The sequence below is a fragment of the Hibiscus syriacus genome, unplaced genomic scaffold, assembly GCF_006381635.1.
Source record: "Hibiscus syriacus cultivar Baekdansim isolate YM2019G1 unplaced genomic scaffold, ASM638163v2 tig00110794_pilon, whole genome shotgun sequence".
In the NCBI taxonomy this organism is placed as follows: domain Eukaryota; kingdom Viridiplantae; phylum Streptophyta; class Magnoliopsida; order Malvales; family Malvaceae; genus Hibiscus; species Hibiscus syriacus.
The window spans coordinates 280,828-545,335 of record NW_024062865.1 but is presented as its reverse complement, the minus strand read 5'-3'; the positions used below and the strand labels follow the sequence as shown (position 1 = coordinate 545,335).

Here is a 264,508-nt window from a genome sequence, read left to right as displayed (position 1 = left end):
TCAAGTTCAACCTCCACCTACTTAAAACCCCGTTTACTATGTCAATGCTTATTTTAATACAAAAGCATTTGTTGTCTGGAAATAGAGGAAAGGGTTGTAATTATCGGATATTACACATTTTAATAATTAACAAATCAAATCGATTTTGGCACGGTATTTAACAAAAATCGAGATAGCTTAATAAAACGGTGAATAAAATTTGATTTGACTCAATTAAGTTTTTTTATTACTTAATTCGATTTGGAAAAAAACTTAAATCTATTCGTAATTTTATAAATTCGACTCGAAAAAAATCAAATTTCAGTTGAGTTATAAAATAAAACTCAAATAACTTAAATTTTTTAGTAATTAGTGGAATCATTTTTAAGTTTGAATCAAGTCTATCAATTTTGCATGATATATGTAAACCACGTATAAAAAAATATAAAGAAATATATATGTATATTGTATATGATTAAGAAAATCATTTAAATCGACATCAAATAATATTATAACATTATAAATATTTACAATTAAATTTGAATAATTCAACTTGACTAAAAAAATACTATAAATAGTTTTGTCTGATATATTAGTCGATGCAAATGAAAAACAAAAGTTCGACATTAAACCATGCCTTTTTAACTTTACCCAATTCCAATGGTAAAATTTAAGTTGATGGATGCAGTAACTCTACTTTTACACTAACCAAAAGCAAATAATCTTGCATGTTTTAATTTGAAATTTAATTCTTCTAAGTTTATGATCCTTTTGAATAATTTCTATCATTGCATATTTTTTTCAAAGAGTTTCCACTTTGAGGATGAATACCAAATTTTACCATTTCCTTTCTCTTTGGTTGAAATTTGGAATTCATTCTTCACACGGAAAATGATCAAAATTGAGAAACAGATTAATATTGTTTTTATTTTTATAAAATCAACTATCGTATTCTGTTATTTTATGTTCTTAACAATAAAAATTACGTTAATACCATCTTTAGATTCTAATCTCTGTCTTCATTTCCGAAACTACAATTTAAAATACTAGGGATTCGTCGAAACCAAAAGTTGATATTATGGATAAGCTCCAAAGACGAAGAAAGGGGAAGGCGATGAATTCGGGGTTTGAGGCGACTGATGACGACGGAGGGTACACAACTTTTGGGGACCAAATAAAGGAAGTGTCGGTATCAAATTTCTCATGAATCTAAACCCAGCACTAGGATTGGACTTTTCAACCTTTAAAAAATATCACAAAATTGCTTTTGATTCTTGCTGCATCTAAATGTCACAAGTTTACTGCTTTCTAAAAACCTGCCCGACAGATGAAGAATTTGATTTTGGAAGTCGCAATTTTCTGGGAAAACTTTTAAATTCCGGGAGAAAATTAAAATGATGTTCCAAATCATTAGAGACGGCACGGGCATTGAAATTGTGAAAATCAATGGCCATGAGGAGGGAATCTTGATAAGCATCGATCATGGAGGCTGAAACACACTACTTTAACATCACGTAGGACCCTTTACTTCTATTATATATATTCAATCGAATTGACAAATTTCAAATATTTCTTTATTTGAGTTGTACTTGGTTTGACGTGTAACATAATCAGTTCACACGTTCCTAAACACTAATAATTGCCCATTACAATAATAATTTCAATTTCCATATTTTGTTGTGGGAGTAATTTGATTCATTTCAGAGATTTGAAGATCAGCGGCTGCTGTGCACTTGAGGAGGTTCATCAGACGGTTGAGAATGAGGGGATAAAAGATCCTGAGCTGCACAGCGTACTGTAGAGATAACATATCTCTACGCCATCTTCATTGGTTCCAAATGTCTCTAAATCATGCACGTCATCGGGAAGGGACTATATATGATTGATTAAATGCATATTTTTGTCCATTTTCAATTCAATTATGTAATGTTTTTAAATTAACAATAAAATAATTTCAATTGGTGCCCGTCAGCACACAAATGTAATAGGACGTATGTATGAACATACCTACATATAATATATACGTAGGATGGGTTGAGGAGCAGCAAACGAAGGCAGCCGTTTTTCTATAAATTTTAAATTTTTATATATTTTAAATTTTTAAATATTTTTAATTAAAATTTTATTTTCATTTTCTAAAATTTTATAAGTTTTTTTTTAAAATTATAAGTTCATTTCTTAAAATTTTATAAACCCATTTTCGTAACATGAAATTTTATATCTGTCCATGTATAATATACGCATTCATCCACCGACAGACTTCCTCGACCTGCATTATTTTCTTATTTACAATCCCAAATACATCATTGAAACAATTATTGTTTTGCAAAAAAGTGCAATTTCGATATTTGTCTCTCTTGTACTTATTTTTCTATTAAATTTGATTTATGAGCATGGTTCTGCATACGTAGAGTCAAGTTCATCCCAACTGCCTTGATAAATATATCGTCCCATTTTTAAAATTTCATTTAGCATACCCGTGGACACTTGTTATCTGTTCATTGGATTTTTTTTTACCATTTTTATGTGTATTAGACGAACTATACTGTCTTGTACCATTTTTATTTCAACATTCATTTTGCTTCGAGAAGTTCGGGTGCAGAACAAATGACAATTCTTTAAGTTTGTCTGATAATAAATGCATCTAAATGGAAGAAGTATACTTCCATTCTGATCGAATCAGATAGCTTGCTTGCAGTAAAGTGGTTTACTGAAGAAAGTTTGGCCCCCAATATCTTCAAAGAGGTCGTGTCAAAATGTAAATATCTCATCCAAACTTCATTGTAAAATGAACTTTGCGTTCATGAAAAATGATGATGTTGTGCACATGTTAGCGAGAAGGGGTGTTAGTCGAGTATCAGAATTATTGTGGGTTGCTGATTAATTTGTAAGGGATGGGCTGTTAGTTTTAGGGTTTGTGTGATGATCAAAGCATCTTGCTGGTAGTTTGAGACTGTATTGATTTGTCGAGTATGGTTATTTGAATAAAGATAATTTTAAGTTATCATTGATTAATAAATTTGAGTACATTTTTTTCTATTAAAATTAGAGGGAGTTTTTAACGGGATACACTTTTTTTTTAAATAATTCCATTATGCCGTTTAATTCTATATATACCACCAACAAAATAATGTCCTTTGTACAATGGCTATGAACATCTTTCAATTTTCTTTATTTTTTATATTACAATTAATTTGTCTACATATTATAAAGGTTTCATTGACTTTAGTAATGTCTCCATTCATCGAATTACTAAAAAAAAGTTAAACAAATACTACCTTATAATCAGTTTATACTATTAAAAAATAACATGATAATGTAAATTTTTATTTTAAAAATGTATAAATTTTATTAAAAAAGACATTTATAATTATATCTCAATCATGTCTAATCAATCACTCGCAAGCTCATTATATGCAAGCACATGAGCTGTTTGCTATAGTCAACTAATGTATAAACATTAATGTTAATGATATTGATATTTGACACCACTAACACTAAGAACTTCCGTGGCTAGTCCTCGTCGACCTTTTTATCTTCTTTTGTTGTTGTTTGGGTTCAATTAACTAATTCGATTTTCTTTATTTTAGAAAATTGGTTAGGGTTCCCGAGTTCCTTCATTTTCCAAATAAGGAATTCATTTTGCCTTGTGTTTATAAAACTATCATTTTAGTTACTTGTGTAGGCTTTAATTTGATAGCATCATTTAATATCATAAGTGGTTTCTAAATTTAGGTTAGATTTAGGTGCTTGAATTATATTTTAAGTCTATTGATTATTGGTATGTGGTTAGTAAACCTCATTTTAGTTGGATTCTCAGCAAGTTGATTAAGCTGAGAGAGGAGGTTGGGCGTTTATTTAGGCCTTTGGCTAGCTTATCTCAGGTCAATGGCAGGTGGATATGGGATAGTGTCCGCGACAGAAGTGACAAGGTTGCATGGCATAGACTCATTTGGTTTCCTGCTCATATCCCCAAGTTTTCCTTGTGGCTTGGATGGTTTGCTCGACAGGCTTCCTACTAAGGACATATTAGGCAGGTTTGGAATTGTGGTTAACAACAGCTTATGTGTGCTGTGTGGGGTAGGTCAAGAATCTCGCAACCATCTATTCCTTGAATGCCTCTTTGCGTATGAGATATGGTGTGTTGTTTTGCTTGATTGTGAATTAAAGCATCAGGTGTTGGGATGCTGGGATGATGAGATTCGTTGGATGATGAGATTTGTTGGATGGCTCTGCACTTTAAGGGAAAATCCCTCTTAGTTCATATACTCAAGCTTGCTTGGACCGGGTTTGTTTACTCTATTTGGGAGGAACGAAATCACAGGAGTTTTAGAGGAGTGTTTCGTTCAGCTGATTCTATTGTAAATAGTATTAGAGAGGCGGTTCGTATTAAATTGTATGGGGGTTACATTAATAGAGTCGATGATGTAAATAGGCGTCTGTGCCAAAATTGGGGGTTGATATAGTGTTTGTCGATGTTTCTTGTAGCAGATGTGCTGCTTTCTTTCGATGAATAAACTTCACTTATCCAAAAAAAAAAAGACCAAATATCAATCCAAGAAGTCGACTAATTTTAAAACAACCGGGAAATAATCAAAGGTTCAACAACCCAGTGATTTGCTATGTATGTGGCAAGTCAATTCATAAAGCATATTAATCCTTTCAACACAATGACCATCCCGGAGTCATAACCAGTCTAGATGGGTAATTCCAACAGCTTAGAAGTACTCGTTAAAGAGATTCTATTGAAACTTACTTCTTGTAAAACACTAACATTGAATAATATTTTGTATGTACCTGTTTTATGTAGAAACTTATTTAGTGTAGTACTCTTGAGTAAGGTATGGATTTTGTTTCTCAACTTGGTTGCTCCTATAATCATTCAATGGCACCCATGAAAAGTGCAAAGCAATGCAAAGCCTGATAAAGAAAGCAAGATAGATAATAATAATTTAGAGGGTAAGGCTGCAATTAAGGTTTGGCCGTGGCCTACAAGGATTGGAGTCAAGAATGGCATTGATGGATCGAGATCAAACAAAGGGTGTGTGGGCACATCCCTTTGAGTTGTCTATGTCTACGTACATTGCTCGCATGAGTGTACCAATCACATGATAAATACACTCTAAGGCCCAGACTAAATTATCAAAATTTTAGTACTTTGCTTTTATATTTTGTCTCTTCCCTCAACCTCTCAACGCTGTGTCCTCTGGGGATTGATGTTCATCTTAATCATTGATTTCTCTCTCTCTATATAGACTTGACATAATAATTCATTTGAACATACGATGTTTGTTTGTTATGGATATGGATGAATTTAAAATTATTGATGAAATGGGGATATTAATGATGGAGGGATCTCGTACAAAAATTAAACGATGGACCAAATTGGAGCCACGGAGACTCAATTATGGTCAGGTGGAAGCAAGAGTTTGCGGCCTCTTCCGGATACGATTTGGATTGGTGACCCTCATTTACCATTTGTATTCATTAATAGCTTGCCGTACAAGCTGAAACCCATAAATCAGAAAGCTTAACGGCGCCATTGTTGTCAAGTAGTGTGTTACCAGCTTTTACGGATGTAAATGAATAGAGCATTTGATGAACTGCTCGTGAACCATTCGTATAATGTTATTTATGTTCGTTTTTAAGTTAAATAGATGAGTTTGAACAAAAAATTATGTCATCTAAGAAACAAACAAATACAAACATATGTATGTTCAGCTCATTTATGTTCACGAATAAGCTCGTTTGAAATTTCATTTATTGACTTGCTTATAAGTTCGTTTATCATGTTCTCATTTTCTTATTTTTTTTTTTACATTTTAAATATCAGTGTAGGTAAAGACTAAATTGAACACATGGTGAACTTTGAAGTTAAAACTATGAAACCTAAAAAGCTTAAAGACTATTGGTGTAATTTGATCATTTTTTATAAACGTGTTTGCATATGCTGAACAAATATGTTCATGAACGTTGAATAACATGTTAGCTAATGCTAAACAAACGAACACGAACATCTTCAAAGATAAATAAATGAACACAAAGACAAAATTAAAATTTTAATCGAACATGAACTAAACATGAATACTTAAAAATAAATAAACGAACATGAATATAATCTTATTCGTTTAAGATCGGTTCATATACATCCAACCACTTTTACATCCTGATGGATATGCCCTTGTCGTTGAAGATAACTTGATACCTTGAGGGTTTCTTTTAATATAAAACAAACCCTAATCTCTCATAATTCATTAAAGAATTATTATGTTATCACGCAATTACTAATGTAACATTTCAATAAGTAAAGAATGAATTCTAAAAATATATATTTTCCTTTCCATACTAATTTTATCTATCCAAATAAAAAAATGCATGTATCATTCACTTTTTTTAGTAATTATTTATCCAAATACAGTGTAAGTAATTAACATGCTATTTGTAATTATATATTATAAAATATATTATCTGTGATTATTTAGGGTAAATAACGACGTTTGAAGCTATACTCAAAAGTGTGACAAGTAGAAAAAGGCCTTTTAAGCCTTTGCAATGCCCACGAAAGGACATGTCACAATATAAATCTGGGATGAATAATATAAGGTAGTATTTATTTGAAAATTCAACTATTTGACAATAAATATTTAAATATTTTTGAAGACATCGTATTCAATATTTGACAATAAATATTTAAATACTTCAACCGACACAAAGTATATATTCAATCAGTTTCATCAATGGAAAAAGCTTGTAGGCTATTCCCAGAAATGTTTTGTAATATTTAACTTTTCCTAACTATTTTATAATAATTATATGTTGTCAAATATGATTAGTTGTTTTCAGTAATGGTGATGATTTGGACAGACAAATGAAAAACTGAAACATGGAATATGCTGCTTCCCCTTGCTTTTGAAGAAACAACTTTCCACAATTCATTCAAAGAAAACATTAATAAAACAGACATCAAACATGGGATGGAATATAAGTGGAACCACACAAGGATTACCAATCGGCAAGCTGTTTGAAAATATCAAAATGGACATAATCTCTGTGTCTTTGAAACCAGATGTTACATTAATTCTCATTATCTTTTCCTTTTTAGCCCATCTTTGTCCAAAAGGGTGACAATAAAGATCAACTATTATCCCTTTGTGATAATGGGATTAGAACCCTCGTTAAAATTTTCCTTAATAATTTGTCAGCGTGAACTGGATGTTAACGGTTCAACGGCTTGCACGCAATGTACACAAATAATGTCCCACATTAAACGAGTGAACTCATCGGTAAAAGAGAATTTTGTTTTTCGTAAAGATTCTATGTTCGAGCAGTTATACTGTAGAGTATGTGTCCAATGTCAATAAATTTAAAAAAAAATGGAACAAATACACTATTTTATAATCACCCGAGCCTATTAAAAAATATTACGCGTCTTAAATCATATTCAAGGTTAGAATTTTGATGTTGCCAATAAACAAGTGAAATTGAAAGGATTATTCTTACAATAAATATATATTATATTCGATTTGAATTAATAGATTAATAAATTAAATATCGATAATCGTAAAAAATATAGAGGTCTTGGCCTCGACTGAGGGAGGGGTATATTCAGGGATGACCTTTAATGGGTGTAGTGTTTCCCACTAAACCAGGCCCCCCTTCGCATTAGAGGCGACATAAGCACATGCTTTTGAAATGTATTAACACTCAATTTAAGATTGTTTTTGGGCTTAACATGTAGCATGTGACCTTATCTTTGTCGTTTTCAAATTGAAATGATAATATGCTTTAAGGTCTTAAGATTGCTTTTTAACCACACGAAGCCTTTTTATAAGATGTAATTGAATGAACGAAAAAAAAAAGAGAAAAATTTGGTTGTCTTCATCAGATTTTTAACTTTAAATATTATTTTGATCATTTTTTTCTTTGAAATATTATTTTCATCAGATGAAATGTTTAACAGTATAAGGGCTTTGGGGAATAGAAGGAATAAATTAAACTACGATTTAATATTTAGATTTTACAGTTTAGGATTTTAAAATTTAAAATCTAAGATTAAAGTAAGAGTGTAGAATCTAAATTTTATACTGTCTGTGTATGAAATAATTTTTCTTAATATATATAAAAAAAATCTACATAAACAAGTTGCGGTATTATTTATTTGAATATCTATATTTTTATGCAAATAGAATAGTCAATTTTATCTAAAATTATAATGAATGTTTACGATATAAACATAAACTAAATATATAATTAGGACCTTTTCTATAAATATTGACACAAGAAAAAAAAGCCATTCAAAAATTTCAAAAAATTATAAATACGAACAAATATGATTATATCGGCAAATGACCACAACATGGGATTAAGCTATTAAAGACCATCACCATCGCAAATTAGACTCGAATGTCGTGATGAAATTAAATCTGAACACAACCTTGTATTTAAATCAAATCCAAGAGTCCAAACCAGGAAGATCAACATGAATACAAATAAGTACTTTATTGATCAATCGATACGATATCAAATTCAATCATGAAAATAAAATGATCAAATGATCGATAAAAAATGAAAACCTACTTAAAGACAAAGAAAAGCATATCATAAAGATATAGTTATTAAAACCTAAAAAAAACAAGATAAATGCAAAGATATAATGAAGGAATAATAAAGAGTATTGACAGCTTATTGATGAGAAAAAGCAAGCAGCGCAAAATCATTAGAGAAAACTAGGACAGCCTTATTGATTCATTTGTCTTAATTAAGATTTAATATTTTAAAATTTATAAGATTTAGAGTTTAAAATTTATATGTTAGAGTTTTAGGTTTAAATATTTAAATTTTAGTGTTTAAGAGTAGGGATGGTTAAAATATCGAGCTCGATGGGTCCTGATTGGACCCAACCTTATAGTATGAGTTTTTTTTTGAAATTTTTGGGGTTTGGGATGGAGCGGGGCTGGATTTAAGATGAAAAATATCGACCCGACCGATCCGGTATAAAATACATAATATTTAAGATTTTAAATATTTTTATTTTTATAATATTAAATATATTATTTAATTATTAAAATATAGTAAAATATTATAAAATATATTATTTTAAAAATTTAAAATATAATAAATGATTATAAAATATTATTTTAATTATTTAAAATATTTATATATTCGGGTCTACGTCGGGGTTATAGTCTAAAAATCGGGACGGGTTGGGACATGAGAAAATCTAAAAATTATCAGGGCGGGGCGAGGTCAGATATTAGTAAAATATTTTCAGGTCGGGGTCAGGACGACCAAAAACCCGCCCTGCCCCTGTTAGGGGTGGAATAGGCCAACCCATGCCAGGCTTTAAAAGGTCTGAGTCTGACCTATGATGAATTTTTTAGGCCTGAGCCTGACCTATAGCCTATCAAAAGCTTTTATTTTAGTTCGGCCTGACCTTTTTAAAAACCTGACTTTACATGATAACCTTTTTAAAAGCCTGATGAATTCCTTCTTGTATACTGCCATTAACAAGTTGATTGCACTCGGTAAATTAACAAGTTGAAAAAGGGAAGGCCTCCAATTAAAACATCTGCTTCTTATAAGAATCCTAAAGTGTACATTAAAAATTGCAATATAAAAGTACAACCAACAGTAGAATAATTACTTTAATCATATACAAACCTCACGAATCTCTAATGGATGACTAAAGTGGATGATCGATAGGCATGGATGAGCTTGGTGGATTCACGTGCCAGTGGCGCCAGCCAGAGTGCTGGCAGGGTGCGGTGCTTCACGTGGGAGCTCAGGCATAGGCTTATAAGGCTTATAAGTATATATATATATATAGGCCGACCTATCAGACTTATAAGGTTTTTTAATAAGCTAAGCTGGCCTGTTTAATTTAATAGGTTTTTAAAAAAATCCGAGCCTAACATTTTTATTAAATAGACACTCCATGCCAGATTTTATGTAGTTCAGGTCGTAGGCCTCCTTAGAATTAAATAAATAAAATTGATTATAGAAGCCCAAACAATTATCCTCCGGCCCAACTCTCCACGGAAAAAAGTCGCAAAGTTAAAAGGAAAGTGGGAGTGACAAAGTGAAGGACAATGTTTGATGGATAAGTTGTACCTTCCAGTTCGATGGAGAGGGTTTCCAAAGGAGCATTGGCTCAACGTAAACTCTTTAATAACAATGGTGGCCACTGGTTAGAGCAAAGCATCAAATCATTTGAATTTGCTTTTCAATGGTGACCAAGGTTCAACTACTAGGATGAAACATATAGCCATAAACAACAAAATTATTGGATGTTATTTTCGTTATCTAATTATGTCAAGAAAGTAAAGATTGCATATGGACTATGAATGATAAGTGGAAGAGTCGGAATATACCTGCGAATGTAGGATACTTGCGTGGTAAGAAAACAATCCTAACTATAAAAATGGAAGTTTGTATGTTTTCCTTTGTTAATGTATGTAATCACATGACAATAAAAAGAAGGGGGAAACCCCAGCAACCTGCTGCAAATTAGCCTCTAGTGGAGCGAATTTTCTATGTTGTATTTGGAAATTGAAACAATTATACTGAAATCTTCACCTGTCTTTTGCTTAAACTGATATTGCTGAAATAGGGGTCTTCTTAGTCCAATGGATACACCTCATTCCATGACTGTAAATACTCCATTTTCAAACCCATAAATGACGTAGTCCGGGATTCTCAGTTTTCTAAGCTCTCCCATCTCGTCCGCAAGCTCAAAATTGATTTAATTATAGGCTCCTGCAGATGCAGTAATAGTTCGCAATAATTATACGCACCCCGCGAACATAACAAAGTAGCAGATGGACTGGCACAAATGGCATGGAAACTTCCATTCGGCACTCATTCGTTCCCAGAACCGCCAGTAGAGATACTTCCAAATTCCAATGTTGCATGAAGATCACTATAATGTGCCAATGGCCGAGCAGTAGCTTTAAGTATTAGGATAGTTAGGTTTCGTATAGCATTATTTCTCGTTTTCATTAAAAAAAAATGTCAAATAAGATTCTTTTCTCCTTGATGGCCTACAAAACTGCGGCCAATCCTCTGGAGGAAAACCACACAGACAACGACAGTGCTAAGAAGTGAGTCATGACTATAATGAAAGCTGTAAACTCAACAAACATTAATTAAATACTTGCCAATTGGAGAGCCTAATCCCATATTTAAATACGCCCCCAGTCTTTCCTTTTCAAAACTGGCGTGTCTGACTCACAAACCCCACAAATTTCCTCACCAACACATCATATTGCCTTTTTAAAAAAAAATCGGAATCTCCAAAATGCTTTCTGCATCCAAGATCATATCATTGCGGGCAATAAATCTAATTATCTGCGGTCATAGTGATTCTTTACATTTTGATCTCTATAACACTGCTCGAGAACCATGAACATCTACAACGAAGAGTACGGGCTACTCCAACATAAAGTAGATGTTCACTATTATAGATAAGATTCTATTGGACGTAAGTCAATAATCTGGACGTGCAAAATTTTCAGAGTCACTCATCTTACTTCTTAGGATGTCAAGCCCATCTTCAGGCCTCTATCAGTTTAGTATATTACATGTTTCAGCTACACCATCTTTTCCCTTGCTGACTGCATTAAACCAGGATGATAAACATTCATGTCATTCAGGATATAAAACATTGAGTTCTAGATTATAATGAAGATTTCACTGCTAAAATGAATGGATCTATGAAGAATATCGCAAGTGTGACGACTTAAAAACCTAGACCGGGTAGCAAGCATAAATGTTCATCATCATAGTCTTCTTCACAGAGCAGTACTTGGTGATAGGATCCCATAAAAGCATCTTGTACACCCAAAAGCATGGATTTCCATGCCCACACAAATCTTACGATCTGCTGCCGCCGAATTCATATATCTAAACCTAGGGATGGAAGTGTTGGGATGCGGTCCTACATTTCAAATTCTCATATAGTTTAGTTATTTTTTTTATATTTTCTATTGATAATTTAATTTCACACCCCCTCAAATTTTATAATTTCACACCCTTAAAATTTTAATATAGCTTCTTAAGTTCTCACCATGACATTAACAGAAACATCGAACTTGCCTCATGGACAGCTGTGATTCTTCTTTCGGGCATTATTAAGTTGGATTTTACCTGTTTCTTCCACATGCATGAGAAGCTTCTTGCGTGACACTTCTGCAATATGAGACACAGCAGGCATTCAAAATACACAATAATCATAATACAGCAGGAACATAATTCCGTATCTATACATCGAACCCTAATTTCGAAAGAATTGTCAGAGAAAAGGTGAATTTGTGTTGCATGGATACACTAGCATCGCTTGCTTTTCGCCATATATCAACAATCATGTTTCTCAGAGAAAATAGGATCTCACACATGCCTTTTAGTAAAACCATGTGCGTTCTTGATCAAGAGAACGAGGAAGATGGGTGAATATCACAACTAACTTCATGTTAATAGCATGCCTCTGAGACAAGTTTGCATGTGATGTTCAGTCAATACAAACACCAAGGCTAAATGTAGCTCATTGTGCCAGATTAGTGAACTAAAGTAGAAGGCACTTGAGACTTAATCTGTAACATCGTAATTGAAAAAATAATACGTATATCAACTTCTTTCTAGTAGCTGAGTCCATTTTGCGTTTAAATGTTTCTAAAGCCAAAGCAAGCAATGTAATTGTCCTGAAACATAACCAAAAAAAACTAAACTCAATCAAGATGTTCCACATAAGTAACAGCAGGTATTCCTTATCTTTGCTTAGATATTAATAAGGACCTTGTCAATTCATCTTCTTGGTCCTCTTCCAAGGATTCCTGGAACCAATAACTTTCTCCAGTTCCTGCCCCTTCGGTAGAAAAACAGAGAAGAAACATCTTTAGAAAAAAATTGATAGGAGGATAAGAAGAAAACTAGATGTTGAATTGTTAAGAGAAGTTATGCCTTTTAGGGAGGGTGATGTGTGATTGAATTCACTAAGTTTGACATCTTCATTTCGAAACCGTTTGATTGGAAATGCTCAATATTTGGTTTCTCAGAAATAACAGTCTCCGGTGAGATCAGATTTTCTCTGTGACCTTTAAAAAGTCATCAGATAAAGAACCAAAGGAACATCCATTAAGAAGTAAAATTTAAAGATCAGGAAAGATGAAATTAAGAAGAACCCAATACACACTAGGTTGGCATGCAAATCGAGGAACACAGCCAAGTAGACTAATAAAACTTGGAACAACAGGCTCACGTGACAAATTACCAAGCATTCTTCCCCAAAGGAAAAAGTTACCATGAATTTCATAGTTACATCATTCATGGCACAAAATTAGAATAGCTAACAGCAATCCCAAGGGTGTGGTGGTTTTAAGATAAGATTTTTGCTCAGAACAATTTCCCTAAAGAGAATACAAACTGTTCGATCATAAAGCAATAAGCAGAGGGTGCGAGAGACCAAAATTAAACTGCAACTTTCCAATCTTTCTACTTCTGGAAAATAATTGATAATAAATCAGTCAGCAGTAATAAAATTCAGCAGTAATAAATCATTTTATGAATGTTGTTAATATCTAGCATATAAGGTCCACTCCTTTATGTTGCTCCGTCTAAGATGCTAAATTATCAAAAAGGAAGTTAGTATGACTGTGTCGTTATGCTCGCATTTATATGTGTGTGTGTTTTAATTTTTGCATTCTGAATGGCGTATATACTTCTACCAAATTTGATAGAGAGCACAATTGTCCTCATTTGGACTGCTGAATTGTCCATCTTTTATGTGGTGTTCCAGCACTCTGAATCATTGAAGATATTCAGCCTTGTGCAAGTCCAGTTTCTTTAGAAATGTTCCATGTATGATCTTTGATTTTGTCTGTGGATCTCTAAGACTTTCCCGGTATATCAGTAATGTGCATTCATACCTTTTTTCTTTTAAAAAAAACTTTTACCAACAATGAATTCGAAAGGATCCTTTTGCTTTGGGTGTATGGCCACAAGCCATTTCACAGTTCTTGGTTTGTCATCCTTGATACTGCAAAAACTGCTCTCAGGGATTCTGGGTTCCATGGCTGTTTCTTGGGGGGAAACTATGTATCTGGTGTGGCATTAGGACGATGCGTGGAAGGCGCTTATGAGGTTGCAGCTGAAGGGAAGGAATTCCTGTCACAGTATGCATACAATTAATATCAGAATTTAACCCGTCAGGCTGCAAATGTAGAAATCTAACGTAACTGACTTATCACTGCAGAATCTCGCAGTAAATAGAAAAATGGTTGGGGTATTTGGCCAAATCTCAGTGGGTTTATAGATCCAAATTTGAAGGAGTTTAGGTGCAAACTACAAATATAACGTTGCAAAAACTTTAGTGCGTGCTATGTCGCACACAAAAGATCGGCTGCGGCTGGACCAAATAAATTGGCTGATTCCAAAGTCATTGTCAGCTTATGCTTTGACCTTTTACTCTTATAATAATGTAACATTAATGCGGTCCGTATTTGGCTGCATGTTTGAGCAACGGGAATTAAGATAAGATCTTAGACTATTCTAATCACCCAGAATCAAGCCTTTTGCAAAACAAAACAGAAAATTCCCCTTCCGGAAAACATCCTTATTATTATAGAAATTACAATTGCATCACAAGATTCACTACAGACAAGCAATTCCTTGTTTTATTCAAATAACAAGAAAACGAAGTTAAGAAAACGGCCTTTGATTCGAGCAGTCTAGGTTAGGTCCTGTATCAACGTTAAACAGCTGAGCATATCTCTGAAAGTATCCAATTCTATCGTTTACACGTCCATCGTTGGGTATTCCACACTCCAGTCCACCGTTGATTATGTTGGTTACCAATCCATATCCCGCCGTCCGATTAGCCGCCAGGTCGGCTGCTGTCGGGACGTATTTACCCACCATGACATCGTGGCAAGACGGCTTCGGCGCCTGCACCGTCATCCAGAACCAAAGCGCGGTTTTGTATGCGATCAACGAGTTGTTGGCTACTATTTCCGGATTCCTTAACCCATCAAAACCTAGTGCCCTCCCAGCTGGTCCATAATTGTAATTCCTGTTAACAAAAAAAAACATGAACCTATTCAGTTAAAGCAATACAAAAAAAGAATGTAATAATGATATTACTGCTATTACCATGATAGTTGAATGGGACCTCTTCCATGGTAGGATTTTCCAGGGAAGCAAGGCCACCGTGTGTTGGTAGAATCACAGTAGTTGCTTTGAGGATTGATTTCCTCTTTGAAGCACAAACCCCAAGCGAATGGGCCGTCGGGTGCGGTGGCCCATCCGCCGGTGGTCTCGTGAGATATTTGAGCTAGAAAAGCCGCGATTTCGCGCTTCCTGCTAGCCAAATTCCCCGTGTTACCGAACTCCGGGAAGCAGCTCGCGGCTTGAATGAAAGAGCTGTAATTGTAGAAGTTTCTTGCAGGGCATGCATTATCATCCTTGTGTAGAAATATGGAATTATAGAGATTTTCGGTGATCAAAGACGAGATGGACGAGCGCCTTCGAGCCTCGACTCCAGTGGATCCGAAGAATAGAATAGTAAAGCACAAGATTAATGACAAGGGAAGAAGAGAAGAGGAATCCATAATGGTTGTGTGTTTAAAAAACATGATGGCTGCTGTTATTTATAATGCCACTACACGTCCATGTGAACTTGCGGACAATGTGGCGGGAGTTATTATACCACATTAACAACCTATAAACCTAGCCACCCATACCGAGTCTTTTGACTTCTATAAACATTTTTTCTAAAGGTATAATATCAACTTTAGCCTCAATATTTATATCTTCTATCAATTTGATTTTTATTTTCTTTAAGTTAAATTTAACCCTCAATAGGTCAATTTATTTATTTTAAGAGAAATATTGATTCAATATTAAGTTATTCATAGTTTTGACCTACAGTAGTTATAACAAATTAACAATCCATGGATAATTCATATTAATATAACAAGATTTATTTTATATATCACGTCTATAAATAATTATAATTTTTTTATAAAATAATATAAAATATATGTAAACTACATATGTAATATTAACGAAACTTACCTTGAATTAATCCGGTAAAAATAATATAAATATTGAAGATAAAATATACCATTATACCTGACCAATGGAGATTGAGAGAATTTCATTATTTGACTAGTCAATGTCAATCCATTTGAGGCAGTCAGTGTAATCTGCAAAGAGTTGACCACGGCACTTTGAGAAATCGATTTGGTGCAACCAATTGTTCCTCAAATCTCATAAATGGTGGAAATGTAGAGACAGCGCATACGCTGACTTTCAGGTTGAGCGTGCAGTGCAAAGGACTGCCACTGCCATTGCCAGCATTTAAATTGAATTTATTCTTTTCTTTAATTTTTATGTAAATCTTTCTTACTATAAACTTGCCAGTCTTTAAATGAACTACCGGCGTTTCTAGCCATGAGTTTGTTCAAAATGTTAGATATTGATCTAAAGCTGGAAACGTTGATAATTTAGTTTATAATGGAATTAAAAGATACATGTACTTGTGCTTAATTGTAGTTAATGGGATGGGTGGACTTTGTCAATTGTATTAAGAGTTGCAAAGGTCATTTGTTTTGACTTGGTGATCGAATCAAAATGATTTTAAAAATAATCTGGTGAAAGTTGACCTGCTAAATGGCCAAAAATGGTGGAATTACTCGGTCGTTAATGATATGAGAGTATAATTTAAATATTATAAAGTGGCCAATCAACGGCGGCCGGCTTGGGAGTAAGTATAGGCAAAACATAAAAACAACAAATAAACAGTCTTGAATAAAAAAACATAAATATTATAAAGCAGTGAAAAAGAGTTTTATTCTTTTAAAATATTTGGGTTTGAGTAGTTAGAGGATATGTGTGTATTATTAATTATTATTATTTTTAAATATATATTATCTTATATTCATTTCATACTATTAAAAAAACTTTTTCTTTATTTTCATGAGAATAAGTACATGTTTTCATAATTAAATTTGAGTTGTCAAAATATGATATTGATGAGACGCACGTTATTATTAATCCAACACGTTGTGAATTAAAACTTAAGCCGTCCATCGTGTCTTATAGTAAATTTTACTCGTATCAAATTTCAAAGCAAGTGTATCATTTCGTCTTCAAAGAATGCAGAAGCTTATAAGCAATTAAAGCATTGTAAAATCTTAAGCCTACATACCATAACTTTAGCAATGATTTTATAAAGAACGGTACATAAACTTACGACAAGAAATTGATACATATGCATGGTCGTTCTGATATTAGGAATTAGTACAATGTTTGTCTTGTTAATGCCCTTCAAATCCAACTCTGTATTCAACACAGAGAGACAAAAAGTAGTAATTTCTCTCCTTATAATGTGCCAATATTTTTGGTGAAATAGAGTTTGAAAACCATCAAACCTTGAAGTCTAACGTTCATAAAATTTGATGCTCGATATGATAGATTTTTTGTCCAAAGACGATCGATGATCAATCATTCTAATAACAATAATCAAATTTAAATATCTTGATTTAGTCCTATGATGTTCGATTATTTAAATTTAATATTATAAATAGATGTAGTGCTTGCTCTTTCAGGATCACCACAGCTCCCACAGTCTTGCACCACTTTCTCCACTAACTAGCTATGCACATATATTCATGGGTACATCTCTTTTACGATCATATGACCTTGACCTACAGTTTTCAGAGGTTGCATGATACATAAACAAAGACATAGGTCTAGCATGTCGTTTTCATAGTATTCTCACTTCCGAACCTTCTCCACATATCATTCCAAAGCATGGAAAGTGACTTTCCCATTCATAAAAAGGAAACAAGTTTCCATGAAACAGGCTTGGATAAACCACAATCACGATAAGGCAACTTGAGCAATAACGCATTATATGTAAATATTTCTGTGATTCTCTTTGCATTGAGCTTTTTGAATAACTTGCTTTTAGGTAATATACCAAAATTTATAACGAGACAAAGAAAGAGGAGGAGAGGGGGGGGGGAACTGCCTTTGAAAGACATGCTTCATTTTTCTATAAAATCACTCACTTATTTGTTACTGCAAACAAACTTGCAAGAAACAATCTCTCTAACAAATCGATAACCACATAGGCTACTCCAGTAGAAATGGCAAGAATCAAATTTCGAAATAAAAAAAAAATGTCACGGTAAAGAACATATGCTTTGATTACTTGAACCATGCAAATGAGTTGATAGATGGTAACAATCTGAATAATGCTTGGGGTAGATGCTTTCATTTAGAGGTTCACAAGTTTCTGGGGAAACCGAGGCAGAGAACCCTTGAATGTACGAGCAGTTCCACGGAGACTTCAAGGTTACATCGAGAGTAATATTCAATAAGCAAAGATTGCGAAAATTGTTCCCTTCTATGCCGTGGAGGAGACCTGCAACTTTTATGTTATCTCATTTGACATCTTTAACAGTGATCCTTTCAATTACAGGGAGAGCATTTGGATCATAAAACTCATCTGGATGCTCCGAAAAGTCGCTATTGAACCTTATAGCCGTGTCTACACAGGCCAAGGTAACATCTGATATATAGATATTTCTCACATAACCACCCATTCCAGGAGCAGTCTTTATTATGATAGCTGTGCTTGAATCGAAAAAAATAGAGGTTTCCTGCATGAACTTCAGAAACACCTCCGGACATCTCACTTCCAATTGCAATCCCAGAGCCGTTTCGATTATGACCAGTGAGCCGGCGGATGAAAATATTTGTGCTGGGGCGAGCAAATGAAATTCCGTACAGATCCCACCCACTTTTGATGGCAATTAGATCATCCCCGGTGCTATATAACACTCTTCAATGCACACATCATCAGAAGAATCTGTGTATTCAACCATATCAGTAGAACAAAGTGAGACGGTTCAAACAGAATTTCCAGTTTAGCATAAAGAATTCACCAGGATCGATCCCATCCGTGTTAGTTGAATTCAGAGGAGCCAGAATTGTGACATTCTGGACTGTGACACGGCTGTGCATTGAGAAAATAAAAGTCAGAACCTCATTGCAAGATTTGAAGAGCATGCTAATATTATAATGAGGGACCACTAACCTGCAGTATACTGGATGGATGGTCCAAAATGGAGAATTCAAGAAATTCAAGTTTGAGATTACAACCCCAGACGAGTTCATCAAATCAACCAGATGGGGCCTGGTAGAGTTCAGAGTTTTACTTCTAAACCAGTTCCACCAAACAATGCCTTGGCCATCGATAGTTCCGTTGTCACCTGCATGGAGAAGCTCTGTGTTGAATACTGAAAATGGAGATATTATTGATTACTCATCACTCATATACAACATGCTTATATATAGCATAAGTGTTCAAGTAATTAGCTCTAACAGAAGCTGTTAAGCCTAACAAATTCATAACAGTTTCATAACAGCATAACAGATCAGCATAACAGATTATTAACCAGCTCAGCACTAGCTAACTTCTACACAACGCAAGCTTCTCATGCAATACGCCACACCCTCTAATATTCTCCCTACTTCTTCTCTTCTGTTGAATAACATTGCTGCACACACATTTTGGTTTTGAATTCTTCGAACATAGCCTTAGACAAAGGTTTTGTGAGCCCATCAGCTGCCTGATGCATGGCAGGAACATAGTTAACACAGAGTTGGCCAGCTGTCACCTTCTCTCGAACAAAATGTATATCAAGCTCAACATGCTTCGATTGAGCATGGTACACCAGATTAGCACTCATGGCTACTGTGCTTGTGTTATCACACCAGACAATGGGCATACAGCTTTGCTTAACACCAAGATCATCCAACAGAGCAGTGAGTCATGTGACATCTGCAGTGGCATTTGCAACACTCTTGTAATCAGCTTTCATAGTGGATCGAGAGACTGTTTTTTGTTTCTTAGATGACCATGTAATCAAGCACGGCTCTAAGAATACTCTAAACCCTGAAATAGACCGGCGATCATCAACATTGGAGCCCCAATTTGCATCAGCAAATGCAACAACGTCTAAACTTTCAGCAGAAGGAGAAAATACCAAACCAAAATTTAAGGTAGCAGCCAAGTATCTAAGTATACACTTAAATGCTATAAAATGCACATCTCTAGGAGAGTTCATAAATTGAGCAACTTGCCCAACGCTGAAAGCGATGTCAGGTCTCGTGTGACAAACATATAGAAGCGAGCCAACAATACTGCGATATTCAGTTGCATTGTTGATCAACTCCCCCTCATCACGTGAGAGTTTGGTGGACATAATCATAGGTGTGCTGCAGCCAGCAGCATTTTTCATACCAGTTTTCTCTAAAAGCTCCTTAACAAATTTCCTCTGACTCAAGACAACATCCTGACCAGACTTTTTTACTTCAATTCCCAAGAAGTATCGTAACTCCCCTAGATCTTTCAGTGAAAACCTGTCCTTGAGCATGGCCACAACCTCTTCCACATCAGTTAACGTGCTTCCTGTAATAACAATATCATCCACGTACACAAGTACATATATGATACCTTGAGATGAACGTTTGAGGAACAAAGAGGGATCAACACGAGAGACCATAAACTCCATTTGTACCAGGTTTTGTTTTAATTTCACGTGCCAATTTCTGGGTGCCTGTCGAAGCCCATATAACGCCTTTTGCAGCTTGCACACGAATGGCTTACCATGTTCATTAACTTCCTCAAACCCTGAGGGTTGCTGCATGTATACATCTTCGAGCAAATCCCCATTGAGAAAGGCATTATTGATGTCTATATGCCTTAGTGTCCAGCCATTGTTGACTGCAATGGCAAGAATCGTATTGAAGGTCGAGAATCGAATAACAGGACTAAATGTTTCTTTGAAGTCGTAACCAGGTATTTGCGAGAATCCTTTGGCTACTAAACGAGCCTTATAACGTTGTACTGAACCGTCTGAATTGCTCTTAACCTTGAACAGCCATTTGCACCCAACAACAGTTTGATCCTCTGGCAAGGTAGTTAGAGTCCAAGTATTGTTTCTTAGTAGGGCATCATACTCGTCACAAGCTGCTTGTTTCCAATGTTCAATTCGAAAAGCTTCATGTATCGAGGTGGGAACATGATCATCAAGCGTAGCAACATGTTTTCGGTTTGAACACACCACACCGACTGCGAGTCAACATGTGATGAGTTCGCTGAGGTGCACATGGAACATCATCAGATGAAGGCATAGTTATGTCAGGTACCGAGTGTAGTTCAGTATGATTCATGTTGTCCTGGCTAGAGACTGGATCAAGATCATCATTGGCAGACTGAGTTGATGAATTCTCATTCTGATGCACGACAGGAGAGGCTGCACTGTTGGTTGTTTCCAAGGACACCGATCCTTCAACACCGTTCTGTGCACTTTTTGATACTGATCGAGAACCTTATTCTTGCGTGGACTGAAACAAGGACTGTCTAGGATCAGCCACTATAGTTAGAGATGGTGATAAGATGGAGGATTCATTCGAAGTACACATGTTATCATTGGCAGCACCTGAAAAAGGAAACATAAACTCATTAAAGACCACATGACGTGAAGTATATACTCGACCATCTGGGGCTAGACATTGGTAGCCTTTGTGTTGTGGGCTGAGACCAAGATACACATGCTCGTGATCGAAACTCAAGCTTATAATTATGAAAAGGTCTCAAATAAGGGAAGCATTGACAACCAAATACTTTCATCATTTTGTAATCTGGTTTCTTATGCATAAGCTTCTCAAAAGGTGACAGCCCTTGAAGTACTTTAGTAGGTAATCTGTTGATCAAGGAAACTGCAGATACAACTGCATAAGACCAATACTTGATTGGCATGGCAGCTTGAGCAAGTAATACGAGTGCAAGCTCCACAATGTGGCGATGCTTGCATTCGACTATTCCATTTTGTTCAGAGGTGTGAGGACAGCTCAATCGATGAACAATGCCTTGCTTTGCCAAGAGAGAGGACATGCTGCGAAACTCACCTCCCCAGTCGCTTTGAACTGTCATGATCGAATAACCAAACTGCCTATGAACAAGTTTTTGAAATAATTCAAAGGCTATAATAGCCTTATCTTTACTTTTCAAGAGATAGAGCCAGGTATGTCTAGTGAACGCATCAACAAACGAAACATAATATCGAAAAGCATTAGAAGATATATGCGAAGGTCCCCACAGATCAGTGAAGACAAGTTCAAATGGAGAGGAATAGACAGTATTTGATTCACCAAATGGCAATTTGTGGCTCTTGCCTATATAACAGGCAGTACATGCTTTGTTTACATCAATTTTTAATTTGAAACCAAGTTCACTAGACAAATTAGCTAAAACAGGAGCTGCTGGATGTCCAAGTCTCCTGTGCCACAACTCATCAATAGAACCATTCACTGATGCAGTATGTACCTCAGCCACATGAACAACAGGAGCATCGTTATTAATTGCAAAAGAGTAAAGACCACTACTCTCTTCACCTTGAAGCAACACACAGCCAGTCATCTCATCACGAACACAACACCGATTTGCATGAAACTCAAGAAACACATCATTGTCTTTAGTAAGCTTTGAAACCGAAAGAAGATTCTTAGTGATTTGAGGTACATGCAATAAATCATTGAGCAAAAGAATTCTAGATGAGGAATAAACTGAAGATCTACCAACCAAGTTAACATTAAGGGGCATACCGTTGCCAACAAGCAATTTACCTGGGCTATTAAAATCAGACGGTTCCATGACATTCGAAGCTTCTGTGGTAACATGATGTGTTGCCCCAGAATCGATCACCCACCTGTCCGAGCTATGAGCAGTATTAACCGTGTTAGCTTGAGCCATCCCTGAAGAACGAGGACGTTCTTTACCACAACAGGTACACGTATCAGTGGACAACGGATACGAGTCACCTCTGAAATTCGTCCTATTCTCGGTCGTAACACAAGAGAAGTCTTTGTTAAATCTGTGCCAGCAGCGATCTACAAGATGTCCGACCTTACCACATAACTGACACTGGACACGTGACCTTCCTCGGCCTCTACCAGCACCACGAGAATTGGAGTAGTTATATCGTGAATCCGCACGACTGTTAGAGAATGAAGCACCACGTCCTTCACCTTGAGCAATGTGAGCACTCATAGGAAGGGCTTCAATTTGCTCATCAAACCCAGTAAGTTGCATTTCAGCATCAAGAAGCATAGTATAAATGCTATCAAGATTTAAGGTGTCTTTCATGGTAGTTATAACAGCTACAAAGGACTGATACTCGCGTGGAAGTCCTTTTAAAATGCTAGCGATGCGTTCAACAGAAGGAACCGGGCTGCCACACGACACCAAGGCATCGCAGACTTCTTTCACGAGTGTAAGGTAGGTTCTCATAGAGTCACCACCTTTCTTCAAGGACTGCAACTTGTAATGAAGACTCATTACAGCAGTCGTCGAACGAGCAGAGAAAAATTGTAATACTGTGTTCCAGACAGCCGAGGCAGATTCGGCACCTACAAATTGAGGGAGAAGAGGGGCACTGATGGTGGAAAGAAGCTATGAGGCAAGTGCACTGACTTGTGCAACGAATTCCTCATATTCTTCATTGATCTGAGCAATGTCGTTATCATCAACAATGGTTTCTGGTGGTGTGGAAACCGCACCAGTGAGCAATCGTTCTAGCCTATGACTGCGCACAGTCAATAGTACTTGTTGCTTCCAAAGAAGGAAGTTCATTTCATCGAGCATGACATTGACCTTCTTATGAGAGAAGGTCTTTGAGCTTTGAGCAGGAAATTCCATCTCTGCAATCTATCACGCAGATGAAGCTAGACAATGAGGGCCAGGACCACCAGCGATTGATACCATGTTGAATACTGAAAATGAAGATATTATTGATTACTCATCACTCATATACAACATGCTTATATATATCATAAGTGTTCAAGTAATTAGCTCTAACAGAAGCTGTTAAGCCTAACAAATTCATAACAGTTTCATAACAGCATAACAGATCAGCATAACATATTATTAACCAGCTCAGCACTAGCTAACTTCTACACAACGCAAGCTTCTCATGCAATACGCCACATCCTCTAATACTCTGGCATCAAGAAAAGAAATTATATACTAACAGAGATGATTTTCCATCGTTGTTGTTTGCCTGTTATGATTACATCGGCCAAATTGCAACCATATATGAGGCTTCGATGCCTTCCCCCAGGTAATTCCCTTCCTTGGCCATAGGAAGTCAGAGGATCAACAACTGGCCAATCATCAGGAATCAGAAACAACAAAAGATGATTTTATATCATTGTAACAATAGGCTAAATCCGGACTATCACCACATTTCTAGCCAGAATGGGGATCACAAGAAGACCATGTGACTAGGTTGTAATGTTCTTTCGACGTGTACGGGTTAATGTTGTTTTGAAGTAAGCTAAAAACTTACCTTCATCCAAGAATTATTGCATCCTTATCTAACCACAAAATCAGGTGACTGATGAGATCGAAGCTTCCTGTCAACCACCGGCCAGCTGGGACAAAAAGCTTGGCCCCACCTTTGTCAGCAAATGAATTGAGGTAGAAGATGGCATTCTGAAAGGCTTTCGTATTGAGAGTGACACCATCTCCAACCGCCCCAAATTCGGTAATAGTGACACTGTGAGGTCGAATCTCCCCGGGGTCTGTCTGTTTGCAATGTGAGCTGCCCTTGACAGCCCATGTAATATGACTCAAAAATGTAACTACTAAAAGTACATTCATCATCTGAAAAGAAATGGTTTTAGAGGTTAACATGAATGGTTGAAATCATAGTTTAAACAACTTGCCTTCCCCATTTTTCTTTGGTTACTCTGATTCCCGATTGTCCATGAGATGACAATCTATTAATTAAGTAATTTAGATAAGAATGACTATTGAACAAACTCAAGAGTTCAAAATGCAGATATGCACAATCTACTAATTTAGATAAGTATGACCATTAAGCAGACTCAGAGTTCAAATAACAGAAAACGAAAGCCAGATTAACAACAATGTGAATCAAACTAAGCCCGAAAATAGGGGAAAAAGTTACTCACAGATTGATGGAAACAAGAAGGTATGCACAGAGACCTAAAGCTAATCTAAAATGGAAGAAGGAAATGCATTAGCTCACAATCATTACCAGTCTCCCACCCTAAAAAAAGAAGCTAAAATGAAGAACTATTTGCTCATTGAGATCCTAACAGTGATCTTGTTCGGAGTCCAGAAAGCACAAATTTAGACCATTCCAGGAGAAAGAAGTAAAAACTTAAAACAAGAAAACAGAAAGTCAAAAAGGAAAAAACAATGATCGAACAACTCACATTGAAAGATCTCTTCATATGAAATAATGAATGGGATCTGCAACTTTCCCTTTCAATCCAAGCAGCTAGGCAGAAAACTTGGGATGCTCCAACTCAAGTTCTTTTTTTTTATTTGTTAAAAACAGAACACTTTGAAGAATAGAGGAAGAGTTGTCTTCTCCTTTTCTTCTGATCAAGAATAAGATCCTTTCTCTAGCTAGCTAGTAATCAAGTTGCTGTGGCGGAGACAGTCTATGGGTTATTAGATGGGTCACTGAAAGAACTACCACCACCACCCAAATAAAGATAATTGAAAGTGACCGTCGCTGCCCACCAAAAACTAAGCAGTAGGTCCCCCTTATGTCTTCACTCGCTCACTCTCTTCCCACAACTGATGAGAAGAAATGAAGAATTACCCAGAAAAAGTTAAAGCTTTAAGGAAGCTGAACACAGGTAAGGTAGAAAATGGATGATAACGATGAGATAAGATGGAGTGGTATACATATACATATTTATATTCAGATGAATAAACAGGGTGCTTTTTGGTTTGGTATTGTATATGTGACTGCCGCTGGCTTGAGTTTGGTGGGAGAATTTCATGGAGATTAAAAGTCTTGCACGAGCCAAGGCATTTTCCTATCTCATTTCATGTGATCCCACGCTTTCGGTTAAGATTTTAAAATCCTTAAAAAAAAACAGCTCTCTCCATGATCATCACGAATCAAAGAGCCATTTGCTTTTTCTTCCAACTAGTAGTTTGTTACACAATATGCATAAAAAAAACAAGCAAAAATTTTGATTTTGGGAAGGGGAATTACTTCCTGCCAATGCCTATAGAGAGAAAGAAAGACATACAATTTACAAGATCAATAGTGACGTTTGCTTTGTCCAAATTAGCCTTTTATGTAACTGGTAGAACATGGCACTTGGAATCATTAATCCCGAGTTCATCGTTAAATAAATAAATGAAGAAGAAAAAGAGGTAAAAACTCAGAATTTTCCCCGGTAATATCTCTTAGCTTAGATTGACTGAAATGGGCTTGACCAGTCCAAGAGGAACCAACCAGTACCAGTGCTCTGCCAGCTGAGCGGATTAAACCAGTGAACTCGGGTTGTGGTGAACTCACTGCCACTGCCCTTTGGAACTTGAAACTCAGGGTTTAAGCGTTTGACCCTTAGATAAACCTTAAAGAAGGGAATGAATTCCCAGTAGAGAACACGAGAGACTAAATTACAGTAATAAATAAACAGTCCAGTGACTTTTTTCTCTCTCTAAGAAAGACAAGGTATCCAATGACCAGACAGTCCTATACACAGAGAGCTTTCCTTTGTTTTGGTCACTGTCAACGTCAACATTCACGCTCCCGCGTGCATGGCTCGGCCCTTTAACTTTTCTAAAGAGATTATTAGCTTTGTGTGATGTTTATGTAACCTTAACTTCACCAAAATCTATTTTAGATTTGCATTCTTTATGCTTGTCTCACGAACAAACAGGAGCCACAACCTTATAGAACATCTCTATTAAGCTCTGTTATGTTTTTTTTTACCTTTCTTTAAATAATCATGATATTTTGGTATATAGCCAAAATAAACCTTGGATTTGGACTAAGATCAGTAAGCTACTTTGACCCCCAAAATCAGACGTTCATTACTGTATAAAGATTCCACAAATTTAATGATGGAGATTAAGACAGAAGGGTTTTACAAGAACAACTCCATTGACATTTATGAAAGTGACAATTAAAGGAACATGCATAAGGGAGGTTTTTGCCTTTGACGTTGGGCAATGACTTTCATTTTGCATCATGACCAATGTGGAGGGCTGAGTTCTTCAAAATTAGTCTTCTACTCATGTGAACAGAGCTAAAATCAAATATTAAATAGAGTAATGATCAAGTATTTAAAATTGCATATAAAGAGAGACAAACGTTAGCCAAATAGAATACTTTTGCATTCTACTACTCTAAGAAAGATCCAAAAAAATTACGAGATAAATCATAAATGAGTACCATACATTCACATTGATTAATGGGATAAGGGAGGGTTTATCCTCGATATTAATTATTAATCTTGTCACACTAGACTTAACTCTCTCCGTATTCTTAACCTCTAAAAGATAATAGAATCCATATAGGAAAAAATAGAATAATTCTTGCCAAAAGAATATATGAAATTAAGAATACACGTCGTCAGGGTCGAAAAAACTATTTTATTGGTCGAAAAACATTGTGGAGATTTAATCACGATAATTTAAATGCATCAATACTGGATTTTATATATTGAAAATAATTCGAGTTTGGGCAACACGAACATGGCAAGGATAAGGGACAATTACTGCAATGTGTCCCCTCCATCCCAACAACAATGACCCCTCCAATTAGCAAAGAATATGTCCGTACATTCAAATTGACCGTTTCTTACTTTTTATCACTCTCATTGGATCATAAGATTCTACTTTCCCTTCCTATTGGAACGCTTTGTTTAATATTTTTAATTTAGTTTTATTAATGTGTGGCTCTCCTGAGAGTTAGGTGATGTTTGTTTTTGTAGAGGTAAAAGGTCAGCAGTCTGAGGATCATATCTATAGCAGAAGAGGTGAATCAAAAATCTACAGTAAGCAATAAGAAGACTGTTTTTTTTAACGTTTGCAGACTGTTAAAATAAACTGTAATATAAATAAACTGATTTTTTAAACTTAAAATAGTTTTGCAATACTGAAATTTAAATAATTTTAGTTTTATAGCAATCAGGGTTTTTTTAGGCGAGGGTTTTTGTTTTTAATGTTCTTTGAAGAGGTTTGAAGAGAGAATGTCACGTCTGCGTCAAGAAGAGGACGCACAGACGTTTTGAGAGCTACTGTCTTCTAAAAAAACAAACGGTCTGCGAAGTCCAATGTCTGCGCGTCGTCTACACGGAGCAGCTTTGAAGACATTTTTTTAGAAAAACAAACACCACCTTACAGTAAGTTATTATACGGACGAAATACCAACATTACATATTTTTAAAACATTTATTTATTTTAAAATTATATTTAAAACTATTCTCATCACATTAGTTATGATCCAATATATCTAGAATTATTCTCATAGTGTCTCATCAGTTGGGAGCAAACTTTGTGACGTTGGTCTGACTAGTAGGATATATTTTGTGTCAAATTGAAGAAGAAACGGTGCGGAACTTAGGTTTGTTAAATTTTCTGTTGCATTTATTTCGATATCTTAACTCTTTTGTAGGTTTCATGGTGCCACTGTGGAATCTCTAGAATAGGCGAAATAGGCTGGTGTATGATGATCTCTTTCAAACATAATTTTTAAAAGGTTAATGAGATGTCAGATGGGAGAGAAATCCAGAATTGTGACTGCTGAACTCCTTGGTGAGGTAATTCACTGGACGCATCTCGCGATGTGGGTAATGAAGATTAATATAGATGGCAACTTCGACCCAACTAATGCGACAACCACCATTGGTGTAATTGCATGTGATGCTGGTGGAAGAGTGCTTGGTGGGCTCGTAAAGACTTTTCCTAGATACATAAACCGAGGCTAGCTGAAATTCATGTCGTGAAAAATACTTATAGGAGGATAATATCTTGTCATTTGGGCTAGCCAGCCCAAAACAATGAAATAAGAAAATCAGAGCTTAAAGGTGCCTTGTAGGGTTGAGCCTATTAACTTGATAGCTATATAAATAAGCCAACATATATTTCCATACACCGAAAACATAAAGTTCTATGGCCCAATGTTCAAACCTCTTTTACACTATTCTTTAAAAGTATCGTTCATTCGAACTTTTCATCGAACAAGTAGCGAGCGAAATTTGCAATAAAGAACCATGTCGCCTAGAAACAAGGCCTCCAAAAATAAGATTCAAGATGCCTCCGTTTCTCAACAGCAACTGTTGTCTTCTTCTTCTTCTTCTTTTCTCATTATATATGTTGTTTAAAATTTCAGTCATTTGATTTACCACTTTTTTTTTGGGGGGGGGGGGGTGTCTGACAGTTGCTATGAAGGGGAACAGCTTGTTAATGTGCTTAAATCAATCCAAAGGTAAGTGACTCAAAACAAATTATCGATAATTAAGAAAACAACCCTTTTTTCGCATTTCAACTACTTCATAAATTTAAGTACTTCAATGAACAGAGGGATAGAGTCGGCGAGAGTATTGGCTGGAAACTCCTTGCCTGAGAAAGTGTGGCTTAAGGTTTGATGTCTTGCCCAATGATTTATTGAATTTGATTTGATTAACCTCGTGGGTTTATTATTGATCTGATTATAGTATTTATGGCATTAGCAACAATTTGCAATTGGTGTTAATGATGTAACCCGTGTACTTGAACGGATGCCACTCATCACCGACGAGGGATGCACCACCCAGTCTCCTTGTGTTAGGCTTCAGGTTGGCCACCCTGTTTTTACCTTTGGTGTTTGAAGTAATATCTCGTGTTTTAATAACAAGCTTAGTTAGTTTGTTTATTGCTCAAGATTTGGTACATGTTTGTTGCGTGTATAGGCTATTTTGTTAGCTGCTGATTGCAATTCAAAGTGGCTGACGAAGCACCTACCCATGTTGGTTAAATCCAGAAAGGTGCCATTGATCATTGTTAGAGATGATAAAAAGGGGTCCTTGAGACTGGGCGAGCTTGTAAAGCTAAAAACAGCAATTGCAATTGGAGTAAAGGTTAGGGGTCTGGGATTTGCAGATTGTTTTTATATCACTTGTGTGGGTATTGACAATGTGCTGAATTATTTGTCTCTCAAAATTTAGGCTCGAGGAAGTGCTATCAATCAAATAATGGAGGGAATTCTTGATGGTGATGAACTGAATCAAGAAGCAGCGCTTCAAGTTCAGTGACTTGCCTGTTATTTTGTTAGCTCATTGATTATAGCAAATACAAAATAGTTTCTGTTATCTGAGAGTTCAGTTGTTTCCTAACACATTTCCAAATATGAATATAAAAAGATGTGATCTTTTGTTTTTTCTTCTTCCTCTTGGAGCAGCAGCTCTCCCTCCTCCTTTCCTTAGGTTTGTTTCTAGCTTTGGACCGACAGTTTTGGTTGTTGCACCGTTGTGGTTTATCATGCAAGAAAAATATTTAATAAAAAGAAAAAAGATGAATTACATTTACATCCACTTCTCGAGGAGAAGAACAAAAAACAAGTAGAAATATCCAATAAATGATGGTTGGAGGAATTTTAACCATTGGAAAGCGTAAAACATCTTTTAGAATGGTTCTGGTGGCACTACGTTCAAACTCCGAATCCATTCACAGAAGCTGGGATCATCAAAATGAATGAAACCGTTTTTCAGTTTCATCCGTTGTTCTGTTGTAAGGGTTCGAAGCTGTGGAAATCTTGCCTCCTGCACAAACATCACGCCATAGTTGCTCAATACTTTTCTGAATACATCATTTTTCAGTAAAATACAAAGATAAAAACCTATTATGACTAAAACCGAAAAGGCTTTCCCTTTATTCTTTTTCTTACCTGCTCGTAAGGAGGATCCTTGTGTGCTGGTATCAACCGAGAAACAAAATATCGAGCCTGAGAGCTCCCCTCCTGCAACCAAACCTGATCATTAGGTTCTTTTTCCTCTCATGGTTAAGAAGAATACGAAGAAGAGGGGGAGGGGGAGTCCACAACAATGCACAGCTAATAAAAGGTGGAGCAAATCAAGAGGGGAAAATAAACCTTAAATGCAAGGATCCGAGAAGCTGGAAATCGTATCTCTACAAGCTGTCAAAGCAGCAGCACTTCTTGCTTCATCAGCTGCAAGTTCAGCACCCTGGGCCAGCAGTTGAGAGGAAGATGCTTACAATTGTCCCAGAAATAAATAAATAAATAAACAAACAAACAAACAAATGTAGAAGAGTGAAAAAGTAAATGCAGACATCCAGTGTCAGATTGTCACAGGGTATACGCATCTATATAATTTACAAAGTGATTATAATATAGACATCAGACATGTTAGACGGATGAAATTGTTACTTTCTGCATTTAGGAAGAAATGCCTTTTAGCTTGGCACTAGCTTTCAGACTCTACATAAAATATTCGATCTTGTTTTCAGTCACAGTATGAAATAGGACAACATACAGCACAAACATACATGCCAGGATCCAGGGTCAAAGATGAATTAAATAGAAGCAACTATAGTAGATATACAAGCTAAAGCTAAAAGATGGTTTAATTTACATACCAACCAAACGAAGACATCTGTACCATGGTCTAGAACAAGCGCTGTATCAGATTGCATAACAAGATCATAAGCTGGCAATTCTTCAAATGTGCCTCCTTCCCGATGCCTCAGACAGCGAGGGGCAACCATGAGAAGAGAAAGATCAAAGGACGCATTCAAAAACAAATTTCGTAGTACAGATCTCTCATCCTCATGTCCAACTATATTTCCCAACAATGGGCCCCGCCTAAGATGGAACAGAAGCTCTGGTAGTAGAGAGATTTCCTTTGGGAACCGATGAAGCTCTGACTTTGGCACTTGACAGCTAAATTTTAGAGCAATGTTTTTAACTCTTTCATCTATTGTTGTACGCATATCAATTGCATCGGAATAACTTTTTGCTCCCAAGAGAGTCCTCTTGGCAATTAGGACAGCAGCCACCTTATCTTCAATACTTTGAAGATATTCTGGAACACTATCAACAGTTGGCAATCTGATAGTAACCACTCTAGTTATATCTGCTTGATAAACATTTGTGTATTGAATAGAAAACTGGAAAAAAAACCAAAATAACTCTTGATGTCATGCTTATTCTCCATCGATATCGAGAAGCATTGTGTTTCTTCAACACTCGGCATCTGAATACGAACAGAAATATCATTATTAAAGGTTTCATGAGCCTCTTAACCAGGACCCACAACCTGAGTAATAAGAATATCATCAGAACAGCGTATCTCCAACAAACCATGGGAACCAGCAGCCCTGGCAGATGCCCTTTGTAAGTTCATACCAAAGACTTTACTGAAATCATCATGAAGAACAAAAGCACCCCCTGAAGCTTTTGCAAGAGGCAGCAGCACAGGAACCCTTACAGGGCAAGTTCCAGCACAGAGAATGTCAACCACTGTGTTTTGTTGATGAGCCTCACGACCAAGATGCTCCATCCATTTTAATGCACTCTTTTCCTTATGAGGATAATTAGGGTGAGTATAAGAATAAGGAACAGATTCAGGGCCATAAGTATTTGGTCCACCAGCGCATACAATGATTCTGCTGTTAACACCTGGCCTTTTAACTACACCTCGAGAAAAATCTGCAGATGGCCCTTGAATAATAGCCAGAGCAACCTCAACCGCAGCACCCAAACACCTATCTCTTGATGCTTCTGGAACATTCAACTTGTATGGCCTCAATGACGAGAATATCAGGTGTGCCACCTCTTTTGAAGCATGCATTGGAGACAAGTATATACCTGTTCAGTAAATCAATGCTTTCAAGGTCTCCTGACTCGGTGAAGAACCACCTGGAATCACTTCAGCCGACGCAACAGATTCCTCTGAAAATTCATAGACTGATACTGTGTGACCATACAAAATGATTTCAATTCTTGTTGTTGATGGAAATGAATCAACAAGTGCATGCAGGGAGCTCTGAAAATGCTGAAGGTGTGGCTCATCTAAACATTCATCAATGACAAGAACAACCATTGCAGAAGTTCTCGAATCAGTAACTGGTACAAAACATGGTCTCTTATTTCCTGGTTGAATGTAATCAACAAAAGCTGATGACAAGTCAGGAAAATGACGAAGCTCTTCCTTGCTCAATGCTATATATTCGCCTTCACTTCCATTTAGATTCCCACAGATTACACACTGCCATTGGCCTGAGCCAATTAGTATATTGGAATATAGATTCGAATATGCTCCACAATCATGGCATCGATGAGGATCCCGTTGTACCACTTGGGGACCTGGTGAATTCTCCCTCCCAGAAGACACCAATACTCCAAAACCTAAACTAGGTACATTGGCTTGTTTCTTGTGTTTCAGCACCTGACACAAAATAAATGGAAGAGTACAAATCAATTATAGATAGAAATAGTGCATATAACTGCAGAGGTAAATAGGCTGTAAACTTTAATAACATGTACATAATCATAAGGACTTCGATAGAAGAATCATATAAAATAGACATTAAAACAATAAAAGTATTTCAGCTTCTCATTTCATCCCTCAAAGAATAAGAGATACCTTATGAGCAGAGAATAAAACACAAGGTGACTTTCCATCGGGCACAGGTTCCTCTATAGCACTAGGAAGTTGTTGTTGTGCCCCCACTGACCCATTCGAAAAATATCGTGGTGAAGATGTGGGCAAAGATGAGCCTGATGAGAGAGCAGTTGGCTGGGGAGTTGCAGGAGAGGTTCGGAAAGGCACAGCAGCAGGCCGAACGGGTGATGTAAATACAGGGGGTGCAGGGGGAGTACTCAGATGGTGAACAGAGCTTCCTGTTTTGACCCCATTTGCTGGTGAAAGCATAGTGGGATATTTTGTTGAAGAGGAAGGGGCCTGATCTTGTTGTAAATCAGGCAGAGGAAATCTAGGTGATCCAGGGGAGATTGTGGGAGGAGCAGGAACAATTGGACTTTTATCAAGTCTAGACGAACGATAATCCATCATTGCAATTAAAAAATGCACTTAATTGAATACGATGCCAATCGAATTCCACCTCTTGGAAAGAATCAAACGTGCATGATTAAAGCGTTTGCGAATAACTTTAACGCAATGTTCGCCAGAAAAAGCCGAAAGAAAACCTTAAAACCCCATAAACTAACGAAGAACAAGGTTGCATTTTGAAGGAAACACGATTCAAGATATCCACAGTAAATGCAAGGATTGGATCACGATTCAAGAATGCCCCAAAAACTCACCACAATTCACCTCACGAGATAAAAGAAAAAAAAAAGAATTTGATCACTTGGATCTCTATCTTCACCTCAATTCAAGTTTCGATACAATCCCTTCTTTCAAATTCCAAACTAAATTCAAAATTTAAAAATAAAAAGATTAAATCTAGCCTTTTTTTAATATAATAAAAAACAAGGAAATCTCTACTTGATATGAGACGGGAAAAGAAAGAAAGGAGGGTCTGTTAAAAGTTTTAAAGATTTTGGAAAATATTTTTTTCAAAGTTTGGTAAATGTTTCTTTGAAAAATGTTTTTAAAATTTGGTAAAATTTTGGTAGATGTATGTTGAAAATAGGAATGGGTAAATTCACTTTAGTCATTGCACTTTAGGGTATTTTCAAAGATTAGTCCCTAAGTTTCTACTATAAATACCCTTACCCATTTAGCTTCAAAATCATCCCAAAACATTTCTTTCTTCCTATACTAGAGAGCTTTCTTGTGAGTAGTGAGTGTTTTGTAAACACCTGTAAATTTTTTCTCTTAGTAAAAGATCTGCAGCAGCCCGGAGACGTAAGCACAATTGGCTGAACTCCGTTATCAATTTTCGGGTATTATTTTTCCGCTTTTATTTCGCATTCTCACTAATCTGGTTATAGGGAAATTACTTGTACTCGGTTTATTTTCCTAACAACTGGTATCAGAGCTTTTGGTTGTGAATTTTGTCAATTTTTCTGTGAGGTTACTATTCATTACTATTCACGTAAATAGTGAATTTCGTGAATAGTGAAATTTCGGTCGGCGATACGAGTTTGTCGACGGTGGTGTTCTAATACACGGTGGTTCGCAAGAATTGTCATAAACGATCCAAAAGAAGCCAGATTCGAGTGGAAGCGATGGCTGCAGACGAAGGGAATGTGAAAATTGAAAAGTTCGATGGTGCGGACTTTGGCTTTTGGAAGATGCAGATTGAAGATTTTCTGTACCAGAAAAATCTTTATCAACCTCTCTCAGGAAAGCAACCAGAGGGCATGAAGAATGAAGACTGGGCTCTTCTCGACCGACAAGCCCTCGGAGTCATCCGACTGACGTTGTCCCGAAATGTTGCTTTCAACATAGCAAAGGAAAAGACCACAGCGGGTCTTATGGCGGCTCTCTCCAGTATGTATGAGAAGCCATCGGCCTCAAACAAAGTTCATTTGATGAGGCGATTATTCAATTTGCGGATGACGGAAGGGGCATCGGTGGCACAACACCTAAATGAACTCAACACAATCACAACCCAGTTGAGTTCAGTGGAAATTGAGTTCGATGATGAAGTTCGAGCTTTAATTCTCTTATCATCTCTACCAGACAGTTGGAATGCTACTGTTACAGCAGTCAGCAGTTCGTCGGGAAACAGCAAATTAAAATTCGACGATGTTCGGGATCTGGTACTGAGTGAAGAAATTCGACGGAGAGAATCGGGTGAAGCATCAACCTCCTCAGCCTTGCACACGGAGTCTAGAGGAAGAACTTCAGAAAGATATTCAAATCGTGGCAGATCAAAATCCAGACGGGAAAAATCTAGAACGGGAAAGAAAGATTTTACCTGTTATAATTGTGGCAAGAAAGGTCACTTTAAAAGAGATTGTCGAGCACTGAAGAAAGATACCGGTGCACAGGAATCTGCCAACGTGACAGAGGAGACAGGTGATGCCATGATTCTAAGCGTCAACAGTCCGATTGAATCATGGATCTTGGATTCAGGGGCATCTTTCCACTCCACCCCATGCCAAGAAATCATGGAGAACTATGTCAGTGGTGATTTTGGGAAGGTTCATCTTGCTGATGATGAAACCTTAAAGATCGTCGGAAAAGGAGACATCCGACTAAAGTTGCCAAACCAGACCACCTGGAAGCTGACAGGAGTGAGACATATTCCTGGCCTCAAAAGAAATCTGATTTCTGTTGGACAGCTTGATGGAGAAGGATATAGCACAACCTTTTCAGGCTGTGAATGGAAGATTACCAAAGGAGCACTCGTCATTGCTCGTGGTAAGAAGACTGGTACTCTCTATGTAACCTCAAATTTAGAGAATATCATTGCAGTAGCAGTTGCTGATGGAAAATCAAACCTATGGCACCAAAGGCTTGGCCATATGAGCGAGAAAGGGATGAAGACACTTTTGTCAAAAGGGAAGCTGTCGGATCTAAAAAATGTAGATGTCGGACTATGCGAGGATTGCATCTTTGGCAAACAAAAGAAAGTCAGTTTTGCAAAGATTGACAAGACACCCAAGGCAGAAAGGTTAGAATTGGTTCATACTGATGTATGGGGACCATCCCCAGTTCCATCTCTTGCAGGCTCACTATATTATGTCACCTTCATCGATGATTCAACAAGGAAGGTGTGGGTTTATTTTCTGAAGAAGAAATCAGAAGTCTTCGATATCTTCAGAAAATGGAAGGCCATGGTGGAAAATGAGACTGGTTTGAAAGTCAAGCGGTTGAGGTCTGATAATGGAGGAGAGTACAGAGACAGTAGATTCAGAGATTTCTGCGCAAACAATGGGATCAAGATGGAGACAACAGTTCCCAAGACACCGCAACATAATGGTGTAGCAGAGCGCATGAACAGAACTCTGAATGAACGTGCCAGAAGTATGAGGATACATGCCGGCTTGCCCAAATTTCTATGGGCTGAAGCAATCAACACTGCAGCTTACTTGATCAACCGTGGGCCCTCAGTTCCTTTGGATGGCAGAATACCAGAGGAAGTTTGGAGCAAGAAAGAAATAAACCTTTCACACTTAAGAGTGTTTGGTTGTATTTCTTATGTACACATAGACTCTGCTGAAAGAAGTAAGCTTGATGCTAAGTCCAACAAATGTGCCTTTGTTGGTTATGGCGGTGATGAGTTCGGTTACCGGTTTTGGGACTATGAAAATCGGAAGATCATCAGAAGCAGAGACGTCATTTTCAATGAAAATGTGATGTACAAAGATAGATCAACCGCAGAATCAAGTAATACCGAAGCTGAAACAAAGGAATTTGCTGAGTTCGAGGAGATTTCTGGAAATGATGTTCAGATCAATCCTGAAGCAGTTCAAGAAGAACCAGGCACACCAGAACTGAGACACTCCTCCAGAATTCCTAAACCAACCCAACGGTATTCTCCTTCTTTACACTACTTGTTGCTGACTGACAATGGTGAACCAGAGTGCTATGATGAAGCAATGCAAGTGGAGGATTCAGTCAAGTGGGAGTCTTCCATGAAAGATGAGATGGACTCGCTTATGTCAAATCAGACATGGGAAATAGCTGAATTACCACCAGGCAAGAAAGCGCTCCACAACAAGTGGATTTACAGGATCAAAGAAGAGCACGATGGGAGCAAACGCTACAAAGCAAGATTGGTTGTCAAAGGCTTTCAGCAAAAAGAAGGTATTGACTACAATGAAATTTTCTCTCCAGTCGTAAAATTGTCTACAATCAGACTGGTGTTGAAAATTGTAGCTGCAGAGAATTTACATCTTGAGCAGTTAGATGTAAAGACAGCTTTCCTTCATGGTGATTTGGAGGAAGAAATCTATATGAGGCAGCCAGAAGGCTTCATAGAGGCAGACAAGAAAAACCTGGTATGCAGGTTGAAGAAGAGCTTGTATGGTTTAAAACAAGCTCCTAGACAGTGGTACAAGAAGTTCGATAGCTTCATGAGTAGCAGTGGTTTTATTAGATGCCAAGCAGATCATTGTTGCTACATCAAGAGGTTCGACAACAGCTTCATTATTTTATTATTGTACGTTGATGACATGCTCGTTGCAGGCTCAGACATGCAAGAGATTATACACTTGAAGCAAAAATTGTCGAAGCAGTTTGCTATGAAGGATCTGGGCGCTGCAAAGCAGATTCTTGGGATGAGGATCAAGAGAGACACAAAGTCGGGGACTTTGATGTTATCACAGGCTGAGTACATCAACAAAGTACTCTCCAGGTTCAACATGCAAGATGCTAAACCAGTAAGTACACCTTTAGGTGTTCATTTTAGACTCTCCAAAGACCAATCACCAAAGACGGAGGAAGAACGTGCACACATGGTGAAGGTGCCGTATGCCTCAGCAATTGGAAGTCTGATGTATGCCATGGTTTGTACCAGACCAGATATTGCTCATGCAGTGGGAGCTGTTAGCAGGTACATGAATAATCCGGGCAAGGTACACTGGGAAGCAGTCAAATGGATCCTCAGATATCTTCGGGGTACCACAAACAAAGCACTTTGTTTTAAAGGTGGAGATATGATACTGACAGGCTATGTAGATGCTGACTTAGCCGGAAATGTCGACATCAGAAGGAGCACTACATGGTATGTCTATACTCTAGGAGGAACTGCAGTGAGTTGGGTTTCTCAACTACAGAAGATAGTTGCTCTCTCCACAACTGAAGCAGAATATGTCGCTGTTACGGAAGCCAGCAAGGAGATGGTTTGGCTCCAAAGTTTCTTGGAAGAGTTAGGCAAGAAACAAGAAAACAATATCTTGTATTGCGACAGTCAAAGTGCTATCCATCTAGCAAAGAATCCGTCTTTTCATTCCAGGACAAAGCACATACAATTGAGATATCATTTTATCCGGTCTCTTCTGGAAGATGGGATTTTGAAACTTGAAAAGATTAGTGGAGCTCAAAATCCGGCAGACATGTTGACAAAGACGGTGACTACGGACAAACTGAAGTTGTGTTCAACTTCAGTTGGCATGCTAGAATAACAAGACCAGACATGCTGCTGCATTGATCGAGGTGTGAAGACATATTAAAATCAGTCTTCAAGTGGGAGATTGTTAAAAGTTTCAAAGTTTGGCAACCAACTTTGGAAAATGTTTTTTTCAAAGTTTGGTAAATGTTTCTTTGAAAAATGTTTTCAAAGTTTGGTAAAATTTTGGTAGATGTTTGTTGAAAATAGGAATGGGTAAATTCACTTTAGTCATTGCACTTTAGGGTATTTTCAAAGATTAGTCCCTAAGTTTCTACTATAAATACCCTTACCCATTTAGCTTCAAAATCATCCCAAAACATTTCTTTCTTCCTATACTAGAGAGCTTTCTTGTGAGTAGTGAGTGTTTTGTAAACACCTGTAAATTTTCTCTCTTAGTAAAAGATCTGCAGCAGCCCGGAGACGTAAGCACAATTGGCTGAACTCCGTTATCAATTTTCGGGTATTATTTTTCCGCTTTTATTTCGCATTCTCACTAATCTGGTTATAGGGAAATTACTTGTACTCGGTTTATTTTTCTAACAGGGTCCTTTTTTATTTGAATTATAAAGGACTTGGAACCCTAACAATCTATCGACTCTTCTTAATCTCTCTCTTTCCTCTCCGTCTCTGTGTTGGGTTTTCGGTGCTTAAGCGAAGGGAGCACCAGAAATAGAGCAAATTGCCATTTTCATTGATCTTCTATGCTAGAATTTCTCATCAGATTTATAATACATTGGACGATTATGAGAAATTAAGGAATGCTATTAATCAGTTAGTTGAGGATGGGAAAACTTGCAAAATGCTTTATAGGGAATGAAAAGGTAATTTCTTTGACATTGTTGCATGTTGGATTTTGTTTTGTGCAGGGATTTCTGCTAATAAATATTTACATGTCTGCTTAAAAATAATTATCGTCACTCTTTACCTTTAATGAAAACTTATATAAGTTTGAAACTTTAGACCGAGTTAATAATTTAGGGATTATTTATTTACCTCTTAATAGAATTATTCATCGTTAAATGCTAAATCGTTCAACATTCAGCGCGTTTGTTTCGTAACTCTGAATGATTCAATGCTGACTGATTTAACAAAACAGAAGTACATTCTGAATGATTCAACATACAGTAGAAACTCTTTAAATTAATATTCGGTAAATTAATAAATTCTCTAAAATAATAAATTTATCCGGTCCCGACTTTGGCCAATGTAAAAAATTGAAAAACTCTATAAAATAATAAGATAATAATTTTTCGTGAGATCCCTTTATAATTTTCGGTCTCAAAAAAATCATAAATTAATAATTCATAGAAACTGAAAAAAATATATTACACTCTATGAAAGTATGATTCAATAGTTGTTTGTTATCCTTTAAAATTCAAGTCTATTTGGAGCTCATTATTAATTTAACTCATCTCTTACAACGTAATTCTAAAAGGCATAGACTAATTTGCCTAATTTGCCTTTTTGTTTAGTATGTACAATATAATTACTTAAAAACTCTTTAAATTAATAATTATTAATTTATCGATAAATTAATAACTCTCTAAATTAATAAATTTCTCCGGTCCTGACATTATTAATTTATAGAGTTTTAACTGTTGAAGTACATTCTGAATGATTCAGAACCAGTAAACAAACAGCATGTCACAACTAATTCATAGAGTCCTGAATCATTCAACATTTGAATTATTCAACACTCAATTATTCTGAAGTAAACAAACAGTATTCATGTTATTATTTGTCTTCCTGCAGAAAGAGAGTCCTATGCTCCAAGTCCATTACCTGGGGTAAAAAAAACAATTATCATTGAAACTGATTGCAAGAAACTAATCGAACAACTAAAGAACATGTTTGTGTGATGTTTTGAATGTCCCAACTAAAGAGAAGTCTCGTGTAATGTTTTGTTTAATGTTTTAAACGTGCAGTTAAATATAGTTTTCGGGTCATAGTTGTTGGCTCAATATTCACAGAACTAAAAATCTCAATCTGCATTTGACATTACTACTTGAAAGCAAAAGATTAAAGCATTTTTACATTTTCAGCTATAGATCCTATATCACATCAACTATAGTTCCTATTTCACACTAATTCATAACTATAATAATCAAAGAATGAAACAAAATGAAGACTCAAGATGAGAGCATCAAGCATTCATCATCTATGACCTTGCCCAGAAGATTTGCCACTATCAGATCAACATCTTGCAACCCAACGCCAGTGCATGTAGGATTAATCCCGAGCCTAACAGAGTCTTCATTGATTCTTGAAGCAGTTTCGCTTTGGGTGTTTGAGACCCTCACATTTGGAGCGGTCCTGCACTTCCCCATGCATTTGCAGGCAACAACGGTGCCTTCTGCTCCGACTTTCTTTTCGAACTCTTCCAACAATGCAGGAGCTCCCAGCTTCTTGCACTTGCCACCCATGCAAACTTCAATCTTCTTGGTTGATGTCCCTTCCAAGCAATTTGAGCTGCTGCAACATTCACCATCGAAACCGATACGAGGAACTCGAACTCGAATCTGGGGGCTCGAATCCGAGTTTTCTAGCTCCAAAAGAGAGCCAGCTAATGCTGATTCCTCTGCCACCGTTGATGCTCCTGTTTCTATTTCCTCTGGTCGTTTCAAGGTATTGTTGGTCGGTGGCTCTATCTCCTCTGGTCGTTTGAAGGTATTGTTGTTCGGTGGCCCTATCACTTGGGATGGTTTCAAAGCATTGCTTCTCAGGGCTTTCATATCAACTACCTCCCCACATTCGCTTTCACCTGACTCGGAGGAAGAAGATGATGATGATTCTGATTTCCCCAAAGTTGCTTTGAGCTGGGCTCGTTCCTCTTTCAATTTCCTCTTTAACTCCTTTTGTTCTGATTTCAACTTTTGCAGTTGTTCCGACAAAACATCACTTGCTTCCTGAAAAAAAAAGACAATATATAAGGTTTCGAATTCATTTCAATATCGTCACAAAAGCCCTAATTCGATTTTATAAACAATTTTCATAGAAAGGATCAGAGTTCAGTTAAAGTCAATTAGAGAGGAAGTAAATTATTTTACAGGTCACGAACCAGATCAAACCGATAACAAAAACAGAAACGGAAAATCAATCTCTTTACCTGAATCATCGTCACGTTAACTTCAGCGGCCAATCCGATCCTAATATCCTCACCTGAAGCAATCTCAGGAAGCATGGACAAGTCCTTAGACAATCTCTTCATAAGCTTCAACTTCTTCTTGACTCTACTAATCTCGGAGCTTTTTCCCTTGTCTTTCTTCGTGGCGACGCCTCCACCACAACCATCACTCCTCGGCGATACATAATACTGTATATGCCCTGAATCAGAAAACTGGAAACTCAGTCTCCTGCAAGAATTAACCCTCGGCCTAACTGAAACCCTGGAACCTCCAACACCAAGATTCAAGTCCCCGGTATACCGTCGGCAGGAATCAAACCTTGCCGCCGGCAACCTTGAAACCGTCCTGCAAACAATGCGAGAGGTCTCCATGGCGTGAATCCGATGGTACTGATACTCGTTTAAATTTGAAAAAAGATGGAATTGAATTGAAGGAAAAGCAATTTCATATATTGAAATATACGTTCCTTCAACGGTTTCTGTTTCCTGGAAGGGAAGTAATAGTATACGTGTCAAGCTATTAACGGTTGGATTAAATCTAAAGATGACGTGGAAGGGTTATTGCGCTTGGCGGTGGCGCGCTCGTGAGGAATTCGGTTTGCCACGCTCCTACCTACACTTTGACATGCGTTTCTTTTGAATATAAGCTGTTCGATAACTTCATCCAATTAAAGACGGTTTGGATTTTGCCACCTCATCGATACTTTCTGCTGAGTGGCAGTACATTGTCTCTTTTTTTATACGTAAGCGTAACCGAGCACCTCGTGTCCTTATTGGGAGATAACTGAGAAATAGTAAAAAGAGACGGCCAAGGAAAACTGGCAACGAATTTTTGGAGAATAATTTTAGATAAATACTACTAATCAATTTCTATTTGGGTCTTAAATAATTTCGTACTACTCCATTTTCTAAAAAACATTCCTTCTAATATAAAATAATTTAATTGCAACTAAATTATAATAATTATTCGACTATCCACGAACCAATAACGAGTATCTTTTTTTATTATTATTAATATGTGGTAAGTACAAATAATATATGTTCAAAGATAATTCTTAATCTCTCGATATTGAGCTCTCACGACTCTGACATCTATGGTGCTCGAATTTGAGACATTAAAATAGGTGTCCAACTTTTTCTCAATTACCATTTTAAGTGTTCGGACGTTAATCTCTATTAAGTGACATGTGTCATATTCTGGTAATTTTGAAAAAAAAATTTGAAGTAAAAAATAAAAAATAAAAACTTAAAAGTTTTCAAATCTTAAAAAAAACCCAGTCCGACAGTCTAATCTTTTATTAGATGTATTCATTAATTTTCAGTCTATTAATTAATTAATCTCATTTAATGATGTAGAGATGAAAATTCCCAAATATTAAGATTTAAACCCTTCATTTAAAATGTTAAGTTTTAAACCCTTAACTACAATTTACCTCTCCGTCCACTTGAAAAAAACACCCGAATGAGATATGAAAATTTCTGTGGGGAAGAGTGAGAAATAGGGTTGTGCCGGAAGTTGGTTCCGAATTCAATCTATTATATATATATTAAACAATACAATTTGTCACTGTACACATAGCATCCGACCTTAGCTCAGTTGGTAGAGCGGAGGACTGTAGTAGGAGATCATTCTATCTGAAATCCTTAGGTCGCTGGTTTGAATTTTTTTTTTTTACAAAATGTCTAGCCGTTGCTGATTTTGCCCGCTTCCACTTTGTCCTCCCACCAAACCATACAGCCAATGCGTAACTGCAGAAGGACATCAAGTAAGAATTTCCCAACCTGCAAAAATAAAGCAAGGCATCTCCATTATTACACAGACAAGATGAATGAAACTTAGTACAAGGCATACTGTACGAGAACAGCGTCACCAGACATTCTCCCGATAACCTCTCCCGTGTTTGTTTCCCATAAATGAAAGCAGAAACCTGAATTTCAAGGGAGTGCTCATATGTCATGATCACTGACTGATCGTAGCAATTTCTTTTTCTGGATGCCGTGAAGGAAAAAAATGGTGTCCATCTAGAATAATGATATTTGAAAGCCTACAGCTTTGTTTTTGTTCAAACTGCTCGAATTTATCCTAACATATGTTTAGGTAAATTGCTCTGGCCAATGGCCATCGTCCTGCATCATCATTAAAAAAATTCAGTAGATGCACTAACTTCACTTTGTTTAATATTTCCAATACTATAACATCAATTTCAACTCTTTCTTGCCTAAGAAGTATCGTATTAATAAACAAAAAAAAAAGCTACGCCATCATTTTCATAGTTTCAGAGTAGGATTCAAAGGAACAAACAAACAATGAGTCACTGGTGATGTTTGATGAAAACAGCATTCTGCCTCTGGGTATTAATATATTATTATCTGCGTGGAATATTCTATGAAAAAATCATCTGGGAAATCCTAAGAACAGTCCAAAGAGTAAGCTTCACAAGGCTGAGCTGAACTCTTTTGCATCATCTTTCAAGGGTGATATTGTGTAAGTATAGAATTTCGACTCTCAACATTTGTAACTAATCCTATTCTTATATTACGGAATTTGTGAAGTGGAAGCAGTCGTGTGAAGTGCAACTAAGGAAGCATAGAAACCGTCTTTGATGTTTATCAAAGTGTCATGCTTTCCTTTCTCTACGATAACTCCGTTCTTAACGACGGCGATAACATCCGCGTTCTTGATTGTGGATAGCCTATGAGCAACTACAACCGTTGTGCGGTCCACCATGACTTTATCTAGTGCATCCTGTACCACTTTCTCTGATTCAGCATCTAGTGCACTTGTGGCCTCGTCTAATAGCAGTATCTTCGGACTTTTAATGATGGCTCGTGCAATGGCTACACGTTGCTTCTGTCCTCCCGACAATTGAAGTCCTCGCTCTCCCACAATAGTATCATAACCCTGGATTATAGGTGGAAAGATCAGTAACCAATCATTAGTCAATCATATCTGCCAACATGTATCTAACCTGTTGTAATGCACTGATGAAGTTGTTAGCATTGGACAACTCTGATGCAGCTACAATTTCTGCCTCAGTCGCATTTCCTCCTTTTCCATATGCAATGTTGGCACGGATTGTATCATTAAATAAAACAGGTTCCTGGCTCACAAGTCCCATCTGTTGCCTCAGCCATTTCAATTGGAGCGTTTGGATTTCGACTCCATCAAGAGTGATAACTCCAGAATCGGGATCGTAAAACCTCTGCAATAATGAGATTACTGTAGACTTCCCACTCCCACTTTCTCCAACCAGTGCAACCGTCTGAAAGAAACAAAAAGATTGATATTCGTATGACATTAGTCTGTACAATTATGTTGATAAGTGAAGTATTTGTGAGTTCGATATAGAAAAGGATGAATACCTTGCCAGAATGAATAGACAAACTTAAGTCCTGGAAGATTTGAATATCTGGCCTTGACGGATACTTAAAACTCACATGACGAAGCTCAATATCTCCCTTTACATTTTCTAGTGTCCTCCCAGACTCGTCACTTGGGTCTATCTTAGACTTACGGTCAACAATCGCAAATATGGAAGCAGCGGCGATCTTGGCTTTGTTAGAGTCAGGAGCGAAAGAGCTTGTTTGAGAAATTCCAACAGCTGCCATCGTTAAAGCTAAGAAAACCTGTGAAATAGATAGCAGTCTCAGTATGGTAGGGACAAACAAAGGAAATATTATGCCTTGAGAAAAAGGTCCAAGGATGTCGAACTCACTCGAAAAACATCTGTAAAAGTCGTATAGCCATGCTCAACAAGTTGAGCTCCTGCATAGAAACTTGTCGCATAAACGGAAAACAAAAAGAAGAAAGAAAGTCCGTATCCCGTTCCACTGATCAAACCCTGCCTTAACCCTGTTTTTATAGGAGCCTCACATTTCTTTTTATAGAGTTGCATTACCTTTTCCTCTGCACAAAAGGACGCAACCGTTCTTATACTCCCAACTGCATCATTAGCAACTTGGCTAGCTTCCTCGTACATCATCTGCAATCAATTTATATTTAAATACTTAAAACAATATTATTCTTAAAAACATTACTTTTTTATTTTTTACAATTATTGAAGTAATATTCGAGCTTACTTTTGCATCTGCACTAAATCCCTTCATGAATTTCGCTTGAATATATCCATTTACCCCTACTAGAGGGATTAGTGCTAAGATAATAAATGCCATCTGCCAACTTGCAATGAAAGCAATGACCACACCAGCCACGGCTGATGCTAAGCTTGAGACCAGCTGAGCTAGTGCATCTCCAACCAGGGCACGTATTGAGGCTGCATCTGCTGAGAGCCTTGCGCCGATTGAACCACTTGAATTCTGGGGTTCATCAAACCAACCAACTTCCATGCGGACCACTTTCTCAAAACATGTTGATCTGATTCGTTGGATTAATTTACATCCAGCAACAGAAAAGAAGTATGATCGAATTGGATATATAAAGAATGATGCCATGCCAAGGGCCAAAAATATCAGTGCCCAGAATCTTGAATCTTTCTTCAATTCATCATGTGGTTCATAAAATGTTTTGATCATACTGGAAATAAGGATTCCAAAAACCGGAAGTATCACACCATTGGCAGCCGCAAACATTGTTCCAATTAAGATCACGAAAATCTCCGGCTTGTTGAGGTAAGCAAGCCGGAGGAGGGAAACCTCTGGAGCCTGTTTCGATGGTGGTCCATCATGGCCTTCCGTATCTAACATTGCAGGATCAGTGACATTCATTTCAGTAGGTAAACCAAAAGGAGTGGAGAAAGAATTGCGGCTGCTGCTATTTCTAGATGATCCCTTGCTGATTGATCGCTTCAATGATCTTCTTAGGCTTGACTGTCTAAACGATTCTGGAGTAACGTCTGATACATCTGCAACCTGTTCCGGACGTTTATTTACTTCTTGTAAACGAATAAGCTGAGAGTAAGCTCCCTCAGGATCCTTGAGTAGTTCTGAATGTGACCCTGCACAATTCGAAGAGATGTTATCATCTATGAGAACGATGAAAATCTGCATATATTTGGAATATCGAAATACAAACATCTGGAAAATACAACAATATGCGGGGAAAAACATGGTTTAGTTAGTCGAATAAAAGTACATCCCATTGATAACATGCATGTGTTAGATAAAGCCATTTACGATCAAGTTACAAACTTTCAAAAAAGATATAAGTTATAACGTACCTTTTTCAACCATCTTTCCTTGATGAATTACAGCAATGGTATCTGCATTTCTAATGGTACTCAAACGATGAGCGACGATGACAGTAGTCCTATTGCCCATTATCCTGTCCAACGCCTCTTGCACAACTCTTTCAGATTCTGCATCGAGTGCACTTGTAGCTTCGTCTAAAAGTAAAATCCGAGGATTCTTCAAAATTGCTCTTGCAATTGCCACTCGTTGCTTCTGTCCGCCAGAAAGCTGAGTTCCATGCTCTCCAACCATGGTATCTAGTCCCTATGAATAGTGCCCAAAATTTCAAAAGTAAATCAAAGTGTACACTCTAAAAATAAAAGTACCCGAGATATAAAGTACAACTAATTGGACGATAAATAAAAACCTGAGGTAGTTTATCAATGAACTTAGCAGCATTTGCAAGATCAGCTGCAGCTCTAATCTCTTCTGTGGTTGCACCTTCTTTTCCATATGCAATATTATCCCTTATGCTTGACGTAAACAACACTGGTTCCTGGCTAACAAGACCAATCTTTCCTCGTATCCATCTAAGCTGGAACTCCTTGAGATTAATGCCATCAATAAGAACCTCACCGGCTTGTGGATCATAAAATCTCTCTATCAGACTGATCGCAGTTGATTTCCCACTTCCACTTTGTCCAACCAAAGCAACTGTTGTGCCACTCAGAATAGAAAGAGTGAATCCACTGAAAATTTGCTCCTCTGGTCTGGCAGGGTAGCTGAAATAAATATCCCTCAGTTCTAAATCACCGCGAATGTCCTCCAAAACTTTACCACTTGTGTCGTAGGCATCAATCTCAGGTTTCCTTTTGATGGTCTCAAACATCTTAAACGCTGCAGCTTGACCAGCAGCGAATGCAGACATGCAAGGAGATGCCTGACCCAGGGACCTAAAACATACGTAATACCAATGAATTTAACCTCTTAAGCAAATATAACACAGTAGAAGATGGAGAAAATTCAAATTTTAAACTCACATGGAACCGGTTAATATGGCCATAATCACATTAAGTACTTGACCGCCAGTGTACCCTTTCTCCAAAATCATCTTCCCACCAAACCAGACAGCCAAAGCATAACTGCAGAATATAATTAGCATAACTAAGCCAACACCTAATCCAGCAGCAGTACCTTCCTGGATGCCTGATTTATAAGCTGTAATAAGTGACTTGTTGTAATTGTTTATGGCTTGCTTCTCTCCAGTAAATGACGCAACCTGGAATCAGATCAAATGATTGGTCATATATATATATACATTCACCAAATAAGAAAAAGTAAAAATTGATGACGGCAAATAATTTTGAGAGGGAACTTACAGTTCGAATTGAACCAATTGTTTGTTCAACTACAGTAGCGGCTTTAGCATAAGCATTTTGTCCACGAGTTGCCATCTTGGATATTGTAATGGCTATAGTTCCACCAGATAATACAAGTAGAGGGATAGCAGATAACATGACTAGGGTAAGAAGCCATCCTTTGACAAAGGCTATAACAAAGCCTCCAAGGAAAGTGGATATCAATTGTGAAAACTTCCCAACCTGGGTAAAAGTAGGTGAATGAACCATGATTTCCATGAAAATATTTTACTTAACAAGGATTTTAAACGTCCGAGTCACAACTCAGGACTTGAGACGACGATAATATAGTTGTATACCTTTTCACCCATAGCATCCTGTATGAGAACAGTGTCCCCAGACATTCTCCCAATAACTTCCCCTGTGTTTGTTTCCACATCAAAGAATCCAACATCTTGCCTCAATATCGTTTTCAAGTACATGCCCCGTATTCGTGCAGCCTGTCTCTCGCCTGTGATCATCCAGCAAGTCACCTCTGAGAAAATAACAAAATCCAAGCTTTTCAGTACGAGTGCAATACCACATGAAGTAACAAAACGTCAAGCAATGTGATTTAAATGAGATGTTTTCTTACGAAGAAACGCCGCTACGGCAGCCCCCATCGCCAGGTAAACAAATCTCAAAGAAACCTAAGATTTTTCAAGAATTCAGTTAATAATCCCTATGTGAGACAATCATGAAAATCTTAAAAGCTAAGTTCATACCTTGGACACTTCTTCAATCACGTTGCCATTGCTCTGGTTTTTCCCAAAAGAATCAATGAGATTCCCAAACAAGATTGTCATGAGGGGCATAGATAGACCATTCCCAGCCGCAGCAATTGTGCCGGTGATCATTAACAAGATATCCTTAGAGTCTGCAAATGAAAACAGCTTGTAAAATGGAACCGTGTTAGCTTTCCCATCTCCTTTGCTCCTTTCAGGATCTTGATTTTCTCCATTCACTCCAGAGCCTTTCTCTGTCTCTTCCTGCCCATTTGATGCGCTGGCTTCATGCAAGTCGGTATCTTTATCACCATTGAAACCATTCTCGGAGGCCATTGATCGGCTCCCAAGCTATATTACTTTGATACTCAACAACTTCAGAAATCTATAGGATTTACTATATTGTAGCTGCAGCAAACAAATAAAAATTAATTGGTCAAACTCAGAAACCTTAGATGTGAAGTAAGATTGTTCTATCATGAAAATGAATGAAGAAAATAAGTTTAAAAGAGAACCATTTGATCATAAACCAAACCCAGATACCCTCCCAACTCACCGTAAAAGAAGAACACGGAATAATGAAAATAAGAGAGTTTAAATGAAACACTCCCAAGGATTTGGAGTTTAAAAGCATACACACACACACATATATATATATATATATATATATATATATATATATATATATATATATATATATCTGCTGATTGGGGAGTTTTTTTTGCCTTACGCAGCAAGCGTTTTCGCATGTAAAAAACTATTATTCAATCAAAACCTTGGTTGCAATGATGCATTCATATCCCATTTGTTTTTTTCCTTTGCTCCAAACAATACTGTAATGCCATAAAATCTAAGATTGCTGGCCTGGAGTTTGAGACTTACCGCTGAAAAAGACGATCATAATAAAATTGCCGAAGGGATAAAAATACAAAGAAAAAGGCAAAGACTAAAACCAAGACTTTGCAGGCAAAAGCATCTCTTTTGAAGTGACCGTATCGACTGAGATTTCGCTTCATTTTATATAGAATCCTGTATTATTCGCCACCCCTCTCTTTAATACCTTGTTATCTCAAATAAGAAAAAAAAATTATGAACTTGATATTCAAAAAAATAAAATAAACTCGGGAAATAGAGATTTTCATTCATTAATAAATCAAGCATTTATTAATTTAAAAAAAATAAAATTTACGATTCATTATTTGAAATTTATGATTTTTTTTCTCGATAAAACGATATCTTGACTTATCTTCTAATTTAATTGAATAGAGTTGCGACATGCAAATATATTTAAATATATTAAATACTCTTTATATGAATTTTATTTAATTATAAACGTCTAAATTACTATTGTTAAACAGAAAGAATAAACCAAAAGGTTTAACCCTAATATATATATATCTATTACTTGTATTTTTTCTATATAAGTAAAGGGTTAGAATAACTTTTGAACCTGCTAGTATCTTTATATACCATAGAATATGTGAACGATGTTTTTTTAAATTGCTTGATATATAATTTATTGATTAATTAATATAAATTTAAATATTATTAAGTGATTTAGATGTCTTTTTTAATGCAAGATTTTGATGTCTTTTATATGAATGATGTTTTCGTAAGTAATAAATGAGTGAATTTAGATATGTTTTTAGGAATATCCTTTTTTTTTTTTATAAAACGATGGATTGTCAATTATTTTTCTAAAGCATCTTAAAATAATTCAATTAAACGTTGAGAACTCAAATATATCCATTTTAGTAAAGACAACGTAGTAAAAAATTCTATACGAGTCAAATACGAATTCTTTTAATAATTATAAATTTTAATTTATTATTTGTAATTAAGTTCATATTAGAACTCCTTAAATGTATTTTAGATAAGTTAGAGTTAGATTTAATATTTATTTGTATTTTATTAAGTGATATTATATAAGTTGGAATTTGTTTTTTAAAGTTTTGTAATTTAATTCAAATATGTTTCTAGGAATTTTACTCAATTTTTAAGTTTTTTGTAGTGTATAAATAAACTCCTCTCGTATATAAAACAATCAAATTCAGGAATAAGTCATTATTATTGTTTTCAAAGTTGTTCCGCATAGTTGTTTTATTTGTTAAAGATTTATATCTTAGACTACGGGTGTCCAATTGTGTTACCATTAGTATTTAGCCTACTTTCCCGCTGTGAAGATTTGTTAAATATTTTCCACCCAGTTGATTGAAAACTTAAAAAAGAAAAGAAAACCCAGAAACAGATGATGCAATGCAATCCACAAGGGAAAGCTTGTTGAAAAACTCCACCACCATCGATGTCACCCATGATGCATGCCTACAAACATCATTATTTTTTTTACAAACTTACCACCCGGATTGTAGCCCCTCCTATTCTTGCTTCAGACTTCGTTGCATTAGAATAATCATTCAGCTAATTATTAAAAATAATTGGTATAATATCAAAACTAGCCCCTAACGCTTACCAAAATGATCATTTTGCCCCTTATTCCTTTTTTGGAGCATTTTGATCACAATGTTTCATTTTGGGGAGGAAACCCCCTATACATAGAAACCGTTAGTTAACACACGATTACCGTTTTAAAGTATGAGCTTTTTTATCTTAAAACAAACGTTGGGGGTCAAAATACTCTATAAAAAAAAAGGTCAAAGTAATTGTTCTATCAAATATGAATGATTTTTTTTTGTCTTAAAATGAAATATTAGGAACTAAAATGATTATCTTAGTAAATGCTGGGAAGCTAATTTTAATATTATGCGAATATATATATATATATATATATTCAACACTTTGACGTAAGATGTGTAAGGTTGTTTACGTTTTATGAAAATGAAAATATAATATATATTGGAAGTGCAAGACAAAAACAAAATCCAAAAAAATACATTATGTATAATATCTCTTTATAAACAGTAGGTTAAAGGTTTGTCTAAGTAATCTGGGATATATATATCTTTTAAATACCTCTTTGTTTTTCCGATTCTTAATATTTTAAACATGCTTTCTATAATACATAAAATGAGAAATTTAATGTGATGAACCGATACAATACTAAAAAGAATTATGGAAAAATTAGTTAGTTTGTGGACAATGACATTGGAAGAATTCAATATTATATTTATGCAAGTTGTTGAAGCGAACAAATTTAACTCGTCCATCATTAACGATTTATTATTTTTAAATTGGATAGAGAGCTATGATTGGTGAGAAAGAAATCGTTGGCTAATGATCCTCTTATAGAGAGAACGTTGAGGAAGAAAAAGAAGTTTCCTTTCGCATTTTGTTGAGAGAGATTTATGGTAGTTATGTCTAATGGTGTCAGGTATAAGGTTATGATAACTAATAGCTATTCGTAGATTAGTAGACTAAATAGATTTGACAGTGAGATATTTGGATTACGCTCTATTAGGCTATTAGCAAACTTTAATAAATCTGTCAATAGTCCGTTTAAATGTCTTGATAATACATTTCAACTGATTTAAAAGTTTGTTGGAGACTCTTGTAAAAGGAAATATTGATATAAAGGTGATAGGGGAAGGGGATCCGAATGTATAACATTTGCAAATAAATAAAAGATAATGAGACACTTTCCTGTTCGATCTTTCAATGGAGAAATCTGTCTGGAGGGAGACCAGTTGCATGGATTTCAACTGCTTAATCCCTTGATTCTTTTCACTTTATTTTTATCTGTAAGCTCCTCTCTCTTGGTGTACTTTGTTTGTTATCGGCTTCCATTCTCATTGATTCAGATATGCTTCTCACTTCTCTAACCATTGCTATGACATCGTTAAGCTTGCTGACGGCTTAACCCACACCCACACCGGCTGCCCCTGCTGTAATCGCCATTGAAATTGTCACTGCATGCACTAAGTCTAGATGCACACATTACTGGAATCTTGACTGCCCTTGAAATTGAGTACGCTGCTGCTAATGTTGATGTTGCCTTTTCAATCAAACCAAGGACACAAATACACTTCTAAACTTTCCTCCACTAGTAGCTTTCCGGTCCATCCATATTACTCTAATCTTTTTAGTATCTTTGTATATGGAAACATATTTCCTGTTTGAAGTTGAAAAGTGGCGGTAAAGGCCGTTCATTTGGCAGGCGAGCATTAGGTTCTCGAAGCTCATAAAAAAGGGATGTGCACATACTTCCAGCTGTCATAGCACATGAGATTAGGGTTGATTATCACTAAAAACATAGATATTTTGGGGAGCTAAATTGGTAATAAAAGACTTTTGCATATTTGAAGATCACCAAACAAAAGATGGAGACATTAGTAACTCGCAGCTGTACAACGAAGACTTGGTGAGTATTGCAGCGAAGATCAATGGCTTCAGGAGGCATCCTTTTATGGAAAATCTAAAAACATATGTGTATCAATCAACCATTACATTTATGTTGCAAAGATGCAGTGTTACTAAAATCAAATATTTAGTTGAAAAGTTAAACTAATGGCAAGTTTCACTAAATTTGGGTCACAAGCTATATCAACACGAGTTTTCCACCCTTATCTGCGACAGTAACAACAGAAGCCACGTCATCTCTATCAAAATTTGTAACCCTGAAATAATCTTGAGAGCTCTTTGTTCATGGAAGTCTTTCAACATAGTTTCTTTTGATCTTGATAAAAGAGCTTTTATTGTAGTTACAGAAACTGTTTTTCTCAGAGGTTTACATGGTTTTGAGTGAGGAACCGTGTTGGAGATGTGTAACTGGTAGTGCCGTAGTGGCATGCTTGGTGCTGGAAATCCCGGGAGAATAGCTCCTCCTCCGAGACTTGATCACGTTGCCGTGAGCCTTCCCGGTGGAAGAATTCACTTCTTCGGCGGGCCTGTCACCGGTCTTCACTCTGCTTCCCAACCGACGGAAAACCAACATGGGATGCTGAATGTGCCTGGATTGCCACCTAGGTTTGCTTGGGGGCATAGTACTTGTGTTGTCGGTGGAACAAGGGCTATCTTACTCGGTGATCAAATAGACTAGGAGTGGATGCTAATCGAGCTCCAGTTGATAACACTACCGTAGGTTAACGGGAGTTAACGGTTAAAGGACTAAAACTGAATGAACTAATAACGTAAGAGATCAAAACAGTTCTTTTCTTAAACCGATGACCAAAATCAATCAGACCGAAAACATAAGGGACCATCTGTATGGTTATCCTTATATTTAATACAAGTTGATTTGCAAATACACAGCAAATGCTGCTGTTCCTTAATTGAAATACTCCGAAAGTTTCCCTTTTGTTTTCCTCGTAAATTTATAGACTCGACTGTAGTAAATTTAGCAAGATGATGTGCTGGTTTGATTTCCGTCAAGTTTATTATTGTTTCGATTCTAAGGCTATATCCGTTAAATTTATCTCTAATAAATTATATAGGACCATCAGAAATTCAATCATGAAGTTGTCATCATCTAAGGAATACGAGACACTAAATGAATAGTGGACATAGATGTTGTTTTTGAATGACGTCTCCGGAGATACACCATTTGGCATTTTATTTTGCACCTCGAAATTTCTTGTTACAGTAAATCGGAGTATGTCATCTACAAGCTCAAAGAAATGGGATGGAATATGATACGGCAATAGGATATTGTTGAAATTCAAAGCAGCAGCCGGCTGCTTGAATTGGGGGCTGCTTATTTTTTTATTATTTTGTAATAGAGTTAATTACAAAATTGAATTATTGAACTTTAGGGTATTTACAAAGATTAGTCCCTAAGTTTCAACTATAAATACTCTAGCTCATTTAGTTTCAAAATCATCCCAAAAATCATTTTTTTTCTCTCAATACTAGAGAGCTTTCTTGTGAGTAGTGAGTGTTTTGTAAACACCTGTAAAATTTCTCTCTTAGTAAAAGATCTGTAGCAGTCCGGAGACGTAAGCAAAATTAGCTGAACTCCGTTATCAATTTCGGGTATTATTTTTCCGCTTTTATTTCGCATTCTCACTAATCTGGTTATAGGAAAATTACTTGTACTCGGTTTATTTCCTAACAACTGGTAATCAGAGCTTTTGGTTGTGAATTTTGTCAATTTTTCTGCGAGGTTACTATTCATTACTATTCACGTGAATAGTAAATTTCGTGAATAGTGAAATTTCGGTCGGCGATACGAGTTTGTCGACGGTGGTGTTCTAATACACGGTGGTTCGCAAGAATTGTCAGAAACGATCCAAACGAAGCCAGATTCGAGTGGGAGCGATGGCTGCAGACGAAGGGAAGGTGAAAATTGAAAAGTTCGATGGTGCGGACTTTGGCTTTTGGAAGATGCAAATTGAAGATTTTCTGTACCAGAAAAATCTATATCAACCTCTTTCAGGAAAGCAACCAGAGGGCATGAAGAATGAAGACTGGGCTCTTCTCGACAGACAAGCCCTCAGAGTTATCCGACTGACGTTATCCCGCAATGTTGCTTTCAACATAGCAAAGGAAAAGACCACGGCGGGTCTTATGGCGGCTCTCTCCAGTATGTATGAGAAGCCATCGGCCTCAAACAAAGTTCATTTGATGAGGCGATTATTCAATTTGCGGATGACGGAAGGGGCATCGGTGGCACAACACCTAAATGAACTCAACACAATCACAACCCAGTTGAGTTCAGTGGAAATTGAATTCGATGATGAAGTTTGAGCTTTAATTCTCTTATCATCTCTACCAGACAGTTGGAATGCTACTGTTACAGCAGTCAGCAGTTCGTCGGGAAACAGCAAATTAAAATTCGATGATGTTCGGGACCTGGTATTGAGTGAAGAAATTCGACGGAGAGAATCGGGTGAAGCATCAACCTCCTCAGCCTTGCACACGGAGTCTAGAGGGAGAACTTCAGAAAGAAATTCAAATCATGGCAGATCAAAATCCAGAAGGGGCAAATCAAGAACATGAAATAAAGATTTTACCTGTTATAATTGTGGCAAGAAAGGTCACTTTAAAAGAGATTGTCGAGCACTGAAGAAAGATACCGGTGCACAGGAATCTGCCAACGTGACAGAGGAGACAGGTGATGCTATGATTCTAAGCATCAACAGTCCGATTGAATCATGGATCTTGGATTCAGAGACATCTTTCCACTCCACCCCATGCCAAGAAATCATGGAGAACTATGTCAGTGGTGATTTTGGGAATGTTCATCTTGCTGATGATGAAACCTTGAAAATCGTCGGAAAAGGAGATATCCGACTAAAGCTGCCAAACCAAACCACCTGGAAGCTGACAGGAGTGAGACATATTCCTGGCCTCAAAATAAATCTGATTTCTGTTGGACAGCTTGATGGAGAAGGATATAGTACAACCTTTTCAGGCTGTGAATGGAAGATTACCAAAGGAGCACTTGTCATTGCTCGTGGTAAAAAGACTGATACTTTCTATGTAACCTCAAACTTAGAGAATATCATTGCAGTAGCAGATGCTGATGGAAAATCAAACCTATGGCACCAAAGGCTTGGCCATATGAGCGAGAAATGAATGAAGATACTTCTGTCAAAAGGGAAGCTGCCGGATCTAAAGAATGTAGATGTCGGACTATGCGAGGATTGCATATTTGGCAAACAAAAGAAAGTCAGCTTTACAAAAATTGGCAAGACTCCCAAGGCAGAAAGGTTAGAATTGGTTCATACTGATGTATGGGGACCATCCCCAGTTCCATCTCTTGCAGGCTCACTATATTATGTCACCTTCATCGATGATTCAACAAGGAAGGTGTGGGTTTATTTTCTGAAGAAGAAATCAGAAGTCTTTGATACCTTCAGAAAATGGAAGGCCATGGTGGAAAATGAGACTGGTTTGAAAGTCAAACGGTTGAGGTCTGATAATGGAGGAGAATACAGAGACAGTAGATTCAGAGATTTCTACGCAAACAATGGGATAAAGATGGAGACAACAGTTCCCATAACACCGCAGCAGAATGGCGTAGCAGAGCGCATGAACAGAACTTTGAATGAACGTGCCAAAAGCATGAGGATACATGCCGGATTGCCCAAATTTCTATGGGCTGAAGCTATCAACACTGCAGCTTACCTGATCAACCGTGGACCCTCAGTTCCTTTGGATGGCGGAATACCAGAGGAAGCTTGGAGCAAGAAAGAAATAAACCTTTCATACTTAAGAGTGTTTGGTTATATTTCTTATGTACACATAAACTCTGCTGAAAGAAGTAAACTTGATGCCAAGTCCAACAAATGCGTCTTTGTTGGTTACGGTGGTGATGAGTTCGGTTACCGGTTTTGGGACTACGAAAATCGAAAGATCATCAGAAGCAGAGACGTTATTTTCAATGAAAATGTGATGTAAAAAGACAGGTCAACCGCAAAATCAAGTAATACCGAAGCTGAAATAAAGGAATTTGTTGAGTTCGAGGAGATTTCTGGAAATGATGTTCAGATCAGTCCTGAAGCAGTTCAAGAGGAAGAACCAGGCACACCAGAACTGAGACGCTCCTCCAGAATTCCTAAACCAACCCAACGGTATTCGCCTTCTTTGCACTACTTGTTGCTGACTGACAATGGTGAACCAGAGTGCTATGATGAAGCGATGCAGGTGGATGATTCAATCAAGTGGGTGTCTTCCATGAAAGATGAGATGGACTCGCTTATGTCAAATCAGACGTGGGAATTAGCTGAATTACCACCAGGCAAGAGAGCGCTCCATAACAAGTGGATTTACAGGATCAAAGAAGAGCACGATGGGAGCAAACACTACAAAGCAAGATTGGTTGTCAAAGGCTTTCAGCAAAAAGAAGGTATTGACTACAATGAAATTTTCTCTCCAGTCGTGAAGCTGTCTACAATCAGACTGGTATTGAAAATTGTAGCTGCAGAGAATTTACATCTTGAGCAGTTAGATGTAAAGACAGCTTTCCTTCATGGTGATTTGGAGGAAGAAATCTATATGAGACAGCCAGAAGGCTTCATAGAGGCAGGCAAGAAAAACCTAGTATACAGGTTGAAGAAGAGCTTGTATGGTTTAAAACAAGCTCCTAGACAGTGGTACAAGAAGTTCGATAACTTCATGGGTAGCAGTGGTTTTACCAGATGTCAAGCAGATCATTGTTGCTACATCAAGAGGTTCGACAACAACTTCATTATTTTATTATTGTACGTTGATGACATGCTCGTTGCAGGCTCAAATATGAAAGAGATTATCAACTTGAAGAAAAAATTGTCGAAGCAGTTTGCTATGAAGGATCTGGGCGCTGCAAAGCAGATTCTTGGGATGAGGATCAAGAGGGACACAAAGTCGGGGACTTTGATGTTATCACAGGCTGAGTACATCAACAAAGTACTCTCCAGGTTCAACATGCAAGATGCTAAACCAGTAAGTACACTTTTAGGTGTTCATTTCAGACTCTCCAAAGAACACTCACCAAAGACGAAGGAAGAACGTGCACACATGATGAATGTGCCGTATGCCTCAGCAATTGGAAGTCTGATGTATGTCATGGTTTGTACTAGACCAGATATTGTTCAAGCAGTGGGAGTTGTTAGCAGGTACATGAATAATCCAGGCAAGGTACACTGGGAAGTTGTCAAATGGATCCTCAGATATCTGCGGGGTACTACAAACAAAGCACTTTGTTTCAAAGGTGGAGATACGATACTGACAAGCTATGTAGATGCTGACTTAGCCGGAAATATTGACATCAGAAGAAGCACTACAAGGTATGTCTATACTCTAGGAGGAACTGCAGTGAGTTGGGTTTCTCAACTACAGAAGATAGTTGCTCTCTCCACAACTGAAGCAGAATATGTCGCTGTTACGGAAGCCAGCAAGGAGATGGTTTGGCTCCAAAGTTTCTTGGAAGAGTTAGGCAAGAAACAAGAAAACAATGTCTTGTATTGCGACAGTCAAAGTGCTATCCATCTAGCGAAGAATCCGTCTTTTCATTCCAGGACAAAGCACATACAATTGCGATATCATTTTATCCGGTCTCTTCTGGAAGATGGGATTTTGAAACTTGAAAAGATTAGTGGAGCTCAAAATCCGGCAGACATGTTGACAAAGATGGTGACCACAGACAAACTGAAGTTATGTTCAACTTCAGTTGGCATGCTAGAGTAACAAGACTAGAAAAGCTGCTGCATTGATCGAGGTGTGAAGACAGATTAAAATCAATCTTCAAGTGGGAGATTGTTGAAATTCAAAGCAGCAGCCGGCTGCTTGAATTGGGGGGGTGCTTATTTTTTTATTATTTTGTAATAGGGTTAATTACAAAATTGAATCATTGAACTTTAGGGTATTTACAAAGATTAGTCTCTAAGTTTCAACTATAAATACCCTAGCTCATTTAGCTTCAAAATCATCCCAAAAATCATTTTTTTCTCCCAATACTAGAGAGCTTTCTTGTGAGTAGTGAGTGTTTTGTAAACACCTGTAAAATTTCTCTCTTAGTAAAAGATCTGTAGCAGTCCGGAGACGTAAGCAAAATTGGCTGAACTCCGTTATCAATTTCGGGTATTATTTTTCCGCTTTTATTTCGCATTCTCACTAATTTGATTATAGGAAAATTACTTGTACTCGGTTTATTTCCTAACAGATATGAATTTCTCTTATCAGAAGCAGCCATACCTGTTGGCATCATTAAATTCCGTTTGTTCAAAGATTCCAGTGGAAGTGTCATGCTAATGGAATTATTAAATTCTTAGAAAGTAATTTATGTGGCAATGTAGTACATGTTGATCCCACCAGAAAGAATTATTGTATGGTGAACTGGCACTTGAAGTTGCTAGTGCAATCAGTTTAGTATCTGTACTGTAATTGCCTCTGGGATTTTAGCATAATTATAGCTCAGATGGCAGCATGCAGCCCAATGGTGCCAGGTTTTCACGGGGGATTTCGACAGAAACACCGAGTCAAGATGAGATAACAGTCGATATAAAGTGATCGAGAAAGTGAGTGACACTTCTTCAATTAGTAGAATCACATTCATATTAAGCAATATGATTCGGACTTTTGAGTGTCCTTTAAAGATTCAAACTCATAATCATTAGAGACAAGCACAACAAGTCTTAACAAATCTTCTGCAACCTTCTCGGTATTTCAATAAGTTTGAGATCCGAATTCAAATTTAAAACCCGCGACTTCCTGGAAAAGAAAGACAAGGAAAACAGGGTCCAAGAACCATTTCCACTATCTACAGATTGAAAAGTTGAAGTCTTTACCAGAATTTCTGTTTTTACAATGAAGAGAGTGAATTACATCAAGGAACAACGGATATAGCCTTAGAAGCGAAACAATAATAAACCCTGAATTCTTGTGGGACGTGAGTTTTGGCACAGCCACTACCAACCAAATCTGCTTTTCATAAACCAGAAGAACAATAGCTCTGAGGATCAATTTATGTCCAATCGAACCAGCAAGCTGAGAGCGGAAAAAACTACAAAACATCAGAAAAAATTGCATTGTTCAAGTTAAAACATAATGCTAACTATGCATTTATACGCATACTAACGGATTCCCGAACCACATAAACATAGCAGAAATCATTGATCCAAATCACATACTCTGATATAAAGTGCAAACTTGAATTACTCAAACCAAAGTCCATGAAGAAAATAAAAAGCAAGAAAACCAAGGGGAAAACTGGGTTATTCAATTTGTCCCCTTATGCACGGCAAGTCAAGTTTGAGCCGGAAATTGGCTCAGTTTGACGACTTGAAAATGAAAATAAAGAATTGTTGCAGAAGAGGCTTGACAAGAAAGAAAGATTTTGTGTACTTATTATCATCATCAGTCCAGCAAACAGATTTAGTGCAGTCGACTTGAATCCAGGGCTGCATTTCTCCGAGTTCATGATCGAGTTTACCCGATTCGATAAACTGCAAATCCTCCAAGAGTATCACATAATGTTTATGCACGTCTTCCGCAGTTTTTCCCCCTCCAACCATGGCAGCAACCACTTCCCAACGATCCGGATGTCGTTCATCTACCACAGCTAGAGACAGCTCGAACAACTTGTTCTCCTCCCAGCTCCAACCACACAAAACATCCGGGAACTTATTCATGTGACAGACACCCTTTTCCTATGATCGATCGATAACGGTTCTTTTGTGGCAATTAAGTAAACTTAATAATTGCTTTGCATTCTAGGATTCCTCGAAGAAGAAGACGAAGAAGAAGAGCTGACGGGACAAGTTGTTTGATTCTCCAGACCAGATTCCAACGCCCCTATGTCATTGGGGAGGTGTCAGATATCTGTTTTTGAGCAGCAAATCTTCCCTTTTTGTTTTGTTTTTCTTTTTGTCAGATACAACAGGGTGAAATTTTGCTTAGTTTAGATCTAAACATGGGCACATAGTAGATTATACTATTTAATCAATCTGGGTCTAAAACAGGAAAATCAAAGCAGGGAAACAGGCAAAACTTCTGGACTTAACTAACCATTTCTTGCCATACCTACAGCCTCGGATTCTAAATATCGTTAGATCCGGCAAAATTCTCTACCATGAAGCAAAAGAAAGAGACTTTTGTGGGTAGGATCACATCTTGCTTGATTTCCCCCCCTCAAGTTTCCATGCAATTACAGTTGAGAACATGGAAGTCATTTTCAAGGACTTTTTAATGGGTAGAAAAGACTTGGCTGTAGAAAGAAAACATTTTCTATCTATCCTGTTCCTTTTTCCACTTATTGGACGCCATCGTTGGCCACTGAAAACTAATCCCAAACCAACTATTCCATCATTTTTCATTTATGAAGTTTCTTAGGGTGAGGTTTGCTTTTTAATTGATGTGTTAACCTGTCCCCTTCAGTTCGCAGGGATGGACTTAGAGAACCGTCAAGATAATCGTGTTTCCTGTAAATTTTAAATTATGATATATTTTTAATATTTTTAATATATTAAAATTTTAAAAATTCATACCCGTAGCATAAAATAATACATCCATTCCTAAACTCGAACACTTTTGATTTCGTCTTTTTATCATTCATTTTTGTTTTATAATAATATTTACTATAATATTTTCATTTTCAGATCGGTGTCTAGGTGAACAAGTCCACCAAATAGCTCGCATGCCGACAAAGGCGACTGTGTGACTGACAATATTCCTTGGGGGCGAACAAGGTGGTTTGTAAAGATATTCCATAACAGGGCAGAGTAAAATTGAGTGAATCTAGCATGTAGAGTAAGAGAATTGAATTAAAAGGCAAGCATGCATCATAAACTTTTACAAATTGCTTCAATGTAAAACATTATAAAGTATTTATTTAAATGGAATCAAGGGACAACCACTTCCAAGGCTCAAACTAATACAATTCACTCAAGTTATACACGTTTGGTCCAAAAACGCTTAAATTTACTTGCAATGCCAGGAATAAGGCTCCCTTATCATACTCCCATTCCATGTTCTTTGTTGATTGCCAAAGCGCTTAGCAGTCTCCACATAAATAAAGTTCCGGTTTGATGAGGTTTATTGTTGCATCAATCTCTGCCAGCAGCAACTGAACAACCCAGCTGGTATATATACAATCGGAGATACTGCCAGGCTGATACTAAACCCAAACTGTATAAAGCAATATCTGCCGAAAAAAAGGATTACCACAAACTGTGGAGAGAAGAAAGCCTTTACCATTTAACTGCTTAAGCAATACCAGCAACCACCAATCATATTTGGGATAGCTTGTAAACATACCAAATCAGCGTGGAAGCAGAGGATTGATTCGCTACTTTACTGACCTCTCTGATCCTGATAATTTCCAGGCTAATTCCATCTAAAACTTCTTTCGCCTTCTGCAGCTCCCCGATATGGAATTGCAGCAGATGAAAATAAAAAGGAAAAGGCTAAACGGAAACATAAAAGTATGAAAAACCTATTCCTACTTGCTTTGCCATGGTCCAAATATCACAAGCCCATCACTAGTTTCCTTGATGGTCGATTATTTGTGTTCTTTTTTGTGAAAGTGACCCTTGTCTCTTTACCATCCCAACCCCAATTCTCTAAACACAACGTGCTTACCATCTTTCACCACCTTAGGATCACTTTCAGTACCAAAACCACCGTTGATCAGATCAAGCAGCAGTTTCAGCATTTGTTTCTGTAATAGTCTCCGGAAGGGTGACTGTAATTGGTTGCCATCCTGATTGATGATTTATAATCCATTTCTTCACGGCAACAATCATATTCAAGATCTGGATAGCATCACCTAAAGCAAATTCTTCCAAGCATGCCTTTTTTAAAGCGAGAGCTGCTTCATATCTGCAGATTTGGTAACAAAGTTAGGCAGAGGGAATCCCCTATAAAACCTAGGACCAACTAAAGAAGGGAAAACAATAGAAACAGAGAGGAGATCACCAAAGCATATAATTACCTGCATTGATAAGCCATCATTGCAGATCGTCCAGCAGGGGATGATAAAAACTTTTGTATTCCATCCCAAGTTTTCTTTGAGTATTGATTAGGATTCCCACCGATGGGATTGATACACTTCCATAGTTTCTCATTTCTACCAACATACAACTGCATTGCACCTAAACTTTGCTTCAATACCATATGTTGCTCAACTGCACTATCCAAAGCCTTCTTTACATCAGTATTGCGGTGTTTTGGATCTCCATATCGAATGCAATCATTAATGTTCGCTTCAGTAGGCATAATTTTTTCGGTTTTCAGTGTGTTTAATGCAAGTAAGATAACACCTATAAGACCTTGCACATATTCAGATGGTGATGAGCATCCTTGAGCTCCCCAGCTGCCATTGCTAGATGAACTAGAAATTGGTGAGGACGAGGGAGGTGGAAATTCAGGACCGCAATGATGCCCATTACTAACTTGCTGCTGACTTGCTTGGCCATTGTGCAACACATGGCTCTTTTGTGGCACATTTAGGACACCTTGATTAGGCAATGGCTCGATAGAGCTTGTTTTGAACTCTCCACAGATTTGATGGGGAAAATTAGAAGGATTTTTAGCATGGGTGCAGGGTTTTAACTTACCAATATCAGGCATATTTTGTGGGGCCAAATATCTAGGCCCCTCCGATCTAGGAGGCATTGGGCGGAAACCATGACTTTGTGTATTAGGGGGCAGCAATTTATCTTGTGCAGAAGCTGGTTGTAGAGGAAGGCTATTCGGCCGAAATGAATTAGGAGGATTTTGAAGGATTCCCGTGAAATTACCATTGTTACTTCCTGAAAGGTCATGGCTGCTAGGAAAGAAGTTTGGAGTAGACTTGCTAGAAGGGACAGCAGGCTCACTGCCACCAAAACTCTCATGTGGTAATCTTTTTAACGACATTGCCTGTGAATATTCTGACTTGTATGGGTATCCATTGTTCATATTTTCTTTAATGGTAGTGGTTGGCACACTAGAGGCTCTAGATATGCTTGGCTGATTGGGAGTTTTCCTGATACATCTCCCTCTATATTTGCTATCCCCATTCCTTCCAGAATTAGGAAAATTTGGATTCCCCAATGTACCACTTTCTGAACTAAAGGCCATTGGTTGACTGTACTGAACCATTTCAGGAATTGGGTTATACAACATTTCAGGGTTAAAACTATTGTGGCCAAGTTTAGTTGATTCATCACTCGAAAGGGGAGGACCACCGGCTGAAAGACTCATCCAAAGCCATACGCTCTTGGCCGCAGCAACGAGGGGTGCGGATGCCTTCATAGGCTGCGCCAAGAGAATATTATATCTCCTCATGCGTAACTGATGGAGAGCATTAGAAAAATCCCTATCGCCAGAGATCAACAGATAATTCGCGGGAGCAGGATTATCAACTGCCCAGAACAGCATATCAACTAGAATCTTTTTATCGCTCGCATCTTTCACACCTGCTCATATATAAACCTTAATTCATCAACAACCTTCTTTTTCTCTAACATCTTAATGTTAATTTTAACTTCATGACAAAAATAAATAAAACTCTTGATCTCAGCACAGTAAGCAATTTTCAAAGATCAGTACGAACACTAAGTTTTTTTTAGTAATAAAAAAACTAAGTTCTAAAATACTACCGTAATGCGTCCAGATCATTGCAACATTAACGCAAAAAAAGGGTAACGATTCAAGCTTGAGATATAAGAGAAATTAAGGGTGTCGATTAGGTTACCAGCGGGTACATGATTGAGTGCGATGCCGGGGCTGGAAAGCGCCTGCTGTACAGAAGAAGGAATCCGATTGGTGTCGCCGTAGGCGGAGATGGAAACGGGCCCGCAGTAGTTAATCTTAACCAGCGCCGAACTAATGTTCTGCGCGATGGCATGCGGGTCGCAGTGCTTAGGGACCTGACAGTTCTCTATGTCCCACCAAACCGACGTCTTCGCCGAAACGTACTGAGATTCAGCCGCGCCACCACTGTAGCGAGGCGCTGCCCCGGCTGTCGTAGTGGCGACGACGGAGGCGGCCGTGATAGCACCGGTTACATATCCCCCCATGAGTAGCTCACGGTAGAATGGTTGAAAGTAGCTAGGCGCAAGATAGCATGTAAGAAAATTTTGGGTTTGATTGTTTGCTTTTCACTTCGCTTTGAATTGGTTCGGTCTTAATAAATTTTCTCTAATTATTCTTTGGGTCGAGTCTTGAAGACATAAGACGATGAATCTCTACTTTGCTTAAGCTCTGGTTAATAGAAGGATCTAACACTCTAATATAGAGAAAGAGAGGGGGTTTCGTTTATGTACTTTTTCTAACCCTTCCATTACGCTTACTGGGGGAGAGACTTGGAATATATGCAGTAGTCAACTCACTCGACGCGGCATTTATTAATTTTTTTTTCTGATTTAACACGGCACTGGGTTAACTGCAATAATTGTTTTAGTTGAGACTGAAAGCACCAAATTCCGTGGTGCGAGGGACAAGAGCTACTGGTCAAATGGACTAACAACCTCTTCTGTCTATTTTCCCATTGTCTTTTGACTTTCATTATATATTTTCTTTATTCATTAATTGCTTGGATCTTGCCAAGAAAGTTCGACAGACGTGATGTTTTGCATCTCTTCTTGCGCACCATTTCCCCCCTGCTTTCGCCCTTGACCTAATGCGACATAGTAGTATTCTTTGTTTTCATCTTAAACTTGTTTAAAGCCATCTACATGATATGATAATATCTTGTTATACTTTAAAAAAATGATTCTAAAAGTTATTACCTCTTCGTCGAAAGAAATCTTTAAATAAGTATCCCTATTTTTCAAAAGTTTTACACTCCAGAATAAAATTCAATATTAGACTATCAAATATATTTAGACAGTTAATTTATAAGTAATCATCACTATCTTATTTCTGACACCACTAAAACGAGATAACAATAAATACGCTCAACTCGTACTAATAAAAGGATTGAAATTCTCAAAAACTAATTTTTTTTATCTTTTACCTTATGATCGACATTCTTTTACAAAAAAAATATCGACCAAAGATCGATAAAACAAATTTATTCTCATCAATATATTTTTTACATTCTTTAAATTTATTTGTGCTCAACTTTTAATGATTATTAATGGTAATAAACTAACACTAAATGCAATATTCAATAATTAACGTGCTCTCCTTTTAATGCATTAAAAATTATAAATTATTTATGTATTAATTTAGTGTAAAAGAATTATTATTTTGAGGTCATGAGTTGAACGTCATAAATGTTAGGAATGTAAATATTTAATTTTAAAGGGTTGGAAGTTTTTTTTGAATATATATTATATTATATTATATTTACCTTAAATTAATAAAAAGAAAGTTATAAATTATTTATTGATTAGTGTCTTGAATTTTTCAATTTAAGATTAATTATAATTATAGCCGGACCCAAACAAGAAACTTTTTTCATTATTCATTAAAACCTCTGGACCGGTTCTCGCAGCTCCAAGTGTGGAAATGTTAGTAAAGATGTGTTGATTGGCGATGAGACGACAAACGTATAAAAGATGCAAAAGTAACGAATCCCCACCCACTACACTATTCTTTTCTCTAATATTCAATCAAGCACATCTTTCCGTGTGTAAAGTTATCTTTCTACCTCATCAATCATGAATCCATTCCCCAACAATGCTGCACTGCAACCGGGAAATATATGTTTCTAGATAGTTCTCATTCGTTTCTTCTCATGCCTACCCAACCTGATCCAAAGAATGAAGTTTCTATATGCCTTCCGCATATTTTTTTTTTGGCGATTTATTGTAATCCAAGCAATCGAAGGTACATAATCATTCATGTAAGCAAAGGACAAGATGAGCATTTTGTTAAAGGAAGAAAGGTTATGATTAATTTTGAAAATTTTAATTTCAACTCCTAAAATTTTTAAAATTTTAAGTTGCCCCAAATTCTATCGCTAAGTTCTGCCAATGCGTAAAAGATGTATATATAATAATGTGAGTGGTGTGTTCACTTGCAGGTTCAGACCGGACATTTAACAGAAGTTGAAAGACTTTGATCTCGATGCTAATATTTAGATTGCACACACAAACACAATACAACAATCGTTATCTGCAATCAAAATAACCAAATGCTTTTATTATAAGATAATGACATGTATAATGATCATCCAATAAAATAGACACTAAAATTTTATGTGAAAAATCTTTTCGGGAAAAATCAAGAATAGAAAAGAAGAAACTTCACCAATGTCAAGAGAATAAGAATACAAGAGGAGTCTTCACTAGGGATGGGCATGGGTCGGGTTTCGGTCAACCCAACCTGAAAATTTTACATCGTTCACCCGACCCGACTTTTTGAGATAAAATCTGAACCAGGTCCGACCCGACCTAAAATAATAATAAAAATATTATTTTTATTTAATAAAAACAATAATTTAATTGAAAAAAATAATATATAGAGGGTATTATTGTAAGTATTCATAAATATATAAGGTAAAGTTATATTTTTTCCTGATCGTGTCGGGTTGGGTATTTTTCACCCTAAACCCGACCCGAACTCATTTTCTTTAGAAAACCCCGACCCAATCGGGTCAGGTTTGAATCCCATGCCCATCCCTAGTCTTCACGGACAACTTGATCTCTAAGCCTAATTCTTAATATCTATTTATAGGGGATATATATTTGATTATAAATATATATATATATATATATATATATATATATACTCAAAGTAACTTTTCTACATAAAAGAAAATAAAATTTTCTACTTTTAATCAAATTAAGTTTATTATTTTCTCAATTAATTTGTGTCATTATGTATTTGCTCACAACTTGTTCACTACAAGTAATATTATGCATAACATCATTTCGATCATTAATGACAATTATATCTTTTTTGTTATACTCACAAAACTTAATTTTCTTATTCTCGAATCTATTATGCCCATAAAACTGAACTCTCTTTTCTTTCTTAAACCCCTTATGCCTATGGAATACAACAATTTTCTATTCCCAAAACCATATTTTCTTTGCTTTGAAGTTTCCTCTAAAATTAGGACTAAAAGTGTTTTAACGTTAAATCCAAACATAGTTCACTTTCTCCTTTTTGGTTTACCATATGAAAAACAATTGTCTATTTTCCTTTCAGGTCGGAATTGACGCATGGAAGAACGCTCGAGACAGCACTGGCTCTACGCCAGAAGATCATGCTCGTTTACGTGGTCACTACTCATACATCCACCTGGTACAGAAGAAGACTAGTAAGAGACCTCCTTCTGGGCATGTGGTGGATGACATTCCTGGTACCCTCTCTGATTGCAGCAAAAGGCAAAAGCAAAATAACGAGTCAACCCCCAGCTTTGAGATTGGCCGGCTAGAATCAAGGCCCTTGAAGCGACACTGCAAGCATTGTGATCAGAAGCTGGCTTATGGATATGGAGCAGCCAGCAGGTCATTTGCTTACAGGCCTGCAATGCTATCAATGGTAGCAATTGCCGCGGAATGCGTCTGTGTTGCTCTACTATTTAAGAGCTGTCCTGAAGTTCTTTACGTGTTCCGTCCCTTCAGGTGGGAAATGTTGGGCTATGGAACTATCTGAAGTCCAGTAACTCTTCCTCCTCCAGTCATTAACAATTTAATAGGTGGTTTGCATTTGTAAACCGTTTACAATAAAAGTGAAATTGAGGTCTGGATTACAACACCACTGTTTAAACCGAGTTTCGGATGCAGTCATGTTATTTACACACATAACCTATGTTTATTTGTAGGTCAGTCGTCAATGTAATGCTATCAAGATGTTAACATAATAAAACATGCATAGTTCCTCTCTCTCTCTGGGCTTGAAGTTGAATTGGACATTGGTTTTGATACTCCCATGTTTGGAAGTGAATTCTGTATGTTAAAGCTTAATGTTTGTTTTAAATGCAATATAGTTTGTATTTTTTTATGTGTATAATTTAGTCCCTCTTTGATTAATCAAATGCTTAATTGAGTAGGGAAGTTAATGATTTAACTCAAAAAAAAAATATTAAAGCTCATATAATGTCATTTTGATTCTTAAAATTTTAAAAGATTTATAATTTGGTCCTTAAGTGCTTGTTTGAATTAAATTTTGTTTGTTTCTACAGCCACCTCTGAAAGTAGCACCTCTGAGAATAATTTGACATACCCGTTTTCTAGGATTATGATGACCAAGAGATTTGAAAAACATACTAAGGGCATGAGTTGCGTAATATGACTAATTTACTGAAACTATGGTAAAAGATTTTGTTGTTAATGAAGTAATTTATATAATTATTATATCATTTGAGCAGAAATGAAATAAATTAAATTTTCTACATGTTTATTTTATTCTAATTTGCTGTGTACACTGTCCTCAAACTCACTATTGTGCGTAAAAGTGACGAAGTGATGACTAATGTTGACTGTTGATTACTGATACTTTAACTGAATATAAGTTGTATTATAAAACAAATTAGGAATTACTTGGAAAAGCTTATACAGTTTAAACCTCTCTTAGACCATTCAAGATAGCTTCACACTATCTTTTGGAGAATAACTTCTCTTGAAGCTCGTGGAATGATTGAAAATCACTAAAAAGATTACTCTTGAGTATTTCTAGAAATTTTCAGAGAAAAAAATGAGGATGATAAAGATTAAAAGGGAGGGGATGAGCTTTTGCCCCTCACACCCAGTTAATACAAATTCAAATTAGCAAGAGACCAGTCTTCTTTCAAAATTTTAGTCATTTCTCTTTTATTCTCAACTCTGAACGTTTTCTGTATTCTTGGTGCGATCTCTCTTTTATGACTTTTAAGTGATAATGTGTAAGATATTTAAAGCAGAATACTATGACACCAACATTTACAAGTTCTCAATCGCAAAAACTTCGTATGTTAGACCAACAATAATTATACTTCATTAGCAGTTTGCCTGAGCGGTTACACACTCAAGTAGAAGCATGTTATCTCCTTTGGTAGTTTAGTTTAGCTATACCAAATGTAAAAACAGATGCAAAGACAAGTGGAAAAGCAAGTAGTACAATGGCTATTATGGGCAAATCTTTATGTTTATACCCATACTGACTGTTCAAGAAAGCATCGAGTGCTTTTCGCTCTCCAAATGCTATGATCTCTTCCTTTATATCCCCGTATTGTGAAATGAGGATACCTTTCAGTGACCACGAATTTGGGCAAATCCAGTATCCCCAAACCCACCATTTAGGAATTTTCTGCGAGCAATAAATATAAAGTATGTATTACTTTAGAATCTAGAAAATAGAGTGTAGAATTGATGGTTGATATAATGCAAATAAAGCATCAATTTTGGTCAGTAAAGTATTAAAGCTGAAGCATGCTATCCTTGTCATTAATCTAACCATTCTGCTAATTAAAATTTTCAGGTGCCTAAATGATTCGTTTTATTAGGAATTGTAAAAGTTGTGAATTAAGATTGGGTTTCAGTCAGTAAGACGAGACAAAATTGACTTACCGGTCCCGGTATGAGGAATCCTGCGAACAAGCTCATGATCGTGTAACAGAGGCTTGCAAATATTGTAGCTACTTGGTAAGTTGGAGTCAAAGAAACAATCATCATGCCTAAATATTTGTAATAAAGCAGCGTACAAATTGTGGTGTAGAAGTACCAAAATACTTTGTAAGCTGATCCGTAGAAGTTTACAGTTGGATAACTGATTGTCAGGAATAGTATTGCTTCTAGAAAGATATAAGGGATCTCAATAATCACCTGCAATTATGAAGGAGCAAATTTATACTATGAAGTCCTGGTACTAGTTAATGATTAGAAGGCATTCTATAAATTTTTTTGACCTGTGCCAATGAATATGCCCATGAGGAGTACATTCCGGCAAATCTTTCACGGTAGACAACAGTCTGCTGAGTAGCTACAAATGGAATAACGGATGAACAACCGCTTGTCCCAGCGAATATCATGAAAATGAACGTTGATCCAATTACGTTGAAAAATTCCTGCTCATCACGTCTTCAGAAAGGGGAGTAGAATGTAAGCATGTCACACAGTAAGTATTTAATCTAATATACTTCGAGCAGTTAATTTTTTGAAGTCTTTAATTCAGCTTTTCAATAGATACAAGTCTATTTGAATTGAAATTCATATAAAATCTGATCCTTTTCTCTTTCCACGAAGTAACTTTTATTACTATGTGCTAAGGTTTTAATGCGTTCTTTTGGAACATGAATTATCAGAGTATGCTAATTGCACCTGCTCATTAACTTGATATAATGAGTAATGACTTATTTCCATTGCTTAAATTTTTGTTGATCTGCTAAATTAATTTATATGTCCTTACTTCTCATATTGTTGCCTGCTCTATCTTCTATAGATTTTAGCATAAGGAGACAAGTTATCAGTACTAATATCTTTCCCTTGTCTGTTTAGCATTCTATTTATCCTTACAAATAAAACCAGCAATTTGAACAGGAAAGTTGATTTGTGCAAATGGTTATCAAGATGTTGTTGCTTATCATTTTGAAATGATAAGTATATTGCACTCGTTATCAGATGACAGTACATACATGGGCATTTGTATGAAGATGTACTTATACTGATTAGTTAGATTAGTAAAGAAAGGCAAACAACTTGCATAGTCCTATCAGAATGTCCAATGCTCATATTAGAGCTTGTGCCAATGATCAACTTACTTTATGGAGATACATTTTATATTAACTTTATTGCATAAATCATCGTGATGCTTCATAGAGGAACATTTCTTAGTATAGCTATGTGACCATGGTGTTTAAGTGATTGCCAGCAATAGTAAAAGGAGAAAAAAGAGCTAGGAAGCAACTTACATGTTCTGTCCTTTCTGCCAAAGTAAGGCTCCATATAATGAAGAAGATAAAATAATAAATGCCAAGCGTACTAAATTGTATTTTGGAGTTCTCCAATAGGACAAGTGCTGTTTCCAAAGGCATGCTTTAAGTTGCTCCCATCCATTTTGTGGAAAGGGTGTCGAAAATTGTAGTTTCTCCGAACCCTGTGCTGGAAGGCTTTGGGTTTTAACTATTTCTTTGGTTCTCCTACAGAGAAGGAACATTATATCACTTGGCATGATAATTTATAGTTAGGAACAAGAAACCTTATTTAATACACGGGTTTTCAATTACCTTGTGGTGTAAGAAAACCGAGTGCTTAAAAGCGAAATAGAATGGTTTCAGTGTTCGAGTGAAAAATATAAAATTCTTTGGTTCAAATGTTGTTAAGAGTGGTTATGGCTCCTTTAACTAAATACCCAAATCTGACGTCTTACACTCGTTAGTGGTGAAACTTGACAAACTTAATAGTTTTTAAACACATTTAAGATAATGCACTTACTTGTAGATGTAAGATTCTTTGTAGATACTGGTAAAGTCTATTCCAAGATTAGCCTCCGCAGAAGGACTGGTGACTTCTAACATCCATGTTGCTGGGTTATGGTTTTCTTTAATTTTTGGTACTCCAGGTATACCCTGCCATAAGGGTGTAAAATTGTTATAATGAGCGTTGAATGAGTTATAAAATGAGAGTCGCCATAGAAAGGCCATTTCGTATACTTAGGATGCTATTCCTTCATTATAATGTCATTTTTCATGTCAGATATATGGAGTAAGGTCCTAGGCTAACTAGCTAGAGACATTTACATATGTAACGCAAATGAAACTTTACGTAGTGATTTTGATTTGTAGGATTACCTCAAAGTATTCTATAAGCCTACTTGAGTGCTGACCCAGTTCTCCAGAATATATAACTTGTCCCCCTTTTTTCATCAAAATAAGCTGCAAGGATACGAGTATGTTATGAAAAAAATGTGGCTCCTGATAATACTTATTTAGGCCTGAATGGTTCCATCCTATTAACTCCTGGTGAAAAATTTTCTATTTTCATAATGATTGTCCCAACCAAATAATTTTTTATATTTTAGCTTATGACAAGGAGCTAAAGCTTTAAGGGGTAAGCTATAACAGCCTCTGTTCACACCTCGGTGTTTAACGCCTGCTGCCTGATTAAGTCACATCTAATAACATAGGATAGTACATTTAATTCATAATAAGATAAACAAGAATAATTCAAAACAATTCTCATGAAATTCTAATTTGAGAATTTTATGAATCTGCCAGTTAATTACCTCATCAAATGCTTCAAAGATGTCGATACTTGGCTGGTGGATGGTGCATACGATCGTCCGCTTTGTGTCAACAATATTCTTCACAACTCGCATGACAATTGCAGCTGCTCTGGCATCTAAACCCGACGTAGGTTCATCCATAAATATTATGGATGGATTAGAAACAAGTTCTACTGCAATGGTTAGCCGTTTACGCTGTTCTGGTGATATTCCACTTATACGAGGGATGCCAACAAAAGCATCTTTGATTTCATCCAACTCAATCATTTGAAGAACCTCTGCTACAAATTCCTGTTAGAGAGGTAAGCGAGTTAAACAATTTGGGGAAATTTATTCATAATCATGATAAAATTCTAGCATGTATTCAAGTCCTAGGGACAATTTAAGCCAAAGTCGCAAGTATGTAGGTGATGATTTGCTACTTATTTATTTTAAATTTTTTTTTTACACTTTCCTGTTTCTACATAAGATTTAGACAGATTTTCCAGTTCCATGCAAAAGTATCAGAGCATTGCTGCAACAGATCCTTTCAAGATATACAGGTATGAGTTTTGAATCTTTGCCTAGCAAGTGCAATCTGTTTAATTATAAACTATGTAAACATGTGTTACCAATCTTTTGTTCTTATCAATCTCGGTTGGTAGACGTAACCAAGCTGAGTATGTCACTGATTCCTCTACTGTTATCATTGGAGAATGGATGTCAGTTTGCTCACAGTAAGCTGATATTCTAGCATATGTTTCTTGGACTTTGGGGTACCCTCCAATTCTTATATCTCCTTCAATATATCCACTGGTTTTTCTTCCTGAAAGTACATCCATTAGTGTTGTTTTCCCTGCTCCACTAACACCCATCAAAGCTGTGAGAACTCCAGGCCTAAATGCACCAGTAATATCTTGAAGCAGCTGTAGTCTTTTTTGTGAACACCCTTGCTCTCTCAGTTGCTGGGAATACATACAAAACATTAGAATATATTGTATTTGTATTTGAAAACGTGGGCTTGAGGTCTAACATAGTTACCTTAGGAGTATCAACAAAGTATTGCACATCCTCGAATGATATCGTTATTGGCTTAAAAGGTAAAACCATCCCTGTAGTCGAAAATACGTGATTATAGTATTTTGGCATGCTAGCCTATATTATTTGTTTTCTTCATATGACATCTAGTAATTTCTCTATAACGTAAGGTAATTCTACATGAACAAAAAGAGCTTCTCACCCTTAGCTTTTGTTTGTGCTAAAGCTTTTAGAGAGTCCACACTCGGCAATTCTTTTTCCTCAGCTGTGTCACTCGAATTCTCGTTTGCTTTTAGATAAGAAAATCTTTCATGAGAAATAATAGCCCGAGAACTCCCTGGAGCTGCAACAGCATGTACGTGTTATTACTTTAAAGATTTCATTCACCTCTAATTTCTTTTTCTATCATATTTTCTTGTATAGTGCATTCTAAGGTACAACTTACGCTTTAAAAGGCTCAAAGCCAAGGTGAATCCAACGTTAAAAATCACCCAGAACCCTATCAATGCTCCTACTGATATCCAATAGTAGTAGTCATTGAAGTTTAACCCACGTTTTACTAGAACTTGCTGTCCCAAAGTTGCATTTGAAGATGAAACCTGCTACCGAACAATTGCCAGAAAACATGGGTGTGAGTAGATATGCTAATCTGCATGGCAGTATGGCAGCAAAAATATCAATTGTTTTCCTTTCACCTGTTGCCACCTTGGAGCTAGAAATTCATTTATTGCAACACCTATTTCAGCATATGCAAGTGGTGAAAGCCAAAAGCCCCATTTGACCCAAGGAGGCAGTAAAGCTGCAAAAAGGTTTGGAACATTAAGATCTTTACATCTTTTTCATCTCCTCTGATAAGTAATGAATGGCCTTACGTCGTGGAATTATGAAGCCGCTGAATAAAAATATCACCATTATCGTAAGAAGACCAAAATTTGCTGCAAAAGGTGGATCTCTAACAACTGAAGCAATTAATCGGAATAGTGATACTGCCATTTGATGAACAAGGAAAAGGAGGAAGAATTGGCGGAAGAACCTGAAAGTAAAACTCAGTTAGAAGATGATAACATTTGTTAGATATTTACTTGAAGATATTTTTTGTTAACATGATAAACCTTTCGGGTTCAGGACTGTAACCAATCACGTAGTATGTAAGAGCTGTCCATAGAAAAGCATCCATCAAAGAAAATGGAATCTTTAGAATAGCGGCTGGAATAGAATATGCCCATGCTGGGTAGAAGTAGAAATCTCTTTGCTTATAGAACACTGACAGTCTGGAAACAGTTAATGCCAACTCAGAAATTCCGGTTGTCATAAGTCTCATGAGAGCATAAAACAGGGAACCCAGGTAATAGCTTGCATGGACTAGGTCAAGCTTCATGCGAGTGCGAATAAAGATGGTCATCGTCATCAGTGCAATAACCATAAGCTGCATGTAGGAAGCATCTAAGGCTGGTAAGTGGGTTATGTTTGGTTGCCAATATTTGATACTATACAGTTATTCCTATAATGATTATTATTACCTGTGATGATTTAGCAACATGAACAAATGAGTTTCTCTTCATGAGAAGCCATTCTCTTGCCATGCATGCTTTGAACAATTCCAATTTTCCCAATGAATAGATTTTGAATGACAATGCACTTTTATGGCTCTCACGTTTATTGAAAGGTGTGCAGAGTTCTTCATTTTGTTTCTGCCCTGCGTGAAACTTCTTGAATGCAACCATGAAGTTGTCCACAGAAACAAAGCTATAAGGCTCATCTATACGATACCAGTACTGTGCTTGGTCCTTTTTGGAAAGCACCTAAAATTGGTTTATTTTACAACATCAGTTAAAGGAAAATGTCATAGATGTACCAGGTAGATTAAAAGACTCATACTTCTTGGAGGAAGTCAGCAATGGCTTTGCGTTCGGGGCATCTAAAACCACAATGTTCAAAGAACTCTTGAACGTAACTGCGTGGTCCATGGTATACAATCTTTCCTTCTGCCATTAGAATAATGTCATCAAAGAGATCAAAAGTCTCTGGTGCTGGTTGAAGAAGTGAAACTAGAAGTGTTGCCTCTGTTATGTGGGTTAGTTGTTGTAGACAGGTAACGATTTGGAAGGTAGTGGAACTGTCTAAGCCAGTTGATATTTCATCCATAAAGAGAGCTTTATTTGGACCAACTATCGTTTCCCCTGTCAAAAGTCCATATGTAAAATCTATTAGAATGACATGGTTTTGTCAGGCTAAGGTAGTCATACTTATCTAGCTTTCATCAAGGTACCTTGTTATTTGCAAGTGCTTTATGGAACATTAATCTCAGTTCTCTTTAACATTATAACTATTAACTTTAATAGGAGCGTTACAGAACTAAAAACCTGTTGTCAGTCTTCTGTTTTGACCACCTGAGATTCCTCTGTTCATTGCATCTCCCACTATAGTATCGGAACAGATGTCCAGTCCAAGAATCTGAAGGGAAATGAACGGTTGTGGAACTGTTAGAGAAGAATTTGGATTTCCTTTTATACATTTATTTTCTTTTTGAGAGAATCACCTTCAATATATAGTCTGTCTGGAGAGTTCCTTTTAATCCTTCAATAGAAATTGCCTGTTAATACAGATTATAAAGTTAGAGGTCGCTCCAAAGGCAATGATATCCAACCCCTGCTAGTTGCTGACATGATCACTATTTCTAAAAAATTACCTTCATGTATGTGTCTATATCTGGTTCTGGGACAACGCCAGATTGTTTCTCCCTTCTACTGATTTCTTTTAACATATCTTTATTCATAGAGAACAATAAGATCAGTTTACTGTTATGAAGGTATGATCGTTGTTACAAGATGCAAAGTAATATATACCCGCTCTGCGTCCAATGCCCTGGCAACGAGCTGAGAAGTCAAGTGTTTCTCTTACAGTCATTTCAGAAATGTGCTGGTCATATTGACTTATGTAAGCTGATGTATTCTGAGGCACAAACTCAGTGAACTTGTAACCGTTGTAGGATATTTCCCCTGTGACCTAACATAAAAGTATACCTCAAGATTGATTATTGTTTAATGCACAAAATTTTCATTATTTTAGAAATTATTATGTACTACGTATTATTTGGTTATAGATTTTGAATTAATTGTTAAATTATGTATTGTACTTCCAGATCAACGTATGCAGATTATTTACATTGTTACTTCAAGAGGGATTTGATGGACAAAAAGAAAACCTTGAGAGATGGGTTAAGCTTCCCTGAAAGTGCTTGTAACAAAGTGGTCTTTCCACAGCCTGGAGGGCCAAGCAATAGAGTCATCCTGCATACAATGTAAGTTTATGACGGCTTATCAGTTACTTGTTTGGTATAACTATTTTTCTTCAAAAAAATAGCCTAAACTCAGAGATCGTGCACAAATGAAATGAACGTGAGAATTCAATATCCAAAACCTTGATGGCTTGATGATGCCACTGATATCTTTGAGAATTTTTATCTTGTATGATTGAGACTTGCATCGTCCAACTTTTGTCAAAGCCTGTTCAACATCTTAAATCTCTCCCATTAGTGTGTTAATACACACACACGCATGTATACATCCAAATCGTAGTGAACAAGAGGGCTCTTTAGGAAGGTCAAACCAATATACATATACATACATGTATGCTTTTTCGGGACTAAAACTTACAGAGAATGCACTGCTGATGGTGTTCCCAAGTGTAGTAATGGGTTTTCCCCGAACTACTTCACAATCTGCTTCCACTGACAGGTTCTGGAATCTTACTTCAATAGTTGGCAAATCCAACCCCACTCTAAGCACAAATGTCACTGTCAGTTGCTAGTCATGACTCTACAAAGTAAATTCTCTTTTGGTTGACTTTACTATTATTTTTCATAAGTCATTTTCATGTTGATGTTGGTACACAAGCCACTAGATAAAAAAAAATTAACGTGCATAAGCATTGCATTGACCCATCATGCTTATGGTTTTGCTTCTGTCAGCATTGATTAAATATACGTTTTACCTTTTTAAGTTTTTGTTTTAAAATGTAAGATTATCATTTTCAACTGATGCAAAACTCCTTTTGTCTTTTTGCAGTTGTCGATATAAAGGATCGAAAACTTTTCGTTGAAGGCAAGTTTTCATTCGTGAACCTAATATTTACTAGTGTGAACATCACAAAATACATTAAATTTTAAGCGTTGTATTGTTTATATCAATAGGCCATTAACTTAATAATATGAATGTCACACCAAAATACCGTCGTTTTGATGAATTTTTTTAAAAAAAAAAATCTATAAACCAACGGACCATTAACTTGATAATATAAATCACAACGAAACAAAGTCGTTTTGATGAAGAAAAATCATTAAATACTAAAGGAATCTCTAGGAGGAAAAACTTATCCACTGAACCGATTTAATCAAAATATGATACATGTTAAAATATTTTTATACATTAATTATATAAATATATTATTTAAAATAATATTCTATTTTTGTAAAATAAATTATAATAATATTTATAAGATTATATTATAGATATTATAAAAATATACCATCATATAAACCAAATTTATCTTAATTATATTTTTCATATATAATATCATCCATGTCATCACATCGTTATTGAACTAATCGTTACGAACCACACAAGAATTAAAGGTAAGTAATATCGGGTGTCGATAAGTTATGGATATAAACTTTTATATTAAGTAGGTTCATAAGTTCATGTGATAGTTCAAATGGATTCAAGTACATCTTTTTTTTTTTCTCTCACAAACTTTCCTACTTAAAAATTTTTCTAGACCCATTTGGCATCAATAGGCTCTAATAAATTACACTCAATCCGCCTATGTCAAAACGAACCGAAGGAATAATAATAATATTATTTTCTTAAAAATTTAAATTTTTTATATAATTTAAATATTTTCTTTATAAATATGTCTCCTAAAATTTTACTCAATAGATATATTTTACTAATGTTGTATCTCGCGTCTGTCCGTTTGCTGGTGTAGTTTACCCTAATAACTATTTCAGAATGAAAGAGAGACGGGAAGTTTCTTGCCTGTCGATTCTTTCTTTCAGTTTCTCCAAGAGACGGAGATTATCCTCCTCGATTTTGGTAATGAGTTTCTCCATAAAAACGCGGCGTTCCAATACTCCCAGCTCTGTAACATCGATCAATTTCCTCTTCCTGTCGGCTTTTATACCATCTTCTTCTTCTTTGCTGGTATCATCTAAAAGGCTGTGATCAAACAACGAGGTCCTTAGACGCTCAAAAGTGGGCAATCTCTGAATTGCAGCCCACTGCAACTCCATCTCATCGTCATTATTTTCTCTGAACGACGATAGGGCCGGGTCCGACGTAACACTCCGGAAGCTTAATGATAACTGTCGAAAAGACGACCTGAGGCTTCTCCCTGTCTCAGCCATATCTATTTCATGCACCATGTTTCGTTTTGCATAAAAGAAAGGTTTTTTAAGGAGTTTGATGAGAAATAAGAAGCTCGCTTCTTCTTGCTGTCTATCTATACATATATAAAGCAAATTGTGTACGTTATTACGTTGAATACAACACACATGGTTTATTTCTGGGCCTGCTATGCATAATGTTTTGCTCCTAATTGTTTGGTCAAAATAATAGGGGACCAAAACAAAGCTTGACTTCAGACTTTCTTATGCAATTTGTCTGCTCGGCGGCCATTGGTCAACCAGGAAGATTTGTCTTTATCGTATAGTATACATTTGCCGTTTTTTTACTTTTTGCTTTCATTTTTATTCTTAATTTTCTGTCTGGGTATGAAAGTGAAACGCATTCGTCATTCCTGTCTGGGATTTTGTGGGGTTCAGAAGATAATGAAATAACAAAAGGATAAACTACAATTTTCATCACTCAACTTTACTCTCACTCCACATAAAGTTTAAAAAGTTTCAATTTAATCTCTAAACTTTCAAATTATTCCTGTTTTGGTCACTCTATCATTAAATAGTTAATGAAGTTATGATATAGCACATGACAACAAATTGATGTCGTTATGAACTTATAGGGTAACAATGTTGAATGTTGCATTCTAGTTATGCATATAAATGGATATGCTATCAATTGATATGTTTCATGCATAGGAGTATGATAGAGAGTAACTCCTAAATGGACCTTATGATAAAGGATACATGTGAATGTTATTCATTAATGCATAATTTGAATTATTATCATGCACTATAAGTCTTGAACATGAACATAGATTCATAATATAGTCAATGTATAAGCTCATGGCTATGCTAGTCCAAAATGATATGAGATTTGTTGGATAAGTCATATTTTGCATGAAAGGTTCTAAGGTGCTAAGTATGGTCACTTAGACCTTAATTTATGTTTGAAACTTACTTACCATGCTTGAATAATATTCCATGAGTGTTTGAAGCACTTGGGAAGAAGTTTGCTCTAAACTAGTCAAACTAGCTCATTAGATATATGAAAAGTGCCTAGGGGCGTGGATTTTGACTCTTGATGAATTGTATGGTAGGTCTGATGGTTCCATATATTTTTTTCATGTTTATGATATGTTTTAATTGCTGGATATTGGTTTAGGGGTCATTTAGACATGATTAGAAGTCTTAAAAGTTCATAAAATTATCTGGTCATACAGTCTACTAGGTATCGATATCCAACCGGAAGTATAATTACTTTTTTAGAATGAATTCACTTGTTTCAATTGTATAATATTCTGTATTGCTGAAGTTGGGGTCCTATTCCCATACTTGGATGATGGAAAAAGCGGTCTTCCTCACTTGCTCCAATGCTTGGCTTGGTGAATCAGTCAATGGCAACTTTCTAGCGATCTCAGAAGCACAAGGAAGCAGAGGAATCGAACAATTTCCTGCAATTCTTCCCAGTATGGAATGACTAAAGAATCAAGCTACAAGTCTCGATCTATACAAAACGCACGCACTGAATTTTTGCTTTCGGTTCTCTATTATGACTTTTAAGTGAAAAATTATATAAAATACAATTAAAGCAAAATTGGATGACACTAACATTTACAATTAATTGGCTAACATGTTTATGCTTTACAGAAGTTTTCCTCAGAGGCTAGAAACTCAAAGTAGAAGCATGCTATCTCCTTTGATAGTTTAGTTTAGCAATACCATATGTAAAAACTGATGCAAAGACAAGTGGAAAAGCAAGTAGAACAATGGCTATTATGGGCAAATCTTGATGTTTATACCCATACTGACTATCCAAGAAGGCATTGAGTGATTTTCGCTCTCCGAATGCTATGATCTCTTCCTTTATATCTCCATATTGAGAAGTGAGGAAACCTTTCAGGGACCACGAAGTTGGGCAAATCCAATAGCCCCAAACCCACCATTTAGGAAATTTCTGAAAACAAGAAAGTAGCAGATGCGTACTACTTCAGATATCGATGAAAATGAGAGTATGTATTGATGGTTGCTATAATGCAAATAAAGCATCGATTTTAGTCGGTAAAGTATCTAAGCTAAAGCATGCTCTCCTTATCATTAATCAACCGTTCCGCTGTTTATATTTTACAGATGCCTAACTGATTAATTGCAAGACAAGAAAGAATTGGCTTACCGGTCCTGGTATGAGGTACCCTGAGAACAAGCTCAACAATGTGTAACAGAGGCTTGCAAATATTGTAGCTACTTGGTAAGTTGGAGTCAAAGAAACCAACATCATGCCTAAGAATTTGTAATAGAGCAGTGTACAAAACATGGTGTAGAAGTACCAAAATACTTTGTACGCCGATCCGTAGAAATTTACAGCTGGATAAGTGGTTGTCAAGAATAATACTGCTTCTAGAAAGATACAGGGAATCTCAATAATCACCTGCAAATATGGAGGAGCAAATTTATTCTAAGATATGTGACCTTCAAAGATGTCATAGTACTTGTAAATGCTTAGAAGACATTCTATAATTTTTTTTTACCTGTGCCAATGAATATGCCCATGAGGAGTACATTCTGGAAAATCGTTCACGGTAGAAAACTGTCCGCTGATTAGCTACGAATGGAAGAACAGATGAACAACCGCTTGTTCCAGTGAATATCATGAAAACATACATTGATCCCATTATGTTGAAAAAATCCTGCTCGTCATGTCTTCGGAAATGAGAACAGAATGTCAGCATGTCATATAGTAAGTATATAATACAACATGGAGTTTAAATGATTGGCAACAATAGTAAAGGGAGAAAAAGCTAGGAAGCAGCTTACTGGTTCTGGCCTTTCTGCCAAAGTAATGCTCCATATAACAAAGAAGATAAAATAACAAATGCCAAGCGTACTAAGTTGTATTTTGGACTTCTCCAATATGACAAGTGTTGTTTCCAAAGGCATGCTTTAGGTTGCTCCCATACATTTTGCGGAAAGGGTGTCGAAAATTGTAGTTTCTCTGAACCCTGTGCTGGAAGGCTTTGGCTTTTGACTATCTCTTTTTTTCTCCTACAAAGAAGGAACATTATATCACTTGGTATGATAATTAAAAGTTAGGCACATGAAACCTTCGTCAATACAAGGTTTTTCAATTACCTTGTGGTATAAGAAAACAAAGTTTTTAATCCATGACAACATGATAGTTTTTAAACACATTTGAGGTAATGCACTTACTTGTAGAGATAAGATTCTTTGTATATATGGGCAAAGTCTATTCCGAGATGAGCCTCCGCAGAAGGACTGGTGACTTCTAACATCCATGTTGCTGGGTTATGGTTTTCTTTAATTTTTGGTACTCCAGGTATACCCTGCCATAAGGGTGTAAAAATTTTATTATGAGCATTGTATGAGTTATAAAAAGGGAGTCGCCATAGAAAGGCCATTTGGTTTACTTAGGGTGCTATTCCTTTGTTATAATGTCATTTCCATGTCAGATTCAGGGAGTAAGGTTCTAGGCTACCCGCTAGAGACATTTACATAAGTAACACAAAATAAACTTTACATAGCGATATTGATTTTTCAGATTACCTCGAAGTACTCGATAAGCCTACTTGAGTGCTGACCCAGTTCTCCAGAATATATAACTTTTCCTCCTCTTTTCATCAAAATAAGCTGAAGGATACGAGCATGTTATGCAAAAATTCTCTTGAAATTCTAATTTGTAAATTTTATGAATATGCTAGTTAATTACCTCGTCAAATGCTTCAAAGATGTCAATACTTGGCTGGTGGATTTTGCATACGATTGTCCGCTTTGTGTCAACAATATTCTTCACAACTCGCATGACAATTGTAGCTGCTCTGGCATCTAAACCCGACGTAGGTTCATCCATAAATATTATGGATGGATTAGAAACAAGTTCTACTGCAATGGTTAGATGTTTACGCTGTTCTGGTGATATTCCACTTACACGAGGGATGCCGACTAAAGCATCTTTGATTTCATCCAACTCAATCATTTGAAGAACCTCTGCTACAAATTCCTGTTAGTTAGGTAAGGGAGTTGAACATTTTGAGTGATTTATTCATAATCTTGATATAATCCCGGCATGTATACTAGTGCTAGGGACAAAGTATGCAAATGTCACACTTATGTAGGTGAGGGCGTGCTACTTATTTAATTTTCAATTTTTTGTACTTTCATTTTTCAACTCAAGAAACAAACAGTTTTTTCAGTTCCGCACAAAAGTATAAGAGTACTGCTGCATCTGATCCTTTCTAGATTAAAAGTCATGCGACAAAGAGGTATGAGTTTTGAATCTTTGCCTAGCAAGACAAAGATGTTTAATTAAATTATGTAGGCATGTCTTACCAGTCTTTTGTGCTTATCAATCTCGGTTGGTAGACGTAACCAAGCTGAATACATCACTGATTCCTCCACTGTAATCATTCGAGAATGGATGTCAGTTTGCTCGCAGTAAGCTGATATTCTAGCATATGTTTCTTGAACTTTGAGGTACCCTCCAATTCTTATCTCTCCTTCGATATAGCCCCCGGTTTTTCTTCCCGAAAGAACATCCATTAGTGTTGTTTTCCCAGCTCCACTAACACCCATCAGAGCTGTGAGAACCCCAGGCCTAAATGCACCAGTAATATCTTTAAGTAGCTGCAGTCTATTTTGTGGACACCCTTGCTCTCTTAGTTTCTGGGAATACACAGAAGACATTAGAAAATATTTTATTTATATTTGAAAACGTGGTCTTGAGGACTAATATGATTATCTTAGGAGTATCAACAAAGTATTGCACATCCTCGAATGATATCGTTATTGGCTTAAAAGGTAAAACCATCCCTGTAGTAGAAAACGTGATTATAGTATTTTGGCACGATAGCCTAAATTATTTGTTTTCATCATATGACATCCAGTAAATGCTCTACGACATAAGGTAATTCTACATGAACAAAAAGTGCTTCTCACCCTTAGCTTTTGTTTGTGCTAGAGCTTTTAGAGGGTCAACACCGGACAGTTCTTTTTCCTCAGCTGTGACACCCGAATCCTCTTTTTCTTTTAGATAAGAAAATCTTTCATGAGAAATAATAGCCCGAGAACTACCTGGAGTTGCAACAGCAGATGCAGCTTAGTACTTTATTCATTTGAATTCTCTTTTCTATCATTATTTTCTTCCATGGTGCATGCTGAGGTACAACTTACGCTTTAAAAGGCTCAAAGCCAAGGTGAATCCAATGTTAAAAATCAGCCAGAATCCAATCAATGCCCCTACTGATATCCAATAGTAGTAGTCATTGAAGTTTAACCCACGTTTTTCTAGAACTTGGTGTCCCAAAGTTGCATTTGAAGATGAAACCTGCTAGTGAACAATTGCCAGAAAACATGGGAGTGTGAGTAGATATGCCGATATGCATTTAACCAATAAAATATCAATTGTTTTCCTTTCACCTGTTGCCACCTCGGTGCTAGAAATTCATTAACGGCCACACCTATTTCAGAATATGCAAGAGGTGAAAGCCAAAAGCCCTATTTGACCCAAGCAGGTAGTAAAGCTGCAGGAAAGGTTTGGACATTAATATCTTTACATCTTTTTATTCTCCTCGTATAAGTAACAAATGGCCTTACGTTTTGGAATTATGAAACCACTGAATAGAAATATCACCAGTAACGTAAAAAGACTAAAATTTGCTGCAAAAGGCGGATCTTTAATGACAGAAGCAATTAGACGAAATAATGAAATTGCCATTTAATGTATAAGGAAAAGGATGAAGAGCAGGCGGAAGAACCTGAAAAATAATACTTGGCTTAGAAGATGATAACATTTGTAAGATATTTATCTACTTTAACATTAAGTAATCTTTGTTAACATGATATACCTTTCTGGTTCCGGACTGTAACCAATCACATAGTACGTAAGAGCTGTCCACAGAAAAGCATCTATAAATGAAAATGGAATCTTTAGAATAGCAGCTGGAATGGAATATGCCCATGCTGGGTAGAAGTAGAAATCTCTTTGCTTATAGAATACTGACAGTCTTGAAACAGTTAATGCCAACTCAGCAATCCCGGTAATCATAAGTCTTATGAGAGCATAAAACAAGGAACCGAGGTAATAGCTTGCATGGACAAGGTCAAGCTTCATCCGAGTGTGAATAAAGATGGTCATCGTTATCACTTATCAGTGCAATAACTATAAGCTGCATTGTATATGTTGGGTTACTGATGTTCGATATTATATATTTATGCTTGTTATGATTGCTATTAGCTGTGATGATTTAAAACCATAAACAAATGAGTTTCTCTTCATGAGAAGCCATTCTCTTGCCATACATGCTTTGAGTAATTCCCATTTTCCCAATGAATAGATGTTGAATGACAAGGCATTTTTATGTCTCTCAGATTTGTTGAAAGGTGTGCAGAGTTCTTCATTTAGCTTCTTTGCTGCGTGAAACTTTTTGAATGAAACTATGAAGTTGTCCACAGAAACAATGCTATAAGGCTCGTCTTTACGATACCAGTACTGTCCTTGGTCCTTTTTGGAAAACACCCAAAATTAATTTATTTTAAATCATTAGTTAAAGGAAAATGTCATGGAAGTACAAGGTAGATTAAAGGACACATACTTCTTGTAGGAAATCAGCAATGCCTTTGTGTTCGGGGCACCTAAAACCGCAATGTTCAAAGAGCTCTTGAACATAACGGCGTGGTCCATGGTATACGATCTTTCCTTCTGCCATTAGAATAATGTCATCAAAGAGATCAAAAGTCTCTGGTGCCGGTTGAAGAAGTGACACTAGAAGTGTTGCCTCTGTTATGTGGGTTAGTTGCTGTAGGCAGGTAACTATTTGAAAGGTAGTGGAGCTATCTAGGCCAGTTGACATTTCATCCATAAAAAGAGCTTTATTTGGACCAACTATCATTTCCCATGTCAAAACTCCACATGAAAAATCTATTAGAATGGCATGATTTTGTAAGGTTAGGGAGTCAATACTTTATAACTTTAAAAGGGAGGTTATTGAACTGCACAACCTGTTGTCAGCCTTCTTTTTTGACCACCTGAGATTCCTCTGTTCATTGCATCTCCCACTATAGTATCGGCACAGGTGTCCAGTCCAAGTATCTGAATGAAAATGAATGGTTGTGTAACAGTTAGAGAAAAAATTGGATTTCCTTTTATACTTTTCTTTACTTTTGAGAGAATCACCTTTAATATAGTCTGTCTGAAGAGTTCCTTTTAATCCTTCAATAGAAATTGCCTGTTAACAGAGATTATACGGTCAGAGGTGTGGTTCCAAAGGCAATGATATCCATCACCTGATAGCTGCTGACATGATCACTATTTCGAGCAAATTACCTTCATATATGTGTCTATATCTGGTTCTGGAATAATGCCAGATTGCTTCTCCCTCCTACTGATTTCTCTTAACATATCTTTATTCATAGACAACATTAAGATAATAAGTTTTCAGTTATGAAGGTATGATCGTTGTTACAAGATGCAAAGTAACACATAACTGCTCTGTTCCCAATGCCCTGGCAACGAGCTGAGAAGTCAAGTGTTTCTCTTACAGTCATTTCAGAAATGTATAGGTCATATTGACTTATGTAAGCTGATGTATTCTGAGGCACAAACTCCGTGAACTTGTAACCATTATAGGATATTTCCCCCGTGACCTGACATAAAAGTATGTCTCCAGATTGATTGTTGTTCAATTCACATAATTTTCATTATTTTAGAACTTATTAGATACTACATATCATTTTATCATAGTTTTTGAATCTATCATTAAAATTATGTATTCTACTTCCAGTATCAGCGCATGCAGATTATTTACATTGCAACTTTAAGAGGGATTTGATGGACAAATTGAAAACCTTGAGAGAAGGGTTGAGCTTCCCTGAAAGTGCCTGTAACAAAGTGGTCTTTCCGCTGCCCGGAGGGCCAAGCAATAGAGTCATCCTGCATGAAAAGTGAGTTTATGATAGCTTATCAATGGTATAACTATTGTTCTCCAAAAAAAAATAGCCTACACTCATAGATCATGCACAGATGAAAATGAATATGAAAAGTAAATATACAAAGCGAACCTTGAGGGTTTGATGATGCCACTGATATTTTTGAGAATTTTTATATTGTATGATTGAGACTTGCATCCGCTAACTTTTGTTAAATCCTGTTCAAAATCACACATGTACACATCCAAATCGTGTGTGAACAAGAGGAATCTTTAGGAAGGTCAAAGCAATACACACACACACACGTACACTATTTAAGTATTATGAGAGTGAACCATTTTAGTCAGAAGAAGATGATTCCAGTTATTTGTAATGATCTGGGATTAAAAACTTACAGAGAATACGCTGCTAATGGTATTCCAAAGTGTAGGAATGGGTTTTCCTTGAACTAATTCACAATCTGCTTCCACTGACAAATTCTGGAATCTCACTTCAATTGTCGACAATTCCAACCCCACCCTAAACACAAATGTTACCGTAAGTTGCAAGTCGTGATTCTACAAAACAATCTCTTTTGATTTACTTATTATTATTCATAAATCAATTGCATGTTGATGTTGGTACACAAGCCATTAGATGAGAGAAAAATATATATGCATAAAGCATTGCATTTATCCATCATGCTTATGGTTTGCTTCTGTCAGCATGATTAAATATAAGTTTTGGGTTAAAGAAGTAAGATTTTCATTTCAACTGATGCAAAACTCCTCGTCTTTTTGCAATTATCGAACAAAGGATGGAAGTGCAAGGCATCCCCTATAGCTTTTTTCGTTGAATGCAGGTTTTCATGCGTGAATAGTACTAATAATAACTGCTACAAAACAAACGAGAGACGGTAGGTTTCTTGCCTGTCGGTTCTTTCTTTCAGTTTCTTCAAGAGGCGGAGATTATCGTCCTCGATTTTGGTAATGAGTTTCTCGATGAAAACGCGGCGTTCCAATGCTCCGAGATCCGTAACATCGATCGCCTTCCTCTTCCCGCCGGTTTTTATACCATCTTCTACTTTGCTGGTATCATCATCTAAAAGGCTGTGATCAAACAATGAGGTCCTTAGACGATCAAAAGTGGGCAATCTCTGAATTGCAGCCCACTGCAACTCGACCTCGTCGTCATTATTTTCTCTGAACGACGACGACAGTGAGAGGTCCGACGTAGAAATCCTGAAGCTTGAAGACAAGTGTCGAAAAGATGACCTGAGGTTTCTCCCTGTCTCAGCCAGCTCTTCCATATCTAGTTCATGCTCCATATATAAGCCAAAATCTTTACGTTATTACATATATAGAGAGAGTTTGATGAGAAATAAGAAGCACGCTTCTTTTTGTTGTCTATCTCACTCTATATATATAAGCCAAAATCTTTACGTTATTACATTCAATACAACACACACACAGTTGGGAATTTTATCGCAATCTTTTAAAATAATTATTATTTTGGTTTTTTTCTTGGATGAGTTTGGGTCAGGTAGGGGGCTGCTCCGCATATACTGTGCTCTAATTATTTGGTCAAAATAAACGGAATAAAAGCTATGCTTAAAAACTACGCTTTACGCTTACTTTTGCAATATTCAGAAACTTGTAAATAATTTTTTTCCCCTTTTGTATGCGAAACGCATTCGTCATTGTCGTCCGGGATTTTGTGGGACACGACTCCGTCAAAGACAAATTCAACGCTACGTTAATTCTTTTTGCCTAGGTAATTTTAAAACTTTAATTTTAGGATAAACTACAGAGATGATCCTTTTATTTTTTGTCTATTCTGTTTTAATCATTAGTTTTGAAAAAAAATAGTTTTAGTCACTTATGTTTTTAGGTTATAACATTTTAAACACTCCAAAATTGATCTATGTTAGATTACTGATGTGGCGTGTTAATAAAAAAATGTTAATATTTCGTTATATGGGAAAATAGCATAGAGTAATAAGAATTTGAATCATAACGTGCATTTTATTTATTGATTCAAAGCACTCTTTATATACAAGTTTACAGTAACCACAACAGCCTTTAACTGCTTAACAACTAACCAACGCTTAACCAATCTAGCAACTGCTCTAACAACTTCCTTAACTAGCCATACACATCAACTATCATCCAACATTCTCCCTACTTTTCCTTCTTCTTCCCAGAGAAAAGACTGCACATTCACCCTGACTTTAAAAACTTCAAACCGAGCAGCAGCCAATGGCTTTGTAAATCCATCAGCAACCTGGTGACTCCCTGGAACATAATTCACCAGCATTTGCTTTAATGCTACCTTCTCACGAACAAAGTGAACATCAAGTTCAACATGTTTACTCTTTGCATGATAGACTGGATTAGCAGTCATGGCTATAGCACTGTTGTTGTCACACCAAACTATAGGAATTTTATGCCTTGCAATGCCCAAGTCAATTAGTAAAGCATCTACCCAAGTCGTTTCAGCAGTAACATCTGCTATATTTCTATATTCAACCTTCATAGTTGATCTAGACATGGATTTCTACTTCTTCGAGTTCCACATCACAAGGTTGTCACCTACAAACACACAATAACCAGATACCGACCTTCGATCATCTTTGCTTGCAGCCCAGTCAGCATCTGCAAAGGCCACCACATTAAACCCTGCTACAGCGGGTGATATGACCAAACCGTGATTAATCGTTCCCACAAAATACCTTAAGATCCTCTTAACTGCAACCAAATGCTCTTGCCTTGGAGCATGCATGTATTGTGTTGCTTTGTTGACACTGAAGGTAATATCTGGACGAGTGTGACAAGCATACAATAACGCTCCTACAATGCTTCGATACTCATAGGCATCCTGAAGCATCATCCCCTCATCTTGATTCAATTTGGTAGACACCAGCATGGGTGTAGATGCAGGATTAAGAGTGTGCATTTTTGTTTTCATTAATAGTTTCAGTATAAACTTCCTTTGGCTGAGAATTAAGGATCTACCACATCGTTTGACCTCTATGCCCAAGAAATAATGAAGTTCACCAAGATCCTTTAGAGCAAACTCTCTTCCAAGTAACTCCACCACCTCTTCAATCTACTGATTGGAGCTTCCAGTCAGTAATATGTCATCAACATACAAAAGTATATAGACATACTGACCACCATCGCAGCGAACAAAAAGAGACGTGTCTGCTGAAGACTCTTTAAAGCCAATTCTGAGCAGACAATTCTTCAATTTATCATGCCAACTTCGATAGGCTTGGCGTAGGCCATACAAGGCCTTTTCTAACCTGCACACTAACGGGCTGCCATCAGCAGCTACTTGCTCGAATCCGGGTGGCTGCTGCATGAATACTTCTTCACGCAAGTCATCATGCAAGAATGCATTGTTGACATCCACCTGGCGTAACTGCCAGCCATTTGTAACAGCTAATGAAAGAACTACGTTCAGCGTTGCAAATCTGACAACTGGGTTGAATGTTTCCCCAAAATCATGCCCTGGAATTTATGAATATCTTTTAGCAACTAACCTTGCTTTATGCCTGTTGATAGAACCATCAGGGTTCTTTTTCAATTTGAATAACCATTTGTAGCCCACGACAGACCGGCCTTCAGGTAATTTTACTAAGGTCCACGTGTCATTCCTCTTCAAGGCTTCAATTTCTGCATGCACTGCAGCTCTCCAATGAGGTGACTGGATTGCTTCATGCACATTAAGGGATTTCATGTCACCATACTCAGCCACGTACAACTTAGGCTTAAATACCCCACATTTACTCATTGTTAGCATTGAATGTCTGTTCAGGGGATTGTCATCACTTATATTTCTTAAGGAAACAACATTGTCAGCCGAATCAACTACTGCCAACGGTTGACTCTGACTTGCCGATTCAACAACTTCAGGTGTATCAACTCATCACCTTCAACTACAGCTATACCATCTTCACTAACTTCTTCATTAACACTCCCTTGAGCAGGATTTTCTAGGAACGCTTCATGATTGTAGTTCACCACATCATCTGTTGCACCACCAGCTTCCTGAGGAACTGCTTCAGACAAATCAATCAAGTTCATATCATTAGTGGTTGTTTCATGACTTACATGAGACATGTTGTTTCGAAACCGTCTGATATCAGCCACCAGTTCAAGTTCTGCAAACTGTTGCTTAACAGATGAAGTTGTACTACTCGATCCTTTAACCCCTACAAATGGAAAGGTAAATTCATCAAAAACAACATGTCGTGAGACATATATTCGACCATTAACTGCTAAGCACATGTAACCTTTGTGCTGAGGACTATAACCAAGAAATGTACACGATTGAGAGCAAAATTCCAGTTTATGCTGCTGAAACATCCTCAAATGAGGAAAGCATTTACATCCAAAAACTTTCATGAAGCTATAATCAGGCTTCTTATTGAACAACTTCTTATAAGGTGATAATCCACTCAAGACTTTAGTAAAGAGTCGATTAACAAGATATACTGCTGTGACAGCTGCATAGTACCAATAGCACAGAGGCATAGCAGTTTGTGCCAGCAAAACCAAGGCAAGTTCAATGATGTGGCGATGTTTTCTCTCAACCACACCATTCTGTTTAGATGTGTGAGGGCAAACAACATGGTGTTCAATCCCTTCTTTTAATAACACAGCTGACAAACTTCGGTACTCTCCACCCCAATCGCTTTGCACAACCTTTACAACTAAGCCAAATTGAGTTACAACTATCTGTTGAAACACCTTGAACGTGCTTACTTCATGTGATCGATCTTTCAAGAAATAGACCCAAGTGTGTCTTGAGTATGCGTCTACAAACGAAAGATAATAACGATAGCCATTTGAGGTTACATGAGCTGGTCCCCATATATCGGTGTAAACAAGTAAAAAGGGTTTAGTATAGACAGTCTTAGAAGAGCAGAAGGGCAATTTATGACTTTTGCCAATGCAACATGCTTCACAAACTTTATTTACAGCTTTATTAACTTGTACATCAATCGTTTTGCATACACTAATAAGAGCATCATGCATTGCATGCCCTAACCGCCTATGCCAAAGGTTGTAGACATCACCAGCCTTAGCAACATTTACACATGCATTTTTACAAACATTAGTTATAGTAGTACTAGGGAAAACATAAAGTCCTTCATGTATTGTTCCTCGAAGAAGTACTTCTCCATTTGTTGCATCACGAACACAGCAACCTTGTGCATAGAATTCAAACACCACATTGTTGTCCCTAGCAAACTTGGACACATATAACAAATTTTGTGTTATGCCAGGTACATGAAGCAGGTCATTAATTTGTAAAATTCTAGAACCCGATTGCATAGTTGTACTGCCAATCAAACTAACAGGTAATAATGCACCATCACCCACAACTAACTTACATGTTCCATTACAACCAGTTTTTCGAGTTACCACATCTGAATCTGGTGTAATGTGGTGAGTGGCTCCAAAACCAATGACCCATTGTTCTTGTTCAGCCACAGACACATCAGCACCCGATGAAGAATGTGACCGAGACCCCTTTGAAGAGTATATACTCGTACCATTATCATAAGCAGCAGTATGAACCTGAGCAGGTTCACCATCGTAACTTGACTGGTTGTTGCTAACAATCTGAAATGACTCATCATAACGATGCCAACATCGATCAACTAAATGTCCAATTTTGCCACAGAGCTGGCACTGAACACGCAGTCTGCCTTGACCTCGTCCTGCTCAACCACCCGACCTGCCACCTGTTCGAGCAGCAGTACCACAACCCTTATCATAGTTTGAGTAAGACCTTTTGGAGTAATCACTAGTTCCACGAGCAACATGAGCTGCTGCCATCACGGTTTCTTCTTGATCAAAACCTGCAAGTTGTGTCTCTGCATCTATTAACATGGTGCAGACCTTGTCTAGCGGTAACGTTTCACCACTCGTCGTTATGACAATCATAAATGGTTGATATTCACGCGGGAGTCCTTTCAAAATACTGGTAATATGCCCTACTAGAGGAATTGGAATTCCACATGAAGCCAAGGCATCACAAATTTCTTTTACTTTAGCGAGATAGACCCTCATGTTGTCTTCACCTTTCTTGAGTGACTGAAGCTTACAATGTAAGCTCATTACTGAGGTTGAAGATCTTGTTGCAAAGTATTGCAGCACCGTAGCCCAAATTGAAGCAGCTGACTCTGCTCCCACAAACTGAGATAAGAGATGCGGACTGATAGTAGACAGCAAGCACGATGCTAACGCGCTGTCTTGGGTTACAAAATCATCATAGGCATCATTGGGAACTAGATTACCATCTTCATCAAGAGTCATCTCCGGTGGAGACTGCATAACACCAGTAAAAAGGCGCTCAAGTCTATGGCTGCGAACGGTGAGTAGAACTTGATGTTTCCATAACAAGAAATTCGTTTTATCAAGAACTACGTTGATTTTCTTATTAGTGAACATCGCATTACAACACTACGGCAGCAAGAAGACAAGAATCACACAGAAAGCCGTTTCTTGACCAAGAAAAACATATCAAACTAGCAAGCAAGCAGCTACTACGAACAACCAGAACTCTTTGAATCACGCAGCTAGAACTGATAACTCCAGGAACTTATGGCAATTGATACCATATGGGAAAATAGCATATAGTAATAAGAATTTGACTCGTAACATGCATTTTATTTATTGATTCAAAGCACTCTTTATATACAAGTTTACAGTAACCACAGCAGCCTTTAACTACTTAACAACTAACCAACGCTTAACCAATCTAGCAACTGCTCTAATAGCTTCCTTAACTAACCATACACATCAGCTATCATCCAACACGTTTGATCCTTAAATTTTTGAAAATTCATGTACCCGTTCTCAAACAAAAAAAAAATCTAAAAAAGTTTCTCCCCCTCTCCTTTAACCCTCTCTTTGTTGTTGTGCCTCCACTTTCGTCTACCGCTGCTACCACTATTCGTTGCTGCACGCCTCCTATCCAAAACAAAACAAATCAAAAATAAAAGGAACCATCCATAAAATATATCCTTAATTTTATTTGTCTAAAATAATTAAAGTGCTTAACCGCAAATCTTAGCTTAAATGCTATACTTTAATTATATGATTTTTTTCTTTATAAATATTGTCCGATCTAATTAATGGTTACCAGAATTAAGAATTCAACGAAGTTATAGTTTCGGGACATTCTTATATCGATGATTATTTGTTTTGTAGCAGGTAAATTAGGGATATGGATAGTTTACTTACTGACCTTATGATTTACTTTTATTTTGACTATACATATATAAAATCATACATGAAATGATGATATGACAACTACATGTTTTGATATGAACTGTTTTTACTGATATGGAATTCATCTATCATTTTTTTACTTAATCTTTTATATGTTGATCTTATTTTGTTATTTCTCTATCTACAAATTCTTAATAGTAGCTGAAACAAATTCATAGTAAGTATCAAATTACAGCTTATTTACATAAGTTGACAAGAAAAAAATAACTATTATGCATGTCCATTAACAAAATTATATACGAACATAACGATTACAAAATCATAATAAATTTAGAATGAATTACAACTTATTTATATCAATGTAAATAAATTGAGAAAAAATAAAAGTAAATTTTAATTTTTTCTACAAAAGCTAAAACTTTTGGATTTTTAATTTAGATGAGAAAAAATTGTCATGATTTTGATGTTAGATATAAGATATTTAACATGAGTTATGTTATCAATAGGCCTGTAAACGAACCGAACGCACACGAACGGAGGTATGTTCATGTTCGTTCATTTAATAAATAAACAAACATAAACGAACACGAACATGAACGAACATAAACGAACAAATTTTTTTTGTTCATGTTCGTTTATTAAGGAATATAACTTGTTCATGTTCGTTCATTTAATAAATAAACGAACATAAACGAACACGAACATAAATGAACACGAACATAAACGTTGGAGACCCTACCTTCCATTGTAACTGATATTATTGCTAAACCACCATTCAAAATTTTAACGTACCTAAAGTCTACTCCACAACTAAAGGTCACACAAGACTATGAAAACAAAAGTTCATTGTTAAAGTGTATTTTCTACTTATTAATGGGTTCTTCCTGTAAAACCCATTACTTCTGCTATTACACTCTTTTTCAGAAATTGCATAGAAACCTTTGTTTTGTTTTATGGCAGATTCTATATATTTTTCTCTTTACTGATGCTCATATACTTCCGATTATTACATTTATCTTCCCATCTATTTCTAGAAAGAAGTATGATATTTTCTTGAGTTTTAGATGTGAAGATACCCACAATAAGTTTACATATCAACTATTAAGCCAAATAAAACAGATAAAGAGATGAAAACAGACTTGTAAAACTTCAGATTGCACTATAATATAACTTGTTTTGAAGCTTCCAGCGATCGTCTCTACTCTCCAGTGAACACTAGGGTTTGGGAAAAAAGGGGAAAAATGAATGTAGGAACATAAATTGGTCATCAGAATATCAAATTAATTAATATTTTTAAGATACTTACAAATTGGTCACCAAAATTGATTTAAGAATATTGGGTTAAACATAAATGAATGAACATAAACGAACATAATCGAACGAACATAACCGAACGAACATAACCGAACGTTCACGAACGTAAATGAATGAACGAGACCTATGTTCATGTTCGTTCATTTAATTAAACGAACACAAAATCTTGTTCATGTTCGTTCATTTAATAAATAAACGCACATAAACGAACTTCCCGCCGCACGGTTCATGAACGGTTCGTTGAACGTTCAGTTCATTTACAGGCCTAGTTATCAATAAGTAAATTTATTACAATATTCAAAGTCACCTCCAAACCTCGTACCTGAACCGGCCCGGAGCGGTTTTGAATAGGAATCAACGCAAGGGAGTTTGGCCGCATCCCAAATCCTACGTCCGTAAACCAATAATAATAAAGTAACCAGCTAGGTAGGGTCAAGGCTTACGCCATTAAAGAGCAATTTGAAAGTGTGAAATGGTGTTGTGTTAGCCGTCGTCTAAAAGCACCCATGCATGCATGAGAAAGGGGAAACGGCTGGATAAGGACTTTATGCACTTGAAACAATATTATTGACTTTTTGTTCCACATGCACTTTATTATTGATTTATCATATTGAAGTTATATTTAATGTTTTTGTAGATTAAAGGTTATAATGTTCTTTTACTATTTTTTTAAATGGTGATGATTGAAATTAGTGACAAATCTACATATTATTTGAGATAATTAAGTTTTTATTTTGAAATCTTAATTTTTTTTCTATTAGTTATTTATTTTACTAATTGTACTCATCATAATATTTTATTTGTTTCCACCTACATGTATAACCAAAAATTAACTAAAGATTTTGTATTGAAAATATATGGGTGCCCACCTTAAAAAATAGTTATGTATCTGTAATTTATCAAAATAAAGTCACATATGTGATGAGGCCTAGAGGACAAATATTTCATACTTTATTTATTAATTAAAAATATATATATTAATTAAATGGCTGTAACAGCTGCTTAAATTTTACTGCAATACAGATTGGGTCAGCAATAATCAATACATGAATGCTCATCCATTCTTAAATGATCTATCTATTTCTTATCTCTATCTCTCTTGTCTATAAAAATGTCAACTCTAAAATTATAAATAATACATTTTATATATTTGTTGAAACTGTTTTTAAATCGATGATAAAATTTTCTGTTTTAAAATGTGTATTCGATGGTAGATTTTATTAAAAGCAATTCGAACTCATTAAATGATTTTAGTGATAGAGGAAATGCTATTTTTCTTAAAGGTATTGAATTCGAATAACTGCGACGTAGAGTGCGTGCGTTGTTAATAGGTTAATAAATTGAAGTTTAATTTTGAAAATTAGACTTTACATTTTCACGATGAATTTCATTAAAATTTCTCTTATTTAGAAGAAAAAACAAGATTGAAATAATAAATCTTGAGAGTACTTTATGAAAAACTTGAAGAAAAGATAGAGAGGAACGGAGAATTTAATAGTGTTTTTTTTTTCAGACAAAAATTAAGTATTTGGATATTTAGGAATCAAAATGATTATGATAGAAAATGAAAATCAAGAGTTTTGAAAAAAAAAATTAAAAGAAATGAGAAAAATATGAATGATATTTTAAATAAAAAAAAGGTTTCACAAACTAACTTTTAAAACGATTTATTTAATTATCTTTAGAGACTTAAAGGTTTTGATCTTTTTTCGATTTGATTTCTTCCTTTAAAATATTTGTTTTTTTAATTAAATTGAGTTAATTCATTCGCATATCCTCAAAGTATGAACCGATTTTAAATTGGTCCCTAAAATTGTAAATATTATAATTTCATCCCTAAACTATGACTACCAATCTAAATTAGTCCTTATACTTTTGAACATTTTGATTTCATCCCCAAACTATGACCTTCATTCTAAATTGGTCCCCAAACTTTTTGAACATTCCAATTTCATCCCAAACTATATGTATATACTAATAACATCCCTTGTTAATAAAACAGTTAGGCCAAGTTATATTATTATATGTTTGAAGAAAACAAAATTTAGTGGTTGAAACTAACTACATATTTGGATGAATTTGGTGATGAAATTGGAAGATTCAAAAGTTTGGGGACTTATTTAGAAAGAGGGTCATAGTTTAGAGATGAAATTAGAATTTTCAAAAGTTTAAGGACTAATTTAGAATGAGAGTCATAGTTTAGGGATGAAATTAGAATATTTAAAAGTTTAAGGACTAATTTAAAATAAGGATTATAGTTGGGGACATATGATACAATTAACTCAATTAAATTAATGTAAACTTTTAATTTTTCCAAGTCTAATTTAATTAAAGATGTTTAAAATATAATTTTTATTATTCCTTAATATCTCGGGTTTGAGCACCTCGTATGTAACCGTATAAGTGTCCAATGTCAAATAATAGGGTATTTAAACAAATATTTCCTTGTGTCCACCATAGATTAATAAAATATATATATAATTTCTAAAATTTTCTAATGAAATTTTAACTTATTGTAATGAGCTTTTATAAATAATAATTGGGCTTTTGGGTTTGGGCTTCATTGGTTAAAAATATAATATGTTTGGGGTTAGGAATATATGAGAATTATATGATATGAAATGAATTTGTTTGGGTCTCTTTAGCCGTTCTTCTCTGTTTCTTCTGTTTTCTCTATCTTCTTCTATTTCTTTTAGTTTTCTCTGTTAATTTTCTGCTATTTCCTTTAGTTTCCTATTTGAACAGTCCAAAATATAAAAGATGAAAAAATATAGAAAGAATTGAAGATTTAGAGAAGAAACATAATAAGAATGATAGAAGCAGAAGCAGAACGGCTAAAGAGAGCCAAACAAATTCATTTCATGTAATTCTCATATATTCCTAACCCCAAACATATTATATTTACAACCTATGAAGCCCAAACTAGAATGTCCAACTATTATTTATAAAAAACCCATTACATACGATCTCTCTCTTATGACTTTTAAGCGATAATATATATAAGATATTTAAAGCAGAATACGATGACACCAACGTTTACAATTCTTAAATCGCAAAAACTTTGTATGTTAGACCAACAATAGTTATACTTCATTAGCAGTTTGCCTGAGCGGTTACATACTCAAGTAGAAGCATGTTATCTCCTTTGGTAGTTTAGTTTAGCTATACCATATGTAAAAACAGATGCAAAGACAAGTGGAAAAGCAAGTAGTACAATGGCTATTATGGGCAAATCTTTATGTTTATACCCATAATGACTGTTCAAGAAGGCATTGAGTGCTTTTCGCTCTCCAAATGCTATGATCTCTTCCCTTATATCTCCATATTGTGAAACGAGGAAACCTTTCAGGGACCACCCAGTTGGGCAAATCCAGTATCCCCAAACCCACCATTTAGGAAATTTCTGAAAGCAGGAAAGTAGCAGATGCGTATTACTTTAGATATCTATGAAAATGAGAGTACGTATCGATGGTTGCTCTAATGAAAATAAAGCATCAATAGTTGGTAAAGTACTTAAGCTGAAGCATGCTCTCATTATCATTAATCTAACCATTCGACTATTTAAAATTCTCAGGTGCCTAAATGATTAATTTTATTAGGAATTGTGAAAGTTGTGAATCGAAATTGGGCTTCACTCAGTAAGACAAGACACAATTGGCTTACCGGTCCTGGTATGAGGAACCCTGAGAACAAGCTGAACAACGTGTAACAGAGGCTTGCAAATATTGTAGCTACTTGGTAAGTTGGAGTCAGAGAAACAATCATCATGCCTAGATATTTGTAATAGAGCAGCGTACAAAACATGGTGTAGAAGTACCAAAAGACTTTGTAAGCTGATCCGTAGAAGTTTACAGCTGGATAAGTGATTGTCAGGAATAATATTGCTTCTAGAAAGAGATAAGGGATCTCAAATCACCTGCAAATATGAAGGAGCAAATATGCAACCTTAATACATGTACTAGTACTTGTAAATGCTTAGAAGGCATTCTATAAAAAAAAAATTTACCTGTGCCAATGAATATGCCCATGAGGAGTACATTCTGGCAAATCTTTCACGGTAGACAACCGTACGTTGAGTAGCTACGAATGGAAGAACAGATGAACAACCGCTTGTCCCAGTGAATATCATGAAAACATACATTGATCCAATAACGTTGAAAAAATCCTGCTCATCATGTCTTCAGAAAGGGGAGTAGAATGTCAGCATGTCACACAGTAAGTATTTAATCTAATATACTTCAATCAATTAAATTTCTGTAGTTTTTAATTCAGCTTTTCAATAGATACAATTCTAGTTGAACTGAAATTCATATAAAACCTTATTCTTTTCTCTTTCCACCAAGTAACTTTTATAACTATGTGCTAAGGTCTTAAGCATTCTTTTGGAACATGAATTGTCATGGTATGCTAATTACACCTACTCATTAACTTTCATTGCTTAAATTTTTGTTGATCGGCTAAACTTAATTTAATGTCCTTACTAATTTCTCATATTCTCGCCTGCTCTATCTTCTTTAGATTTTAGCACAAGGAGAGAAGTTATTAGTACTAATATCTTTCCCTTGTCTGTTTAGCATTCTATTTATCCTTGCAAATAAAACCAACAATTTGAACAGGAAAGTTGATGTGTGCAAATGGTTATCAAGATGTTGTTTATCATTTAGAAATGATAAGTGTATTGCTCTCCTTATCAGAAGACAATACATACAAGGGCATTTGTATGCAGATGTAGTTATTTTGATTAGTTAGACTAGTAAAAAAGGCAAACTTGCATGGTGCTATCAGAACGTCTAATACTCATTGTAGACACCCGTTTTTGTCCGGGTCTTTTCTATCTAATTTTAATTATTATTATTATTGTTATTATTATTATTATGTTTATTAATTATTATTATTATTTTTTGCAGGCCAATTTTTGAGGCCCAGTACATCAACCCAGTCAACCCAATTACAATACTTGACCTGAATCAGGCCCAGCTGCTCCGGATCCGACCCATCCAAGCCCAACAAGTTGACCCATACCCGGTTAGGGTTTCACTCTAAGGCACCAGCCGCTCGAGATTTCAGCCGTTGGATCAGATTTGATCCAACGGTCCAAAGGGACCCTAGTTAGGGTTTTAAACCCTAAATTGAAGCTCAGCCGTCGTCGCCTTTTAGCCTCTCAGCCGAGTGAGTGCCGCCGACGATCCCAAGCCACCGCCGTTGTCATCCAGCTTCCAAACAGTAACTGAACGTCATCCACAGTGCCCAAATCAGTCAAAAAAATATATCAAATCTAAAACCCATTAAAATATCATTCTAAATCCCGATTTTTTTCGGGATTCAATCGTACCAAATCAGAGAAACAATCCCCATACCCCGTAGGCTTCATGATTTCATTCAAAACCCCTAATAAATCAAGCATGCAACCAGACAAGAGGGGGTATTCAAGGGTGTTAAGAGCAGAGAACAGAGAAAAAACGGGGGGCATTCGGGTTCAGGGAGAAAAAAAAACCAGAAAAAAAACAAGAAAAAGAGAACTACTCGAACCAAACAAAAAAAAAATAAAAAAACCAAGAGGGAAATAGAGAGGGAGGAGACCATACCTTGATCGGAGAAGTCATCGAGAGGAGGAAGGGTCACCGGTTTCTTGTTTTCTCAAAAGGTATACCTTAGATTTAAGGGTTTAGGGTCGGTTTTAGGTTAGGTAGGGGTGATTTTCGGGTTGAGGGTAAAGGAGGGGGGTCTTTTGAGACTGTTTACTTCCTCCGACCGCCGGGCACTGCCGTGCCGGCCGTCATGGGCCTCCGGGATGGCCGCCGGTATGAGGCGGCCCTTTCTTCCCCGATGTGAAGAAGTTGAGAGAGTTTTAAAACTCTCTCACTTCTGTTTTCTTTGGATGAGAGGCAAATGAGAGGATGGATGAATGAATGCCCGTTTTTGGGCTTATGTAATTTGACCAAACGGCGTCGTTTCAAGGGTTTGGGCACCCGTGTTTTGCAAGCATGGGGTAACTACAGTTTAGGTCCCTTCTCCTTTGTAATGCTTTATTTAAGTCATTTAATGAAATTATTATTGTTTTATTTCGAGCCTTTTAGTTTTTAATGATTGCATTTCAGTCATTAATTTGTATATTATGTTTGCTGATATTATAATTTGGTTGTGATATTTATATTTATTTCGTTTTAGTCACTGTTTCAGTTTATTGTGCATTTTCCTTTGATATTCGGATTTGGTCCTGAAATTTGCAAATGTTATATATTAGTCCCTGTTCTTGTTTTATATCATATTTGTCTATATTTGATTCTGGATTTAATATTTTCAAATATTTTAATTTAATCACTGATCCCATGCATTTTATTATCTTTACTGTTATTTGAGTTTGGTCATCATATTCGTATATATTCTATTTTAGTCATTGTTTGATGTTTGGTTTAATGTCTATTTTATTTTCTTTTGTTTTGGGCATCTATGTTTCCTTGTTTATATTTTAGTCCTACTAATGTATGTTATGTCATTTTTGTGGATATTTGACTTTGGTCCCAATGTTTGTAATAGTTTCATTTTAGCCCCTGAGTTTATATGTTATGTATTGTGGCTGAGTTTCGAATTTATCTCTGACATTTATAAATATTATTTTAGTCACTGATCTTAGGTGTTGTGTACTTTCTCTGATATTCAAATTTGGCTATGATAGTTATAAATCTATTTTTTAGTCATTATCTTACTTTTGGTTTAATTATGATTCGGCCTTCATGTTTTTGGTTATTGCAGTTTAGTCCTAGATGTTGTTTATGGTTTATTTTCATTTCTAGTGCTTGTAAATGTTTAATATTTTGATTCTGGCTCTGTTTTTTTATTTACCGCTTAATCCCTTCATATTTCTATTTATTTCATTTTAGTCCTTTGAAATTCATGTTTGTACTATTTTGGTCCTTTGAGTTTATATGTTGTTATTTTGGGTTTTTGTAATTCAAAGTACTTTTTTGTCATTATAGTTTGGTTTGTAATATTAATTTTCTTTTATTTTAATCCCCTATGTATGTACATTTTTCATGTTATGTATCTATTTGTACCATATGTAATTAAATATGTTTAATTTTATTTGTTGTAAATATTTATTTCACATATTTCTATTTCTATTTATTTCCATTTTTCTTTATTTAAATATTGTCCAAATACTTTTAAGAACACGTATGCGTAGAATGAGCGTGGAAAGTATCACTTGGTCGAAGTGGTGCGATCCGATACGGCATTTTAACGACATAGTAACTTAAAATAAGTTGAGTATATTTTGTTAATTTGTGCAAATGATGCAATGTGTGTTATTTTAAATAGTAATTTATTTTACTTTATGTAAATATAAACTTCAAATTTTTTCCATTTTATTTTCGATTCATGTTTTAGTTAATCAATTTATTTTGTTGTATGCAAACGTCAATTTTATTCATATTCGATTCACATTTTATCAAGAGGGAAATATTCTTTATAGATGAGAAATAGTCGAGTTAGCTTTCCCGATGAAGGATTGCTAATTTCGAGATTTCTTTTCGAGTTAAAGAATTTTCTCTAATTATTTAATTCGAAGCAAATTAATCAACGTTCGATAAATAGATCATATTTTAACTTTATATTTGATTTATAATTTCCACCATTTACAACGATGTGTAAGCGACACAGTACCAATTTTGGGCGTTGTGGGGGTGTTTACCCTTCCCCGCACGTAACCGACTCCCGAATCCATTTAAATGAATCTTTGGTAACGCAGACCGAATCTTGTCTTAAAAAATGATTTTTCTTAAAATTGTTTTAAAAGACGTTTTTAGGTATTCGACCTACCTAACCCAAAGGCTGATGGCGACTCTTTTTAATTTTATTCAAATCAATTCAAAATCACCCATTTTTTCCAAATTAAAGTCATAATTGTTTTTAAAAATAATATTTAATTGTTTTACAAAAAAAATGGTTATGACAGCTTGGCGACTCTGCTGGGGACTTTTTTTTAGAGAGTCAAGCTGTAGGTCGCTTACACATTGTCGTCTTAGTGGAAATTATAAGTTTGAGTACATAGTTAACTTATGATCCGTTTATTGAAATTTTTAATTGCTTCGTTTTTTGTCATACTAACATTTTATTTTTGGCTTTCAGCTTTATCAAGATTTTATCATTTTTTTTCCTTGTTTTGTTTTCCTTTTGGGTCGAAGGTAGGTATGTTCCTCCTCACACACATCACTCGCATTAGCATAACATAAGCTCTAGAGACGAGCTTCGATCCAAATTAGTCGGGGTGAATGCTTTACTCTCGTAGGAATTTATTCTTCGTATGAGTTTTAGCAAATAACCCATGGGATACATACCTTATACCTTCGTAGGGATTTATTCCTCGTACGAGTATAAGGCAATAAATCCCCTTGAATTGAACTCGTTCCGTTTGAAACCTGTAATGGGTGAGGATCAAGGGTCTGGCAGCCCAAGGGGGCACCGACATCAAGGACAATTCGAGTCCCCTTTCCTGTTAGAACCGAAACCATGCATATAGTGAACCGTAGAATGGTCACCCTAGGTATAGTTATATCGAACCTCTGTCTGTCAGTAGGTACCTAAAATAGGTGTACACAAAGGAGAAATGTTTCTAAACCCTTACCTTTTGTTTAAAGTTTGTAGAATATATTTATTCTTTTAGAATAAAAGCATGCGAACTAGATATCATGCGGTTAGGATTATTTTCTTGAAATTAAATCAATTTTGGGTAGAAAGCATGTCCGGGTAGGATTGTTATCTATTGAAAGCATGTTTGGGTAGATATCATGATGGGGTAGGTGTTATATTCATCTCTAAATAATATTTTTATATATATCGATTGTCTTACTTGTACTAACTAATTTCTTTTCTTTTCTTTGTGTGCACTAACTTATTTATTTTCTGTTGTTTTTGTTTTTTTCATTCTTCTTTACATTGCATCATCATAACATAATGCGAAAATGTTGATCAGCAAGGGGATATTCGAGAGAAAATTTTCACAAGAAGAGATAAAAGTTTTCAACCAAGCAGTCGCGTACACAGACATGCACCGAAGGCTAAAAAGAAATGCACAGAGTACAAGAAGGAGACTTGCTCAAGACGATCATGCAACGTTCGAGACTAAAATGATGAGCCACTGATCCGATGAGTGATCCAGCAGTCGATTTTTATCTACGATCATTTCATCGCTATTTATCAAGGAGCGACACACTGACTTCCGCACCACTGGGGCATTAACAGAGTTAGGTTACAGAATGCTTTAGGGGCATCAGTTCCAAATACAAAGATCCGAGACAAAGCAGTGAGCTCGACGATCGTGCAACATTTAAGACTGAAGTCTGGGGATTAATCCAGCAGTAGATTATTATTTACGATCGTTCCGACGTTATTCATCGAAGAGTGATGCACTGACTTCAGCATCGCCGGGGCATTAAAAGAGTATGTTTACAAAACGCTTGAGGGGCATCATTTTCAAGGATGAAGATCCAAGATGAAGCAGCGACCCATTTCAGATTCAACATCTAAGAGAAGTCAAGTCTGTAAAGTGGACTGTCTTGTAATGTGAAAACTTTTATTTCTAGTGAAAATTGTTCTAAAATATTCATTGTTGGGATCAACATTTCTGCATTTGCATTTGCATCGTTGCATTTTGCATAACATTCATTTAAGCATGTTTACATGCATTAATCATACCTTGTGGGAAACTTTGAGGAAGCGCTTCTAACTGTGCAACTGCATTCACACAGTATTGAAAATGGATGCAAAATTTGAGGAATTGAAGAAAGAGGTGAACGAGAGTTTGCAAAAGTTGCAAGCAGAGTGGGAGGTTAAAATGGAGCAGATACAAAAGACCACCGTGGATCGTATCTTGCAAAACCAAAAAGACCTAGTTGACCAAATGGTAGCAAAGATGGCTGAGCTCAACCAAGAAAAAGGCAAAGAAAAGATTTCATTGACCCGTGAAACAGTTAAATGTGTGAAAGCACAGGCTAGTTCACAACCAACTATCTAGCCCAACAGGATTCCTAATCACCTAGTGACGAGAAGAGCCCAGAACGAGATCCCAGATAATTTGAAACAGTGGTGCAGAGAGACATTCCATGGAATGAGAGGACAAAACTCTCACAACGGGATGGATGCAACAGAACTAGTATTAGTTCTTAACCTGGTGCTTCCGCCCAAATTCAAGATGCCCGAGTTTGAAAAGTATAGTGGCACCAGTCGCCTTAATTCACATCTCACGATGTTTATCCAAAGGATGACTGGATACACCAACAATGATCCGATGTTGATCCACTGTTTCCAAGATAGTTTGATTGGACCCGCTTCTAGGGGGTATAATCAACTGAGTCATACTCAAGTCCGCTCCTGGAGGGATTTGGCTAGTGCTTTTCTGGGCCAATACAAGCACATGATTGATATGGCCCCCGATCGAACAATGCTTCAGAATATGAAGATGAAAAATTATGAGAGTTTCCGACAATATGCTCAACGATGGAGGGATGTCGCATCTCAAGTGCATCCACCAATGACTGAAAGAGAGTTCATCACTCTATTCATCGATACATTGAAGTCTCCATATATCGACTACATGATGGGGGTTGCCACTAAGAGTTTTTCTGACATTGTCATGTGTGGAGAAATGATCGAAAGAGCAGTTAAGAATGGCCAGATAGGAGGCACTAGTCATTCCGACAATGAAGAAAGAGATGATATTAACATTGAAGGATCTTATCTAGCTAATCTGGGGACCAAACCTCATAAGACATTCTGTCGCATCAATCCAATCCCAATGACATATGAGGAATTGCTCCCAATGCTAGTTGAGAGGAACCTTGTGACTCCAGTTCAATCCAAACCAAGAGAGACCCCATATCCTGAAGGCCATGATATTAACGCCATATGCAGCTATCATGTTGGGAGCTCGGGGCATACCACTGACAACTGCAAGACACTAAAGCACAAAATCCATAATATGTTTTATTCAGGGGTATCCTAATACTAAGCCAGAGAAGTCATTGCATCAACCACTTGCATCCATAGAGATTGTTTTGTTTGAACTCGTTTTTGTTCTTTCTTCAATATTTGCTTAAATATTTTTAATCTTTGATGACTGAAATGATCATACAATAATTGAACAAATTTTAATCTTTAGTTCTTTGAATATCGAATGAATTACATATTCTTTTAATTCTTCAAGAATTATAGATTTTTGACATATGGCAAGATTAGACCTATTTTATTCTGTCTAAACCCAAAATAAAATATCTCAATTTTTACCCGAAATAATTCCTGGTCACTACCAAATAACCAATTTTTGACATTCTATCTCTTTGAGACCTTGAAATATTCTTTCCACCTTGAAACACTGTATTTATTTTTTTGAGACACAAAAGTCATACCCATACCTTTCTTTGAGCCAATAAAGTCACCATCGTCTTCTTAGACGCAAAACCAACATTTTTTACCAATAAAACCTACAGACGTTGAGTATACTGTTCACTTGAACATGAAATTTCCTACAAGAAGAAACAATGTGGGGCATCTTGAAGCGATCTTCTAAGGACGAGCCTGAGCAATTGAGGCATACCGGGAGCAAGAAGAAGAAAAAGAAGAAATTATTTCAAAATAATTTTATCATGCATTAATTATATTTTTTCATGTGAATAAAAATTAATCCTGAAAATCTATCCCCCTGGGGATACCTCTTTCGCAAGGATTTCTATGTATGAGATGACGAACGGCTTTCTTTCATTATCCCTTCACAACAAGAGAAAATATATATCCCTTGTGTCCCCATTTGAGCCTGAATTATATTTTCTTCTGATTCAACCCTAATCAAGGATCACCCTCCATATTGGGGGGCAAGTTAGAGGAAATCTGCTCGTATGAGTGAAGACCATTAATCCAGATAAGATACCAAAAGGTGAACCAAATACACAGTGCAAAGATCATATTAAAGCGAAGAGAAAAGAAAAGCAAAGAGAAAGAAACAAAGTGAAAAAAAAGAACAGAAAGTGGACAAAGAGCACATACAAAGAGTCTCTCGACTTAAATGGCACATCAAGTTTCAAACTATGAGATTGATCCAGAATTAGTTCACCAGAAGATCATAAAACATCAAGAGAAGACAAAGGACTCATACGAGCATATTCAAATTGAGCAAAACAAGATCGAAGGCATCAGAGTTAATTGATCCTTGGTTCAAATACCCTTAAAACACATGTTTGGGCCTTTTATCCATTTCTTTCATAACCCTGAACCATGACCTACATTACGTGCCTTACAAGTCCCTTCTAATCATACATGGATTTCTAAGCGGAAGAGACTATCCTCATATTTCATCCCGCCTATCAGGATTAATATTTTACTTATAAAGATTTTCTAAAATCTTTAATGCATGATAGATAAAAAATAGCAAAGGGGGGTTAAAGACGTAAAATTCTGGGTAACGTCTTGAAACCAAAGGAGGATTCGAGTTGAAAACCTGAAAGGGCGGCTCGAATATGAAGATTATTACATAGGAGACGATTGCTCAAATCCCTTGATGAGGCATCACACAACATGAATGAGAACATGAGAGTTGGGAGTCAGAGAACACTTCCAATATATGAGTACAAAAGCTACTCCATCAGATCAGAGAACATCAAATAAATGAGAACACTATACTTTTGACCAAAATTAACCACTTGAGACTTTTTATCCTTCCTTACTTAACCATCTCTCAAAGATAGCACTGATCTTGACACTTGTCAAATAGCTATAATTTATTGAAGGATTAAAAGAGTAGTTAATTCTTTGATATCCAATGAACTCTTGTTTTATGAGTTGTCAATTGAGAAACCTTGAAAGTAGCAATATTTTCAAAACTTTTGATTAAACATTTTTCAAAACTATTGATATTTTCAGACTTTTGAAAATAAAAGAAGAAGAAAAATATTTTTAAACAAGATAAGTTCTCTGGAAGTATATCTTGGAATTCAACGAATATCTCTCCGAAGCTCAGAATCGAAGCTGGGGCAAGAGAAAGCTAATTTTTGGGCAAAATTTGATGGGACAAACAAATGGTCTCAGGTCAAGGTTTGCAAGAGTACACCATGGTGGAAATGAAGACAAACTGAATCAATGATAGAGTGAAGACTGCTCTCGCAACCATTCTCCTTTCAGCTCGAGAAAAACATACATCAACATATACATACATACATACACTTACATACATGTTACATAAGTTTGCATCTTTGCATCAAACGTTTATCACCATGTGCAATAAACACTTTGAGTTTCCCTCTCTTGAGGACAAATAAAATACAAACTTCATCATGACATCATAACATCAAAGATTAGTCATTCATAAATACATCATTTTGATCTCTCAGGAAATCAAAGCTCGGAAATGACTAGATATCTCTAACTTGAAGAAATAATGACATCCACAGATTTGACTTTTTGAAGTCAACAATCGTCTCTTCTGAAGATATTTCCATCAGCAAGAATAAGCAGATTATCAGTATCCTTTGAGCTGTTTTTTTTTTTTCTGGAGACAAATAGTTGTCTCTTGAGACAATTTCTTAAAAAAATATTTGAGTTTGTTTCCTTTGAAACAAAATTTGTCTTATTTAAGGTAGTTTCCTTCGAAAACAAATTTTGTCTCGCTTGAGACAGTTCTTGAAAAACAAATTTTGTCTCGCTTGAGACAGTTCTTGAAAAACAAATTTTGTCTCACTTAAGACAATTTATCTGAAAACAAATTTCGTCTCGCTTGGGACATTTTTTTTCCTTTTAAAACAAATTTTGAATTTGCTTCACTTGAAGCAAAATTAATATCACTTGAGATTTTCAAAGCTGATTTGTCTCGCACGAGACAGTTTCCCCTTTTAACAAATCCTGAAATTGTTTCATTTGAAACAAAATAAACACTTTTGAAAACACCTTTGAGATTATTTCCATATAAACAATATCGACAATCTTTGAATCTTTTAAAACGATTTTTTTTGTCTCTCTTGAGACAGTTTCTCTTGAAAAAATCTTTGAGTTTGTTCATTTTGAATAAAAATCTTGGAGTTTGTTCCTTTTGAATAAATATCTTTGAGTTGTTTCTTTTGAAAAAATCTTTGAGTCTATTTATTTTGAAACAAAGTTTTGTCTCTCTTGAGACAGTTTCTCTTGAAAAAATCTTTGAGTTTGTTCCTTTTGAATAAAAATCTTGGAGTTTGTTCCTTTTGAATAAAAATCTTTGAGTTGTTTCTTTTGAAAAAATCTTTGAGTCTATTTATTTTGAAACAAAGTTTTGTATCTCTTGAGACAATTTTGTGAAAAATCTTTGAGTCTGAAACAAAGTTTTGTCTCTCTTGAGACAATTTTGTGAAAAAAAATCTTTGAGATTGTTTCTTTTGAAAAAATCTTTGAGTTTGTTTCTTTGGAAACAAAATTTTGTCTCTCTTAAGATAGTTTCTTTTGAAACAAAAATCTTTGAGTTTGTTTCTTTGGAAACAAAATTTTGTCTCTCTTAAGACAATTTCTTTTGAAAAAAATCTTCGAGTCTTTTCTCTTAAAATGAGACAGTTTCTCTTGAAACAAATCTTTGAGTTTGTTCCTTTAAAAAAAAAATCTTTCAGTTTGTTTATCTTAACAAAATCATCTTTGAGTCTATTTCTTTGAAAACAAATTTTGTCTCTCTTGAGACAGTTTTAAATGAAAAACTAACTTTTGAGATTGTTTCATTTGAAACAAATTTGGTTTCACTTAAGATGTAATCCATCTTTGAGTCTGTTTCTTTTGAAAATACCCATTTTTGAGATCGTTTCTATTAAAACAAATTTTGTCTCCCTTGAGACAGTTTTTCTAGAAATACAAAATCTTTAAGTTTGTTTCTCTTAAAATAAAACTATCTTTGAGTCGTTTCCCTTGAAACGAATTTTGTCTCTTGAAACATTTTCTCTTAAAACAAGATCATCTTTGAGTTTGTTTCTCTGGAAACAAGGTTTTATCTCTTGATACAGTTTCTTTTGGAAAAAAATTTTGAGTTTGTTTCTTTGGAAACAAAATTTACCATCTTTGAGTATGTTTCCCTTGAAACAAAGCAAACATCTTTGAGATCGTTTCTCTTGAAACGAATTTTGTCTCATTTGAGACAGTTTTCAATGAAACCCCGATCTTTGAGAACATTTCCCTTAAAAACAAATTTTCTTGAGACAGTTTTCAATGAAACCCCGATCTTTGAGAACATTTCCCTTAAAAACAAATTTTCTTGAGACAGTTTCCTTTAAATCATCTTTGAGTCATTTCCCTTGAAAAGAATTTTGTCTATTTTAAGACAGTTGCTTTTGAAACACATCATCTTTGAGTTTGTTTTTCTTGAAACGAATCTTTGGGTTTGTTTCTTTTGAAACAAATCTTTAATTTGGTTTCTCTTTAAACCATAACTCCTAAAGATGGCCAGCCGTCCTCATCATGTAGGAATCGTGTCATCCCCAGACCAGATCTCCTCATCACGTAGGAGCCGTGTCAACCATAGATAACCAGCCGTCCTCATCACGTAGGAACCGTGTTATCACCTTCCTAAAGATGGCCAGAACTCTTCATCACGTATGAGCCGTGTCATCCCCCGACCAGATCTCCTCATCACGTAGGAGCCGTGTCACCCCTAGATAACCAGCCGTCCTCATCACGTAGGAACCGTGTTATTGCCTTCCTAAATATGGCCAAGAACTCTTCATCACGTATGAGCCGTGTCATCCACCGACCAAATCTCCTCATCACGTAGGAACCGTGTCACCCTTAGACAACCCGAACTCTTCATCACGTATGAGCAGTGTCGTCCCCAACAACCAACATTATCCAATTTCTAAGTTTAAAAGGGAGAGAACCAGACAAAAACGTGATGTCTTGTCGTCTTTGCCCTATTCTTGTTAACACAAGAATGTGCAAAGAGGGGCAGCTGTAGACACCCGTTTTTGTCCGGGTCTTTTCTATCTAATTTTAATTATTATTATTGTTATTATTATTATGTTTATTAATTATTATTATTATTATTTTTACAGGCCAATTTTTGAGGCCCAGTACATCAACCCAGTCAACCCAATTACAATACTTGACCTGAATCAGGCCCAGCTGCTCCGGATCCGACCCATCCAAGCCCAACAAGTTGACCCATACCCGGTTAGGGTTTCACTCTAAGGCACCAGCCGCTCGAGATTTCAGCCGTTGGATCAGATTTGATCCAACGGTCCAAAGGGACCCTAGTTAGGGTTTTAAACCCTAAATTGAAGCTTAGCCGTCGTCGCCTTTTAGCCTCTCAGCCGAGTGAGTGCCGCCGACGATCCCAAGCCACCGCCGTTGTTATCCAGCTTCTAAACAGTAACTGAACGTCATCCACAGTGCCCAAATCAGTCAAAAAAATATATCAAATCTAAAACCCATTAAAATATCATTCTAAATCCCGATTTTTTCGGGATTCAATCGTACCAAATCAGAGAAACAATCCCCATACCCCGTAGGCTTCATGATTTCATTCAAAACCCCTAATAAATCAAGCATGCAACCAGACAAGAGGGGGTATTCAAGGGTGTTAAGAGCAGAGAACAGAGAAAAAACGGGGGGCATTCGGGTTCAGGGAGAAAAAAAAAACCAGAAAAAAAAAACAAGAAAAAGAGAACTACTCGAACCAAACAAAAAAAATAAAAAAACCAATAGGGAAATAGAGAGGGAGGAGACCATACCTTGATCGGAGAAGTCATCGAGAGGAGGAAGGGTCACCGGTTTCTTGTTTTCTCAAAAGGTATACCTTAGATTTAAGGGTTTAGGGTCGGTTTTAGGTTAGGTAGGGGTGATTTTCGGGTTGAGGGTAAAGGAGGGGGGTCTTTTGAGACTGTTTACTTCCTCCGACCGCCGGGCACTGCCGTGCCGGCCGTCATGGGCCTCCGGGATGGCCGCCGGTATGAGGCGGCCCTTTCTTCCCCGATGTGAAGAAGTTGAGAGAGTTTTAAAACTCTCTCACTTCTGTTTTCTTTGGATGAGAGGCAAATGAGAGGATGGATGAATGAATGCCCGTTTTTGGGCTTATGTAATTTGACCAAACGGCGCTGTTTCAAGGGTCTGGGCACCCGTGTTTTGCAAGCATGGGGTAACTACAGTTTAGGTCCCTTCTCCTTTGTAATGCTTTATTTAAGTCATTTAATGAAATTATTATTGTTTTATTTCGAGCCTTTTAGTTTTTAATGATTGCATTTCAGTCATTAATTTGTATATTATGTTTGCTGATATTATAATTTGGTTGTGATATTTATATTTATTTCGTTTTAGTCACTGTTTCAGTTTATTGTGCATTTTCCTTTGATATTCGGATTTGGTCCTGAAATTTGCAAATGTTATATATTAGTCCCTGTTCATGTTTTATATCATATTTGTCTATATTTGATTCTGGATTTAATATTTTCAAATATTTTAATTTAATCACTGATCCCATGCATTTTATTATCTTTACTGTTATTTGAGTTTGGTCATCATATTCGTATATATTCTATTTTAGTCATTGTTTGATGTTTGGTTTAATGTCTATTTTATTTTCTTTTGTTTTGGGCATCTATGTTTCCTTGTTTACATTTTAGTCCTACTAATGTATGTTATGTCATTTTTGTGGATATTTGACTTTGGTCCCAATGTTTGTAATAGTTTCATTTTAGCCCCTGAGTTTATATGTTATGTATTGTGGCTGAGTTTCGAATTTATCTCTGACATTTATAAATATTATATTTTAGTCACTGATCTTAGGTGTTGTGTACTTTCTCTGATATTCAAATTTGGCTATGATAGTTATAAATCTATTATTTTAGTCATTATCTTACTTTTGGTTTAATTATGATTCGGCCTTCATGTTTTTGGTTATTGCAGTTTAGTCCTAGATGTTGTTTATGGTTTATTTTCATTTCTAGTGCTTGTAAATGTTTAATATTTTGATTCTGGCTCTGTTTTTTTATTTACCGCTTAATCCCTTCATATTTCTATTTATTTCATTTTAGTCCTTTGAAATTCATGTTTGTACTATTTTGGTCCTTTGAGTTTATATGTTGTTATTTTGGGTTTTTGTAATTCAAAGTACTTTTTTGTCATTATAGTTTGGTTTGTAATATTAATTTTCTTTTATTTTAATCCCCTATGTATGTACATTTTTCATGTTATGTATCTATTTGTACCATATGTAATTAAATATGTTTAATTTTATTTGTTGTAAATATTTATTTCACATATTTCTATTTCTATTTATTTCCATTTTTCTTTATTTAAATATTGTCCAAATACTTTTAAGAACACGTATGCGTAGAATGAGCGTGGAAAGTATCACTTGGTCGAAGTGGTGCGATCCGATACGGCATTTTAACGACATAGTAACTTAAAATAAGTTGAGTATATTTTGTTAATTTGTGCAAATGATGCAATGTGTGTTATTTTAAATAGTAATTTATTTTACTTTATGTAAATATAAACTTCAATTTTTTTTCCATTTTATTTTCGATTCATGTTTTAGTTAATCAATTTATTTTGTTGTATGCAAACGTCAATTTTATTCATATTCGATTCACATTTTATCAAGAGGGAAATATTCTTTATAGATGAGAAATAGTCGAGTTAGCTTTCCCGATGGAGGATTGCTAATTTCGAGATTTCTTTTCGAGTTAAAGAATTTTCTCTAATTATTTAATTCGAAGCAAATTAATCAACGTTCGATAAATAGATCATATTTTAACTTTATATTTGATTTATAATTTCCACCATTTACAACGATGTGTAAGCGACACAGTACCAATTTTGGGCGTTGTGGGGGTGTTTACCCTTCCCCGCACGTAACCGACTCCCGAATCCATTTAAATGAATCTTTGGTAACGCAGACCGAATCTTGTCTTAAAAAATGATTTTTCTTAAAATTGTTTTAAAAGACGTTTTTAGGTATTCGACCTACCTAACCCAAAGGCTGATGGCGACTCTTTTTAATTTTATTCAAATCAATTCAAAATCACCCATTTTTTCCAAATTAAAGTCATAATTGTTTTTAAAAATAATATTTAATTGTTTTACAAAAAAATGGTTATGACACTCATATTGGGGCTTGTGCCAACAATCAACTTTTTGGAGATACATTTTATGTTAACTCAATGGAATAAATCTTGGCGATGCTTCATAGATGAACATTTCTTAGTATAGCTATGTGACCATGGTGTTTAAATGATTGGTAGCAATTGGAAAAGGAAGAAAAAGAGCTGGGAAGCAGCTTACATGTTCTGTCCTTTCTTCCAAAGTAAGGCTCCATATAATGAAGAAGACAAAATAATAAATGCCAAGCGTATTAAGTTGTATTTTGGACTTCTCCAATAGGACAATTGTTGTTTCCAAAGGCATGCTTTAAGTTGCTCCCATCCATTTTGTGGAAAGGGCGTCGAAAATTGTAGTTTCTCTGAACCCTGTGCTGGAAGGCTTTGGCTTTTGACTATTTCTTTGTTTCTCCTACAGAGAAGGAACGTTATATCACTTGACATGATCATTAAAAGTTAGGCACAAGAAACCTTATTTAATACAAGGTTTTTCAACTACCTTGTGGTGTAAGAAAACAGGGTGCTTAAAAACGAAATAGGATGGTTTCAGTAATTGAGTGAAAATTATATAATTCTCTGATTCAATATTGCTAAGAGTGTTTATGGCTCCTTGAACGAAAATCAAAAGAGAACAGCAAAATACCCCAAATGTGACGTCTTACCCTGGTTAGTGGTGTGACTATGACAAACTTAATAGTTTTTAAACACGTTTAAGATAAAACACTTACTGGTAGAGGTAAGATTCTTTGTAGATACGGGCAAAGTCTATTCCAAGATGAGCCTCCGCAGAAGGACTGGTGACTTCTAACATCCATGTTGCTGGGTTATGGTTTTCTTTAATTTTTGGTACTCCAGGTATACCCTGCCATAAGGGTGTAAAAATGTTAGCATGAACATTGGATGAGTTAAAAAGAGAGTCGCCATAGAAAGGCCATTTGGTTTGTTTAGGGTGCTATTCCTTCACTATGATGTCATTTTAATGTCAAACATAGAAAGTAAGGTCCTAGGCTACTATGTAGAGACATTTACACATAAAACACAAAATAAACTACACACTGTTATATATTGAGTTTTTGGGTTACCTCAAAGTATTCAATAAGCCTACTTGAGTGTTGACCTAGTTCTCCAGAATATATCATTTGTCCTCCCTTTTTCATCAAGATAAGCTGCAAGGATACACGCATGTTATGAAAAAATATGTGGCTCCTGATAATACTTATTTAAGACACATCTAGTAACATATGATAGTGCATTTAATTCATAATTTAAAAAGAAGAATGCAAGAAATTCTCTTGAAATTCTACTATGTAATTTTTATTACAAAAATTATTTACCATGCATGTGAATCTGCCAGTTAATTACCTCATCAAATGCTTCAAAGATGTCAATACTTGGCTGGTGGATGGTGCATACAATTGTCCGCTTTGTGTCAACAATATTCTTCACAACTCGCATGACAATTGCAGCTGCTCTGGCATCTAAACCCGAAGTAGGCTCGTCCATAAATATTATGGATGGATTAGAAACAAGTTCTACTGCTATAGTTAGCCGTTTACGCTGCTCTGGTGTTATTCCTCTTACCCAAGGGATGCCAACTAAAGCATCTTTGATTTCATCCAACTCAATCATTTGAAGAACCTCTGCTACAAATTCCTGTTAGAGAGGTAAGTGAGTTAAACAATTTGGGGAATTTGTTCATAATCATTATATAATCCATGCATGTATTCAAGTCCTAGGGACAATTTAAGCCAATGTTACAAGTATATAGGTGATGATTTTCTACGTACTATTTTTTCGTTTTTTTACACTTTCTTGTTTCTAAATAAGAGTTGGACAGTTTTCCAGTCCCACACAAAAGTATAAGAGCAATGATGTAATCGATCCTTTCAAGATATACAGGGATGAGTTTTGGATCTTTGCCTAGCAAGTGCAATCTGTTTAATTATAAACTATGTAAGCATGTGTTACCAATCTTTTGCTCTTATCAATCTCGGTTGGTAGACGTAACCAAGCTGAGTACATCACTGATTCCTCTACTGTTATCATTGGAGAATGAATGTCAGTTTGCTCACAGTAAGCTGATATTCTAGCATATGTTTGTTGGACTTTGGGGTACCCTCCAATTCTTATATCTCCTTCAAAATATCCACTGGTGTTTCTTCCTGAAAGTACATCCATTAGTGTTGTTTTCCCAGCTCCGCTAACACCCATCAAAGCTGTGAGAACTCCAGGCCTAAATGCACCAGTAATATCTTGAAGTAGCTGTAGTCTTTTTTGTGGACACCCTTGCTCTCTCAGTTGCTGGGAATACATACAAAACATTAGAATATATTGTATTTGTATTTGAAAACGTGGGCTTGAGATCTAACATAGTTACCTTAGGAGTATAAACAAAGTATTGTACATCCTCGAATGATATCGTTATTGGCTTAAAAGGTAAAACCATCCCTGTAGTCAAAAACGTGATAATAGTATTTTGGCATGCTAGCCTATATTATTTGTTTTCTTCATATGACATCCAGTAATTTCTCTATAACGTAAGGTAATTCTACATGAACAAAAAGAGCTTCTCACCCTTACCTTTTGTTTGTGCTAAAGCTTTTAGAGAGTCCACGCTCGGCAATTCTTTTTCCTCAGCTGTGTCGCTCGAATTCTCGTTTGCTTTTAGATAAGAAAATCTTTCATGAGAAATAATAGCCCGAGAACTCCCTGGAGCTGCAACAGCATGTACGTGTTATTACTTTAAAGATTTTATTCACCTCTAATTTCTTTTTCTACCATATTTTCTTGTATAGTGCATGCTAAGGTACAACTTACGCTTTAAAAGGCTCAAAGCCAAGGTGAATCCAACGTTAAAAATCACCCAGAATCCTATCAATGCTCCTACTGATATCCAATAGTAGTAGTCATTGAAGTTTAACCCACGTTTTACTAGAACTTGCTGTCCCAAAGTTGCATTTGAAGATGAAACCTGCTACCGAACAATTGCCAGAAAACATGGGTGTGAGTAGATATGCTAATCTGCATGGCAGTATGGCAGCAAAGATATCAATTGTTTTCCTTTCACCTGTTGCCACCTTGGAGCTAGAAATTCATTTATTGCAACACCTATTTCAGCATATGCAAGTGGTGAAAGCCAAAAGCCCCATTTGATCCAAGGAGGCAGTAAAGCTGCAAAAAAGTTTGGAACATTAAGATCTTTACATTTTTTTCATCTCCTCTGATGAGTAATGAATGGCCTTACGTCGTGGAATTATGAAGCCGCTGAATAAAAATATCACCATTATCGTAAGAAGACCAAAATTTGCTGCAAAAGGTGGATCTCTAACAGCTGAAGCAATTAATCGGAATAGTGATACTGCCATTTGATGAACAAGGAAAAGGAGGAAGAATTGGCGGAAGAACCTGAAAGTAAAATTCAGTTAGAAGATGATGACATTTGTTAGATATTTACTTGAAGATAATTTTTGTTAACATGATAAACCTTTCGGGTTCAGTACTGTAACCAATCACGTAGTATGTAAGAGCTGTCCATAGAAAAGCATCCATCAAATGGAATCTTTAGAATAGCGGCTGGAATAGAATATGCCCATGCTGGGTAGAAGTAGAAATCTCTTTGCTTATAGAACACTGACAGTCTGGAAACAGTTAATGCTAACTCAGAAATTCCGATCGTCATAAGTCTCATGAGAGCATAAAACAGGGAACCCAGGTAATAGCTTGCATGGACTAGGTCAACCTTCATTCGATTGCGAATGAAGATGGTCATTGTTATTAGTGCAATAACTATAAGCTGCATGTAGAAAGCATCCATGGCTGGTAAGTGGGTATGTTTGGTTGCTCGTATTTGATACTATACAGTTATTCTTATAATGATTGTTATTACCTGTGATGATTTTAAAACGTGAAGAAATGAGTTTCTCTTCATGAGAAGCCATTCTCTTGCCATGCATGCTTTGAGTAATTCCCATTTTCCCAATGAGTAGATTTTGAATGACAGGGAACTTTTTTGGCTCTCACATTTATTGAAAGGTGTGCAGAGTTCTTCATTTTGTGTCTGCGCTGTGTGAAACTTCTTGAATTCATCTATGAAGTTGTCCACAGAAACAAAGCTATAAGGCTCATCTCTACGATACCAGTACTGTGCTTGGTCCTTTTCGGAAAGCACCTAAAATTTGTTTATTTCATCACATCAGTTAAAGGAAAATGTCATAGATGTACTAGGCAGATTAAAAAACACATACTTCTTGGAGGAAGTCAGCAACGCCTTTGCGTTCAGGGCATCTAAAACCGCAATGTTCAAAGAACTCTTGAACATAACTGCGTGGTCCATGGTATACAATCTTTCCTTCTGCCATTAGAATAATGTCATCAAATAGATCAAAAGTCTCTGGTGCTGGTTGAAGAAGTGATACTAGAAGTGTTGCCTCTGTTATGTGGGTTAGTTGTTGTAGACAGGTTACAATTTGGAAGGTAGTGGAGCTATCTAAGCCAGTTGATATTTCATCCATAAAGAGAGCTTTATTTGGACCAACTATCATTTCCCCTGTCATTATTCCACATGTAAAATCTATTAGAATGACTTGGTTTTGCGAGGCAAAGGGAGTCGAACTTATCTGGCCTTCATCAAGGTCCCTCGTTATTAGCAAGGGATTTATGGAACATTAATCTCAGTTCTCTTTAACATTATAACTACAAAGTTTAATAGGAACGTTATAGAACCTGTTGTCAACCTTCTCTTTTGACCACCTGAGATTCCTCTGTTCATTGCATCTCCCACTATAGTATCGGCACATATGTCCAGTCCAAGAATCTGAAGGGAAAAGAACGGTTTTGGAACTGTTAGAGAAGAATGTCGATTTCCATTTTTATAAGTTTATTTTATTTTTGAGAGAATCACCTTCAATATATAGTCTGTCTGGAGAGTTCCTTTTAGTCCTTCAACAGAAATTGCCTGTTAATACAGATTATAAAGTCAGAGGTTGCTCCAAAGGCAATGATATCCTGCCCCTGCTAGCTGCTGACGTGATCACTATTTCTAGCAAATTACCTTCATGTATGCGTCTATATCTGGTTCCGGGACAATGCCAGATTCCGTCTCCCTTCTACCGATTTCTTTCAACATATCTTTATTCGTAGACAACATCTAAGATCAGTTTATTGTTATGAAGGTATGATTGTTGGTTTCAAGATGCAAAGTAATGTATACCTGCTCTGCTTCCAATGCCCTGGCAACGTGCTGAGAAGTCGAGTGTTTCTCTTACAGTCATTTCAGAAATGTGTAGGTCATATTGACTTATATAAGCTGAAGTATTCTGAGGCACAAACTCTGTGAATTTGTAGCCATTGTAGGATATTTCCCCTGTGACCTGAAATAAAAGTATGCCTCCAGATCGATTGTTGTTCAATTCACAATATTTTTCAGTACTTTAGAAATTATTATATACTACGTATTATTTGGTTGTAGTTTTTGAATCTGTCATTAAAATTTTGTAATGTATTGACTGTGTCTGCTTATGCAGATTATTTACATTGCTACTTCAAGAGGGATTTGATGGACAAAAAGAAAACCTTGAGAGATGGGTTAAGCTTCCCTGAAAGTGCTTGTAACAAAGTGGTCTTTCCACAGCCTGGAGGGCCAAGCAATAGAGTCATCCTGCATACAATGTAAGTTTATGACGGCTTATCAGTTACTTGTTTGGTATAACTATTTTTCTCCAAAAAAGTAGCCTAAACTCAGAGATCGTGCACAAATGAAATGAACGTGAGAAGTCAATATCCAAAACCTTGATGGCTTGATGATGCCACTGATATCTTTGAGAATTTTTATCTTGTATGATTGAGACTTGCATCGTCCAACTTTTGTCAAAGCCTGTTCAACATCTTAAATCTCTCCCATTAGTGTGTGAACCAAATCATAGTGAACAAGTTTAGGAAGGTCAAACCAATATACATATACACACATGTATTCTTTTTGGGGACTAAAACTTACAGAGAATGCACTGCTGATGGTGTTCCAAAGTGTAGTAATGGGTTTTCCCTGAACTACTTCACAATCTGCTTCCACCGACAGATTCTGGAATCTCACTTCAATAGTTGGCAAATCCAACCCCACTCTAAACACAAATGTCACTGTCAGTTGCTAGTCATGACTCTACAAAGTAAATTCTCTTTTGATTGACTTCACTATTAGTGTTCATAAGTCATTTTCATGTTGATGTTGGTAATCAATCCACTAGATAAAAAAAATTAACGTGCATAAGCATTGCATTGACCCATCATGCTTATGGTTTTGCTTCTGTCAGCATTGATTAAATATACGTTTTACTTTTTGAAGTTTTAGGTTTAAAATGTAAGATCTTCATTTTCAACTGATGCAAAACTCCATTTGTCTTTTTGCAGTTGTCGATATAAAGGATCGAAGTGCAAGGCATCCCCTAACTTTTCGTTGTAGGCAAGTTTTCATGCGTGAACCGTAATATTTACTAGTGTGAACGTAACAAAATACATTGTATTTTAGGCGTTTTATTGTTTATGTCAATAGGCCATTAACTTAATAATATGAATGTCACACCGAAACAGTGTCGTTTTGATGAGGAAAATTGAAAAAAAAAATCTATAAACCAACGGACCATTAACTTAATATGAATCACACCAAAACAAAGTCGTTTTGATGAAGAAAAATCATTAAATACTGAAGGAATCTCTAGGAAGAAAAACTTATCCACCGAACCAATTTAATCAAAATATGAGAGTTATTGAACAAGGGATCGAAGTGCAAGGCATCCCTTAGCTCTGTTGTTGAATACAAGTTTTCATGTGTGAATAGTAATGACTGCTTGAAAACAAAAGAGACATGGATTCTTACCTGTCTATTCTTTCTTTCAGTTTCTTCAAGAGGCGGAGATTGTCTTCCTCAATTTTGGTAATGAGTTTCTCGATGAAAAAACGGCGTTCCAATGCTCCAAGCTCTGTAACATTGATCACCTTCCTTTTCCTGTCAACTTTTATATCCTCTTCTACTTTGCTTGTGTCATTTAAAAGCTCGTGATCGAAAAATGACGTTCTCAGCCGCTCAAAAGTAGGCAATCTTTGGATTGCAGCCCACTGCAACTCAACGTCGTCGTCATTATTTGCTCTGAACGATGACACAGCAAGGTCCGAGGTAGTACTCCTGAAGCTTGATGCTATCTGGCGAAAAGACGATCTGAGGTGTCTCCCTGTCTCAGCCAGCTGATCCATGTCATGGTTTCCTGTTTCATCCCCCATGTTTCCTTTTCATTAAAGAGAGTTTTCTTCAAGGAGTTGGATGAGAAATAAGAACTGTATTTTGTGTGTGTGTGTGTGTGTGGATGCTTCCCCCATTACCTCTATCTGTTCTCTATATATATCATGTAACGGCGAAAGCTTCTCATCCAATAGAAAAGTAAAGGCTGAAGCTGAATGTTTAAATTTTTAGAAGTTGACAAACACATGTGAATATTGTTATGCGGGGATGTTTATTTTATCTAAATTTGTAGTGGTTTGACTTCTTAACCAAAGTTACATTCACTACTTTTAATCTTTTCAGAACTTAACGTTAAATTTTGAAAGATGTACTAAAATGAAATAGAAACTAAATTTTTAACAACATGATACTAAAATAAAACGAAAATTAAACTTTATGCATGGTTTTAAAATAATTGAATAAAAGTTTAGATATTAAAAGGACTAAAATCAATAGTTTACATACTAAACACGTAATTTATCCTTTATTAAACTACACCATTTCATCGCTCAATTATCATTAAATGTTTTATTTTCTTTTTCCACCTACGTTCAGGGTAACGTCAAATTTTCTTTTATTTTCTATTTGTCAATTATGAATATTAATTATTACATTTTTTTCATTTTTTTATTAAACTAATGTGATTACAAAGCAATGTATGTTCTAAACACTTTTAATCATTTAATTACAAACGCTCAATCACAATGAACCACCTCTACTTTAATCGATGGTGTTCGAACGTTCAGGGTAATTTGGTTTGTACTTTACCCTTAACCTTTTTTATTATTGTTTTCCAATCTCTACTATTTTTTTATTTAATTTTTCCCAATTTAATTAAGACCGTATACATAACATTAATTAGTTATTGCTTTAGATGGGTGATGTTAGGAGCTAATCTCTTTCCGCTCATAACCAGATTGAACTACCTAGCTTAACTTTAGCACATAGCCTACTTTTCTTCAAGAATGTAATGTGATATTATTATGGCCATCAATTTTTTCCCGTATAGAACTAATTTCGATATCACTTGTTTCCTCTATAATTTTATTCTAAATTTTATTAATTCGTTAATTTGGATTGAATACCAGATAAATTTAGTATGGGAGTATGTTTTTAATTTATTTTATAAATAAAAATATTAATTGATATAAATAATGAAATTATCTTATATTCCAACCTAATCAGCCATTTTTATTCAAACTGACACTATTATATATGAGCGATGGAATCTAAGTACAGAAGGCTAGTTGTTACTCCATAAATTAAACCTAACATGCTATTCGTAATTGACATGTCATAGACGACACAAATTGAACTTAACTATGGATGGGAATTTATTCCAAGCATAAATTTAACACTGATTATTTTTTTTTAGAATTTAAATATTTTTTATAAATTCAAATGGTTCGGAAAGGATTTTGTAAAGGTTCATTATAAGAGCAATCATCTTAACTCAGTTTACTTCATTTATAACATTAAGTTTTGAACAATGACCTACTTAAAAATATAATGTCTTATTCCATTAAACCAATTGATTTTAATGTAGATATTAAAATTTAGTGCAGGAAAACTAGAATGGAATTGAATGCACGAAGGCTAGAATGGATGTAGCCCAACATGGTACCTAACTTGTATTAATAGCCTGATGAATATTCTTCTCTTGCTCTTGTATGATCCAAGCTTTAGGGGTGTATCGATTTTGTCATTGAACTTTTAAATATTTTTCTTTTTTAACACTGAACGTTAGGGGTGTATCGATTTTGTCATTGAACTTTTAAATAGTTTTCTCTTTTAGCACTGCACTTTTCGACCATTGTTGGCAACCAAGCATCGCTCGTCATTGGTCATATTTCATGGCAAGATCGGTATCAAAACGTTCATATTTCACTCACTTTTTTTCTCCTAGGATAGGTTTTCGACGAAGCTCACTCAAAATTGATAAAAATCAATTTAAATGTTTGACGTATTAATATTCTGATCTCTTTCAATTATCGTCCAATGAGACTAGTTTTTAGGTATGTTGTTCGTTTTCTCGAAATAATACTTTTCACCGTTTAGAATTTTTAACAAAATTTTCAAATACCGTAAATCTAAGAAAATCTCCAAACATCTAAAAAATGGTAGATTTTTTGTTTAATTTCGTCAAATTTGAGTGAGTTTCTTGGAAAACTAATCAAATGAGAAGAACGAGAAGTGAAATGCAAACATTTTGATACCGCTTTTACCATGAAAGACGATGGGTGATGGGCGATGATTAATTGTCGGTGACGGTTGGTAAAATGCAATGACAATAAAGTAAATTGTTTAAAAATCCAGTGACAAAGTCGATACACTCCTAAAGTTTAAAATAATGTTGTTTTAGGCATAAAAACAGCCGCACTAAAATGATATCTTTTTAATGTGGCATGTCACGTCAGTAATCGTTAACCATGTCATCGTCCCGTCAGTGACTTAACGGCAGATTGGTATAATTGAATGTAAAATTAGAATTTAATGCTATAATTGTTAAAATTAAAAGTTTAATAGTATAAACAAATCAGTAAACAAAGCTAAGTGGTCTTTGCAATAATTTTTCCAAAAATTTAACCAAGCTTCGTTAAGAAAGAGATGTATAGCAAAACATGAATTCGTGAGATTAATACATATAATATAATAAAATGATTCAATTTATATTTTAAAGTTTTGTTAATTTTTACTTCCAAGTCATTCATTTGAATAATAAACGATCACATGCATACTTCCGTCAAATTTCTGTACATATATATATATATTTATAAATCCGAATCTAATTTTACTTAGAAGGGAAAAAAGATGGGATTTTAAGAGAAATAAAAGAAGTGTTTTTAGTAAATCTAAAATTTATAACCTAAAATAATATGATGAGATAAAAATAAATAATTTGATTAATCGACCAAATATGTTTATTACTTTAAATGTGTATTATTTTGTATGGACATATCATGTGATGTATATCAGCAAAGCTATTGAAAATCAATAAAAGAAAATTTAAATGCATACAATGAAGTGATATCTAAGATTAACATACACACGTGTAATATCTTAATGTGTTGTCCAAATTAATCAACTTTTAATTAATCGTAGACTTTAATCATAATCATCATCATTAATTGAGCTATCCTCGAAGTAAGGATGAATTAAGGGAGTCAATCACTTTATAAAACTTTTAAATTATTATATATCTTAGATGCTTATTATTTATTTTTTCTATTGATATAATATTTTCACTCTTAAAATTCTATAATTTAGTATCTTCTAAAATTTTAGAAACTTATTTCCTGTAACATAAATTTGTTTGGCATAATGTTAAAAATAACCCACAACATTTATTAAGATAGTCATTTTGGCCCCCAACATTTCACTTTGGAGCAAAAAGCTCATTCTATATATGAAAATTATTAGTTAACACACGATTAACGCTACAAAGTATGAACTTTTTTAAACATAAAATGAAACGTTAAGGGTTAAAATATCTCAGAAAAAAAAAAGAATAAGAGACTACATGATTATTTTGTCAAATGTTAGGGGCCTTTTTGCCCTAAAATAAAACATTAGGGGCCAAAATGCTCTAAAAATAGAATATGAGATAAAATGACCATTTTAATAAACATTGGGGCTTAATTTTGACATTATGCCTATTTATTTATTCCCGGAAGTATTCACTTAAAAAGTTTGTAGTCCAATTTAAACACTTGACTTTCCATTCATCCTATATAAAATTTAGGGTAAATTACCCGTTTAGAATTTAAACTATCAATTTTGTCCGTTTTAGTATTTAAACTTTCATTTTTTTTTCAAAATCATACGTAATGTTTAGCTTTATTTCATTTTAGTACCACACTGTTAAAAAATTAAGAGGTGGGTGCGCTGGCCGTCACATCTACAGTCGTCGCATCCGTCGGCCAATGAAGTCCAAACTTTTCAACTCGCACCTTTTCGACCACGTGAATGTGATTCCAACATTCATTTCACCGGAAAATACCTCAATTATCCCCAAATCGATGATAAACTCTTCGACTTCTTCATCATCCAATCTCTGTCGATCGTCTGATTGGCCTGAAACTGGACTATGTTGGTCGACTCGTTATTTTCTCGTGGTCCACCGTTTGGATTGGTTGTCCGTCCATCAGAGCTATGCCCCGTTAGCCCATCCGTTAAGTTTTTAACGACAGGGTACTTAAATGAAATAAAAACTAAACGTTATGTATGCTTTTGAAATAATTGAAAGTTTAGGTATTAAAATGAACTAAAACTGATAGTTTAGATATTAAATACATATTTTACCCTAAAATTTATAGATTTAACCCAATATTTGTTCCTTCATTATCAATCGTTATCGTTGAGATTATATTTTATAGTCATGTCAGCGACGTCTAAACTTCCAACTTCATCAATATTTCCAGACAAAGACCCCTAAAATGTAGGATCATGTCCACCGTCAAATATTGATTATATAACAAAGTAGTCTTTGTTGAATTATTTTTATAATCAAGTAAATTTATGAATAAAATATTATTTTAACTAAAAAGAATTATGTATTATTGAATGAGTTTTAAAATTTAAATTTTTTTCAATAGAATCTATTAATTGACCTCACTAATAAAAAAGAATATTAGTTTTTTAGAGTATTTAGATTTGAACAGTTGATATGTAAGATATGTGTACGCTATCAATAATTAAGATTTAAAATTTTTAATTTATTAAATAAATTTAAATATATAAATCTTGAAATTAATCTCAAAACTCTTAATTATGAGAAGAAATATGAAAAGAGATTTCTTTAGAAAATCACAGTCAGCGCCAGTTTGATCAAATATAATCCTTACCTTTTTATTATTTTTTTTCTCATTATGTTGTTATTATTTAATATTTTATCAAAGTGCACCTAGGTGTATGTAGGTTTCTTCAACTACACACTAACATGTGTACAAATGTTGCATTGGATCTGATATATATATATATTAGTTAATAGTTTCCAAAATTATGAATAAATAAAATTAAGATTTTATATCATAGATAAATTTATAAGATTTGAAGGGTAAAAGTAAATTATCAATAATATATATATATGAGAATTTAGTATTGTCATGCTTTTTTGAGGTGATTGCCTTACCAACCTCCTTCGATCCATCATTAAATATATAAAAATATATTATATTATTAAAATTTTAAAGAATATTTTTTAATATATCTCCTCAAAGTTTTTTGTATAATAAATATACATTATCTAATATTTGATCTATAAATTTTAAGTACGTTTTGTATCATATCTTAATTAACATTTAACATTCAACCTCAAATTGACATATTTTGGTAATATAGTCGGGGGAAAAACTTAATTTTTAATTTATTTTAAGGAGTTAATGAGAATTTTAAAAGGTTTAATTTAAAAGTTTAAGATTTTTAAGTGGTTTAAGGAGAATTTTCATATCTTTTGAGGGGTTTATTTAAAACTATTAAAAAGTTCAAGGTTATTGCGAATTTTTACAAATTTTGAGGAATCCATTATTTTTTAGAAAAAAATATTAAAGGACTAAATATACATTTTCCGAAATCTTAGGGTGGCACTCACTATGATCCATCCCTGCAAGTTGAAATATAATTAAATTTGACAGAATGACCTTATTAAAATAATATTTATAAATTAAAATTTAACTATAATGTTTTGGATATTAAAATTAACATATAATCTGAACAATAATATAAAATCGTATAATACAAGTAACTCTTAAATAAAAATAAAAATACTAATATAATATTATGATATTTAGATAACTGTACCCATATTATATATCTTATCATTTTATCCAAATCATTCCTCTTTTGATTAATCGTGGATCTCAATTATTGTTAGAGTAAATTATATTAGGTGTTATTAAACTTTAGATATTATATTATTTATCTTTAATTACTTTCATTATAATATTTAGTTTTATTTTTTATTATGTTATTAGATTATTAATTTAGCAATAACACGATAACGTAAATGATTGTTGTTAATATAAATATTGCAATAAAAAGATTTTATATTTTTATTTTAGGTTGTGTGACTATTTTGATATTCAATACAATGTCGTTTTAATGAGATAAATTAAAAAAAATTAATAAATACTCTCGTTTGAGTTTAAACCAAGGTACAATCTTGTTATGATTTTAATCAAACCAATATATACGTTAAATTACAGTTGAAATTATTTTGAATGTCTTAATTCTTTATTTTTGGGAGTAATCACTGTGATTCAATCTATTGATTGATTGATCTGGATTAAGTAATGCGGAGACTTATTATGGGATAATCCTCCCAATCCAATTTGTTACATTCATAATATCATGACTCGAACTCTCTGACTTTGTTTAAGGATATGTTTTATCCCATTAGACTAATTTATTGTCGGCGACTCCTTGATTCTTAGGTAATTCCATGTTATCTGTATACAGATTCTTCCCAATGGCGATGCTTGGAATGTGAACTTGGTAAAAACCACCACAACTGTTGCCACGAATAAGAGTCGAGCCATTGTAGTTAGCAAGAAGTTGGTTGATGGGTCTGACACTAATGATAAAGGAAAATTGTGGATTCCCCTTGTTCTTGGACTTCAGGTAAAGTTTCCACAGTTTATTAGTTTCTGTTTGGGCTGAATTGGAACTCAAATGAATATTTTCCTATGCCTTCCGGTGGTTTGTTATCAAATGGATTCAAGAAGCAATAAAAAGGGACATTGCAACTGGCAATGGGCCTATACGAGAGCCACATGAATAGAAACTGCCTGAATGCAAGTTTCTTATATTTGTTTAAATAGTCACTTTAGTTTCTATTCTTTTTCAGAGCATTTTAATTTTCAATGTTTTATTTTTTGATTAAAAAAAACTCAATTGGATGAAAGTTGTTAGTTAACTAACAGTTAACGCGTGTTGCTGACATGATATTTTCACACGTGTTTAATTATTGACATAACATGTCACATATCACCTAAAGTAATGACATGATATGTGTCACTTTATTAATTAAGCACATGTGAAAATATCACGTCAACATATATTGATTATTAATCAACTAATAGTTTTCATCCAATAAAGATTATTTTTATAAAAAAAATTAAAATATTAAGAGTCAAAATATTTTAAAATAAATAATAAGAATCAAAATTACTATTTTAACAAATATTTGGACGCTAATTTTATCATTATCCCAAATGTAGGCAGAGTATAGGATTTTGGATATTTTAACATTCTATAAAATATAGATGCAAGTCCGGTTTAAATGGGTTTGGGCTTAAACAGCCATTCTGGAAAAAGAATGGACCGGCAAACGAGATTGGTCTACAAAGGAAATTGGATTAAACAAGAAAAAAAAAGTGAAAAAAATAAATAAGTAAATAAGAAAGTCAGGTAGATGTTGGTTGAACGACTTTTGCCTGGTGAAGAAAAATAACTGTCAAAGACGGCAGCCCTCGCAAAAAGGTCGGGTTAGGGTTCGTTAATCAATTGCAAGAAATCATTTCAATTGCAACCCGTATGCCGTGGTTCAAGGCAATTCAGCTCAATTTCTTAACCATCCTCTTCCTCTGCAGCACCGCTTCTGTATTTTGGCGCCGATTTCGCGATCGTTGCCGGATATTCCGGGATCTATCCGGTTACCTTCCGAAGGCTTCACCAACGCCGATGAGAACGAAGGCATATGCCCACGATTCACTAAACCTGCATCGTTCCCAGTCAATTGCTTCCGAACGGAGCCCCTTTGCGGCGTCGATGGCGTCACCTACTGGTGTGGTTGCACCGATGCGTTGTGTGCCGGAACTAACGTGGTGAAAGTAGGATTTTGCGAGGTTGGGAATGGAGGTACCGCCTCGTTTCCTGGTCAAGCTCTGCTTTTGGTTCATATTGTTTGGCTCGTCTTGCTCGGATTTTCTGTATTGTGTGGTCTTTTCTAATGACTGAGATTAGAGACATTTTATGTTTTCTCTCGGATGCGATATGTATCTCTTTCGTCTTCCATTCGTTTTGCTTATATGTACTACTGTAACCTAACTTCTTCGGCTTAACATACCATTCTGATTTTCCTTTTTTCCCTCGGTAACTAGATAAATCTTCTTCCTTTCTTCCGTGTGCTTGTTTTGTTTTGATTAATCTGCCTGGGGGGAAAAAACTTCAAATTCATGAACTCAGTAAAGCCTTCATAGTGGGGTTCTTCAGCTTCTCTGTTGAATATCACATTCATTTATGCTAAGCCAGTTAGTGTGCTGACTGCTGAGGCTGTCGGTGCCGTCGTCCATTTTATTTTTTTATATTTATATGTTCCTTTAAGTACTAGAAACTCTGAAAACAGATAGATAATCACTTGCACCATTGGAACACGCGGTTGCTTTGCTTGCATTTGCGTGTTCCATTTCAATTTTTCTTTTCTTTTTTAAATTTCAACTAATTAATATATTTCCTAGTACTGGCAGCGTAATCCAATTTTGTTTATTATTACTATTTAAATGTCAAGATCTATAAAAATATATTATAACACTAAACAATTTTTTATTTAGTTGAGTATATTATTAAAATGGTTACTGTTTTCATTTTTCAACTCCTTAATATTCTAAAATTAAAATCGAAAAAATCAGTAATTATATGTTTGGATTAATTAGATGATAAATCTGGCCATAAAAACTATTTATTTCAAGAAATTAATAAATGGAAGTCCCACTTTAATCAGTGAAAAAAAGGGCTTAATCACCCAAAATGGAAAAGGAAAGTTGTTAGTTAGTTGTCACAGTTAAAAAATAATGATACAAAAGGATGTTAAAACTCCTCCCCTTACAAAAATAAGGGAGAGGGACCTCTCAGCCAAGGCTAAGCCAGCGGTTCAGAAAAATAATACATTTAATAAATACATTACCCAGCTGCTTCCCTCTCCCTGAATTCTATCAATCATTTCTCCATCAAATATTTTTTTTTTGATTCTGGGCATACTTCACCACAAAGCCAAACGTCAAATATCTAAATTTTGAAAGCACCCTTCTCGGAAAAGAGAATAAAAAATTGGGTTTCTGTTTCCTCCTTTCTATCCTTTCTCTCCGTTTCTCATTGTTTACGTCGAACAAGAAGAAGGAAAGCTATAAAAGTGACAAGATTTCTGAAATGGTAAGTGGAAATTTGGAATATTTTCGGCTTATTTGGGATTCTCGGATTTTTTTTTCTTTCAATTTTACCGTCTTGTAATGATGATTTTGATTGGAAAAAAAGGTGTTGGCAGGATTTTATAATGACCCTGAATTTGCTAATGTGGATTCAACTGAGAACGGATCTGTTCCTTTTAGAGGAACGATTTTGAGGAATAAATCGGGTAAAATCTCTTCACCAGTGAAAGAAGAGCCTTGCGTTTCTTGTACTACATTCAACATCCTGGCTCCTATCTACAAGCGATTGGATCAGCAGGTGACTTCTTTTCTCTTCTTTTTTTCCTCCAATTTAATTTATGCCTTTTTTTCATTTGTAAGATTTACTAATTTGATTTTATCATGTGCGATAATGGAAACAGAATCAGAGCATACGAGAGAGTGATTTTAGAGCATTTTGGTTATCAAGAAATGAGAGGATTGTAGATTGGTTGCTCTATGAAAGTTCTTCCATTATCTGTCTGCAGGTGCTTTTTCTGTGCCCTTTTCTTTCTATTGCTTTCGCTCTCACTCTCTCTCATTAGTTTGATTTTCTGAAAATGATTTGCTAAAAGAAATGAGTCGTTCCTTCCATTAAGGGCCTTTTTTTCTACTCTTGTCACATATGCATCTTTCAAATATGTATTTGTTTCATTCAATGACCAGGAATTTTGGGTTGGAAATGAGGAATTGGTACATATGTTTGAAGATAGACTTGGTGCTGCAGGCTACGAGACCTTCAAGCTCGCAAGAACCAACAACCGCGGAGATGGTACGCTCTCTTAAACTGATTTCTTCTAATAATGAGGCAAATTTAAGGTTTTGTTTATACGTTGGGTTGATAGGGAGGTTCATATTTGCTTCTCCAGGTTTACTAACAGCTATACACAAGGACTACTTCAGGGTTTTAAATCATAAAGAATTGCTCTTCAATGACTGTGGAGACCGAGTCGCTCAATTGTTACATGTTCAATCAGTTGTCCCATTTGCAATAAGTCAGAATTGCTGTGTTGAACAAGAAATTCTTATTGTGAACACCCACCTATTGTTTCCTCATGATTCCAGTTTATCCGTCGTACGACTGCACCAGGTTGATATCATCTTCTTCTGATATATGTCCCTGTGAAACTCCAGCTTCTATTTCAGTTCGTTTCTAAGATACAGAACTATACTTATCTGTAGTTTCGGTATTCTTCTCTCAGGTTTATCAAATACTACTATATCTGGAAACATATCAGAAAGAAAACAAACTCACCCAGATGCCTGTCATACTCTGCGGGTAAGCATTATCTTTGGTTTTATCATTTAATGATCTCCTCAGAAAAGGCCTTCATCTTTTAAATTTGGTCTTGATTTATTTTGTTTTTCAAATGTTATTTATTTTCAGTGACTGGAATGGAAGCAAGCGTGGGCATGTCTACAAGTTCCTCAGGTCCCAGGGATTTGTGTCATCTTACGATATTGCTCATGAATATACAAGTACTGCATATGCTGACAAGGTTAGTGTTACTCAATTTCAGATTTAAGCAGCTCATCAATAAATCAGTATATGTTGAAGTCTGCTATGCTTACTGATTAAATATGTTGGCTCCACTCATATATCCCACAGTGGGTTAGTCATCGGAATCATAGAGGAAACATCTGTGGTGTTGATTTCATATGGCTTCGTAATCCTAATAAGTCACGAAAACCATTGAAGATAAGTTGGGCTGAAGCAGCTTTTGGCATAATAAAGGTTAGTTCAGCATTTTCAATGCTAAGCTGTTAATTACTTGTACCAAATTCTGTCTTTCTAGCTCATATTATAGCTTATTCAGTTTTTATATTAGTATTCAAATCTCTAGTTGTTCTCTCTATAAAGGAACCATTAGGTATTTCATCGGGGCAGGTCATATGTGAAACTAAATTCCTGAAAACCTTATGCATTATAACTAGTCAAATCTGTGACTTTGCTTCACTAGTGTCTTATGATTAGGAGCATGATAGGGAATATCTGTTTTACGTTTTCTTTTCGTAATAAAGATCGCCAATTGTCATACGTACTTCTGCATCTAAAATTTAGTTTTAATTTTCTTGGTTCCAGTTTCAACTTCAAAAGGCTTCATTGGCCGAAAGGGATGCCTTTGCCTTTCTAAGGGCTGACAACAATGTCAACCACATAACTTATTCGGCTTTTTGTGATGCTCTTAGACAGGTATTCTTCATTCACTTTCTTGATATAATTAGTATAATGGTAGTGATAAAATTCTCACCTTTTTCCAAACCATGTCCATCTACAGGTAAATTTAACCGGTCTTTCATATGGACTAAGTTTCCAGGATACAAAATATCTCTGGCTCCAAGCAGACTTTGACGGAAATGGTGTTCTAGATTATGAAGAATTTAAGGTTTGCTGCATATTTCTATCATGTTTTAATTCTGTGTTTAACTACATAGAATAAAGCATTTAGTATTTGGTTTACATTACTACAGAGAATCTGGAACTCTACATGGTCAGAACATATGGATGGAGATTGCAGCTCAGATAACTTGAATGAAGGTAAAGAAGAAGTGGCTATTGGTTTTGCTGTAAAGAATGCAGCTCTCTTCCCTCGTGAAGTAGAGAAAGGGATATGGCCTGAAAACTACTCTCTTTCCGATCATGCCCGACTAACTGCAGTGTTCTCCCCGGTGAGATTACGGTGTCCACAACGGAACCTGTAGACCGGTTGATGATAGAACAAAATGAGAAATTAGCTTTTGTTTTGTTTATACGGCAAAGTTTGCAGTGTATAAGCAGATCAGCCTAGGAATGGTATGAAAAATAATAAGCTTGTGTAAGGCCTGGCGTAAACTATAATCAGGCCGGCCAGGGTTGGAGCTAACAGTTGTATGAATCAATGAATGAAATCAAAAGGGTAAGGAAGGATCTCAAAACTTGGGATTTGGGGAGTCTTAAGGCTAAGCTCAGAACATAATTGTTACCTCATATTTCCGGAATATATGAACAATGGAAGTTTTTGACTTTAGGGCAATATATATGCATTCATATAATTCATTAGTAGCTATGCCCTCACCTTCTCAATTATAATGATAGTAAGTAACCAAAGCTGTTTCAAAATACATGAAGACAGTGTAACCTTCTGACTTTAGGTCGAAGGTATATGCATACTTTACGGCTTGTGACTGTCCCGAAAAAAAAGTTAAATAATTAAGTAAAAATTTGGGGTGAGAGAGGCTCGAACTCTCGACCTCAGGATAACACAATAAAGCTATGAGACCTACGCGCTAGCCAACTGCGCCACCACCCCAATGACTTAATTCCATGGAAGGTTATTATTTATTGTAATCTGTATTTTATTATTGTCTGAAAAGCATGTTAACGTTCAAAAACAAAATGGGGTGAGAAAGGCTCGACCTCGGGATAACTCAGCATGCTATGAGACCTACGCGCTAGCCAAATGCACCACCACCCCATTGGTGTAAGTTTGGAGAATTTGTAATTAATTAGAATATCTTTTATGATAACTGATAGAAGAAATTAAATTGGACCTTTTCAATCTACAGTCAAGTCGTTGGGCATTTGCTGTAAACATTTACATGGTCCTCTGACAAATTGATTATAACATCCTTAAAGCATGAATTGGGATCTATAGCACGTGGGAGTAGGGATGGTAAATGGGTGGGTCGGGTGCGGATATCCCCTCCCCATCTTCATACCCATTTAATATTTTTCAATCTATCACCCGCTCATCACTCATGATGGGTAAAAAATTTTAAATCCACAACTGCCCACGTGGGTATATTCTCAAATCCATCCCCACACTCACTATCCAACTAGAGATGTACCCGGTTAGTCCCGCTTGACAGCAAACTTAAGTTATACATAAGCAACAAACACATAAATAAAACTAATACTTACTCATTTTGCCCTAAACTGATATCAAGTAGTCTAAGCTCCATTCCAATCCGAATTTCAGTACGTTTCCACAGTTTCGATAAGTTTTGAACTGTTCCAACCAGTATCAATGAATGCAGATTGATATAAGATTTCGACATTTTAACTAAAAAAACGAGTATTTTATTATGCAATCCCTTCCAATATCCTAAGACAATGAATCATTTATACCAAAAACACCACAAAATCCAACATCATTTGAAGATCGACAGAAACTTGATAGTAATATATGAAATTGAGAAATACGTAGAACCCAGACTGCCTTTGAAGATCGGCGCAGTAATGAAAATGAGAGGTCTGAAAAGAAAAAAAATATGCATAAACTTAATTTATCCCTAATATTTGGTTAAATAACAAGTTATATCTTATACAATATTAGGATTTATAAATTAGTCTCTAAAATTACACATAAATTCATAATGTCCAAAATGTAATGGATATTTAGCTGGGCGGGCGGATGCGGGGCGGGTAAGGTGTCAAACCCATTACCCGCTCACTACCCGCGACGGGTACCACTTTCTAAATCCACATCCGCCCACTACCCACTAAAATTATACCCATTCCCGCCCCAATTAGAGCGGATGCGGTGCGGAATCCACGAAATTGTACCCGCCCCAATCAGAGCGGATGCGGTACGGAATCCACGAAATTATATCCGTTTGCCATCCCTACGTGGGAGCGATACCGGAACTAAAGTAGTAGAATAGAGAAGTGTGTTGGTAATGCAAGGGAATTGTATCTTATATTGATTGGATATAGATTTTTTCCAGTTGTTTTTATATTTATTAGGTGATTTAAATCGAAGTTTACACATACATAACACTGTTTACTGTAAGATTTGTGATTTTTGCTTCTAATAAAAATAATATTTAACTAAATATTGTACACATTACAATCATTTATTTTCTCTATTTTTCTCTTCCTCTGATTTTCGTATGATACAATCAGGACGAAGTTTTGCTTCGTCTTAGAAAGGCCATTGCCCTAATTTTTTTTATAATTAAAAAAACGTGTAGGGTAAATATCTTCTTAAACTTTAAATTTTAATTTCGTTCCCCTCCATTTTTTTATTGTTTATTATATTTTAAAAATGATATATTGACTTTGTCCTTAAATTAACTGACCCTATTTCCATATGTAATGTAGTAAAGGAGAGGTAAGGTAGTAGGCTGCCCCCAACGCCAGGTTGAGAGCAGCTTCATATGGACATGTTAGCTAAGAGCGTCAATCTCAGCTGATGGTTGCACTCAACACATAATAGGTTCCCAGGCCTAAAACCCTGTTTTAAGCTTGGGATTAACTAGCATTGCCTTGGTGATCATTTGGCTTGAAATATATATCGGCATCAATATCATAATGGATGCTATTGTAAAGATGATTGATGCGCGTCATCTTGTTGTATCCCGCTTCACTTCATCTGCGATATGGCCGTAAGGGAAATGCGTGGTAACCGAAGCGCAAATCCACAACATCTTCACAGTTTTCGGATTTGCTTACCATTAGCTTAATTGCTTTGATTGAAAAATGAAAGATTTAAACCTTTAGGATCAGTTTAAATTTCTCAGTATTTACATCTCTGCTACAAGATGGGGCATTAGCCAGTCCAATGGGACAGAAATCTGAGAAATTAATCTCGTACGGTACAGATTAGCTAGCTTTGGAAGAAAGAAAATGAAAGAATGAGCCGCCGCTGGTTGGCATGAATCATGATATGCCAATGAAGACGGCCGAAACAGCACGGTATGGAACTTTCTAGAATGTCTAGAACTAACATTTATTATATTCTATGGGAAACAATGGGAACCAAAAATGGAGCAAAAACTCAGACGAGGTTCAAAGTCGTCAAATAAACCCTAATGAACAAGATGATGGATTTTGGAATTCAACTGTCTTCATTACTGACGAAGTTGAAGCTTATCCTGAACTCTCCAAAAGCAAGCAACACAAGTTAAAGATAATTGGCAATACACACAACAGAAAATTGAACAAACAAAAGCTATTTCTAGTTGAATATGTGTGAACATTTTGAAAGGAAAAGAAAAAAAGTCAAAATATCTCAATGTCTTAATGCCTGTGTTGTACAGAATTTTACAGAATGCGCGATGAAGCAGGCCCATATACATCGATTCATAGTCGACTTGGTTATCACTAGTTCACAAGAAAGAAACAGTTCATCAAAGCCAACATCTGCTGTTGGAATTAGCATACCCGGAGAATCGAGCTGATGTCTTAAGCAGGCTTCTGATTGCAAGGAAAAAGGAACATAGAAACATATAGTTTCCCACAAATACATCCACCAACATCTGCTGTTGGAATTAGCAAAGACATTCATCAGAAATTATCAACAGGCCAAACATAAGAAAATCTAGAACCTGAAATTCATTTGCACTTACATAAGACAACAAACCTTATGATATATCCAAAAAAATGAAGAAATGCTCATGGATGTGCCCCATTCTTCCTCTGTTTTTTTATAAGCAAACTTTTGTCTTAGAGAGATAAGGAACCCAACTTATCATAAATAACTCTAAGAATTACATAACAGTGTTATAGTTAAACTATATCCAAGTAAAAATTGCTTTCTATAAGGATACATGCATCCAGCACAAGAAAACCAACTAATAACTTCCACAATAAACCCTGCAAAGTTGTCGAAAATACCATTTCATGTCAGAGTCAGCATGCCCGGGTAATTAAACAAAGAGCAAACTTTATGTTTCAATGACTAACAATAACAGTGCAAAACCAAACAATTCAATTATACCTGAAAATGGGTACTTTCATGGTTGAGAACATTGAAAAGTACATGTCTGTATGCTTTTGGCTTGTGCAAGATTAAATCAATCTACACCCATTAAAAAAATCATAAACCCAATTTCCTTTTCATTTTAGGAAAAATTACATCAATGAACTAACAAAGAAATAAAAGGGTATTGATTAAATTGCCAAAAAGTATTGATGGAGTTTACCATGAGCTCACATTCAATGTACTCATGAGCAACTGCTTTACAGTTCATCTATGAACAAATGCATAAGTTAACGAGTAAATGAAAAAAGAGAGCTGATTTTAAGAAATAAGGAGCAAAACTAAAGCTTACACATTTCATCAACCGAATGTTACCCGGAGAGTATCGAACGAATAGGGTTTTGATCGGAAACCCGCCCTGGCACTGTTAGAAGCCTAGGTGAACACTCAATAACTTTTATAACTCGCACGCCATTATTAATATGAACCAAAATACAAATACGATACAAACATTATGCGGTTAGTTTACACACACACAACCCACTATCAAAAGTTTACTGAGCTTCACTATTTATCACTCAATTTTTTTCTCACTTTCACTCGTGTATACATACTTCAAATTAAGCTACAAACACTCTTATATAGAATTAATTAACCGACCTAGATTACTTTTCCTAATGTAATTCTTCTACGCTGTTATAACCTTATCCTTTATCATTTTGCAGTTTTTTCCTTCTTTTAACAATTAAGTATCTTTAAATTGGATGGCACTCAGGTCGTGGTTAGGTTATGAAGGTCGTGCAAATTCTTTATGTATTCTTATTTTTTAGATATATTCGATTTCGGATATCTATTTTTATGCTTCTTAATAGCAACAGCTGATAGATATATTCGATTTCAGATCCTTATTTTTATTCTTCTTAACGATAACAACTAATAAATATACTCGATTTCGAAGTCCTATTTTTATGCTTATTAATGATAACAACTAATAAGTATATTTAATTTCGGTATTTCTATTTTTTTGGGACTTGCGCGGTCGCGCACCTTGCGCTCCTCAGCCACTTAATTCTTTCCTAATAATGAAGAATTTTTTTTAGTTGCCAAATGTTTTTTACTACGGCCATTTAAGCTACTTCATTCTTCATTTACCAAGTGTCTCTGCTGCCATTCTTTTCTTTTAACATTTGCTTGATGCTTCCACATGTTTGTTGCCTTACTATATTATTGCCACGTCTTTGATCTTCAACATGTGATGCTTGCCGACATCAATCATAAGAAATCTGGTTTGAACTTTAACAGACTCACCGGTATTCCGTTAACAAGAACGAGAAAGGAAGAATAATAATAAAAAGATAGCAATTTTTTATTATTGTTTTATTCACTGCAATAAAAAGGCTCGGCTCAAACTACAAATCTGCAGAGTGAGACTTGATCAGGAAAGAACGGAAACTGACATTTTCTTTCTTCTCGGAATAATCGGGTTGAACAGACTCCGGATCTGACCCATTAAATTGTTTGGATCATGAATTTTCTTGGTAAGGTCCAGTAATTTGGGCCAAGCTTAAAAATTCGTAATAGCTTGCCTACGAATATTTTTTTTGATTTTTTAATATTTTGATATGTTTATAAGGTAGTATATATTTATAATTTTTCTTAATCATTGATAACGTACACACATCTTGTAGTTATGGATGAACCGAACAGAGGACAGGTGGGGGCAGTCACCCACTTGAAAATTCAAATTAATATATATTTTAGATATTTTCTTTGTATTTTCAATTATACTAAAAAACCGTTGATTTTAAATTCTTGTTTTGGCGATCGAAATGGCTCCTGCATCCATCACTTCCCGTTTCAAGCTAAATTATAAAATAATTCACTTAGCTAAAGATCACTCTATTCAAATTCGAAAACTAATTCACTAATGTAAATTGACTCGAATAAATTGGCTAAAATAACTAGAACTTTATCTTTAAAAAAAAAAATCGAGTCAAATCGAATTTTATTCACCCGCGACTCAGTTGATTCATATAAGCCCCGAAGATGGCATGCAGTCATCCTGGAGATGTTGAGCTTGAATGGCAGCAGCTATGACACCTACTGTATGGTCATGGAGAAAAAAAATACTAAATAGTTAAGATTTGGAAGGAAAATAAACATAAAAGCAGTTAAGCAGTTGATAGAAACCAGTGAATGTCCCCAGCAAGTGAAAGACGTGAGCAAGTAGACCTTTTCCGTTTGCTGTTTCAATGCAACTAAAAGGTAGTTGAATATAGTAGAATAAAATATAGATGCTGGAAATAAGCCAAAAGCAAGGGTCATTCAATACTTGATGCTTCTTATCTAAGTCCATTTTGGAGTTTTTAACTACAGTTGCATGGTCCCGGAAAGTGAATAAGCCAATATAACACATATTAGTACACAAATCTAGACGTGAAGTCCCGTTAACCGCAGGTCAAATGTAGGGATTAGAAATTACACACAGCAAACAGAAAATTTCATTTGTTAATTAAATGCGCTTAGCTTAAGTCAAGTAGAGGCTTCCCCTTCCAAGCGTATCCTCTTCGGATCTTTCTCATCAACCTGACTGCCACTTTTCATCATTCTGCTTTCCTTGGCTTCCAGAGAGCACCTTTTGTATGGTTTAAATCCTGTTCGGCGTCCCTTAAGCTTTTCATATCCTAACCCGATTGTCAGCAGGCTCTCTTCCACAATGTTCTTAGCTTTTGGCAATGCATTGTTCTCAACTTCTCGATCGTCAGAGCAAGATCTCCTTGCCTGGCTGGTAAGGTGAAAAGTCGATGTCTCGTCATCGTTCTCATCTGCATTTTGCTTGTCTTCACCTACATTTTCCTTTTGGTGCTCCTTGTTCTTGCCGTCATGTGGGAGAGAAAAGCTTTGTGGCAATACTTCTCTGGAGAAGAGGGCTTGAAAAGCCAGTCGGCCCTGACAAATACCAAAACAAAATGCTAACAAATAGTAATGGAGCCATAAATGTGACAATATTACACTACAAATGGAATAGTAGCAAAGTTAAAACTACATGAAAAAACAGAAAAGATAAATCAACTCACCCCTTCAGACACCTCCTTCCAAGAATCACTCAGGTTGGTACTGCTTCTACCACGACGATTATTACACTCAACTTGTGGATGATTTGCATCAGCTTCCTCCAAATCTTCCATGTCTTTCTCGTGCTTTTCTAGTACATCTATCTCCATCTCACTACAATAAGGTGTATTGGAACCACTAGAAGATCGGTCGACTTGTTTTTTGTTCTTCGTTTTATTTGCATCTTGAGGCTCGGTTACTGCAGCAGCTTCCATTTCAGTATTTACTTTTGCATCCCTGCTCTTTTCACAATCTGGTGATGATGAAGTAGGAGATTTTGATGTTGAATGTTGACCTTGCATAGCTTCAGAGTATTCATGGTCCAACTGTTGATCCTGCATGGATAGATCGTGATCATCATTATTTTTTCCATCCATCTTGGCGGCTGGATCTTGACCATTCTCCATTGGAGGAACAGCAGCTACGAATGCAGGAGCATATGTACAGCCAGTGTGCAGAGGAGCACATACAGAAAGCAGTCCATGGGCAGCCCACCATGCAGTGGCAGCTGCTACAGTTGCAGCAGCAATTGCAGCCATACTTGTAGCAGAGTTTATTTGTCTAGAAGGAAAACCTCCCTGGTCACAAGTAAGAGAATCAGCATAATTTTGAACATTTGTATATGGCCAAAATGTAGCTGCAAAGCTTGCAGCAGCATGAGCAGCTGGATTCTGTAACAAAGTAGATACAATGAGATCGGAAAAAGTGGAGACATGTAGAAATGATGGATAGTCCTCTTGATTGGGCTGAAGATGCATAAAGGGGGTATTAAAATTTGGAAACGCCTGATGAGTTGATCTTGGTGCATTATGCTGATGTGCAGTAGTAGTGGACGCAGCCGGATTTGCAAACAGGTTAGCTTGTCCATGAACATCACCCATAGGGTGAAATATGGAATCCTGGAAAGGCATATCCAGGGAAGGATTTTGAGCACATGTTCCCTGGCTTTCATCTAGGACATGTACAGCAACATGCTGAGGATAATTTTGAGTGGCCTGCATCTCATCTCTACGTATAGCATCATCCATGTCATCTTTTCTCCTATCTTGAGCTTGTTTCTCATATGAAGTGCAAGAATTCTCCAAGTCTGAATGCTTACTTGTATCATTATTAATTGTCTGTAGGACATCAAGTTTATAAGCCTCATTAAAAAATTGTGTAAAAGAATGACATAGGGTGCGGTTAATGTTTATCATGATTTACTACCTCTTTTAGAGGAGGTACAAACTGCCTAAAAAGGCAAGAGTTTCTTATCAATGCTGATGTTGACAGAAAATTCTTGTTCACCAAAGACTCAGAGGAGCGGTTTGCTTCATGGGGATGGGTAAAAACCTCGGAGCAACTATCATCTTGATTTTCTTTCAGATTTGAAGACTTTTCATCCCCATTAGGTCTCTGGCAGAAAAAAAGGGTAAAATATTAAACCTAGATAAATAGAAAATATATGGAACATAACCAAGGGCATGGAGAATTAGATAAATGACACACATGAGGAAGTGAAATTAACCTCTGGAAGTGGTTCTTTCTCCAAGTCCAACACCTGTTTGCCACGCAAAAAAGATACTGGAGTTTCAGATTTTCCATCCTTCGCTCCCATCTGAATTGATATAGCAGCACTTGTTTTTCGAGGATAAGGATTGTTTGGTTTTCTTTTTGGGCGTGGAGGAGGAATTTCTATATCAAGAGTTTGACTGGTTGGAACACTTTTGGCAAGCGCCTCCTTCTCCAGCTGAGAATGGAATTTGTTAGTAGTCCCAAGTCTCAAATAAAAACGCAGAAGAAAAATGTTTCCAGTTACTGATGGTGCCATTTAGCATCAATCATAACAAACTGTAAAACTAAATATATGATAGGACTAGCATAACTGGGATGTTTTTCTCACAAGAATGCAAAGAATAAGAAGATCATGTGATTAGAATAATACTGCATATTATTAGGAAATTAGGTTGAACAGAAAATATAATAACAATCAGGAAATTATAAGTCCATGCATAATTCTTCTAACATCTACTCATATCTCATACAGGAGGTTCATGCAAAATTATAAACTCCTAGTGTCAATTATGTGGCCGGTTTTACATACATTAGATGTATCTGCTTCTACTCTCACTTAAGTATACACACAAATGTGTCCTTCAAATCAGGAAAGCTCATTGGTGAATCCTGTAAATCACATGTTCTCTCGAAGACTCTTATGCAATATAAAATTCCACTCGGTAGACATACACATCCCAGGCCATGGTTGAGCATATATACACAACTTTTGACTAAATTAAAAAAGGGGGCTAGTTTAGCCAAGCAGTCAAGCTGACTGTTTGGCTAAACCAGCCCCCCAATTTACTAGGACAGTTTTAAATGCATATGTAGAGGGAAGGGTGAGGGAATCGGTCTACATAGATGGAAGCAAATTGCAAGTGGTTTCTTAGGAATCACAGTTTCAAGAGCCGCATAAACAAATTCAATTTTCCTTTATCTGATTATGAAGGATACATTAATTGACAATCCTAACTGTCCATGGCTGGCATGCTACCCATGGATGCTGAAGCAAAGTCAAAACCTTGGCATAATCTAGCCATGATGCACAGCAAGTTGGGGTCAGCCCAAATTTACCTCTTACAACCTTAAAGTGAGTGTATTTCATTCTCTATAAGAATCCAGACTACATGTAGTTATACAACTCTTATAAGCCAAAAAACCAAATATAATCTGAAACCTCTGCCGTGGTAGATTAAGTACAAAACTACAGCAAGTTTAAAAGTAACCAGAAAAGTGGATGCCCTGTGCATAAAAAGATAGTGAAATTCCTACGAGAAAGTGACCATTTAAAACAACGGAAAATTTAGTACACACTCCTTTCAAGCAGATCAGACTCATATGATGATAAACCTTCCTTGCACACATCTGATTGCCAATCTTGTACCCAAATAAATAGAATTCAAATAGCTGACGTCTCCAGAACAATAAAACAAATTTGTGGAGAGGGGAAAGGCTGTCACCCTAAATGTGGTATGCTTGATTAGGATCAGACAGCTCAGACAATCATCTTACTTCGGTTATAAAATTAGTATTAAGGTTTATGCCTCTTCTACATATAATACACTCCAGTGTACCTCGTTGTGTAATTGGTTACAAATCTGATTACTGATATACAACTAATGTTTTTAACACGGTATCTTTATATATATTAGGTTTAACACTTTCTCCTCAATTGTTAGTCGCCTGTGCCAGGGAAACTTCTCATATTCTCTTGACTGTTTTAACCCCCCAAAAGAATGCTTATACAAGTAAGGGGATAAATCAACATGAAGTAGAGAATAATCGTAAGATTTCCCAACCATTCAAGATATTGCAATTGAGGAATCAATATTTCATATACTTCTAGCAGAAACAAGAGTTAAGAAGCAGAAAAGTACATTGAATTTAAGCATAAGCAAGAAAGCACCAAATGACCTTCGAAAAGAACTTTTGAGCATGACTCCTGATTTGAACAGCAGTTTTTGTTCCTATGTGTTCTGCGAATCACCGAGTTTAGAGAGAAAAGACAGATCTCCGGTTAAGACAGTACAATACTAAAACCTTTCATGTCACTACTAAGATCTAACAATTTTTTAGCTCCAGATCAGGATAATAATAATTCTAAATCACAGCAGCAGTTGAACTATTTCTGTGTCTTCCGCCTTGACCCATCATCAAAAAGAAACAATAAGATGGAAAAATAAGTGAAAACCTTCAATGCTTTGCCAAGCTCGTCCATAGAGCTTCAAGGCCTCTAGGAACCTGTTATGCTCCTCCTCAGTCCATCGTTCACGTTGTTTCGTAATAGTATAAGGCTTCCTAGTCTACAATTCATAACGAAAATTAAAAAATTGAGGTTATAACAATAAGAAATCCATTTTCTTCAATTCCAAAATGCAGAGCTTAATAGAAAAATAAAAGAATTTTCTGTTTTGGTAATTAATACCTTAATTACTTGTTCGCCAGATGAGTATGCGTCCATTGAATGGCCCTGGACAGCGCTACCGCTGCTTAAAATCCTCTGCAACTAGCAACAAACTCCTTTGATTTCCTTTGACATCCAATACTACAAATAGCAAAGCCGTTTCTGAACTCCGAAAAAGCTGATGATAGCTATATACTGCTGCAAAAAACAAAAGCCAACACCAATCGATAGAGATCCGTCTCTGTTTTCTAATTTCATTCCAGTCATAATCATAACAATAAAAATATTTAAGTACTTTATTTTTCATCACATAATAAACTTTCGATGAAAGTTGAATATCTGGAAAATGATTGAAAAAAAGGACATCCACCGTAACAAAGAGAAGAGACGGCATCTCCAAAAGAACTAAAAAGAAAATTCCTTTATTCAGAATCCTCACCAAAACGAAACCGTTGACGCCAAAACCTTTCGAGAAATGAGAGAAAAAAAGCTTTAATTAGTAATGAAGAAAACACTTGCTCATCCAGACTTCCGGTAAATGCAAATCATTGCCGTTTTAGCAGCCAAAACATAAATAAATTGTAGGGAAAAAATAACTCTTTACCTTCTATTTGGTTGCCAAGACAAAAGGAAATCAATCAATTTTCCTTTTGTTTCGCTGCTCAACTTATATAAGCAAACAAAAACTTCGGTGAGCCGCGTTTTTAACAAAAGGAATCAATTTAGGCAGCAACCAAACAGAAAGTAAAGAAGGAAAGCATTAGATGCGCGATGAAAATACCTTGAGTTATAGCCATGGAAGACGATAATTCTGGAAGCAACGATCACGCATGAGAGACAAAAAAAAAGAGTTCAACAGAGACTTGTTGGAGAAATCATAATTTCCGGAAATAAAGAGATCGGAACCGGCATCGGAAAATGGGTTTATATTTTAAAGGCAGCAAAGAAGTAAAGCTTGAAGTGAAAGCTTGCTTGTTTCTGGAGAGACCTAAAACACAAGACACTACAGTTTGGGGGAGAAGGATAAATCTCAGCCACTACAATTTCCTGCGAAATTATTTTCCAAAAAAAATACAAAAGTTTGATTGAATTTAATTATCTTTGTAAGTAATTAGAGAGAATCGGGATTTACGAATGGGAGATGAAATTCAACCTTCTAAGAAGATCAATTGAGCTGGCTGCGAAAGAGCGGTGAAGGTAAACAGAAATGAGAAACACAACAAGATGTTGCCAAGTGGCGGTAATTTGATGGCTATTTAGCTATGGCCCACCTTTGCGCTTTTTCCCTTTTTTTATTTAAACTCGTTGCTTGCTGAGTTGCTTCATGCCCCCAATTTCAAATCTCAGCCACAAGTTCCCAAACTGTGAGGTTAAATCCGTCAAAGCGCCCACAGCCGTAGGACGTGGGACCCGCTTTTGACTTGAACTTCGCTGTCTGCCGGTTTTCCCGGTTGCATCCGTGCGAACAAGCGGATGGCATTGAGCCAGCGTGTCATAGGTAACCGGGACGTGGCGGTGGCGGTGGCGGTGGAGGGGGAGATATAAAGTCCAGACTCCAGTTCTACTAATATCGGCTTATCGACCTAAGAAGCACGAAACGAGGGGGCGGGATGTTAGGTGCGACGTTTGCGATTCATGCAGTGCCACCTAAATCATCTCAAATATAGAAATTCTGATATATTGAAAATATTTAGGTATTCATGATTTTTATTAGATGTTGATAATATTAATAAATTTATTTTCTCAATAAAAGATGCAGTGAAAGGATTTCTGTAAAGAATTTAACCTAATTTTCAGCCTTTACTTTTTGGGTGCGTTTAGTTCACGGAATGTAAGATCATCAGTGGGAATAAAAGATTACCAAATAATAGAATTACTGGGAATATTACATTACTGTGTTTGTTTGGTTTGGCAGGAATGTAAGATTACATTGTTTGGTTGAAGGAATAAAAGATTATTAGAATGTATATTTTACCAAATTGTCCTTGTTCTATATTTTTTAACAAGTAAAATTTTAAATATTTAAATAAAAAATTATTTATATAAAAATTCTATCCGTTGATAATATATTACTTAAGTATTTAAATATATCATGAATTATTTTAATTTTAATTAATATTAAATTGTACATAATTTATGTAAAAATTTATTAAAATTTTACATCAACATTTAACTAAATGTTTACATTGTGGAAACTAGCTTCGGTTCATACTTGACGCATTCACTGGGAGGTTAGATATTCATAATAATAATAAAAAGATGTAAATTATTTTTGTTATTTAAGATATAATATTTATTATATCTTATATATACAATAATTTATTTATTTATGTTTTATATTTATACTTAATTCTGCATACTTTATCATTATTATTTATCTAATGAATTTATATTACAAAAACATAATTCAAATAAGTAAGAAAATATAACACTAAAAATCATATTATCTATAATTTTATATTTCATCATCATTCATAATTATCTTTGCTAATATTTTAATAAAATTATTAGTACTCGGACATAATATGATTTGCATCGAAACTGAAGGGCCCTCCAGGTCCGAAGGATGAGAGACTAATGGTGGTTGCCTTTGCAGCCAATGGATTAAACTTGGGTGGGGCTATTTCAGGCTCTGCCTTCTTAGCATGCAAGGAAGATTGTTCCGACAGCGGAACCACTCTATCGCGTCCATGGAAAAGCCTGAATGCCATGTCAAAATTTGGGTCGTCTTCGAAAATCGGACCATTTGCTCCTCGTACCTGAGGTGTAGAAGTTAATTTGAACTTGAACCAAGAACATGATGCAAGAAACATAAAGCTCATAACATAATGATCCGTAATCTTACCGGCAACGGAAAGGACATGGCCGACGAGAAAGATAAGTTTGTAGGCTCATTAATGTTTCTAAAAAATGGACACCTGAGGATTTTCATTTGAGAAGTTGCGGAGTCCTCGTGTAAGCTTTTGAATGGAAAATTCATTTTAAATTACCTGCACAAAGACATAAGAACTAGTAATCCAAATCTATGAATAGATAAAGCCCAGAATGATTACATCTCTTAGCATTAAAAGAACCGTACATATATGAATAAATTAAGACCGAATAAAACCACTGACAAAACAAATCGATGCTAATTTTACTGCAAATTAAAATCAAACATATTTGAACAATTACAACAGTCTGATCCAGAGAAAAAAGGTAGAGTTTAAGCTTTCAAACAATAAAATGTCAAAAGCACAAACAAATTCAAAACTATAACTCTACCAAACACAAGGAATTTACTAAATCATCCGTGAATGAATGTAAAATCATTGCAAATTACTCTTAACAAGCTGGTATGATGGATCTTAAGCTAAAGTCAAAACAATCGATAATGGATGATAAAATTGAAGCCTATAAATAGCTGATTCTCCAATTATTCTTCCAAAGACTTGAAATCTAATAACTATAACAATTACCACAGAGATCAAAGAACAGAAACCCGTACACAGTTGAAATCCATTATGTGGATCAACAAATTTCAACAAAAACAACGAATTCCCTTTCAAAATAATGCTCGCATGGAATTATGAAAATTCTATCACAAATCCAGGAAAATAAGTGAAAATTTTACCTTCTGGATGAAATTTCAATAAATTTCAACAAAAACAACAAATTCCCTTTCAAAATAATACTCGCATGGAACTATGAAAATTCTATCACAAATCCAGAAAAAGAAGTGAAAATTCTATCACAAATCCATGATGAAGGGGAACAAAAATAAGAGGAAAATAAGGGGGGAAATGAAAAGAATGGAGACAAAGAAAATTCTATCACAAATCCATTTTTCTTTTAATATCCTTTTTACTCAATTAACCAATAGACTCATGTAACATTATTTTCTGCATGTCTATTCGGAACTCTGTGGGAGGAGATTATTAAACTAAAACTAACAAATTTAAAAATGCAATTTACAGTTTTTGACAAATAATAAGAGGATTGGATTAATTTGAACCCATCTCTATAATAATAAGAGGATTGGATTGAACCCATCTCTATACTAAACAGACCAAATCGGTTAACCATACAAACAAATAAAATTTACCATCAGCTCCATTTGCTAGAACACTTGAATGCCATCATAGCATAGTTGTGTTTCTCTACAAGTTTTACAGTATACTACAACATTGATTGTTACTCTTAGCCCGGCTGTAGAACATCTGTTTCAATAACAAAAAGAGGATTGATATTAGCAACAACATGTTGTTCCAAAGGAACAATAAGGTTCGACTCCCAGCCCGTGTACTGACTCTGGACAAGGATGGACCGAGCGGGTGGGTGTTGCCTCCTTAAAATTTTAAAATTACCATATATTTTAGATTTTTTCTATGTTTTTTCTATTAAAAATCTGTTTCCGTCCTCCTAGAATTCTATAAATTTGTTCATTCTTAAAATTTTAGATGTTCGCCCACTGATTCCGGATATATTTCGATTATTTAGTCCACAGTTGCGCTTTGTAACTATTAATTCTAATTATAGTTTATTTCGATATAATTGTAACTCCAAAAGAAAACTAATATGCAAACTGGATAATGCAATATATGATTATATTGTGGTGCACATGTACCTGAGATGTTGCACTGTGACCTGAACTCTTTTCAACTAAACTGTCCAGCTTCTCACCTCGTGCAAATATGCTATCAATTGTTTTATGCTGCAACAAAGACACAATCATTTCAATGATTGAGATAACTTCTAATCAATCAAATCAAGCTAACACAAGCATACCGATATTTTTCTATTTATGAACAAATCTTTCTTTTGAAATGATATAATTCATCACAACATTACAAAGAAAAAAAAGATTCAAATATGGAATAGTGAACAAATAGAACATTGGAGCTGAGGATGACATCGTAGTACGATAGCTCAAAGCTAAAAGGAAACAACACAAACTCATCACTTTTCCCACAAAAATATAAAATTGCTTACAAGGATGATTTTAGTCTCATCCAACTCCCTCTGAATTTTCAATAATTTATCAGCCTCTGCAGTGTCCTAAAAACGGTAAAAGGGTTATGTAAGGTTTTTCAAATATAACACTCCTATAAAGCTCCAATATTATACTTAGAAAAGAAAATGTGAGATTGATTTGAAAGGTGTAAGTCCCCACATTTAAACACAGCAGAAATGAATGAAAGATAAAACAGATACCTGAAACTTGGTCAAAGCCTCATCCAAATAGGGCCAAATTTGAGTGCTATCAACTTCTGCAGTTCTCCATGATTCCCCAAAATTTCTCTGATATTCATCCACCACCTGCCAAACATTACTGTTTGAAATTTTCCAAAGATCCCACAGAAGAACATCCAATCTCATAAACATATTTCAGAACACCATATGTCAAACGTGAGGAATGTGACCCACAAACTCTAGACGTCATCTTAAACTCTTAATGTATTATACGCACAGACACAGACATAGACACATCCACCCATCGTCCCAGCAATCTAGTTATTGCTATAAGATGCAAAGAGAGGGATTGAGCCGGAAAATGAGACTTAGCTATAGCTAAGCTAGCCAGTAAGCAGAGAAACAAGAATGAGCTGAGGTCCGAGACAGGAAATGAATAAAAACTAAAAGCTAGGAACATGGAAGCTGAACAGGGAGTTACAAGTTGAGAGCTGGTGGGTCAAGTACCGAAATGAGGGACGTGTAGGAGGAATAAATCAGTGGTTACTGAATAAGGTGAGATTAAGCCAATATTAGGACAACTATCAATAACACTTGCTCCTATACATTATAGTTCATTCCACAATAATTGAATCTATAAAGATTTATGCATGTAAACACGACCGCAATCATCAATGAATATATCATTTCTCTAATTCCTCTCTTCTTCTCTATTTTCCCTTTCCATTCATTTCCTGCTATAATCATTCTCAGGCTATGAGAACCTGATATTATAACCACAGAGAACGCCAGTGCAGAACACCAATATTGCAGTCAATAAGATTTGATGATACTGAATTATAAGGTAAATCGTGACACAGAGAAGATAAGAGTTACACTTCGTTATATTACCTGGTTGAGAAGTGAAAAAGCACTTCGAACATGATAGTGACTATCCATAAATCCAATTGCACAAAGTCCATTTCTGTTTTAAGAATGTACCATGCACTCTACATTAAAATCACCAAACATAAATAAATTAATCATTATTATCATAATTAACCAAATATCTTCTCAAACCTAAAACAAAATCATGATATTGATTTTACTAATAAAATCGAAATTTCAGAAAATATTTTCTTTAAAAAAACAACAATGTAATACACGATAAAACAAAAGAAGATGCAGAGACAATGTTATTGATCTAATTGCCAGAGATATTAATAATCAAGGAAACTAATATTATCCTGTAATGAGAAAAAATTAAGAAAGGTTCACAGAGGAGGGACCTTCGTGCTGGACGAACTGGCACTGACCGGGAGAGGTTCGTTTGTCGACGGTTCGAGAGACGAAGATGATGAACTCCTAACGCTTGGCCTTTAGAAGAAACCGAAATGGCTCACGTCGGATGCATTGGCTAGTATTATGGGATCGAATCCTTCCGACTGGCACTTTAACACCAATAACGCAGTGATTTTCATCTTTCCACTTCTCTTTCAATTTTCCCTAACAAAAAAAAATGACAAAAACAATTTAATATCTTTCGCTCCGAAAAAAGATAAATATAGAAAATACAATCTGAACGCTAGAAGGGAGATGGGAGACTAATACACCAGAAGCAAATCTGAACGCCAAATGGAAGAAGAAACAGGTTTTCTTTCAGGCAGAACCAAGCAGAGAGAAGGGTGTTTTAGACAAGAGGACCGGGAATGAGCAAATACCTAAGAAAGATGGGGGAATGATATTCCCGAGAAAATAAGAAAGAAATATCACTGTTGATATTCATTTTTACTTGCACTTGGGAATATAACTCCATCCAAATGTGGGTATCGTTACCCGAAAAAAAAAACATTTCTTCCAAGAATGAAAGATACGTGAACCAAACGGGACCTTGGGGTCAAAGCCGCCGTCCTTGAGGAGCTAGCTCTAATCTGTCTGGAAAACACTATTCTGCTTCTTAAGGTGTTGGACACACATTTCAACATCGTTTTTTTTAATCCAAACTATGCGATGCAGTTCTTAAGCTTTCTAGAAAACACTATTCTGTTTTCAACTCCAAGGAATCATTATTCAAAGTGGATAGAGGATTTTGAACCCAACCCACAAGTTTTGAGCCAACCCTGTACCTGTGTACAACCTAATTAGATTTTTTAAAATAATTTGAGGGGATTATAAATTAACATATATTTATTATCTTTTTAATTTGATAATGTATACATATCTTGCTGACGTAATTATTTAAATTCAAAATTTTAAAGGAGAACAACTCTTCCTTTAACCACTAAGGTCATTAAATGGGTTCGCTTGAAAATATTTGATTATTTAAGAGTTGTACTCTTAATATTTTTTATAAGATTTGTGCATTATATAAAAAGGATAAGTAGTATGGTAAAAAAATAGCACTAAGGTGCGTTTGGTTCACGGAATGTAAGATTATCAGTGGGAATAAAAGATTACCAGAGAATAGGATTATTAGGAATGTTGTATTTTGTGTTTGGTTGGTTTAGCAGGAATGTAAGATTATCGTGTTTGGTTAAAGGAATAAAAGATTATTAGAATGTATATTTGACCAAATTGTCATTATTATATATTTGTATAATATTACAAATTGTAAAATATTTATATATTTTCTTTAAAAAAATTAAATTCATAATATTTATATAAATTTTTTTACAAAATTAAAAATATAAAAAAGGTTTAATGAAAGGGTAAAAAAATTTTAACCCCTGAACTTCATATAAAATTTTAATTATAGATTTTGTTTTGTAAATCTAAAATAATTTAAGGATAAATTTGTAATTTAACCTTCGTAGAATTTTTATTATTCAATGACAGAAGAATGATATTTTTGAAAAAAAAAATTAAGGGCATTTTAGTCCAAAACGTCGGTAATGTTACAATACCTAAGGGAAGTGAGGTAATGACATTCCCAGTAATATACCCCAAAAAATATACTATTGGTAATAAAACATTACCGAGAATGAGATTCTCTGCCAACCAAACATGGGAATGTGGGAATCCCACAATCCTTGAACCAAACACCCCCTAAGGGTGTGTTTGGTTCACAGAATGTAAGTTAACAGTGAGAATAAAAGATTACCGGGAAATAGGATTATTGAGAATGTTGTATTTTGTGTTTGGTTGGTTTAGCAGGAATGTAAGATTACAGTGTTTGGTTAAAGGAATAAAAGATTGTTAGAATGTATATTTTATCAAATTGTCCTTATTATATATTTAATTTTTAACAAGTTGAATTCGACTATAATATTACTATAATTAATTTATATATTTTTCTTTAAAAAATTTAAATTCATAAAATTTATATAATTTTTTTTTACAAAATTGAAAAGATAAATAGGTTTAATGAAAGGGTAAAATTTTATTTTAACCCATGAACTTCATATAAAATTATAATTATTGTTTTTTGTAAATCTAAAATAGTTTAAGGATAAATTTATAATTTAACCTTCGTAGAATTTTTATTATTCAACGACAGAAGAATGATATTTTTGAAAGATTTTTTTTAAAAATCAATTTAGTCCAAAACGCTGGTAATCTAATAATACTTAAGGGAATGGGGTAATCACATTCCCGGTAATATACCCAAAAAAATCATTATTGGTAATAAAAGATTACAAGGAGCTGGGAATGTTGGCCAATTAAACGGGGGAATGAGGATTCTATACCCCCAGTAATCTCATATGCCGTAAACCAAACAGCCCCTAATACTAGTATTTTGCCCTTGTAGAGGCCAACTACTCCCATCAAAAACTTGCATTGTTACTACTCTAACTAAATTTTTACTTTTTTATTTTTTGGAAAAATTCTAACTCCAATTTTGATAATGAGATTTTTGTACCTGTTGCAATTTCACATCTCGAAGCATAAGCAGAGGTGTAAACAATCCATGAAGAACCTGCTTGAGAGAATATCCCATAACTAATGAATTATGCGGACTTTATTCCAGCTATGAAGATCTTTAAACGAGACATGTCAAATTATTTTAATATAATTTATTAACTATTTAAGGATTTTATTCTTATTTCTAATATTATAAATAATATATGATAGTTTACCAGCTGAATTTTAAAATTCTTATGATATTAGTTCAGTTGATTTATTATTGTTGTAATAATTTAAAAACTTCAACTTGAATGCAATGAAAAGTTGAGGAGATGGATGGATCAAAAGCAATTTACTTGGCCACCTCCATCCATGATTGACTTGGTTAGTTTCAAAAGTCGAAATTTAGCAACCCAATAAGCAAGAATTATATTTATATATAATGGAGTACTGAAAATAATCTCGTAACGTGCTTGAGATATTGAACAGATAGAAGGAATATGAGAGGAGATATCAAAGTTTAAAAGTGATTTTATTTTATTCTTTTTAAGTAAACGTTACTTATTAATTATTGTTTTATTTCACCTACAACAACTAAAAAGATTGAAAAGTGATAGTTACAAGAGCGTGCTTCATCGGGCAGTGGTGAATTGTAAGGAGGAGAGAATCTCTATCCCGACGTTCCATTGACCATCACCCGACGCCATGATTCGACCAGGTCCGCAACTGATCGACCCCGTCCGTCATCCCCCATTGTACAGGAACTTTACGTACACTGAATAGTATGATAAGTTCTGGAAACAGGGTCTCAACGCCGAAACATGTTTAACATTTAAGACCCTTCGTTCTCAAGTTTCAAGCAAAATATATGCAGAAATAAAGATTTAATTCAGTCCACTCCGATTGTCTAAAGCAATTCATAGTCCGCATCCTCTAAACTAATTCTCTATCTGTAAAAAGTAATTGAGATTACTTCTATTAACTTCCATAAGATGTGTGGTACAGGAGGAAAATGTAGAAGTACAAAATGTATCTCAATTGCCCACTACAAGACCAAATTACACTGGCTGGATTACTTTCGTTAGAATTTTGTGCTGACAATGGCAAAGGGCACATGTTGATGCTGCAAATATTGGGCTTCAGATTTTCAAGTCATTTCCACATCTCAGCAGCATCATTTTCCTTAACCAGTAACCATTTTCCTCTAGCTGATTCCAAGTATTTCCTTGAATGTCTCCTTTACTTTCTTCAACAAAGCGTCCCTGGATTTTTAGAGTAGGATGACAGAAAGATCGTCACTAAAATGGGAATTTTTTTTTAGAAAGGATTCTGCTATGCATCAGGCTTACCTGTCTGGCTTGAAAAGAAGGTACTTGTAGGCGAAGTACTGCAAGGAGATAACACAAATGTCTAAGAAAAATGAGGATTTCTGAGTGTCAAAGCTTTGATAAATTGAGTTTAAGCTTACCCCACTGAAGCCAATACCCACGGCCTCCATTAATCCAGGAATCAAAGGAAGCCTATCAATTGCCTATTCCAATTTCACCAGTTTAATTGTTATTTACTTATTTTGGAGTATAATCAGTTTTAGAGTTAAAACTATCTGCATCATTTGAATCTCACCGAGACCAATCCAGCAGAACCGACAACGGCAACCAAACCTGATACGGCAAGTGTACTCACTGCGTACTTGTCCTCAACTCTGTCCCACTGAAAACCGATGATATATGTTCGTGTCGTAAGCACTTGTATTGAACAGGAAAAACGAAGCGAAGATTGAAAGAAATGTGACATGAGGGAACATTCTCACGGTTTTCTGTAATGTCTTGATAAACTCTGGCAGCTCAGCTGGTACAAGTTCCACCGGAGCTTCACGGGCTGCAAGAGCCTCACCCGTGGCCATAACCATCATGTTTCGAGCAATCTTGCGACCTGAGATGAAGTTGACATACCATTTTATTGTGTTCCGTGCACACGATCAAGTCGTGTTGATATATTGTATGAAATGAGATATTGAATTTTACAGTAAGCAGTGGTCTTCCGGGCCCGACTCTGGGATTGAACCGGTGGGGGAGGAAGAGTCACACACGGAGGCGATGCAGTAGTCGATTGACGAGGAGCCTTGGCATCCACGAGGATGGATGAGGAAGGGATTGATAGTGCTTTGGAGGAAGCTGAAGCCATGGCAAGTGAAATGGGAAAAAGATGATGCAATTTGGTTGGGTTCTATAAATTTATTGTTTCATTTTTTTTCTGGTTAATTTTAGTAGTAAATGATGAGATAATTGTGAGATGGGAATGTGCAGATGGATTGTTCTCCGAGTTTGCACACACAGAACCACTCATTGAGTTGATGTAGATAGAGACGGCAATTGGATAGGCCATTTACGGTGTATGATTCCGATTTAGCTCTCTTTTCTGTGCCAATACCCTTCATTTGTGTTATCCATCTCAAATTCCAAACTCAAAAATATCTTTTTCTCACTCCCACTCAAATTTTGTTCATTGTATGTGTGACTAAGAATAAATCTTAAATTTACATTTAACTTTTGCTAGTAGAAAAACCTTCATTGAAATTGTCCACTTCTCTGCTTTGTCTTCAAAAGTTATATTTCACAATGAGATTAACAACCCGGATAGGATTAAATTACTGTAACGCTTTCATATATGAAAATAGATCAAACGTTAGAGTTCAACAGATAAAAGAATCCATTGGCCTTTAAGTTGGGACATTATATTGATCTTTTACAGGTGGGGAATATAATACTAATCCCTCACCACCTTACATCAATTACGAGTTGGCAACTTTCCCTTGTACTTCCACTCATATTTTACATACATAATTCTAACTTTCATTTACTTTTATACTACATCTTGTTTATTTTTTAACAATAAATGATTAAAATAAATATAACAATAGGTATAATTTAAAAAATATAGTTTTATAATCAAAATAGAAATAAAATAATAGATGATTAAATAAGAAGTATATATTTTTAATTTTTATAAGGAGAGAGAGGGGCATTAGGCCGAGTTAAGTTTTTTTTTCAAGGCAAACTTCATGTTCCAAAACAAAGGTTTGATAATCAGCCAATAATTTGGGTTGTCTTATATAAGTAAATAAAACAGGTCTTTATGGGAAGAAAGGCCCACCCATAGAATCCATGGCGTAGCCTACAAAATAAAGGCTATAACATACATCATCCGCCGAAAGCTAACCAAACCCCAAACTATTATAAAACATCTCCATTTTCTATTTTCTCTGGCAAACGTGCACGAGCGGAAAGTGCAGTGGTTGAGTAGACAAACCCCTCGCATCATCATTCATCAATTTTTTTTTTAATTTGGCACTTTTTTCTTAATTTATTAATGTTGTTGAAGAGGGTGATGACTATTGGTCAAAAATGGAGATTCAGATTCTTCCATTTCTTTGATTGATGGTACGGTTATGGAGGAAACATTAAGAAAGTGAGGTGTACACCCATGCCCCTTGCCCATGCCCATGGCTATGGGGGGACCCAACCAGACGAAGTTCTTAGGTACAATTGTAGTGCATGATCGAGCTTTATCATTTGCTTCATTGGAATTTGCAGAATGGTAAGATGGTCAGGATTCTAATATCATTGAATAAAATTGAAAAAAAATGATTTCTTGGCATTTAAATCTTTAACAATTCCCAATTACTAACAAATATAATAAATACCAAGTTCCCATGGAAAAGAAACCTCTGTGCTACTAGCTACTACATAGGAACAACATAGTGAAACAATAAGAGATGAATGGGGATTTGAAAGCTTTTGGTTGATGAAGGGACGTAGTCACATTGCCATGTCACCTGGTTCAGGTATCAAACTAGGGACGGAGCAATGATAATATATAAATATTCTGGTTTCTTCTTCCCGATAAAACATTCACTTCTTCCAAAATCTGAGACCAATGTCTCCTCCTTTGATCCGTTTTTCTAAACGTTAATATACCTTTTGGTTTTTCATCGACTTGGAAAGAGCTTAGGGTCATTAAACAAAACCTGACAATGATAGGTTGTATATAGTTTTTTAAAAAGGAATGGATAACAATGGTGGATCGGGACTGAGCTTGAGGGGGAAGAAAAACGCAAGGTAAGGCTGTCAAAAGGGAAGCAACACGAAGACCAAAATGATTAAGACATGTCTAGAATGAGAGGGTGATTTGTCTCTGGTTCGGTCTTCTTTTGATTCCATTTTCACATGGGATGTATGCCTTAAGCTGCTGCTGCTGCTCACTTTTGCATTTGCAGCTCCCTTATGACAATTTTCAGTGTGGGAACATGGGTTGCTCACTTGCTCTCTTTTCAGCTTAGCTAATGGATTATTGACTTGTAACAAAAAAGAGGGTCCATGGGATGGAAATGAAGTATATGCCCATGGGAAACTAGAGTACACAAATGAAAGGCGCAACCAAGAGAAAAAAAAAGTAGGCGGAGAGGACGTTAATATAATGATGAAACATCATACGGACACCCCAAAGTCAATATAAAAAGGGAAGCATCATTGGCTAAAATGTAATCATGAGATTCAGATTTATACAACAAATTTTCATACTTGATCAAACCCCCATACAATGCCTCACCAAGGCCCCCAGGGGCAGGGCATGGTGGCTCTCGTTTGGTCCCCACGGTCACAGAAAGCTAGTACTAGAATAAGGAAGAAGATACTTGGAAATTACATAGATTTACTTATTATTTCTAATAAGAGCGAGCAAATAGGATCATTAATGAATAAACAAGGGAAGTTTCTCAAGTTAAGAAGTAAACATCAAGGGCTCTGTCTTGAGTTGTCTTTGTGGAACAAAGCATTTGCTTACAATGGACCCCCCTCTTTTTCATTTTTTACCTTCTATTTTTTCCTGGTCTGGTTCTTCACTTGAGGAATCAAAGTCAGCTGCCTAATGAGTAATGAGAATATCCCTAACATTTTAGCTTTGAATTAGCTGAATATTTGATGAACTGCTGCTGCTATCTCATCTGCTGATCTTAGCTCAGAGTCGTCCTCCATCTGTCATTGCCATTTCCAGCACAACCTCAGAAAATAACAAAACAAAGCCAGCAAGAAAACAAGACGAATGTTGATAAATTTTGGAACTACGGTTTGAGCCAAAACAAAACCAAACCTTTTTTATTTAGAAAAATGAACAGTACCTTGAGATTGAACGAATAAAGAACAGATGCTTGCGAAGTGGTAATGTTGAGATGCAAAACTGTTAATCTAAGACTTTCAAGGGTGACAATGGCTTGCACCAACTGACCAGCTCTTCTTGGACACTGAATCTTTAAGTTGACATGATTGTGTATTACATTAACCTCAACTTCAGCTGCTCCTGATTTGTTTTCTGCTTTTATTTCATCTCCACGGTTTCCATCTTCAGATTCCATGGCAAACTTTGACATGAAATTATCATTGATATTGTTGCTTTCTTCAAATCCTCTCATTCTCTTCTGTGCTTCCAGGGATTGAAGAAGTTGCTCTAGCTCCTTAACGAAGTCAATTGCACCCCCTATAATTGAGGCTTGGTCACCCTATAAAACAAAGCCCAAACATGGTTCTCGTTAAACAAAGTATTAACAATGGGACTAAAATTTAGTTCTAAGGCTAGATTAATATACTCTTTGGATATAATATGGAGGCATCAGAGAGCGGAGGGAATTTAGATAATCGCTCATTTGACGTCTACGGTTTCGTTCGACGGCAATGTGGGTCATGCGTTGGCTCTCGACTTCTTCTTTGTTCTTGGCTTCCTTGGTTCGTTTTCGCTTCCGTCGTTCTCTAGTGACAGGAGGTGATTTTGTGAAGTTTTTCAAAGGCGAGGACAGCCCCAAGTTGTTGCCTTGTCTACCACAGTTGTCTGCTGTTGCTGAGTTTGGTTGGTCTTGGTTTGACCCGGAGCTGAGAACCTCGAAACATGAACTCGAAGGGGGGCTTGTCTTAACGTCTTTGGTCTCGGATTTGATCGGTGAAAGCAAGTCGACTAGTATTTCATGAGTGACGCAGCTTTCTAGTTCCGGGGCTTGAATTTGGGTTTCCATTTCCGGAACGAAAGGATTGTTGTTCAACTCCCAAGGCTTCTTCAAGTGTTGCAGCCTCAAAAGAGTCTGGAAATTTGGTTCTCTAAAGGCAAAATGCTGAGGTGATTCTACACTCTGAAGCATTTGAAGAAATGGCATTCTCTCTTCTAAGCATGGTGTTGAAAACTGTGCTTCTTCTTCTTCACCAAGACTTAATCTTTCTGAGTTCGCAAAGCTTTGTTTGAAGCATTCCACCTCCAAATGATCTCCTAGGAACTTCAATGAACAATTTGAAGGTAACAAACAAACAAAAAACAAAGAAAATAAGCAAATTTTTTAACAAGGTGGAGTGCACATGGCTCACTCTCAGCAGATAAAGAGAAAAGGAAAGCATAATGAGAATAGAATGTTAAAAGAGTAAGAATCAGTAATAGTACAGTAGCATTTTCCAGGAAAACAACATAAGATGCCTTGAATGCAAGCGTTTTTATATAGAATAAACGCACTCTACACCTTGATTCTAGAAATGGGATTCAAGAAAATGCAAAAAAGAAGAAGCTAAAGTCCTAAAAGTAAGCAAAATAACATACATAAGGATTAATTGGTCCTTCGAGCTTCTCCATAACGCTTAGTAGTAATAAGTAGTTGAAATAAATGCCTTCAAATTCCTTTTCTCTTTCAAGTTGTGTGTCCTTCTCTCAGTTACCCAACATTCCATATATTGATGGCTAACAAATCAAAACAAGTAACAAATGTAACACCCCAAATCCCCAATGAAGTGGAATAAGACCTTAAACAACAAAACCCAATACCCAACACACAATTCTATTCCCCCTTGGTTTCCCGGTGCTTGGTAATAAATGCTTTGAAGAACTCGCACTGACAAAAAAAAAAGGAAAATGTAGACAGAGTTTAAATGCTGCAACAATGGTGAGAGCAAAAGGAGAAGAAGAAACAGATACGGTGAAAAAAATACCCAAACTAAGAATGAGAAGATATACAGTAAAGTGTTTTCAGTATTTGATAGTAGAAGGTTTGGTGAGAAAGAGAGAGAGTCTGGTTTACAAGGTCCCAAGCATTATTGGCGATGGCAGTTTTGTTCTGCAGCGGGGACACACAGTTGTGGGGACTGCCCTTTTGAGCGTACACCAAAGGGGAAATAAACTACTAATAAAGCTTTGGAAAGTCCTGCTATGGATTTTGTCACCCGTCTGATTGATAATGGGGCGTTTCCTTAAAGCGCATCTCCACCATTCTCCGTTTTATATATATATATATATATATATATGTTTATATATATGTTGAGTGTAAGTTACTCAATTAATCGAATTGAGTCGAATTTAGTAATCAAAAGTTTAAAGTTGAGCATGATTCGAAATTTGAGTTTAAAACGTTTCGAAATAAAAAAATTAAACTCAATTCAAATTTGACAAATCTTAAATTCGAAATATTCTTAGATTTAACTCGATTGAAGTTTAAATTCGAGCTCGATTTTTGTTTGAACTTGAATTTAAACTTAAACTTGAACTTAAACTTTAAGTATATGAAAATTTATATAATATTTTTAAAAACATATAAATGTTAATATTAATAATAATTTAAATTTAAAATAAAAAATTGATATATTATTTTTTTTTGAGTAGCTCGCGAGGTTGTTTTTCAAATCGAGTATCAAGTAGCTCGTTTTAACTCGTTAAGAATTCGAGTCGAGTTCATTTCAATTTGAGTTTTGATCGAGTCGAACTCGAGTAGCTCGTTTTGACTCGTTAAGAATTCGAGTCGAGTTCATTTCAATTCGAGTTTTGATCGAGTATAACTCGAGTAGCTCGTGATTTCTCATTTACAGCGCTACATCGCGTTGGACAAATATTTGATCAAAAAAATATGGGTGAACTATGTGAATAGTATCTTATGTTTTCAGTCTGTCCGACTTTGGTCATCAATTTAAAGATTAAGGGGAAATAGTTCCTAGCGTTATTGATCCGTTCGATTTTAGTCTATAATGTTATCGATTCGTACGATTTTAACCCTTCACTCGTTAACTCTCGTTCAATTTTAGCCTCTCGATCATGGTAGAGACTTAAACAAAAGGGGTTGGAGGAATTAACAGCAGATTGACTTAAATTGGACGAACCAATAATAATTCATATAAATTGTATAACTATTTCAGTTGTAACCTAAAATAATATTGTCAAAACATTCTCACTTTAATTAAAAGTCTTACTAATCGTGTAATTTTTTAGAGTATACATGTAATATTTTAGGTTAAAATTCGTGGTAATGTAACATTTTCGGTAGTAACTAAAAATTTTATTAATTGTATAGTTTTTTTAAGTTAAATATAATAATATTTTAGATTAAAAGTCACAATAAATTAATCTTCACCTCCGGGGTTCATATTGCGACCCTTCGAATTTATTCTACCATCTCTCTGGTTTAGCTTCTTGCTGGATTTTTCTATTTCAGTTATATTTAGATCAAAATACATTCCGTTTTATAATATTAAAACCACCTGCCCATTATTTTTACCTAAAGAGATTTGCTCGTAATATGTGGGGTTGTTGCCCAATTTCCACAGAGAAAACAGCTGTGAGCCCATTAAAACTATTCATTGTTTCAAAGGACAGAAACTTGTGTTGGAGAGGAAGGATATTGAGTTTTAGATCTGTCTTTTGCCTTGAAGCTCAACTAGTCAAGTTCCTCAATGTACCAACCACCCTTAATGATTTCTGGGGTCTCATATGTTCTGTACAAGTTTGTTCATCAATCTTGTCATGCTGCTAAAAGTTTCAACACTCCCCGTATAAATTTACCCCCCCCCATATTTCTATTTATAAATTTGTATAGAAATAAGGTTCTTGCTTCATTTTTTTATGGGTACCTGCCTTTGTATTTAAGAAGCAAAAAAAAAAACCCCCGCCATTAATGGCAGAACTCTGATTCAAATCAGTCGGAAGCCAAACGAAGACAACAATGTTGTTGACTGCCAGACTAGTTTGCAATAATTCTGGGGTTATTTGAATGATCATTTTGATGCATGAAGGATGAATATTTTCGGTCATTGATCTAATGGAATTGTCGAAAATTAAATGTTGTTATACTATTAGTAGCACATCAAATTCAACTGAATTTCCAACAGTAAACAGTAAACAACATTTGCTTCTGGCAGCAGCAAAAGCAGAGATAAAATTGGAGAGCCTAAGAATTATGGACACATAGTATTGTCTCTAAAAATCTTATCCATTTGAACTGAAGTTTATTCATTTTCAAGTCTTCAGCCACACAACCAGCGGGGCACACTCTCTTGCTAAACAAAACTGCAAACTTCGGTCTTGTCTTGTAGTTCTTGGATTATGCCCACGCATCTACTTGTGTCGGTAAAAAAGAGAGGTGGTATTCATCTCATCAACAATATCTTGTATTATCTTCATGGTTAAACCAAAGGCCCATTTTTGCAAGCAACCTTATCCTCTTCTCAAAACTTGAATATCCTTCATCGTACTTTTAGATCAAACCGGTTTCATCACCCCTTTTGCCGGTAATCGAGACATGTTAGAGATGTTAGATGGTCGTAGGATGGCGGTGCCCCGACTCCGAACATCACATGTCACCAAATCAACGGAATAAGTGCCTACTGTGAGCAATACAAATAGTGAGGGATAAATTTGGGGATTGGATTATTTATATTTAAAGATATTATTTGACAATTTTATCCTTCTACTTTTCTTATAAAATGATAGTCAAACAATTTGATGGTTCCATTATTTCTTTCTAAAAAAAAAGTTATTTTAAAAAAGAATGGTACAAGTGGATTTTATTTCATCACTTTAGATGCACGAGGTTTACAAGGTTGTCTTAAATTTAAGGGACAACATCCATTACAATCATCCCTATTTCTTATGATCCTTGTGATTTTTAGTAAAATTTACTAATGATTTTGTGAAAGCATGCTGATACATTTTTGTTTGAAGAGATGTACATGTATTTATCAAACTAAAATGGAAATAAACGTGAAATGGAGCGAAAGAGATGATTCCTTAAAACGAGATTTGCGTGCTTGATAACTACTGATTAAGTATTGGATAGAGACTGGTAAGCAGAAAAGACTATGCTAAACTACATAAATACCAGTTCTATAATATTATAGTTTAAAGATGGGGGATGTATGAGAAAAGAGAGGGCCCAAGCATGGTCTAAATTGGTCCGTTATCCAGTATGGTAACACACAAACACGGCCGATATTAAACTCCTTGTCCGCTCTATTCATTTATTGCAATACCTTCCTCACACTAATGGCCCATATATGCACCTCCTGAATGCCCACCACATCCCAATCTCCTAGTAACATCTGTAAATTTATTTACAATTTTAAATCTATCTTTTATTATAATTTTAAACTCAAAAGAATACATCAACTCAAATTAATTTTAAATTCACGACTTATAAATATTGTAGAATTTTAGCAATTGGAGATTGTAGAGATATGGGCTTAACACTTGAGTCGGTTGCAGAACAGTCACTGAGCTCCTCCCACTGTGCGCAAAGCTCAAAACAATGGGAACTTAAAAAAAATCTTGTAGGCCTATAATCAGAAAATGAACAGTGGGCGGGTTAGCTGTCTGTATATTGGTCCAGAGTTAGCAGGTTGGGCCTTGTCGGTATATTTCCATATTATTTGATATATTTTCATTTCAAAAAATTAATAATATATTAAATAAAATATATTCTATATAATTACGTGAAAAAATGTTTCTTGAATTTTTTTTATAATTATTATTTTTATAATAACATCTGTTAAATCTAGATAATTTTATAAATAATAATATTATTTAAATTTGAATCACCTGGAAATAACACGTGATTCGCTAATTGTTTTCCACAAATGCTTGGGTTTGCCTTTTATTTTGGTCCACTTTCTTTAAACTTTGATGTTGAAAGTGAACCTGCCAGCCTAACACGACTTCAAAGTTAAAACAAGATTCATCATTCACGAGTTGAATACTTTAATTACTCCCTTCATCAAAGCATTCGATCGAGTCGAGTAAAATTTTTTTAGTTATTTAAATTAACGAGTCATATTTTTTACTCGAACTTAATTTGATTTTTTTTCAAGTCGAATTGAATTTAAGAAATCCGAGTCAAATTATTCGAGTTTCAATACAAATTTTATTATAATTATTATATTATTATGTAAAGGTTTGATTTTGATTTTTTGTTTTTCTCTAACCATATAAGATATTTATATATATATATATATCTTCATATTCTTTAAACAATATAATGCTATTTAATATATCAAATACAATCTAAATTTATAAATATATTTACAATATTATATTATATATATATTGAGAGTAAAATATTGATGAGAGTATAAAAGAGTCAAGGAATTGATGGGAAGAAAGAATTTGCAAACAATTGCAATCAAAAGACTAAATTGAGTAAAATATAAAGTTAAAGGACTAAATGAAAAAGTAAGAGTATATTTTTAGTTAAAAAAAGAATTGATGTACATAGGTATTCTATAGTTTTATAGGAGCATGTGATTCAAATTTGGTAAAAAAATGGACATAAAATGAAGGATGAATTGAAGAAATAAAGAAATCATGAAAATTTGAGGGACTAAATTGAAAATAAAAAATTTGTTATCAAAAAGAGGAATTGAAAGCACATAAGTATTCTATGATGGTTTAGGAGCATGTGGTTCAAATTTGGTAAAAATTGACTTAAAATGAAGGAAGAATTGAAGGAATAAGGAAATCAGGGACTAAATCGCAATACTATCAAAATAGTCAGTCAAATTTTTGGTTTTTAGAGTAACTCAAAATTTCAAAATTCCAACTCGACTTGAACTTGAAAACTGCTCAAATAACTCGAAATTAAAAAAACGATTTTTTGAGTCGAGTCAAGTTTTGCTCAGCTCTACCCTTCATAGTTCTCGAGACGGATGCACTTGGCTTGTATTCATTATTTTAGATAAAATTTTAAATAGAGTTTAATACAGTAAGGAAATAAAAAAAATTAGAAAAATGTATATTTATTTTGTTGAAAAAACGAGTATAAATCTTTGGGTCCCTATTTTTAATTTCTAGATCCGCTAATATTTATCTGCTTAATTTATTAATAACCACAGTCAACGAAATAGCACGTTGTTTTAAAAACTAAAAAAAAATTAAATATAAATTATGACGTTTATTTGTTATATGAATATAAATTTAAAATTATATAAAAATGTTATTTTACATTTTCAGTCTTTCTTTTTATTTCGTATTATTCTAAACAAAGTTTGGTTTTAAGCATATGGTCTTTAAAGAATAATACATTGTTATATATATATATATATATTATTGAGTGATAGATAGCTAGTGCTTGTGTTAGTAAATTTTTTTAATAAAACCAAATAAAAAAGATTCCATTTACATAAATATAAAAAAAATTAACCACCACTTAACAAATTACACTCAAAACTGAAGGTATTTGTAGTGGAGGTGAGAGGTGGGTTCTTTCGGCCGAATGAAATCTTGAAAATCTTTTTTGGAACAGAAAAGGGTTCATCATGTGTTTTGATCTTTACCAAATGCTTCTTCCTTTTATTTCTTTTGAATTTTCATATCTATATTTTTTCAATCTTATTTGTAAAAGCCAAGAAACAGAAACAAATTTGGAAAAGGATTCATAAACGCAAATTGGTAATGAGTATGACGATCAGCAATACGTTTAGTTCGTTATTTTCAGACTGTGATGCATCAGTCCAAGTTATTATGACACTGATTTCTAAATTATTCGTCCCGATCTTGTAATTTGTCGCCTCACTCGGTATATAGGACCACTGACTACACCATCATCAACAAATTTATTTTAAATATTAAATAATATTTTATAAAAGAATAATAAATGCAGACTTATACTTTAATATTTTGGATTTGAATCTCTTAACCCTGGTTTTTTTTTTCATTTTTCACAAATCAGAAAATTTTTAATAAAAATATTATTAACTTTAATCAAGTGATAAATTTGATTAAGTAATAGTAATACGCATCATCATCGGATTAAAAATAAATTTACTGGATTCAGTTTAAGTTAAGAAAAAAATAATATATTATGTAGTTAATAAGAATCTAATGTACAATTATACAAATTTATTTGACTATCGCATCAATAATTTCATCAATGGTTGAAAACAAATGACTTAATCAATAATTAGTGAAAACTCAGAGAATAATGTCAAGTTTTAACTATCTAATATAGAAATCATTTGGTAGAAAGAACATCAAAGCTGTGAAGATATTATTAAAGACCCTGAAGCAAATTACAGTGTTATATATATATAACTAACTTGCCTAATGACAATAAGTCAGTTGTGCAATGTGCATTTCAATCACAAGGGGAAAAGAACAAGACTACCTCCCTACTCGCGATATAATAACAATAATGCCTACTTGAGTTGGATGCAAAAACCTACAGTCATCATCCACAACAAATTACTTGCGGTTATCATATGATCCTTCCTTCTTCCAAATCAAACTTCTTGAAGACGCTTGCAAAATAAATTATATGGCTTCAAGTTTTCAATAAGATTTAAGCTCCTCGCCGTCATCTACAGGGGTTTCATGTTGCACTTGACAAACTGTCCTTTTAGTCTGGGGCGCTGCTCTGCCAGTCGCTTCCGGTTTTGATATCGAACCTGTTTTGGTAAGAAGAGAAAAGATAAAGAGTACACTGTCATGAGCATGCAACCATAGGTCCCATCCTTGAACTTACCAAAAATAATTAGTAATAATGTTTACCTTTTTCTCAAAGCATCGATCTTTTCGCTTAAGTCGGAACTTTGTCAAAGCTGCTTCTCTTCGGCTGGCGTGATGAGTATCCATCCCTTTTAATCCATCATGAACAATGCAATTGCTACTATTGGAAATCTCTGTGGTTGTGCTGTTGTCAATTGCTGCAGAAATAGTAGCCCTAGCACTTGCATTAACACCACGTGCGGAGCTGTTCTCATGATCTGAGACATCATTACATAAATGACTGCAAGCACTCTGATAGTCAATAAGAAAACTGCACCTTAGTTCTTCAACAGGCTCCTGTTTGACCTGCCCTTGGACAGTATGAACAACAGAAGAATTGGTTGCCTCATCAGACCAGTGATGACCTTGTTCTGAGTCATGAACATCAGGATCTATATGCACCGAGGTACTCACAGGAAGGAGAGAATATTCTTGCTTTGCTGCTTGTTTGGGACTACATGAAGAGTATAAACCTGATGGTGCATGATAAAAGTGTGGGAGGACATTATTACATCCAGCGTCCATCCTCACCCCCGTAACAGAAAACATCCCAGGTGGGGTGTTTGAATATGTTATGTCAGATTGACCCTTAACTGAACTAGGAAGATTCTCCCAACTATCACTCGGTGTAACAACATGAGGTTGAGAAATACCATTTTTACTTTCCAAGTCTTGTATGGGTTTGCCGTCATCCTCCTTCAATGCAGCACGGTTGCAATCTAGTGTAGGGAAAATGGGTTGCAGTGACTTCCTATTCTTATACCTGCATTTCATAAAAGAAAGATTTAAGCATACAGCCTCGTTTCCTTCAAATTTCAACGAATTCTGTACAGAGATAATCAATAGAATATATTTGGTCCAAAAATTTACTTCATCCCGAATTCAGTTGCTCCTTCACATGAAATTATGGAAACCAATTACTTTTTTCTGGTCCGCCAATCAGATACTTGGCGTCAGGAAAAATAAAGGATGCTCACTCCAGATCATGAAGGTTGAGTCAGCCCCTGAAATATATATGCCTCACCTTCGCAAATTTCAGGGAGTAACCACTAACCTATGTCACTGTATATACTTCTAACATTGCCTCAACCTCCCTTAATAGCACCGTACAAGGATTCACCTTTTCCTAATCCCTAATTCTCCACAAAATGTTACTAATAAATAGTTCAGTCAAGAAACAAAATTTTCAAGAATAGGAAAAGAAATCCTTCACTAAGAATGATAAAAAATGGAGAAAGAACAAAACATTACTAAAGCGTAAGATCAAACAACTCTTTTACATAGTTCTGATTTAAGCAGAAATAAAAGAAAGGAATCAAAAAGTTTACCATGAAAAAGGCGATGCATCAGAATGGTTTAGTATATGCTTTTCACTGGTACCTTGATTCTTTGTGCTCACTAAACAAGATCTTCTCAAAGAAAGCTCCAACTGCGGAGAACATTCAGACTTGGTTGCACCATCACTTACTGAAAAGTTGCCCCTAGGGTGCTTATCAAATGAAGCAATTAAATCAATAGCTCCAGTGGGAGATTCCATTAATTTGTCGTTGCCTCCAACTCCCGTGGTAACATACCCAGATCCTCCTTCACTTTGTAGTCCAACAGTAGCATGTGTCATCCCTTCAAGGAATGCAGAGTTTTCTTCCAATTTTGATGCAATGGATTCACCAGTGTCACTGCAGTGAGCCACCTCCTTTACAAGTCTCTTTGAATTCTGAGTTGAAAATAGCCTGCCAGATATCCCTGCTTGTTTGGAGGAAAAGACTCATCTTTTAGCAGAAATTAGAAAAGGAAAACAGAAGTATTAAAACAGGGTAACAAGTGATGGTAACAAACCTTCAGCTTGGCCCATATTTTCACGCGACTCTTGACCCAGTTTGACAACGTTTCCCTGCTGCTTTCTGCCTGTATCACTATGATTTGAACTCGTACACTTCCAGTGCGAAAGAGCCTGCATATTTCACATGTATGTACTCTAAGCTTCCAAGTAAGGTGTTGCACAAGCGATGACAACACATGCAATCTCTATGTGGAACTACATGAAGCCAACCTACTTTGGAAAAGAAATTTTGCTCACAGAGGTACAGACTAAGAGAATCAAGACTTGTCAAGTAGATTGCGGTATCAGAATGACCCCTTATAAAAAAGAACAAAACTCTTACTCGATAGTTACTTAACTTGTAATAGTGCAAACAACTAACGAATTTGACATTCAAAGAACACTACATGGATGCCCTTAACCCAATATCAAAAGATAAGAAAATGCTCACTCGGGTAGCACTTTTGTCTTTGATTTTCTGTGTAGATGATCCATAATCACTAGATTGGTTACTCTCAGCATTGTTCTCAGCTGTGGCTTCAACTTTATGTTCTGTAGCAGTTAGATTATGAGGAGCACATCCACCGGCTAGCTGATAAAATGTAAAGGAAATATCAAAAACTAAAAAATCAACCCAACTTATATGCTAGTTTTCAACCAAGAAAAAATGTAACAAAATGTGAGCAAAGTGCATACCTTGTGTCTTCTCCAAACATGGTGCCACAGATTCCTCAACTCATTCCTCCGAACAGGCTTGATAAGAAAGTCAGCTGCACCTTTTAACATAAACTTCAGAACCATGCTAAATGAATCTTCTGATGACATCACTGGTTTAATAATACACAAAAATATTTTAGCTTCATTTTTAATCAAGTACAATTAATAAAATATAGAATATAAATTAAAGATGCCAAAGCATCGATCAAATTTTTAGTTGAAATTACTTACTTATAACTGGAATATTTTTGCAGATATCATGTTCCATGACCAAAGTAAGAAGCGCGTATCCAGATATTGAAGGCAACTCTACTTCAGTCAATATAAGATCAATGTTATGAGGTCGATCCTTTAAAGTCTCCCACGCCATTAAACCATCAGGAACAGCCGCAACTATTGAGGGGAAAAAAGTGAAAATTAGAAATTAAAGAGAAGCAGAAGAATCAAACTAGTAATACAATTAATTGATAGATCTAAATAAAAATAACAACCGATTTAACAAAAATGAAGAAAGGAAAGGTAAAGAAGAAACCTCTGTAACTGCATTTACGAAGAAGAGCGGTGATAATCTGACGAGTGGAATCATCGGCTTCGACTAAAAGTACTCTAAGAACCATTCGCGGTAAGAATCGTTCCAATCGAAAAACCTCCATGGATCCATCTTTTTCGTCATTCTTCTTCTTCTTCTCCGCCGCTCCTACCTCCACGTCGACTTCCATTTCAACTTCAACCATTTTCAGACACCCTATTCAGTAGTAGCACAACAGGAAACTCTATTTCTTAGTAAAAGAGGGGGAAACAGAGTACGATGAAGTGGAAAGGAAGAGACGAAAATTGTTAGCGGTGTAATTATCCAATTAACCACATCCTTAATCCAATAAAAAAGCGTAAAAAATTGAAGAAATATCTGGAAAGTTCTGAGAGAATTGAAAACCGCCGGAGTGTTTTCTGATATCCAACTTTCGTTTACGGCCGCTCTAACCACATAAAATATCTTCGTCCTCTTTGAATAGCAGAGAAAGAAAATGAAGCGAAGACTTTCTGGTTAAAAAACACCAGTTGGGGAGGAGTTGGATCAAAAGGTGGGCCGCCATTGGCTTCTGGTAGGTTAAGCTGATGTGGCGCAACACGAGCCACTGTTTTTTAACGTGATTTTGTGTGATGGGGGGCGGTGAAATCTAGTGATCGTCCACGCTGTGTGGTGGGGGCCGCAAGGGGACGAAGGGACACTTGTCGGGATCATGTGGTACTCCGGGTAATATATTTTCTGAGGCGTTTACCACGTCACCACGCTTGGGATCTCATGGTTGAGAATTCGACACGTGGATAACTTAAGAGAACATAGAATTTGTGGCGTTTATCTTACGTTTAGCTTCATGTGAAGAGAGTTTTTCTGTTCATAGTTTGGTAGTTTATGACATTTTCCTTAGAATTTTGCTGTGGATTTTATCATTTTTGTTGGGTATGGAAGGGAGGGGACTCTTTTAATTTATTGCTTACAAGTTCATTTTCTATTTATAAATCTGTTTAGTTATTTTATTCTAAAATCAATGAAATTAAATTTTAATTGTTTAATTTAATTTTTTAAATCTCTTTAATTTTAAAATAAACAAAATTAAATATATTAAGATTGACATTACCACTTGTAATTTAGTTAAAATTAGACTAGGATGAAATCAATAAATGAGATATAAAAGAAAGATGTTGATATAATTAAGTTAAGGCGACTCATTCATATCGTTAATTGGAATTATTATAAAGTATATTTTATACATTTTATGTGTGGCTCATAGTCTTATAAAAGATGGGATTGAAATGTAAGCACAATCTTTTTTTTAAACATGATATTAACCGACACATTATTCATACCCATCTAATTTAATAAAAGATATAAAGTTATTATAACTACATATTAGGATTGTAGGTTGTAAGGTTAGAGTTATGCATACCAGATAAACATGGTCTATTACAAAAACAGACACACCCCTCTATTTATTCTTGGTCTATTATGCTACCTAAACTTTATATGAAGACCTTAATATAACAAGAGTTGAAGTATAGACCACGAAGGATATTATTTTGAACGATTTTTATGTAACAAATACTAACAATATAACGGGTTTTGGAATCATTGAATCGGTGAAACAAAAGATCGGTTTACAAAACTTGAAGGTAAAGGAATAGCCATTGATATATCATAGAAAGGCATAAAGGAAGAACAAGAAGTAGGGGTTGGTGGGTTCACTTGGGAGCTTATTGAGAAAGAATTTAGTTGGTGGGTGATGAATCTCAAAGAAAGCTAAGGAAGAGTTGTCTAACATTACTAAAGAAAGCCAATGAAGAGTTGTCAAGCATTACTAAATGTCTGTCTATAAATAAAGTTTTCTTCTTTGTTTTGGCCACGGTCAACATCCCAATAAGCCCATGTAGGTGCCTTGAAAGATATCAGAGCAATGCTAGAGTTGAACTTTGAGCACATATATTCATTATTGCTTTGGGCTCAAAGGTACAAAATCAATCTTTTGAACCACTTTGATACAAATATGAACAACACAGCATCGGATGCTCTCTGCAACCGACACAAAACCATCTATTAATTAGTGCCTAAAAAAGGTAATTAAAAGACCCCCTATCCTCCTATGACTGAACATGTGTGATGAGTTTGATGTCTGAAGATGATAATAAAACAATCCTATCGAGAAAGAATTGTAGACGGTTAGTAGAACGAGGTTTATGTATGAAACTTTCGTTCCTTGACTGAACAATCCCCTGTTTGGAATTTACCCGAGTTCCATCTCTTGTTATGCTAGTTGATCAGGCATGAAACATTCTAATCTAGAATCAGTAACTTCTGTTCTTTTTACTCAATTGTTTCCTCTTTTCTTGTGATGGACTAACACGGTGGTTTCTTTTCAGTAGGTGTATTGGGAGCTTGTGCTGGACCTGGTCCCGTTCCTATTACCCTGGTTGTTGCTGCAGGTGGCGGTGGCGGTGATGATATTTTCATTGTTGCTGCTTCTGGTAGTGTTGGTGTCGTCGTCGTTGCTGCTGCGGTTTCCATAGTTGTTGCTGCAATGCCTGCTGCAGATATTGTTTGATGATTATCACCTATAGGCGCATTTTGCATTGAAGTTCCTTCCAATTGGCACTTATAAAGCAAAAGACTAACTGGTTGCGAGCTACAGTAAAAGTACTCTACAAATGTATTTATATAAAACAATCACCCGTGGTAGTTGCTGGCATGGGCATTGAAGATGGAAGCGCAAGGCTCTTAACCTTGTGGTCGTGGGAGCGACTCCCACAGTGGGCAATTCATAATTCTAACTGTCGGAGGTCTCCTACGGAAGCTGCTCTCAACCTGGCGTTGGGGCAGCCTACTATCCTACCTCTCTCTTACCTCATTACGTAAGGGAATAGGGTCAGCTAATTAATATGATTTGCAGACATTGAACACCAGAACCATCAGCTTGATTAGTTTGTGCATGTTGAGCATAAAGTGGATACAAATTATGTAACATCCCCAGCATCACCGATGCCCCAGCAGCGAAGTAGGGTGAAAACTGTTGACCTCCATAGATTTTATAATAGTTCTGCAAGCCAAACATTAAATTTCAGGTAAAGCCATAACAAGGAACTAATATAGTATAATCTCTGTTTGCATTTTGTAAACACTAACCAAAGGATAAATGCCTTCTTCTAAATATCCAGTATACCTGAAAGTAAACAAATAGAGAATGATGGTGAACAAAAACATAACAAAATGAAACAAAATGCCATTGTATTTCAATTTCTAAAATATTAAACTCACCCATGAACCGAATAAGGAATTGAATATTGACCAGTAGGTTGTTGGATATAAGCTGAGGGACCATGGTAGCCAGTTGGTGCCATCAATCCTGGATCTGGAGCTGGTCCAAACTGTCCTGCCCCCTGTATTTAATTGGTCTTCCTAAATTAAAAAATTATAGTAAACCTCTGGTGTTTTAGATCTTCAAAGAAATGGAAATGGTTTTTTTTTTAATATTTGAAATACCACTACCAATGCTAAAAAGATATGTGAAGGGAAGGGAAGAAAGAAAGAAACCATGTTGAGAAATTGGTGGAGTCCTTTGAGTACCCAATGCAGCGAGATTGCAGTTGGTTCGCCTTCCATCAATGATAGGGGAAGGGTTTTGACATGCTCTCGTAGCTGCCTCTGGATCCTTAAACGTAACCTGGAAACAAAAGATGAACAAAAAGGAGTTATTTTTCATTATCATGGTATGATTAATAAAGGAAAACAATCAAGGCTTTTGTCAATAGAAGGGGATCAAACAAGCTTACAAAGCCATATCCCTTGGATCTTCCAGTTTTCTTATCTGTGATCACAACAGCCTCGAGAATCTCTCCAAATTGCCCAAAATAACCACTCATGGTATCTCTTTGAGTTTCCCATGCCAATCCACCAACAAAGATTTTCGTAAAAGTCGCGTCATTGAACAGCCCTGGATTGCTACCACCCACCATTTGGAATTGCCTTCGTTGAGACATCGAAAAAGAAAGGGACAGATACAGACTCCCAAATAAAACAGGGGAATATAGCTCGAAGAAAAGGAGAAACAAGGACCTTCTTCTTCTTCTTCCTCCTCTTGCAGTTGTTTTTCTAATTCTATAATAATAACTGCCACTTTCACAACCAAAACTCCTTAGGTTCCTCCATTACTGTTGAGAAAGCTGAATTAGAGAAAAGAAAAGAAAAGAACTTTATACATAAATATATATACTCCTACCTATACCGAGTTATAACACAACAGAGAGAGAGAAAGGATGATAATATGAAGCAGAATGAGAGAAATAAAATAAAGGAAAACCAGCAAAAGCTGCTAGTGCGTACCACGGCCGTAGCAGGCAAGGTTGTCGAATGAAAAAAATCAAAGACTTGGACTTTTTTTTTCAAAACTCTCTCTCTCTTACAACCACAGATCACATATATATATATATATACACACATATCAGCGTGCTGAAGCCTGAAGGAGGGGACTCCTTAACATCTGCTTCGCTGTATCCAACCTTGAAATTTATTTATTTTTTCCTCTCTCCCTTCCCTGGGTATTTGCATGTTCTGTTTCAACCATTTGTGGGTCTGAGATATCATTCGCTCATTCATACAACCTTGAGAGTCTGGGTTGTCTTTTTCCTTTTCCTTGTTTCTGTTTCTCTTCATTCAACTCCCTTCTTCCTCTGCAGCAATTTTCCTTAACCGAAAAAACAGCATCGATATCGATGGATGGGCCAAAATTTTCTGCCAAAATTTTTGAGGTTGGGTTTTCACGTTCTTAATGAATTTATAGTTTAGGATTTGGATTGTCCCAATAAGATGGGTTTGACGAATCTACCGACTAAAAAAGTTGAAATTATCACTATTATAGAATTCATAATCTAAAATTTGATGGTTCTAATGAGACAAACTTGTCGTAACCGTCTTTCGGTTGGGCCCCAGAATTGGGCTTCGACTTAGGAAAATGGATTGGAGTCGCCACCGATCATTTATTTAAAGATAAATGGGTTGATCGGATACCCTATTTCTTACCTGATCTGCGTCTTACCAGAAATATGTCGGGCTCGGGAGTCGGTTACAGTCAAGGAAGGATTAGCACCCTTGAACCGCCCTTTCGGTACTACGTAATTTCCAGTTGTCTTAATTAAGAAAAATAACAAGTTAAATTAAAAGATAAAATAATAATCCAAAATTACTTACCTTTGACGGATTTACAAATATACCCTTTAAAAGTCAAAATATGGGTTAGAAGAGATGAATAAATAATAAATAAAGTAAAACAAATAAAATAAGGAGATTAAGTAAGAAATAAAGTAAATATAAAATGAATAGAATATATAAAATAAAAAAACAATAACACTAATATATGCACAACAAACAACTAAATAAAAATAAAATGATAATGCAAATAAATAAATAAAACAAGTAAAAGAATATAAAAACATAAAATATAGGATAAATATAAAAATAGATAAATAAATTAGTAAAATATAAAAAGTAAAAATATATATATATATATAAGTAATAATAATAATCAAAAGTAATATATATATATACATGCAAAATAGGAAATATATAAATATATATATATATATATATATATAATACACTAATAAAAAACATATATACATATATAAAATTAATAGAAATAATATGCATATATAACAAGAATAATAAAGTAGGGAAAAAATGATTTACGGGGGAGAATTAAATATTTTAAAAAAATGAACACGCCTCGGGGGTTGATCTAGGTTCGAAACTTCGAAATCCCACCCTTTTTTAGTCATCGGCGCAACCCACGTTTTGGGTTATTCGAACCAAATCTCAAGAAAAATAACGTGCACATGCGAGAAATGAACGAACAATGTAAAAAAAAGATGTTACCTTTTATTTCCTTTTCGAATTGTTTACAACAACTTTGCCTTTGTATTTTCCGTGCTTTCCTCTGTGTTTTGTGTGTAAATCGTGTCCTCAAATGGTGAGTTACAATGGCTATTTATAGTGCTTGTAGATCCTATCTTTAAGAATTTAAATAATAGTAGAACTCTATCCTATTTTTTGAATCCTAACAAAATTCTATCCTATCTTTAGGAGTTTGAATTCTAGTAGGACGAAAAGGTGTGTTGACAGCTGCCCCTCTTTGCCCATAGTCGTGTAACGGGGATAGGGCAAAGATTAAAAGACACACTTTTCGTTTGGTGGAGTTGAAAATTGACTCTGATGTTTCAATAACTCCCTGTCGAATTGAGTTACGGATGACTCCTCCATCGTGAAGTCGAGTTCATCTTGAAATGATATGAAATTAAAGCCGTAGTTCGGAATTTGAATCAGCACGTGGCTTCCCGTTACCCTGCGGTCTTCTTCTCGGTTTAAAGACCTTGGATCGGAATCGAACTCAGAAATCTTCATTGACAGATAGCTTTTTCTTGACTTAAGCTATGCTGTTTGAAAATGGTTGCTTGTCACTAAGGCACGGCTAACCCAGGTCCTCTTCTCGACTTGAAAACCTCGACTGCAACCGGAAAGTAGTGTGATTGATGTGTCATCGAGCTGAATGGAGTCGAACTCGACAATTTTGATGGCAGATAATCTTTCTTTGAGTTGGATATCCTTCGTCGTGAAGTTGAAATCCAAGTAAGTTGCATTGTTCCAAGTCCAATATCCTCCGTCGTGAAGTTGAAATTGGCTCTGGAACCGGGAAATTGTTTGTTGACAACCAGCCGTCCCTTCGTTGTGAAGTTGAACTTGTGTTGTCTCGAGTCCAATATCATTCGTTGTGAAGTTGAAATTGAATCTGAATGAAATTTTGTTGACAAGCAGCGGTCCCTTCGTCGTGAAGTTGAACTTGCGTTGTCTGGAGTCCAATATCTTTCGTTGTGAAGTTGAAATTGGCTCTGGGATTGGGAAGTTGTTGTTGACAAACAGCGGTCCCTTCGTCGTGAAGTTGAACTTGCATTGTCTGGAGTCCAATATCCTTCGCTGTGAAGTTGAAATTGGCTCTGAATGAAATTTTGTTGACAAGCAGCGGTCCCTTCGTCGTGAAGTTGAACTTGCGTTGTCTGGAGTCCAATATCCTTCGTTGTGAAGTTGAAATTGGCTCTGAGATTGGAAAGTTGTTGTTGACAAGCAGCGGTCCCTTCGTCGTGAAGTTGAACTTGCATTGTCTGGAGTCCAATATCCTTCGCTGTGAAGTTGAAATTGGTTCTGAATGAAATTTTGTTGACAAGCAGCGGTCCCTTCGTCGTGAAGTTGAACTTGCGTTGTCTGGAGTCCAATATCCTTCGTTGTGAAGTTGAAATTGGCTCTGAGATTGGAAAGTTGTTGTTGACAAGCAGCGGTCCCTTCGTCGTGAAGTTGAACTTGCATTGTCTGGAGTCCAATATCCTTCGTTGTGAAGTTGAAATTGGCTCTGAGATTGGGAAGTTGTTGTTGACAACCAACGGTCCCTTCGTCGTGAAGTTGAACTTGCGTTGTCTGGAGTCCAATATCCTTCGCTGTGAAGTTGAAATTAGCTCTGAAATTGGGAAAATTGTTTATTGACAACCAGCGGTCCCTTCGTCGTGAAGTTGAACTTGCGTTGTCTGGAGTCCAATATCCTTCGTTGTGAAGTTGAAATTGGCTCTGAAATTGAGAAGTTGTTTGTTGACAACCAGCCGTCCCTTCGTTGTGAAGTTGAACTTGTGTTGTCTCGAGTGCCACGATATCCTCCGTCATGGAGTTGAAATCGCGGATGGCCCCTTCGTTGTGAAGTTGAGCCTTGACTTGAATATCCTTCGTCGTGAAGTTGAAATCCAAGTATTGTATGTTGCGGGTGGACATAATTCCCTTCGCCGTGAAGTTGAAACCGTGGAGACCCCTTTATTGTGAAGTTTAGCTTCGAGCTAGATATCCTTCGTCGTGAAGTTGAAATCCACTCTCGAGCAAATTGTGTCGCTTTGAGTGCAATATCCTTCGCCGCGAAGTTGAAATTGACTCTAGCTAAAACCTGAAAAGTTATCCATATATGTGATGCTATGGATGCAATGCTCTTAGGTGTGCCTAAAATGCATATGCAACATATGTTATCTTGGGGCTCTGGAGAGAAATCTCGATCTCCAGTTGCCTGTCTGGAATCTTGATTCTTGAATCTTCAAATTTTGATCCCTGATCTTGAATTCTTCAAATGTTCAAATCTGATGTGCACATTCTATTTTTGATTTGAGAAATGCTTCTCGACCATCTCAAGTATGTGCTTGAGCTGAGTGTAACAGTTCAGATGATGCTTCAAAAGAAGTTGTCTTGAAAGAGATAGAATTCGTTTCAAGGGAAACGATCTCAAAGATATCTGTTGTTTCATGAGAAACAGTTTCAAGGGAAACAAAATTATGTTTTAAGGGAAATAAATTTGAAGATTTTGTGTTTCAAGAGTAACTGTCTCAAGGGAGACAAAATTATTTTTAGGGGAAATAAATTCAAAGGTTTTGTTTCAAGGGAAACTGTCTCAAGATAGACGAAAATTGTTTCAAGAGAAACTGTCTCAAGAGAGGCAAAACTTAGTTCCAAAAGAAACTGTCTCAAGGGAGACGAAATTTGTTTCAAAGAAAACATATTCAAATATTTTGTTTCAAGGGAAACTGTCTCAAGAGAGACAAAATTTATTTCAAGGGAAACTGTCTCAAGATAGACGAAATTTGTTTCAAGAGAAACTGTCTCAAGAGAGACAAAATTTGTTTCAAGGGAAACTGTCTCAAGAGAGAAAAACTCTTCTAGTGAAAACGGTCTCAAGTGAGACAAATCTTGTTTTAAGAAAAACAATCATGAGTGAAATAAATCTTCTTTCGAGTAAAACAGTCCCAAGTGAGACAAAGTCTGTTTTAAAAAAGCAATCTCAAGTGAGATAATCATCTGCATTAAATGAAACTGTCTCAAGCGAGACAGAATTTATATTGTAAATGTCGATCTTTCTGTCTGTCGAGTTGGTTGAAGTGTAGTTTCTTGCTGCTGAGCTAAACAACTGACATCAATCTGTAAAGGTGCTTTTGAATCGAGTATTCTTCGTCTTGAAGTCGAACTTGACTCTAAAGCTGTAAAAATTATGTATGTGGAAAGAAAATGATAGATATAACGCTTAAAATGTATGCATAAGATGCATGTAACATGAATTTGTTATATTTTATCTCCTGAAAAAGGTCCGATAATTCGCATTAGGATGTTGAATCCCCAAAGATGCCTCAATATCCAAAAATGCCCCAATATTTGATGTTGAATCTTCAAAGATACCCCAAATGTTCCTCATTTCTTGCTTCATCATTGATTCTAAGCATGAGCTTTGTGTTTGAGAGTCACATGTCATTTACCAAGATCCACTCTAGAGATACTGTCTTGTTTGAAAAAAAAATGTTTTTCTTTCTCTTCTATATTCAAAGTCATGAAAATATCAATTAAAAGAGTTTCAAAAAATGTTTAATCTCAAGTTTTAAAAATATTGCCCCTATCACGGTTTTACAATTGAGACGAATCATAAAACTAGAGTTCATCGGATATCAAAGAATTAATTATAATGTTAATCCTTCAATAAATTATAGTTATTTGACAAGTGTCAAGATCAAAGCTATCTTTGAGAGATGGTCAACTAAGGAAAGGATAAAAAGTCTCAGGTCATTGTGTTTGGTCAAAGGTTTGGCATTTGATGCTCAAAGGATTGATGGGGTAGCTTGCATGCTCAAAGGATTGATGGGGTAGCTTGCATGCTTCTCTACTGGAAGTGTTCTCTGACTCCCAACCTTCGTTGTCACACTCGGATTGTGCGATGCCTTATCAAGGAATTTGTGTGATCACCTCAGTTGCACAATTTTTATATTCGAGCCGCCTTTTCAGGTTTTCAACTCGAATCCTCCTTTGGTTTCAAGACATTATTCAGGATTTATGTCTTGAACCCCCCTTTGTTATTTTTCTCTACCATACATTAATTACATTGTTTTTTTTTTGCAAACAAAGATTAATCCTGATGGGCGGGATGAAATCTGAAGATAGTCTCTTCTGTTTAGAAATCCATGTATGATTAGAAGGGACTTTTAAGGCACGTAATGTAGGCCAGGGTTCGTGGTTATGAAAGAAAAGGATAAATAGGCCCAAATAAGTGTTTCAGGGTATTGAACCAAGGATCAATTCATTCTGATGCCATCGATCTTGTCTTGCTCAAAATGTCTCTTTCTCTTGATGCTCTATGATCTTTGAGTGAAGGGATTCAGTGATTCGGGAATGATTGTGCTTGATCAATCTCATTGAAGCTTGATGCACCATTTGTCTTTAGGGAATTTTTGCATGTGTTTTTTGTTCCCTTTTTTATTTTTGTTCTTTCTTTTTTGTTCTTGTTTTTTCCTTTTTTGCTTCTTTTCTTTTTTCTTTTTCCTCTTTTTGTTCTGATTGAATCATCGCACTTGGCATTTGGTTCACCTTTCGGTATCTCATCTGAATCAATGTCTTCACTCATGTGAGCAGATTTTCTCCACCTTGCCCCCAGTATGGAGGGTGATCCTTGGTTAGGGTTGAATCAAAAGAAAAAAAAATACTATAGGCTCAAAAGGGGACGCAAGGGATATATATTTTCTCCTGTTGTGAAGGGATAAAGAAAGAAAGCCGTTCATCATTTCATACATATAAGTCTTCACAGAAGAGGTATCCCCAGGGGGATAGATTTTCAGGATTAATTCTATTCACATGAAAACAGTGCAATTAATGCATGATAGAATTATTTCGAATGAATTATTTTTTCTGCTCCTTGCTCCCAACAGGTCTCAATGTTCAGGCTCCTAGCGAGATGCCCCAAACTGTATCTTAGAAGAATGCTCATATTCAAATGAACAACTCAATGCCTTGGGTTTTAATGGTAAAAAAGGTTAATTTTGAGTCTAAAAAGACAGTTGTGTGATCTTATTGACTCAAAGAAAGATGTGGGTGTATCAAAAAGATAAAGGTAATGTTCAAGAATTTCAAATGGAGGTAATGTCAAAATTTGGTTTTTTGAAAATGACCATGAGTTATTTTGGGTAAAGAATCAAGGTGTTTTATTCTAGGGTTTGAGACAGGGTAAGAAAGGTCTAATCTTGTCATATGACAAAAATCTATAATTCTTGAAGAATTAAAAGAATCCTTAATTCATTTAATATTCAAAGAACTAAAGATTAAAATTTGTTCAATTGCTCCACCTTAAAAAGTAACATGAATTCAATCGTTTAAAAGATGTGTTAAAACAAAATAATCCTCTAAGTGCAAATGGTATATGCCATGCCCCCTTCTTCGGCAAACGCCTTACAGTTTTCAGAAGAATGTTTGGGAATCCTTATGTGGCAACAACTTCAACATCGTAGCCCTTAGGAGATGGGTACTCTTTTCTCATATCATCCTGGCAGGCTTAGTCCTACAATCAGCTGATCCAGCTCCCCCTGTACTGATTTTAGTTTTTCTTTAATTGTTAAAATCTTACTTTCATGTGGTGTAATGTGGTTAAGACCACTTCATCGAATCATCCGTGACTTAATTTCATGTTTATGAATATGCTTAAAAATGTAGATGAAGATGCAAAAATGCAAGAATGCATGAAATGTTCGAGGCATTGATCCAAGAAATGTGCCTGTTATTATGAATAATCCTTATTGGGGACAAAAATGTTTTATCTTTTAAGAGACAAAAATATCCTGACAGCTTCTGACATGTTGACTAGTCTTCTGCTTTCGTCTTTCACCGGTTGAATAACCTGTCGAACCGCTCCGGCCTCTCTAGATGAACTGTGAAAATGTTGAGTTATTTTTCATACTGGTCCAAGAAGTCTTGAATGATCGCATCTCGAGCATTTACTTTTGTTGAGTATGTTCCCAATGAATTCGTCATTGGAGCCCTTAATTGATAGGAACTATGTGAAGTTCATTAATCTATTTCTTGAATTCGCCAGCAATGGTCTTCAATTTCAGCTATCATTTTGCCATTGTTGTGTTCAAAGGGACTTCCGAGATACATAACCTTCATCTTGCCCCTGCAACCTCTGCCAGTCAGTTCTTCAAAGATAAGCTTCCATTGTGCTTGATGTAGACCTGGTTCATTTTGGGTCTTTTATAATGCAGTAGAGTGATATACTCTTCAATTGTGGGCACCACGTCTTCTGGATTGAATGTGACACATAGTCGCCTTGTAGACTATCCTCTGTATTTTCATCTCTTGTATTACAACACCTTTGTCCATGGATTCAGATTATTCGAGTTTTAACAAACACGTTTTAGTGGATCAATGACCTCTTTTGAATGATGCAAGTGATGAAAATAAAATAAAATAAAATAAAGATGAAAAGAGTTAGTGAGGTGAAAAATAATAAAAAACGATCATAAAAATGAAAGTCCTACCCCACATGCTTATTATTCCTACCCGAACATGATCTCTATCCCGCAAGTTGATTTTGAACAAGTCCTAACCGCATATTTATCTAGTTCGCACGCTTTGAACAGAAAGTAAAGCATGAAATAATTCTGGCATCCTAAGGTTTGAAATGAGGTTTTGGGGTAGGCTCTAATTCTTCAAAGTCTCCCGGTTTAGGTGCTAAAAAATGGTACCCGAGTTCTCCTTGCTGGTGCCCCCTTGGGCTTGCCAGACCCTTAGTCCTAAACCCATCACAGGCTCATGTGGACTAAGTTAAACTCGAGAGGACACATTTCCTTATGTCTATGCGGAGAATAAATTCACACGAAGACATAAGGTATATGAATCCCGAAGGCTACTTGCTAGGCATATGCGGTGAATAAATTCACACGAATGCGTCGCTTTCACCCCCACTTAAAACGGGTTTGGAGCTCGGGTTTAGAGCCTTAGATGAAAAAATACTTTAAGGGCTGAAATCATTGAGAAAACGGTTAGTACAACTATTTACGCGAAAAAATATAATCAAAAGTAAGCAATAAGGATCGAAATGTTACCTTAAAATTTAAACTTACCCTTTTCGTTGAAAAGACAACTGGAAATTATCTTAGCCTGACTCACTTACCTGTGTCCCCAGCGGAGTCGCCAAACTGTCGCAACCGTCTTTCGGTTGGGCCCCGGAATTGGGCTTCGACTTAGGAAAATGGATTGGAGTCGCCACCGATCATTTATTTAAAGATAAATGGGTTGATCGGATACCCTATTTCTTACCTGATCTGCGTCTTACCAGAAATATGTCGGGCTCGGGAGTCGGTTACAGTCAAGGAAGGATTAGCACCCTTGAACCGCCCTTTCGGTACTACGTAATTTCCAGTTGTCTTAATTAAGAAAAATAACAAGTTAAATTAAAAGATAAAATAATAATCCAAAATTACTTACCTTTGACGGATTTACAAATATACCCTTTAAAAGTCAAAATATGGGTTAGAAGAGATGAATAAATAATAAATAAAGTAAAACAAATAAAATAAGGAGATTAAGTAAGAAATAAAGTAAATATAAAATGAATAGAATATAAAATAAAAAAACAATAACACTAATATATGCACAACAAACAACTAAATAAAAATAAAATGATAATGCAAATAAATAAATAAAACAAGTAAAGAATATAAAAACATAAAATATAGGATAAATATAAAAATAGATAAATAAATTAGTAAAATATATAAAAAGTAAAAACATATATATATATATAAGTAAAATAATAATAATAAAAAAAGAAAATCAAAAGTAATATACGTATATACATGCAAAATAGGAAATATAAATATATATATATATATATATAATAACACTAATAAAAAAACATATATACATATATAATAAAATTAATAGAAAATAATATGCATATATAACAAGAATAATAAAGTAGGGAAAAAATGATTTACGGGGGAGAATTAAATATTTTAAAAAAATGAACACGCCTCGGGGGTTGATCTAGGTTCGAAACTTCGAAATCCCACCCTTTTTTAGTCATCGGCGCAACCCACGTTTTGGGTTATTCGAACCAAATCTCAAGAAAAATAACGTGCACATGCGAGAAATGAACGAACAATGTAAAAAAAAGATGTTACCTTTTATTTCATTTTCGAATTGTTTACAACAACTTTGCCTTTGTATTTTCCGTGCTTTCCTCTGTGTTTTGTGTGTAAATCGTGTCCTCAAATGGTGAGTTACAATGGCTATTTATAGTGCTTGTAGATCCTATCTTTAAGAATTTAAATAATAGTAGAACTCTATCCTATTTTTTGAATCCTAACAAAATTCTATCCTATCTTTAGGAGTTTGAATTCTAGTAGGACGAAAAGGTGTGTTGACAAAACTTAATGAGTTTATCAAACTTTAATTTGAGAGACGAACATAATAATTCTTTTAATGATTTTACAATTTTAATAGGATGATCTATTTTGAGATATACTTGATGAAAATGAAATCTACAAGTTCTTTACTCCAACAATAATTTAATTTAAGATTATACTTTTCATAAAAAAACCAATCAATTAAATTATAATTATTTTCTTTTTTGAGTGTATAAATTAAAAAATATTGTGTTAAATTTGGGAATGATCGTTCGTTTTACGATTATACACTGACTGGAATAAATTATCAAATTTGGGAATGACAGATCAATGTGTTGGAACGAAGTTTTGGCTTGGGCAATTGTTAATTTCAAAGGGAAGTCTTTGCTTGCTTGTATCTTGAAATTGGCTTAGACTTGTTTTCTGTATTTTGTTTGGGAAGAACGCAATTTTAGGCGTTTTAAGGGATGCTCTCATTTAGTTGAAGAGATTTTTGAATGCATTAGGGTGACTATTTGTGCTAAATTGCAGGGTTGTTGTATTAACAAGCTTAATAAGGTTAATTTGAAGCTTTGCCTTGACTGAGGGATTTGTTGATTTTTTCTTTTGCTGTTGGGTTGATAGAGTTGTTGCTTTGGCTGCTTAATTGTTGAGGAGCGTGGGTCCATAAGAACATAATGTTCACTGGACAGTCTCTTATTCAGAGTTTACTCTTTGTTTTTCATTCTGCTGAAGGTTTTGTTATATTTAGTAGGATTGGATTACATGATTATTTGGTGGGTTTGGGAGAAATGTTGTAGCGCAAATAGTTGATTGGGGTTGGCATGGAGTATAATTGTGTAGTTGTATAGAGGGTATATTCTATATAGAGTTTTTCTTTTCAGGTTTTTTATTCTAGAAAGAGTTTGGATTTTGGATTTGTTTGTTGCTTAGTTTGATGTTCAATAGGGTTGTAGTTTGGTGTTTCTTTTGTAGCAGGTGTTGTGTTTTCTTTAGGTAATAAAATTTGAAATTATCCATACACAAAAAAACATCTCCTATTTATCTATTTTATTATTATTATTTTATTTATAAATATTAATCCGTCTATTTTAAGTACTTACTTTTTACAGTTATAATTATATATTTGTTATCGAAATATATTAAAAGAAGTACGAGGGAATTTTGTAGTTTATAGAGTTAAAGAAAACTTCCCTCCAAACGAATAAATTTTTATGTAAAAGTTTCCGTAATACAAAGATGGGTTGGTAAATGATAATGCAAAGACAGACATCTTCGATGAAATTATGAAAGAAAAAACCTTTATATTTATGAAGTAATAAAAAAACATGAAAATTTGAGTAGTTAGGAATCGTGTAAGAACGATGTTGTTGGCGTCAACTGACAAAGAAGCCGAGCTGAGACATTGGGAAAAGATGTAACCTAGAACAAGTGGAGACCGTCGTACTATCTATCCTTCCACCGCAAAAGTAAGTACAAATAAAAACCGGCAGGCAGTCTCAAGAGTACGTCAGAGGCACTGCTTTCATTATTATCATCTTCGATTTTAGCTTCATCACTTTTGTTTTATTACAGATGGAGAAGAGAAATCGTTGGGTGGATCGAGAAGAATGGGTTCATTGCATAAATTGTTCAGAGACCGGGATGGCCATGCAGTGGTCGGCTCTGTCAAAGCGTTGAAACATGCTCCACTAATTTGTTAAAGGTTGATGCAAGAAAAGGGTGTCTGAAGTCGCCGACCAAACATCTGAATAGCGAGGAATTTGACGTAATAGCTGTTGGAACATGCGAAGTGGAACGGGGAAAAAACCCACAAATAATGCTTTTGACTGGCTCAGAACGTTCATCGAGTCCGTCACCCAAAGACTCCTTTGCGCCTTATTGGACAGGATCCGGTTCGATTAAGCTAAAGACACAGCTGGCATCTGGTCCAATCAAAGCACCAATAGCAATAATGAAATTTTAGTACATATGGGATTAGGGCCCTGACCCCAATTGTTATTACGCCCCAGTTTGATTGAATAATTTAAAATCGAGCATCCGAGCAAAAAGAGTTGATAAATTATAAGATGACAAAGGATGATAGATGCAAGGATGGATTGGAAGGTGAGTGGAGACCATTTTACTCTTAAAATTTAAAATTATCCTAAAATTTAGATTTTTATATATATTTTTTATTTAAATTTTATTTTTACCATCATGGAATTTTTAAGTTCATCCCCTCCTAAAATTAGAAGAGCTCATCCTTAGACGCATAGTTTCCATTGAAGATTGTTGTAACCCAGTGATGGATCGAGAGAGGGCAAGTACGGTTGCTCTCCTGAAAATTTTAAATTCTCATATAATTTAAGTATTTTTAATTCTCTATTAATAACTTGTTTTTGTCACCTAAAAACTCATAAGTTTACCTCTAACACAAAATCTTACGTCTTTTTTATTGTAATTGATGGTATGCAAGCTGAATAATGGGTTGCACGTAAAGGTTTGTTGCTTGCCAAGAGATTAGGCGTACACAATGATAGATTCAGAATTTGATATTATCACTGAACTTTCAAAATTTTAAGGACGAAAATAAATTTTTAATAGAAAATATATTAAAAAATCTAAAATATATGATGATTTTAAATTCTCATGAGACAATTGTCCCCCTCCTCTGCCCGGTCCATCCTGGCATACACCTTTTAATTTTATATAATTTAATTTTAATTACATAAAAGAAGGCTTTATTGGCAATGCCGAAGGCATCTTATCTCATTTCATCATCTTTTTTTTTAGGCACTGGTCCCTTGAATGGGGAAATATTCTCCACTATCTTCAATTAATCAGTTTCAAGCAACTCTCCGGTCGGATGAGAATCTCCCCATTCTCATATCGCAGGAACAATGGACTGTCAAGGCAAAAATATAAGAATTCTACTGGGGAGCGCTTGTCATGGAATCGACCAACACCCACAATCTCACTTAATAAATCCTTAAAAGCTGCCCCAATATCAGTGGCTTTTTTAAATTTTTTTTAATTATTATGTATGCGGGTAGTATTTGTATGAATTTTTTTATAATAATTTAACAATAAATACTCAATTTTATTAAATATTTTAGTCGAATTTAAATTTTTTAAAAATAATAATTATCATTTTAACTACTAAATTCGTTTGGTTGTAAAAGATTAAAAGAAGAAGAAGAAGGAATGTAAAGTAAAATACGGGTGTCAGTAACTAAACTATAAAGTGGTTGGTCCGTCATGATATCAATTATTAGAGTTAAAGGAATTCAGAGCATAAAATTGATTAGAATGGAGACTTTTGAGACTTCCTTTAACTAAATGCACAATTACGAAATTCAAGATAAAGTGAGATTAAAGCCAAATAAGTAAGTAATTTTAATATAAATCGAAAATAATATATTCATGTAACCACGTCCTTTTTACAATGCGTGAAAATTGATTATTTACTGTGCATTTAATTCACAGAATTTAAGATTATCGGCGGGAATAGAATTACCGGTAAGAATAAGATTATTGGGAATATTGTATTTTGTGTTTGGTCTGTTTAGCAGGAATGTAAGATTACAGTGTTTGGTTAAAAGAATAAAATATTATTAAAATGTATATTTTACCAAATTGTCCTTATTATATATTTGTTTTTTTTAACAAGTTGAATTCTACTCTAATTAATTTATATATTTTCTTTTAAAAAAATTAAATTCATAAAATATATATAATTTTTTTACAAAATTAAAAAGATAAATAGGTTTAATGAAATGGTAAAATTTTATTTTAACCCTTGAATTTTATATAAAATTCTAATTATGAACTTTTTTGTAAATCTAAAATAGTTTAAGGATGAATTTATAATTTAACCTTCCTAAAAAATATTTATTCAACGACAGATGAAGTATATATATATTTTTTTTAAAAATAAGGGCATTTTAGTCCAAAATGTCGGTAATCCAACAATACCTAAGGGAATGAGGTAATCACATTCCCGATAATATACCTCAAAAATACTACTGTTGAAAATAAATTATTACCAGGAGTTGAAAATATTTGCCAACCAAACAAAGGAATGACATTTCAATCTACTGGTAATCAAATATAACTCCAACCAAACGCGCCATTAACACTTAAACAGTCCCCCACAAAAAAAAAACAAATAAACCGTTAATTATGAAATTATATGATTAAATTCATCCAAACCCATGATATATCTTAGTTATAATTAGTTAAATAAATAGGGGAAATAATACTTTTTAGACATTTATTTTAATATATTATATTTTCGTCCTTGTACGTTAGTTGGACTTGGAATGATTTCAATGGATTCTTTGAACCCAGTATTAAAAAACGAAACGTGACATCATCACAGCAACGAGTGTTTAGTTAAATTAATTAGCTAGGTTTATGCTTAAATTATTCTACCTTCTGATTTTCTATTATGTTTGCTAATTTTTCTCAAAGCTAACACAATATTAATTGGCTAAATTCTTCAAAATTAAAATAAAATGTCTAAATTTTAAATATACAAAGAGTGCAGTGATTAGGAGCATATTTTAACGTATATTTTTTTATTATAAATTATAAAAAATAATTAAGTGATTAGGGCCTACCTACCCCTATATTCGGTATTAGAGATTATGGTTTTAAGTGATTTTTTTATTAAGTTAAAGGGGATTACAAAGTAGTATTTATTCTAAGTATTTTTAATTATTTGACAATGAAAGTTCAATCATCTTTGCAGTTGATGGTACTCAAACTCGTGACCTCTAGGAACAACAACGGTTCCTTTAACCACTGAGGTAGGTATCTGTTTATAATTACTCCTACTTATTGACAACACACACTCTGTAAATGTAATTATTCGAACTTAAGACTTTTAGGAAAAAACAAACTCACTTTTACAACTGAGATTGCTTAATGGGTTTCAAATGCTAATATTTATTTAGGTGAGCATAATTAATTAAGGGCCGATCAAGATATATATATCAACTTTTATCTTTTGAAAATTAAAATTAAAAAGATGGATCGCTTTGCATCCTAAAAGTGTTGCCAATAATTCATCACATGTATTAAATCCATCATTCAAAAGTACAGGTCACAGCATAGAAGGAAAAAGAAGAAACAGCTCAAATAACAAGAGACAAGCACCAAGCCATTGACATTTATACAGGCAAAAGCTGAAATGAAGACTTATAATCATGAAAGGCGAAGTTAATGAAATATATTATTCACTCTTTGCTGCTTGGAGTTTTTCAAGACATAAGCTCTACTATAAATTATGGGATTAAATTTTGTTACCCTTTCCTCCACCCCACACCTTCCACCTTTAATGCGTAGCCCATTATCTCTTTGAATTGAAATTAGGTATTCATCGTTGACTAATTACGAGTCGTACTGCATTCTCATGGGAGAAAGAAATGAATCAGGTGATGATGGATGTAGGTTGGGTAGTTTAAGAGGTGCTTTTCTATGGAGATTTTAAGGTCGAAGGTCATAGTTTTGATGGAGCCATGGCCCCACATTGGGTCCTACAACCCCAAAATAATGTCTTTCCTCTTTCCATCTAGGTAGCTGGCTCTTCTCCAATGCATAGTAACCCTAATTCCCACTTTCGGTCATACACTCGCAGCCGTGGATATTACAGACGTCAGAATATAATTTATTTTTTAAAAAGTAACTATACTTTTATAGTACGATATAATTATGGTGTCGCGATAACATTAAAAAAATATTATGATATTATCTTTATATTGAGACCACAATTTACTACTATCACCTCACCACACTTCCTCTCTATACCTTTAGCCGGCACCACCAGTCCCCATCAACAACGCAAACCATTTTTCTTTTTCTTCTCTCGTTTGTATGTTAATTTGGCCTTTTTATGTTCTGCAAACACACACACACAGATATATATAGCCTTCTCCACATACTCCATTGCCCACAGCAGCTTTGGAATCATTTACTTCTCTCATCTCATTGCCATTCCAAATGCCGGAGAACGTGAACATATCTGTAAACGGACAGTCTCAAGTCCCACCAGGATTCCGATTTCATCCCACCGAAGAGGAGCTCTTGCAATACTATCTCAGAAAGAAGGTTTCATATGAGAAAATAGATTTAGATGTAATTCGGGATGTTGATCTTAATAAGCTCGAGCCATGGGATATTCAAGGTACATAATATAATATGATTATATAAGTTGCTCATTGGTTTTATTATACGTTCCATTTCCTTTATCAAGAATTGAATTGCAGAGAGTTGCAAAATCGGAACCACTCCTCAGAATGATTGGTACTTTTTTAGCCACAAAGATAAAAAGTATCCAACCGGAATTCGCACCAACCGTGCCACCGCTGCCGGGTTCTGGAAAGCGACCGGTCGAGACAAGATCATATATAGCAACTGCCGACGGATCGGAATGAGGAAGACTTTGGTGTTCTACAAAGGACGAGCTCCTCATGGCCAAAAATCTGATTGGATCATGCACGAATACAGGCTAGACGATAACATCGTTGAAACAACTGTAAGTAAGCCAAAAACTCTGATACTTTTTGGCCATTCAATTAATATTGGAAGTAATTTTTTTAACAAATCAAGGTCTCCAATGCTATGGGAGAGGGCACACAAGAAGAGGGATGGGTGGTATGTCGTATCTTCAAGAAGAAAAATCACCACAAAATACTGGATAATCCCGTCAGCTCATCTTTCAGTTCAGAAACCAGGAACCATATGTTCGGTTCGTGTAATGAAGGAGACTTAGAGCAGACACTCGAACACATGCGAAGGAATTGTAATGAAGATGGTATAGCAAACAACAGTTCGAGATTCATCAGGCCCATCGAGACAGCCATTAGCAATGGCTACCCGGACTCATTCATGAAACTGCCGAGCCTCGAGAGCCCCAACTCGGCGAGCAGCCTCAACTGTTATCAGCCGATGATGATGGACAATAAAGGTTCGATCACAAATCATGTGGGTGGTGGCGGTGATCCCAACTGGGTTTACAGCAATGACTCAAGGCTGACAAACTGGGCAGCACTCGACCGGCTCGTAGCCTCACAACTCAACGGCCAAACAGAGACATCTAGGCAATTGGCATGCTTCAACGACATCTCCGTCGCGTACAGCAACCCCGGTTCCGATCATCATCATGATCTCCAATTACCAACCGTTCGATACAACGGCGAGATAGACCTGTTGAGTTTCACTAGATCATCGGCATCACCCGACGCATTGTGCCACGTGGTGAATGCTAGTGTATAAACAGAACAACCCTACATATAATCATACCTTAGTTCCTAAAGTCAGAAGGTTATTATTACAGCTAGCAGTGATGTTGATGAATATATATGTTTGTAGAGATTATAAATAAAAAAGTGAAGTTTTATTCTTCGACAGGGACCATTATCTTTACTGAATCAAGATGTCTTCCATTTTCGTAAATGTGCTCTCTAGAAGCCTTGCAAAAACTCTATCTGATTTGATTAATCTCTCTTTTTAACCGCGATATAATCATTATAATTCCTGCATGTTTCTCCCTTGCAATGATCAAATTGGGTTTGTTTTCTAATAATCTCCAAGCCACGTGGTCTGTTGGAATGGTTTAGGTTTTTGAGCGAACGGTACTCGGTTCATGCATTACTTGTAACAATTTAAGGAAAGGACAAAACAGTCACTGCCTTACATTTTGGTCTGCTAGCTAATGAAAATATATATTTTTCAAATTCTTCTATTAGTCCCTCAACTATGCATAAGTTTACATGCTCTAATTTTCTCAACTTTAATCCTTCAACTTTTGAAATTTTGAAATTTTAGTTCTAATTCAAACAGTATCCATGAAATTCGTTAAGTAAAGTTAAGCTATTACTCTTTAAGTTATGTGTAAATTGTAGATTTCGTTTATGTTCTTCAATTTGATCATTTTAAGTCCATGCAATTTAGTCATATTATTCATATATCTTTTAATAAGATTAAAATTTGAAACTTCATAAAAAAGGACAATTAATCAAATTAGAGTATATGACGACTAAATCTACATCATATACATATTATAAGCACTAATAACAGCATTTGACCAATATATTTTTAATCCTGCTAGCACATTACCATATAGGTATTAATATATAAATCAACCAACATCAAAAAGCTAATACTCGTTTGACTGAAGATAATCTATATAGGTATTTATTAAATTAGCTTGGATATACCATTCAGAGAGAAGAAGTGTACCTATCAATTACAATCGATATTAACCGACAAAAAGGGTAGCAATTAACAGATTTTATTCACATATATACATAATTGATTTTTAGTTAAGGAATTACATCAAGTAGTTTGTTGAGACAAGGAAGGGGAGAATGTTCCAATGATATATCTTTTTGAAGCTTGAAATTCAATACCAGGGGTCCCATTTTGTATATATTCCAATACCCGGTTATCTTTAAAACGGTGGCGTTCTAGTATCAATGAAACCGTGCCACCAACCAAAGGCATATAAAAAGGGTAAACTATGTGTTTAGTCACCCATTTATTTCTATGGTTCTGTTTTGGTCACACAACTATTTTTTTCCAAATCATACTTAACATTATGTCTTGGTTCTATTTTGATAATTAGCCATTTAAAAATTAATGGTGATGTTGACATGTCATCAATAGATGTAACTTTAGCAAAATGGAAAATATTATCACGTTATTAGTTCTATTTATTTTTTTAACAACTAGTGATCAAAATGGAATAAAAATGTAACTTGGGGTATTATTTTAAAAAATAGTTAGATACCAACAACCAATTGATCTAGTGGGATGAGGCACTAAATCTTTTAAGTAAGGTCAGGGGTTTAAATCATGACGTTTGTGAATGAAGTTAATTGGTTTGGGAGGGTCGCCATCGCCTCTGCACTATCCTATTCGAATTAGTCGATAAATAAATTGGATACTGATTGTTATAAAAAAATAGATGATTAAAACATAATTACAATAATATATGGGTGACTAAATATTTAGTTTAAACTACGTGGTATTCTCACCAGTCCAATTTTTTGTACAATGTCCTAGAAAAGTGTAATAACTTTTTTTTTCATTTTTAGAAAGCAATTCTCTATTTGATGTGATACCATACCAAAAAGCCCTAATGGAATATCTATGTTCACGGTGTTCGGACATCAACACACTCGTTCTGTCTCAAAAATCGTGAAGAAGATGAAGACATGAGATGCAAGAAAAGGAAAAGACGGTATTCCTTAATCATAGTGTTTAAGCCTCGGGCTTCTCCAAATCGTTTCTCTACTCCCCCACTAATGCTAAAATTATGGACAATTTTTCAAAAAACAAAACAACTTTTGCATTACGAAAAGATGCTACACTTTTCTTGCATGCAGCATGTCTATCTATCGGTTGCGTCGGCGTAGACTGTCGGCCAACTTGAATGAATCCAATACATAGACCGTTCCTAGTTGCTGCGGCCCAATTGTGTTTTGTTTTTCATGGTCTTTCCCTGTTGTCGTTTTTGTAATATGGAAAGAAACCTAGTTTAAGTCAAACTTCAATGGCACCTTTATGAAATTCCCTACCTTGTTTTAAGAATATTTATTCTTTTGCACTGTGTATTCTAAAGCTTGCCACTGAAATCAAGAATGACAATTTGGTGCATAAAGCAAAAGCCTACACCCTACGCTGTTGAGTTCAATCAACATATATGTTGAAGTCAACATCCAAGTAGCTCTTTATTAGATTCTTGTTTCTTTGATTACCTTACGCGGCATTAAAAGAAACATATTCCGTTGTACAAAATCAATAGAACAAGGAGGGTGTAGACACTCATTTTCACCCGAATTTGAGTTTTTATTTATTATAGGCATATATACGATAATATAGTATAATTTTTGAAAGTGTTTTTGAAAAATATAACATATAGTTTACAAAAAATGGTTTCTGAAAATATATATAATATAGTTTTTTTTAAAAAAACGTTTTTGAAAACTTATATACAATATATAAGTTTTAAAAACATTTTGAAAATTATATAACATATATTTTTGAAAATCATTTTAAAAATATAATGTATAGTTTAAAATAAAAACATTTTTGAAAATTTTATATAATATATAGTTTTAAAAATATTTTGGAAAACTCATATAATATTTTTAAAAATCATTTTTGAAAACTATATGGTATATAGTTTTGAAAACATTTTTAAATATAATATATAGTTTAAAAAATATTTTTTTGGGATATATATATTATATAGTCTATATTATTATTAGTATTATTTCTTTTCATTTTATTCACTTTATTCATTTAATTTCATTTATTCTGTTTATGGTCCAGGTCCAAAGATTGGGTGAGAAGTCCACTGTTCGGGTCCAATATGTTTGGGGCCTGAACCAGCCCAAACCCTACAAGTTAGGGTTTACTCGGTCAAGCATTGCGCCGCACGAGGGAGGAACAAGGCACGCACAGCCAGGCGAGAAAACCGGCCAAAATCCGGTCACGAAGCAACCAGCCCCGGCTAAATCGGGACTGACCCATCCCGTTTTAGCCGGTCAACCCTCAACGGCCACCAGCCCCGTATTTCGGAACAGGAAAACGGCCGATGAAGGCCTATAAATACCAAATGGACAGAACCCACGACGGGGGGGGGGGGCATCTTAACCACGAGAGTAAACAGAAGACCATCAACCACGATCTACCCAGGAAACAACCACCAAAGCCTCAACAAGGCACAACCACAACATCATCGAGAGGTAAAACCACCACGACAGTACCATCAACGGTACCGAGATCGACCAACACAGATCAAAAAAACAGAGAACACAACCAAGAACCAAAGCACCATCATCAAATCGAATCATCGAAACCACGAAACCATCGAAACAAAAACAGTACAAAAATACAAAAAACCAAACAAGAGATCAAAGAACACTCAAGTTTTGAAGGATATCGTCACAGCCGAAGGCTTTCGTCTGTGGTTGCATCGGGAAGGCGAGGAGCTTTCGTCGGCGAAGGTGAAAAGCCAAGTACATTTGTGTAGATCTACTCCGATCTAGGGCCTAGTTCGTTGTTTGGTGGTTAGATCCGGGCTCCGGGGTTGGAGAGGAATATTTTGAGGGGTTTTAGTTTTTCGGCCGCCGCGAGCGGCGGCCGTCAGCGGCTGTAGACGACGGCGGCCGGTGATCAGCTTCCCATCGGTGGGATGGCCCTAGAGAGAAGCCAGAGTTCTCTCTTTTAAGAGAGATGGAGCAAAGTTGCAAAATGGGGGGTGAGTGACCGTTTTTGGCCTGAAATACCCCTTATATAATGCGCGTAAAACGGCGTCGTTTTGCTCAGGGACTTTCTGCGTAATTTCGTTCATGGGTAAACTATGTATCCGCTCCCTGGAACCTGTAATGCTTACGTTATAGTCATTGATATTAGCTTTTATTATTTTTAATTCTGACTTCAAATTTCAGGCGTATCTTATTTCAGTCACTAACAATTCCTTTTTTTTATTTTTTTGGGCCAACGTTTTTCATTTATTTAGCATTTTTTTTTAATTTTTCTTTTCCGTTCCCTTTTAATTATATAAAATTTATTTATTATCCTTTGTCTAACATTTCGATTGTTTTTTTAGAAACTTCAGTCAATCAAAAGTAAGCTTTCCACATCGAATAATTTTAATTTTAATTTAAATTTTCTAATTTTCGCATTTAACGACAACCTAAAAATTAATTGGTACCGAAAGGGCGGTTCAAGGGTGCTAATCCTTCCTTGACCGTAACCGACTCCCGAACCCGACAAATTTCTGGAAAAGCGCAGATCAGGTAAGAAATAGGGTATCCGATCAACCCATTTATTTTAAAATAAGTGGTCGGTGGCGACTCCAATTCGTTTAATCCAAGTCGAAGCCCAATTCCGGGGCACGACCGAAAGACGGTTACGACAGAGGGTAAGGCATAGGATAAAGGAGGGATTCTTTGTCCCCATCGACTCCTCCAAAATGAGTTTTGGTTTTCTTCTGCAGATAGCGAGAAAAACAAAACGTTTCAACATCCACAACCCATAGTTTTCAGAGCCTGTTGTCAACATCCGAGAGGATTCATAAATACAATTTGTGATTTAAGCAAAGTCTATATTTTGATTAATTTACATGCAAATTATGTTTTACGTCACAAGCCACAAAATGAAAGTGGATTTGCCAACACAGCCTTGGACGAATTCCGTCGATGGGTCATAATCGCTGTTATTTTTGTGATCATAAGGTCTAATCATGGTCGAGACAGCTAAATCGCAAATTAGAGGGTTAATCATGTTAGGTGCGGTGGGGTCGAACCATGCAGGCTAGGTGTTACGTCTTAATTAGTTCGAAATTGGGGGCACATAGAATAATTTTAATTTCGGAAAGGGTTAGCTTTGGCAAAACAAAACAAGGCCGGAGAATCAAATCTCCAAAGATAATTTGATGTGATTAAAAGGTGCCCGTTGCCTTTCTTTGAATTTCACGACACAGTTTTCCTTTTTCATTTCCACACTAAAAATATTGATTAAACTTTTCTCAAATAATGTTATGTTTATGAATATCTAGGACGATTGGAGCAGTCCTTCATCTAAAAATTTTAAAGTATTATATATTTTATATATTCTTTTTATATTTTTCATTAATAATTTGTTTTATCCTATAAAACTTATAAATGAATTCTCTTTAAAGTTTTAAAAGTTCACCCTTAACATAAAATTTTACGTTCTTCCAGTCTCGATTTTAAAAGCAGTCGATCAACTATGCGCAAGGTTCTTCTGGAAAGGTGAAGATAAAACTGCAGCAGGAGCTCGGGTAAGCTGGGATAGTATGTGCCTCACCAAATCAGAAGGTGGTTTAGGTCTGATTAACACATCTATGTGGAACCGAGCATGCACTATAAGCCTCATAAAAAAGGTTCTTGCTGGTAATGGCTCATTGTGGGTTGCGTGGGTTCACAATTACGTTCTTGAAGGGCAGGATTTCTGCATTTCGAGGTTGGAACAAACGTTAGTTGGGGCCTCAAAAGAATCTAACTGAGACCTACTGCTTTTCCTTTAATTGCTTCTGGTTTCATGCGAACTAAGGAAATCTGTGAGAACATTCGAATGCAAGTGCAGAAGGTTATGTGGCAACGTCTAATATGGTATCCTATGCATATTCGTAAGCATAGCTTGATTGCTTGGATGGCCATTTTGAATAGATTACCTACCAGAGATCGTTTACAAAAAATGGGAATTTGCACATATGGACTTTGTTTAAACTGTAACACTCATCAAGAAACCAGAGATCATCTTTTCTATAATTGCTCCTTGGCTGCTGGTATATGGAAATCAATTCTTATCAAGAATGGAATGAACTGTTCTACTTTGACTTGGGATGATATGGTAACTCGTGCTTGTTCCTCTTGGAAAGGAAAGTCCCTCTTAACCACCATTTTGAAGATTTCTTGGAATGCTTTCATCTACTTCGTGTGACAAGAACGGAACCAGAGATTATTTCAAGGCCATTTCCGTTCTACTGACGTTATTCTTAAAGAAATTGTTGACGTGGTTGCAATTCGTCTTAGGGGCAAGACCATAAATCGACTAGATAGTACTAACTTATTTCTTTGTAATGCTTGGGGTATAGTCTAGCCAATCATTGGTTGTGTAATTAGACTGTTTTTGTTTTGTTGATTGGTTGTAGTTAAATCTTGCTATTTTGGGTAATAAAAATCCGAATTATCAAAAAAAAAAAATTACGTTCATATCTTATTATATTTGTTTTTCACTAACTTCCGTGCAGCAAGAAACCACGAGGGCATCTTAGGCGAGGCGTGAGATTAATCAACCTAATTAAAATGAAAAAAAAATGTTTCGAAAGGTAAGTATCTTTGCTGCCGGTTGTTACATGAAGGCAGGATTAGGAATGGGGATGCGATCGAACGCCAGATTCTCCAGTATTTACACTTAATTCTTTCTTCTTTTTTTTAGATAATTACTTGGTAACCACCGACCTAGATATGCAATTAAGTCATTCGCATAATAACAAATACTTTGTGTTGTTTAAGTTTTTTATATCAAATTTTGAATAATTATTTTTGTTGCACTTAATTTGACTTGTCTATATATGTAAAAAAAAAAAAAGACTTGTCTATAGATCAAATAATTCGTCTTAATTTTAGGTTCGGTATAGGTAAATATATTTTCCTTTCAGGTCGGCTTAACTTGAATATAAACAGAATAAAATACTTTTTTTATTTAAATTTAATTAAAAAATATTTAAAATATTATGAATATTTATTTTAAATAATTAAACGAGCTTGAATAGGTTGAGTTCGAACTTTATTTTGTTCAATCCGATCCATGAACAATTTTATTACAAATAAAAATATTTTTTCTTTTCAATTCAAAAGTATTTAGATTAGAGAAAATAACCTCAGTGACAAAAAATGCCTTATAATATACGATTTTAACCAACTTTTTTTAGATTTGCCAAAATGACCAACTAAATCGCAATGCGATCGATAATTCGCAACGCGATCTCCGGTATCGCAAATCAGTTTCCAGATTCGCAACGCGAACTTGGACTATCGCAATGCGAACTTGGACTATCGCAATGCGAATATATAAATCGCAATGCGATAGTCGAAGTTCGCGTTGCGATAGTCGAATTTGGAATAAATCGCAACACGAACTTCGACTATCGCAATGCGAAACTTGGACTATCGCAATGCGAACCTCGACTATCGCATTGCGATTTACATATTCGCATTGCGATAGTCCAAGTTCGCATTGCGATTTATTCCAAATTCGTTGCGCTAGTCGAAGTTCGCGTTGCGATTTATTCCAAATTCGTTGCGATAGTCGAAGTTCGCGTTGCGATTTATTCCAAATTCGTTGCGATAGTCAAAGTTCGCGTTGCGATTTATTCCAAATTCGTTGCGATAGTCCAAAATCGCAACGACTGGTGGTATTGCATTTGTTTCTTAAAAATTTTCTCTAAAAAGATAGTATTCGCGCGGACGTGTCGAAGACACGTATTACCACGACCACGACCCGACCTGAGACGAGACGAGACGGACGGCGGCGCACGAGAGTCCCCCTTATTCTCTATCACTCAACAAGGAAGTGGGAAAGCCAAGCCTTAAATACCATTCCCAATAGTGTTTCCAATACTATGTGGGATTGAGCATTACCAACACTTGTTTGCGATACCGGAGATCGCGTTGCGAATTATCGATCGCATTGCGATTTAGTTGGTCATTTTGGCAAATCCAAAAAAAGTTTGTTAAAATCGTATATTATAAGGTATTTTTGGTCATTGAGGTTATTTTCTCTTTAGATTAAGGCTTACTAGATCTTTCTCCTTATATTTAGTTAGTTTTTTTTCCATTTTATCCATGTACTACAATTAAGATACATGCATAAGAGTAGTTACATGCATAAAAAAAGATACATGCTTAAAAGCAGTTACTTGGATGGCAAGTTTATGGTGCTTTAACTGAGTTAATTAGGTATTAGTTAATTATTTATTTAAGATAGTTTTATTTTTATTGTTAGATTTAGTTTTTCTTTAGGAGTAAACTACCTTCTCCAATTAGATAATCTGATAATTAAATTAGATTGATTTCAAAATATGTTGATCTAGATAATCTGATAATTAAATTAGATTGATTTCAAAATATGTTGATCTCTGTGTTGATTTATTCTTTTTCACCGCGTAGATTTCTAAAGTAGGGTTTTGTTTGTGAAAAAAATATTTAGGGATCTATCGTTACCGGGGTTTTCCATTGGATTAGAGGGTTTTTCTCGTAATTGTTTTGAATGTCTATGTATGCTTTGGCGGTCCGACGAGATTTATGGTGCAAATCCGGTCGGAAAATAGGTTGAGACCACTACATTTTGTGTGATTTTGAGAAGATTTGGTCGGCTGAATTTTACAAAATTTAGGGGATGACGGAGTGAGCGAAATTGAAGGATTCTTGAATAATAAAATTTGATGGGGTTAGATTTTAGATAGGATGGGAGTAACAGCTGGGTAAGATGAGATTTTAGAAGTTTGGGCAGATTGAGTCTGTTTGGGACTGTGATGGAGATCCGGGCTGAGATTAGGTAGATGGATCGGTTTTGGTTGTGTTTTGGACTTAGTAAAGGAACAAATGGGTTTGGGCCCGTCAAATTTATAGTGTACAGTAACTATAACTATTATGGGTTAACTCCCTTTCAGAAACCCATAAATGACTGTTTCAATGCCTTGATGTCGGGCAGCAAAAGTTCAAGTGGCTCATTCAAATCATCCACAAAAATCACATTCAATGTAGGAAAAGGGAACAATTTTGGAAGCATTAGACTTCTGGTTTTAGTATTGAACGAATACGTCGCAAAATTTGTCATATTTGTGGAGGAGACTATAGTCAAAGACCAAACCCATCAGTTTCTATACATGGAATTTGGACAGGTCAGTTGCCTGTAACTTGGCAACCTTATTTGACCCCTCTATTTAGTGTTCTCTCATTGGCCAGTCACCTACCAATCCACCTCCCTACTTCACCCATACTTTACTACTCTGTTTATTTGATGTTATTTTCTTTTTATTTGATTCTCTATATTAATCCCATACTGTATTGCTACGGTGGTTGACCTATCTCTCACCTCTCGGAACTACCATTTTTTTATTATTCTAGTTATTGACATTGGTATATAATAACTCTGGTGGTTTAGTTTTCCCATTCCTCAGGTTTCATATTGACAAGACTCAAACAACTTCATATTCCTTGAGACCCCTTTAAAAGTGAGTCATTACAGAGACGATATGGAAATGGATAGCATAGAGATGGATAAGGAGAGGCTGACGGCGGAAATGGCTTTCACAGACTCCACCTCAGCCGTCATCAAGATCCGGCGGAGAGTGCCTGATTTCTTGCAATCTGTGAAGCTTAAGTATGTCAAGTTAGGTTATGGTTATTCATACAACCCGGCGATGATACTCATGTTTGTTGCTCTAATCATACCACTTTCCATTGCAACTCTGGTTCAGTTCAATGCCGTAAAATGGGACTGGATTTCGGAGTTATGGACCAACCAAGCCCTTCGGCTCGAGGGCGTTGATGCTGCTACAAGACTGGCTGCTTCACTTGTTGTATTCTTTCTCCTTGGTCTCTACTTTGCGAAGCGGTACAGGCCGGTTTATCTCGTTGACTTCGCTTGTTACAAACCTGAAGACGATCGTAAATTGTCAGTTGACTCGTTCCTCAAGATGACGGAAGATAGCGAGCTTTCACACGGAGGACACGCTTCAATTTCAAAGAAGGATATCAACTAGATCCGGTTTAGGCGATGAGACGTATTTCCCTCGAGGAATAACATCGAGTCCACCAAATTTATGCATGGAAGAAGCTCGAGCTGAAGCTGAAGCCGTCATGTTCGGAGCACTCGACTCGCTTTTCGAGAAAACCGGAATCAAACCGGAGGATGTTGACATCCTCATCGTGAATTGCAGCTTATTTAATCCAACCCCATCTCTCTCAGCCATGATAGTCAACCACTACAAGCTACGTACAGATATCAAGAGCTACAATCTTGGAGGAATGGGGTACAGTGCAGGGCTTATATCAATCGAGCTCGCTCAAAACCTCCTTCGAGCAAATCCTAACATGAATGCCGTAGTGGTAAGCACCGAGAACATTACCCTGAATTGGTATTTCGGCAATGATAGGTCCATGTTGCTATGCAATTGCATATTCCGCATGGGCGGAGCCGCCGTGCTGTTGTCGAACAAGGCACGAGACAAGGCTCGTTCCAAGAACCAGCTCCTTCACTTGGTTCGAACCCATAAGGGTGCGGCTGATAAACATTACAACTGCGTTTACCAAAGAGAGGATGAAAAAGGAAGAGTCGGGGTTTCATTGGCTCGTGAATTAATGGCGGTGGCTGGGGAGGCATTGAAAACCAATATCACCACTTTGGGTCCACTTGTTCTACCATTGAAGGAGCAGTTCAAGTTCTTCGTTACCCTTGTTCGAAAGAAGATTTCAAAGGCCAAAGTTAAGCCTTACATACCTGATTTCAAGCTTGCTTTCGAGCATTTCTGCATCCATGCGGGTGGAAGGGCGGTTTTGGATGAAATACAGAAGAATTTGCAGCTAACAGATTGGCATATGGAGCCTTCGAGGATGACTCTACATATATTTGGGAATACTTCGAGTAGCTCCCTGTGGTACGAGTTGGCTTATACGGAAGCCAAATGTAGGGTATCGGGTGGAGACCGGGTGTGGCAGATTGCATTCGGGTCGGGTTTTAAGTGTAACAGTGCTGTTTGGAAAACTCTTAGGTCGACTCCCATGGGCGAGTCCAGGGGTAACCCGTGGAAGGGTGAAATTGATAAGTATCCACTGAAGGTTACTCTTGCTTGATAGTGGACTCCAATTCATGGATGCCAATTTCTGTAATTTCTTATTTCCTCTGTAATTCATCGGTAGTTCAAGGATTTTATATTCACTGCTTAACTATGAATGAATACATCTTGGGTCAATTTCTGTTCATAATTTTCAATTATAATAATAATATTTTTAAAATTTAAGTTTTTTTTTGAAAACATAAAGAATGTAATGTTCTTTCCAAATAAATTGATTTAATGTTTACTAATATGGATGCTATTTTTTAGTTTTTACGTCCATAAATTTAACCACTATTGAATAAAATACTATAACTTGAAACGGCAACGCACTTGCTTTCATGCTGCGATCCATTTCTTTTAGAGTCGAAAATCTTGACTATTTCGACTTTTGGGATTGTCGGTTCATAATGTCATTAGTATTTTAAGTAATCTTCCTTGTGGATGATATACTATAAGTATAAGAAGAATCTCGTGGATACTGATTCTCTTATCGTGATAGTAGTACGACGAAGTTATATTGGTGGATTCATTCTACTCATAGTCACATTCAATATTGATGTTGTTAGCACCGTAAAAAGCATATAAATTTACAACTATTGCTTTCTCTCTGGGTATGGTCCAACTGGTATCCATGGTATGGACTTCTACGTTGTTCTTGAACGAGCTGGGTACCTTGTGGGTCGTCGTAGGTGCAAGTCACGTGTTGTCATTCAGCACAGGGTTACTAAGGAAGATGCTATGAAGTGGTTCCAAGTCACATATGAAGATGTCATCCTTAACAAATCTCAAAACATTGGAGCTTAGGAGTAGTAGTTTATGATCTAAGTTAAGTTGTTCCGAGTTTTGGTAACTCGATTTTGGATAGTTTCTGTGTTTGTTATTGTTTTCTTGAAGAGATTTATGATCGACTTTACAAATCTTTACAACTTTTTTCTGTTGGTTTTACATTATTAATGTATTCATAACGACTATGACCGCAATGGATGGACGTGGGTAAGAAAAAGCGTGGGCAGTGAGTTTTACTTTCACGTCCTCGTGATCTCTGAAGTTAACTTACAAGTCCCAAAATATGCAATCCCGTATTAGCTTATTGTGCCAAATGTACCATTTCCTAATTGCTCTATCAGCAGAATCCAAGTGAGCCCTGGGGCTTGTTCTTTACATGTGCATTTACAGCATCTTAATGGAAACTTCATATTTACTTTGTTTCCCATGTTAATATCAACAGCACATTCCACAAAAAATAAATTCAGACAATTCTTAGCCATGGATGTCATTGCAGAAGCTGAACAACAGCCAAAAAAGAAAAATAAAAATAAAACACGATTCCATTGACGGGAATTGAACCCTGGTCTCCTGGGTGAAAGCCAGATATCCTTACCACTGGACGACAATGGATTACTAATTGAGCGTTTATTATTAAGTGTTATATTCATTACAATATATTATCGTGTTGAAATGAATCCAAAACAGAAAACAAGAGTGATTTGAGTTTAGAAACTAAACTGGTTTCAACATTAAGACATGGCCACTGGCTACTGCAAAGATATATAGTTCATTTGCTTGCAATATTTTAACATCATTATCCTTAGTAAACATGCAGCAAAAGTTAATAATCCCCTATAACTAGTAATACAGAACATCATTGACATCCCAATCTTAATTGTTTTGTAAAAATGCAGTACAATAATGCCCTGGTAAAAAATTCGAATGTTAATTGAACCGATCTTTTGCCCGAACTCCTACTCTTAGGCGCCTTTTCAACAAGATTCTACAAAACCAAAGTTTTACGCACCGTTAATGTCGTTCTTAGCTTGAACAGCAACCTCCTTTCTTCATCGCGGAGACATCTTAGCCGACGTCAATTTTATCACCTTTGGAGGGAACAGCTGAGTTAGCCCCTTCTTCGCTTGTCTCCATGGCTTTCTTGCTCATGACATGGTAGATTTGTGTAAGAACTTCGGTGAATGCATTTTCAACATTTGTAGCTTTGAGAGCGGAAGTTTCCATGAAGTAGGACTCTTTCTCTGCAATGGACTTCCCGTCCTCGGTCGAGATGGTCACAAGGTGACGAAGATCTGATTTGTTTCCGATGAGCATGACAACCATGTTGGGGTCAGTGTGATCCCTTAACTCTCTTGACTCTTAGTCACCTCTCGACGTTAATGAACGTGGAGTGTCGAGTAACATCGTACACAAGAAGTGCACCGACAGCTCCTCGGTAATAGGCATTGTTATGGCACGATACCTATCGTTTTGAAGAGACAGTTAAGAAAACAACACAAAAACAAGCATAAGAAGTATGGAACATATAGATTTCTAACCCTCATTTCAGCACAAAAGAAATATGTTTGCATGTACAACGAGAGCCCGTTGTCGCTAAAACATGGTGCTTCAGTGACGTGTTTGTTTGATAGGACATAAAACTTAACGAACCTCAGAAAACCAATCACATGTGGTGCTTCCACCATTCTTCTCGACCTATCCTCGCCTCTCACTTCCCCTTCTTTCTGCCGGTCCAAAGAAGGGGAGGACGATGCTTTAGTAGCCTTACACCCTACTAAAACAGGGAAACCAAAACCGAGCCAGGCATTGATACCATCCACATTTATAGTACATTTGTGCTCTAAGGCCCAAGGGACTTTTCATATCGAAATATTTTCCAATTTTATATGCTAAAATTATCAAAATTATTGTTAAGTCGACACTGGTGAAAATATTTGTAGGCTATATAATATCATCGAATTCAACTAGGGACGAAGTTAGGGGAAATCAGGAGCAAAAGTTCATTTTAACCCTTTTAGCCCTTTAGTTAAATCGAAAAATTATATTTTGATCCCTTCCATAAACAAAATTATTTGTATAAGAAATCACACATACTCACTTCTCTAGCACATACGGATAAAAGAACAAACAATTTACCGAAACAAAACTCCTTCCTTGTAACGATACCAAAATTATAAAAAATACATGATTTGATTTATATATTTAATCATACTTTCTTAAGATTATGTGAATATTAGTATTATTCCGTCAATTATATTAACCGGTAACATAATGTTACATATTAATATTATCTTTATTTAATTTGATTTAATATATTTATAATAATCGTAAAACATATATATTAATATAATTTAATATAATAATAACAATTAATTACTCTAGTAGGATGAGACACTATATTTTTTAGGGTTTGAAACAAGTTGTTATATCAAAAAAAAATATAATTTAATATAATCTTTTATATGCAATGAAACGAAGATACTCTTCAATTATTACATTTTATTGAAATATTGTACAATAAATCCAATCGGATCAGATTCTATTATGTTCATTTTCATTCTTTGCAAGAGGTCTTCATTTTCATGGTGGAAACTTCAATTCTAAGAATAACCAGTTTTTTTTTTTAATGTCTAAAGTAAATCTTGCCTTGTGTGCATCATCCTTGATAATATTGTGAAGGACATTAGGGAAATCAATTGGCCACAACACTGCATCATCTTCGTCCACACGCATCCTTGAAAGATAAATCATTGCTTTATTAGTTTCGTGCCATGAATGTGTCCTGTGGTAGTCTTCAAACATAGCTAATAGATTTCGAATTTAACCAAGTATCGATCAACCTTCGGATCATATGATTGCTCTCTGTTAAGGGTTTTAACAACACTTAGTGAATTGGATCCAATACAAATTATACTAATTGCTAAATATAAAGCGAGCATAAGATTTCTCCATACGTCCAACAGTTCAATCAAGAAAATATTATCCTAAAAATATTTTGTGACGAAAGCACATAATGACTTATCCTTGTGGTCTCAAAGTAAACCACCAAACCCCGAATATATCCCCAAACTATAGACCCATTTGTATTTAATTTCATACATCCTAATTCTGGACTTTTTCATATACACCATTTAAAAGGTGGTGTGACGATAAGAGAAATACAGTCAGTCGCTACATGTAATTTTTCAATCTTAGAATTACATTTGTATAAAGTTGACAACCTCTGAATTATTGGAACTTGAAATAGGCTTGTTTAGAATCCTTTTGTCAAATCTAGGATAATCATTATTATGATAATTAATGGTGGAATTCGGAACTTAAATAAAATGATTTTCGATTGAAAGTGAATAAAAACCTTTGAAATTATTGTAACTGTAAAACACCGTAGTCATTGATGGGTTTTTAGAAATAGAGGGTTAATATTTAATAAAGTGAGAGTTTTGGTTTATATTAAAAAGATGAATATGTGTTGTTATGTGAATGATTAAAATTTTAAATGTAATGAATTTTAATCATATTATTGGTAAAATATTTAAAATTATAGAAAAAATGAACTAATTTATTAAAAGTAAAATTATTAAATTCAATCTATCTTAATGACGTACTAAAGAGATGGAGTGTGAAGAATAGCAGGCTGCTGGGATTCAACTTTCAAATCTGTTCAAAGACCAAGCCCAAGAAACTCGAGCTTTGTTATGCATTGAGGTTGCTACTGGCTACGTATTTCCCTGCTCTGTGCCTCCATCCGTCAATTTTTACTGCTTGCTCAGCTCCTACCACGTGAAACCACGAGAGGTGTCCAGTCCAGCTGTTATTAATTTTTAATTTTCCCAGAATGAAATAAGGCAAGGCAAGGCAAGCTGTCTCCTTTAAGGAATGATTATGCTTAAAAGAAAATAACCCTTTGGCTTTGATTTTCGTGCAAACTCAACTTGCTTACTTATATTTCCAATTATCTAATCTGGGTTTTAACGTTTCTCGATAACCCATCACACCCTGTTTATCACCTTCTTAATTGATTAAGCAACTAGCAGTTTTAATATTTAATATTATGTTTATTTACATGCAAAATTTGTTTGACGTACTACGATTCTGACACCACCGCTATTAAAAATACAAACGCCAGTTGAAGCTTAGATTAGATAGATGGATATGACTGTAGATATATTGAATATTGGATGAATCTAAATCTGTTGGTTCCGTCGGCTTCCTTCTCCCTCGGGCAAAACATTTGTTATCCGTCGTTAAAATAAGTGACCACTGTCATTCTATTTAAACAAAAAATCCATAATATTCCCATCATCTTCAACTTTACAGTTCTGGCTCTTTCTGCTCTTAATGCACTCCTGGTAATTTAACCATTTATCTTTTCTCATGGGGAAAAAAGGTGGGGCTTCCTGGTTGAATGCTGTGAAGAGGGCTTTTAGATCTCCAACTAAAGAGAGTCGTGATAAGAAAAGTAACCGAAAAAAGGATGAACCTGATCACCCAGAAGAAGATGAAGAACAAAAGGTTTGTATTTGCTAATTGTAGTATGAATGAAACAGAAGCAGATGGAGTTGTTGGTTTTTTTAATGGCTCTAATTTAAATAGAATTCTTGATCTGTTTACTGATTTTTGGTAGAAGAAAGATAAGCGACGGTGGATCTTTAGGAAACCCACGATTCAACAGCCGGTGTTTCATCAGCAAACAACGCTACTAGTGACGGCAGCAGACGAGGCTGTGGTGGTGGCTACTGAACAGGCTGCTCCGCTGATTAGACCTTCAAATTATGCTAGGGAGCACCACTATGCTGCCGTTGTTATTCAGACGGCTTTTAGAGGCTACCTGGTATGAAAATTTTGTTTCTGCAAAATATTTGTTCTTGGAGTTTAGCATATTATTAGAATTTCAAAAATTTTTAAAAAAAATTCTGTCTTTTTTAACCATGGAAACAATGTAATCGGTGATTGTGAAGGCAAGGAGAGCTTTTTGTGCACTAAAAGGATTAGTGAAGTTGCAAGCTTTGGTAAGAGGTCACAATGTGAGAAAGCAAGCCAAGATGACACTCAGGTGCATGCAAGCTCTGGTTAGAGTGCAGTCTTGTGTTCTTGATCAAAGAATGAGGCTCTCGCATGATGGAAGCCGAAAATCGGCCTTCAGCGACACGAATAGTGTACTCAATTCACAGTATATTCAGGACATTTCAGACAGAAGATCACTAGTAGTAAGTAGTTTCATTCAGCTACTTAAGCAAGTTCACCTGTTTTCTATTTTGGACTTTAAAGATTCAGATTTCTTATAGTGTTACCATGGCATGCGTCACTGTATCTTTTCTCAGTCGAAAGAAGGAAGTAGTATTGCAGATGATTGGGATGAAAGGCCACACACAATAGAGGAAGTCAAAGCTATGTTAGAACACAGGAAAGAAGCTGATTTGAAGCGTGAAAAGAACTTATCCCGGGCTTTGTCTCAACAGGTTCATGCTTTTGCTCTTAGCCCTTATATTGAACACCTCCTCTGTTTTATTCTACTGATTCCCATAATCCAACTAGCCCCATATTTTGCAAATAGATGAGGAGTGCTCGTAGGAGTCCATCGATAGGTGATGAGGATGAGCTCGAAGGTGGACCGAAATGGCTCAACCATCGAGTGCCTGCTAAGCCATGGGATAACAGAGGAAGAGCTTCAACAGATCAAAGAGTGTCTGTCAAAACTGTAGAAATGGATTCATCCCAGCCTTATTCATATTTAGCACCCAATTATAGAAGAACTAATTCGAACCAATATCACCAACATGAAGCTCAATACCATAACCAAAGGCCTAGTTCGCCTATGCATAGAACTCAAAACTCTCCTATGACACCCTCTCCGTCAAAAACCCGTCATGTTCAAGTTCGGTCAGCCAGCCCTCGTTGCGTTAGAGGAGATAGGAGCTCAGTTTCATCTCAAACACCAAGCTTAAGGTCTAATTACCATTACACGGGCAGGGTTGATTCTCATGCTTGTGGTAGCGGCAACAATGCTGCAATGTTGCCTAATTACATGGCTGCAACCGAGTCTGCAAAGGCTAGAATAAGGTCTCAAAGTGCACCAAGGCAAAGGTCATATACACCAGAGAGGGACCGGAATGGTTCAGCAAGGAAACGGCTATCGTTTCCGGTCCCAGAGCCTTATGGTGTTCGGACAGGATATGGAGGCTACGGTCACAATTTGAGGAGCCCAAGTTTTAGGAGTGTAACTGGATCACAACTTGGATTGGAACAACAGTCCAACTATTCTTCTTGCTATACCGAGAGCCATGGCGGTGAAATCTCCCCATCTTCAACCAGTGATCTTAGAAGGTGGTTGAAGTAATCCTTTCCATTGGTTAAACTTTAGAATAAACTTTGGCCAATGTAGCTTCTTTACCTAGTTTGCTTTCATCATTTTCATAAAGATTAGTGTGATCAAAGTGTGTTTCATCGTTCATTTTTGTTTCTCTTTTTCTTTCGCCATTTTTAGTTTGAAAATGAAGGTACAAGTGAGGTAAATGTGATGTCCCTCTTGAATAAAAATTGCATAGATAAAACGAGTAGGAAATTACTAGTAAAATTCAGTTCTTGTTCTTCACTTTTGTTCCCCTCTGTCTCTCCTTATCTTTGTCTATTCTAAACAGATCCCACAACAGTAAATCCATATTTTATGCCTATGTATTACTATTTCTCATCTCCAAAGCAGCTGCTAGTGCTTTAGATGGGCAAGAATATATACCCTTCTCCCCACCACCAAAAAGGCTCTTCACAGTCTATAAAAATGAAGACGAAGGGGGTTGAAAAAGAGCATGTGCTATGATTTATGCCATTGCATGTTGCCGGACCACAGATTCAGAAAGATCCTGGAATTATATTATCTTTCTAGTCAACATGAGCCTGTTCCTATTTATATCATACCCAAAGTTTGGGTGAGTTTTTTTTTTTAAATATTATTATCATCGACTGACATTTAGTTTACTCTATATAGTCATTGTTATAACAATATAGAAATGTAAATTGGAATGTATTTAAATGTCTAATTTTATTTAAACATTATATAAAAATTAAATGTTATATAAAAATAATTATGATTTATTAATGAGATAAAACAACATTTAATTTGTAAATAAGATACTATGATATTATACCATATTGTTGTATCTTCGAAGGGTGACTTTAGAAAACTATCAGTTTTTCGTCAGTTGGAAATTTTAAATTGATTTCTCCACCCGCCAAGATATCCAAAGAATTTGATTCTTTGGACAGAATTTTGTATCAGCTACAACACATAAACAAATCCTTAAACAATATTTTTGGTAGGTCCTGTAATCTTTTGGAACAAAATTTAAGGTCAAACAGATAAATCTATTTAATTTGTCAACCTACAAATAGTCATAAACCCTGTGACTGACATACGAGCTAAAGTTCACTAACCCGTTACAAATAATCTTCACCACATTTGAAGAAAGGGTTAACACATAGGACAACCACTCTTCTCTTGATTCTCCCTCGTGACTAGTTCTCTACAATACAAAAGCACTAATCATAATTATTTTTTCATCAATTATAACTCTCTATCTAACTAAAAATGATAAATAATTAACGACCGAGAAGATTCTCATCAGCACATCTAAAAATATAAATTCGGAGCTAAGTTTATGGACTAAATAATAAAAATCACCAAAGTTAGAAATTAAATGTGCCTTTAACCCTTTATCAATGGTAGATAATCGGCCCGGCCCAATAAAGGCGTTTCTGAAATTTCATTGCACCAATGAGCAAAATACCCACGTGACCATATGTTTCCAAAAGTGATTCCCACGTTGCCAGTAAAATTAGAAGCGCATCAATGCTACAACTCTTGCTCTAATCCCTAAAGTCTCAAATCCCAGCAAAGTTAAAGATTTCAGACTGATATCCCGATGTTCAGTAATCTATAAGACTATAACCAAGATTTTAGCATGGTTATCAAAATTGGATCGGATCAGCTGGTTCAATCGGTTAAATCATGAACCGGTGGCCTGTCCGGTCTGGTTATCTCACAAAATCGGTCTGGTAATGAACCAGTTGAAAACTGGTAGAACCGGCTGAAAACCGGTAAAACCGGGGTGAACCAACTGAAAACCGGCAAAACCGGTTTGAACCGCCGATTCACTTTTTTTCTTTTTTTAAAAAAATACACCAAACAACATCGTTTGTTCAACGAGCCAAGTCAAATTCGAGTATTGTTGAGCTCAACTCGAATTCGAAAACTTTAAAAGTAAGTTCAACTCGACTCAAAAACTCACGAGCTAAAAATTATCAAGTTCAACTCAAACTCGAAATATAATATTAAAACTTGAACTCGAAAAGGCTCGAACTCAAAAAAAATTAGAAGTTCGATTGAAGCCTAAAATTTGAGCTCAACTGAAGCGAAAGAATAGTTCGCTCTGTGCTCACCAAAATGCTTCATGATTTTGAATGTCAAATTACCTCTATTATTTATAGAAGTAAGTTGTAATGTTCTTCTATGTTTATTAGCCATGTGAGATTGTTTTGTTCTCATATTGTTACTCTTTAAACTTTTGGGATGCTCTTCTATGTTTCTTAGCCATGTGAGATTGTTTTTAAAAAAAAAATAAACCTTAAAAAAAATTAAACCAAATGACATCATTTGTTATGATTTTTTTAAGTCTCATTTTTATTTTTTTATTATAGTTATATAATTATATTTATTATTTAATATATTTTACCTTAAATATTATGTTGTAGTTTATTTGAATCATTTTGTTTCACTTGATTTTATGGTTTTTAATTTATATATGTTATGACTTGTGATATTTTTATACCTTTTAATATTGTAAACTTAAAAAAAGTATTACATATATATTAATATTGTTTTGAATATTATGTAAAATTAAAAAATTATATATTATTTTATATAAAATCAAGTTCAACCGCGATTGAATTCGGTTGAACCAGTGAACCAGTATCTTCACCGGTTCAATGTCTGGTTCGATTTTAAAAACATTGGATTTTAGTCAAGAGACTGACATGCCTCATCCCTGGATTGGTTTCACTAAACCAAACTGCTTTCATTAAAGGAAGAAGCATTATAGACAACACCCTTCTTACTCAGGAACTAGTTAAAGGTTATGGAAGAAAAATCATCTCTCCAAGATGTTCTTTGAAGATATATCTCCAAAAGGCATTTGACACTCTTCATTGGGGTTTTTTATCTGTTGTTCTAAAAGCCTTGGATTTTCTCCAAAGATTTATTGATTGGATTGAAGTTTGCTTCACAGAAGTTAGATTCTCAATCTCCTTCAATAGGAGCTTAATTGGATACTTCAAAGAAGCTAGAGGTATAAGACAAGGTGACCATCTTTCACCTATTCTCTTTGTAATTTCTATGAATATCCTTTCTAAATTGCTCAATCTGGCTGCTGCTAAAGGTCTATACAGTTATCATTAGTGCAAGAAAATTGGGCTCACACACTTATCTAGGGGTGTAAACAAGACGAGTCGAGCTCGAGTATTGCTGAGTTCGACTCGAAAACTCTGAAATAAAGCTCAACCCGACTAAAAAACTCGCGAGTTTAAAATTTTTAAGCTAGACACGAACTCGAAATCCTGAACCGAAGTTCGTGAGCAGCTCGAAAAGGCTCGAAATGAAAAAAAAAATCTTAAACTTAACTAGATTAAAGCCTCAAACTCAAACATTAACCTTAAATACATGAAAACCTTAATGTATTTTTTTTAAAAAAATCAACACATAAATTTTAATATTATTAATAATTTATTTTTAAAAATAAAATCTTAATATATTATATTTTCGAGCAGCTCACGAGCTTTTCGAGTCGAGTATCAAGTAGCTCGTTTCGGCTCGTTAAGAATTCGAGTCGAGCTCGAGTCGAGACCATTCGATCTGAGTATTTATCCAGCCTTGACCGAGTCGATCTCGAATAGCTCGCGATCTGTCCCGTCTCATTTACAGCCCTACATTTATCCTTTGCTGATGATTTATTGATCTTTTGTAAGGGTAATGTTGAATATGTAATTGGAGTCGTTTTTGTTCTTGAACACTTCTATAAAATGTATGGTATGAATTTAAATGCTGTCAAATGTTTATTCTTCTCTGCTGGAATTTCAACCAGTAATATTGAGCTTATAAAGCAAGCAACTAGTTTTAATTAAGGATGCTTACCTGTAAGATACCTCGGTATTCTATTGATTACTAGAAAACTCTCTAAGAAAGATTGTGATTCTCTTATTGCTAATATTAAAGCAAGGCTCACTCTCTGGTCTGGCAAAAATCTGAGTTACGCTGGAAGATTGTAACTCATAAGAGTAGTTCTGTTCAGCATTACTAATTACTGGTGTAAGCAGCTTCTTCTTCCCCAATCTATAATCAGCAAAATTAAACAGCTTTGCTCTCGGTTCTTCTGGAAAGACTCAGACAAGTCTGCTACTGGTGCAAGAGTCAGTTGAGTCAAAATCTGTTATTGAAAATCAGAGGGAGGACTTGGATTGAAGAACTTAAAAACCTGGAATAAAACTTGCATGATCAAACTTATAAAGAATATCCTGGCTGGAGAGGGTTCATTATGGGTCGCTTGGCTCAACACCTATGTTATAAAGGATAGCAATCCGTGGCACATGGAAAGAAGTGCTAGATTCAGTTGGAGCTTTAACCGAATCCTCAAACTACGCACTGGAGCAATTACAACAATTTCGAACGGTCTCTTTCTATTACAGACATTTGGCAGGAGATTAAAGTGAAGGAAGGCAAAGTCCCCTGAAATTTCTTGTTATGGTTCCCTCAACATATTCTTAAGCACAGATTGCTTGCTTGGATGGCAATCCTCGACAGACTGCCTACACGAGACCGACTCCAACGCATGGGTATCACCACAGATGGGAATCGTGTGCTTTGTAATGAAACAATGGAATCTAGTAATCACTTGTTCTTTGAATGCCCCACTGCTTCATTTTTATGGGACAACATTTTGCTTCTAAATAGCATTAAGAATTCATGCTCATCATGGGAGGACTTGTTAATGTCAGCTCTTGGAAAGGAAATTCCCTTCTATCTATTATTCTTAAGTTTGCTTGGTGTGTCTATATCTATATTTTGTATGAAGAACGCAACCGAAGAATTTTTAAAGGATGTTCCTTATCCAACGAAGACCTCCTAACTTGCATCAAAGATCTTGTAGGTATTAAACTTGGGGGGAAAACATCAATAGGCTAGATAGAGTTAATTCTAATCTTTGTATTTCATGGGATATAGCTTAAAAACAAATCTGTTGTTTTTGTATGTAGACTGTATATAATGTCTTAAGATCGATATTTTTTATAACAGATTCTTTGAGTAATAAAAAAGATGAATTATCAAAAAAAAAAAATAGAAGCCCAGCGGAATCTTACCCTTCCCTAGTTACATGGCTAAAAAAATCACTGTCACTTGTTTTCATATGTAATGGGATAAGGAGATGTAAGATAATAGGATACCCCTAACACTAAATTAAAAATAACTTCTGTAGGAGACTTCCGAATTATAAAATACCTTATGGGCTTGATCCTACTATCTTAAGATTTAAAACCTTTTGCTCTTACATGGCTAAAAGTGACTCGTAAATCCAACTTTACCAGTAAAATCGAAACCGCAGTGTATCTTTTCAGTCTCCCAATTAGGGTGGTTCTGGAAAAGAGAATCACACGCTGCTCATTAGCCTCTGTCGGATAATAAAACTCACAAGGCTAACCACCGGAGAACCAAAATTTTTCAAACAAAATCTATATTTTCAATCGCCATTTCCCCAGCAGAATAAAACCCATCAATTAAAAGTTGGGTATTTTTCCATTTCTGTCGATATCTGATGCAATACCCAGAAAATTTTCTTTGAAGCTGAATATCCTGATTCTTGTTGGATTTTGGGAAATTCAATTTTAATTACCCAATTATAAAGCCATCAAATTTCTTAGCTCTCAAAGTCAATATATTTATCAAGTGGTGAGGAAATTTCAATCTCTTTTCTTTAGTGATTGTTTTTCTGTTATAGTCATTTTGACTGCCCGGAATTCTTAGTCTTTTTCCTTCGTCTTGATTAGATTTGTCACAGTTACATCTATTTTGTCGTTGTCACTTATTTGTAAATAGTTTAGTGTCAAAATTTGTTATGGTTTGTATGCGTGTTTAAGGGAAGATAAAAAGCCGTGACCTTTTCTTAAGTAGGGTTTTACATTTTGGCATTGAATTTTAGCTGTCTTCAATTTGTTTATGGGTTTTAGGTATTTTGTGAATTAGGGATTGGTTTATTTGCTAACCCACTTTTACTCTTGTTTCAATTTCAGTTAATTTTAGTACTAATCGATGCCTCGTAGCTTCTTTACTAATAAGTTACTATTCGCTGTTTGAATTTACTGGTGGAAATTTGATTCTTTTTACTCTTCGGTTTAATGTCAGTTACAGCTCTATTTGGTTGATGAGAAATGGAAGTAACAAATTCCATATCTTCTTTCTTTCCTTCCTTGGCGCAGTTTTTTCACCTGTTTATTCGTTCATTCTTTTTTTTTAACTTTCCTTTGATTTTTTGGGCCGAGATAATTTTGAATGTTATAAATATTCATATATTTCTGCTATGCAGCTGAACATGCTTTCTATAAACACTATAGATATGTAATAAGGTTTCATTTGCAGTTATCGAACAGTCTGAACAGGGACAAGAAACGGACATGGCGGAGAATGCAGAAGTTGATGAGCGGGTGGATCTTGATGACAATTACATGGAGGAAGAGGATGATGGTGTTGAAGAACATGTAGATGAGGACGGAGTGGACAGTGGTGATGATGAAAATGGGGAACAAAACGACGAAGAGGAGTATGAAGACTCAAAATCTGAGGCGGATGGAAAAGATCAATCATTGGAAGTAGAAAGAAGCCGCATTGAAATGGAACATACTGAAGAGGAAGAAAACCCCATGGCTTCTATTAGTGAAGAAGAAAAGGAGAAGTGGGCTCAACTTCTTGCCTTGCCTCCTAATGGCTCTGAGGTCTTCATTGGAGGGCTTCCGAAGGATACCTCAGAAGAAGACTTGAGGGAACTTTGTGAACCAATAGGAGAAATTTTTGAGGTCGGAATTTTGTGCTTGTGATTTTCAAGCTCCTTTCTTTTTGGCCGGGGGGAGGGTAAATTTTTGGTTTAACTGTTAACAGTAATCTACTTTGCAGATACGGTTGATTAAAGATAAGGAATCTGGTGAAAGCAAGGGTTACTCATTTGTGGCATTTAAAACAAAAGAGGCTGCTGAAAAGGCTGTTGAAGAGCTGCACAGTAAAGAGTTCAGGGTAATTTTTGCCTCCCTTGAATTTGCTTTAGTTTTCTTGCTGATGCAATCTTCCCCTCCATTGCTTCTTTTAACCATTTAGTTTGGTGTTCCTTTTTAATATCCACAATAATCTCTGCAGGGTAAAGCTATAAGGTGTTCTTTCTCTGAAACTAAGAACAGATTATTTATCGGTAATGTTCCCAAGAACTTGACTGAGGATGAATTCAGAAAAGCCGTCGAGAGTGCTGGTCCCGGAGTTGAAAATATAGAACTAATAAAGGTGGAGTTTTGATCTAGATGATGCTTTTAGATTATGGTCACTGATCAGTGAATATTTGGAAATCCATTTACCATTTTAAATTGTTAATTGCAGGACCCTCAAAATACAAGCCGTAATCGTGGTTTTGCTTTTGTCTTGTACTATAACAATGCGTGCGCTGATTATTCAAGGCAGAAAATGGCAAGTGTAAATTTTAAGCTGGAAGGAAATAACCCTACTGTCACATGGGCTGACCCAAAGAGTACACCTGAAAATTCTGCTGCTTCGCAGGTAATTGTAATTTAGAAGTTCCATATTGAGGAATCACTACTGGGATTCTTATTTTGCCCCCCCCCCCCAAATTAGCTCTTGTTTGGATCTTTAGTTGCTAAATGCGAATAATTGGATGTATGCAATCTTCAGTTTTAAGCATGACGTGAAGCAAAGATCTAATCTTCATATTATTGTTCTTGTACTATGCTGCATGTTTTGAAATTACTAGGTGAAAGCACTATATGTCAAAAACATTCCCGATAACACTTCTACGGAGAAACTAAAGGAAGTATTTCAGCGCCATGGGGAAGTAACAAAAGTGGTTATGCCTCCTGGCAAGGCCGGTAAGCGGGATTTTGGGTTTATACATTACGCTGAAAGGTCGAGTGCTTTGAAGGCTGTCAAAGATACAGAGAAGTATGAAATAGATGGTAATTTTTCTCTTGCATTACCCCATACTCTTTTTGTAAACATAATTTAGGGCAGATTTGTCCGGCTGCTGCTTAAGTCATTCAAGCTGTCTTCAAATTATTTAAGGAAAAAAAGCAGCGCTATCATGTAATCTACTTTTGAGTTCCTACATGCCATTTACTTGTGCACAATGGTGTTGGATGCATGTCTTCAATTTTTAGTTTGTTTTCTCTTTTGTGAGATGCATAGAAGTTTATGTACTCCTTGCTTTGTCTGTAGAACATCCTGTGTACTTTTCATTTCTGTCTGATGTAAGAGCTCCACTTTAATAAGCTCTGTAACATGCTGCATCAAATGCAAGCTTGTAAATATCTGTTGAAATGATTTGGGCCTTTGGAATTGGTATCGGGTCTCTTGGTTTAAACTTTGGATTGAATAGTTGAATTTTGACATTTCCCGGTGGAAAACGAAATTTAATGATAAGAATTTTTGTGAAGAAACTGATTGTATGAGAATGAAAAATAATACTTATATATCTCAATATTTTTTTATTGTTGTGCTCGGTCATACTTGCATCTTCATTCTTTTAGAAATTACTGTGTTGCCATACTCGTATTGCTTGTCCGTGTGTCTCGAGTGATCAATTTTTAGTGAGCTGTTTTTGAGACTGCTTTTGCAACTGTTTTCTTTATGCATTCAAATGAAGATGAGAAATTAATTCATTATTGATCTAATAGAATCACAGTGTCATTGTAAGCGTATTGTTGTATGAAATATATCTGGAAAAGCAACCTTCCATTGGTATCAGGAGAGTTGATTTATCTAAATCAACTTATTTCATCAGGATATGCTATAATCATTGCTTTTCTGCTAAAAATGTTTAGACCGACTTGAATGTAGGTCAAGTCTTGGAGGTTGTCCTTGCCAAACCTCAGGCTGATAAGAAGACCGATGCAGCATACCCTTACAGTGCCGGGCTTCATACAAACCATCTTCCGCATCCTGGGTATGGTGGTTTTACCAAAGCTCCTACATATGGCTCTGCAAGTGCTGGATTTGGTGCTGCTACTAGTTTTCCGCAGGTACTCGGGTTGATTTGTATTTTCTTTTTCTCAGATATATTGGTGAAAACTAATGCATAATTATACACATTAACAGCCAGTGATATATGGAAGAGGGCCAATGCCAACAAATATGGCTATGGTACCCATGGTTCTACCAGATGGCCGAATAGGATATGTCCTGTAAGTCGGTTGCCTCATTTTGTTAAAATTATGATATTTTTATTCAGATAACAACACATTTTCAACAACTAATTTTGCTGTTGTTGAATTTGGGCAGCCAACAGCCTGGAGTGCATATGCCAGCCCCACGTCCTCGAAGAGCTGATAGGAGCAATGGTCCGGGTGGAGCAGCAGGGCAAGGTGGAAATAGTGGTGGTGCTGATGGAAACCGCAGTAGAAGGTACAGACCCTATTAGTTCGTGCAATGTAGCTTTTTCTCGGAAACAGGAGACATTGGATGAGTTTTAGGGGGACTCCTTAACCAACCCAAAATCAAGGAGCATAAATTGATATAGTAGAAAGAATGAGAACAGTGCCGGAATCGGGAAACAGGAGCACCACATAAAAACATTAAAAGGCCTTCTCTCTTTAGAAGAGGTAGTTGAATTAATAATGTTTAGTTGTACGTCGTGGATTGTTTTATTCTTAAAAAAGGTTGGCTTTTGCTTTCAAGGTCTATACAGGCGCCGGTCCGTATTCCATGTTTAAGGTCGATTTTCTTGTAGGTTTCTTTGTTTCATGGATATGATCTGATTGGATTGGTTTTGGGTAAATCTCAACTTGAAATTTTGGCGCAGGCTTCTTCTTCTTCTTTTATATTTACCAGCTTGTCTTCTCTTTTGTGAGCATAGTAAAAGACCATAAAATTCTGCAGGTAAGACAAAACCATCGCGAGTAAACATAGATGAAAACCAATTGTTTTAATGGCTGAAGTGGATTTTATCCAGCTATATATTACACGATTAATATTTTTATAACCGAGTATTCAGAGGAGAATCCAAAATCACGTTCTACGAGCAAACATTAACCAATTTCTTACTACCACAGAAAAAAGACGACACAAGAAAATCATGCAATTTGGTGACCGGAATTTCAAATTTCAGGAATCAACAGCACCTACCCAAAGAAAACCCAAACTTTAATAACAGACTGAAGGCCAAATCAAACAAAAAGAGAAGATTGATTCAAGCGGTGTCTTCCTCTTGTTCTTGAAGACGCCTTTCCAGTTCATCCAATTTGAGGCTCCACTCACTCTTTATCTCCAAGGGTCTAACACTACTGTAATCAATGCTATCCTTTTCTGTGTGACTGACTTGGGACAATGTAAAACCCTTCTTCCTGTTGGCTTTCTTCTTCTGGGAGGCTGCTCTCTGCAGAGCCCATAGCACGTCTGACCCACTTATCTCCTTTCCATCGTCTTGCTTGGGGTTGGAGGCGGCTGGCCGACGGCGTAAACGGGAATTGGCCGAGACGTTGATGGGAAACTGAGTGAGAGGTTGATGTTTGGTTCGCATGGGTTTGGGGGCAGGAAAGTAAGGTACGCAACCACCGAGAGATGTAGTCCACATGCTCATTTTTTCCCCTTCTCCTAATTCTTTTAGGGTACCGCTCTCTTTTTCTTTATGCAATTTGGGCCATTTTCATATTTGAGCTGCCTCTATGTTGGATCTACAAATTTTAGGAAACCCTTTCATTTGTTTTTATTTTTACTAAAAAGTAGAGGCGAGAGAACATGAACCCTAATCTGAAATTTTGAATAGAAACAATTTTCAATAAAAAATCGAAATCAGAAAGTTCCAGCATGAAAAATTCAAATCAGAATTTAATATAAAAAATTAATTAAATTGTAATTAAATATGTTTTTACATAGAATATTTAATTATTGAATTTATTCTAATGTTATTCTAATAGACGATTACATTATTTATATATAATAAAATAACATTTTTCAAAGTAAAATTATCACTATAAAAATAAATACAAAGCACAAGTTGAGATTTAGTTTATTAGTATTTCGCTATTAATTTCTAACATATAAGTCATTACCGCATATGGTGATTAAATTTGCATTAAATAGTAATAGATGAAAAAAATGGATATTTTTAATTAAAAAGAAATAATTATTTAAGTTTTTTCACGTATGAATTTTTGCTAATTCATTTTTTAAAAATAAGAGATACTTTCACTAATCGAAAATGTCTCTAAATTTGTACTTTATTTATTCATACATACATATACATCATGTAATATATACATCAATTATTTTTTGAAGTTATATAACTTTTTTATTCTTTTTTCTAATTTTCTGATTTTTTAATATATATATATATATATATGTGTGTGTGTGTGTGTTACAAATATTTATGTTCTATTTTTTAATAATTTAACTTAAGAACATATCATAAAATAAAAAAATGTGTCATGCTAGATCACCAAAATCATCAGTTTGTTAACTGACAACTGTACCATCTTTTACATTGAAATTAGATTTATTTGACAAAAATTGAAATCGTAAGAGTTAAATTGAAGGGAAGAAAAGTTTAAAGCCAACATTGGGAAAAAAAGGCAAGTGTTAGGGGCAAATTTTACTATTGCGCCAAAAATAAATGGCAACGAGTAAGTTTGAAACAACATTTTCTGGTTTTATCATTCTCCTAAAAATATACAGCACCTGTTTGTAAAATTTCAATGGATTTGATTACTCCCTAAGGAAATTAAAAGGGAAAAACAAGGGTCGATGAACCTTGTGCCTCACGTTTTGAGCCATATACTTCACTTTATCTTCCCAACGGCGCAAGCAAACAGTATATTCACGAGGCTAAAGCAAGAATGAAACGGAACAAGACGGCTTTTGTTATGGCCAGCAGAAGCAAATTACAAAGTTAATAAACATGGTTCAGTAGTTACGACCGAAATATGAAGTGCGGAGCAAGAGAGATCACCTTTACGCTCCGGCAGTTTCTTCCGATTTCCAGACTGTCTTTCAGTCCACTCGAAAAGTTTTTATAGAACTGTCATTAAAAGAAGAATTTATACACGGAATTCGGGGCAGATGAGAAAGATCTTTGTTAAAGTGGGCTACTGAAATTGCAGGGATGCAAAACATTTCCTCACCAACAAAGCTAGAGTTATAAGCTAGTTGTGTGCAGGTATACCTTGTGAAACTCCAATGTGTCACCACCGGTTTTACGAAGCTCCACCATATGCAAGCAGGGAGCCACCTCAAACACCTGAGATCAAAGAGCAATGAGGTTTACATTTTTCTTTGATATGGAATAATCTAAAGATCTTAAATCCTTTGAAGGGCAGTTAGAAAATTCTACATATGTGCGCTTCCATTTCAACCAATGGTAGCCACAGAAATTAAAAAAAGGTGCTTGACTGGCTATTAACAATCCAGTACCTCGGTAGCCACAGAAAGGTGGCCCTTTCTCCCACTTTTGTCACCTTTCAACTTCATCTGTGACAATGTGAATATACATGAGAGTTGGAGCAGAATTTGCAACTATATGAACTATAGATGTTTTGAATAAGCAAGAGGATTAGCTTGCCCAACATAGCATCAGATAAAGCAAACCTTGTAGCTTTGCTTGTTAACATTAAAGCCTAGAGGCTTTGCAGCTTCCTCAATTTTCGAAAGAATTTCATTAGGAGGGCATTGGGAAGCAAAACTGGTCTCTAGCTTCACAGCACCCTACAGTTTCAATTCAAACCAAGAAAGCAAAAATAGATACAGTTAGCTGAGAAAATTTTCCACATTATAAGTTGGAAGGTGGAGATCCAGGCTACAAGCATTTAACACGGATAATTATTCAAACCCTATTATTAACACAACATAATACAGAGAAAGCTAAAGGGATCTTAGATACTACACTTTGCTTCTCAAACAATTTGTCAAGACTAAAGCTCTGCGACCTAGAGATAAGCTCAAAAGCATTCATGGACACAGGTCTCTCTTTCCTTTCTGTTACAAGGTGTTCCCGCAAATAAACAAACAATAAGTAGCATGAGATGTAATTTATTCTTTCATTTAGGGTAGATAGTTTCCAAAGAAATGGACACAAATGAAAAATTAACTAGTTTACAGGGTCAGTGTTCAAAGTTTTGAACAAAAAAATTCCATCCACTCACATTCCAATCTAAAGTGATCGTAAGAGATTATGCTTACAATGGAGCTCTTTCCTCAGAGAAGCAAAACTGACAGAATAGAAAATCGCTTACCGTTGAGTCATTAAAAACAGCATCTATGTCATCAAGATTTACATCCTCTTCCTGCTCGAATTGGGGTGGCTTGTACCCTTTCTTGAACCATTCATCTTGTAGAATTTCAGGAATGGTTATACGCTGACAAAAACACGCAGAAATTCAATAGAAATGCATGTGTTATCAACCTATGCCGAGATCAAAGATTTCAAGCAATCACAAAGTTTCATACGACGAACTGATTTTAGAACTCACTGTAAGAGGATTTGGATCAAGAATTCGTGTAATCAATTTCCTTGCACCAAATGAAAATCATGGAGGACAGCTGAAATCAGCTCCCCATATCTGAAATTTATCAAGATGTACCAACAATTTTAGTGACGTTCTCATCTAAAAAGAGAAGCCAAAACTGGGAGGTACCTACTTTCTTATACAAGTTTATAAGGCTTGGCTCATCCAAAGGCAAATAACCAGCCATAAGAACAAAAAGAATAACTCCACAAGACCAAATATCTGCTGATGTACCGTCATAACCTTTATCTTTGAGCACCTGATAAGAGAATTATCAAATGACACAGTAAAAGAAAAAAGAAAAGGTTGCAGCATCAGAGCTAAATTATTTTCTATAATCATGAGTGAATATACCTCTGGAGCAACATAATTTGGATTCCCACAAGCAGTGTGAAGCAATCCATCCTCCTGTAGCACGAACAGGTAAAAGAAAAAAAAGATTACACAACTAGACATGGAGTTTTCTTTCTTTTCCACCATCGTTGAAAGTTGGCATTTTATGATATTACTGCCACCTAAAATGCCTTGACCAACTGTTTCAAGCATTTTCTTGAGTAACCAAACTGACTGGTGGCCTTCTTTAGCGATTTAGACAGTATTTTTCTTGGAAATTCCTGGGGATTTTTCCATAACTTTAATGATCGAAGACCAGAGGAATTCTTTAAGAGGGAATGATAATTAGCGTGCAACAACGCTCAAACTGATAGAAAAAAATACAAGTAATAAACTATTTTTAATAAGTTTATTAAAAATAGTGTATTAAGTTTTTTGTTAAAGTAAAAACTAATACTCAAAAATAAATAATTATAACTCATTATCAAAAAGGTTGACCCAACCAAAAAAAATATCATTATTCAGAAAGGTTTGATCCCTTACCGTAAAACTTAATATTTTGTCGACAAAAGATATATATATATTATCAACAAATTTGGAGAAAAGATTAAAAATACATAAGGTTATGATTATATGGTCACAAGTGTCAAGCATAAGAAAGAAAAAAACATGTATCCATCCTAGTCAACAATACATGCTTAGTCGAACTTGCTGCGAGAATGCACTCAATCCGAAATCTGAAATTTTAAGAACACCTTGCGAGTCCAGAAGAATATTCTCGGGCTGCAAAAGTAGAAATATTATTGGATAAATACATATGAATTAGGAATTACAACCCACTGCACACTGAAGAAACTGCTCAAAATTAATTCCGAAGTCAAAAAAGAAAATGAAAGCAGTACTCGTTGATCAGTTTGTTAAATGGGGAAAAAGTTAAAAACCTTCAAATCTCTATGGTAGACGCCTCTACTGTGACAGTAATCAACAGCATTGATAAGCTGATGAAAATAGCTTCTAGCTTCATCCTCTTTTAGTCTCCCGCGTTTTGCCTACAAATATCAAATATCTTTCACTTCCATAAGCAATAAACGACGACCCAATACATATATACATATAGATTGAACAAGGTTCCTTGAGGGTAACAGCTTAATCATTCCTCACTAAATTTCCGAAATTGAATTGCCGGTAACCCTTACAATTTTGTCGAAAAGCTCGCCTCCATCAACAAACTCGATCACGATATAAATCCTTGCCTTGCTTGCCATAACCTATGCATTAGAAATTGGAAGAAAAGAAGTTTGAATTAAATAATTGTATCCGCGATGCTAAACTGAATAAACCTTTTAAGGCAGAGACTAGTTGCTTTACCTCAAATATTTTAATGACATTGGGATGCTTGATAAGCTTCATTGTTGATATTTCTCTTTTTATCTGCTCCATACAAAACCAAAATTCTCAAGGCTTTTGAAAATTATAACACAACAAATTTGATTATAAAGCCAGATTCGATAATCGAAAGTTATTTTGTTAATAAGTACAAGCGAGACGCAGGTTTACTGCCGATTGAGATCTATTTCGAATTTCATTTTTTTTTTAAATGCTGTGTGTGCATGGAGGAGATGGAAGGAAAGGGGATGGTGTTTTGACCTGTTCGACCATCCAGTGACGGAGAACTTGGTTACGGTCGAGGATTTTAATGGCGACAAACTCGCTGGTCTCAACATTTTTAGCGAACTTAACCTTTGCGAAATTGCCTTCGCCCAAGGTTTTGCCAAGCTCGTACTTCCCTACACGCGTCCTCGTGGTGTTAGGCCGCAACGTCTTCTTCTTCGTGCTCATTCTCTCGTCTTCGTCCTAGTTTCCGATCAGATCACAAGATTTCAATCTTTTCTCGGTCGTTAGACCTCCCCCCCTCTTCTTGTGTGATGTTGCAGACAATTGAAATGTCCGGTGTGGCGGCAGAAGTGGCGAGAGAGAGAGGGCAAAGTGGGACAAATAATGCGAGCGAGAGATGAAGTAGCGGGGTGAAATGGTTATATATTTCATAATTATTAAAAGAGTATCCACAGTATGCTGACGTCGACCATTGTCTTCTATGGAAATATCAAATATTCCGTGCCCTCTGAGGCTTTATTACGTATTTACGTATATGTACCGGCTTTTTAATTATGTATAAAAAGATCACCCTTCAAATCTTATTTATCAACATGAATGAATCAAAGGTGCGGATTGAGATAGTTATCTCTTCTAAAAATTTTAAATTATTTTATATAATAGATTATTTATATATTGATAATTTATTTTCACTATACTAAGATTTTATAAATCAGTTTTCCTTTAAAATGATATGTAAATATGTCACAACTATAGTGATCAAAGTATAAACTAATTAAAAGTTTAATAACTCGATATAAATTTTAAAAATTCAGTGATCAAGTATAAACACCCTAAAAGTTAGTGATCATTAATGTGGTTTATCCTTAAAGAGATTACATTATAAATTAATAATCATATAATATATTTTCTTTGTAAAACTATCGAAATCGGAAATGAAACCTGCTACTTTCGACGTAGCTTCCCAGGGTTTTACGTGACCAAAAATGATATCAACATGTGGTAGAGTGGATATGTTTTCTGGGTCGATGTGGGACAAATACAATGAACTGTGTCCAGAAAATGAATCGAGTGGGGGAGATTCTTGGCCATATTCAGCACACATATTTGGTCTACCCTCCTTGCTTTGTCCTGGGGTCTAGTTGCTTTCTTTCTTTAATTTTCTGTATTTTCCACGTGTTATTCGTGCCGTTTATGAACTACTTTATTTATACATAATAAATAACCGAATGAATTATATTTCATCAGCAATTTGGTTGTACTGTCCACAATAGATCAATAATTCCTTTTGCTTGCCAAAATTTAAGGGTCGCGCTTTACTTGACAACTCGGGAAGCTTTTCAACATTCACTTCTAGTACAAAGATTAATTACGTAACGATGGATTTAAAAATATTTTTAAGAATAAATACATATGTAATATCGTGTAATTTTAATCTCTTTTTAGATATATAATTCGTGAAATAGTTTGAATTCCTTAGACTTCTCATGGTCAATTACGTATGGAATAAGGAGTAATTGAAGCAGATAATGTTATTAATTGAAAGTAGTTCTTATATATACGTGGATTAGGATCTATTTGTATTTATTATAAGACTTTTAATTTTATATTTTTCAAAATCATTGGATAATTGTAGATAGATTGTTAAAATTATATCTTTATTTGTTTTATTAATAAATATATTCTCACTTAATATCGTTATTCAATCATCTATTTTCATTTCATAACGATTTTTAAATAATATAAAATTAAAAAAAAATTACCTGCAATCAAATCCTCTCTCTATATATAATAAAAACTTCAAACTAAAAAAGAAAAGTTGTATCAATCAAACGAGACTTTAGATATTTTGATTGGGCTTCAACCCACTTCAGTCTAAATCATATAAATTCATTCATAGGGTAAGAGATGGGCCTTTGAGATAAGCTTCATTGATTTATTAGATATTCAGTGTTTAATTTGTAAATTTTAAAGTAAATTAAAATTCCATATATTCATTGTATAAAACTAAAATTTATTTCTAATAAATGTTTGTGTATTTTCAATATTTATTATTATGTGAAATATATATTCAACCGGTTAAATTAGTAATTTAATATTCTAAAAAATGGGCCTATGTGGTTTTCAGGAGTAGATTGCATAATACTTTCCTAAATTATGGTTTGAATTTTAATTTGGTACGTAAACTTCAAGAATATTCCAACTGAGCCCCTTAGCTATCAAAATCGTTTCAATCGCACCATTTCATCAATTTAACCATCTAGTTGAATACAAAATATCAGCTTTAATATGAACAAGATTAGTCAAGTTGCTTATATTTATTCCCTCATATTTCCTTAGGTCATGGGTTCTAGAATCACTAAAAATAATTTAATTCCTTCTCCTAAAGTCCTCCCTTCTCCCGCTCTAGGTAAGAGTATAACAATGAGCATTATTCAAATAGTTCATGCAATAAATAGATGATACTTAAGATTTGGCCCACATATTTTAAATGCACTCTTCATTAAATCTAAACTGACATTAAATACTTGTGTTAGTGATTAAAGTAATAAAAATACCTAATTAAAGAAATCATATTTGATGACAATGAGTGTTGGCATTGAGATTTATGAATTTGAGATTGAATTTGAGATTGTAAAGTCAAGTTTGAATCCTATCACCGTCACTCTTGGTGGGCAATATGTAAATTCTTATGTAAATCTCAGTTGAATTTTAGGTATGTCTGATCATGGATTGAGGGACCCAGCCATGACCTAAACTTTTGTGAATTTTCAGGAACCGATAAATATTAAAAATAATTATTTATATATATATAATATTAATAAATTTAATTTAAATTAAAAAATATATATATTTCAAATAATTACAAATCGCACATCACGCACAATACTATTAAAATAGGCACACCATCCCACTTGAAAACCCACGAGCCACTGTTCCTATTAATTATGGTCCATACACTATTTTATTCACCCATGGCTAAAATCCAAGCTACCAGCAGGAGACAACTCATATTTAAGTAATCATTTCAGTTTCCCATGAATTTTCTAATGCTGGAACTTCACATGGAGGTGGAGTTACATGATACAACCACCACGGTTTCGATAAAAAAAACGAAGCTGGACGGCATTGCGGCATTCTTCAAGCATATTATAATAAGCATGCAGAAAAAAGAATATTTGATTGAAGGAATGCACTGCAACAGAGGTGGACTAGACAAGAAAGCACGAGAATAGAAGGAATATTTGAGTTGCGGGTGACTCGAGGACGAAAATAAATTAATATTTATATATTTAATTTAAATATATATACCCGGCCCGATACCTGTTTAAATAACCGTTTATGCTAAACGGAGATACCCGTTTCCCAGCGATTTTTCCCGATTACCCGATGGGGATCCCCGTTTAAATTCCCGCAGTTTTTTAAACGGAAACGGGTATCGGTTTTTTAAATGGGGACGGGGACGGAAGGATCAATACCCGGCCCGAACCCGGCCCGTTGCCATCCCTACTTGCAACTTGTTTCTGGATTACAAATCAAGAATACCTTTCACTTTCGTAGAAAGTATATTTGGCAATGGCCTGGGAAGAACCAGAGCCACCAAAAGAATCTTCTTTCCCGCACTAAAATACAGCCTCCTTAGTATCCATCACAAAGTAAACTCTCATTTTGTTATTAAAACTAAAATAATGCTATATATATATAATCTATGTGCAGCTGCCTGCAAACAAACAATCCACCTGTCAAATAAACAAGGAATTCCTTCAAAATGCAAGTCGACCCCAGATACATCCATGCACCAGTAGAGTCCTGGTAAAAGCTGAAACGCTGTCATTTTCTCATTTACGTTTTTTTTTATTGGTTACAATTGATAAAAAGGCACGCCGTTTGACTGATTGGTTCTTCAATCAATGTCTTTAATCGGTTGACTATCTCCTCATTTAGGTCACTCTGTCATCGATATAACCTAAGAGGCTGATTCTTTGTATTTTTTTTTCAAGTGAATTCAAGGTTCGTTGATATGGATTCTGAGAAAGGAAAGATAGTTGAGGGGAAGACGAAGGAATCAAGGAAGATGGTGAAGACATACATGGCTTTCTTATGGTCGTTTCTGGGGAGTTTGGGCGGAGGCTTGCTGTTGGCATGGTGGGAATATGAATATCATCCAGAAAACAGGCAGCTTTGGATGGTACCCTTTGGTCTTATCATGTTTACAACGCCACTCGTCATCTGGTTCGCCATTTTCGCTTCTGATATCTGCGGTTGTACCGAGGATGTAATCCAACCAGACGATGGCTCGATTCATGAACCGGGAAAGGTGATCCACCTAGTTACTTCAACTGCGTGATGGCTGTCAATTTCTATAATGTTTTTCGCCTCCCTTCTTGACATAAACTTGACAATAATGGCACTCCCTTTTGACTTACCTGTTTGCAGTATCAGTACCGTTTCATATAAAATATTAACAATTTTTTATACAATTTACTGAGAATGGTTGATAGTTGTAATTACTTGGCAATCAGATTGCACAGTTTAGAGTTTGATTTGGTGGTGCAAATTTTTCTTTGAGTTTTGCCTAAATCAGATTGTATATTAAATAAAAATAAACCCCCCGGACGAATGAATAACTCATATTATATGCTTTCTGGAGATTGGAATAGTTGACTTTGCTACCTAAAGTACTGCCTATGTGATTTCTTTTTCTAAAAAAACTGTCACAGAGGTTCGTTCAACAAATAAGCATTCATTGAAGGGCGTGTGGGATGGTCCACGATCTCCTTAAAAAAATTTGAATTTTTACATATTTAGATAATTTTTTTACTAAAATTTTATAAATCTATATTTCTTTAAAATTTTATAAATTTAATCCTCGTAACATAAATTTTTATTGAATTCATACTTTTTGAATTAATCACTACTATCAAATCTATTAATCGACTAATTCAGATCGGGTATTACAGAGACAATGACGACCTTCCCAATCCAGTTTGCTCCATTTACAAACACGAAATTTTGAACTTTTGATATTGTTTAAGAAATCTAATACCTCATCCAATTAGACAAACATATTATTGGTTATTTAATTCAGACTTTAGTATCTTAGAAACTCTTGTTTACATTCACTAATATTATAAATAGTATCGTGATAATATAAAATGGATAAATTAACACTAAACTATTTAGTACTATTATTATAAAATACTTTTTAAGTAAATGTTCAATTTAATTCTTATTGACTTGTTAGAAATTAAATGGAAAAACATTGAACTATTTATTCATATTACTGCAAGACACTTTAATGCAGATGTATTAAATGAGTTTATGCTCATATCATTACACTAGCAATCAAGGGACGCATAAACTCAACACCACCAAATCTCCAAGAAGGAATAGAAAAGACGGTTAAAAAAATCGAACATAGTTTTCGAAATATTAATTGTATATATTAGGTCTTCTAAGATCGTGAGAAGATATACATGTCGGTAGGAATGGATAGTAGGGAATAGGTGGAGCCAATTTTTTTATTTATTTAAATTTTTATATATTTTAAATTTTTAATTAATTTTTTTCTTTTAAAATTTTATAAATTTTATTTTTTTTAAAATTTTTAATTTTTTTTTTAAATTTTATAAATTTATTCTCTAATATAAAAATATACAGAGATGAATGATTATATAAATATTTTAATTTTTTATAATATTTATGCAATATTATTACTTATTCTTTTGAGTAATGTTCCCACATACATCATTAGCGGATACTGATCGGATAGGATACCTCACACATGCGTTATAGAGGTGGGAAACACCAATTAACTATTATTATTTTTTAATTAAGAAATTATTTTACTCAAAATTTGAATTTAACCCTTTGGTCTCAACTAAACTGAAAGATCTTACAGAAATAATTATATAATTTTGTGGAATTGATTCCTGCCTCCACCTATAAATATACGAGTTCAAGATCTTATTTTTCATAGTTAATTTTTTGATTATATACAAATTTTTAAAAAAATAATATTAAAAATTCAAAACTTAAAATTAAAGTTATCAAACAACACCTAAAATGATCATATACAGTTAATTTTAGGAAGAAAAAACGAATATTAACACTAAAATCCATCATTTTATTTATATTTTTAAAAAGAAAAAGAAAAAGAAAAATGGGAGTTACAGTCAAAGCTGATGAAAGTGAAGACCTAAATAAAAAGGCTAACTATACCTTCAAAATCTAAATTATTATATTTGTTCGATTTTAGTATTTAAACTTAAAAAATAACTAATATTTATTTTAAGTTTTATTTAACACTTACCATTAAAAAATTAATAAAACTATTAACGTTATATTTTTTATTAATAATATGATATCATTTTATGATAACACATCAATATTATTATTAAAATTTTAATAACCGAATACCAAAATAAAATTTAAACTAAACGTTAAATATAATTATGAAAAAAAATAAACTTTAGATACTAAAACTGAATAAAAGTAATAGTTTATGTACTAAACATGAATTTATCCAAAAATAATAAAACAAATTGACGTAAGCGGCCTTGCAAAAACCCAATAAACTAACAACTAAAGCCTGAGGTTTTTGTCTTAACCCGACACACCTAAACCTCACGTCTTTTGATTCTTTTTCTTCTCTTCGGTTACAAACTTTTTTTGTTTATAATTTCCTCTTTCAGTTCCTTGTAACGTGCACTTCTACCCTCTTAAGTTCCAGAATCATCATCATCGCTACCTAGTGAAAGTGAAATCCCTCTTCAGACATTAAAGAAGGTAGTAGAGAAACTCGTTCACACTCACCATGGTAAAACAAAAACCTAAGAAATAGTAAATACCCTTTATTTCTTTTCACACTGTTTAATATTTGGGGATATTCAACTTGGTTTTTTTGGGGGGGGGGGGTTTGCAGGATATTTTTGCAGGTGATTAGGGTTAGGGTTTCTTCTTGGAGAAAAGTTAATCTTACACAAGATGCAGCAGCCACCGCAAATGATTCCTACGCTGCCTTCATTCCCACCTAACAACATCACTACTGAACAGGTTCAGAAGGTATACATGTATTTACATTAATAGATATACTGCGTTTAGTACTGCTAGTACTTATAAGTTACGGCGTTGCTGAGAGTTAGGTTCATCTAGTTTTCATGGATGTTTATGATTACTACGATTATGAGATGGAATAGTTTTGCTTCCATGAATTGTTTGCGCCTATTAATTGTTATCGGAACAGAACAATGATTGTGGAAAGGTAAGGGTTATTTGATGTTGGTTTAAGAAGTTATGGTAACAATGATGGATAGCAAAGAGAGGTGAATGGAAGCTATAGCTGATGCCAGGGATCTATTATTCTTTTTGTTGCATTCGATGTGGCTGATTCAATTGGAAGTTGTTGTCATGTTGGAGATCCAATTGTTCTTTTTGTCGTGTACGATGTGGTTGATAAAATTTGAAGTTGTTGGGGATCTAATTATTCTTTTTTTGGCGAACGATGTGGTTGATTAAATGGGAAGTTGTTAGTCATGTCGGGTACCTGATCTTAATATTTTTTTTGTCGGATACGATGTGGTTTCTTAATTTGGTTTTCTGTCTGCGTTTTAGAATCAGTTGTCACAAGCAAGAAACTTATGCCATATTGAAAGGTGAGATCCATCAGGCACGTCTAGTGATTGTGCTTGATGCTGGGGAGAAACAACAGCCTGATTTCTCGTGTCAATTTGGTTCTCTCCATTTTGTCTCCTGAATCATTTTCCGCCTTTGGATTCTGTCTTTTACGAAGTGTGCAAATAAACTAAAAGCAGCCTTTTAACATCTGTTCAAGTTTATCTAAGTCTCCAAATAACATCTTTGGAATTTATCTGCAATGTTGCCAAAAAAATCATTAATGTAGTTTAAACATCTTATTTGGAATATTTTGATATGAAAACAAAAATTGGTTGATCTGCTTGAAAGTTCGCTAGCATATTGATACTTTCAGTAATTAAGCTGTCTACATGGTTCCAAAGACATGTCTGTTGCAGCAGAAGCTCGAATAGTGCCTTCCTAATAAAAGGCCCATAAGGCTGATTTCTTAAAACCGTTTAAGTTGCTTTCATCCTGTCATTGCTTGAGTTAAACTAATTAAAAGCAATTCGTGTATGCTTACGCCTCACTAGTTATGTTCATTTTCATCCCACTTATAGAAATTCTTTAGTTTAGATCAAGATAGGGTGGGTAGTAGATGATATCTTCATGTTACACTTTGAATCATCTGTTCCAATCCTTGAAGGGCAATATTCCTTTCAAGGAAAAGCATTATTGTGCTGTAAATCTTAAAACACTGATATCATTAAAGAATGTATTGATATTGCGTTCCATTTCAAGAAAGTCTAATAGATATTTGATACAAGGTTGGTGTGTGATTTAGTAAAGCTGTTGGCTAAATTTTAGAAGCGTCTAAGATGTGAGCTTTATATGCTAATTCTCATGGATGATCACTATGTCTGTTTTGGCCCGACCTAAAAGCTTAAAAGCCAGCATTTGTTCTATCGAAGGGAATACATTTGGACGGCTCTATACCCTTGAGACTGTAGTATCCTTTTTTATGCTTGAACTTCCTATTGAATGGGCTATCATTTCCTAGGTTAAGGTCCTTTTCAAAAATTCAAGATTCAGAAAAACCTGAACAAATTTAAGTAGTTTGGTTGACATACAAACTTTCAGTAAACTGCTTTAGAGAAGTCCATATATATCTCTGCCCCAAATAATTATCTGTTGGGCATATTGACTGTTTTTGTCACTTGATGCTAAGGAATTCAATGTGATAGTAGAGATATTAACTTGTTCTTGTGGTTTTCTCTTTCCCATTCTTATTGCAGTACCTTGATGAGAACAAGAAGTTGATCTTGGCAATTTTGGACAATCAGAATCTAGGAAAACTCGATGAATGTGCCCAGTAAGTAATTTATAATTTTTTTTTCTAGTTGTCTTGGTGGTGCATTCATCGTTATTTGCTCTCAACTAGTTTTGTGGGTTACTTGTCTGCTTTTGGTCCTTGCATAATTCAATAATATCTGGTTAGCAGAAGCTACAACTTTCTGTTGTGAACATGTTATTAAGGATACGTGATGGAATTTTTTATTTATATGACTTGCATATCCAATGTTTGTTGGTCATTAGCATATGAATGGTGTTACAGCTGATGCAGTGAGGTTCCACTTCCCTGATCTCCACTCCCCTTCCATGTATTCATTTAGCTTAGTTTCAATCAAGATGATACCGAAGTGGTGACTTTTAGAAGCCAGAGAGGAGGATTATCAACCTATAAAGCTTGGAAATTGGGACAATATATTTAAATGTTAATACTGTGAATTGTTGTATATTCTTATTACTCCCTATAAAACGACCGTCGTTTTTTCCCTGTATATGTGTTTGGTTTTGCATATTCACACTAGCACATTTGATTACATGTATGACATTTAGGCAGCAAATATATCTAAGATTTGATGATTTAGGTATCAAGCTCAGCTGCAAAAGAATTTGATGTACTTAGCTGCAATTGCGGATGCACAACCACAAACAACACCCACAATGCCTCCGCAAGTTAGTCTTAAACTTAAATTATTTCTTCTAGCTATCTGCTGTTACCCTACTGGCTTACATGTTTGCAAACAATTGCAGATGGCGCCACATCCTGCAACGCAACCAGGAGGATATTTTATGCAACATCCTCAGGCTGCCACAATGGCGCAGCAGTCCGGTATGTTCCCCCAGAAGATGCCGTTTCAATTCAACAACCAGCATCAAATGCAGGATGCACAGCAGCAGCAGCTACACCTGCAGCATCAACAAGCCATGCAAGCTCAAATGGGAATCAGACCTGGAGGACCCAATAATGGCATGCATGCCATTCAAACGGAGGCTAATATTGGAGGTAGCAGCAGTGGCGGTCCCTCTTCAGCTTCGGGCCCAAATGATGGGCGTGGTGGCAACTAGCAAGGGGGCGCTGAAGCCGGTGCTAATCTTGGGGTTCTTGGCATACCAATGAATCAAAAAGAGCTAGTTAGACAAGGACAGTTTTAGTTGTAAAAGGAGGAAAGCTTAAAGCTTGTGGTGTCTACCTCCATGAATGTGGTTTTGTAATAACATTTAAAGCTTGCTGCGTGTATCTGAATTATGATCCCAATTAAAGCTTTATGGTAAAGTTTGTGCTAAAACAAGCTGGGTAAATCATGGTCATGGTTGTGAAAGTGGAACCTACCGTGAGAGACCAATTAAAGGTGGTGGAAGCAGTTGAGCTTATTTACAAATAGAGATCCATGAGATGAGGCTAAGATAGTGGTGTGCCCATCTCTATTGTTTCAAAGTGAAGGACATGTTCATCAACTGTGCACCTTTACTTGCCTTTTAATGATCCGAGTTGGGAAGATATTAAATTTGTATTAAGTAGATAAAATAAATGGCGCCGAACTTTGTGGAAAGACACCGACTTCTCTAAGGTTAGTTTAATTCATCAACTATTTTTTTCATATTTTTTATTTGGATATGTAAATCTTTAGACAGGAAAGAAGTCAGAGATTATTTGAATACTATTTTAAGTTGTAATTTGGCTTGAAAAATGCTGCATCTACAAGCAAAAGGTGTTATGGAGATCGTCAAAACTCCAACAGCCATATCGTGGTAAATTTCGATTTGCTTCTAATTCCTTAAATTCAGTCTTCAAAGAGATCAATAAACATAATTTCTCCATATAATTATGGATGTAGGTTTTTGCCAAGGTTGTAGAAAGGGATGGACCGAGGAGGCTAGAGTGATGGGAGAGGTTGTCTTTGAAAATTTCAAATTTTTGTATAGCTTAGATATCTTTTTTTGTATCTTTTATTAACGATTTATTTTCGATATCTCTTAAAATTTCATAAAATTTATCTCTAAAATTTTATAAATCTATTTTTTACCATAAAATCTTGGGTTTATCTCTAATAGTAAGAACTCTATCATTTCAAGCAATATACTTTTTAATTTAAGGATACACATCGAACTTTATGACATTTGGTGGGGAGACAAGCGTCCTAGTTGAAATATCGTATGGTTTACTATCTTTACTGTTTTTGTATGTCTTTCTTTAGCTTTCATAATGGTTTGTTATGAACAATTATATATGGTTTATTTTAAATGAAACGAAATATATTTTTACGAGTCATCCCTCAGCCATTGAAAATAAAATGGCAAGGATTCAATATTTTATTCTTTGAACCTTCAAGTGCACGATCTTTTCCGGTCTTTTTCCAACATCTAATTCCAATTCGTGTGGTAAACACGCAACTTTTCTCACCCTTTACCACAATCATTTTTCTAAACAACCCTTGTCCCCACCTATTTATTTAATACTAATCATCTAAATAAAATAATAAACTTAATTTATCAAATCAAATAGAATAATACACATTTCACAATAATTATTAACGTTATAGTTTTAAAATTTTGTATTCGAGAAAAATATAAATAAAACTGAAAATACAATCCACGCATCCATATAATTAAAATACAACAAACCATCATATTAATAATTGGCATAGATAATAACTTCAGTTCTTTTTCATGGATGAATGTTACTAATCTCCTTTACTTTCTACTTTTTCCTTGGTTTTTTTCTTTTTGGGTAAATTATCCCTAGCGTCGTCAAATTATTGGTTTGATTCTATTTTGAAACCAAACTAAAAAATTGATCAATTAGGTCACTAAACTTTCGTTTTAGTTTCAATCAAACCACGTGTTATTAATTGTTAATGAAAGTGATGACATAGCAGTTAAGCTAATTTATATAATAATACATTTGATCATCATTACTTATGTATTCTATTAATTTGATTTTAATTTTTAATTAGAATTAAGTCAACAAATTTATTCCTTAAATAAGATGATACTGCTTTAGATTTACTTCTAGGAAAAGGATAACAAAATTCAAGTGAAATAATTTTCGATGTTCACATGAAGAAGACCCTTGTTATAACTTTATTTTAAAATGTACACTTGAATTTAAAATTTTATGACGGTCATTTCTAAATTAGCGTCATCTTATTGGATGATTAAAGTTAAAACTAAATTAATAAAATGTATAAATAATGATGAACACATGTTTTTGTAGAAAATTACTTAACTGATGTGTCATAAATTCAGTTAACAATTAATGGTTTATGGCTTGATTAAAACCAAATTGAAAGTTTAGTGATCTAATTGATAAAAGTTTTAGCTTAATAGTCAAAATATAATCAAGTAAATGGTTTAGTGGCCTCAGGGAGTAGTTTGCGCTTTTTACCTCTATTCTTTCAAAAGGTAATTCGCCCTTCTTAAACAACCAAGAATTGGCGTTCCATTGGCGTCAACCTGGAAATTAAAGGCATATCAAAACTCTGTTTTTCTCTGTTCAAGACTCGACCAAGAAAACCACCATGAAAGATGATCAACAACGCTCTCTTCACCTCCATACCCGCCAAAGAAGCAGTCTTTCCATCACCAAGCTCTTCACTCACACCACCGCCTACGTTATCCTCGTCTTGTTCAGCTACGCCATGGGTTATCTCTCTCACTCCTCTCCTACTCTGCAACAGCAGCAGCAACTTCCCCAACTAACTCCTCCTCCTCCTCTTCCAGTTTCCCTACTCGACAGCTTCCGAGTCACCGCTCAGTGCTCCAACCCACCCGTCCCTCCCCACCTCGTCTTCCCAACGATACTCGATCGAGTATTCAATAACACCTCCCCTTACACGAATTTTCCGCCACCCTACCTTCGAGCCTTCCTAAGGGGGAAAAGAATCAAAGGCTGGGGCTCCAACGGCGCCGTTTTCGAACACTTGATCGAACGAGTCAAACCCCGAGTTATCATCGAAGTCGGGACTTTCTTGGGTGCGTCAGCTCTCCACATGGTCAACGTGACTCTTAAACTCGGCCTCAAAACTCAGATACTCTGCCTCGACGACTTCCGTGGATGGCCGGGTTTCAGAGACCGTTTTAAGGACATCAACATGATAAACGGCGACGTTCTGTTGCTTCAGCAGTTCCTGCAGAATGTGGTTTATTTCAATGCGACCGGGTCGCTTTTACCCGTTCCGTTCTCAACGGGTTCGGGTCTGGAGAAGTTATGCGAGTGGGGGATAAGGGCGGATTTAATAGAGATCGATGCGGGTCATGATTTCATATCCGCTTGGGGAGATATTAACCGGGCGTACCGGCTGTTGAGACCCGGTGGGGTAATCTTTGGCCACGATTATTTTACTGCGGCGGATAACCGCGGAGTAAGAAGGGCGGTAAATTTGTTTGCAAAAATGAATAACCTCAGGATCAAGACAGACGGTCAACATTGGGTGATTCATACTAATTCAAGAACATAGGAAAAAATGCTTTGGGTTTTTAGTTTGATTGTGTAATAGCATTGTGAAGAGATTTGATAATAATTAAACAAGTATTTTCCCGAGAAAAAAAGAAATACATTCCATCCTTTATGATTTATTTGAAGTAGTTTCTTGGAAGCCTAATTGTTAGTTAATACATTTTTTATCCCAAATTTTGGGTAGACAATCAAAGGGCAAATGGGGTCCCCTCCTATTGGTTTAAGGCAAATTTAATTCAAACTTTATACAATAATAATCGTCACCATCTAACAAGATGTCCATTTCGTCGCATCTATCGGCTTTAACCAACTATATAGGATTCTCGGCCCCAAACACAAAACAAGGGCAAACCTCATTTTTTTATTCGTGTAATCTTTTGCTAGTTTTTACTTAAAAACACTCTAATTCTGATTAACTACCTTCAACTATTAAAGATTAAGAGATTAAATTCTGATATTTTTAAATTAAGTTGAGTGAGTCGTTCTTATCTCTGTAGTATTGGATCCAGATTAATTAATAATTATATAAAAACAAATAAAATTAACTCTTATCTCTTTCTAAAACAAATAAATAAATGAAAAGAAGAAGTTATGCATCCGTAACACACCCGTAATTAGACGTCATAACTTCCATACCAAATCAAGTGTGAGACTGACGAAGAATGGATGATATCTTAATTCAGTTAATTGAAATAAATAATCTGCTTATACGCTACGAGTAAATTAGGTACATAAACTAAGCTGAGCATGCCTAATTACTAATTATCCTTTAATATATTTTAATATTTAACAGTGTGTTAGATTTTACATAACTACTATATGGATATATTGTTGCGGAAGACGACTATCGGATAGAGTAAAATCGCAACTGATAATTTGAGAAAATAAAAATGAGGATAAAAGAGAGACAAAATTTACGTGAAAACCCCCTAAATAATATAGGGTAAAAACCACGGGCAATGGTAGAAGAATTTCACTATGAGAAAATAGGAATTACAACTTCTCTCGATCGATCAAGGAGAAAACAATGATAATTCTCTCTTAATAAAAAATGAGAAAACAACTCTCAAGAAACTCTCTAAATTCTCTCTAGTATTGGAAGAAAGCTAGAATGGTTTAGGATGGTTTTAAAGCTAAATGAACTAGAGTATTTATAGTTGAAGCTTAAGGACTAGTCTTGTAAATACCCTAAAAGTACAATGACTAAATGTGTAGTTTTACCATCCATGAATTTCAACCAAAATTGCAGCCAACTTTGAATTTAATTAGCCGCCGACTGCCACCCCATTAATGCTTCCAATTTGCTGTTTTGACTTTCAACAATCTCCCACTTGAAGATTTAATTGGAACAATCATATCTTCACACCATTCTTTCTACCTGGTACCTTCATGTTGCTTACGTTTCTGACAGGCCACAAGAGGAACAACACCAAGTAAATTTATCAGCATTGATCGCATTCATCATGAAATCTGTTATGCTGTCTTTGGTATGGATCTTCTGCATATCTACCGTCCCTTCTTCTACCTTTTCACGAATGAAATGGTATTGAACTCGTATGTGTTTTGTCCTTGAATGAAATGCTGGATTCCTTGCTAGATGCAAGGTGCTTTGACTGTCACAAAACAGAGAGACATACTCTTGATTGTGCCCAAGCTCCTCCAATAGCATCTTCAACCAAATTGGTTCTTTACTGGCTTGTGTAGCTGCTACATATTTTGCTTCTGTTGTGGATGTAGCCACAACTGACTGCAATTTTGAAACCCAGCTTACAGCTCCACCAGCAATTTTGAACACATATCCTGTAGTAGATTTGTTTTTATCCAAATCCCCTTCATAGTCAGAATCTACATACCCATTGATTAGTAAGTTTGATCCTCCGTAACATAATGAAATATTTGAGGTCCCTTTGATATATCTCAGGATCCTCTTTATTGTATTCCAATACTCTTTGCCTGGATTCGCCATGTACTAACTAACCACTCCCACTGCTTGTGCAATGTCTGGTCTTGTGCATATCATAGCGAACATTAAACTTCCCACTGCTGATGTATATGGTACTCGAGACATCTCTATCCTCTCTTCTACACTGCTAGGACTCATACTGGAGGATAATTTGAAGTTAATAGGAATAAGGGTATAAATTGGCTTACAATCTTACATGTTGAATCTTGACAAGATCTTCTTCAAGTATTCTTTTGTGAAAGTCAAATCTTCCTATTACTTCTGTCTCGGTGAATTTGCATCTCTAGAATCTTGTTTGCTGATCCCAAGTCCTTCATTTCAAATTCCCTAGCCAGTTGTTCCTTCAATTCTTCAATATGATCTTTGTTGGGTCCTACAACCAACATATCATCCGCATACAACACCAAAATAACAAAATTGTTATCACCAGACCTCTTGAAATAAGCACAAGGGTCTGCATTAAGTCTGTTGTATCCAAGGCACATAATGAGGGAATCAAATCTCTTATACCAACACCTCGGCGCCTGCTTTAGACCGTACAGAGATTTGCTCAACCTGCAAACCAAGTTCTTCTTTTCTTTTTCTTCAAAACCTTCAGGTTGGAGCATGTAAATCTCTTCTTCAAGATTTTCATGAATAAAAGCTTTTTTAACATCTAGCTGCTCTAGATGTAAGTTCAATGTAGCACACATTGCCAAAACTACTCGAACTGTTGTTAGTCGAACCACAGGAGAAAATATTTCATTGAAATCAATACATTCTTTTTTAGCATATCCTTTGACCACCAGTCTTGCACGATACCTCTCAACTTGATCGTCACCATTTCGCTTGATTTTGAAGACCCATTTTTTACCAATTGGCTTCCTTCCTTGTGGTAGTGGCACAAGGTCTTATGTATTATTTTTATAAAGGGTTTCAATTTCTTCTTGCATCGCCATCATCCATAGTGAACCATCTGAGCTGTTTATTGCCTCCTGGTATGTTGGTGGCTCACCGTCCTCTATTAAAAGGCAGTATGCAATATTACCTTCTATAACATAATCTGAGTGTCAATTGGGACGTCTTCTCACACGATCTGATTGAAAAGTTGTTGGAGCTTCAGAACTCTCTAGTTCTTGTTCATCATGTATTGGTTCTGCTTTAGAAGATCTCCTTGTTCAAACTCCTTTTCCACATGTATCTGTGTAGTCTCTGACTTTTCAGCGTTATCATCATTTTCTTTTCTTTGTAGCTTATCTTCTACAAAGATAACATCCCTGTTGATGATCACTTTGTAGGCAGTGAGATCCCACAAGCGATACCCCTTTACACTATCAGCATACCCCAAGAATTTGCATTTCATGGATTTTGGATCTAGCTTTGAAATTTATTGGGAGTCGTACATCACGTACACTATACTTCCAAATACATAGAGGTTTGAATAATCAGTTGGTTTTCCAGTCCATATGTCCATTGGTGTCTTCAACTCTATTGCAATTGATGGAGCTTGATTCACCAAATAACAGGCGGTATTGACTGCTTCTGCTCAGAATGACTGCATCCCTAAACATTTCTCTTGTTCTTTCTAATAATGTTCTGTTCATCCGCTCTGCCACTCCATTTTGTTGAGGAGTGTTCGCCATTGTGAACTATCTTTTGATGCCTTCTTTCCTGCAAAAGTCATCAAATTCTTCTCTTGTGTATTCTCCTCCATTATCTGTTATGAAACACTTGATCTTATTTCTAGAATCAAGTTCCACCCGCGCTTTGAAGTTTTTGAAAGTGGAAAACACATCTGACTTCTTCTTCATAGGGTACACCCAACATCTCCTGGAGTAATCATCAATAAATGAGACAAAATATTTTGCTCCGCATAGGGATGTAACTGGTGCTTGCCATACGTCAGAGTGAACCAATTCTAGAACACTTTTGCCTCTAGAATTTGATGTGTTAAATTTCAACCGGTGCTGTTTACTTGTTATGCAATGCTCACACAAAGTAAGTGATACCTTTGTTAAGCCTGGAAGTAGCTTTTGCTCTACAAAGACTTTCATTCCTTGTTCTGACATGTGTCCAAGTTTCTGATACCATATCATTGCAGAATATGAACTACATAAGACAACAGAGGCTTCTGCTTCTAGCAAAGTCTCCCCCTTTAGCATGTACAAGTTTACTGCTATCTTTTCGCCTTTCAGCACCACAAGCGCTCCACGGAACACCTTCGTGATTCTTTTTTGTGTTTCAATCTTGCTTGCATTATTATCTAATAATCCGTAGGATAATAAATTTTTCTTCAGGCCTTTCACGTGCCACACATCTCGAACAACTTTAATTGTTCCATCATATATCTTCAATTTGATGGTTCCCACGCCAACGATCTCTAAGGCATGATCATTACAACTATACACAGATCCTCTTGAGACAGGTTCATAATGATAGAACCATTCTCTTCTTGAGGTCATGTGATATGTTGCTCCTGAATCAATGAGCCATATATATGCATATGTCTTTATACCTTCCACGGTGATTGACGCTTCACAGCATAGAGCATCTCCATCATCTGAAGTGTTTGCGGTATTGCCTTGTGGATTGAAGTTTTTATTTATACTCCAACAATCCTTCTTCAAGTGACCATTCTTTCCACAGTTGTAGCATTTTAAATTCTTCTTGCTTCTCGACTTCGATCTACCATGTTTGTGACTGCTACTTTGGCCACGTTCTGTTGATCTCCCTCTTATCGTTGTCAACGCTTCTGCTTGTTGAGATTTACTTGTTTGTCTTCCTTGTTCATGCGCCGATTTTCTTCTTAGAGAACAACAGCTACAATGTCATCAAAGACTAGACTGGTGACATTACTGTTTGTCAAGTTGATGATGAGTTGATCATACGAATCAGATAGACTTTGAAGTAGAAGTTCAGCACGTTCTTGTTCTACTATTGTACATCTTAAGGATGTAAGCTGAGAAAATAACGTGTTCAGTGTGTTTAAGTGCTCCGTCACTGAAGTAGATTCTGATATACGGAAAGTGTACAATTTCCTCTTAAGGAAAATTTTATTGTGCAGCGATGTGGCCTTGTACAATTTGGTGAGATGATCCCATATCTCCTTAGTTGTCTTCTTCTCCCTGATGCTTGACAATACTTCATCTGCTAATGTTATATGAAAGTTTTCTATAGCATTCCCGTCCATTTCGATCCATTTGTTGTCATCTGCGAAATCCACCGGCCTTTCACTGATAGCTGATAGACAATCGTCTTTCCTCAGGATGACCTTCATTTTCAATTTCCACAATGAGAAATTCCTCCCATTGAATTTTTCAATATCAAATTTCGTTGTCATAGCTTCAAATACAGATAGCTCTCACTATTTCACTATCGTGAATAGTTATCTGGAACCTTCAAAGAATGAGTAATACCTTCTTACTTTCTTATGTTGGAGGATCCACCTTTTGGTGGCAACCACAAAGACAATAAGCAGATATTACACACTCAAATCTAGCTCGGATACCAATTGTTGCAGAAGACGGCTATCGGATAGAGCAAAATCGCAACTGATAATTTGAGAAAATAAAAATGAGGATAAAAGAGACACAAACTTTACGTGGAAAACCCCTAAATAATATATGGTAAAAACCACGGGCAACGGTAGAATAATTTCACTATGAGAAAATAGGAATTACAACTTCTCTCGATCGACCAAGGAGAAAACAATGATAATTCTCTCTTGATAAAAAGGAGAAAACAACTCTCAAGAAACTCTCTAAATTCTCTCAGTATTGGAAGAAAGCTAGAATGTTTTGGGATGGTTTTGAAGCTAAATGAGCTAGGGTATTTATAGTTGAAGCTTAAGGACTAGTCTTGTAAATACCCTAAAAGTACAATGACTAAATGTGTAGTTTTACCATCCATGAATTTCAACCAAAATTATAGCCAACTTTGAATTTAATTAGCCGCCGGCTGCCACCCCATTAATGCTTCCAATTTGTTGTTTTGACTTTCAACATATATAAAATATTTTTCAAAAAATATATATTTAAAAATATTTTAATGAATAATTATTGATGGAGGGATAAATATTTTATAAAAGTTTATTAATCTTGTATTTGATCCCTCATATGAATAGGTGTCCAAACTATAGTTTTTAGTTATTTTATGTGTGTCTAAAGTTTTTCTTGACTGATTTGTCTTATTCAATGTCAGCAACTACTGGTGCAGACAACTTGTTCTACCAGCTTCTATTCTTAAAAAAGTGGACCAGATTTGTTCTAGGTACTTCTGGAAAGGAGCAGATATTTCTGCTGCTGGTGCTCGTGTGAGTTGGGATAAAATTTGTATTTCCAAATCAGAGGGTGGCCTCGGATTGAAGAACACTAAAACCTGGAACAAAGCTTGTCTCATTATCCTCATCCGAAAAATTTTAGCAGGAGACGGATCCCTATGGGTTGCTTGGCTTAAGGCTTATGTTTTTAAGGAGCAAGATTTTTGGCACTATCAAGCAGCAGCTAACTTAAGTTGGAGCATCAACAGGATCTTAAAATCAAGAGCTGAAGCTCTTCCATTACTTTCCACAGGTTCTCCGCAAGCTACGGAAATTTGGGACTTGATTCGTTGCAAAGGGCAGACTGTTATATGGCACAAACTCATTTGGTTCCCATCGCATATCCCTAAGTTCAGCTTAATAGCTTGGATGGCTCTGCTCAATAAATTGCCTACAAGAGACAGACTTCTTAAAATGGGAATTAACACCGACAGTATTTGCGTTAATTGCAGTACCTCTTATGAAACAAGGGACCATCTCTTTTCACAATGTACAATGGCAGTGGAACTCTGGAATTCAATTCTGAAACTTAATGGGATGAATACCACTTTCTTATCATGGGATGAAATGGTCATAAAGGCTTGTTCATTATGGAAAGGGAGGTCTTTGCTCACCACCATTTTGAAAATTTCATGGACTGTTGTTATTTACACATTGTGGCAGGAAAGAAATCAGAGAATTTTTCAAGGAAGGAGTAGAACGCTCGGCTGCCTGCTAAAGGAGGTTAAAGACGTTGTTGGAATCCGTCTTAGGGGAACTAATATTAATAGACTTGATAGTACTAACTTACAGCTTTGTAGCGTTTGGGGTATAGTATAACCAATCATTTTGTGTAGGTTGTTTTCTTTATTTTGTTGTTGATTGGTTGATTGGTTGTATCTTAACTTTGCATTGGGTAATAAAATCAGAATTATCCAAAAAAAAAAAAAGTTTTTCTTGTTCTCTTTAATCGTTGGTAAATACAACTGTTCGGCCCTATGCTTTGCATTATTCTTTTTCCTTTGTTACGAACACACAATGTTTTTGGATTTCGTTTCTAATTTATAGACGTGCTTACATAAATGTATATTCTTGACTGACACTCTTTATTCTATATTGTTCGCCTATTAAAGATCATTAATATTTTTTTTAAACTCCAATATTTGAATAGATATTTTTTTTAATCATCCTTAAATTATTAAGAAAAATCGAAGAAGAAAAAATACAAAATGACGTAGATAAAAGCAGATAAAACCAGCAAATATTGAAAATGAATATAATTCATAGCCTTAATTAAACCTTACTGCTGATCTAGCCTCCTTCTAAGAGCAGATTTTAGGTCTTCGTCGCTTCTCAATCCACCAGGAACCCCAACGACAATATCCTGAAGCATTAGGTCGTTAATACACGACATGCTTGCATGATGGAGCTGGAATTCCAGGTCTCGAAGAGCACCCATTAACCTAGCAGCTGGATAGTTCACATTCTCTGATTGAACCCTGATCATTGCGTCGTTTCCCGTGATCTTGACATTGAGTTCAAGCTCACCGGATCCACCTGTTCCAGTTCCGGATGATGAATCGCTTGGCCTCATTGCTTGTTCCTCGGAACTGGTGGTGGTGCTTTGGTTATCCATGGTGTTATCGACCATTTCTACCTTCACTTTCTTACATTCTCTCTGAAGCTGCGACTCGAGTTCTTCGATCTTCGCCTTTAACTCGTTGATGTACGAGACAGCGTCAGATAAGAGCGATGCTTTGTCCATGCGCGACACGTTCGGGACTACGGCTCGGAGAGCGTAGAACCTGAGGTTCAGCTTCTCACGGCGTTGCCTCTCGGCTTCCACGTGGTTCAACGGTGTCTCTCGTCCGAGCCCGGGTTTCCTTCCTCGTTTCTTTGGGGCTCTCTTCTCTACTTTGTTCATGTCAAGTAATGGAAAATCAGAATCTGAATGCTCTGAATCAGCGTACGAAAGTTGCCCGAGCTTTGAGGAATCTTTCTTGGTTTGAGTGTTGCTTTCTCGCTTTGTTTTAATGTCCGGGCTTGCATCATCTTCTTCTTGAACACCGGCTATTATGCCGATGTCTGCAAAAGAGATGTTTCTATCAAGGAACTGGATCGGACCTGGGGTTAGATTCGTATTTGATTGTTTAATAAGATCGGATCCGAATAGGGATTTCACTTGCTGGACTAAACCCCAGTTTTCCCTGATCACTTCCGAGGATCCTAACTCAACAATACCACAAGAAGTTGGTATACAAACCAGTGTTTCAACGCCATGCATTTGTGCTTCTCGAGCTCTTTCACAATTGTAAAACTGCAACTCATGAGCACCGGTTAACCAAACCAAAGACCTAGTACTAAGAGCCTTGCCTGGAATCCCATCGCAGGCAGAGAAAGACTGAGTCATCGACATCATATAAAACCATTCAACATCGGTGATATCGGTTCCGTCTATCATCGACATATCGATGTCTTGATTGTCCCCGATGAGCGCTTGGATTCCCTTCATCACCTTTCTTCGACTATGAACAATATTGGAAGTCAGCTTCGGAGACGTATCATTGGTGCATTGAAGATAACCTTCTCCCCAAGCCAAGAACAAACGACCAAGATCATCATTCAATGTCTGCCAAAATACAGCATACGCCCACAAGTCTTGCTGGCTCTGGATCATAAGTTGAAGCCTCTGCTGGAGAGTTGAAGGTGGAGTTTCCTGGGAAAAAGAAACCAGTGAAGAAGATGAAGATGGAGAGATTATTAGGTCATCCATGGCTGATCTAAATTGTTTTATTGTAAAAAACAAAAGAGAGAGAGAGAGTGGGGAGGAATCGAATGGAAAATAGGTGGGAGGGTGTTGGGTTTATAAGAGCAGTGCAGAAGCTTAAGTTGGGTGTAGATGGGGAACAAACTGTCCGAATTTAGGCTATTAGGTGCGTCACTATTGCGCACCACAACCACGTGAATTTGATAGCGAGTGACTACTGATTGATGGCTGTCGACTCCTCCTCACTCTTTTCATTTTAATTTATAATTTCATTAAAAAAAAATTAGATAAAAATGTATTTTTACTGCTTGAATTTCGGTAGAATTAATCTAATTAGGGATGATAAACAGGCGGGTTAGATGTGGATACTCCCTCCCTTATTCCTATACACATCGCATATTTTTAAATTCACCATCCGTCCATTAGGTAAAATTTTTTAAATCCACACCCGTCCACGCGGATACATTCTAAAATATATCCTCACACTCACTACCTAACTGGAGACGTACCCGACTAAACTCACATGACAGTAACCTTAAGTTATACATAAGCAACAAACATAAAACAAACATGCGACTGACATAATAACATACTACCCGTAGAGAAGACCAGAGTAAGGAAGAGGAAGAAGGCATACCTGAATGAGCAGGATACTAGAGTTTGAAACTTAGAGAATAAGAACTCTGAGTTTGACCTAAGTATCGGCACAGTAACCATCAAACAAAGCACGAGAGGTTTGAAACAAAAAAATGATTCATAAAATTATCCCTAATATTTGATTAAATTATAAGTTATATCTTATACAATATTAAGATTTATAAATTAGTCTCTAAAATTATACTTAAATTCATAATGGTAAAAAATTTAATGGGTATTTAGTAGGCCAACCGGATGTGGGGCAGGCGGATGTGGGGCAGATAAAGTCTCAAACTCATCACCCGTCCACTATCTATTAAAGTTATACCCATCCCAGTCCCAACTGAAACGGATACGGTGAGAAATCCACAAAATTATACCCGTTTACTATCTCTAATCTCAATATCTAATATTTCAAGATTTGTCTCTTCTCATTAAAAATAATTTTGAATATTGATCGAACTTTGATTAAATTTATTTTAAATAGTTTACAATGTGTCTCCATTCATTAAAAATAATTTTAAATTTTAATTAAATAAATCTCAAATAACTCCGGATCTACATGTCTTATCTACAGCCTAGTTAACGTAAAAGGATTTCAACTTTCAACTGTATGTGAGTGCGACGACTGAAACGTTAGGCCTTTGGGTGTATGATCTTGCTATGTGCCGCCAAAAATTATAACGTATAATTTATTGATAATTTTATTATTTTAGTGATTAAATAACACTAATATCTTCTTGTTCCAATCTTACCGTCTTAAATTATTAAAAAAACTATACAAATGATTTAAGAGAAAAAAGAACAAAAGAAAATTGTCAATTTTTTCTTCTTAACGATAAGATGTGATTGTAAGATGTTCAGGCAATTAAATCATTTAATTTGATTGAAAACGGACACGAAAAATTAATTGCGTAATTTGACAATTTATGATGCTCATAGCAAATGAACTGGTTATTACTTAACAAATTAACTACATGCAACAGAGGCAGAGCTATTGAGAAACTAATTAACCGGTTTTTTACTTGACATTTATATTTTATGCATTAATATCTATGTATAATCAATAAAGCATATGATTTTTATCTTTTATTTTTATTTTACAGTTTATATTTGAGATTTATAATTATTTTTAATTAATATTATATTTAACTAAATGATAATATAATACTATTAATTTATTATCTGTAATATCAAATTGTATATTATTACATTAAATATTAACCGTATAATAAGCTATGATTTAGAAATAATTTGTGGGGATGTTGCTTTTACCGAGGGTGGGGAAGCATAACACCCCTCTTTTTTGTATGACATTTTCATATGGATTAAGACTTGCGATCCTTTTTTGTATTTATCACCAGAAAACATATCCGTCAAAACAGTTAAGTGTTGCGCTAACATGTAATTCTGCATGAATGTATATATATTAATTATAACAATGATGTCACATGCATCGCATAAAAATATAAAATTAAATTAATAAAAATGATACACATACATCACATCAATATTACTCGAGATAAGCAACTGTGGTAGTCATGTACCCTGTGACGCATTAATGTAACTTTCATTTTAAAATAATAATATTCCTTTCTCTACCAAAGAAAAATGTAAATTAAAAACGGCTGCTTGGCTTTCCTACTCATTAATCATGAAATAATTAAATACTAATCCCAATGGTTATTTAAAGAATTTATTAACCATGGAAATTACAGTGGAAATAATTGGTGAACTGGTAAAATTGATTAGTTATGTTTTTTAGAAACGTGCATTAAACCATCCTCTTCATTCATTCTCAGTGAGGTGCATGATTTTATTGTACACAATGACATGGCATTGCATGCAGAGTTTGATTGACGTACTGATGAATGTTGACCTTGTCGTTTACCACACATCACTGTCTCTTTTTGTCAGTTGGGTTATGGGGACAGCTTCATCCCGGATGGATAGAAGGTTAAAATATTTTAATGTTAATTTTTATATTTTATTAATAAAATATTTTCATATTTTAAAATTTTAATTGGTTTTATAATTTTATACATCTAACATAAAATTTTACGTTCATTCATATTCATCATTGTATTGCATAAAGACATAAAACATAACTTTGAGGCATGTTTGATTCGGGACATGACCTCTAACCGAATTTAAAGATAATTCAATTAAGATTAAAATGATATTTAAATAAAATTCTAAATGTAAATCACTTATTGGCTACTCTTGCTACACTTCCATCTTTTGTACTCGCCAGAATTTGTAATAACATTTAGAATTTAGTGCATATCACACATTACATTAATTCCATAAGTTAACTTCGAAAGAAACGTAACCCTAGAATTAACTATTAATTGTTCATATTGAAAGGGCACCAAATAAGTTACTTATTTGCTCTAGTAATCTTATTAATTGTTCATAGTGAAAGGGCACCAAAGGTTGTAATTTTAGCCCTACATTGATTCTTGATCCAAAGGTATAAAACTTTACATGAGTAACACGAGGATTACTCCTGCACCCTATATATATAGTCTCGGAGTCGGTGCTCTCGTTTTATACCCTTATTCATTCATGTCCCCATTTGAGTACTTTTATTAAGAATTGACCCATGTCGAGGAATAGAACAATGATTGATTTGAGCAAAACATTATTCAAAGTTGTGTGTCTAAATTGTTGAGATAATTGTAATTAGTTGTTGCTTTAATTATTTCAAGCCAAAAAAAATCCTGTGGACTAGATTTAGTACTCTTCAGATCGTGTTATTTCAAGCAATACGCTTTATTTGAGCGGATATTTAACATTCAAACTGATGACTAAACATACGAAAGGACCTAACTAATACAATGGTGAAGGATTCAATGACAAAGATTACTAGCTTTTTGGAAGAATTTTGTTTCTGTTTCTTTTACTTTCTCTGGATGAAAAAACAAAGTGTCTTCGCACTTTCACTGCAGGTGAAGCTTTGGACTCGTACATTTATCATTCAATGGTTTCTGTCAAATTCTGAACACTATTATTGCACATCACGAAAGATAATGCAAGGAGACTAAGAAGCATATGATTAATCTACATCTTTCAGTTAGTACTTCCAAACAAATCTTAGAAGCTATAAATTTCGCATACACAACCAGAAATCGCCTCCATGACCGAGAAGAAACATATCAACATTTTGGGATATAGTACTGATGTATCAAACACAAGCTTCTCCTCCACTGCCTCTGGTATTTACAATCCCGATATTTCGGGTTTTCTTAGTCTACTTCCTCAACTGAAATACGGGGTGCCTGCATAGCCGCAGGACACCTTTTCTTAAACTTAGCCGCTCCTTATTATCAGATCCACCCCTACATTCATTTTCAGTAGTCCTTATTTCGCATGCATTTGGCGTGCTGTTACCTGAAACAGACTCAAATTCTTCTTCTCCATCACCCGTCTGAGAACCCCTTAGTTTCTCATCAGGGACACATTCCAGTCTACTCATTGTGGCAGCCCTCAAAAGCTTAGCAGTGGAACCTTCCTTAGATGGACTTGCACCCGGAACTTGCTCGTTGATGTCGATGATGCCATTAGGAGAATATGATGGCAGCAACCTGTCCTTGGAAGCTGACTCCTCCCTTTTGCGAAGTGTCTTTAAGATCAGCGTCTTGAGGAAGTTCATTACTTGCACAGCATGAATCAATGCTGTCAAAGGATCAGCCATCTGGTCCAGATAGAGTGATTTATATTTTGACTAAAATTAGTGTTCAAAACGAATTCACCTCACGCAGTGTCTCTCCCCTAGACCTATATGGTTTTGTCGCGGGACACGCTATTAATCTGCTAGACACCTAACATTTTATTAGACCGTGAGATGAAATAATGGAAAGTAAAAGAAAACCTGGGTCATGTTTGGTGCAAAAACCATGGCAACGTTGCGTGCGTTCATTTTGTTGTATTGTTCATGCTGCACAACATCTGCCATCAGATTGATAGCCCAGTCAAGGAGAGCAGCTTCTGTTTGAGGAAGTAACTTCACAAGCTCGGTGCAGTCATCCTCGGTGTTGCAGTGCATCACCTGCTCCGGTGTGAGGGAATCAAGTACTCCACTAGGAAGTTCTCTAAGCCATGCCTACAAAAGATTTCAAGGCACCGACTGAGAAATAATATCGAAATAGTGTAGCACGAAAGCAAAATGTCAATTCGAAAAATGAGTCCTAAGATGAGTAATAAGTCGAGTCAAAATCATGGGGGAAGAGAAAGATAAAACATAATCTTGATTATATAGCATGTATACCTTTATCAAACCAGCCAAACAATGGACATCGATTCCACATGGTACCACACCATTGTTTAACTTCTCTCGGACATACTCTTCTTGACTATTCTCAGCATTAATCCGAAATATCCCTTCGGCCTTCAATCAACATAACCAATCTTTGTCAAAACCTCAAGCAGTTTAGAACACAATTTAATCATTAGTCCAAAGCATAGGCTTAGACTTAACCTTAAGGCCTCCTTCAGCATACAAGCACTTCTGCATCATAAGAAGAATAGTTGGCACACTGTTCCCTCGGTCATCATAACAACACTGCATTGACGCGGCAGAAACTCCGAAAACACTTACACTGGACAATGGAAAAGATGCATCTTGCATGTTAATATACGAAAAGGTGTATTAAATAAAGTAGAAAATCATGCAAGAAGAAGGCCAGTAACAAAATAAATATCCGGTTTCTTAGAGAATCATACACAACAGAGTATTTACGGTTTTTCGGTTTAAACAAAAGAAATGCTACTACCGATCAACTCTGCTTAACAAGTTGTTTGCATGATATCTTGAATGACTTGCTAAATTCAAGAGAAAACAAGGGCCAGTATCCAGACTATACTATGCAACTTTGCCCATACCACAGTATACGCCATATACAACAAAGTTATCTGCAGAAAGAGCTAATCCTCCAATACTCCACATCAAATAATCAAATTTATCTGTTAGAACACATGACATGATCTTCACTGGATATAAGCCAATCACTACTCCAAATAATCCTTCGATCATGAAAATGGCCAAGGCTTAAGTATGTTAGAATGATAAAAACCCAGAAGCCACATTTAAAGGATCATAATCAAAGACTACAATTTTCTGAGGAAAAAGAAGAATTTATTGCAGAACCACAACAGCTTCCTCATCTAACATGGCAAAAGTAGTTGGAATGTCCCTTTCTCGAACAGCTTTAATCAAAGACATAAAATCTCGTCTTTGATAGACAAGAGAAAGGCTGAATTAAGTCGGACATAACAATCAAACATACAAATACACCTCCAAGAACAGTTGAAATTAAAGAAAAATTACTAATTTATTTGCCAATTAATATCACACGTGTATGCAAAAGTAAAAAGGTTTTTTAATAAATTCGAAAATTGAACAAAGTTCTAAACCAGCAATCAAAGAAACTGAATTGAACTAAAATTGAGAACTAAACCTGGCACTGGGAACCCTTCTCGGAACATCACGCTGGAGCTCAGTAGGCAATCCGAGGAAACCATTAAAGCGGTCGAAAGTCACGTGGGAGACGTGTCTGACTTCAGTCGGCAAGCTAATATCCATGGACGACACGTCGTCAGTGTCCACGCTGCACGTGACCAGCGATTTCCTTAACAATGCCGCCAAAATATCCAGAAAAGGGAACTGGAACTGGTTATTGTCTTTTGCCGTTGAACTACGGGTTTGACCCAGACCACTACGACCACCGAATCTCGACTTGGGGCTTATAAACGGAGTCGTAGCAATGGGGTTTCCATCATACCCATGTTCATCTTCTTCATCATCATCAAACTCTTCTTCCTCTTCTTTTTCGTCACTGGCTTCATAGTCATCGGTTTTGGCTTGGTGGAAGAATGGACTCAGAGTAGCACGGCTGAACTCTGTGATTTCGACGAATCCACAAGATTTGGATCGAAACAACCCACTCATCTCTCTCTCTCTCTCTCAAGTCTAAATCTTTTTCCTTTTTAGGAGACAGAAAAAAAGGAACATACAAATATAATAATCAAAAGAAAAAGAAGAGTAATGAAGAAAAATGAAGGGAGTTGCTAAAAGAAGGTGTGACAATATTGGAGCCAGAAATTACGAAGTAAATTATTGGGCTTGATTAAAACAAAAAGAGAGAGAGCACAAGGGGCGGATGTTGCTTGGGACTGGAGATTACGGATATGGTAAATGGATAGGGACATTGGAGTATAACGTTTAGGGGAAGGGAAATGAAGTAAAAACTTAAAATGAAAAACCAGAAAGCTAGTCGATACTACGAGTCGCGCTCGCAACCAAGGGCCATGGCCACCGAGAGGCTACAGAGAGTGCGGAGGTTTTGCCATGGATGATTGCAAAGTTCATATCTTTTACGTTTGGTAAAGTACATTTTTTTTATAAAGGACATAACTTTATTTTCTCATCACGTAGGGACAGTATGAGTGAGTTGGGAAACGAGGAACTGGATGTACATAGGCAACTGAGTTTATCTTGTGTGCTCGATGTCTTGTAGTTGCATTTGCATGCCCATCCCCACACTGTAGTCACATGGGTCACATGGCAAGTGTTTGCTTTCTTGTCCCAAATCTTAAAGCTTTTTCTGAGTTCTTTCAACCCTACTAATTGAACTGTCATTTGCAGAAGACAAAGTTTCCAGAGTATCACCAACAACAAAAATTGCAGGAAAAAAATGGTCCCTCATTAATTTCAGATACATAAAATTCTACAAGTTAAAGCTCATGCCAAAGCTTTTGTATCTTAAATATTAATGCTTAATTAAACTGATCTATAAATTGTCATTGACATAGTAAAACTGCGGTCCAAGCACATAAACTAAGTTCTGACAGCAGGAACACTTGCAAAAGCATATATATATATATAGACGAGACACGTGAACCCTTAGCATCTACCATGCAAATCCAAGTAAAATGCAGCTAATCTCACATTACCCTGCTACCGTTTAGTCAGATTTTCTGGGTTTTTAAAAAAAACTTAAAAAACTTATTTTTATGAACAAATATATATATGACATCGATTGTGGTACTGTTGAAACCTCGCTGGCAATGATCTCACCAACGCTGGTACAATAAACAAATGAAATCAAACCTAATCGAAGGGCATCTTGTACTTAGTTTTCGTGGAACAATTCAACTGTTGCTCGGCCTATTAGTTTCTTGGAATATATATATATACACTGTTTCCAAATGTCTTCTTGTAAGAGAACATGTTCAGCGAAGAGAAAAAGTAGTTGCAGTCAAATGAAGAAAACAATGTTGCTATATTTTACTCTAATGTTTTGGATGGAACCTAACACTGACAACGAATTTAATTGTAGCAAATAAAAAAAAAACTAATCCGACATTAAACAAATTACTTACTGTGTGAAACTAAAGTTGAGTAAAACAATGTATTGACAACGATTTTTTAACGGCACAACAGCTCAATATCAGCTAAAATTCAGATTTTGTCGAATGGATGATGATGCAGAAGTGGTTATAGAGATATAAGGAAGATAAGATTCTATGTGCACGATTTTCCATGAATAAGGTATACACTAAAGAATCGGTCAAGCACGGCTGGATGATGATATGTAACTGAAATCATCAATGATGATGTATTTATGGATAGATTTAGGTAAACTACATGTTTAATTCTTAAACTATTACTTTTGTTTTGTTTTGGTATTTAAATTTTATTTTATTTTTTAAAATTATATCTAACGTTTAGTTTAGATTTTATTTTGATATTTTTCCGTTAAAAGCATAATGTGATGTTGATGTGTCAGCATAAGATAATGTCATGTCATCAATGAAAAAATTAAAAATGTCATGTCAATAATTATAGTAATTATTAAATTAAAACCTAAATTAAATGTTATATATAGTTTTGAAACAAATAAAATTTAGATATAAAATGAAAAAAAAATAATTGAGGTACTAAAATATAATTACCCTAGATTTTAATGTTTAATAGGAGAGAAATATATTGCAGTCGACTGCTTAACTAAACCGCCAAACTAGAATAAGCTTCTGGCAGAAGCATGAGTGTGGTTTAAACCATACTTGAATTATTAATTTATCGATTGATGGTATAAAATAATTTAATAGGGATAAAGTTGTCGTTTGACACGATTAACGATAAACAATATTAAATTAATTTATAAAACGTTAAATTATAAATTATTAAACATGTAACTATAAATTAGTTAAAAATCTAAATGTAATTTAATTAAAATATAATATTTATAAAATATTAATTTTTAGGGTAAACTATATCATTGACCACCTAACTATTTATTCATTTTACTTTAACCACTGATTTTTCAATTTTATTAATTGGGTCACCTAACTATTTAAATCTTGTCAATCAAACCACTTGTCGTTAATATTAATGAAAGATGACGTGACAATTAATAAATTTATATAATTACACATTTAGTCCTTATTACTTACACATTCTATTAATTTGGTCATAACTTTTATTTAATTCAATAAATTTAATCCTCAATACGATGGTGACATGTGTGAGTATGTGATAGGATGTTTTTTAATATTTTTTATTTAATAAAATTTTCATCCAATCAAATGGTGTCACGTGTTACCAATTGAATGAATGGAAAATAAATTAAATCAATAACCGTTACTGGTGGGGTTTGAACCAAGGACGCAACCCAAAAAATTAAGCGTCCTAACCACTAAGCTAGACCACTAAAATTTTCTAATATATAGAACATAATTTATACAATTTATAATATAGTTAATGATAATAAATGACCTTATAAGGACTCAAACAAGAAATAAGTGAATAGTAGGAAAATATAAAATATATATAAACAAATATTATAATTTTTAATAAATTAAAATAAATAAAATCACAATTTATGAAAAAATTAAAATAAAAGTAAATTTAATATTTTTTTACATATTTTAAATTAATAAATGTTCTTCGTTATTCTAATTTTATTGAACTAAAATGTATCATATGTTATTTTTGAAAATATTATAACATCGATCGGATTCAAATATTATTTAACAACTCTATATTAAAATAGACTAATTCAATAAAATCAAGTTCCCATAAAATTTTCTTCAAATATATAATGAATAAATAATAAATATAAAATTATTACTCTAACAAGGATATAAATAAGTCAATGCATAAATTAAAATGCTTACTACGATAAGCCCTCAGCTATTAGAGAAATCCTAAGTCAACGAAGCTCTTTGTTATATTTCAATTATAATATATTCAAATTAATTTTATTTTTTCATTAAAATGATTTAAAATATAAATAAAATACAATCACATATCAATTAGTTATATATATATATATATATATATATATATATATATATATCATATTATCGTATTATTAAATTATTCCAAGTTGACATTCTTATTAGGTCATTTTCCCCTTTTTTTATCGTCATTAACTATATATATTATATCAAGACGGGTTTGTTATTTGAATGGTGCAGTCCAGTGGTTGGAGCGTTTGCTTCCTCTCTCACGTCTTTGGTTCAAAACCCACCAGTAGCAGTTATTGATTCAATTTATTTTCTATTAATTCCATTTGTGACACATGACACTATTTGATTGAATGAAATTTTATTAAATTAAATTAAAATATTATGAAAAAACAGTCAATCACATAGTAACACATGTCACTATCTGATTGATGACTAAATTTATTGAATTAATTAAAAGTTATGACCAAATTAATAGAATGTACAAGTAACGAGGACTAAATATGTAATTATACAAATTTTATTAACTGCCACATCACCTGCTCTTTTAATATTTAACGGAAGGTGGCTTGATTGACCATATTTAAATAGTTAAGTGACTCGATTGACAAAATTGAAAAATCGGTGGTTAAAGTAAAAGTAGTAATGTGGTCAATGGTATTCTTTACCCTATAAATTAATGTTTTACAAATATTTTATTTTAATTAAATTACATTTATATTTTTAACTAATTTGTATTTATTCATTTAATACTTTATAATTTAATATTTTATAAATTAATTTAATAATGTTTATCGTTAACGGTGTTCATCCATGCTCGACTAACGTTGTAGAAATTTTCATTTAATAGTATCAATTCATGTAATAGTTTATCCTAAATTTACACTATGGTTTTAAAGCGGGAAAATCGGGTTTCTTGCATTTATGGAAGTAGGTATTTTATTAATTTTGAAGAAATTCAAAATATATATTCTTAAATTTCACAATCAATGTTTTTCTCAAATTCAATTCATTATCTGGTAAAGTCACTACAAATAAAATAGAGAGAAAGCCATAAGAAAATACGATTACAAATTAAGTTATATTAAATTAAAAATATCTTATTCTAAGATAGACGAAAATATTACATATATCAGTAAAGAGTTTCTTCTCATAAATGAACATCAGTCATCGCATGAAACAACACAAAAATATACATAGAACTCATTTATCTTGAAAATTTGTGTAAACTCTAGGGTGTTCATTTTTCGATTTTAACCGAATTAATCAATTGAATCGAATTAGTTTGGTTAATTTGGTCAGCCATAGAATTACTTTGGTCTTGGAACAGTTAACATTTTTTCAATATTAGGTTAACAGTTAATTCGATTCGAAATCGGTTAATTAACCAAATTAACCGAAATTATTAAATATGAAATATTATATATATATATATATATATATATTAAATACATATTTTAAGCTCAAACTCATTAAGAATTAAGACTTAATTATTTTTAACCACACTAAACTCATTAAATTATCAATACCTAATTAAAATTTTAACTCAAGTAAAAAAAATACTTCTATTATATTCAAATTATTCTAATTAAAAAAATCGGTTAATTCAGTTAACCAGCCGAAATAACCGAACTTTGTTCAGTTCGATTAATATTTTCAAAAACAAGTTCAGTTCTGTTAATGGTTAACGAAAAAATCTGATTAATTCGGTTAATGAAAATTCGGTTTGATCAATTACCGAATTAACCATTTGAATATCCCTAATGAACTCAACAATGGTTAAATACATTAAATCATTTGTGGAAATAGAAATCACTATTAATTTAAAAAATAAATTATCGTAAATTCGAGAAAAAAACGAGTATTTTAAGAGCCAACAAACATGAATCATTTCGACCGTGTTAAATATATTAGAACATAGATGAGGTACACCTTAAATAATGGAAGAATCATTGGTCACATGATGAGTTGCACCGGAGTGGATAGTGTTTGAGGTTGAGGAATGGTTCGGTATTTCTCTAAATAAATTGACAAGGCTTGGGCCTGCTGATTAATACCCGATTGGTTTGGTATTAATGGTGGGGCTGCAACATCAGATTGAGTTGGGTTGTAACAGTATACTATAGTTTAGGCCTGGTGAACGTTATTATTTCGAAATCGAACTTCTCCATGTTGAAAATAATGATTGATGGTGGTCGGCCAAAAAAGACAACCGATCACCATAGGGGGCGGTGGGCAGCCAACTTTACAGTAAATATAAAAGCCTGCTGAAATTGTTCCAGTATGATGCATGCATTCATTTGGGTGGCTTGATAATGTTCCATTGGTCCAGAAAAATCCAGTTGTTGGGGAGAGGGTGGTGTGTTGACGTCGAGTTGGGGGTTGTGTTTAAATGATTTACCTAACAGATTTGCAGTGGTGTAGTTTTCCCCGTTTAAATGATTTTACCTAACAGTGTACAGTCCCCAACATTTATAAAGACAAATGAATTCACCCACCAGTCAATGAGATGATGCTTTTCATCTACTCCTTGCGCATGCACATCATCACACCAGAAACTGTGCGCTCATGTAACCCAGTCCAACAAACTGGCTTTAATGAATGCTACATCATCAACCACCTAAATCCCTTCATTCACAGTAAACCTTTTTCTGACAATGCAATATGAGTAGCTGAGGAATGTAACTATATTACCGTCAAGGCTCAGTGTTAGATACAATATTTTATGTTAAGAGGTAAATTTATATAATTTTAAAGATAAAAATAAGTTATCAATAAAAAATAAAAAGAGAAAACTTAAATTATATGATATTTTAAAATTTCAGGAGGACGACTGCCCTCGTTAACCCCTCGATCATCTGTGATTACGATAATACCACTTCAAAGGCTATGCTTGTAAAACCTACATGGATGGATCCATTAATTAGCAAGATTAAACTAAATTGGGATATATAGAGTCCAAATTGATTAACCATAGAGTCCACTAAATTAGTAAACGGAGAAGTCTTATTTTCACTTTAATATCCAATTTATTATTTACTTTGTATTTGAACCCTTCAAAATATAAGATTTTGAAAATAGTTCCCAAATTTGTTTTAAAAAGATGAATTTCCATCAACAAATTTCGAAGTTGGCACTGGATTAGTGGTGATATAAGTACGCTTAATATATATTTTTGGTTCAAATTATGGTGAATGATTAGAATTCTATAGTTTTGTGGTAGTAGTGTGGGAAACATTTGACCGTATAGTATGGGCAGGCAGAGAGCAGTTGCTACGATTACGCTGTCCTAATTTGTTCTTTTCCTACATACACCTTTGACTCAAACCCATGCTATGTCTACAAGTGTTTCATTCTTTAAAAAACAATTAAATAGATACATGAGACACGTGTCAATATTCTAATCTTACTTATGAAAATAAAACCTTTTCACTAATATTATATATAAGGTTGAATAACGAAATAAAAAAAAACAGATTTAAACTAAACTATGTGGTTCGATTTTGATGGAAATTTTCATTTTACAATTTGATTTCAGTTCATTTTAAAAATCTAATTTCACAATTTGATCCGGTTTTAGTTCTTTTATTGGAGCTTGTTGTTTCAAATTAAATTGAATTAAAAAATCCAAATTAATTTCTTGTTGAATTTGTTAAAAGATAAACTTAAATAGAATCTTCAAACTAATAATATTATTTTTGTGATTTTAAATTTGTGTGTTTGCACTCGGTTCAAACTTGAAATTTATTTTATTAGATGATTAGTTTAAAAAATAATGAACAGTTAAAAGCCGAAAAATAAAAAAAATTGAACCTAACTAATTGAACCAAAAATTTTAAGTTTTATGTTACTCGATTTCGGTTTGATTCTTAAAAAAAACCCACACAATGCAATTCGATTCATCGTTTATTAAATAAAACAAATCGAATACGCACCTAGATGTACCAATTAAAACCCCAAAAAATTATAGCATATTTTTAATTCTAATATAAATCAGACTTAAATTAAATATGCAAAAAGATTAAAACAAAACTGCAACAAAATTAAATTATGTCACAATGATAATCCTTTTATACTAAATGACTATAAGTTAAAAATTTAGGATTTAATTGTCTAAAGAAGGATTTATCATATTCTCTCTTTTTTTCTTCTCAAAATATCAATTTTTTTTTAATTTTGAAACCTAAAATAGAGACATCTTCAAGAATTAATATTAAAGTTTAAAATCTTAATTTTAAATTTATAAGAATACATCAAAATTTTCCAAATATCTTGTAGAATTATATAAAATCAAATCAATACAATATATAAATATAACAACACATATAACCAAACTGTCTCTTGACTAAGTTTTGGTCGTGTTTGTTTGATCACTAGTTTTGTCGGTGCGTCTTAAAGCGTTTGCGGTTGTCTCAAGCTAAACTATTTGTTTTTGCATATATTAACCTTGAAGTTGTTGTGAGTAGCAAGAATATCATGGGCCTCATGGTTGAGAGATCCTCCATTCGATTAGCGAGTCTGTTCACCACTAAGATAGCGTCCCCCTCCACAATTACGTTCATCCAACCATTCTCAACTGCGAGGTTAAGTCCCATAATGAATGCTACAGCCTCCGTAGATTCCGCTGAAAAAGGGGGAGGAATTCGCTTACACACGCACCCAATACAAGTCCGTCTCTTCAGAAGACTCCAATTGCGGCACAATCCAGACGACTACTTGCGATGGATGAGTCTCCGTAGTACTGAAGTTTCTGCTCCATGGCTGAACGATTAAATAACTCCCAAAAATAACCCAAGGCCCCTCTGTAAGCACCCTTGTGAAACCACTTTCTAACTCCAAGCGCACTAAATGGTAACCATTATCCAAATCTATCAACTGGAATCTGCCTTGTGGCTGCCACAAAGTTTTGATCTTATTCAAAAGCATACGATATCCAATATTCTTACCCAGGAGGCGAACAATAATCGATCTCCTCATATTATAATCGATGGAATCGTGAACGCGGTTTGAAAACTTAATGACAGGGTAAGATTCGCTCCTGTCCACCTGTACATCCCCTTCTTGTAATACCATATCTTCATCTCCAAAGACAATGCTTGCTGATTGGAGTCCATCACCACCAACGAGTGTAGTTGCATAGGATTTAGCAGCAGAAACATCTTGTATTTTCTTACTCCCCAACAGTCCCTGGTCATTAATATTATCCCTTATAACACCATCAGCCATAGGAACGTCACCCTCAATTTCCATAACTGAAGCAGAACTCTTATCACCAGCGCCTGAAACCTGGGTTACTACCCCATCCGACAGTTCACTCCTCCCCTTCTTGGACAGCTGTTGATTCTCCAGCAGAACAGGAGAGCCCGGCCATT

At 35.3% G+C, this 264,508-nt stretch overlaps 20 protein-coding genes, 1 long non-coding RNA gene, 2 other non-coding genes and 9 pseudogenes across 32 annotated transcripts; 11 read left to right on the top strand and 21 right to left on the bottom strand.

The window, feature by feature from the left end:
- Window positions 1-14,598: 14,598 nt before the first annotated feature.
- Window positions 14,599-15,592, bottom strand: LOC120141305 (chitinase 10-like). The gene is made up of 2 exons (XM_039156223.1): window positions 15,121-15,592; window positions 14,599-15,040 (listed from the first exon to the last, which is right to left on the bottom strand). The coding sequence occupies exons 1-2, from the start codon at window positions 15,576-15,578 to the stop codon at window positions 14,671-14,673; spliced, it is 828 nt and encodes a 275-aa protein (XP_039012154.1). The 5' UTR covers window positions 15,579-15,592; the 3' UTR covers window positions 14,599-14,670.
- A 2,566-nt stretch (window positions 15,593-18,158) lies between these two features.
- On the bottom strand, window positions 18,159-25,670 carry LOC120141277 (annotated as a pseudogene).
- A 3,341-nt stretch (window positions 25,671-29,011) lies between these two features.
- On the top strand, window positions 29,012-30,179 carry LOC120141306. The gene is made up of 6 exons (XM_039156224.1): window positions 29,012-29,162; window positions 29,265-29,312; window positions 29,406-29,466; window positions 29,557-29,661; window positions 29,776-29,943; window positions 30,031-30,179. The coding sequence occupies exons 1-6, from the start codon at window positions 29,098-29,100 to the stop codon at window positions 30,115-30,117; spliced, it is 534 nt and encodes a 177-aa protein (XP_039012155.1). The 5' UTR covers window positions 29,012-29,097; the 3' UTR covers window positions 30,118-30,179.
- Window positions 30,180-30,464: 285 nt separating this feature from the next.
- Window positions 30,465-34,326, bottom strand: LOC120141276 (annotated as a pseudogene).
- A 6,588-nt stretch (window positions 34,327-40,914) lies between these two features.
- Window positions 40,915-42,389, bottom strand: LOC120141304 (diacylglycerol O-acyltransferase 3-like). The gene is made up of 2 exons (XM_039156222.1): window positions 41,961-42,389; window positions 40,915-41,760 (listed from the first exon to the last, which is right to left on the bottom strand). Exons 1-2 carry the CDS (start codon window positions 42,348-42,350, stop codon window positions 40,984-40,986), a joined length of 1,167 nt encoding a protein of 388 aa, XP_039012153.1. The 5' UTR covers window positions 42,351-42,389; the 3' UTR covers window positions 40,915-40,983.
- A 1,951-nt stretch (window positions 42,390-44,340) lies between these two features.
- On the bottom strand, window positions 44,341-49,642 carry LOC120141308 (ABC transporter B family member 4-like). The gene is made up of 12 exons (XM_039156228.1): window positions 49,228-49,642; window positions 49,098-49,152; window positions 48,823-48,998; window positions 48,485-48,706; window positions 48,146-48,384; window positions 47,533-48,058; window positions 47,156-47,429; window positions 46,059-46,933; window positions 45,695-45,961; window positions 45,342-45,605; window positions 44,948-45,241; window positions 44,341-44,880 (listed from the first exon to the last, which is right to left on the bottom strand). The coding sequence occupies exons 1-12, from the start codon at window positions 49,561-49,563 to the stop codon at window positions 44,515-44,517; spliced, it is 3,894 nt and encodes a 1,297-aa protein (XP_039012159.1). The 5' UTR covers window positions 49,564-49,642; the 3' UTR covers window positions 44,341-44,514.
- A 10,678-nt stretch (window positions 49,643-60,320) lies between these two features.
- LOC120141307 (protein RADIALIS-like 3) lies at window positions 60,321-61,636 on the bottom strand. Of its 2 annotated transcripts, none has more exons than XM_039156226.1 (2): window positions 60,946-61,636; window positions 60,321-60,604 (listed from the first exon to the last, which is right to left on the bottom strand). In XM_039156226.1, the coding sequence occupies exons 1-2, from the start codon at window positions 61,230-61,232 to the stop codon at window positions 60,358-60,360; spliced, it is 534 nt and encodes a 177-aa protein (XP_039012157.1). In that variant the 5' UTR covers window positions 61,233-61,636; the 3' UTR covers window positions 60,321-60,357. The 2 variants fall into 2 exon arrangements, with proteins under 2 accessions (XP_039012157.1, XP_039012158.1); XM_039156227.1 differs by having other exon boundaries at window positions 60,363-60,588; window positions 60,946-61,626.
- Window positions 61,637-62,402: 766 nt separating this feature from the next.
- Window positions 62,403-65,850, bottom strand: LOC120141211. Of its 2 annotated transcripts, XR_005517760.1 has the most exons (4): window positions 65,279-65,850; window positions 63,533-65,000; window positions 63,176-63,420; window positions 62,403-63,144 (listed from the first exon to the last, which is right to left on the bottom strand). XR_005517760.1 is itself a non-coding variant. In XM_039156145.1 (3 exons), exons 1-3 carry the CDS (start codon window positions 65,601-65,603, stop codon window positions 63,234-63,236), a joined length of 1,980 nt encoding a protein of 659 aa, XP_039012076.1. In that variant the 5' UTR covers window positions 65,604-65,850; the 3' UTR covers window positions 62,403-63,233. The 2 variants fall into 2 exon arrangements, 1 of the variants encoding a protein (XP_039012076.1); XM_039156145.1 differs by having other exon boundaries at window positions 62,403-63,420.
- A 2,710-nt stretch (window positions 65,851-68,560) lies between these two features.
- LOC120141217 (squamosa promoter-binding-like protein 1) lies at window positions 68,561-69,249 on the top strand. The gene has a single exon (XM_039156150.1). It carries the CDS (start codon window positions 68,656-68,658, stop codon window positions 69,133-69,135), a length of 480 nt encoding a protein of 159 aa, XP_039012081.1. The 5' UTR covers window positions 68,561-68,655; the 3' UTR covers window positions 69,136-69,249.
- Window positions 69,250-70,500: 1,251 nt separating this feature from the next.
- On the bottom strand, window positions 70,501-89,329 carry LOC120141219 (pleiotropic drug resistance protein 3-like). The gene is made up of 24 exons (XM_039156152.1): window positions 88,939-89,329; window positions 88,426-88,549; window positions 78,118-78,203; window positions 77,903-77,987; window positions 77,544-77,703; window positions 77,387-77,463; window positions 77,237-77,290; window positions 77,061-77,151; window positions 76,576-76,877; window positions 76,218-76,499; window positions 75,810-76,123; window positions 75,570-75,730; window positions 75,393-75,496; window positions 75,143-75,296; window positions 74,900-75,040; window positions 74,701-74,771; window positions 74,292-74,624; window positions 73,681-73,971; window positions 73,247-73,330; window positions 72,891-73,024; window positions 72,368-72,595; window positions 71,366-71,537; window positions 71,028-71,282; window positions 70,501-70,767 (listed from the first exon to the last, which is right to left on the bottom strand). Exons 1-24 carry the CDS (start codon window positions 89,316-89,318, stop codon window positions 70,501-70,503), a joined length of 4,350 nt encoding a protein of 1,449 aa, XP_039012083.1. The 5' UTR covers window positions 89,319-89,329.
- A 10,370-nt stretch (window positions 89,330-99,699) lies between these two features.
- On the bottom strand, window positions 99,700-122,921 carry LOC120141218 (annotated as a pseudogene).
- An 8,864-nt stretch (window positions 122,922-131,785) lies between these two features.
- On the top strand, window positions 131,786-135,018 carry LOC120141212 (uncharacterized calcium-binding protein At1g02270-like). Its single transcript, XM_039156146.1, has 11 exons — window positions 131,786-132,069; window positions 132,172-132,363; window positions 132,467-132,571; window positions 132,750-132,855; window positions 132,953-133,173; window positions 133,286-133,362; window positions 133,471-133,582; window positions 133,693-133,818; window positions 134,167-134,277; window positions 134,363-134,470; window positions 134,556-135,018. The coding sequence occupies exons 1-11, from the start codon at window positions 132,067-132,069 to the stop codon at window positions 134,784-134,786; spliced, it is 1,392 nt and encodes a 463-aa protein (XP_039012077.1). The 5' UTR covers window positions 131,786-132,066; the 3' UTR covers window positions 134,787-135,018.
- A 268-nt stretch (window positions 135,019-135,286) lies between these two features.
- TRNAM-CAU lies at window positions 135,287-135,373 on the bottom strand. Its single transcript is given in 2 exon segments — window positions 135,287-135,322; window positions 135,336-135,373. It is a non-coding gene; the product is annotated as a tRNA-Met (tRNA).
- A 2,703-nt stretch (window positions 135,374-138,076) lies between these two features.
- On the bottom strand, window positions 138,077-139,972 carry LOC120141275 (annotated as a pseudogene).
- Window positions 139,973-141,210: 1,238 nt separating this feature from the next.
- LOC120141209 (protein LATE ELONGATED HYPOCOTYL-like) lies at window positions 141,211-146,934 on the bottom strand. Of its 4 annotated transcripts, XM_039156141.1 has the most exons (11): window positions 146,602-146,934; window positions 146,260-146,285; window positions 145,842-146,018; window positions 145,608-145,719; window positions 145,331-145,392; window positions 143,388-143,609; window positions 143,164-143,275; window positions 143,087-143,118; window positions 142,234-142,998; window positions 141,844-142,179; window positions 141,211-141,715 (listed from the first exon to the last, which is right to left on the bottom strand). In XM_039156141.1, exons 3-11 carry the CDS (start codon window positions 145,875-145,877, stop codon window positions 141,299-141,301), a joined length of 2,094 nt encoding a protein of 697 aa, XP_039012072.1. In that variant the 5' UTR covers window positions 145,878-146,018; window positions 146,260-146,285; window positions 146,602-146,934; the 3' UTR covers window positions 141,211-141,298. The 4 variants fall into 4 exon arrangements, with proteins under 4 accessions (XP_039012072.1, XP_039012071.1, XP_039012074.1 ...); XM_039156140.1 differs by having other exon boundaries at window positions 143,087-143,275; XM_039156143.1 differs by lacking the exons at window positions 145,842-146,018; window positions 146,260-146,285; window positions 146,602-146,934 and having other exon boundaries at window positions 143,087-143,275; window positions 145,294-145,392; window positions 145,608-145,834.
- A 3,034-nt stretch (window positions 146,935-149,968) lies between these two features.
- Window positions 149,969-152,452, bottom strand: LOC120141216 (annotated as a pseudogene).
- Window positions 152,453-155,829: 3,377 nt separating this feature from the next.
- LOC120141214 (protein CURVATURE THYLAKOID 1B, chloroplastic-like) lies at window positions 155,830-157,045 on the bottom strand. 2 transcript variants are annotated; one of them, XM_039156149.1, is made up of 6 exons: window positions 156,839-157,042; window positions 156,625-156,746; window positions 156,438-156,524; window positions 156,283-156,345; window positions 156,164-156,201; window positions 155,834-156,076 (listed from the first exon to the last, which is right to left on the bottom strand). In XM_039156149.1, the coding sequence occupies exons 1-6, from the start codon at window positions 156,996-156,998 to the stop codon at window positions 156,019-156,021; spliced, it is 528 nt and encodes a 175-aa protein (XP_039012080.1). In that variant the 5' UTR covers window positions 156,999-157,042; the 3' UTR covers window positions 155,834-156,018. The 2 variants fall into 2 exon arrangements, with proteins under 2 accessions (XP_039012079.1, XP_039012080.1); XM_039156148.1 differs by having other exon boundaries at window positions 155,830-156,076; window positions 156,164-156,345; window positions 156,839-157,045.
- A 2,207-nt stretch (window positions 157,046-159,252) lies between these two features.
- Window positions 159,253-161,819, bottom strand: LOC120141213 (transcription factor bHLH67-like). The gene is made up of 4 exons (XM_039156147.1): window positions 161,445-161,819; window positions 160,456-161,130; window positions 159,991-160,368; window positions 159,253-159,847 (listed from the first exon to the last, which is right to left on the bottom strand). Exons 1-4 carry the CDS (start codon window positions 161,475-161,477, stop codon window positions 159,779-159,781), a joined length of 1,155 nt encoding a protein of 384 aa, XP_039012078.1. The 5' UTR covers window positions 161,478-161,819; the 3' UTR covers window positions 159,253-159,778.
- A 6,335-nt stretch (window positions 161,820-168,154) lies between these two features.
- Window positions 168,155-172,208, bottom strand: LOC120141210 (annotated as a pseudogene).
- Window positions 172,209-175,064: 2,856 nt separating this feature from the next.
- Window positions 175,065-175,770, bottom strand: LOC120141274 (probable RNA-binding protein ARP1). The gene is made up of 3 exons (XM_039156201.1): window positions 175,498-175,770; window positions 175,208-175,388; window positions 175,065-175,123 (listed from the first exon to the last, which is right to left on the bottom strand). Exons 1-3 carry the CDS (start codon window positions 175,702-175,704, stop codon window positions 175,065-175,067), a joined length of 447 nt encoding a protein of 148 aa, XP_039012132.1. The 5' UTR covers window positions 175,705-175,770.
- A 16,136-nt stretch (window positions 175,771-191,906) lies between these two features.
- LOC120141204 (NAC domain-containing protein 43-like) lies at window positions 191,907-193,348 on the top strand. 2 transcript variants are annotated; one of them, XM_039156137.1, is made up of 4 exons: window positions 191,908-192,127; window positions 192,210-192,478; window positions 192,553-192,745; window positions 192,809-193,348. In XM_039156137.1, exons 1-4 carry the CDS (start codon window positions 191,944-191,946, stop codon window positions 193,216-193,218), a joined length of 1,056 nt encoding a protein of 351 aa, XP_039012068.1. In that variant the 5' UTR covers window positions 191,908-191,943; the 3' UTR covers window positions 193,219-193,348. The 2 variants fall into 2 exon arrangements, with proteins under 2 accessions (XP_039012067.1, XP_039012068.1); XM_039156136.1 differs by having other exon boundaries at window positions 191,907-192,127; window positions 192,553-193,348.
- An 8,842-nt stretch (window positions 193,349-202,190) lies between these two features.
- Window positions 202,191-223,610, top strand: LOC120141196. Its single transcript, XR_005517758.1, has 3 exons — window positions 202,191-202,202; window positions 205,324-205,330; window positions 223,481-223,610. It is a non-coding gene; the product is annotated as an uncharacterized LOC120141196 (long non-coding RNA).
- On the top strand, window positions 202,544-204,397 carry LOC120141187 (annotated as a pseudogene).
- TRNAE-UUC lies at window positions 205,652-205,723 on the bottom strand. Its single transcript has one exon. It is a non-coding gene; the product is annotated as a tRNA-Glu (tRNA).
- LOC120141194 lies at window positions 209,421-211,581 on the top strand (annotated as a pseudogene).
- Window positions 216,758-221,225, top strand: LOC120141189 (heterogeneous nuclear ribonucleoprotein Q-like). 2 transcript variants are annotated; one of them, XM_039156123.1, is made up of 9 exons: window positions 216,758-217,100; window positions 217,788-218,221; window positions 218,319-218,435; window positions 218,556-218,696; window positions 218,790-218,966; window positions 219,178-219,379; window positions 220,260-220,441; window positions 220,518-220,603; window positions 220,701-220,839. In XM_039156123.1, the coding sequence occupies exons 2-9, from the start codon at window positions 217,823-217,825 to the stop codon at window positions 220,837-220,839; spliced, it is 1,443 nt and encodes a 480-aa protein (XP_039012054.1). In that variant the 5' UTR covers window positions 216,758-217,100; window positions 217,788-217,822. The 2 variants fall into 2 exon arrangements, with proteins under 2 accessions (XP_039012054.1, XP_039012056.1); XM_039156125.1 differs by lacking the exon at window positions 216,758-217,100 and having other exon boundaries at window positions 217,823-218,221; window positions 220,701-221,225.
- On the bottom strand, window positions 223,078-227,272 carry LOC120141191 (annotated as a pseudogene).
- A 6,215-nt stretch (window positions 227,273-233,487) lies between these two features.
- Window positions 233,488-237,069, top strand: LOC120141193 (GRF1-interacting factor 3-like). 2 transcript variants are annotated; one of them, XM_039156129.1, is made up of 5 exons: window positions 233,488-233,684; window positions 233,790-233,929; window positions 235,735-235,811; window positions 236,371-236,458; window positions 236,537-237,069. In XM_039156129.1, the coding sequence occupies exons 2-5, from the start codon at window positions 233,852-233,854 to the stop codon at window positions 236,849-236,851; spliced, it is 558 nt and encodes a 185-aa protein (XP_039012060.1). In that variant the 5' UTR covers window positions 233,488-233,684; window positions 233,790-233,851; the 3' UTR covers window positions 236,852-237,069. The 2 variants fall into 2 exon arrangements, with proteins under 2 accessions (XP_039012060.1, XP_039012059.1); XM_039156128.1 differs by having other exon boundaries at window positions 233,488-233,694; window positions 233,788-233,929.
- A 2,163-nt stretch (window positions 237,070-239,232) lies between these two features.
- Window positions 239,233-240,258, top strand: LOC120141192. The gene has a single exon (XM_039156127.1). The coding sequence runs from the start codon at window positions 239,305-239,307 to the stop codon at window positions 240,241-240,243; it is 939 nt and encodes a 312-aa protein (XP_039012058.1). The 5' UTR covers window positions 239,233-239,304; the 3' UTR covers window positions 240,244-240,258.
- A 183-nt stretch (window positions 240,259-240,441) lies between these two features.
- LOC120141273 lies at window positions 240,442-247,321 on the top strand. The gene is made up of 2 exons (XM_039156200.1): window positions 240,442-240,467; window positions 246,385-247,321. Exons 1-2 carry the CDS (start codon window positions 240,442-240,444, stop codon window positions 247,319-247,321), a joined length of 963 nt encoding a protein of 320 aa, XP_039012131.1.
- Window positions 247,322-247,732: 411 nt separating this feature from the next.
- Window positions 247,733-249,275, bottom strand: LOC120141188 (transcription factor MYC2-like). Its single transcript, XM_039156122.1, has one exon. It carries the CDS (start codon window positions 249,252-249,254, stop codon window positions 247,782-247,784), a length of 1,473 nt encoding a protein of 490 aa, XP_039012053.1. The 5' UTR covers window positions 249,255-249,275; the 3' UTR covers window positions 247,733-247,781.
- A 3,596-nt stretch (window positions 249,276-252,871) lies between these two features.
- Window positions 252,872-255,938, bottom strand: LOC120141190 (rho GTPase-activating protein 3-like). Its single transcript, XM_039156126.1, has 5 exons — window positions 255,344-255,938; window positions 254,365-254,485; window positions 254,155-254,274; window positions 253,759-253,989; window positions 252,872-253,581 (listed from the first exon to the last, which is right to left on the bottom strand). Exons 1-5 carry the CDS (start codon window positions 255,832-255,834, stop codon window positions 253,138-253,140), a joined length of 1,407 nt encoding a protein of 468 aa, XP_039012057.1. The 5' UTR covers window positions 255,835-255,938; the 3' UTR covers window positions 252,872-253,137.
- Window positions 255,939-264,508: the final 8,570 nt, after the last annotated feature.

Coding starts and splice junctions, on each gene's coding strand:
- LOC120141305 (XM_039156223.1), bottom strand. CDS start 15,578: ATGGATTCCTCTTCTCTTCTTCCCTTGTCATTAATCTTGTGCTTTACT. Junction 15,041..15,120: donor GGTCCCATTCAACTATCATG/GTAATAGCAGTA, acceptor TTTTGTTAACAG/GAATTACAATTATGGACCAG.
- LOC120141306 (XM_039156224.1), top strand. CDS start 29,098: ATGTCGCCTAGAAACAAGGCCTCCAAAAATAAGATTCAAGATGCCTCC. Junction 29,467..29,556: donor CTGAGAAAGTGTGGCTTAAG/GTTTGATGTCTT, acceptor TTATGGCATTAG/CAACAATTTGCAATTGGTGT. Junction 29,944..30,030: donor CAATTGCAATTGGAGTAAAG/GTTAGGGGTCTG, acceptor CTCAAAATTTAG/GCTCGAGGAAGTGCTATCAA.
- LOC120141304 (XM_039156222.1), bottom strand. CDS start 42,350: ATGGAGACCTCTCGCATTGTTTGCAGGACGGTTTCAAGGTTGCCGGCG. Junction 41,761..41,960: donor TTAACGTGACGATGATTCAG/GTAAAGAGATTG, acceptor TTTTTTTTTCAG/GAAGCAAGTGATGTTTTGTC.
- LOC120141308 (XM_039156228.1), bottom strand. CDS start 49,563: ATGGCCTCCGAGAATGGTTTCAATGGTGATAAAGATACCGACTTGCAT. Junction 48,999..49,097: donor TGCCGTAGCGGCGTTTCTTC/GTAAGAAAACAT, acceptor TTATTTTCTCAG/AGGTGACTTGCTGGATGATC. Junction 44,881..44,947: donor TCATCAGTGCATTACAACAG/GTTAGATACATG, acceptor CCTATAATCCAG/GGTTATGATACTATTGTGGG.
- LOC120141307 (XM_039156226.1), bottom strand. CDS start 61,232: ATGAATAAGTTCCCGGATGTTTTGTGTGGTTGGAGCTGGGAGGAGAAC. Junction 60,605..60,945: donor TGGACTGATGATGATAATAA/GTACACAAAATC, acceptor GATGTTTTGTAG/TTTTTTCCGCTCTCAGCTTG.
- LOC120141211 (XM_039156145.1), bottom strand. CDS start 65,603: ATGGGGGGATATGTAACCGGTGCTATCACGGCCGCCTCCGTCGTCGCC. Junction 65,001..65,278: donor ACTCAATCATGTACCCGCTG/GTAACCTAATCG, acceptor ATATATGAGCAG/GTGTGAAAGATGCGAGCGAT. Junction 63,421..63,532: donor ATGATGGCTTATCAATGCAG/GTAATTATATGC, acceptor CCAAATCTGCAG/ATATGAAGCAGCTCTCGCTT.
- LOC120141217 (XM_039156150.1), top strand. CDS start 68,656: ATGAAAAACAATTGTCTATTTTCCTTTCAGGTCGGAATTGACGCATGG.
- LOC120141219 (XM_039156152.1), bottom strand. CDS start 89,318: ATGGAAGAGCTGGCTGAGACAGGGAGAAACCTCAGGTCATCTTTTCGA. Junction 77,152..77,236: donor AGACAGACTATATATTGAAG/GTGATTCTCTCA, acceptor ATTTCCCTTCAG/ATTCTTGGACTGGACATCTG. Junction 74,772..74,899: donor AGCACAAACAAAAGCTAAGG/GTGAGAAGCTCT, acceptor TTTCGACTACAG/GGATGGTTTTACCTTTTAAG.
- LOC120141212 (XM_039156146.1), top strand. Junction 132,364..132,466: donor ACAAGCGATTGGATCAGCAG/GTGACTTCTTTT, acceptor TAATGGAAACAG/AATCAGAGCATACGAGAGAG. Junction 133,583..133,692: donor GTACTGCATATGCTGACAAG/GTTAGTGTTACT, acceptor TATATCCCACAG/TGGGTTAGTCATCGGAATCA.
- LOC120141209 (XM_039156140.1), bottom strand. CDS start 145,877: ATGGACGCATACTCATCTGGCGAACAAGTAATTAAG. Junction 145,393..145,607: donor AGCTTGGCAAAGCATTGAAG/GTTTTCACTTAT, acceptor GGTGATTCGCAG/AACACATAGGAACAAAAACT. Junction 142,180..142,233: donor ATGGAAAAAATAATGATGAT/CACGATCTATCC, acceptor TCTGAAGCTATG/CAAGGTCAACATTCAACATC.
- LOC120141214 (XM_039156148.1), bottom strand. CDS start 156,998: ATGGCTTCAGCTTCCTCCAAAGCACTATCAATCCCTTCCTCATCCATC. Junction 156,747..156,838: donor CCGGAAGACCACTGCTTACT/GTAAAATTCAAT, acceptor ACTTCATCTCAG/GTCGCAAGATTGCTCGAAAC. Junction 156,525..156,624: donor TCAAGACATTACAGAAAACC/GTGAGAATGTTC, acceptor ATCGGTTTTCAG/TGGGACAGAGTTGAGGACAA.
- LOC120141213 (XM_039156147.1), bottom strand. CDS start 161,477: ATGGAGAAGCTCGAAGGACCAATTAATCCTTAT. Junction 160,369..160,455: donor CTCCATATTATATCCAAAGA/GTATATTAATCT, acceptor TTTGTTTTATAG/GGTGACCAAGCCTCAATTAT. Junction 159,848..159,990: donor TTTATTCGTTCAATCTCAAG/GTACTGTTCATT, acceptor TGGCAATGACAG/ATGGAGGACGACTCTGAGCT.
- LOC120141274 (XM_039156201.1), bottom strand. CDS start 175,704: ATGTCTCAACGAAGGCAATTCCAAATGGTGGGTGGTAGCAATCCAGGG. Junction 175,389..175,497: donor GATCCAAGGGATATGGCTTT/GTAAGCTTGTTT, acceptor TTTTGTTTCCAG/GTTACGTTTAAGGATCCAGA. Junction 175,124..175,207: donor TCTTTTTAGCATTGGTAGTG/GTATTTCAAATA, acceptor TTTTTAATTTAG/GAAGACCAATTAAATACAGG.
- LOC120141204 (XM_039156136.1), top strand. CDS start 191,944: ATGCCGGAGAACGTGAACATATCTGTAAACGGACAGTCTCAAGTCCCA. Junction 192,128..192,209: donor CGAGCCATGGGATATTCAAG/GTACATAATATA, acceptor ATTGAATTGCAG/AGAGTTGCAAAATCGGAACC. Junction 192,479..192,552: donor ATAACATCGTTGAAACAACT/GTAAGTAAGCCA, acceptor TAACAAATCAAG/GTCTCCAATGCTATGGGAGA.
- LOC120141189 (XM_039156125.1), top strand. CDS start 217,823: ATGGCGGAGAATGCAGAAGTTGATGAGCGGGTGGATCTTGATGACAAT. Junction 220,442..220,517: donor CTGCTACTAGTTTTCCGCAG/GTACTCGGGTTG, acceptor ACACATTAACAG/CCAGTGATATATGGAAGAGG. Junction 220,604..220,700: donor GGCCGAATAGGATATGTCCT/GTAAGTCGGTTG, acceptor GAATTTGGGCAG/CCAACAGCCTGGAGTGCATA.
- LOC120141193 (XM_039156129.1), top strand. CDS start 233,852: ATGCAGCAGCCACCGCAAATGATTCCTACGCTGCCTTCATTCCCACCT. Junction 233,930..235,734: donor CTACTGAACAGGTTCAGAAG/GTATACATGTAT, acceptor TTCTTATTGCAG/TACCTTGATGAGAACAAGAA. Junction 235,812..236,370: donor AAACTCGATGAATGTGCCCA/GTAAGTAATTTA, acceptor TTGATGATTTAG/GTATCAAGCTCAGCTGCAAA.
- LOC120141192 (XM_039156127.1), top strand. CDS start 239,305: ATGAAAGATGATCAACAACGCTCTCTTCACCTCCATACCCGCCAAAGA.
- LOC120141273 (XM_039156200.1), top strand. CDS start 240,442: ATGGGGTCCCCTCCTATTGGTTTAAG. Junction 240,468..246,384: donor TCCCCTCCTATTGGTTTAAG/GCAAATTTAATT, acceptor ATTCAATGTCAG/CAACTACTGGTGCAGACAAC.
- LOC120141188 (XM_039156122.1), bottom strand. CDS start 249,254: ATGGATGACCTAATAATCTCTCCATCTTCATCTTCTTCACTGGTTTCT.
- LOC120141190 (XM_039156126.1), bottom strand. CDS start 255,834: ATGAGTGGGTTGTTTCGATCCAAATCTTGTGGATTCGTCGAAATCACA. Junction 254,486..255,343: donor AGAAGGGTTCCCAGTGCCAG/GTTTAGTTCTCA, acceptor TCCATTGTCCAG/TGTAAGTGTTTTCGGAGTTT. Junction 254,275..254,364: donor ATGCTGAAGGAGGCCTTAAG/GTTAAGTCTAAG, acceptor TGTTGATTGAAG/GCCGAAGGGATATTTCGGAT.